Here is a 288,358-nt window from a genome sequence, read left to right as displayed (position 1 = left end):
ACTACAGCAAGGGTTATTTTTCCCTATATGCAACACCTTGCACTTGTCCACATTAAATTTCATCTGCCATTTGGATGCCCAATTTTCCAGTTTTGCAAGGTCCTTCTGTAACGTATGACAGTCTGCTTGTGATTTAACTACTCTGAATAATTTTGTATCATCCGCAAATTTGATAACCTCACTCGTCGTATTCCTTTCCAGATCATTTATAAATATATTGAAAAACACCGGTCCAAGTACAGATCCCTGAGGCACTCCACTGTTTACCCTTTTCCACTGAGAAAATTGACCATTTAATCCTACTCTCTGTTTCCTGTCTTTTAACCAGTTTGTAATCCACGAAAGGACATCGCCTCCTATCCCATGACTTTTTAGTTTCGTAGAAGCCTCTCATGAGGGACTTTGTCAAACGCCTTCTGAAAATCCAAATACACTACATCTGTTGGTTCACCTTTATCCACATGTTTACAAAACTATGACACACTGGAACAATTGCCTGCAATCGATCAATCATCTGCTCTCCAGCCTCAACCTAGTCCTTAACAACAACAAGACAGAGATCCTAATCATCTCACAAGATGACAATAACTGGCTTCTCAACCCAACTGGCACCCTCCTATCAACCATACCAAAATTAAATCAATCTCCTTATGTGAGAGATCTAGGAGTCATTCTTGACAACCAGCTAAATTTAAAAAAAATTTGTAAACACCACCACTAAGGATTGTTTCTACAAACTGCAAGTCCTTAAAAAGCTGAAACCACTACTTCACTTCAACGATTTCCGTATGGTACTACAATCCATCATCCTAACCAAAATAGACTATTGCAACTCTCTCCTGCTTGGGCTCCCGGCCAGCGCCATCAAACCTCTCCAGATGGTTCAGAACTCTGCAGCCAGAATTCTTACCAACACCAACAAAAGAGAACACATCACCCCCATCCTTAAGAACCTCCACTGGCTGCCCATTAAATACAGGATCCTCTTTAAAGTTCTCACAACCATCCATAAAGCCACGCATGACATCTCCCCGCTCCACCTAACTTCCCAACTGCGTCCTCATACATTAACCAGACCTGTCAGAGAAGCCTACAAAGGCACACTCTATGCCCCCCCAGCAAAACCTTCCCTTAGGAAACGCGCCTTATCTACAGCAGGCCCTACACAGTGGAACGCGCTCCCTCCAGACATCCGACAAGAACCTTGCCACTTGATTTTCAGAAAAACTCAAAACTTGGCTTTTCTGCCAAGCTTTTCCAGGAACATAAGCCCCTTGTTCACATCCAGCTTCTCGTTCCTCTGCTTAGTCTTACTTTCTGAACTAATTAAGTTTGTTCTAGGCACGATGTACCTACTGATATTATCTGCTGCAGGTTTCTGATAGTTACCCACACAAGCTGTATTTTGCATCCACTCCCTATAATTCATTGTACAGAATACTTTACACTGTTAACTTTGTTATTATGGTCCATTCCATAACTTAGCTAAAATAGTTTCCCCTAACCTAGTTTTCTTTACCCCTTGTTCCATGTACTGCCTCTGGGCGAATTTCTTTTCTCTGTTTCAATGTTTACCAATGTGATCTGCATGTCATACAGGAACATGGTATATAAAAAAATTAAAAAAAAAAAAAGTTTATTAACCCCTTCAAAAAAATGAAGCAAATTTGTTAGGCAAGACTTCCCTTGGGTAAATCCATGTTGACTGTGTTCCATTAAATCATGTAGTTTTATATGCTCTATGATTTTGATCTTGAGAATAGTTTCCACTATTTTTCCCGGCACTGAAGTTAGGCTCACTGGTCTATAGTTACCCGGATCGCCAGCAGAACCTTTTTTAAATATTGGGGTTACATTGGCTACCCTCTAGTCTTCAGGTACAAAGAATGATTTTAATGATCGGTTACAAATTTTAACTAATAGATCAAAAATTTCATTTTTGAGTTCCTTCAGTACCCTAGGATGCATACTATCCGGTCCAGGTGATTTGCTACTCTTTAGTTTGTCAATCTGGCCTACTACATCTTCCAGGTTCACAGTGATTTCGTTCAGTTCATTTGACTCATCACCCCTGAAAACCATCTCCGGAACTGGTGTCTCCCCAACATCCTCTTTAGTAAACACGGAAGCAAAGAATTAATTTAGTCTTTCTGCAATGGCCTTATCTTCCCTAAGAGCCCCTTTAACCCCTCGGTCATCTAATGGTCCAACTGACTCCCTCACAGGTTTCTTGCTTTGGATATATTTTAAAAAGTTTTTATTATGAGTTTTTGCCTCTATGGCCAACTTCATTTCAAATTCTCTCTTCGCCTGTCTTATCAATGTTTTACACTTAACTTGACAATGCTTATGTTTTATCCTATTTTCTTCAGATGGATCCTTCTTCCAATTTTTGAAGGATTTTTTTGGCTAAAATAGCCTCTTTCACTTCACCTTTTAACCATGACGGTAATCTTTTTGCCTTCCTTCCACCTTTCTTAATGCGTGGAATACATATGGACTGCACCTCTAGGATTGTATTTTTAAATAATGTCCAAGCCTGTTGAACACTTAACCTTTGCAGCTGCATCTTTCATTTTATTTCTAACTATTTTCCTCATTTTATCAAAGTTTCCCTTTTGAAAGTTTAGTGTTAGAGCTGCAAATTTACTTATTGTCCCCCTTCCAGTTATTAGTTTAAATTTGATAATGTTATGATCACTGTTGCCAAGTGGCCCCACCACCGTTACCTCTCTCACCAAATCTTGCGATCCACTAAGAATTAAATCTAAAATAGCTCCCTCTCGTGTTGGTTCCTGAACCAATTGCTCCATGAAGCAGTCATTTATTACATCCAGGAACTTTATGTCTCTAGCAAGTCCTGATGTTACATTTACCCAGTCAATATTGGGGTAATTGAAATCTCCCATTATTATTGCACTGCCAAACTGATTTGCTTCCCTGATTTCTCTTAGCATTTCATCATCTGTCTGACCATTTTGTCCAGGTGGACGGTAGTATACTCCTATCACTATGCTCTTACCCAACACATGGGATTTCTACCCATATAGATTCTACTGAACATTTAGTCTCTTGTATGATCTTTATCCTGTTGGACTCTACCACTGAGACTACTCCTCTGGACAAGGTGCGCACTAGGTCAGAGCTTGAATCCGTTAGGAAGGCCACGGTGGGCTCAATCACCTCTCTGGGATGTGCCCCTGAGCTATCTTCCTCTCTCGAGAGAAGCAGACACGAACGAGCCATCAGGGAACAACAGGAAGCAATCTGCAGTATCACTGCTGTGACGTCAAAGGCTTGCTTAAGAATGGACTCCAACCGCCTATCATATGCATCCTTCCAGTCCGCTCCTCTTTCTACTGGGTTAGCTGTTCTCATTGAGATGGCGCAGACCAGGACATCCACTTTCTGGAAACGCAAGCGATTTTTGGTACAAGGCCTCCAAAAATCCAGCCTCCTTTAAAACTGTCTTCTGGGGTGTCCCACTCCAGGTCAATCAACTCCTGGATGGCCTCCAGCAATGGGAAATAGCAAGAGGCTGTCAGTAGAGACAACAGGATTGGATTCTTCTTTGGTTCAGACATTGGGAGTTCCTGGCATGGACCCCAAGTCTTCAGGATCTGGGAGACCAGGGCCAGCAATTCATTTCTGTGGAAAACTGGTAGTATGGTCCGGTATGGCTCCAGGCCTGGGGGGGGATTTCCCATCCTCCAATGAGTCTGCATCAAATTTGTCATCCATGGTGTCTGGATCACAGTCAGGGATAAACTTGGTGAGGCGAGGCATGTCCAGAGGCATGCTGATAGGACTGGGAGGATGAGGCCCAGACCAGGCAGGGGCAGCAGTGACTGCACCTGAACAAAGGCTTGAAGGCTCTGAAAGAATTCCATCCAAGAAAAGGTTGCTGGGTCCATACCTAGCCCAGAAGGAACCGGGGTAGGGTCCGCTGAACTGCCCTCTTCTGGGGAGGACACGGTCCCAGGATTGCTCAGATCCGGGGTGCTGCCTGATAAGGTTGTGGCTGACCTGTCCTCCGACTGGGAGGGGTCGGCTTGGAGAAGTTCTGAGAGTCAAGCCCTCCCTGGGCTTCTTCACAGTACTGACACAGACTGTGCAGCCCTAATATGGCAGGCAGTATAAAGGGAGTGTTGCTTCTGCTTCTTTGTTGCCAGAGCCATAGTACACCGTAGCTTGTGTGTTCAGCCAGTTAGCGCCTGAGTTGAGTGCGCACAAATCCGCCCCACGCGTAAGTATAAAAGTCTGGTTGTGCGTGCACTTATGCGCGCGTTAGGGGTACAACAGGCCAGTCTGCACCATGCATACCAACAGTCAATGGGGGAAAATGGCGCCGCACCAAAACGCACGCAAGATGGCGCCACTGCAGCCTGCCATGTGGAGTGCCCACAGAGCCAGAAGTGGGACCCAGCCCATCGGGGGACCGCTCAACCCACTCGAAACCCCCCTTCCCTTGCCCTAACAGGATCGGGAACGTCGGACTTACCGAAGCCCTTCCATGTCTCTGAATCTGAGTTCTTCTTTACTTACCTGAGCTCAGTGCTTACCGGCTAAGTACAGAGACAGTCTCTGGCTGCGTGGGGAGAGGGTTTAGGTAGTCACCGCCTCGCTCGACTTCCTGCACCTGCTGCCTTTCAGCTGCTTCAGCAGCAAAGTCCGCACCGGGAACCGGCTACCGGACCAAGGCACACCTCTGAAGGATCTAGGAAACCGCCTCAGGAATTCTCAACTGGGGGAGGGACCTTTAGGTATCACCGCAGGAGAGCGGGGCACGATCTTTCTTCAATTTAAAAGTAAATTTTCTTCTTCAAACTAGTATTGCAATCCGGCTAAACACCAATGCTGGTGTGGGGATAGCACAATCCACATCTGCTAAGAGACAGAGAGATAATGAATGGCTGAGGTCACTGCAGAGGTATATCTAAGGAGACGTCAGCTTTGAAACCTGACTCCATTTCCATCTGCTAACAGGGGAGCACATAATCCATTGGTCCTGACTCAATTTGGCTACATGCTAGGAAATTGTATTTAGGCACAGCTGACTCTTCTCTTTATTGGGCAGAAGGGTAAAGTGATTTTACTGCAAGGTCTGAGTCACGAGATGAGGACAGTCCTTCCTTAAGACTTTTGACTTAGGATGAGAATCTGCACTATTCAGGAGAAGGCCAATGCCCAGCCACTCAAGTCCAGAGGACATGAAACCATTTAGCCCCCGACCAAGATGAGAAAATTAAACCAGTTAATTAAAAAAAAAAAAAAAGAAGAAAAAAAAAAAAGAAAAAGTCATCCATAAGTTCTAAGACATGAAAAGACCCAATTAGGAGGACATTGTTTACTATACAGAAAGAGGGGGAAAAAAAACCTCACATATTCTTGCAAAGGATATCTCTACCATCGTAACCATCTTTGGTTTCAGCTTCACCATTTCGTATAGTATACCCCCGTCTCCACCTCCAAGGATCAGCACTTCCTTCCCAGAGAAGTCCTCCTTCCCACTGCCCATTATGGCTTGGGTATATGCTAGGTCACTTTCTGCCAAATCTGGGAGGGGGGGGGGGGGGGGGGGGGGGGGGGGGGGGTGGGAGAAGAAAAAAAAAAAAAAGACAGAACAAAAAAAAACAACCCAATTTAAAACGCAGGTTTAATACACTATTACTACTTAATATTTCTATAGCGCTACTCAATGCACACAGCGTTGTACAAACACCACATAAGAGACAGCCCCTGCTCAAAAGAGCTTACAATCTAAATCAAGACAAACATACATATCAAGAGAGACTTAGGAAGTAAACGATTTCAAAGGGGTATGGGATAAACACTGTGGATCTTTAAAGGCTAGAGGATGGAAATGAAGAAAAAAAAAAAAAGAGTGCATGGGGGTAACTTGCTGGTGTGGCGGTTACTGCTCTTAACCAATAAGCCCTCATACTGTTGATGCAACTCCATTATTGCTCTCTGCTTTAACAGCAGGGGAAAGAGAGAAAAAGGGGAAACAGATTCAGACAGCAACCAACAAGGACACAGAATTTTAAGGTCTGAGAAAGCAAATGTTGCTTACCTGTAACAGGTGTTCTCAAGGACAGCAGGATGTTAGTCCTCACATATGGGTGACATCACAGGATGGAGCCCAATCACGGAAAACTTCTGTCAAAGTTTCCAGAACTTTGACTGGCCCCTACTGTGGACAAGTGCAAGGTGTTGCATATAGGGAAAAATAACCCTTGCTGTAGTTACACGATGTTAGGTTCCATATTAGGAGCTACCACCCAGGGAAAAGATCTAGGCATCATAGTGGATAATACTTTAAAATCGTCGGCTCAGTGTGCTGCAGCAGTCAAAAAAGCAAACAGAATGTTAGGAATTATTAAGAAGGGAATGGCTAAAAACGGAAAATGTCATAATGTCTCTATAATCGCTCCATGGTGAGAACACACCTTGAATACTGTGTACAATTCTGGTCGCCGCATCTCAAAAAAGATATAGCTGCAATGGAGAAGGTACAGAGGAGGACAACCAAAATGATAAAGGGGATGGAACAGCTCCCCTATGAGGAAAGGCTGAAGAGGTTCAGCTTGGAGAAGAGACGGCTGAGGGGGAATATGATAGAGGTCTTTAAGATCATGAGAGGTCTTGAACGAGTAGATGTGAATATGTTATTTACACTTTCGAATAATAGAAGGACTAGGGGGCATTCCATAAAGTTAGCAAGTAGCACATTTAAGACTAATCGGAGAAAATTCTTTTTCACTCAACACACAATAAAGCTCTGGAATTTGTTGCCAGACGATGTGGTTAGTGCAGTTAGTGTTGCTGGGTTCAAAAAAGGTTTGGATAAGTTCTTGGAGGAGAAGTCCATTAACGGCTATTAATCAAGTTTACTTAGGGAATAGCCACTGCTATTATTTGCATCAGAAGCATGGGACCTTCTTAGTGTTTGGATAATTGCCAGGTTCTTGTGGCCTGGTTTGGCCTCTGTTGGAAACAGGATGCTGGGCTTGATGGACCCTTGGTCTGACCCAGCATGGCAATTTCTTATGTTCTTATGCCCAGCATGGCACTAACCCTGCAGCCAGCAGGGGTCCCCCCTTCAGTCTTGTTTAAAAGCTACAGGCAGTGCCGAAAAATAAAATAAGAAAACGTAACGAACCCAACACCGTGGGGAGGCGGGCGGGTTTCGTGAGTATTAACACCCTGCTGTCTGTGTGAGAACACCTGTTACAGGTAAGCAACATTTGCTTCCTCACAGGACAAGCAGGATGGTAGTCCTCACATATGGGTGAGTACCGGTCTGAGGATGTCCGAGAAATGCACCAAATGTATCCAGGTGCGCAAGGCACTAGGACAAAATTTGGTCGAGGGCATCCTGAACCCTAATAGGCAGGCGGAAGGGTGTTGGTACGTCTCGTTGTAAACAGGTTACAAAGGACAGACTGGCCGAAGATGGAATCTTGTCTTCCGGCTTTGTCCAAGCAATAGTGGGCTGCAAAGGTGTGGACAGAACTCCAGGTGGCAGCCCTGCAAATGTCAGAAAGCGGCACCGATCGTAGGTGTGCTACTGAAGTCGCGAAGGCCCTCACAGAGTGTGCTTTAACACAGTCTTGAAATGGAATGCCCGCTTGCTGATAGCAAAAGGATATGCAGTCCGCTTACCCACAGGTTGCCCTAATTTGTTAGGATGGAAAGAGACGAACAATTGAGTGCCTTTCCTGTGGGCAGCTGTATGGTCTAGGTAGAACGCTAGAGCCCGTTCCTGGATTGGAATGGGGCCTGGGAAAAAGGTAGGTAGTATGATGGATTGATTTCGATGAAAATCTGGAACTACCTTGGGTAAGAATTTAGGATGAGTGCGGAGTACTGCCCGGTCCTGCAGACGTTTAGTGAAAGGTGGATAGATAGCTAGAGCCTGTAATTCACTAACTCTGCAAGCTGAAGTGATTGCCAAAAGGAAAATCACTTTCCATGTGAGATATCGAAGTTCACAGGAGTGAAGAGGCTCGAATGGTGGTTTCATGAGCCGACCCAAAACCAGGTTAAGGTCCCAAGAAGGGGCCGGAGGACGCAGTGGAGGCTTGAGGTGAAGCAAGCCTTTAAGAAAACATGTTACAAGAGGTTGTACTGATATAGGAACTTCCCCGATACCTTTATGGAAGGCGGCAACCGCACTGACATGCATCCTGATAGAAGATGTTTTTAGACCTGATTCTGATAAATGCCAGAGATAGTCCAAAAACTTCATGATTGGACAGGTAAAGGGGTCAAGGGACTGAGAAGAGCACCATGACGTGAACCTGTTGCATTTGTAAGAGTAAGAGTAAGCTTTTCTCATGGAAGGCTTCCATGAAGCAATCAAGATACGGGAAACTGGTTCAGAAAGGTTAAGTGGCTGAAGGATTAACCTTTCAACATCCATGCCGTCAGGGACAAGGCGTGAAGATTGGGATGGCGGAGGCACCTGTCGTTTTGAGTAATCAGAAGTGGGTCCTTTCCCAAGTGGAATGTGTCTGCGAATGGAGAGATCCTGCAGTATTGGAAACCACACTTGGCGTGGCCAGTGAGGTGCTACCAGGATCATGGTTCCCTTGTCCTGACGTAACTTCACAAGAATCTTCGAGAGAAGAGGAAGTGTAGAATAGACTAGTTGCCCACGAGAGGGAGAATGCGTCTCTGGGCTGAGAGTGTTTGCTGCGAATGAGAGAGCAGAAGTTCTCTACTTTGCGATTTTGAGGAGACGCAAAGAGGTCTATCTGAGGATATCCCCATTGTTGGAAGATGGAGTTCGCTACCGAGGGGTTGAGAGACCACTCGTGTGGTTGAAAGATGCAACTCAGCTTGTCTGCCAACACACTGTCCACTCCCGGCATGTAGGTGGCCCTGAGGTACATCGAATGGGAGAGAGCTTCTGCCCATATCTGTGCAGCTTCCTGACACAGAAGGAAGGAGCCCATGCCTCCCTGTTTGTTGATGTACCACATGGCCACCTGGTTGTCCGTCTAGATCAGGATAACTTGATTTGAGAGGCAATCCTGAAATGCCCTGAGAGCATATCTGATTGCTCGAAGCTCCAGGAAATGTATTTGGCGTTTGGCTTCCTCTGGAGACCAAGAGCCTTGTGTCTGCAGATTGGCCACATGGGCTCCCCATCCGAGGTTGGAAGCATCGGTGGTGAGAATTAATGGAGAAATTACTTACCTGATAATTTCGTTTTCCTTAGTGTAGACAGATGGACTCAGGACCAATGGGTATAGGGTACTCCTGCTAGCAGTTGGAGACGGATCAGATTTCAATCTGACATCAGCCCCTAGTACATATACCCCCTGCAGGAATTGCAGCTCTTCAGTATTCTCCTCGAAAAACTTTGTGGATATGTGTGTGACTGACTGATTGATTAACTTAATAATTTGATTAACTTGAATAACTTCATAACTTAAACGTTAAAACTTGACTAACTTGAACTGGTTGATTGACTATAGCTGGAGACTGCCAGTGCACTCAACTGGAAAGCATCGACACCCAGCAGGGTGGATGCCCTAGGTAAATGAAAACATGGCTTACCCTTGAATCATTTGAAAGACCATGCGTAACAGCAGCCAAGGGTGGGCTGCTGAGTCCATCTGTCTACACTAAGGAAAACGAAATTATCAGGTAAGTAATTTCTCCATTTCCTAGCGTGTAGCAGATTGACTCAGGACCAATGGGATGTATAAAAGCTACTCCCGAACCGGGTGGGAGGCTGCCCGTGACCCACTTAGAATTGTCCTTGCAAATGCCGTGTCCTCCTGAGCCTGAACATCCAGACGGTAGAATCTGGAGAAGGTATGGATGGAGGACCATGTTGCTGCCCTGCAGATCTCGGCAGGCGACAGCATTCTAGTTTCTGCCCAGGATACTGCCTGGGCTCTGGTAGAATGGGCCTTGACCTGTAGAGGTGGGTGGCTTGCCAGCTTCTACGTAGGCCGCCTTGATGACTTCCTTGATCCAGCAGGCAATGCTTACCCACGAGGCCGCTTCCCCTTGTCTCTTTCCGCTGTGAAGGACGAAAAGGTGGTCCGTTTTTCGTACAGGTTCCGACATTTCCAGGTGTCTGGATAGGAGTCTGCAGATACTGAGGTGGCGTAGACTATGGGCTTCTTCCGAATTCTTCAAGCCATCCATTGTTGGTAGCAAGATGGTCTGGTTAAGGTGGAAGTGTGAGACCGCTTTGGGGAGGAAGGAGGGAACCGTGCGTAGTTGGATGGCTCCCGGGGTGAACCTGAGGAATGGCTCACGGCAGGACAGTGCTTGTAGTTCCGAGATGCGGCGGGCTGAACAAACGGCCAGCAAGAACACAGTCTTTAAGGTTAACAGGCAGAGGGACAGTCCTCTGAGACGTCTGAAGGCGGTTCCCGCTAGGAAATCCAAGACAAGATTGAGATTCCACAGAGGTACCGGCCACTTTAGTGGTGGACGAATGTGTTTGACTCCCTTTAAGAAGCATGACACGTCCGGGTGAGAGGCTATGCTGTCGCCCTCGCTCTTGGAGCCGTAGCATGACAGTGCAGCCTCCTGTACCTTGATGGAGTTGAGGGACAGTCCCTTCTGTAGTCCGTTCTGCAGAAATTCCAGGATCACAGGAACTTTAAATAAGCGTGGCTTGATGTTGTGGTCTTCACACCAGCTTCAAATACTCTCCAAATCCTTATGTACGTTAACGATGTGGAGAACTTGCGTGCTCCTCGGAGGGTGTCAATTACAGCCCCCGAGTATCCGCTCTCTCTCTCAGGCGGGCCCTCTCAAGGGCCAGACCGTAAGAGAGAATTGAGCTGGGTCCTTGTGGATGATCCGACCTTGTTGTAGCAGGTCCCTGTGTGGAGGCAGGGGTAGGGGATTCCCTGTCAGCAGTCTTCTCATGTCTGCGTACCAGGGTCTTCTTGGCCAATCCGGAGCCACCAGAAGAACTAGTCCCCTGTGTAGCTGTATTTTATAAATGATTGCGCCCAAAAGGGGCCACGGCGGGAAGGCATATAGCAGGGTCCCCGGTGCACAGGTCTGTACCAGGGCATCGATCCCTTGGGACTGCGGTTCCCGCCTGCGGCTGAAGTATCCGGGCACTTGGCTTTGGATCTGTTTGCCAGAAGGTCCATGTCTGGTGTCCCCCACCGATTCACTATCATTTGGAAGGCTGCGGACGACAGCCTCCATTCTCCTGAGTCTAGACTTTCCCTATTGAGAAGTCTGCCGTGATGTTGTCTTTCCCGGTCTATTTCTAGGGACACTTGTTGGCTTCTGGTTCCCCCCTGTCAGTTAATGTAGGCCACTGTTGTGGCGTTGTCTGACATTACTCTGACCACTTTGTCTCGAAGTCTGTGAGCGAACCGCAGACAGGCTAGTCTGACTGCCCGCGCTTCTAGGCGATTGATGTTCCATCCCGCCTCTTCTGCATTCCACTGCCCTTGGGCGGTTAACTCCTTGCAGTGTGCTCCCCATCCTCATAGACTAGCATCTGTGGTGAGTAGGTTCCAGGTTGGAGAGGATAGTCTTGATCCTTGGCTCATGTGGTTGGCCTGCAGCCACCACCGTAGCTGGTTCCTGACTCTGTCCGGGAGCGATAGACATACGGCGTAGTTCTGGGACCATGGGCTCCACCGTGATAGAAATGAGTGCTGTAGGGGCCTCATGTAGGCTCGCGCCCATGGCACAACTTCCAGTGTGGATGCCATCAGCCCGAGGACTTGCAGGTAATCCCATGCTGTGGGACGAGGATCGTTCAGCAAGGTCTGTAGCCGGTTCCACAGTTTTAATCTCCTTGTGGGGGTCAGGCTGACCTTGTCTTCTTTGGTGTCGAATCGGACTCCTAGGTATTCCAGCAACTGTGAGGGTTGTAGGAAACTTTTGTTTGTGTTGACCACCCATCCTAGGCTCTCCAGTAGACTCTGCTGGTTGCTTGGTGGCTTTCCTCTGGTGACTTTGCCCTGATCAGCCAGTTGTCTAGGTAAGGGTGGATGAGGATTCCTTCCTTTCTCAGTGTTGCCGCCACCACTACTATTACCTTGGTGAACGTCCGGGGTGCTGTGGCTAACCCGAGAGGTAGTGCCCGGAACTGGTAGTGACGGTTCAGGACTTTGAAGCATAGGTAGCGCTGGTGTTCCTGATGAATTGGGATGTGTAGGTAGGCCTCCGAAAGATCCAGGGATGTGAGAAACTCTCCCGGTTGTATCGCCCTTATTATGGATCGCAGGGTTTCCATGCGGAAGCGGGGAATCCTCAGGTGGCGGTTCACCGACTTGAGGTCCAGGATGGGTCTGAATGTTCCTTCTTTCTTGGGGACGATAAAATAGATGGAATAATGTCCAGTATTTATTTCTTGTGGAGGCACTGGGGTTATGGCTTCGCGGGCCAGTAGTCTGGACAGTGTAGCTTCTACTGCCGCCCTCTTGAAGAGGTCGTGGCAGGGGGACTTCACAAACTTGTCCGGAGGGGTACGTAGAAAATCCAGGTAGTATCCCTCCCGAATGATGGCTAGAACCCACTTGTCCGAAGTTATCTCGACCCATCTGCGGTAGAATAGGGCTAGTCTGCCCCTATGGCTTCTTCCCTTGGACGGGTCGGCTGAATCTCATTGTGGGGTGTGCCTGGGGCCTCTACTCGAGCTGGTACCCCTATTGTTGTGCTTGTTCCGAAAGGACTGGTTCCTGCTCGTAGGGCGGGGCGCTTGATAGTTGTTCCTGTAAGGATTGAAGCACTGTGAACTTCTGCCCCTGGAGGGCCTGGGGAAGAGTCGCTGGTTTCTCTTTGTTTTATCCTCCCTGCCAAACAGGAGGGATCCTTTGAAGGGAATCCTTGTAAGGCGCGTTTTGGAAGATGCGTCGGCCGACCAGCTTCGGAGACAGAGTTGCCTTCTGGCCGCCACCGCAGATGACACTTCTGGCCGCTGTACGCACTAGGTCGGAGGCAGCGTCCGCGAAGAATGATACTGTTGGTTCCATGTCTTCTCCCGGGGTGTTGTTCCTGGTTTGGGATAAGCAGGCACCTGTCACCACTGTGCAGCAGGCCGCAATTTGTAGAGACATAGCGGCTACGTCAAATGACTGTTTGAGGATGGATTCCAGACGCCGGTCATGTGCATTCTTGAGCGCTGCTCCTCCCTCTACTGGGATAGTGGTGCACCTAGAAACCGCGCAGATCATGGCATCAACTCTTGGGCATGCAAGAAGATCTTTGGTCGCTGGGTCCAGGGGGTACATGGCTGCCAAAGCTCGTCCCCCTTTGAATGTGGACTCCGGGGCATTCCATTCCAGGTCAATCAGCTGTTGTGCCGCTTGTAACAGAGGGAAACGGCGAGAGGTCTGATGAAGACCCTCCAACAGGGGATTCGGTTTAGGTTCCCCCGAAGTACCTGGGCCCGGGATAGCGAGCTCCGTCAGACATTGGGAGACCAAGTCTGGGAGCTCGTCCTTTTGAATAAGCGTCTCATGGTTCGGTGAGGCTGTGTCCCAGGGGGGAGCTCCCCCTCTTCTAGGGGCTCAGCTTCCTCTTCAGAGATGTCCATGTCCCCATAGGTGGGGCTTCTGGGTAGTGGAAGCCTGTGTCTGGGCCTTGAAGGACCTGGGGCCTGAGGGTCCTCTGGCAGAGCATGTGACTGACCAGCTGGAGGTTCAGTTTGCATTTGAACAAAGGCATGAATGCCCTTGAAGAACTCCACCCATGAGATCGATGCTGGATCTAAGCTGAGAGGCGCTGGTTCCCTGGGGGTCCCCGTCTTTGGGGAGGTCCCACTGGGATCTGCTAGGTCTGGGGTACTACCTGAGGAGCTAGTACTCTGCCCTGGGTGGGACTGGCCCTGAACTGGATCTCCCAGGGCCTCCTCACACTGTGTGCACAGGGCGTCGGCCTCCTCGCTTTGTGCGGCTCTGATGTGGCATGCTGGGCAGAGGCCTTGAGCCTTTATCCCTGATTCTGGTGGTGCCATATAAACTCTTATGCACTCCGGTGCGATTAAGATGAGCGTGTGAGATGTGCAAGCAGCTGTGCGTCCAGCTGTATAAATGCGCCCAGGTCTGTGCGTGCAACTTATGCGCACAAGTTTTTATGTGCGTGTAAGTCTATGCGCACAAGTGCTTTGTGCACCTAGCTCGGTTTTGTGCGCTCGGGCCGAACGGCGAGGCGAATAGGGCCAAGATGGCGACAGCGAGCACGCGGGCAATATGGTAACCTCCTTGGAGGGTCTCCACGTGGGAAGACCCTTGGAAACAGCCGGGGCCTGGCCCTGCTAAGGCAGATCAACCCGGTGGCACTGATCCTGGCCGGTGACCTGTGCTCTTCCTCGATCCTTGGAGACCAGATTCAAGCAGACTATTTCTAGCTTACCTTGTCTTCGGCGCTTCCCGGTTTCATCCCGGGCGGTCTCCGGCTGCAAGGGGAGAGGGCAAATACCTTCACCGCCATGCTCGAGGGGGCACCCGCTGCCTCTCAGCCACGCCCGAGGATCAGGGGGCTAGGTCCTCGCCGCAATTCGGCCGCCAGACCGAGGCTTACCTCAGAGGGACCACAGAAATCACCTCGGGAATCTCAACTGGGGGAGGGACCAGAGGGTATCACCGCAGGAGAGTGGGGCTCGTCTTCAGGTAGGTTTCTTATTTAAAATTTGGTTTTCTTCTTTGAATTTGGTTCTAACGCTGTGAGAGTGTGCAGATAGTCCCTAACTGCTATGGAGACGGAAAATACTGAAGAGCTGCAGTTCCTGCAGGGATTTATGTACCAGGGGCTGACGTCAGATTGAAATCTGATCCGTCTCCAACTGCTAGCAGGAGTACACTATACCCATTGGTCCTGAGTCCATCTGCTACACGCTAGGAAACTGATGGTCTGGAGCCTGAAAGGGCAAGCCGCGGAAGAGATTGATCTGATTTTTCCACCAGGCTAGAGACTGACGGAGTGAGTCGGTTACGTGGACAATGGTTGACAGGGGCTGAATGCTTTGAGTCCATTGAGACCATAGAGTCCACTGCATGACTCTCATGGCCAGACAGGCCATTGGTGAGACCTGAACTGAGGACGCCATGTGTCCCAGGAGGATGAGAAAGTGGCGTGCAGTCGCAGAGTGCTGAGACTGCAGCTGGTGTGCAAGAGACACGAGAGTGAGGGCTCACACTTGCAAATTTACCAGGTTTCTGGATCAAAATGTATGCAAATCTCTTTCATGAATTATTTTCTGTGGATGGCCTGAAAACCCAGGAGCAGAACACAAATCTCAAGGAACGTGAGGTTACCCACCACTAGGGGGTTCAGCCACCACACAAGCAACACTTTATAATAATGCATAACACATTTTAACCAAGCAAGAAATTATTTCTCATTTACAATGTATTAATATAGATTTAGCCCACGCCATTTCATTGGTAGCTTACAATCTAAAAGCCTCATTTACTAAGCTGTGGTATTTTCCTTGGCGGTAACTTTCCTCAGAGCATTACTTACCCCACAAATTCCATATGGCGGCGGCCCCAGAACTGTGGGGCTGCAATGCCTCAAAGGTGCCGACCAGTCCCAACATCCCCAACGCTACTAAGAATATCAAAATCCACTTTGCCCAAAGCACCTGGCAGCAGTCATTTTCCAAAATGTCTCCGGCTGCCCCATCACGTGAAAGGGATAAAGGCAAGCTACCGTCCAGTCTGTGTCACTTTGGAAAATGGCTAGCGCCAGGTCTGGAACCTAAGAGGAGCTCCAGGTCAATACTAGACCATCAGGATTACTTTGGTAAGTCCGGGGGGGGGGGGGGGTTCAGAGAGAAGGAGCTGGGGCTTGTCCTTGGAGATATTTTACATTAAAAAAAAAAAAAAAAGTTTCCCCACCTCCCCACTTCGGCCGCCTCAGGGGGAGGGGGAAGATGGGGGTCCATGGAGACCCCTGGGGACTTTGACATACTTGATGGGAAGGGTGTTAATCAGGGCTGATTGGTTCCTTTAAGGCCTGAGCCCGGGAGCACTTGGATGTGCATTAGCATCCGACGCTCCTGGGGGAAGTTAGTTACAACTCTCAAGTTGTAGTTAACTTGGATTCAAATAATGCAGCTTGTGATTTTTGAGGCAATCCATGTTATTTGGAAACAGGCAACATTTTAAATACAGTATATTAATCTCTGCATTAGGCTATTTACCACGTGATAAACAGCTCAAGGCGGCTTGGTAAATGAAGCCCAAAGCTGTACTTGAGGCAACAGAGGGTGAAGTGACTTGCCCAAGGTCATAAATATTGTTTTCCAACTAGTCATATTGTTTGGTAAGTCTACATTTCTTCCATTGTAAACATAGTCTCAATAATATATCCTAACATACTCGCTGCTATTTTTCTGGGTTAGACCTTGAGAAATTTTTTTTTTTTTTAAAGTTTCATAAAACATAGTATTGTTTTCATATTAACTGTCATGCAGTTGTCATTGCATGTTTTGGTCACTTGAGGGGGCTGGTTACATGCACTGAATCCCTAGCCTGGACAGAATCAAAACAACTTTCCCTCCACCCCGTGCAGATATGAAAGAGGCACTTGCCATGGAATTTCTTTAAAAAAAGATTTCTATTAACGAACACGTTAATCTTTTACCATTGGAGGCTGTGATTTTTGGAAACCATGTCCCTATTTTACAAAAACATTCCTTTTTATGTTTTAATAAAGTGGTGCAGTTGCCATATTAGTCCACATGAATATTTATTTAGAAATAAGGGTCAAACAAGCAAGCTGTAGATGAAACTTTTTTTTTTTTGTCTATGACTTGCAGCTTGTCTTTGGTCTTTATTTATATTTATATTTTTGTGTAATTACTACAATATTGGGAACATGGCATTAACTATGGGCATGAAATGCCTGTAATGATATCAACAGCTTAATGCTACTGGCATCAATGGTAAACACCAGTTAAAAAAATTTAAAAAATACATACAGAAGAGTTTTAAAAGGAGCAATTATGAAACTAGATGCCATTTTTCAAACCACAATCTTCTATGGTGAGTGATTATAAAAGTTCAATTACAATAATGTTCCCCAGTGCAAACAAAGCAGAGTGGCCCACACTTAAAATGCAGATATACCAGAGTAAATTTTATTGAATGCTTAGGGAGAACCTCTCTGAAAACCATGGAGGTGGTCAATTTCCAAAATGATTTCTGTGGATAAAAAGCATTTTACCTGCCATCAGTCACCTGAAAATTTCCCTCCCTCAATGAGGCTAGAAGGCAGTGTATCATTCCACAATGCACCTGGGCTTTTAACCATATTGAGAGTTGTGACCATCCTGGGAGCATGGAAATACATGCATGGGTGGCGGTTTCAACTCCACATGCAAGAAAACTAACCCGCCGCAAAGAAAAAAAAAAAAGGGGGTAGTCACAAGCATCTATGCACACTTTCTGCCCTGTAGTAATTTTCAAAGTGAAAGAAGTCTGCGTGCAATTTCCCTTTGTAAAATGGAACAAAGACTGCACAGGTTACAAAAAAAAAAAAAACCCACCACCACACACTTGGACTTTGCACCAGTGAGGGCAGCTTGGAAACCTCCCCTCTATTCCAACAATGTACACTTCGAACACAAACATCTTTCAGTGAAGTACATCCTGCCAAAGTACAGCACAACATTTGTTCTAAAACCAGCAAGGCCATGCAGCCAATAAGAAAACAACGTGAAAATGGATTTTTCAAAAATGTTGAGTTAAGCGATTTCACTCCAACTGGAGATCCCCACCCCCCCACACACGTACAATATATAGAAAAAGGATAAAACAGAGTTGCTCTCCTGTAACAGGTGTTCTCCGAGGACAGCGGGATGTCAGTCCTCACACATGGGTGATATCACTGGATGGAGCCCAATCCAGAACTTTTGATCTCAAAGATTCTAGAGCTTTCAAACATGCCCTAGTGAGCATGTGCAGCTGTAGTTACCAGCCTGCCCCCTAGGCAGAGTCCCTCAGTCCATGATATAATTAATACATGGAGAAACCAACTCCCAGGGAAGGCAGGTCCTCGGAGAATACCTGTTACAGGTAAGCAACTCTGCTCTTCTCTGAGGACAAGCAGGATGGTAGACCTCACACAGGTGAATCCCCAGCTAAAGGCTGTCCGAGCAGGACAAAGCAGGAAACTGCACAGTGCTGAAAGCACCATCTTTCTCCCGTTTGCCTGTGAGGCAGATGACCCAAAAACGGGTCTAGGCGGGAAAAGAGTTGGGTTCTACAAACAAAAAACCACAGGACAGACAGAAAGAAATACCCTGAAGCATAGCAGAGGAGCCTAAAGCAGGGGCATGATGCAAAGTCCAGCAAGAAGCATACTTTGCCTCATGGGACTATTACAGTCAGAGTTTCGGATCAGCGAACCCAGACAAGCAAAGTAGGTCTAGATCCTCCTGGACACAGGAAAAAGCCTAGAAAATAAACTAAAAGAAGAATTCTTGGATGAAGAACACAGTTTCCTTTGGTGTCACAAGACAACTGAAAAACCAGCTGGGGCCAGAAAGACCTCCAGGAAGAAGCTGTTCCTCTATTAGCGGGTAGAGTTTTTGCATCGCCTGGCTGACCTTAAGCCCCACCTCCGGGGATTCCCACTCCCGGCTGATGAGCTTTTGAATCTTCTTCGGGATGGGAAAAGCACTAGGTGGACCCCGGAGAAAGTCCAGGACTGGGTTCACTCCCTCGCTGTTGTAATCTTCCAGCGAGGGTCTCACTCCCAATTCCTCAAGCACCTGAGGAATAAAGGGGGCGCAATTCCTCCCTCTTAAACAGCCGGACAACACAGGGGTCGTCCCCCTCCACCTAGGTTCTACCGGATTCTGATAGTCGTCACCTGTAGCTACGTCTGGAGGGACCTCACCCTGATCTGCAGCGGTGTCCCTCGGGGGCGGAGTGGAGTCATTCCCCTGCTGGTCAACTGCACCCGCTAGATCCTACCGAGCCAAAGTTGCCCGGGACGGATGACCGTCAGTTCGCAGATGGGGACGCTTGGGAACTCTCACGCTCCCATCCTGGGCTCTGCGAGCTTCCGCGCCAGAAATGCTTCATGCATGAGCAGCACAAATTCCGGTGAAAATCTCCCTGGTCCTGTCTCGACATTGCTAGAATCAGTGTCCCTGTCTCTTGATTCCTCTGGTCTCGGAGTCCAGGGGGAGGGTCATCCTGGGAGACCTTTTCCACAGGGTGCGCAGTGGGGGTTGGGCTCCTTCCGTTAGACCCAGACGCAAAGCCTGACCTGCGTGCAGCCTTTTTAGGTTTGGTCCTCTTGTTTGAGGCCCCTTCCCCACCCAGTGCACAGTCCGTGCACAGTGACATGGGGTCTAAATAAGCTGTACAACACAAGACAAATGCAGAATAAACTTGCAGGTCCGAAGGTTTATCAATTCAACAGCAAATTTATTAATGCTTCTTATGGCAACGCCACTGGGTTTACAATAGCAGAAAGCCTGTGAGGGAGTCAGTTGGACCGTTAGATGATCAAGGGGTTAAAGGGGCACTTAGAGAAAATAAGGCCATCGTGGAAAGATTAAATGATTTCTTTGCTTTGGTGTTTACTGAAGAGGATGTTGGGGAGGTACCCGTACCGGAGAAGGTTTTCATGGGTAATGATTCAGATGGACTGAACCAAATCACGGTGAACCTAGAACCTAGAAGATGTGGTAGGCAAACAGAATGTTGGGAATTATTAGAAAGGGAATGGTGAATAAAACGGAAAATGTCATAATGCCTCTGTATCGTTCCATGGTGAGACTGCACCTTGAATACTGTGTACAATTTTGGTCGCCACATCTCAAAAAAGATATAGTTGCGATGGAAAGGTACAGAGAAGGGCGACCAAAATGATAAGGGGAATGGAATAGCTCCCCTATGAGGAAAGACTAGAGGTTAGGACTTTTCAGCTTGGAGAAGAGACGGCTGAGGGGGGATATGATAGAGGTGTTTAAAATCATGACAGGTCTAGAATGGGTAGATGTGAATCGGTTATTTACTCTTTCAGATAATAGAAAGACTAGGGGGCACTCCATAAAGTTAGCATATGGCACATTGAAAACTAATCTGAGAAAATTCTCTCTCACTCAATGCACAATTAAACTCTGGAATTTGTTGCCAGAGGATGTGGTTAGTGCAGCTGTGTTTAAAAAAGGATTGGATACGTTCTTGGAGGAGAAATCCATTACCTGCTATTAATTAAGTTGACTTAAAAAATAGCGACTGCTATTACTAGCAACAGTAACATGGAATAGACTTAGTTTTTGGGTACTTGCCAGGTTCTTATGGCCTGGATTGGCCACTGTTGGAAATAGGATGCTGGGCTTGATGGACCCTTGGTCTGACCCAGTATGTCATGTTCTTATGTTCTTAAGACATGCAGTAAGTGGTGGAACATCATCTTCTAAAACTAGAATAGACTCATGTGCTTAAATTGGAGGCCTGTTAGAAGTAAGACAACAAAAAACATAGGATCTGGCATCTCTAAGCGCAAGCCCTCTTCCAACAACTTTGTTAGTATAAGGGCTCTAGTGACTGGAGAGAATAGAGAGGTATCATATTTCCCTCATTTCCCGATTTTGAACAGCCTACATAAAGTTGTGTTGGCAATTTAACATGATGCAATCGATGTGGGAAGGCACCATTGTCCAAGGCTTGAAGCATCAAATGCGCCATAAATTTGTGCATCGACAGTGTTGATGACTTATGCTTAGACAGTACCGCATACTTCGATGGCTTCATGGTCAAATGCTTTGACTTAATACGTCCTGACTTAATATGCGTGGAGTGTGTCGATGCATGCCAATGGCACAGACGATACATATATAGATGGCACCTATGTTCCATGCATCAACAGGGTGTGTCAATGGTACTAGTGCACCAACAGCCCCCGGTGCTTCTTTGACACTGGTTGCTCCAGTGGCTCTGCAGAGTGACCCCACTTTTTCTTTGATGAAGGCTGATCAGCACTACTCAACCCAGAGATTCCAACCTGCTCTGTCGAAGAGAGAATTTTTAAGAGTTCCAGCTCAACTTTTCCGGGTGAGGCAGACAATGCTGCACTGCAGGAGCAACTGTGACTTCTAAAATTCTTACTCAGTTCCTCCATTTTATAAGCTCTGATGCATTTTGTATGGGAGGACATTCACCCACAACTGTAGCGGTTGAGCTACGGTCCCAGCAATGGTAAGAGAGTTCATGTCCATCTGTAATGGACATTACCTTGCTACATATGCAGTTTTTCAACCCACTTACTATGGCCTTCTTTTTGTCAGACATCCTGAGGAGACAAGTATCTAATTTTCTTTTTTTTTTTGGTAGCATCCGAAAGTGCTATTGGGGGAGCTGCTGAGGCAGCGCGACAACTTTTATATTGGAAAAAAAAAAACAAAACACCAAAAAGTGAAGAGCACTGAAGAAAAATACAAAGCGAGAGTACACGCCTATGCTGTGTCAGACGAAAAAGACCAAGGAGGATCGTGAGGCAATGCCCATGCAGGAATTCCTGCACATACTCAGTAGAACTAAAAGCTCTATTAACTAGGAGAGACAGATCTGTTCACTGCTGCCAAATGACATCATCCCACATGTCATGGCTATTTCAACCCTGCTTTTCAATGGAAAATTAAATTTTCCCCATAGGCACACAATGGAGAAAACATTTTAATGCATGAGGCCCAAAATGAGAGAAAACTTTCAGTATATAAGACCAGCATAGGAAAATCGGGTGAAAGGCACACACAAAGTTTTCAGAATTATATTTGAATGAGTTTGCTGGGGGCCAAAGGTAGACAAGGTGGGGAGAAGAGCAAACCTCTGTGCTACCACTTTTGGAAGAGAGAGTCATACTTACTAACATCCCCATTGAGGATAAGAATATTTCCAAACTGTTTCGAATGCAGAATTTTAATGTTCTGGTAAGGCGATTCTTCATCATACACCACGTCATCTATGTCGTACTCTACCAAGCGCCCATCTGCTGTAGGCCAGTATCTGTCGATGGCGCCTGCACGATCAATAGCTGGTAAACTGCAAAAGATAGACGCGAAAGTATCTCAGGAGTCGTCATGTGGGACTGCTTGCAGGTTTCCCAGATACTGCTGGTAATAAACATCTAGAGTACAGTAGCAATCCAATTACAATCAAATGCACTATGCGAGTAAGGAGAAGTAGGGGCAGGGAACCCCACTCTGCAAGGATCTATTAATATCCTGCAAGCAAAAGAACAATGTTCTTAAATAAACCTTAGCACATTTAATCAGATAAATGAAAATCAAGAGGGAATATCTTTAAGAGTTCTATATTGTTCTGGGGTACTAAGGGTTTTGTGAAAGGGGAAGGGAAGGGATAGTTTGATCCAGCAGTTTTCTCCTTCTCCTCCGGGCTTCTAGTTCAGTCAGAACAGCAGCTGGAAACTGGCACCATATGAGTATTCACTCAACTATCCAGTGATTTTTTTTCTCTCAATTTTATATTTCCATTGGGGCCATGTACCGGGTTTCCTTCTGAAACCCTGAATCCAGCCACCAGGTGTCACTTTTGTGCAATGACTGACTCCCCACTCCCTCTCCCAGGGGAGCTGTAAACACTGCCTCTCTTGCAGCATCCTCCACTCCCTGAGTCAATCAGGGCTGGAGACAGACCCAAGCCAGAAATCTAACCCATGTTCTTCCACACGGCAGTAAGCAGCAGCGCCAGTGAGCCATCAGCCTGGCCCTATACCAGAACTTTATTATTTTCAAAGCTGAACAACAAACAGACACTTCAATACAAGGATGCAATGAATATGACAAGCCATTCCCATCCCCAAATTGCTTACAAGCTTAGTAGGAAGACAACCTATAAGTAGGGTGAGAGTACAGGATATGGTGAGGCAGCAGATATCGGGGCAGTGATGCAGAGGAAAGAATAAACTGAATCTAATAGGCCTGAGAGACTGGAAAATAGTAGCTCCATGCATTGCGATGAAGGGAAAGGAGGGAAACTCAGCTTTTTTTTTTTTTTTTTTAAATCCAGCGGTGCTTCACACATATCGTGACACCCACACAGATAAGGGGGAGGGACTCTGACAAAAGACCAACAAAGGAGTGCCAACTGATTTTAATTAGTAAATGTGTAGGAGGAGACTCTCAAAAACTAACCTCAAGAGCAGAATAAGCATCAGAAAAAAAGAATTAAAAAAAACAAAAAAAACAGAGGGAGATACAGATTGTGCTTTTTTTTTTTTTTTTTTAATTTAAACCTGGGTGATGCCGCTTTTAAAAAGCACAATTCATAAGTCTCACTCAACTAGTGCACAATACAAAACCACAGCCTTACCGTTTCACCTTCGTGATGCTGTTCTGAAACAATTCTTTCATTCTTTCTTCTAATTTGTTCAGCAACTGGAAGGAATAAAATTTAAAGGGTACACACTGACATCACCTCATCAAGAACTGCCAAGCGGGAAACAAAAACTGGCCATTAAAAATAAGTAAATAAATAAATAAATAAATAAATAAATATAACAAGCCCTCTCCAGGAATACAGCCCAGAACAGGGAGAAGGAAGGGGGTGGTTTGGTCACGTGTAGACCAGCAACACCCATTCCTCTGTTCTCTCTTAATTCTTATCAATCAACGATGATGTTACAATGAAAAATCTAAGACTTTAAAACAAAATATATAAAAAAAACAAGAGAAATCAAGGAATAACAGCATAAAGCAGAATTGCTTACCTGTAACAGGTATTCTCAGAGGATAGCAGGATGTTAGTCCTCACACATGGGTGACAGCATCAGATGCAGCCTCGATACGGAAAACTTATGTCAAAGTTTCTAGAACATTGGCTAGGCACACTGAGAATGCCCAGCATGCCCTCTACCACTCGTCCATGCGGGGTCCTTCCCCATTCTTCTTTTATAGAATTATGACTGAAAAATAGGAGAAACCTAACTCCACGGGGTGGCAGGTGGGTTTCGTGAGGACTAACATCCTGCTGTACTCTGAGAACATTCTGGCTCCAGCACAATACGGATTTCGAAAAACACGAAACACAGAAACTCTGTTGATTTCCCTCATGGACTCTGTCCTCCTAAACTCAGAAAAAAGACAACCTCACATCCTCATTCTCCTAGACCTTTCTGCAGCCTTCGATACGGTCAACCATTCTATCCTACTTGACCGATTAACTGCAATTGGTATTTCAGGCACCGCCCTAGACTGGTTCCGTTCATTTCTCAACAACAGATCATTCAAGGTAAAAATCAACAACAAAGAATCACAGGCAATCTTTTCAAACATGGGAGTTCCACAAGGTTCATCTCTTTCCCCAACCCTTTTCAACATATATCTTCTACCTCTCTGCTTCCTCCTTTCCAAACTGAAACTCAAACACATGGTTTACGCAGATGACATACAAATCCTCATCCCTATTAGGAAATCCCTTCAACTGTCTCTAATTTTCTGGGAACAATGCTTTCAAGAAATTAGTGCACTCCTCACCAAACTTAATTTAGTCATCAACAAGGACAAAACAGAATACCTCATCATCTCCCAAGAAGAAAACTTCATCCACAGAGAGATCCCATCCATTATAATTGATCAACCACAAAAAGACATCGCCGATCACAATCCACTTACACCCATTCTTAACAACCTCAAAAATACATCCTATGTAAGAGACTTAGGCGTTCTTCTTGACAATCAACTGAACCTAAAAAGATTTGTAAATAATACAACCAAAGAATGCTTTTTCAAATTACAAGTTCTGAAAAAGTTAAAACCCTTACTACACGCCCACAACTTACAATCAATTATTCTCACCAAAATGGACTACTGCAACGCGTTGCTACTTGGTCTACCAGCCTCTACAATCAAACCCCTCCAGATGGTTCTAAATTCAGCAGCTAGGGTCCTGACCAATTCTAATAAAAGAGACCACATCTCGCCCATCCTCTACAATCTTCACTGGCTTCCAATTAAAATTTAGAATCTTCTACAAAGTCATGACCCTTATTCACAAATCCATAAACAATATAGCTCCAATCGATCTTACACATCAACTACGCACCATCAAATCAACAAGACCTATCAGAAAAGCCTACCAAAACACCCTGGTCATCCCTCAAGCCAAAACTCCGTTAAGGAATAGAGCTTTTTCCACCGCAAGCCCTTCTCTATTGAATTCACTTCCACTAGAACTAAGACAAGACCCCTCCCACCAGTCATTCAAGAAAAATCTGAAAACTTGGCTATTTAGTCAAGCATTTCCCTGACTATTCACAAGCAGCTTTCAATTTGTTATTTTTAGATCTGCCACGCTCTAAAATGCATATCTCCAGCTCCACCCTACTCCCCTCCTTTTCATTTTCTTTCCCACAATGGTTCAGTCGATGCACTCAAGCGGAAGTTAGTTTTCCAATGACTTCTGTTTCCAGCAAGACATCTATACATTTAGGAATAGGAATAATTCCTAATACCATGTTTGAGTTAGACGTTGTCTTTTGGCTATCTATTTTTATTTCTTCTTCCTTTATAAAGGCTATTTAAAAGTTTTATTTAAAACATTAAGACATTTAGACCTTTATAACTCAGTGTATTTGTCTAATATATTTCTCTATTTAACTTTTGTTTAAAAAGTTCTATTTATCTGTTTGTTCAAAAAGTTATTCGTTATATGTAATTGCTCCCAAGCAAACCTTTCAATAGTTCTCTGTAAACCGATTTGATTTGCATATAATGTAAGAAGACCGGTATATAAAAAACATAAATAAATAAATAAACATCTGTTACAGGTAAGCAGCTCTGCTTTCTCAGAAGACAAGCAGGATGGTAGTCCTCAACACATGGGTGAATCCCTAGCTACAAGCTGCTGCCAAACACAAAAGGGGACCAACAGACACCCAACCAGGTGCCAACAGGCACAACACCACCGGTGCTGTTGGTAACAAAGGGGGAGACAGCCTGAACTCAAGGTGGGAGAGTTGGGTTCTACTCCTCAAACAGGTTCCAAAGGACAGAATGGCCGAATCTACTATTGCTTGGGCCAACCCTATCCAGACAATAACCAGATGTAAATGTGTGGAGAGACTTCACCTTGCAGATCTCCTCCGCGGGAACTGCTCACAAGTGAGCCACCAATACTGCCATGGCTCTGACAGAATGAATCACATGACCCCCCCCCAAGATGCAATCCTGCCTGGGCATAACAGAAAGAGATGCAATCTGCTAGCCAATTGAATAATGTCTGTTTGGCAATGGCAATGCCCAACTGATTCTTGTCAAAAGAAATAAAAAGTTGGGTGGCCTGTCTATGGGCTTCTGTCCACTCCAGATAGAAGGCTAAGGCTCGCTTGCAGTCCAAACTCTGCAGTGCTCATTCGCCTTGGTGCAAATGGGGCCTGGAAAAGAATATTGGCATGACAATTGATTGGTGAAGGAGGAAATCCATCACCACCTTAGGCAGGAACTTAGGGTGCATATGCAAGATTACCCTGTCAAGATAAAACAGTATAAGGTGGATAAGTCACTAAGGCCTAGAACTTGCTGACCTCATGCACTGAAGTGACTGCCACCAAAAATATGACCTTCCAAGTCAGGCACTTTAAGCCACAGGTGTGCTTTCATCAGCTGAGCTAACTCCACGTTGAAGTCCCAAGACAGCAGGAGGCCTTAGAGGCGGCATCAAATGAAGCAAGCCCCACATGAAGCATACAATTATAAGCTGTATAGAAATAGGCATACCATCTACACCTTGGTGGTATGCGTCAATTGCACTGAGATGAACTCATAATAAGCCAGACTCAGATAGGTGTAGGAGGTAGTCAAGCTGTTTTTGTGTGGGGCAGGAGAATGGATCTAGGGCTTTCTGCTCACACCACACGGAAAACATCCTCCACTTCAGTCCATAGGACTTCCTAGTGGAAGGCTTTCTAGAAGCCATCAGAACAGCACACATCCTCTGAAAAAAAATCAAGCAGTTGCGGGATTAACCTCTCAACATCCAAACTGTGAACAACAGGGCCTGGAGGTTGAGATGCCGCAGCCTGCCCTGATCTTGCATGATGAGATCCAGGGAAGTCCCCAGACTGATCGATTTTCGGATGGACAACTCCCACAGGAGTGGAAATCAGATCAGTCTCGGCCAATGAGGGGTTATGAGGATCTTAGTCCCTCCGTCCTCACGAAGATTCAAGAGAGTCTTTGCCATTAAGGGAATCTGAGGATATGCATACAGAAGAAACTTACCGCAATGATGGGCAAGGATCAGAGGCTGGTTTGCCATCAGACCTGGACAGTGAACAGAACGAGGCACCTTCCTGTTGCAGGGGCACACAAACAGATCTACATTTGGGCTCCCCCAGAGGCAGAAAATCAGATTCGCAACCCTCTGGGATCCAGGGACCACTTATGTGTCTGAAGGCTAGACTCCACCTGTACGCTATCACGTTCTACGTTCCAGCCAGGTACATGGCCCTGAGCACCAAAATGTAGGCCAGGGCCAAGGACCAGATCTGGCGTGCTTCCTGACACAGGAGGTTCGATCCCATGCCTCCCTGCTTGTTGACACACCACACGGCTACTTGCTTGTCGGTCTGGATCAGGACAATTTAGTTGGACAGCAAATCTCTGAAAGCCAACAGCACGTACCTAATCTCCCAAAGCTTCAGGAAGTTGACTTGACAAGAACATTTCTGAGCGAACCACAGTCCCTGGGTGCCGAGCCCATCAACATGAGCTCTTCATCTGAGGGTAGATGAATCCATGGTAAGTACAATTTCAGTAGGGAGACTCCGAAAGGAAATGCCCTGTTGACTGGAGAGTACCTGCCACCAGGGCAAAGTCGCAGAGAGATGGGGTGATTCAGATGTAATCCTGGAGGCTCTGAGTGGCCTAGCACCACTGTGACCTCAGGGTCTATTGATCTCTGCGCATGTGTAAGCGTGCCAAGGGAGTGACATGGACTGTCGCAGCCATGTGACCCAACAGCCTTTCTTGTGCCAAGATGATACCTGCTGGTTCTGTTGCACCCCTGTCGAAATGGTCGCCAAAGCAACAGCCTCTGGTGTGGCAGAAGGGCCCTGGCTTGAGCATTTCTAGCAGGGCTCTGATGAAGTCCAACTGAGGTGACAGACTGAGATGGAGAACGAACCCTAGTGACTCCAACAACCGGATGGTCAAGCCCATGGACTGGATGGCCCCTGACTGAGATGTGCTCTTAACCAGCCAATTGTCCAGATACGGGAAAACATGCACTCCCAGTCTGCGGAGGTGCGCTGCCATCACAGCCAGGCATTTTGTGAAGCCTTGTAGGGCGGCGTGAGCTCAAACGCAATATCCAGTACTGGAAGGCTGTTTCCCCACCACAAATCGGAAATACGTTTTGTGACCAGGGAAAATCTTGATAGGGTGTATGTGTCTTTTAGGTCGAGGGAGCATAGCCAGTCTCCTTTTTGGAAAGGGGGAATCAAGGAGCCCAGGGACGTATTCTTAAACTTTTCTTTTTTTTAGAAACTTGTTTAAGACCCTCAGGCCTAGGATGGGACGGAGTCCTTCTGTTTTCATATAAATCAGGAAGAACCTGGTGTAGAGTTCCTGCCCTCTTTGCCCTGGTGGTACGGGCTCGACCAGTATGGCTGTTAAAAGGGAGGCGAGCTCCGCTGTACCACATCCTGATGCGCTACCGGCCCTCCATTTTGGGGGCAATTTGGCAGGCACCCAATAGGTTTAATTGGTACCCCTGGTAGACAATGGACAAAACTCACTGGTCTAAGGTTACACTGGGCCACCGGTTTGCAACAAACTTCAGCCTGCTCCGGACCGGCGGGTCCATCGTCCCGGGTATGGGCAACTGGCTTACGCTCCCTATGACCCAGTCAAAACTCTGTCCCCAGAATTGACTGAGGAGCTGACTTGGGCTTGGGAGCTCTCTGCTACCTGGAACAGCCGCAGGAGCTCTGATGTGTACAGTATGAAAGAGGCGGTGGATAGACTTCCTGGGCCCCTGCTTAGACAGCCTCCTGGATGAGGACGTCAGGTCATGAGAGCTAGAGGAGAGATGTTGGAGGGATTCATGATGGTCTCGGGCCACAGCATCCTTCATGCTATCTCCAAAGATATTCTCTCCAGTGCATGGCACATCAGCGAGTCGTTCCTGTTTCTCTGGTCTGAGATTTGAGGCTTGCAACCATGCCACTCTGCAGAAACCCTCAATGCTGTTTCAAAAAAAAACAAAACACCAAGCCCTTGTGCACCAGCAGCATGAGGGTGTACTGCTGCTGTTGAGGTAGCTGCTCAGCCACCTCCTGCACCTGCTTCCAGATGATACACAAATATTGGTTGATGTAAAGCTTGTAGGCAGCTATGTGGGCAATAAGAATGGCGCCTTGGAACACCTTCCTCCCAAGAGCATCCAAACACTCTGTGGTGCTTCCCGAGGGCACAGAGGAGTGGGTCCAAGAGCACTTAGCTCTCTTGAGAGCAGATTCAATCACCACCAATTGATGGGGCAGCTGACACTTATCTAATCCGGCAGCCTTTTGGACGAGGTAAACCCCGTCCACCTTCTCATTCACAGGAGACACTTTGAGGGTGTGTTCCCAAATCCTCAGCTGCAACTCCTTAAGGATCTCATGTACCAGAACAATCTCCTTAGGAGGCTCCACAAACTGAAGAACATCAAGCATTTTGTGCCTGGCATCTTCTTAAGTCAAAAGCTGGAATGGGATGACCTCATCAATCATCCTGACAAAACCTGCAAAAGGTCAAATCCTCAGGCAGGGACTGCCTTCACTCCTGTGGAGAAGGTTCTGATAGGAAACTATCCGAATCCTCTGAGGAGGATTCTGTATGATCATCCCCCAGGGGTTGTACGAACCCTTATCCTCACTGTATACCACAGAAGATGAGGCCCTAGGTGGTCAGCCGATGTTCAGAGGGGCAGGCACCAATGGAACTGGACATGGGACTACTGGCCTCGGCAGAGCTTCCTCTGAGGAAGAACAGTTGATGAGCATCATATCGGTTAGGGAATGCCTCAGTGCCATCCCAGGCACCAGTGCTATCCCGGGAACCAACGCCAGCTGGGTTGGTAAGGCACCGATGAGCACACTGAGCTTCCCCAGAAGTAATATGAGCACAGGTGGCACCAGCTCTGGGGACCGAAGCCCTATAGTGTCCGCTCCACCGGTAGCTGGACTCAACGCTCCACCTCATCCTCGAATGTTGCCGATGCCAACACCGACTGGGAGGAAGAAGGGGTTGCCAGATCTTTCTCATACCCATGAGGGGGCTCTGTGACTGGCACCAGAACCGGTGCAGACCGCTACGGACCCCAGGCATCTTTGGAGGTTTGGCACTCTGCCATGAGGTTGCTTTGGGGGCATCATGGCAAAAGCTGGTACGTCCCCATGCCTGGCACCGTGCATAGACTGTGACTGGTGCCAATGCTTCTTGATCTTCCCATGCTACTCGGCCCGGTCTTTCCCCAGTGCCAAGGTTGAGGAACCTGATTTCCTCAGCCCGGAGGAGATTGACAACAGTGTCTCCAGCACACTTGTCCACCGGCAACAAAGACAGAACCAACGGTCCCTGCTGTTGTCGATGACGTGGTGTCCATCGGTGCATCTCCGAAGACCACCGATTCCGATGGCTCGGACTTTCTCGACCCAAAGAGGTTGTCTCATCTTGTTGAGACAAAGTTGGCCTCTCTTCAGGGTCATCTGGGTGCATAAACGGCAACCCCGGACATCATGCGATGTCCCCAGACGGAGGATACATATATCTCATGTGGATCTGTCATGGACATGGTCCTCTGGCACCAGGGGCATTAAAGAAAACCAGATGTGGCCATGACAGACAAAACAAAAGGGGGACAAACCAAAGGCGATGGGGCATCTATGGCTAGCAGGCAGTGATGCACCTCCGCCATGGGGAATCGACCACGAAAGGAAACTTACCTGAATCACCAAAAACCCTGACTAGGAGGCGTTATGGGAGGGCACAAAGAATCCATGGGACAATGAGGAAAAACTGCGAATAATACAAGCAAACACAAAAAGCTTTCCATAAAGCCAAAAATAGAAAAGTGAACTCACTCACACCACGAGTCTTACAGCTCCATGGAAAAAAGGAGGCTGGAGAGGGATCCTGCGTGGATGCATAGTATAAGGCATGCTTGGTGTGCCTAGTCGGAGTTCTAGAAACTCTGATATAAGTTTTCCGCATCGAGGCTCCATCTGATAATGTCACCCATGTGTGAGGAAAAGCATCCTGCTTGTCCTCTGAGAAAAACATACTAATAGTGCTTTACCAGCACTCAAAGCAATGCACTACATAAAAGAACTAGACATCACCATAGAGTGGCCACAAGATAAGGCTAGACTGCAAAGCACATTGTCTCCCTGGTTTTTATAAATATAGAAAACAGAAGCACCTTTTATAATCTCTGCACCCACAGCGGGGTTAATCCTGCATGCAGACCATCGACCAGAATCAAGCTTATTACTACAGTCCAGATGGGCACTGTCCGGTCTTTGTAACAAGGGTACTCGCACCTTTGTAATCTCTTCAATGGTAAGGGTATTTGCAGTTTGAACGGGTGTAATACATGTGGATGTGTGTTATGTTAGCACTGTCAGATCATGGATTTAAAATCTCTGCAAGACGCATGAACGGGGCCAAATTTCCCCAGGACAGTACTTTCACCACCAAATGCAATTGCAGTCAGCCACTAGATTCATACACTTTGCAGCTCTTACATAGTAGAGTGACCACATCAGCCCCAAACCCTCCTCTGCTCTGAACGATAACCCATCTCCCTCACAAGTCCAGAGAAGAGCCTTTTTGCTCTCCTCACATCTTTAATTTAAGCCGAAGTTGCAACAACAAAGTCAGATAGCATGCTGAGACCTGTCACCGGCCTGTCGCATTATCGCCCCCCACCTCAACCCCAAGATTCTCAGCTCACCAGGGAAAGCTATGCACTTCAAATTGAAATGAAAAACGCACAACGCAGGAAATCATCACAATTTTACACATCTGAGGTCTTGCACATCCCCGGTCACATGCAGCTTAAGTAATGCAGCAGGTTGTGGTATAAACCATTTAAAAATACTTTCAGATTTCTCTTCCAGCACCCCTCCTAGGAAGTTTCATGTAATGTTCTAGCACCACAAAATTCAACCCTGATGGATAGACTTCAGTTATGATTATGCCCCAAGCCCAACCCCTTTTCCCTTTTATGACATCGGCATACCAGAATTAAACAATTAAGAGCCAGCCTGCCCATACTGGTCGCCATTACGGGCCTTTCTGTGCACCGCAGACTCAAATGTCAAGCTGTGTCTTGCCCTCTTGCTGACGAGCGGTCTTAAAATAATATACCTACGTGCTCAGCTTTCTCTTTTCCTTCAGTGCCGAAGCTCTGCAGATCCATGAGCACCGATCCATGAGGGTATATTCGCAGGGAAGCAAAACTACAAAATAAAAAAAATAAATAAGAATCAGTCATGTGACAAGCAATACTGCTGCATGGATGCCGTATATTTAGAAAGGTGAGGGGAGTGGGAAATAGTTTTATCCAGGGAGTGGGCACAGCACCACATAGAAACCAAGTGGGAGTCGACTGCTGACGCAAGCAAGCAGCAGGCAAGCTGGCAATCACAGTGCAGCTACCACTGCCATCCATAAAACAACTACTACAATCTCTGGGTCCCGGCCCTGGCCTTAGGCTTAAGATCCTGCAGTGGTGGCCCTGTAGGACCAATAAGGAGTAGACTGAAGTGGAGACAAGTAGTAGGGAGCCAATTAAGAGCCAGATGGGGCTTCAGCATGTGGGGCCAATTGCATAAGGTGGTTCCACTTGTGGATGATGAGAGAGGGGTTAGGAACATTGGAGGGAGAGCATGGGCCCAAGAACTGTGCAGGCCGAAGCTGACCAAGCAGTCTGTACTGCATGGAGGAAGGTTGGCTGCAGCCAGTGCCGGTCTGCAGATCTCCAATTAAGAAGGATCAGCAAAGAAAGTGTGGCTGAGAAAAGAATGTGAGAGAGAAAGCGTGAGCAAACGTGTGTATACATGTGAGAGAATATGTGGGAGAAAGAACATGTGTAAGCAAATGTGCTGGAGAGTGCACATATGTAAGACAGGGGAGAAAGTTTCTGTGCAGCCACCTCAAACTTATCCATTACAATCTCAGGATGACTGGAAATCAGAAGTTCCCAGGTACTGAGAGTGAAGGATTTTTTTTTTAATCCATCTAAGTTTTAATTATTTGATGTTATTTGATATGTCTGCTGTATTGAATCATTTTATTGGTGTTTGGGAAATTTTTTAAAAATGTGCATATGATTATTTAATTATTGGATATTATTCTATTCATCATCTGTTTTGAAATATATATGGTATGGTTTTACTATTATGATTGATGTTTTATATTTCTTAATATTATTTGACAGTTTATGAGGACTGTAATGTTTCTACTTTTCCATTGTTGCACTGCATACAGATTCGGGTTTGTCATAGCTTCCAATTTTTTTGTGACTGCACATTCTATACACACTTTATGGTCTCTTATTCTGTATTCGGTGAGGAAATGGTTAAAACAGCAGGCTGTGAACCAGGCAAAGCAGGGTTCAAATCCTGCTGTTGCTCTTTGTGACCCTGAGCAAGTCTATTCAACCTCTATTGCCTCAGACAGAAACTTAGAATATTTACCCCCACCCATCCAAAATCTTCCCCCCCCCCCTTAGCACCCGTTGAGGCAGCTCAGCAGAGGAAAAAGTCTATAAAAATAGAATTGATAGTCATGCAGCAACACTCCAATCCTCTTCCTAAATTCACCCCTCCCCTCCAAAATATGTCCACAACCTCCCAAACCCTCTAACCCAAGTGAAATCCCCTCCCCCCCGCCCCCATACCTCTGTATATGTCCCTGGTAGTCTAGTAGACCCTTGAAAAAGAGAAATTGGTGGTTCAGTGGGGCCCCAGCGCACCCCCCAGGCTCCAGGCTGGTCATCACCATTGTTCAACATGGCGCAGACTGACCTCTGCCCCCAGCGTGGGGGGGAGGGGGTCAAGGGGAAGGGTTTGGAAAGGGGCAGGTCATCGCTTCATGACAATTGATTCTATTCTTTTAGACTTTTTCCCCTGCTGGGCCACCTTCACAGGCGGGGGGGGGGGGCAGCAGGGGTCTAGCCAAAACTCCAGAGAGGATGGCCCTTAGGATGATGTGGCCCCAGTCAAAAAGAGGGCCACTGTGCTGCATATTTTATGGTTTCCTCATGGTATCTCTTCATATGGAATTTTTCCGTGAGAAAAATACATCATGGGAATGTCCCTCCCCTGTGGTATTTTACCTTGGCCCATATTTCTCTCCTCTCGTGATATATCACAGCATAATCAATGACCTTTTAGACTGTAAGCCCTCTGGGACAGGGAAATACCTACAGTACCTGAATTTAATCCACTTTGAAGTGTGTGAAAGGCAGAATATAAATAAATCAAATACATGTGTGTTCCTCATGTGTGGCCGAGGTGAGGTACTCTGCTAGGATGTAGTTTCTATGCAGGGATCCAAAGCAGTCTGGCTTGTTCTGTTTTTCATAACAGGAGATGTACTCGGGGGGGGGGGGGGGGGAGGGAGGGAGATTTCTCTCTGTTCCTTTTAATAATTTGGTTTTCCATGAGGAAAAACATGCCAGTTTCAGTCATATTTTTATATAACTCTCGAACAGTTTTAACTTGAAAATTAATGTGAATTAAAATTAACATTCAAGAGTTCTTATGTAAAAACCTGATATTTTTGTCCTCATGTTACAGTATGATTTTTTTTGTGTAAATTGCTGCAAGCTATTAGATGGTAGCAATTAAGGAAGGTAAATATAAAGTAAGGACGGCACCCTGTCGTATGTGAGGAATGAGGAGGATACCAACCATGCAGAGGGGGAAACGAGGCAGGCTGCAGCATTCTGTGTTGAAATGGTCTAACCTGAGAAGACAACTCCAGCAACATGAGGTTAGAGGGATGCTTCATACTAGACAAGTGGAGGGGGAGATATCCATGAGTTATGTGAAAGAGGTGCTAATGAGGGGGATTGTATTAAAGGGTGATGGAGGTTGTGCGAGAGGAATCTGGGGAAATCAGGGTGCCAACTGGCTTGTGGCACTCGAGGACCAGAGTTGCCTACCCCCTCGATTTAATTTTGGCACACCACTTCAAAAAGGTTGCCTCCCCCCCCCCTGGTCTTGTCCAACAAACACAAATCCATTTTGATCAGGGGGAGTCAACAAACTGTGGGCCCGCAGAGCTCGTTTGGCCAACCTCCCATGCTTTTCCTTCCATATTTTTTTTTTTTTTTTTAAATCTGCCACATGGAGGATGCCGCTAGCGGGGAGAGAATTAGTAACTGGATCCGCTATGTTGAAAGAGAGCTGCTGGTGAGGAGGCCAGGCCCCGCCAGCAGGAGAAGAGGCACCTGGACCTGTGTTAGTGGATGCTGTCACTGAAGGTTAGGCCTCGCCAATGTAAGGGAGGTGGGTGAGTGAGTGAAGGGGGAGGAAGGGAAGGAATGACAGAAGGAGGGGGGGGAGTAGGGTAAGCAAGGGGGATGAGAAGTTACGGGAGGAGTGAGGTGAGGGAAAGGAGGTGAGGACTGGGAAGCACTACACATACACCCTCCTCATGAAGGAGGCACAGGTACAGGAGAAAGGAAAATTGGGGAAAAGGGTTCTAGGGGATGTGGCAGGGCTGCCAGCTTCCAAGAAATCTAGAATTGTTACCCATTGACCTTTTCCTGCCACACCCCTGGGAGCTCCATTTTTTTCTCTTTCCTGGCATTTCAAATTACCCAAGGGCCAGATATGCCCCTATCCACCCACACTTACCAAAACTCCAAGGTGGACCCCCCCCCCTTCCTCAGAAAACTCCAAGGTGGACTTCCCCCAACCTCAATAATTTGAAATTTCCAATATCACCCTTCCCTTTAAAAAGTTCGGGGATTCCTGATTTTGATGTCTACTTCTTGTGCAGTGGTTCTCAACCTGGGGGTCCATGAGACCATCGCAGGTGGTCTGCCAGAAGAGAGGCAATCAAAGTGCAGCTGCTGAGAAAAAGAGCAGGCTGACATCAGCTCTAAAGCTGCAGATGGCTGATCCCACGGCCTGATCCTATGCTGCCCATGACAAGAGAAGGGGAAGATCACGGTCTCATGAAGCCCAAAACCCGTTCAAATGGGAGATGGAGAAGAACGGGGCTTATCACCACCATGAGGATCCTGAATCGGCAGAGAGAGAGAGGCGGCAGCAGCAGGTAAGAGTGCAGCTCATCATCACTACGAGGAGTCGGAAGTCACACGAAAAGGGGTGGGGGGGGGGGGGGTGTGTGCTGCTGCGATAACCCCGAGGAAGGTTTCCGGGCACTGCTACATGTGCTCTGGCTACCTTGCTGGCTTGATACAAAAACTCCACAGAGTTGTATTTCCATGGGGGAGGGGCCATCTGGGTCAAGCTTTGATTCTTGAAACGATACCCTCATTTGCCCCTTAGTACTTGTTTATTAGGTACAATAATGTCACTGTAAGTCTCTGTCATTGACTTAAAGGTGGTGTTAGGATAGGTACGTGCATAACACTCAAAATGTATACATTTTCTTGTGTTATTTTCCAGTATTTTTAGTGCTTTTCAACATATGTAAAAAAAAAAGGGTCTGATCACTTGCTCAGCTAGCTGAGTAGAAGGCAGCTTGCTTAGCTCCCGCTCGATTCTCTGGTTTATCCTTTCATTTTATATATTTACTCTTCAGACTTCACGATGTGAGTGGTAAAGATTCCCAGTGGCATTCCATTCCTAAATTATAGGTGGAAAAAGAACTTAAAAAAAGAGAAACTTAAAAGAAACCACTGCCTTCGATCAGCATGCTGATAGCACCACTGAAGATTTCAGTGTCAGGTGACAACGATATAGTCAAATCGCAAGTATTCCCAACATCAGGAAATGCTCTTAAAACATATATTGAACTTTTTTTCTGACAAAATTAAGAGCATTGATGCTATATATTTTATTTTATTTTAATAGATTTGTTGACCGTGCCCTCCAAGGTTCAGGACGGTTTACAATAAAATGAGCGTCATGTAAATGGGGTGTGGAAATCCGAAAGAACTGTATTTGATGGGGGGTGAAGGGCTGATGTGCACAGAGCAGGAGAGGAGCATCGGGGTGATAGTGTCTAACAATCTGAAGTCGGTGAAACAATGTGACAAGGCGATAGCTAAAGCCAGAAGAAAGCTGGGCTGCATAGAGAGAGGAATATCAAGTAAGAGAAAGGAAGAGATGATTCTCTTGTACAGGGCCTTGGTGAGGCCTCACCTAGAGTACTGTGTTCAGTTCTGGAGACCCTATCTCCAAAGAGACAGAGACAGGATACAGGCGGTCCAGAGAAGGGCGACCAAAAAGGTGGATGGTCTTCATAAAATGACTTATGAGGGGAGATTGAAGAACCTAAATATGTATACCCTGGAGGAGAGGAGGAGCAGGGGTGATATGATACAGACTTTCAGATACTTGAAAGGTTTTAATGATCCATGGTCAACAAACCTTTTCCGTTGGAAACAAAATCAGTAGAACTAGGGGTTACAATTTGAAACTCCAGGGAGGAAGACTCAGAACCAATGTCAGGAAGTATTTCTTCACGGAGAGGGTGGTGGATGCCTTTCAGAGGAAGTGGTGAAGACTAAAACTGTGAAGAATTTCAAAGGGGCATGGGATAAACACTGTGGATCCATAAAGGCTAGTGGATGGGAATGAAGAGAAGAGCCATGGGGGTGGCTTGCTGGATTGGTGGCTACTATCTGGTGATTACTACCCTTAACTCAATAAGCCTTCACACGGTTAATGCAACTCCAACTTTGCTCTCTGCTTCAATGGCAAGGGAAAATGTGGAAAAGAGGATTTGCATTCAGACAACAACCAACAAGGACTGAACTGCACAGTCTGGGTAAACAAATAAGCATGGGGGTAGCTTGCTTATTGTGGGGGCTAGTACCCTAAACCAATTAAGCCTGATACTTCACTTTGAATGCATATCCAGCGTTGATCTCTGCTTCAACGGCAGGGAGAAATGTGAAAAAAAGGATTTACATTCAGACAACATCCAACAAGGCATTGATCTGTGCAGTCTGGGTAAACAAGCATCAGGGTAATTTGCTTGATGCGACTGTTACTACCTTTAACCCTTACGCTTCACTTTTGATGCAAGTCCAACATTACTCACTGCATCAACAGCAGGGGGTGGCAGGAAATTTGAATCAGTTACCAATAAAGGCCCTGAACTTGGTGGTCAGTGAAACAGATAAGTATGGGAAAATAAGTGTGGGAGTTTGCTGGGCAGACTGGATAGGCCGTTTGGTCTTTTTCTGCTGTCATTTCTATGTTTCTATATAATATCTGGAGAAGCTGAGAGAATAGTCAGGAATGTAAAAATTCAAATGGAATTAAAAATAGCAAAAATAGTAAAATAGGGAGACTATGTTTTGAGATATGTTAGTGATAGAAGGAACTGCAAAGTGGCATTATGAGATGTAGAGGTAAAGGGGAGGAATATATAGAGGCTGATGAAGAAAAAGCAAAAATTGCTTAATATTTCTGTTTGGTATTCACTGTGGAAGGGCCTGGAGCAGGACCGCATAAAATTAACACAAATAAGATTGGAAGTCAGGTATACCTCAATCAATTTTCAAAAGTGATTTTGTGAGGAGCTTACTAAATTTAAAGTAGATAAGGTGTTTGCACAGGATAGGATACATCCAAGGGTCTTAAGGGAAAGCAGAGTTGCTTACCTGTAACAGGGGTTCTCCTAGGACAGCAGGATGTTAGTCCTCAGATGGGTGACATCATCAGATGGAGCCCAGAATGGAAAACATTTGTCAAAGTTTCCAGAAACTTTAACTGGCACACTGAGCAGGCCCAGCATGCCACCATCCACACGTCCACACAGGGTCCCCTCTTCAGTCTCGTGATATAGAATTCATGAGTGAAAAAATAAAAACAGAATGCAGGAGAACCCACCCACCACCACCAAAAGGCAGAAAGGACCGGCTGTAATGCCGGAGAAGAAAGTGCCCCGACTCCAGCAACAACGGAGCCCCAACAGGGGCAAGAAGCCGGTGGGAGAGGTGAGGGGAGGAAGACGCTGGCACAAACCGGCCTACTCCCACCCACAACCCGCCCACCACAAAGGAGCACAACAAAGGAGCTTGCCCCTTTGTGGACGCCTGAAGTGCTAGCCCAGAGTGATCACCTTACTACCTCTCCTTGCTGGCCTGACTATCTAGCTAACTTCACTAACTGGCTGACTACACTATCTGGCTAGCTTGCATCTGAATTAAGTAAACCTTAATCTCATACCCTACCAAAAATTTTAAAATGGAACCTGTCCACCTCATTGAAATCATCACAGGATTAGACAGCGCCAAAGAACTCCAAAACACAAGCAAAGACTTAGCGAAACCCTGATCTATCCCAAATGAAATAACTACTCCTCTACAACTTCTCCATGCCTGTTACCCTCCTATTACTTAATGCACAATCACTATCAAAAAAAAAAAAAAAGTCCATTAATAAATGATCTACTAGAGCAGTGGGTCCCCAACCTGTCCTGGGGGCCCACCAGCCAACCCGACTGGCTGGTGGGCCCCCAGGACAGGGTTGGGGACCAATGTACTTGAGGAACTAAATCCCTCTATTCTCTGCATCACTGAAACATGGCTGAAAGATAGTGATAATGCCCTTCTAAACCAAATAGATTACCCCAACTATGATATCTTCCACTTCCCCTTCAGAGACCGTGCATCGTTATGAATTTTTGCAACACACGCCCTCGTGCTGAGCCGGCCTCCCCGATTCCCCATATCAAAACAACTCCCTCACACCAAGCGACAGGCGGCCTCCTACAAATTTCACTTCTCTGACTGCTGTGGGAGCGCAGCTTCCCCTACCCTCATTTATTTATTTTTATTTCACTTCCTGCAGATACTGAACTGTGGCAAGAAAACCCAAATCACAGTAATCTACATTCAGCATCTGGTCGACATTTAAACAAATCAATAATCCCAGTGCCTCTCACCTGCCATTTTTGTTGACATAGGTTGCCAAGTAGCCATGATCTTCCCAGCTGTAGATGGCTTCTGTCATTTCCTGCTCTTGAAAAACGGGCTGCAGACCTTTAAGAACGGCGTTGCCATCAGCTGCAAAACAAAAAATTTATATATATATAGCACGTTGCTGAAAACTTATGATATATTTGCACAGAAGAGCCTCGAGCACAGATGTGTTTTTGTTTATTAAATTTCCAGGTGTTCAGTGAATGCAGAGGACCTATGAAATGTGTCGCGCCAGCGCTTTGAGAAAGCCGAACGAGCTGTTTTAAAAATCAACAGACTTGGGAGACTGGGTGAGAATAATGGCCACTGAGAATTTTTAAACAACTCCAAAACAAAAAAATAAAACATACCATTTGCTATCCCCCCCCCCAAACATATGTTTTTATATGTTCTACTGATTATAAACCCACGTCCGGCACTGTTTCAGTAGCCACTGTACAGCAGAGCTCTGAATGAAACTGGATTCTCCGTTAGGTTGGTACTTTGTGCCGGTGCCAGCATTAAGAATAGCTACAGGCCACAAGGTAGCCAGGTTGGTGGGCTGGTGCCAAGCAAGTCAGTGCCAGCAGGTAGGTGGTGGCGGCCGGGCACCGTCCAATAACGTCACAGGGACCTGGGTGGCGGGATGTTCTGGCAGCAGCCCATCCAGTTTTGGTAGCTGTTTAGTTTATTAGAAAGCATGGTGGTGAGACATGAGGTGGGGAAGGTAGCATTTTAAAATATATGATCCTATATGCTCATCTACCCAGGAGGGCAGAGAACTAAAGAGAGGATGACAAAAAAAAAATTAACTAAACTGATCTGGATAAGGAGCGACATCTGTACCAGCAGTCACGCTTCTACGGCCGGCAGCTGGGATAGGTCCTTAGCAGCGCAGAGCAGAAGTAGTAAACATGGCTCGATGGTGCCAGCCGATCATTTTCCTACTATACTGGGATTCGCTGCTCCCTTAAACCCTCCCTCAGGAAAGGGTAGGAGAGAAGGAAGGGGCAGATCACCCATTCCTCACAGTCCTCCGCGCTGCCAGAGACAAGCAGCTCAGTTTGATTTTTTTTTTTTTTTTCTTCCCCCACCCATTGAACGGGCGATTGCAAACGTTTGAATTTCAGATAAGGTGGTTTGGGTTAAAAAGAGGAGGACGGACACCTCAACTCCCTTGCTGACTTGAAACAGGGTCTTTGCTCCAATTGCACTAGACATATTGTTTCTGCTTTCCTCTCAGGGGCACAACTATGGGAAGGCCTTAGCACATTTGGCAATCATTTAAAAGAACAAAAAACAGTTTAAAATTAGAATTTTGACTCCTTTTCCCCCTCCTCCTTCCCTTCCGGGGGTCATCCTCCACAAAACAGGAAAAAAATAAACTCCTATGGAAAAAGAAAAAACGAAGAATAAGTTTTTATTTTTTGTTATTTTTCTGGTGTTGGGGATCCTTTAACAGCTCCGTTAAATAATTTTGATTTATACCAAATACATTTGCTTTATATTAAGTGAAAAATACATACTTCTTTATATGGTTTTGGTTTGCATTAAGGATGTGGTATTATATTATTATTATTTGTATTTAATTGTATAATTTTTTTTGTCTGTCCTTAACCTGTTTACTATCTTAATTGTGGAATGCCTTGATTACCTGTAAAGAAAGGCATTTTATCACATGAAATAAACTAAACTTGAGTGAGACAAAAGCACAGTTATGGGGAGGATAAAAGCGAGGAGCAGCAGCAGAGAGGTAGTGAGGAAAGGTGAGGCGCAATGGATGAACAATGTCACGATACATTGTTGGCATAAAAAGGGGGGAAATAATTTGAATAGAGAAATTTTGGCCAGCCCCGCAGCTTGGGCAGTAGACCTGGAGGAAAGGGGCAGCAGAATTGGGTTCCAGTAGACCCTACCCGGTCACAGACCGGACGTGAGTAATAGCCTGGGAGAAGGCTTTCCTCTGGCCATTTGGGTCAGCAAGGGCATTTGAGCCACCCAAACTATAATAAGGTGGTGGTGGGGGATTTAAAGGGAAACATGGACCTTGGGAATAAAGTGGAGTTGCTTACCTGTAACAGGTGTTCTCCGAGGACAGAAGGATGTCTGTTCTCACACGAGTGACATCGGATGGAGCCTAGCATGTAAAACTTATGTCAAGGTTCTAGAAACTTTTGACTGAGCCTCATCGAGCATGCTCACACATGCAATATACCACACGTCCACACGGGGTCTCCTCAGTCATATCACAGAATTCAGAGGAACAATAAAATAATGAAAAAAATCCATGTTGGAAACCCAACACCGCGGGGTGGTGAACAGGTTTCATGAGGACTGACATCCTGCTGTCCTAGGAGAACACCTGTTGCAGGTAAGCAACTCCGCTTTCTCCAAGGAGAAGCAGGATGGCAGTCCTCACACATGAGTGGATCCCTAGCTACAGGCTGCCTCCCAACATAAAAGGCGACCAACAAAACACCAAAATAAGTGCCAAAGGGCACAAAAACAACTAGTTTGTTGGTAATTGGGGGGGGGGGGGGGGGGGAAGGGGTCTGAACAAAATCAACAGGCCCTAGGCAGGAACACCTCAAACAAGTTGCATCAGCTGCCCCTATCCAAACAACAATGAGATGTGAATATGTGGAGAGTAATCCACATTGCAGCTCTGCAGATCTCTTCCATGGGAACTGCTCGCAAGTGGGCTGACGCTGCCATGGCTCGAACAGGGTGTGCCTTAACATGACCCCCAAGATGCAATCCCAGCTGGGTATAACAGAAGGAGATGTAGTCTGCTAGCCAATTAGAAAGTGTCTGCTTGCCAATGGCAATACCCAACTTATTCCTATCAAAAGAAACAAAATTTGGGTGGACTTCTAAGGCAGAGGTTCCCACCCCTGTCCTGAGGAACCCCCAGCCAGTCGGGTTTTCAGGATATCCACAATGAATATTCATGAGAAAATTTGCATGCACTACCTCCATAACATGCAAATTTTCTCTCATGCATATTCATTGTGGATATCCTGAAAACACGACTGTCTGGGGGTCCCCAGGACAGGGTTGGGAACCACTGGTCTAAGGGCTTCTGTCCACTCCAGATAGAAGGCTAAGGCTCTTTTACTGTCCAAACTGTGCAGAGCTTGTTCGCCTTGGTGTGAATGACGCCTGGGAAGGAATTTTGCCAGGAAGATGGACTGGTTATGATGGAAGTCTGACACCACCTTAGGCAGGAACTTAGGGTGCATACATAATACTTTGTCATGAAAAAACAGTATAAGGTGGTCACTATGGCCTGGAGCTCACTGACCCTGCGTGCTGAAGTGACTGCCACCAAAAATATTGTCTTCCAGGCAGGGCTGGAGGAACCACTAGGCGAGCTAGGCCTGTGCCTAGGGCGCAGAGTCTTAGGGGGCACTGCGGCAGAATTTTGAAAGGCAAAAAGTGCCCTTTCAAAACTCTGCCAGCCCCCGACTTGCCCTGCCTCCCCCCCCCGTGCCACCTCCCGATGCCCCCCTGGTGGTCCAGCGGAGGGCCCGGGAGCAATCTGCCTCTCCCGGGGCCTCGGCTGCCACTAATCAAAATGGCGCCGGTGACCTTTAGCCCCTACCATGTGACAGGGGCCAACCAATGGCACCGGTAGCCCCTGTCACATGGTAGGGGCTGAAGGCCACCGGTGCCAGGGGCGGAATGGCCTATCGGGAGATCGGGCTTCCCCCGGTGAGCTGGTCTAGCTGATCACGTGGCCGAACTCTCCAGCTGCGCCGATCGTATGTGTGTGTGTGTGTGTGTGTGTGTGAGAGAGAAAAGAATGGAACTTCTGTGTGTGCGCGCGCACATGTGAGAAAGGAATCTGCCAGTTTAAAAAAATGAAATGTGATAATACATATACCTCAACTTTTGTGCTGGTAGCGGAACTTTTGAAAAGTTGGATGAAAAATGAAATTACTGAATTTTAAGCATCCCTCTTCTGGAAAATAAAATTTAACAAAGTGGGTAGAGACAAATACTAAAGCAAAAAAAAAAAAAAATTTAAAGTATTTAAAATGTTCATCTCAGCAAAATCACAAATTTAAGATACTGATGCCAGGTGGGGTTTGTTTGGTTTTTTTTCGAAGCATAATTTAAGCATGAAGATAGAATAGTTCCAATCTGAAACGGTTTTGCTTTTTTTTTTTTAAGCCTTTAGAAAATGTATATTTTTAAATGACTAAGACTGGAATCTTCCCATTTAAAGGGGAAGCTAACTAAGGATGTCTTAATTACATATCTCCAACATGAATAATCATATGACTGATAGTTTGAAGAAAGACACTTGCTTTATTGCCTGAAAGCGTAAAACAAAGAGAAGCTGTACGGTGTGGGTGGCTGTCCCTTGGGAGGACAGAACCTGAAGGAAGGGTGTCATTTCGCCTTCTGATAGGAATGTGGCTTTCTTATTTAATGGTTGGAAGCATCACTTTCACTTTTAGTAAAAGTGAAAAATCATGCAAGTCTGAAAGAAAGGTGCTTCTGTGAGATTGTAATGTGTATGTGAGACAGGGAGGGTGCTTCTGTATGTGTGTGGTGTATATGTGAGTTAGGGAGGATGCTTGTGTGTGAGAGAGAGAGATGGAGCATGTTTTTGGCTGGCTTGTGGCTGAGAGGGCATGTGTGTGATTGAGAGCTTGTGTGTAAGTAAGAGAGCGCAAGATTATTGTGTGATTGAGAGAGACTGGCCAGAGAGGTGGCGCGTTTGTTTGTGTGTGTGAGAGACTGATCAGGAAGATGACTGGTGTTTGTTTCAGAGACTGGATGGGGAGATGATTGGTGTGTGAGACACAGAAAATGGTCCTGAGGGTGTGAGGAAGAGGGAGAGAAAAAAAAAAAAAAAAGAGAGACTGGTTGTGGTCCCTAAGGAAGAGGACTGTGAGGACAGCTTCAGCAGCTACTGCTGCTTCTGGTGTGGCCTGCAAGGGAAAGGAGTAGGAGAACTGCTGGAGAGGGTAAGTAAAGGTGGTTTTTTAAGTTCATTTTTCTTGATTGACTACCATTTTAATTATTGGGTAGTATGTGATGTGTCTGCTGTTTGAAATATTTTATTGGTGTTTGGTAAAGCTTTCAAAATTTGCATGAGTTTAATTATTGGATATTCTATTCATCAGCTGTTTTGAAATTATTTTATTTGTATGATTTTATAATTATGATTAATGATTTATATATCTTGATTTTATTGATTTGTTTCACGAGAAATGGTGAAAATTTTGTTACACTGTATAGAGTCTGGCGTGATGCATTTTACAGTTCAGTTTTTGTCTGCACATTCTATTTATACTTTATGTGGCTTTATTCTGCATTTGGTGAGTGTTTGAGTTCTGCATGCAAAGACTGAGATGAAGCATTGTTTTAGCATGTGGTTTCTCTGTAGGGATCTGTAGTAGCTTGGCCTGTTCTGTTTTCCTGATAGCAGGTGTATTGATATTTTAGATTCTGGTGTAATATTTGTGGTATTTTTTTCATAGGTGGGGTTGTTATTCTTAGTATTGGCAATTAGTACTGTGTTGATACGGGAGGACCATGCCGAAATACATCACAATAGGTATGATGCCATATGAATTCCAAGATGCAAAGTTTTCTTGTTAGCATCACAACAGTGCATGAAATTATCACAATAACTTGTATATTAATTTTACCAATGTCATTTTTCATGTAAAATATGTTATAAATGCATTGTTCTGTCCCCAGCAGTGGGTACATGTTTGTATCTGTATATACTGTAGTTTAAATGTGTCTAGTGCAGCCCTCCCTTCTGAGGATCCTTGATACTGAAACACTTTTGTAACCCATGATAAAAGTCTGAGCCTTGCCTTTAAGAGGAGCTCCCTCCCCCCTCCACTTTCTCTCACTATCGGAAGAGCTTGAATGCCCCTCAATCTAACTTGAGTCTTCCTAGGTGCTTTATAGGCTCAATGGACTGCCCTTCACGCTTGACCTGCGTCACATGATTCTTAGGCTCGCTGCCATTGGACATTGCCCCCCCTGCCCCTAGCTTGTGGAGGCGTTTCCTTTAGCAGCTCTCGACAAGAGCTCAGTCTTGCCCATGCTTTCTTCTGAGCCAGCAGCGCTCTGTAAAACCCTGTGAAACGATCAGGTTTTTACCTTTTCTCTTACTGCCTTCTTCTGAAGACTAAATCAGCCTCATATCCCTCATGCTTCCTACCTCTACCATAAACCAACCCCTGCAACATAAGAGACTCCCTTCTCTCTCCTGCTATCCTGTCTCCAGTTACCAAAGATCTTTGCCTTGGGGCTTACGTTTGAGATGCAACAATTGTAAGTAGAATTTACCTGTACAATACATAATTTCAAACTTAAAGAATCTTTGTCTTGAGGACTGATTGGAGAAAATGTTTAGCTGCCTGGATGGCAAACTCGGATGTCTGCCTGATCCAGAACATGCATAATTTAAAATTGTGTATGGGGAGGGAGCGCCAGACTGTAAGGTTTGCCTAGGGTGCCTAATACCCTTGCACCGGCCCTGCTTCCAGGTCAGGTACTTCAGGTCACAGGCTTGCAGTGGCTCAAAAGGGAGCTTTCATCAGCTGAGCTAACACCACATTGAGGTCTTAAGACACAGCAACAGGCCTTAGGGTAGGCTTATGTTCTTCAAATGAAGCAGGCCCCGCATGAAATGTACAACTATAGACTGAATAGAGATGGGCATACGGCGATATGTGCCAGTTGCACTTAAATGAACACTAATTGAATTGGTTTTCAAACAAGCTTTTCATAGGTGCAAAAAGGTAGTCAAGCAGTTTTTGTGGGGAGCAGGAAAAAGGATCTAGGGCCTTCTGCTCACACTACATGGAAAGCCTCCTCCACATCAGTCCGTAACACCTTCTAGTGGAAGGCTTTCTGGAAGCCACTAAGACCAGAAAGACATCTTTTGAGATCGAGTGATTGCAATATCAACTTCTCAACATCCAGGCTGAGAGCAACAGGTCCTGGAAGTTGGGATGGCACAACTTGCCTTGATCACGAATGATGAGATCTGGGGAAATACCCAGCCTGATCAATTTCTGGATGGGCATCTCCCTGAGGTCTCTAAACCAAACCTGTCTCGACCAATGAGGGGCTATAAGGATCATAATCCTTTTGTCCTCACAAAGCTTCAAGAGAGAGTCTTCACTACCAGTGAAGCTGGAGGATATGCATACAGGAAACTCTCGCCCCAATGGCGGGCAAAAGAATCCGAGGCTGGTTTGCCGCATGTCCTGTATAGGCAGCAAAACTGAGGAACCTTTGTGCACCAGGACTGGAAAGTGTCCTGCTGTTGTTGAGGTAGCTGCTCAGCCACTTCCTGCACCTGCTTCAGGATGTCCTGTATATACTGGCCCATGTATAGCAGGTAGGCCATTGTGCTGGCGATAAGCATAGCACCCTGAAACACCTCTCTCAAAGAGAGCATCCATGGCCCTCTGATCCTTCCCCTAGGACGCCGAAGAATGGGTCAGAGTACACTTGGCTTTCTTGAGAGCCAATTCAACCACCACAGATTGATGTTGCAGCTGACACTTGTCAAATCCGAAGACCTTCTGGACAAGATAGATTGTGTCCTCCTTCCTATTAACGGGAGGTACTGAGTGGGTGTATTCCCACATCCTCATCAGTAACTCCAAAAACAAATGTCATGCATTAGGACTGCCACGAGCTCCTTAGGAGGCTCCACATACTGGAGAATATCCAGCCATCTTGTGCCAAGTATCCTCCTCCATCTGCAACTGAAATGGAATGGCTTCAGCTATCAACTGGAGGAAACCTGTGAAGAAGTCTTCTGGGGGAGACTTCCTTCTGTCTTCAGGAGGAGACAGTTCTGAGGAAAGGTCCCCTGATGCATCAGAGTCCAAAACATTGGAAGAGTCATCCCCCAGGGATTGTAGGAGTCCTCATTCTGTCACATAGCGAGGACGAGGCCAGAGGTGACTCAGCTTGCTATGGTGGCCTAGACCTGACACCACCTCCAAGGAAATGAGGATGACCACTGAATAGTCTGCTGGCCTCCTCGATGCCCCACCAGGCATTGACGCAGCCCTGGGCACAGTCAGAGATGATGTCTGTAGCACTCCAATGAGCGCCTACAGGCATTTGAGCAGTGGCTCAAGGATGGACGGTGCAAGCCTCGGTGCCCCAACGCAGAGGCCTCACACAGCCCTCTCAACAGCCAGCTGCATGTGCCACTCCAGCTTCTCCTCAAAGATCGCCAATGCCAAGGCTGGCTGTGATCCAGGAGGCGTAACCAAATCCTCTTTGGAACAGAGGGGAGGATCGTGGCAGGCACTGGGAGCGGTAGAGGCTGTGGCAAACCCTTGGAATCGAATGGGGTCGCTTCAGGGGCATCGGGGAAGATCCAGATTTTCTGACCCATGAACAAGGGCATTCTTGTTAGTGAAAATCTCAGGATCAAATTTTTTTCCCCATAATAGATGAACAAGAAATCAATAAGGTTGTCCATTCATGAATTACTTCCTCAGATTGTTCTAAAAAAATTAGTCAAGTTTAGAGAGCCTGAAAAAACTTGTAACACGTCAATTACTAGTCACTACTGTTTTTTCCCCCTTTAAAAGGAACATAATCATCTTAGTAACAAAGATGAAAAGAATCCATTTTCTTGCTCACAGTTTTCCAATAGAACTAAAGCCCGCCACACATCTTCAAGCCCAATGTTTGCTGGCCTCTGCAAAATGGGTTCTGAGGGGGCTCCTACAATTTGAGTAGGTGAAGAAGTTCCCAGAACAAAACCCCTTTCAGAATCCTCAACAACAGGCCCACTAGAAGACTGAGGAACCACATCGAAACCCAGAGCAGGAGGTGGTATGCGGAACTCAGGGCTTAAAAGGTGTCTCCGTGTCTAGCTGACTCTGCGTTGTCCCATTTATGCTGCCAATAACAAGAAGCTCACCCAAGTAAAAAGATGCCTAGTGTCCTGCAAACATCTGGGGGAACAGTAGATTGCTGAGATAAGACAGACGGTCCAAACCAGATCCCCTCCTTTTTACCCACAGCAAATGAAAATAGAAAGGGGGAAAAAAAAAAAACCCTTGAAGGTCAGAAGGTAGTAGACAGTCAATCAGCCTCCACAAAATTGAAACTTAGGGGTGCACAGCTTTGGCTGGGCGTGCCAGCAGCAACCTCTCTTTATACAATTGAAAGGCATCTCCCAATGATGTCAGACTACAGCCAGAAAGCAGGCAGACAGAAATGTTCCAGATACGAAGCAGGAACACTAGCAGGCAGGAGAAAGTCCTTCACCCCTCATTTACTTTTTTTTTTTAATGGATACACAAGGAGGAGATGCCCTTCATTGGCATTCAGCAGCTGTAAAGACTGAGGGTTGTTTGCATGCCCTAGAATCACACCCACACAGCATATAATCAGCCTCCCAAAACAGAGGAAACAGCTACCTCCACCAAACCACCCCCTCTATACCACAAACATAAAGGCTTTAATTTAGCCTGCCTATTAAACCAATGCCTCTGACCAAGACCTTGACACTTGTGCATCTTGTTTGCACTAACTCACAAATATAGGACTGGGTTTTTTGTTTGTTTGTTTTTTTTTAAAGAGTCTATTTCTCAATAGCTATTTACAAAGCATTGTTAGACTAATAAAATATGGTGCCACCTGCAATTTGTTTGCTTATCCTTCATCTCTACAAGTATGCTTAATATGGAAACCCTACTGTTTTTTTTCAAAATGATAAGGCCAAACTTCAACCTACAATGAAACTTTATCTGGATTACCTGAGCTAAGAGGGCTATCAAGGTATTGAGGGAAAAAAAAAAAAAAAGAAAGGGAGAGCAAATAGGAAACCAAGGCTAGCATTTGAAAGGTGCACATTGCTGGTATACAGGATTTGCACAATTAGATCAAGGAAGGGCACCACCCAGTCTGGATTTTTCCCACTGGTGTCTGCAGCTGGGAAAAAAAAAAGAAAAAAAAAAAAGCTTTGCTGAGAAGTTCCTGAATCTTTAAAAGGTTTGCAGAACACAAAATTACTTTTTTGCCAAACAGTAACAGGCAGGTAAACAAAACAAAGTTTTGAGCAGTCCTGATCGTTTAATGGCAGTTCAACAGGGTGAATAATTATTCTGCAGTTACTCTGCTGTTAGGTGCATACCTGCTACTGCCTTGTAAGTAAGAGCTACAAAAACCTCTCTGATACTTGGTGATAATTTGACCAATCCATGATGAAAACCAGAGGCCAAGTCACATGATTATGGTCACCAGTGGATTTCTGCTTCTGAAGCCCAGTGGTCACATCTTCAAATTACTGATCAAAGGGGAGGAAAAAAAAAAAAGGAGGTGAACAAAGAAGTTTTACACAGTATTCACCGAACACCTGGAGCATGGATAAAGAAAAACGTTTAGAAAAAGCAAAATGACCACCATGGATGTTTTGCGCGCAGCTATGATTTCCCAGGTCCTTGTTGCTTCGTGATCATGTCCTTCGGGGGTCAGAGAGAGCCATGCGTGTGGCACAGATAATGCCTGGTACTTTTGGGCCAGCTGGATCAGCCCGACATGATAAGGGGGCCATGCATCACACTAACTTGCATAGATTTTTCTTCACTGCAGGATTAACTTCAGGTCATCAGAAACAACTTGAGCCAGGGCTGGCTTCAGCTTCTCATCCCAATGCAAACAGGGAGCTGTGGCCTTACAGATTCCAAAAATATTAACATCTACTTACACATTTGTCCAACAAATTCAACCTTCTTCTAGTATCTTTAGACAATGATGTAACTAGCAGCTCCAAATACATCTATTGTAAGAGAACAGGTCACAACAGATGATGGAAATAATTATTTCCTATCTTAAAATTACATGGACTGCAAAAAAATAAAATTACTTCTCCTGATTATAGGTAAAATTCCTCTTCATCAGTTTGAACCACAATTCTCTCAGCTGGTGCAAACTGTGCCCAGTTTTCTAGAAGTCTGATCCAAAGAGCAAATCTGTGCGCTCAATTACATCAAAAAAATAAAACCAGTAAACTGAGGTCTGACAGCAGTAACACAGCTGGGTGCCGTAGTTTTAACATTAAACCTCTTCAGCAATAATGAGCAAGAAAAAAAAAAAAAGCAACATTGCCCCTTGACAAGAGATTAAACCATAGACAGTGGCAGGGTCCGATGAGTGTATCACATCCGCCGGAGTTAAATGTGCGCGGCAAATAAGCCGACAAATAGGAGAAGAAAGGGTAAGAGAAGCGAGATATCTGAAGTTTCTAAGGGAGAGAAATAACAGCTATACTCACCCACCCCTATCCCCAAGATTTCATAAATTAGGATTAAACCTAATGAAATTAGAAAATAAATGTTTTCCTGGAAAATTATATCAATGTTTCTTGCATGCAGTCACCAACCTTTTTCATTTTTATTTTTTTTGCAGCCAGCACAGATGAAGCAGTTGTTTGAAGTTAAACAAGCAAAATAGGAAATTGGGGCAGCCAACAAGAGCTGTTGAATCCCACTCTGAACCCACCACAAACATCTGCGTCAAATCAGATTGGACCATTTCAAAGAGGCTGTACTATAATTCTTCCTCTGCAGAATGCATGTTCCGCCCATCTGCATAACCTCTAATTCAGCCCAAACATTTTCCTGTTTGCAAGAATTTATGTAAAAATGTGACCCAATGATGCTTAAAGTATTTTTCATGTAATTACTAACCCATATTTCAGGGATTTTTTATTTTTTTTTTAAAGGAAAAATACTAAATTTAAGTTTGTGGAAGAGATCAAATTTATGGAAGTGAAATGTTCTCAGCCTCCAAACCAAATTACTCTGGAACGAACAGATAGATCACATACGTATATTTTGTTTGTTGGATGGGTGGGAACATGGACAACAAAGCTAACTACATAAATTTGAAGGGGATGCTTTGCCACTGAAAAAATGATTGGGTCAACGACAAGTGAACAGCGGATATATATATAAAAGAAAGGATATTGTTATGTCCTTAGCTCCTGATACCCCAGCTCCGTAGCTTATACAGACAGTGAAACCCTTGCTTTATTTTAGCTTCCAAAGACAGAGAATTCAGATCTTAACCAAAACATTATTGTAATGATAAACAATTCAACACTCACTGCAAATGGTATGATACTGAAGATAACTGAAAAGATATAGAAATTGATAAAAGCAGGCGCTCAAAATGCCAAACAGGGTAAGCAAACAAGAGAACAGCTTGTTTGAACAGGACACCAGAGACCTGTTCAACCACCACAATAAAGCTAAGTATTAATTCACTTTAACCCCCGAAGCAGTACCAGCCTACGAAACATCAGCTGATGTCGGGGCTGATGGTGTGGTTTCCATTTCTTGCCTGCCTATTGGTGTACTGTTGCTACTTTTTGATAACAATTGTTGTTTCACCTGTTGGAAGGATTACTTTTTTTTTTTTTTTTTTTTTAATTGCAATGAAAAAAATTCTAAAAATTAATGGGTGAATGACTCAGAAGTCCAGCAGAGACCCCAAGAGGTCTTGTGTGTTCAGTTTGCTGACACATGAATCCAACATAAGAAATTGCCATGCTGGGTCAGACCAAGGGTCCATCAAGCCCAGCATCCTGTTTCCAACAGAGGCCAAACCAGGCCACAAGAACCTGGCAATTAACCAAACAGTAAGAAGATCCCATGCTACTGATGCAATTAATAGCAGTGGCTATTCCCTAAGTAAACTTGATTAATAGCCATTAATGGACTTCTCCTCCAAGAACTTATCCAAACCTTTTTTGAACCCAGCTACACTAACTGCACTAACCACATCCTCTGGCAACAAATTCCAGAGCTTTATTGTGCTTTGAGTGAAAAAGAATTTTCTCTGATTAGTCTTAAATGTGCACTTGCTAACTTCATGGAATGCCCCCTAGTCCTATTATTCGAAAGTGTAAATAACCAAGTCACATCTACTCTTTCAAGACCTCTCATGATCTTAAAGACCTCTATCATATCCCCCTCAGCCGTCTCTTCTCCAAGCTGAACAGCCTAACCTCTTCAGCCTTTCCTCATAGGGGAGCTGTTCCATCCCCTTTATCATTTTGGTTGCTCTTCTCTGTACCTTCTCCATCGCAAATATATATATATATTATTAGTTACAGTATTTGAGATTTTGCAACAGGCTGCTCTTTGTGAAGATAACTGGACAGATAGGAAACCCAATACAGCTGTGATGAGAAACTCAGAGCTCAGTCATAGGCAGACGACTGCAACCAGAGAGGGAACTGTAGTTACCAGTAAATAGCAGAAACCAGCAATTGGTGGGAAATAGATGTGAAAGAGGGCAAGGAAGCAAGGTGAAAAGAGCAATGCTTTCAAGAGCTTTCAGAGGATACAGGACAGCTGCAATCTTGTCAAGAGATAGTTCCAAACTGAACTTTCAGCAGGAAATAGGGTCTTCCAGGGATTCCAAACACAAAGGACAAATAGGAGGAAGCAAGAGAACAGACAGGGAGCAAACAGGAATAAATCCAATCAGAAGATCAGCAACATTTAAACAATAACCAATAAGGAGGGTTATATCTACATGAAGAAAAACTAAACTAAGTAATGTCAAACTGATGCAGGCAGTGCAATAAAGAAACACATGTACATTTCAAAATGCTGCAGAGGCAGAACACATACAATGCAAATTAATTTTCTAGTCACGTGAGCTCATATACTGATGGAACAGAATAGCAGCTGAACAAATATCAGGACCAATGTTACCTTTAAGCTGTGCACGTGCAACCTTTCCCTCAGCAGCGCAGGAAGATGAGCGGAGCTGCTGTGGAGCTCATCTCACCCCAGCCCTGAAGCAGAGAAAAGGCCAGCGGGGCCATGGTGAAACAGTGAAGAGGCCAACAAGATCTCATCCACCCCAGAAGCAGCCCAAACGAAGGAAGCACCGTGCCTGTCTGGGGATCGCATCCTGCCTGGCAGCCTAAATGGAGGTGGCCCTGTGGCCACAGGGGATCACATCCCGCCCACCTGTTAGATCAGGAACTATTATGTGTGTGTAAGCATGTGCGCGTGCATGCAAGCATGTGTGCCAGAGAGAGCAGCAGTGTATGCCTAAGAGAGAGGGAGCGTGTGTATGTGTAAGCATGTGTCCTGAGAAAGGAGCATGTGTGAGTGTGAGAGAGGGAGTGTTTTGTGTATGTATATGAGAGAAGAGAAAGTTTATGCACCTCCCTTCCCCTCCCACTAATCCAGAACAATTTTACAAATGACCAGAAGTCAAAAGTTCCCAGGTATGGAGAGTGAGCAATTTTTTTTTTTATCCTTACCGATGTAATCAATCAGATGTTATTTGATGTGTCTTCAGAAAAATGTTTTTGATGTTTATGAAATTTTAAGATTATATATAGGAATGGGGGTGCCAAAGGAAGTATCCGCCCTGTGTGCCAAATACTTTAGGTACGCCACTGGTGTGAGAGCCTGTGGGCAATGCATGTATGACTGTGTGAAAGCTTGTGTGCCTGAGAAAGCCTGTGTCACACATAGGCTCTCACAGGCAATGTATGTGTGAGGGAGAGAGAGAGCGGGTGTGAGAAAGAGCATGGGCATGTATACGAGAGAGGAAGTGTGAGAGAGAATAAATACATGTGCATGTGTGAAAGAGTAGAGAAGACAAAGTTCGTGCAGCCTTACCTCCCCCAATCCATGACATCTCAGGGTGACTGCAAATCAGAAAGATGACAGCTATGGAAAGCAGGAGATTTTTTTAATCCTTATTAATTTTAAATATTTCATATAATTTCATGTTTCTGCTGTTTTTAAATTTTGGGGGGGGGGGGGGGGAATAGAACATTTTTAAACTACTGGATGTTTTGAAATATGTAATTGGTATTTTAGAAATACAAATGTATATAAGTTCTTTTAAATTATTGGATGTTCATCAGCTGTTTGCAAACACACAACAAGGTGGAATCGGTAAAATGGACTTTATTGACTCTTGCCTGCCCGACTCTGGCCGAGTTTCGCTATACAAGCTGCTTCAGGGGCTATTTCAAACAGATAAAAACATGTAAGAGAGACATACAAACATGTAAATTTGTATCAACAAATAAATTGTAATACAAAAATCATAAAAATATTAAATAAATAAAATCAAAATCAATAATAAACACATTGCATTATAGAATGAAAAAGTGGACATATATCTCAAATGTTTGTATGTATATATTAACCACTATATATCAATTCTGTAAACCACATGTACAATTAAGTGTACAAATACCATTGCAACACACTCATAAATATAATAACATAAGCAAAGGGAGTGTTTGTGTATAATCTTATAAAACTACCTTTGAGCGATCATACATTGGATATTCAATATGACCCACAAAGTGGAAAAAAAGAAAAAATAAAAATAAAAAAAAAATAAACAAAAGAGAATGAAAATAAATTCAAACAAAAAAAGGGGGAAGTAAACTAAAAAATTAGCTAAATTAAGATATGAAAAAATATAATAATAATGTGCTTCAATAAATAAAGGGTATGTGTGACTAGTGTTCAATTCTTTTCTTTACATATAACAGTGTGAAAAGGGAAATGTTTAAAATATTCAATAGTACCTTTTGAGTCACTCGGATAGGTTCAAATGAGCATGGACATCACATGCACTGTGATCTCAAAAAATCAACAGCGAACTGACTGGAATAAGAAATATCTTAACAATGAATATCGCACCGGAATGCATTCTTTTTTTGTACTCTTTCAGAATATTGTTCTTTTCAGCGGATCGTTATAGGCGAAATAGTATCACGTTTATTAAGAAAACCAAATAATTTCCTATATATTCAATTGATCAAAGGATCCATATTATCCATATCTTACAATGAACATTCAAACTTTAAAAGCTGGTGCCGCGGGGAAGCGGTGATACTAAAAATATTCTATTTAAGATACGGTACCCATAAAGCTAAACATGTGCTGTAACCGGTTAATTAAAAAGCACTTAGAAACCAAATATTGAATGAACACCGTTTTAGTAAATAATATAAACCACGTTGAGTTTACATATGGCTTCCATATATTTCATTTTTATATTTTACGGCACTTATGGGTTTATTATTCAGTTACTGTGCAGAGCTGCACCAGGCTGATTGACAGCCTATATAGATTAATCTAAAAACAGAAACCGCTAAGCGTCGTTGTTTAAAAACAAGATCTTATAGAAATTATGCCGCTAAAAGCAATATGTAATGTACAAAAATGAAATCTCTAAAACTAAACGGAATTAGCCTACAGTGAGTGATTAAAGCAATAGATTTATACCATTCATAGATACGGCACTGCCGCGTTTGCTTTATAGACGCTGTACAACGTTTCTTATAGTGCCACCTCGTTGTTTAAAGAAAACCCGATCTTATAAAAATTCTGCCGCTGAAAGCAATGTGCAATATCCAAAAATAAAATCACTAAAAATCAGCGGAATTAGCTTACAACACAGTGGATTTTTAAGTATATTTACCATTTGTAGATACGGTACTCCCGCATTCGCTTTGTAAACGCTGTACAGAACTGAAAACGCTGACAAACAACGTTTCTTATAGTGCCACCTCGTCTTCCAAATCTCGCGATAGCAGCACATCTGTATTTAATCTACTAAGTGCATACAGGGCAATGTGTGCATCCAACTCATTTGAAAGGTACAAATGTACAGATGATATATTAGCCTGATAAGTCTAACTTATGGGCTCCTCCATATGTTTTATTATACGTGCAAGTACTGCCATCTGTAATAGTAAATCCAAAAAATGATTAATTATAAAAATTAATAAGAGAAGGAACACTATATTCAATGAATTTCCACATAAATATCAAAATATAGACTCTTTTAACCTATTAATATCAATATACCTTAATGTTACAATATAAAAAGGAAGACCATAATAAATATTAATTTCTATTTTTTATGTCGTCCTGAAATATTGAGTGTCAACTAGTATTAAAAGGAACTATGTAAAAAGCATTGGAGGAGCTATATAAGTTCTTTTAAATTATTGGATGTTCATCAGCTGTTTGGACATTTATTTTATCAGTATGGTTTTAATATTATGAATGAAGTTTTATCTCTCGATTTAATCTTTTGCAAGGAATGATTATGTTTCTGTTTTTCTATTGTTGCACCTTATAAAGGTGAGTTCTTACCAGTAACAGATGTTCTCCAAGAACAGCAGGATGTTAGTCCTCACACATGGGTGACATCAGATGGAGCCCAATGCGGAAAATGTATGTCAAAATTTCTAGATGAAAGTTATATCAAACTTTCAGAGAACACCTGTTACAGGTAAGCAACTCTGCTTTCTCAGAGGACAAGCAGAATGGTAGTCCTCGCACATGAATGAATCCCTAACTACAGGCTGCTCCCCAACATAAAGGAGACCAACAGACACCTAACCAGCTGCCAACGGGCACACTACCACCAGTGCCATTGGTTAACAGAGGGGGAAGACAGCTTGAACCCAAACAATGGGCCCTAGCAGGGAGAGTTGGTTTTCTACACCTCAAACAGGTTCTGGAGGACAGACTGGCCGAACCTACTGTCGCATCAGCCACCCCTATCCGGACAATAATGGGATGTGAATGTGTGGAGAGAACTCCATGTCACAGCCTTGCAGATCTCCTCCACGGGAACTGTTTGCAAGTGGACCACTGACGCTGCCATGGCTCTGACAGAATGAGCCTTGACATGGTTCCAAGATGAAGACCCATCTGGGCATAACAGAAGGAGATGCAATCTGCTAACCAATTGGATATTGTCTATTTGGCAATGGCAATGCCCAACCTATTCCTATCAAAAGAAACAAAAAAAATGGGTGGACTGTCTATGGGTTCTGTCTGCTCCAGGTAGACAGCTAAGGCTCGCTTGCAGTCCAAACTGTGCAGTGCTCATTCACCTTGGTGTGAATGAGGCCTGGGAAAAAATACTGAAGAATACTGGCAAGACAGTTGATTGGTTACATTGGAAATCCGTCACCACCTTAGGTAGGAACTTAAGAGTGTGTACACCAAGACCACCCTGTCATGAAAGAACTTAGTCCAAGGTGGATAAGTTACTAAGGCCTGAAGCTCAGTGACCCTGCGTGCTGAAGTGACCACCACAAAAAAAATACACCCTTCCAGATAAGGTACTTCAGGTCATAGGCGCGCAGTGGCTCAAAAGGAGCTTTCACCAGCTGAGCTAACACCACGCTCAGGTCCCAAGACACAGTGAGAGGCCTTAGCGGAGGCTTCAACTCAAACAGGCCCCGCATGAAACGTAAACTATAGGCTGTACAGTGATGGGCTTACCATCTACACCGTGGTGCAACTGCACTAAGATGAACTCTAACGGAATTGGTTTTCAAGCCAGCCTCTGATAGGTGTAGAAGGTAGTCAAATAGTTTTTGTGGGGGGCAGGAGAACGGATCTAGGGCCGTTTGCTCACACAACATGGAAAACCTCCTCCATTTCAGTCCATAGGATTTTCTAGTTAAAGGTTTTCTAAAAGCCACCAGGACCAGAGACCCATTCTCTGAAAGATCAAGCGGCTGCAGGATTAACCTCTCAACATCCAGGCCCTGGAGGTTAGGATGCCGCAGCCTGCCTTGGTCTTGCTTGACGAGATCTGGGGAAGCCCCCAGACAGATCCATTTCCAGAAGGACAACTCCCGCAGGAGTGGAAACCAGACCAGTCTCAGCCAATGTAAGACTATGAGGATCATAGTCCCTCTGTAATCGCAAAGCTTCAAGCGCGTCTTCGCCACTAACAGAATCTGAGGATAAGCATACAGAAGACGCTTGTCCCAAAGACTGGCAAAGGCATCTGAGGCTGGTTTGCAGCCTGACCTGTATAGGGAGAGGATAGAGTCATCTTCCTGCTGCAGGAGAGGACGCGAACAGATCTACGTCTGAACACCCCCAAAGGCGGAATATCCGATTCATTACCCCCTGGACCAGGGAACACTCATGGAGTCTGAAGGTTCAATTCAGCCTGTCCACTACCACGTTCTCCGTTCTGACCAGGTACATGGTTCTGAGCACCATCACCTGGGATGGTGCCAGAGACCAGATCTGGACCGCTTCCTGACACAGGAGGTACGATCCCATGCCTCCCTGCTTCTTCACATACGACATGGCTACTTGGTTGTCAGTCTGGATCAAGACAACTTTGTTGGACAACCGATCTTTGAAAGCCCATAAGGTGTACCTGATCATCTGAGGCTCCAGGAAGTTGATGTGACAAGTACGCTCCTGAGTGGCCTACAGTCCCTGGGGGCCGAGCCCATCTACATCAGCTCCCCACCCCAGGGTAGATGCATCCGTGGTAACACAATTTGAGTAGGGAGATTCGAAAAGGAAATCCCCTGTTCCAGATTGGAAAGTCCCCACCATCAGAACAAGAAGTCCTTGAGAGACAGGGTGCCATTGGGAGCTCAGGGTCCATTGCGCTCTGCGCATGAGTAAGCGTGCCAAGGGAGTGACATGGAAAGTGGCAGCCATGTGGCCCAACAGTCTCAACATGTGCCATGCTGATACCTGCTGGCTCTGTTGCACCTCCGTCGCAATGGTCGCCAGAGCAACAGCCCTCTGACGTGGCAGAAAGGCCCTGGCTTGAGCCGCGTCTAGCAGGGCTCGAAGACCAATTGTGATAACGGACTGAAATGGCACTTTGAGTATTTGAGAACCCCCCCCCCTAGAAACTCCAACACCCGAATGGTCAAGCGATTGGACCAGATGGCCCCTACCTGAGGCGTGCTCTTGACCAGTCAATCGTCCAGATATGGGAAAACTTGCACTCCCAGTCCATGGAGGGGCGCTGCCACCATGGCCAGCCATTTTGTTAAGACCCATGGGGCAGACACGAGCCCCAACAGCAACAAACCAGAGATACTTCCTATGACTCGAGAAGATCTCGATATCGGTGTTTGCATCCTTTAGGTCCAAGGAGCATAGCCAGTCTCCTTTTTGTAAAAGGGGGATCAAGGTGACCAAGGAAGCCATCTTCAACCTTTTTCTTTTTAGAAGCCTCTTCAAGGCCCTCAGGTCTAGAATAGGATGGAGTCATATTCTCTTTGAAATCAGGAAGTGCCTGGAGTAGAATCTCTGCCTCTTTGCCCTGGTGGTACAGGCTCGACCACTCTGGCCATTAAGAGGGAAGACAGTTCTGCTTGTAGCACCTCCTGATGCATTACCAGCCCCCAATATGCGCATGGAGGGAGATTTGGCGGGACACCCAATAGATTTAATTGGTACCCCTGGCGGACGATGGACAAAACCCATGGGTCCGAGGTTACACTAGGCCACTGGTTCGCAAAGAACCGCAGCCTGCCCCCGACCGGAGGGTCCATCATCCCAGGTACAAGCAATTGGCTTACGCTCCCTGCTTCTATGCCTAGAGTTGACTAGGGCTTGGGAGCTCTCTGTTGCCTGGGACTACTGCGGGAGCTCCAATGGTGTTGACAGGATCAAGGAGGCAGAAGTTAGTACTTCCTTTGACGAAAGAAAGACTTCCTTCACCTCGGCCTCGACAGCATCCTGGATGAGGAGGATGGGTTCAGAGTGCTGGTGGAGAGTTGTTGGAGGGTTTCAAGATGGTCCTGGAGATGGGCCACAGCATCCTGCACCAAGAGATTCTCTCCCGTGCACAGCAAGTCAACAAGTCATTCCTGTACCTCTGGTCTGAGATCAGAGGCCTGCAGCTATGTCAGTCTGCAGGACCCAATTCCTATTGCAGAGACCCTCGAAGCCATTTCAAAAACATTGTAAGTCGCACAGACCTTATGTTTTCCACACTCCAAACCTTCGTGCACCAGCAACATGAGAGAGAGTGTCATGCTGCTGTTGAGGCAGCTGTTTAGCCACCTCCTGCACCTGCTTCCAGATCTCCTGTGAGTACTGGCTCATGTAGAGCTGGTAGGCAGTGTTACAGGCAATAAGCATGGTGCCCTGGAAAACATTCCTCCCAAGGATGCCCTGTGGTCCTTTCCCCAGGGGCGCTGAGGAGTGGGTCCAAGTGCACTTGGCCCTCTTGAGGGCAGACTCGACCACCACCGACTAGCAGGGCAGCTGATTCTTATCAAATCCAGCTTTCTTTTGGACAAGGTAAACACTTTCTTATTCACAGGAGGCACTGAAGGGGTGTTCCCAAATCCTCAGCAGCAACTCTGTAAGGATCTCGTGCATCGGGATCACCACAATCTCTTAGAAGGCTCCACGAACTGAAGAACCAAGCATTTTGTGACTGGCATCTTCAGTCAAAAGCTGGAATGGGATGGCCTCCGCCATCACCCTTACAAACTCTGTGAAGGTTAAGTCTTCAGGCAGAGACCTCCTTCGCTCCTCTGGAGGAGAAGGGTCTAATGGGAGACCATCTGAATCGTCAGAGGACGACTCAGTCCCAGGGGTCATAGGGACCTTCATCCTCACTGTATGCCACAGGGGATGGGGCCCTAGGTACTCTGCCAACTTCCAGAGGTGCAGACACCGATTTAACTGGATCGGGGTATAACAGGCCTCGGCATCTCCACCAGCTTCATCTGAGGAACCGGCGATGACCACCATATCGTTAGGGGAGGCCTCTGTGCCCCGCCAGGCACCAGTGCCGCCCAGGGAATAGACACCAGCTGGGTCAGTAAGGCATCAATGAGCACATTGAGCTTCTCCAAAAGCGGTATGAGGACGGGCGGCCCCGGCTCCAATGCCATGGGACCGAAGCCCTGCAGCACCCACTCCACAGCTCGCTGGACTCAATGCTCCAGTTCCTCCTCAAACGCTGCCAATGCCGATACCAACTGGAAAGAAGGAGGGCTGGCCAGATCTTCCTCAGACCCCCAAGGGTGAGCGGCGACTGGTACCAGGTCCGGTGAAGACCATAGCAGACCCTGGACACCCAGGAACAGCAAGACAAGTCCCAGAATGGCGGAATTGAGCAGGACAGGAATCCTTGCTAACTTGTAGCTTGGATAGTCAGCTGAGTTTAAGTATTGTAAGCGGATAACGTCATGCGGTGGGGACGCCCAGAGGGTCCCGCCATGACGCGTACAAGAAGGGGGCAGGCGCATGCGTGTGCCCTAGGTTATCCCTGATGCAAGATGGCTGCCGGGAGCGCGTGGGTCAGCAAATGGAAGCGGAGGCAGCCATCCTCCCTAGACTCGGTGCTGTAGGAAGAAAGGAGGTAAGCAACAAAGGTCGCAGCCGCCTGTGACCGACGGGCGCAACAACCATTTGGCTACAGGTGGCTTTTTTGCAGAGTTTCTGGTCGATGCCATAGTAGTGAATGTCAATAATATGCATGTTGTATGTGATATTTTTACCTTAGAAGACTGTACTTTGAATGCTCTTTTTCATGTAAAGTCTGTTACCGTATAAAATTACCCTTGCACCAGCCCTGGCTGTACTGGTTCCACAAGAGAAAGCAGGATTCCCATCTGGAGCTAAGTTAGTGGCTCTCCCTCGTCTCGGCCAGGGCTTACCTTTTTCTATGCCCAGGGAAACGTATGGATCACTTCTGGTCCCCTGGAGTAGATAGGCTGAATCAAGCCTGGGGAACCATAAAAACAGCAGACCGTGTAGCATGTAGACAATGGGAATTCACTGAAGTGGTGAGAGGGTGGCAGAAAAGTGGAAGCAAGCTACAGGCACAGGCCTCGAGGGAGTAAGCCAGGGAGAAGAACCTGTGCAGTGTTGGGAGACTTCTGTCTGAGGTGACTGGACTGAGCTGTGAGAGGAGCTGTTAGCTGTGAAACCAGCAAGTCTCACAGTGGGACTGGAAAAGGAGGAGGCTGTTGCAGAATGAGGAAGGGCTGGCAGCAAGCAAGAACTTTAACTATGATGCGGTACTGCTGGGGTGGGGGCACACATTGTATGAGCACAAAGCAGCAGCACAACAGCAGCGTGTTAGAATGTGTGTATCACGGGGGAGTCCGTGGAAGGAGAGAGAGTATGGGGCACCCAAGTCCTGCCATCACCCGGTGAGGAGAACCCCGGAATATCGAGGGCGACCCCCGGAACAGCTTAAGAGGCCTGGTCTGCTGGGCTTGATAGGAGGTGGAATCGTATGACGTCAGTGGAGAGCTTCTGCCACTATTAAACTGAGCGGCAGAGGGCGCACCACCGCCATCGGCACGCTGCCTAAGCCACGTGCTCCATAAGGGGCACACGGCTTGGTCCGGCTTAGGCCAGCGAAGGCTGCCATCATGACTCTCTTTTGCTGAGACTTAGACCCCCCCAAACAGATCTCATCCTTCTATATATAGATATTGGTGTGCTTCAGAAATAAGAGCCTTACTTGTTTTACTATACATTTTTCTTCTGATTGGCATTATTAAATGCCGCATACAAAACGGAAGGGCAAGGTCAGGCAGGAAGCCTCGACCCCTGCAAGACCCAGCCCAATACAAACAACGTTGACAGGTTTCTACTCACTTGCAGAGAACTTGACTCTGGAGAGTCCCGTTACAGCAGTAGATGGGGAGCAAGCATCACTGCTGTTGGGAGATGTCAGTCTCAGTCCCGGGGCTCCAACAACATCTGCACCACCCAAGAGCAATGCAACCACCATTGAACCTGGCTCTAATACAATACAGACTGCGTTTTTGGAGTCGAGCCCGTCCGAGGAGGTACATGGTATGGGTATAGCATTGCTAGATGAGGCTAGAGGACAGGAACCTCTGCAAGTGATGCCTATAGTCGGCGAGAGTCGAATAGGAGCAGACGGAAGATCTGAATTACCTGGAGGAAGTGTGCCTGCCTCCCCTTCAGGGAACAAAGTCAGGCAAGAACTATCTACTTTTCAATCTTTAATTTCTATGCCTATTGCAATAACAGGAAATTCAAAAAATGTGACTATGGAAATGTTGTGGCAAGCTATAATATCCTTGCAAAATAATATAACGAATTTAAATACAAATATAAAAGAAATGCAAAATGTTCTGTTAAATTTGAATCCTTTGGTAATTAATTATGGGGTGGCCTTGGCGAAAGTAGGAGGATTTAACTTCAATTAAGAATGTTCAGACTTCTATAATACAAGGGGAATCTATGCGATATTCTAATCTTAGAATTGTTAATTTCCCTAAATGTAAGTTGGTTTCTTCAAAAGAACAACAGAGAAACTATTTTCTTGAGGTATTGTTATTGGCACCAGAGAATCTTCCCTTGATTACTAATATCTGAGCAAGTAGCACAGGAAACCTCATTAAATGTTACAGACTTGATAGAGACATCTTTTAGTTCCCAGATTGAGAAGAGGGGAACTCTTTTGGTAAAATGTGCCCTTTCTTCAGATAGGGATAAAGTGGTAAAACTTTTTATGTTAAATAGAACCTCTCTATATCTGGGACAAAAGATTTGGATTTATCCAGATGTCGCTAAGGAAACACAAGTAAGATGTAAAAAATTTATAACATTAGCCAATTTAGCAAGACCTTTTGGTATTCAAATTGTAATAAGATTTCCCTGTAAATGCATTATGCGTATAGATGGGATAAGATATGTATATTATGAACCAGAACATTTGGAAAAGTTTTTGGAAGAATGGAGGAACCAGAGGGAGGAGGTTAGAGCCCAAATCCATGTATAGTTGGAATGTTAAATATTATTCTTTGCATACTTCTGTAATAATTTAGAGACTTTTTTTTGTTTATTTGCTCATAATAGCTCCCCTTTACTTGTTTGGTAACAAGGAAACAGTGTTAATTATTGTTTTTTACATGTATGATTGAAAGAGTAATAAGAACCTGTTTCCTATAGAATGTTCAATGTAAAATTTAATAATGTTAAATTGAATTGACATTTACTCATTTGTAAATTTTAAATTCATAAATAATTAAAAAAAAAAAAAAAAAAAGGTGTCACACAGAGCGACACAAAAAAGCAAGTTTGCTTACAGTAAACGATGTTTCCGTAGATAGCAGGATGAATTAGCCATGCTGTCATGGGATCTGTCAATCAGGCCCGGGAGGCGGAGCTTGTCAAAGCAGAGAACAGAGCTTTGCTCTCTGCGGCTGCGCGTGTGTTCCCGCGCAGGAAAGTAACGGTATCTCCTCAGTCTGTAATAAAGCTGTAGTGTAGTTGAAGACTTGGTGACTGCCAGGGAGGAGGGTGGGTCAGCATGGCTAATTCATCCTGCTATCTACGGAAACATCGTTTACGGTAAGCAAACTTGCTTTTTCCCGTCGATAGCAGGGCTGAATTTGCCATGCTGTCATGGGAGTCCAAAGCTCCCGATCACGTCATTTATGACATATATGGTTGGACGTGATCTTTGACAGTGTGGCAGTCACCGAGGACAGGAGGATAGAGATTGCAGTATTGCTTGCCCTATCTTCGCATCCGTGGCTGCTTGTTGGTCAAGGCAGTAATGAGATGTGAAGGTATGTAGTGATGACCATGTAGCTGCCTTGCAAATGTCTATGGGTTGCACAATCTTTAGGTGTGCTAAGGATGTTGCTACTGCTCTGACTTGGTGAGCTTTAGGAGTAGACTGTAAATGCAAATTCTGTTTGTCGTAGCAGAATTTGATGCACTGTGCTATCCAACTGGAGATGGTGCGTTTAGCCACTGGCAGTCCAGGTGCCTTCGGGTCGTAGGAAACAAAGAGTTGAGAAACACGGGAGTCCGAGTTTGTCCTTTCTTTGTAGTGTGTTAAAGCTCTCTTACAATCCAGTGTGTGCAGTAGCTTTTCTCTATCGTTTGCATGAGGTTTAGGGAAAAATATTGGTAATTCCATTGTCTGATTGAGATGGAATGGGGTAACTACTTTCGGTAGGAAGGATGGGTGAGTTCGTAGAACTACCTTCTGTTGATGAAATTGCAAGTATGGAGGATAATGGACCAAAGCTTGTAACTCACTAACTCTTCGTGCTGATGTTACCGCAACCAGGAATACCACCTTCCAAGTGAGGTATTTAATGTGTGCTGAGTCCATAGGTTCAAATGGAGAAAGCATGAGCTGTTCCAGAACTATGTTGAGGTTCCATGGAACTGGAGGTTTGGATACCGGAGGACGAATGTGTGTTAAACCCTTTATGAAACGAGTCAGTAATGGGTGATTGGATATAGGAATGTCATTGATTGGTCTATGATAGGCGCCTATGGCGCTGAGGTGAACTCTGATGGATGTTGCTGCTAGACCAGCTACATATAGTGTATGAAGATAATCAATGAGCAATTCCGGGGAACAGTCCAATGGTGGTACACCTTTGGAAGTGCACCAGGCAGAGTAGCGTTTCCATTTATAGCTATAATTTTTCCTGGTTGAGAGTTTCCTTGATTGTAACAAAATGAATTGTGCTGAAGTGGAAACTCCTTGTTCTGTTAGAAGGAGCCTTTCAATCTCCAAGCTGTCAAGTGTAGAGATGAATGTAGCGGGTGTAGTAGTGTTCCTTGATCTTGGCTGAGAAGATCTTGACGATTCGGTAATAGAATTGGATCCTTGATGGATAGTCGAAGTAGGAAACTGTACCATGGTTGCCTCGGCCATGCCGGGGCTATGAGTATCAGTTGAGCTTTGTCCGCTATGCACTTCTGGATTGTTCTTGTTATGAGAGGTATGGGAGGAAAGGCGTAGAGAAGGCCTGTCGTCCACGGAATGAGGAAGGCATCTTGAGCAATCCTGAATTGGCTTGGTCTTATCGAGCAGAATTTGGGAACTTGAGAATTGATCTCTGTTGCAAAGAGATCTATGGAAGGTGTCCCCCACTGCAGAAATATGTCCTGGACTACTTCTGTATTGAGTGACCATTCGTGGGGATGAAAGATGCGGCTTAGTCTGTCCGCTCTGGTGTTTGCAACTCCTGGTAGGTAAGTTGCTTGTAGATGTATGCAATTTTTGTGAGCATGTTCGAAGATTGTTAGGGTCTCTTTGCAGAGGGACCATGAACCGGACCCTCCTTGTTTGTTGATGTAAAACATCGCTACCTGGTTGTCTGTGTAGATCATGACCCTGCGTCCTTTCAGGTGGTCTTGGAAGACTCGCAATGCGTTGCAAATCGCTCTGAGTTCCAGTAGATTTATTTGTAGATTTTGTTCCGAGAGTGTCCATAACCCTTGGGTTTCGTAAATCTCGAGGTGAGCACCCCATCCCTTGCGAGACGCATCTGTGGTTAGGACTGCATTGTGAGGAGGGGGGCTGAACAATGCTCCCTTGGATAAGGTGTAGTCTAGGAGCCACCATGCTATATCTTTTTTCATTTCTGCGGTCAGCGATATCTTTTGCGTCAATGGTTGTGAATGCTGTTTCCATTGTCGTTTTAGACCCCATTGTAGGCGTCTCATGTGTAGCCTGGTGTTGGGAACCATGAAATTCGCCGCTGCCATGTGGCCCCGAATTACCAGGACTTGTCTTGATGACGGCCTCTGAGTATGTTTCAAGGTGTGCAGAAGTTGACGGAAATGTGATATTCTGTCGTCTGGGAGGTATGCCCTGTTGCACGTAGTGTCCAGGCATGCGCCTATGAACTGTAACTGCTGTGTTGGTTGTAGATGTGATTTCTGAAAATTTATCACCAACCCTAGTTCTTGTAAGCAATGTATCACCCGATTGAGGTGATCCTGTAGGATGTTCGGAGTTGAAGCGATTATGAGCCAGTCGTCCAGATATGGAAAGATGGTTATACCTTGTTTCCTAAGATGAGCCACCACCACTATCATGCATTTGGTGAAAACTCTGGGTGCAGCCGATAGTCCAAAGGGAAGAACTTTGTATTGGTAGTGTTGATGTCTGTAGCGAAAGCACAGGTAACGCCACGAGGATGGATGGATCGGAATGTGCGTGTAAGCATCCTTCAGATCGATGGAGCACATCCGATCATTGGTTTGAATGAGAGGAAGAATTGACTTCAATGATACCATTTTGAATTTCTCCTTGGTGAGAAATTTGTTCAACTCCCTTAGGTCTAGTATGGGGCGAAGGCCTCCAGACTTCTTGGGTATGAGGAAGTACGGGGAATAAAATGCTGCTAAATTGGGGTGTGGGTGGATTTGTCGAATTGCTTGTTGCTTGCGAAGTAAAGCAATTTCCTCCCCCAGTTGTGGATGGGAATTGTAGATCTTGAGTGTGGAAAGATGAGGCAAGATGGGTTTTGTTACAAATTGGAGTTGGTAGCCTTGACGTACTATCTCCAGAACCCATTGATCTGATGTTATTCTTTCCCAGACATTCAGGCAAGCACGAATTCTGCCTGGAGGAGCTTGATGTTGTGGTGGCGGCTGAGTAACTAAAAAGATGACGTTGGTTTTACTGCAGTAGTCGGCTGTTGTGCCTGTTGCCTCTGGTTACGTGGTTTACCTCTTCGTTGATTTGAGGTATTGTTTTGTGGAGCAGGACGTTGGTAGGTAGGGTATGGCTGCGTACGAAAAGATTGATAAGATCTATAGGGTCTTCTGGCATATGATTGTCTACAGGTAGACCCCACATAACGACGTGTAGTCGAATAAATAGGATGCGATGCTAGCGATTGTACTGCTAGAGCTACGTCCTTTAATTTACTTCCTGCTTCCTGGAATTTTTCTCCGAACAGGTTATCTCCTGTGCATGGGAGGTTTGTTAGTTTCTCGTGCAAGTCATCCCGTATGGAACTTGAACGTAACCATGCTAGTCTGCGGGCTGCAACAGCTGCTGCAGATGCTCTGGATGATGTTTCATGTGCCTCATAGATTGACCTCAAGAGGTGTCGAGAACATTCTTCCATGTCATGAAGAGGCTGAGGTATTTGTTCAGCTACTGAGAAAGGTATACCTTTCATAGCTTGCATACACTCATATAAATATTGTACCATGTAGAACTGATGTTGCATAATTCTTGCGGTTAACATCGAGTTATGGAATATTTTCCTACCAAATTCATCCAAATATTTGCTGTCTTTCCCTGGTGGGAAAGTAATGTGCAACTTTGTTTTCCTGAACCTTTGCATTGCCGACTCTACTACGATGGATGCGTGAGGCAATTGTGGTAGAGTGTACAGTGATGCTTTCTTCATACGAAATTTCATGTCTGTTTTCCTGGAAACAGCTATCGTTGTATAAGGCGTTTCTCCCAGGATTTTTGTAAGTTGGAATGCAGGATTTCTTGTGGTGGAAGAGATGTTGGTTCCACCTGAGTATCAAATATCTTTAGAAGTCCAAGGGTTTCCGCTCTAGGGTCTGTTTCTTTTTGGACCTCTAGGTGTAGAATGGTACCCATTTTTTCTATAAATTTTGGGTATGTAAGGTCTTCAAGGAGGGGAATATGGCTCCTGTAGTTGGTCCTGCGTATCTGACAGACATCCCACCGATGATGATGGGGATGTTTGTAATGAAGGAGAATCAAAAGATGTATCCTGTATATGAGTAGGCGAGGTTGGTTGGTTTATCCTGGGAGATGTCGGTGGTTCTGCCGACTGCTCTTCATTAGACTGTGCTTTATGTTTTGTAGCATTGTCCTGAGAAGTATTAGTTATTTTAAATGATTGAAGCATCTCATAAAAGCCTGCTAGAGACTGCGACAATTGAAAAAATGCTTCTCTTGTATGAGGGCATTACCATACGATTGTCTTGTTGATGTGAGATAGTTGTTGTAGGCGAAGTTGCAGGAACTTCCCTATCTCTCTGTGTCATAGTGATTGGAGTATGTTTTAAAACTTCCGAATCTGAAGAAGTAGTAGAGGAAGGAATTTGTACCAGTTCTCTTAATGAGCCGGTAGTAGATGGAACTTTATGAGATGATTTAGAAGTCGAAGGACTCATCTCCCATGTAGCACTCTTCTTTTTTAATCTTTTAGAATGGGAGTGATGTGAGTACTTATGATAGTCCTCAGATGAAGATTCAGTATCTGTGACTTCAGCCTCGGAAGAAGAGCTGTGTGAAGGGTATCGTTTTTGCTTCAACTCTCTCTAACTTTTGAGGCGAGTAATTTTGGTTTCTACGCGCAGATCTTGATCTATGCGCTGGTTTAGATTTATGCGCGTATGTATATTTACGCGCAGATGTAGAGGTATGCGCAGGTATGCGTGTATGCGCGACTGTAGACTCATGCGCGGTTGAATATCTGTGCGCGGTTGTAGTTTTATGCGCATCTCTTTGATCCCGAGCGCACAGGGTTTTTCGGCGCCGTGCGCATAAGTTTTCTTATAGTCGGCGCCATGCGCATAGGTGTTTCCGGCGCCGTGCGCATATCTGGTCGGCGCAGTGGTCTTTTCTGCGCCATGCGCGCCGGAAGCACTAAGTTGTGCGCAGACTCTGTCTTCGGCGCCGGTGCATGCGCATTTGGCGCCATAGGTGCAGAAGTCTTCTGCGCCGAGGTCTCCTTCTCCGATGAGGCATGTTGCGGCTCTTTAGGCACTGAGGATTTCTCAGAATCCATTGGCCTTCGTCTTTTTGGCTTTCCATTACCTCCTAAAATGGAGGATTTAGGATCCGACGAGAAAGTTTTCTTTTTCGTTGGAGCCGAAGAAGTTAACGGGCCCGGCGATGAGTGAGCCTCCGACGGATCCCATGAGGCAAAAGGTTCTTGAAGCCTATAGGCTCTTTGTTTTAATGCTCTAGGTGACATTTTTGAGCAATACTCACAATTTGCTGGATTGTGGTGTGGTCCGAGACATTTATAACATTGATCATGTCCGTCAGTGACCGACATTCTTTTTCCACACGGACAGGGTTTAAACCCCGGTTTTGACATTTTAATCTGGTTTTTTTTTTGTTTGTTTTTTTTTAACTGAGGAGAGATCAGCTCCGCGTGCGATCCCGCTCGCGGAAAAAACAGACTGAGGAGATACTGTTACTTTCCTGCGCGGGAACACACGCGCAGCCGCAGAGAGCAAAGCTCTGTTCTCTGCTTTGACAAGCTCCGCCTCCTGGGCCTGAATGACAGATCCCATGACAGCATGGCTAATTCAGCCCTGCTATCGACGGGAAACTATACATATACTTTGTGTCAGAGGGAGAGTGTGTATGTGGGTGTCTCTCTGACACACTCTCTCTCAGTTTGTGGGTTTACCTGTGAGAAACTGTCTGAGAAAGAGAGCTTGTATGTTTCAGTTTCTGCAATCTATAAATCTGTTTGTGTGACTGAGCTCTGACACTGGCTGGCAGTGTAGTTGTCTCATTACTTTCAGTAGTTCAAGAGGTGGCCAGACCAGGATATTCGTGTATGTGAACCAATTTGAATGAATGGAATGGGGTCTACAACTTTGTTTACTCATTGCTAGTCTAGTGCACGCTTTATTTCTTAGTTATTTAGGAAAAATTTGAAATTTATTTTCAAGATATTTAGGCTTAATTCTGCCAGATTCCAGAGCTGACTTAGCATGTTTTAGGGAGCTGACACACATATTGCAGAACGTGCTTGAGGAGGTCAGATACCCCATGGGCCAGTTTTGAAAAAAAATCCCCCGAGCTGATGTTTTCCTACAATCCACCCCTGTTGCAGATCCTGATATGTTAGGTGCTATATTTCTGTTTCCATTTCTCCAGTTTTGTACTGCATGCAGAGTGGCTTTTTTGGGTTTCCATTCCAATTTCTGTCTCCATATTTGTAACTTATGGTCTTTCTGTACTTGAAGGTCAATTTTGTGTGTGTGACCAAGGTGAGGTACTTAACTAGAATGTAGGCTAGTAAAATACCTCACCTTATTTGTTATGTTTTCTCAATAGGACACGCCTTGGTGGTGAACTGCTGTCTTTTTTATAAGTAGGGCTATTGCACCTGGTAGTAGAGAGAGTTTGTGTTGCTGTTATCGAGATAACGCCAGAATATTTATTTTTTGTACAGTGAGTTGTATGGGGAATGTTCTAGTTCTGCTTTCCCAATGCTGAGGGGTGGGGGTGAGGTTCCTGTGGATGCAAAGGGTACATTTACATTTAGCCTTGAACCATCATGTTTTCAAGTGTATCACGCATGTGAGAACTTTCAGGTGTGTCCCAACAGAAACAAGGATGAGAACCACTGGTTTAATATATTATTATACCAGATCACCAATACCAATAGAAGTCAATTTTGATTCTCTGTTTATCCGGGCTAAGGAATTAATCATCAGAAAAAGGTGTTAACCTTCACAGAGAATTTTTTCATTATTTATTAGTTATTTACAAGGTTACTTCTCAGTTTCACCTCAGTGAGAATATGAGCTTAGTGAATATGATACATTTCACTCTCACTTTCTCAGTCTCACTTCTATAAAGATTGACATCTAGTCACAAGGGTCAATCATTTACAGGTCAATACAGTAAAGTGCGGCCGCGGTTAGAAAAAAGGTAGGGGGGGAAGGGCGGGGGGGGAGTAGGGAACAGGAGAAGGCAGCGCGGCTCGGCACGCGCAAAGTACACATTTGTGCACCCCCTTGCTCGCGCCAAGCCGTGATTTTATAACATGCATGTGCCTGCGCATGCATGTTATAAAATCGGGCGTATATATGTGCACGCCTGATAGCACGCACACATGTACACCTGCACGTACCTCAGAAAAATCTACCCCTTTGTGCACAAACTTTACTCCTGACTTAAGGAGTTTTTGTGAACAAAAAAAGTGTGCGCTCAACTTGGCACTAACAAGTATGCCCACAGCACTGCTTCATGCAAATTCCATGTTAAGCAATCCATTAGCCTTAGCCACTCCCCCCCAAATGAAGCAAAGAGGTGCTCGAAATTGAACTCCTGGTTAGACAGAGTAAAGTTTCTGGGGCTAGTGTCTGTTAGTCCATGAAGAGGTTGTGCTGTGGGAGTCCTGCACTTAATATTTATTTACTTACTGAAAATATGATTTATGTGCAAAGTGTGGTTTATGAACAGAACACACAATTTGTGCACAGAAATCATGGTTTATGAGCATAAATCATTATGTGCACTAAGCATGCCTTTTTGTGCACATTTTCTGGTTAGTGTGGGGTTTTCTTTTTTTTTTTTTTTTTTTTTTTTTTTTTTTAACTCCAATACATTAGCATAGCATTAGCTTACAGCATTGGGAGTTAACTCATTTTTTATTGCATGGGTAAAGGAAATGTGAACTATAATTTAGCTCCTTTTTCTACTCATTTTATTACCTCAAGACTTTCAGACTGTAAGCAGCTCTTTTGTGTGCAGTTGAGCATGGGACACTAGCGCGTCCCTAGCGCCTCTTTAGGGACAGGAGCGGCGGCTGTCAGCAGGTTTGACAGCCAACGCTCAATTTTGCTGGCGTCGGTTCTCCAGCCCACGGACAACCACGGGTTCAGAAACCGGACGCCGGCAAAATTGAGAGTCCGGTTTTCAACCCGCGAGCCTACTTCGAATTTTTTTCTCTTTTTTTTTACCCTTCGGGACCTCCGACTTAATATCGCCATGATATTAAGTCGGAGGGTGCACAGAAAATCAGTTTTTACTGCTTTTCTGTGCACTTTCCTGGTGATGGAGAAATTAGTGTCTATCTTTGGGTAGGCACTAATTTCTTAAAGTAAAATGTACGGCGTGGCTGCACATTTTACTTACTGAATCGCGCAGGAATACCTAATCGGGCCATCAACATGCATTTGCATGTTGCAAGCGCTATTAGGTTCGGGGGGGGGGTTGGACACGCGTTTTCGACCCTTTACTGAATAAGGGGTAATGCTAGCGCGTTGAAAACGCGCGTCCAATCAAGGGTTAACAGTGTGCTCCGTTGCAGCGCACTGTACTGTATCGGCCCGATAGTTTGGTTGTTTTATCACACTGCTCTTTGTTTTATTAGTTTTAGTTCTGCTTTGAATAGTTGTATCATTTTCATTATAATCTCATTGTTTCATAATATGTTATGTTAACTTTCAATCCATTAGGGATATCCCTGAGATTTTAGGTCAGGAATGTTATGCTAATGTATATCAAAACGGACATAAGGTTTGGCAGCCAAGATCAAGTTTATTAACAATTCCACCGAGTAAGCATTCAACTTCTGCTTCCTCTAGTCTGATTTATTTAATTAATGCTAATCAATCAGGAGCAGAATTGATGTTTACTATGATCTACTGGTAGACAATCAACCAGATGTCCTTTGCATAATGGAAACCTGGATTCTGAACACTGATCAAGCTCTTTTGTCACAGTTTTGCTCTTCTAACTATTCCATTTTAATTTGTCCAGGCTCCAGCAAATTAGAGCGGTGGACTATTGGTCATTAAGAAGTGAATTTCTTGGTCTCATGTTAAGTTAGCAAATCGCTCCACCCATCGAGATCTTGTTTGTCTATATTTTATTGGCCCTTAGGCACTATAGCTGCCAATTATTCCCCAGTAATTGAGTCTTTAATGAAGATCGAATTAGAACTAAAAATATCATTGGTCTAAGAGATTTTATAATCTTCACATTGAGAAGGTTCCTTTGAGCCCTTCCTGTAATTGTTTTTTGGCAGTCATACATGCTTTGGTATGGGAATAGTTGGTCCATGGTCTTCGTCAGTGGAAAAACTGATTTCATCCTACTATTGTATGTACTGGGGTTTCTTGGAGCAGCCATTACTTAAGTTGCAACTGAATGAACTAACAGCTCCATCTAACGATGAGGATAATGTTATACAATATCAAAACTATGATCACCTTCACTCCAGCTGGTTACCTCAGACTGCCTCAATTGCATCTATGAATGCTAAAGATGCAATAAGTTGGTGGCACAAATCTTTACAACATGCAGTAGCTGTCCTGGCCGCTTTAAGAGTTGTAATAGTGAGCAGAGGGAATATTCCTTCTTGGTTCTGACAAGAGATTAAGGTTTTTAAAGCAAGTTTACGTCGTTTGAAACATAGATGGCCAACATGTATATACAGATTGTATCCGAATATAACCTTGCTCTTAGCACTTATAAAGACATCATTCCAAAATACAACATGGAAGTCAATGATCTCAAGAGATACCTTTCAATGCAGCTTTGATGTGGGCATACAGTATATTCTAGTGCTGCTCAATAAATCAGCTTCATCTGACACTTCAACTTTCCAACTAACAAAAGGGGTATCCCAAGGTTCATCCCTCTCAGCTACATTGTTTACCTGAGCCCAATTTGTAAGCTTATTTTGGATCTAGGTTTATATTATAGGCTATATGCAGAGGATATCTAGTTCTTTGTTTCCTGTATTGTCTGATAGTACTACTACTTTAGAATTGCCTATTTATCTCAAGGCAATTAAAAGCTGGCAAAACAAAGTATTAGAATTAGCAGACATTCCATTTCCAATTTTCCTTGCAGTTTTTCATTTTGTACTGAAGTTCATAACTTGAGAATTTTATTTGATATAGAGCCTTCATTTAAGACTCAAGTGAAAAACATTACTAATTCATTCTTTAAGCTCCATATGTTGAGAATGATTAAACCATATCTTGATCACAAGGACTCTCAAAGAGCATTACAAGACTTGGTCATTACATGTCTTGACTATTGTAATCTGAGATTACCTAACTCTACTTTAAGAGTCTTGCAAGAGATCCAGAACTTTTACAGGCTACAATTGTTACGATATTTCCCCCATGTTGTCTGTACTCTACTGACTTCCAGTTGAATGAAGAGTAAGATTTAAAGTTCCAACCCAAATCCATAAAGCTTAAAATAGTAAAGCATTGCAGTGGTATTAGTACAATGTTGGAGACTTATAGACCTAGGGGTGTTACTTATATTGAATGCATCGACAACTAAATCTGAAAGGTTAACAGAGTCAAGAGATAGGCTGTTTGCAGCAGCTGGTTGTATATTTTAGAACGAACTGCCTGATTCGCTCCACAAATAGCAACGTTTTACAACATTTAAGAGGGCTATCAAAACATTTATTTTTAGGAAGCCATTTGCTGTAACCTTTTAGTTTTGGATCATTAGAGCCTCTGTCATCTGTAGCTTGTTCCCATATTAATGAGTAAGTTGGTGGGCTGAGATTATGTACTTGTCTTTATTAATATTATTAAAATTTTGATTTATGAATGTTTTTTCTATAAACCAGTCAGAATACAAAAAGATGAGACATATAAATGTTATAAATAAACAAATACGGGAACTACTTGACTATACCTAAATGCAACTCACTTTTGATTTCATGTTTGGGTTTTAGATTTGAATTGCTCTCCCTTTCAAATCCAAATTCCTACGCATTGGGGCCTATGTAAAAGTTTGTTGTGCACATTAAGACTGTTTTGAATGCACTAAAAACAGCATGCTCTGCAATAAGGCCTTAACATGCCTATTAAGACAATCCCCCAAACATGTTCATGTGAACATGTTTAAACCTGCACATACCCAACCCTTAAATGAGGGTGCACATTATGTGGTGTACTAATCTCTATCCACTACTTACCATGGACCCAATAAAGCCTTGCCTCTGACAAGGTGTTAACTATTTACTGGGACTGCCGTAAACTTCCCCAGTGCTAACAAGTTAAAGCCTTCCAGACTCACCTGTAAAAGTCATGCTTACCACCCACACCAACCCACTCAAAAATGTCTCGCCCTCCCTCCAACTCATAGAACAACTGAAGGAGCCCAGCCCTCTGCACAACAACCCCCTGCCTATTGCTCCCTCTCCAGAACACTGACACTCCCCCCCCCCCCCCCCCGAGGCCACCAAAGACCTCTCAACTCATCCCTCTGGAATACCATTCCATAAGTGCCTTCACTGGCAGGGACTGCACAGACCTCCTGCTAGCAAAGCTATCCAACTCAGAATGATGCCATCTAGCAATATTTCCCTATTTCATGGGGCCCCAGGAGGAATTGTCCTCAGGAGAACAGAGCACCGAAGCAAGCATGGGTGGAGCAATGACAAACTATGGGGAGCCAGAGAAGTGAAAGGGTAGGAGGAGAACGGTGAACTGGAAAAGGAGAGTGCAGGAGTATGGGGGGGAGAGAGGAGTGCAATGGAATGGTGACTGAAGAAAGAGAGAACACTGATTGAGGTGGGTCATGGAAGAGGGGAGAGCGAGCTTCCTGGGGGTGGGGGTATGCATTCGTCTGGGAAGAAATGCACCCACTATGTACGCCCAACCAATGCATGCAGCCTTCCAGAATTGCAGTGCGATGCCCATGTGATAGTGCAAAATGACCAGCTAAATAGTTGCATATTAGTAGCAAATCACAGAGATTGGATGGTATTCACCTCAGTGTTCCAAAAGAACTTAAACAGGAACTGCAAACCTATTGGTAGTCTACAGCCAATCTTTAAATCTGCCACTGTACCCAAATTCTGGAGAGTGGTCAATATAAACCATTTTTTTAAAAAGGGTTTCAGGAGTAACCATGGACAGTAGAAATCAGTGAGCTAGATGTCTGTTACATAAAATAATAGAAATGATTATAAACAGATTTAGTGGGCATATGAATAAACACAGTGGAGGAAGCAGCATGGATGTAGAAAAGGAAATTGTGCCTTACTAAAATCTATTCGAGTTCTTTGAAGGTATAAATAAACATGTGGAAAAGGGCAAGCCAGTTGATATATCTGGATTTTCAGAAAAACACTTGCAAAAGTGTTCACGAGGCTCAGGAAATTAAAATGTTATGGGATAGGAGGCAATGTTCTTCTGTAGATAAGTAACTGGTTTAAGGATAGGAAACAAAGCAGGACTAGATAAAGGTAAATAGTAGACTGCCCCGTGACCCATCCTGGGACCAGTGCTGTTTAACTCAGTGTTTGCCAACCCTCTCCTAACTGGTTAGGAGCACCTCGCCAGTCAGGTTTTCAGGATGTCCATAATGTACATGAATAAGATTTGCATATAGTGGAGATCCAGTATATGCAAATCTCTCATATGCAGATTCATTGTGGCAGTTCTGAAAAACCGACTGGATAGCTATGCCTCCAGAAGAGGGTTTGAAAACACTGGTTTAAGTTATTCATTAATGATCTGGAAAGAGAGCGCACTTTTTTTTTTTTTTTGAAGATCCACAAGTCACTTGTTTTTCCACAGAGATAAAAGCTAGTCAACATCTATCCCCTTTTTCTCTGGACTAACAAGGTTCCCTCTACTAGTTTCACAGTTTACTAGACTGCCCCTCTAAAATAAACAAAGTAGTGTACATCAAATAAACAAACACAAAAACACAGTACAACGTAAATCAAAGAATACAAACATTAAATAGTAAAAAGTAACAGAACATAAAACTATGTACTGATAAAATAATGGTTAGGACTAAATACAGTAAGTTACCTAATTTCAAAAGTGAAATAATGCAGACAACTCTAAAATGACAAAATAAGCCCATGGAAACCACAGTAGCTGATCATTAGGGACCTTGATGTGGTTAGTGTACAGGTTTGGATAAGTTCTTGGAAGAGAAGTCCATTAACTGATATTAATCAAGTTGACTTAGGGAATAGCCACTGCTATTACTGGCATCAGTAGCATGGGATCTATTTGGTGTTTGGGTACTTGCCAGGTTCTTATGGCCTGGATTGGCCACTGTTGGAGAAAGGATGCTGGGCGTGATGGACCCTTGATCTGACCCGGTATGGCAATTTCTTATGTTCTTAACTTCCTTTCTTGGAGTCCTGCTAGACCAGTCCTTCCTCTTGGGACTACCCCATCCACAACTACCAGATGGGAGGACACACATTTGCCCTCCCTTGTGATTTTAGATCCAAATATAAGGGAGGGGTGACATCAGGCAGTTGCCTACAACCTTCTGACAGAGCAAGAAAGGGACAACTAGCCTACTCAAACATGAGGCAAAAAAACCCAAAACAAAACAACCCACAACACGTGGATGCACTGAAGAAAGAGATCCCCTCATTCTTGCTTGGTGAAATCACAGCCCCCCCCCCCCCCGCATAATCAATATCCCTCTCTGCAGCAGGTTGTTGTCCTGCATTAAGGGGCCAATGCAATACCATGTGCAGTAGCTAGTGCACGGTTTAATGCACATTAATAACCGCCGATGCAATATGGAGATTAGTGCGTCCAAATCCTGCGTAGCTAATAGCGCTCATCACATGAAAATTCCATGTAGATGAGGCTATTAGCTAATCCCCACGATGCAAACATTTTTCTCTGCAGCCAATGTGCCCAGTGCAATGCAGCAAATTTTATGCCGGCCTGTGGCTGGCATAAAGATATGCCATGCTCAAGGGTGCACTGAAAAAAAGAAAAAAAAGAAAAATCCTGTGATTCCTCTTAATAGTAACATAGTGATATACTAAGGAGGAACCAAATAAAGTAGATTTTGTTTAAAAAAAAAAAAGTTGAAAAAAAAAAAATTCTGGATGCCCAATAGACACATACAAGATACATGGCCCAGGCCATGTATCTTGTGAGTGTCTATGCTGGTAGTAGGAGAAAATGGACGCTCGTAGACTGAGCGTCTGTTATTCCAACCCGCTTGACAGCCACCTCTCCTGGGCGCCCGATGCGGAGGAGGCACTACGGATGCACAAATTTTCCCTGGCTCTTCCTTTTTTGCGCAACTTCTAATTTAAATATTTCATCACCCACCCAGGAGAGATGGCTGGGCATGCGTTAGGAAAAACTCAGTGTTGAGTGCCCGTTTTCTGTGCACAAATATTGCATCGGCTCCTAAGCATGTTGTAAACACTCCCTTGTCGTCCTCCTGTCGGCGGCACTTGTACCACATCACCAGGCACATCTGCAGTGCTAGGACCCACAGGAAAGCTCAGTGCTGGCTGCAAAGGGATGGTGCGTCCTACAAAGCCAGAGACACCTAAAACTCCTGCGACATCTCTCCATCCAGGCTCACCTGAGAAATTCCCCCTCACTGACGCTACAGTAGATGACAACGGAGTCCACACCTGCATGGAAATCTGTTTTCACAAGAGTCTATCGTGCCTCTGGCAGCTACAGACACAGGATCAGAAAGAAGAGATCCACGTATTCGCCCTACTTTTCTATCCCATGCCACCTCATGATTCCAGCCATAGCTCCTCTCTGAGGCCATGCTGGATTTTGTTTAGAATAAAAGGTGTACATCTATTCTTACTCCCACACATCCTCATTCTTAAAAATCTCCCTCCCCAAATTCATGGTAGAGTTACACATACTGCTCCGCTGCTGTAGATGGGCATCATAGGTCACAGGATTTTTTTCTGCCATGTTTCTATAAGTGTGATGCTAGGATGGGATTCTGAGGGTAGCACAGCAAAAAGGCTATTTACCTTAAATCCTAAACAGGAGGCACAGAGTTAATCTGCACAGAACAGCAGTTACAACCCTAAACACCTTACTTGCAGGCCGATACAGTAAAATTTGCGGGAGAGCACCCGCTCTCCTGTGCGCGCGATTCAGTATTTAAATGAGGGCCCACGGTAAAAAGAGGCGCTAGGGACACTAGCGCGTCCCTAGCGCCTCTTTTTTGACAGGAGCGGCGGCTGTCAGCAAGTTTGACAGCCGACGCTCAATTTTGCCGGCATCGGTTCTCAAGCCAGCTGACAGCCATGGATTCAGAAACCAGACACCGGCAAAATTGAGCGTCCGGTTTTCAACTCAAGAGCCGTGGGCTGATTTTTAATTTTTTTTTTATTTAATTATTTTTTACTTTGGGACCTCCGACTTAATATCGCCATGATATTAGGTCGGAGGGTGTACAGAAAACAGTTTTTACTGCTTTTCTGTACACTTTCCTGGTGCCGGCAGAAATTAATGCCTACCTTTGGGTAGGCGCTAATTTCTGAAAGTAAAATGTGCGGCTTGGCTGCACATTTTACTTAGTAAATCATAGAAACATAGAAACATAGAAATGACGGCAGAAGACGACCAAACGGCCCAGCCAGTCTGCCCAGCAAGCTTCACGCGTGGGAATAACATGCATTTGCATGTTGCGGGCGCTATTAGTTTCGGGGGGGGGGGATTGGACGCGCGTTTCCAACGCGCTATTACCCCTTACTGAATAAGGGGTAAAGCTAGTGCGTCGAAAACGCGGGTTAACAGTGCGCACTGTACTGTATCGACCTGTTGGCAGACTGGATGGCCCATTTTTGTCTACCATCTGCTATCATTTACTATGGTGTTATATCCATAAGAGATCAGAAGCAGTCTAAAGAAGCTCCCATATTTTATTTTTATTATACAGATTGATGTATACATAAATACACAGACACCCATGCCTCCCCTCCCCCCAAAAAAGGAAAAAAAAAAAAAAGATAAAACTATTAACTAAATCTAAATATTTTCACCCAGAACTGCTTATTTAAATCGGCAGCCAAATCTATAATCCAGGCCACTATGATAACTAGCTCTACCTCCTTAGATTTCTGAACAAGATGCCATGACTTTTGACTTGCAAGGATGGCAACAGCCATCCCCATCCAATAAGAATTTTGTGCATGCCATATACAAACTACCCAATAAATATATTGCCAGTTTCCACCCTACGAGCTACTAAGTCTCACAAAATGAGACTTATGTGGGAATTTCATGAGTCACATCCAGGATAATTATGTAATGAGCAGAAATGAAGAAACTAGGGCCAGATGTGCTAAGCATTTTTTAATGGGAAAATCCCTCTAGTACATCTGGCACTATATTGCTTCCACATTACCGTGAGTTTTTTTTGCTAGTGACACGTGACAGGAGATTGGGTGGAGCTGAAAGAAGTGCATGAACTTTGAGGCTCCCAAATTCGTGGGAAAGCAGCATTGCCTTAAGAGAGAACCGTATTGAATGTAAATATTGAGCTAACGCGAATAAAAGTCTTTATTTTTAATAAGAGTATTTCGTAATGAAGCGCAGACCAAGTCCTAAATGGCAGCAATCTGTGAAAGATACCAGAATCTTTCTTTTCAGTATTTGGCTTTATTCGCCAAGGTTTTCGATCATGTTATCACAGACGAGAGACAAGATAACAGACTGTACTCAAAGTGCCCAGTCTAAAATCACACCCGAGCACTTCCTCAGCATTTTAGTGGATGCGCATCCAGGAAAGCCGGATAACGAATACGCTTTAAAGCCCCCCCCCAAACGGAAAACTAAAACGGCAAAAGTAGTGGTGGTGTTTTCTGCAACCGCTGGGGCACGAGCGGAAGAATCCAGACCCGGCAGAGAGCATCCCTGCCGCCGGGAGCGCCTCGCCCGTCTCCGAATCTCCGAAAATTCGGGAGCTGAAGAGCCGGGGGAAGGGGAGGGTGCGCATGAGGCAGAGGATGAAAGAGAAGGTGAACGCGCATCAACCCATGCAATTAATAATGCTCTCCCTTACCCCTGAAGACCCACGTGCGGCGGCGGCGCCGGCGCTCTCTCCCTCGCTGAGCGATTATTCTCGGGGAGGGAACGCTCCTCAGGGTGTACGCAAACCGCTGGCAGCTCCCGCCTCTTCCCCTCCCCCCGCCCCTGGGCCTGCACGAGCCGCTTCCAGCAAAGCGCTGTCGCCGTCTTTTCTGCAAGGAGGGACAGAACACAGCAAGGCCCAGCTTCCCCACGTTTGCAATCCCTTGCCCGGGTGGGAGGAGGGTAATAAATAGGTAAGTGTATTTTTGTACCTGTGCCCCGGAGCGTGAAGTCGAGGATGTGGTGTCGCATTGCTGCTGCCATAGTGAAGGAGAGCCCTGTGCCATGCCTGGAGGAGGCAGCTGCTCCGCTGCCCTGCGAGCGTCCGGCAGAGGCGCGCTGGGGATGGGAACCGGCCAGGCACCGCTACAACCACAGCAGCCGCTCGCGCTCTGATGGGGGGGGGCGGGGAGGAGTGCACAACCCTGCGCACGCGCACCCCAAGGCGGGCTACCAAACTCTGCCGCGCGCCGGTAGATGCCAGCGTCCTAGGAGACTTGGCACTTTTTTTTTTTTGGAGGGGGAGTGGTTTGGCCCTTACCAGTTTTCAAACGCGCTACTGAAAGGGACTGTTTAAACCAGAACCCAGAACTTCGTTGTATGATACATGCACAAAGGATGCAAGACAAAAACAAAAGACCAAATCAAAAGATGGGGTAGAATCACATTGAGAACTGAAGAAGGTCTAGTCTGTATATTATACATGCATGCACCAGCAACGGAAGGATCTCTAACTCCAAAGGGATTTGTGAACATCTCGCTTAGAGCCGGGGATGCTGGCTTCGTTCTCCCGTTGAGATTTTCTAAGTGCATTCTTAATGCATTAAGTGAAAGTGAGCCCCTTCCTGGAGCTCATATTTATATATATATTTATATACAGGCAACGTGTGCACCTGGAAGACTTTTAAATCAGGCTGCTGGGACCCAAAATACTAGGCTGATGCTGAATTTTAACGTACAGAGTAAGATTTTTTTTTAAACTGCCGCTGCAGTAAACTAATGCTATGCTAATACTCTAGGGGGCCGATGAAATAAATAGGTTGATGCAATACCGTGCGTTCAGTGTAGCACACAGGTTAACCCATGCAAATGCGCGTCCATAACCCCTGATGCAATAAGGGAATCAGCGTGTCCAAAACACTTGTGTTGCGGTGGAGGTGGATTCTTGGGCTGAGCTGAGGTTAACGCAACCCGCAGGCAAGGACCTACAGGTCCCCACTGTCAGCAGTTGGAGTGAGCTGAAGGTAGAGGCCACTGGAGCTTCACCTATACCAGCCCACCAGGTTGAGCCTTTGGGTGCCGGGGGCCAGCAGGACTTAGGCGGGCCTCGAGATAAAACAACAAGGGTGGATAGTTCAGCTCAGAGTCAGCAGGTGGCGTAGTATTATCCTGGACTGGTCCCAGTACAGAAACCCAAGCACCAAGGAACAAGGCTTGACTGAAGGTGCTTGAGCAGAGAAAGGCCGGAGCCTTTGGAGTCCGAGTCCAGAAGATAGGGACAGAGGCATCACTGTCAAACTCGAATGAGAACTGGTGGCAAATTTATTTATTTATTTTGAACTTTTTTATACCGACATTCATGTTGAAATAACATATCAAATCGGTGAAGCAAGCAATGTAGAACTCTGGACACAAAGCATTCTATAGCGTAGTCATTCGTAGCAATGGTCAGGGCACTGAGAAGGCAAGCGTAGTCAGAAGTAGCAATGGCCAAGGCACGGAGAAGGCAGGTGTGGTCAGGCATAGCACTGGTCAAGGCACGAAGAAGGCAGGCGTGGTCAGACATAGCAGAAGTCAGGTTTGGAGTAGGCAGGCAATGGTCGGACATAGCAGAAGTCGGCACCGGGAGATCAGTCGAAGTACAGACGAGACAAAAGAAGACACGGGAACTGGAAGATACTCAGGAACGAGGAAGCACGGACGCAGGAAGTACTCAGCACCAACAGGGAACCAAGGAGATCTGTTGCAAAGGCAAAGCTTCGGTGCAGGGCTTGAGGTTATATACGCTGAAGGATCTGACATCAGGATCCCGCAGCGGGCCCTTTAAAGGTTTTACTGATGTGCGCGCTGCTGGCGGCGTCTCTCCGCGAACCTCGCAGAGAGGCCTGACGGATGGAGGCCTCCTGGCTGGAAGTCCCGGGAAGTGGAGCAGGGCCGGTGGCGTTGGCAGGAGCCAGAGGTCAGAGCCGGCGGCCCACTGCCGCAAGCGATGGGAAGCTGGAGCCTGGAGGTTGCTTGGAAAGATGAGAGGGCCGCAAAGCGGGGCTGCCACGGGCAGCGAGCGTAACAGTATCCCCGCCCCCCCTCCTGGAAGTCAGGGTTTCCCAGATGGGCACGATGGAAGTTTAAGAGGAGGGTCTTATCCAAGATATTCCGTGCAGGCTCCCAAGAATTTTCTTCGGGTCTGTAACCCTCCCAAGAGAGGAGGTACTCCCATCAGCAGCCTCTACAGCAGACATCTAGAACATCAGGGACTTTATAAGTTGTATCAATTTCTGCCACCAATGGAGGTGGCTCGGGAACCCTCCAGGAAGGCCAGGACAGCACTACTGGCTTGAGCAACGATACATGGAAAGTGTTATGTATCCCCAAAGAAGGAGGCAGCCGGAGCTGGTATGTCACGGGTCCAATGTGTCGGGTAATCAAGAATGGTCCAATAAACCTCGGAACGAATTTTTGTGAAGAAATTCGGAGTCTAATATACTTGGTACTTAACCAGACTTTCTGGCCAACAAGGAATTCAGGAGCTGCGCGGCATCAACTGTCAGCAGTCTTCTTGGCCCGGGAAGCGGTCTGACATAGGCGGAGATTAGTCTGTTCCCATACTGTTTTAGGGTATCCGCAGTAGCCTGTGCTGCGGGGGCGGCACGGAGAGAGGTATGGGTAACGGTGGTAGAGGTTGTTTTCCATAGACTATTGAGAATGGAGATATTCCAGTAGCTATGGCGATGTGAGAGTTGTGGGAGAACTCTGCCCAGGATAAGAGGTCTGGCCAGTTGTCTTGGTCATTAATATATGCACGCAAGAATGCCTTCAAGGAGCGGTTCATCCGTTCAGCTTGCCAGTTGGCTTGGGGGTGATAGGGGTCGTAAGGCTGATGTTAATACTGAATTTTCGGCAAAGAGAACACCAATACCTGGCGATGAATTGAGGACCTCGATCAGAGACAATATCTACTGGTAAACCATGCAGTCTAAAAATGTGATGAAAAAACAATCGTGCTAACTCGGGTGCAGATGTTAGTCCCGGAAGGGGCACAAAATGAGCCATTTTCGAAAAACGGTCTATGGTAACCCATATCACGGTATTACCCTTAGAAGGAGGCAGATCCACAATGAAGTCCATTGATAAATGGGTCCACGGTTCTTCAGGTGCTGGAAGCGGCTGTAAGAGTTCCCATGATCACCTGACCGGGGGTTTTTGGTGTGTGCAAACATTACAGGATTCGACATATGCCTTCACATCGGAGACCAAAGTAGGCCACCAGAAGAACCGCTGGAGCAGTGCCCCAATTCGCGCTTGTCCTGGGTGACCGGCAACTCTGGAATCATGTGCCCAACAGAGAACCCTTTCTCGGAGTTATCTGGGCACCATGGTTTTTCCTGTGGGAACTGGATGGGTAGCAGACAAGGAGATACAGGCTGGGTTAATGATGTGAGCTGGCTCTTTGAGGATATCTTTGGGTTCAAATGACCAGGATAACACATCCGCTTAGAGGTTCTTATCAGCAGGGCGGTAGCGAAGCTCGAAATCAAACCTGGAAAAGAATAAGGCCTGGCGGGCGTTTAGGCGCCGAGCTTGACTTAGATGTTCTAAATTTTTATGGTCCGTGAACACCGTGAATTTGTGCTGTTCGCCCTCAAGCCAAGGGTGCCACTCTTCTAAGGCCAACTTTATGGTGAGTAGTTCGCGGTCCCCAATGCCATTTTGTTCTGCCGATGAAAATTTTTGAGAATAAAATGAACATGGAACTACGGTACTAGAAGCAGTTCGCTGGCTTAGGATGGCCCCAGCCCCTATGGCGGAGGCGTCCATCTCAACTTGGAATGGGCGAGTCAGATCAGGGTGGCGTAAACAGGATCCCTTTTGAAAGGCCTTTTTCAACTGCTGGAAGGCGGCTAAGGCTTCGGGTGGCCAATTCCATGTGTTCTGGCCCTTCCTGGTCAGGGCCGTCAGGGGGGCAGCCAATGTGGAATAATGAGGGATGAAGTGCCGGTAATAGTTAAGAAACCCTAAGAAGCACTGGAGCGCTTTGAGTCCCACAGGCTGTGGTCAACCCCAGATTGCCTTTAATTTATCCGGGTCCATAGAGAAACCGTGTGGAGAAATTATATAGGCAAGGAATGGCAAACTGGACTTCTCAAATAATTTTCTCAAAGACATTGTAGTACCATATATACATCAATCCGGTGGGTATCAAGATCTTTTGAAAAAATGAGGATATCATCCAAATAAACCACGACTTTGGTGTGCAATAGATCTCTAAAAAATTCATTCATCATTCGCTGGAATACAGCAGGTGCATTGGAAAGGCCGAAAGGCATCACTAAGTATTCATAGTGACCGTCTCTAGTATTAAAGGCGGTCTTCCAGATGTCATCGGGATGGATTCTCACTAAATTAAACGCCCCACGTAAATCCAGCTTTGTAAAGATGGTAGCACCCTGAAGACAGTTGAAAAGTTCTGAAATCAATAGTAAGGAGTATTTATCCTTACAGGTGATAGCACTTAGACTTAGACCCATCTTTCTTGGTTACAAAAAAGAACCGCGCTCCGGGGGGTGATGTCAAGGGGCGGATAAACCCTTTTCCAGATTCTCTCGAATATATTCGGTCATGGCTTTTGTCTCAGGTAGCAACAATGTGTAGGTGCGTTCACGAGGGGGCGTGATTCCAGGAAGAAGATCAATTGGACAATCGAACTGGCGAAGAGGTGAGAGAAGGTCAGCCTTCTGTTTGGAAAATACATCCTCATAGGCAACGTATGGAGTAGGTATGCCAGAAGAGGTGGTAACCAAAGGAATTGTTGCTGACGGAGTCACTTTCTGAAGACAGGACTGGTGACAGGCCGGACCCTACTCAACCAACTGTAGTGAAGTTCATTTGAACTGGGAAGAATGTTTCTGTAGCCAAGGAAATCCAAGTACTATGAATAGATTTATCCAATACTAGTAGATCTAGTTCTTCAAGATGTAAGGCCCCTGTGCGTAACTGGACAGGTTCCGTGGTCAGGGAGATGCGGCCGGGAAGCGGCTCTCCATATATAGAGGCAATACACAAGGTGGGAGCTAATGTGCGGGTTTTTATAGCCAAAAGTTGCACACGATCTTTGAGAATAAAATTACCTCTTGTTCCGGAGTCTACCAGAGCGAGGACCGGGAGTCCCAAATTAGTGTAACTGGAACTGAGAGTTGAGGGGCTGGAGAAGTTGCACCCAAGTTCAGGAACCCTACTGAACTTGGGCCCTGGAGTTTCCCGGAAGGATGGGGCAATTATGTAGATGGTGGCCTGGTGCTCCGCAATACAGACACAAGCCGGTTTGCCTTCGCCAGAGATGCTCTTCCATTGTCAGTCGTCCACAACCCAACTGCTTGGGTTCCTCCACCCTGACCACTCTAGTGTCACTGGATGTGGAGTTCATGACGGGTGGTGAGCGGGAACGAACCCGCGAGGGTCTCTTAGGCATCCGATTCTCCCAGTGACGATCTTGAAGACAGTGATCTATTCGGCTCATCAAGTCTATAAGGTCCTCCAAGGAGGAAGGGAGCTCCCGAGCAGCCAACTCATCTTTTAATTGTGAGGAGAGACCATCAAGGTAAATGGCTCAAAGGCAATCCTCTTGCCAAGCGAGCTTAGTAGCCAAAGTCTGAAACTCTATTGTATAATCAAAAAGACTTCGTTGTCCTTGACGAAGATGGAGTAGACTGGTGCTTGCTACACCATGCCGCCCTGGATCTTCAAAGGTCCGTTTGAAGACAGCCACAAATTGAACCAGCTCCCTCAACAGGGAGTCTGAGCATTCCCACAAGGGTGAAGCCCAGGCCAGGGCTTTCCCTTCAAGGCAAGATAAGATAAACATGGCTTTTGTTAAATCATTCTGGAAGAAGGAGGGTTGCAGAGCGAATTACATATAGCACTGGTTTATAAACCCTCTGCAGAGCTTGGAGTCACCGTTGAAGCGTGGAGGCGCTGGAAGAGCAAACAAGGCTCGGGGCAATGATGAAGGTGGCTGTGGAGGAGGAGGAGCCAGATCGCTAAGGAAGGCATTGACCCGGGCATGAAGACGGTCCATGGATGAGGCCAGTGCTTTAAGGAATTGCTGCTGTTCATGCACCTTGGAAGCCAGGCCTGGGATGGCCTGGAGGGTATACGGCTCCACTGAATCCATGGCCTTTGTAATCTGTTGCGCTGGAGGTGGATTCTTGGGCTGAGGTGGGGTTAACACAACCTGCAGGCAAGGGCCTATGGGTCCCCACCGTCAGCAGGTGGAGTAAGCTGAAGCTAGAGGCCACTGGAGCTTCACCTATACCAGCCCACGTTCCCCTCGGGTTGAGCCTTTGGGTGCGGGGCCGGCAGGACTTAGGCGGGCCTCGAGATAGAATAACAAGAGTGGATAGCTCGGCTCAGAGACAGCAGCCAGCAGATGGCGTAGTATTATTCTGGACTGGTCCCAGTACAGGAACCCAAGCACCAAAGAATGAGGCTTGACTGAAGGTGCTTGAGCAGAGAAAGGCAGAGCCTTTGGAGTCCAAGTCCAGAGGATAGGGACAGAGGCGTCACGGTCAAACTTGAATGAGAGCTGGCGGCAAATGGACGATGTAGTAAGCAACATAGAACTCTGGACACAAAGCAGTCTATAGCTTAGTCATCCATAGCAATGGTCAGAGCACTGAGAAAGCAAGTGTAGTCAGGCGTAGCAGTGGTCAGGGCACGGAGAAGGCAGGCGTGGTCAGGGGTAGCAGTGGTCAAGGTATGGAGAAGGCAGGCATGGTCAAAAGTAGCAATGGTCAGGCTTGGAGAAGGTAGGCGAGGTCAGACGTAGCAGAGGTCAGGCTTGGAGAAGGCAGGCAATGGTCGGACACAGCAGAAGTTAGGCTTGGAGAAGGCAGGCAATGGTCGGACGTAGCAGATGTCAGCATCGGGAGATCAGTCGAAGTACAGACAAGATGAACAAAGACTCGGGAACTGGAAGACACTCAGGAACGAGGAAGCATGGAGGCAACGAGTACTCAGAACCAACAGGGAACCGAGGAGACCTGTTGCAAAGGCAAAGCTTCAGTGCAGGGCTTGAGGTTTTATACCCTGAAGGATCTGACGTCAGCATCCGGATCTGCCCAAGGTCGGAGCCGGCAGCCTACTGCCGCAAGCGATGGGGAGTTGGAGCCTGGAGGTTACTTGGAAAGGTGAGAGGGCCGCACCATGGGGCTGCTGCGAGCGACGAGCGTAACAACGTGTCCAAATCAGCACATAGCTAATAGCGCTCATCACATGTAAATGCCATGATGAGGCTATTAGCTATTACCCCTTATGTAAGAGATAACAGTGTCCCCTGCACACACATTTTAACCCTTAAAACTTAATGCCAGCCCCAGACCTGGTGTTAAGTCTTAAGAAGCCCCAAAAGTTTATTCACTGTTCTCTTCCTAATAATTCCTAACATTCTGGTTTGCGTTTTTTGACTATCACAGCACCCTGAGCCAACGATTTCAATGTATTATCCACTATGACACCTATATCTTTTTCTTGGGTGGTAACTCCTAGTATGGAACCTAACTATGTAACTACAACATGAGTTATTTTTCCCTATATGCATCACCTTGCACTTGTCTGCATTAAATTACATCTGCCACTTGGATGCCCAATCCTCCAGTCTTGCAAGGTCCTCCTATAATGTATCACAATCTGCTTGTGATTTAACTACACTGAATAATTTTGTGTCATCTGCAAATTTGATCACTTTACTTGTCATATCCCTTTGAAGATCATTTATAAATGTATTGAAAAACATCGGTCCAAGTACAGATCCCTGAGGCACTTCACTGTTTACCCTTTTCCGCTGAGAAAATTGATCATTTAATCCTGCTCTGTTTCCTGTCTTTTAACCAGTTTGCAATTCACGAAAGGACATCGCCCCCTAACCCATAACTTTTTAGTTTTCTTAGCCTTTCATGAGGGTTTTTGTAAAACGCCTTCTGAAAATCCAAATACACTACATCTACCGGTTCACCTTTATCCACATGTTTATTAACCCCTTTAAAAAAGTGTAGCAGATTTGTGAGGCAAGACTTCCCTTGGGTAAATCCATGCTGACTGTGTTCCATTAAACCATGTCTTTCTATATGTTCTGTGATTTTGTTCTTTAGAATAGTTCCCACTATTTTTCCCAGTACTGAAGTCAGGATCACTGGTTTATAGTTTCCTAGATCATCCCTGGAGCCCTTTTTAAATATCGGGGTTACATTGGCCACCCTCCAGTCTTCAGGTACAATGGATGATTTTAATGATAGGTGACAAATCTTTACCAATAGATCTGAAAATTCATATTTTAGTTCTTTCAGAACCCTGGAGTGTATATCATCCAGTCCAGGTGATTTGCTACTCTTTTGTTTGTCAATGGGTTGTGTTTGTGGGGGTGCATTTTAAGGGAATGCGTATGTGTGTGTTTGTATGTGTAGGAAGGGTGGGTATGTGTGTCCGTGCATGTGGCGAATATATGGCTGTGTGGGGCATGCGCATTTTGTGCAATTCTAGAATAGCACCGCGTTAAAGTGGCTGTCAGCTGCTAGAGGGATCATTAAGGAGGAATTCCCAGCCACCCCTCCCTCCCCCCACTGGTGTCACAAGCTGGAAAGACTAGGGATAGGTCCTTATTTTCACTGGAAACCAAGGGCAGTGGTTCGGCTCTCGCCCTGTGACTAAGATAAAGCAAAACTCATTGAGGGGATAAAGAAACCACGCTGCTCTTTATCTTGCTTTCCCATGCAGTGAAAATATAATATGGCTATCAGGAAATTCCAAGGTGTAGTTAAATCCAGCATTAAATACTGCGTTAGTGTGCATTATTTTTCCACAATGCACAGTATGATTCCTTCATTTGCATAATTTTACAGCATTTGCATACTCTTATCGTATTTACATACAAACGTGCAACGAGATAAAGATAGCGCGTTACACTTTTATTGCACGATAAGGCCTTAATGCAATTTGATGAATGATCCTATAAGTTTGGACCTGAAGCAAAAGAGTGTAAAGCAATGTGTCCAAGGTCATAAGGACTGTTAGTAGGTTCTGAATGCTCGTCTCCCTAGGTTGAAGCTTGCTGCTTTAACCACTCAGCTACTCCTTCCAGGGTCTAAGAGCTGTAGAAAAGCTGACGTCTTGAGAGGCAGAAAGACTGCTACCCTACAGGCCGATCCAGTAAAGCGCGGCCGCGGTTACCCTGCTTCTAACCCGCTTCTAACTCACAATTTGGCCGTGTAAGTCCAACCAGCGCTTCACTATCCCTTTTAACTCATCCTTACCGCTTCTTTAAATCAACCGGTAACCCTTTCCGCCCGCAGCATATACACGAGATGTATACGCTCTGATTAGCTATTCCCTCCCATATAGTAATGTGCGCCCCGATTATCTCCTTTTTAACCTGTGGTTTTGCCACGCATTTAACCTGCTAACTTACCGCCTACCCTTACCCCTGCGTTAGTGTGGAGCGACAGGTCAGAGAGACGAAATTTCATGGGCAAACGACCCCCTCACCCCCCCCCCGGGACCCTTACCCTGGCGTTAGTGTGGTGTGACAGCAATAGGCAGGCTCCGGTCAAAATCCCCCCCTCCCGAAGCAAGGTGCAGGGTGAAAATCGGTTCGACATGTCATGTAAATAAAGTGTAATAAAAGTAAACTTACTGCAGGGGAATTTTCTTTGAACAGTCCTCTCTCCCCTCTTCCTGAGGCGCGCACTGCGGCTCCCCTGCCTCCCGGGGGCAGCCGGCGGTGAAAGTGGCTTCCAGCGGCCCCTGCTGGCGAAGGTGGATGAATGGACACCCGTACGCCTGGATGAATGCACGCCCGCCGGCGAAGGTGAGTGAATGAATGCACGCCCTGGCGGGCGTCCATTCATCCAGGCGGGAGCCGGCGGGCGTGCATTCATCCAGGCAGGAGCCGGCGGGCGTGCATTCATTCACTCACCTTCGCCGGCGGGCGTGCATTCATCCAGGCGGAGGGAGCCAGCGGCGAAAGCGGCTTCCAGCATCCCCCGCTGGCGGTGAATGAATGCACGCCTGTGTACGCCTGTGCGTGCAATTTTGGCGCTCAAGGCATGATGTCACGACGTTTGACGTCACGGCGTGTGACGTCGGCATTCGCTAATGCACTGCCTTGAGCGCTCAAATTGCACACAGGCGTGCATTCATTCACCTTCGCCGGTGGGGGCAGGGGAGCCAAAGTGGCTTCCAGCAGCCCCCACCGGCGAAGGTGAATGAATGTAATTTGGGCGCTCAAGGCAGTGCATTAGCGAACGCCGACGTCACATGCCATGACGCCAAACGTCGTGACGTCACGCCTTGAGCGCCAAAATTGTACGCACAGGTGCACATTCATTCACCTTCGCCGGCAGGGGCTGCTGGAAGCCGCTTTCACCGCCGGCTGCCCCCGGGAGGCAGGGGAGCCACGGTGCGTGCCTCGGGAGGAGGAGGAGAGAGAGAGAGGACTGTTCAAAGAAAATTCACATGCAGTAAGTTTACTTTTATTACACTTTATTCACTTTTGTTTTAATTTTCGCCCTGTGCCTTGCTTCGGGAGGGGGGGAGAGAGGACTCGCAATCCCCCCTGGTACCTTTCATTTCAAACGTCATTTGATGCCCTTATTCTCCTTTTTGCTTTTTCTGCTCGGGAGCTATGTTTCTGTTCCATTCTGATGTCACATTCACACCCTGTTATGATTGTCTACATTCCAAAGATTGCTTCTGTCTGTGCTTTCTAGTGGTGTATGTGATGCTGCTTACAGCCTATTTTATTATAAACATGTTTTTTCCTAAACTAGTTGAAGGTTGATATATTTGGCTAAACTAGAAATCTTGCAGCTGTGCTTATACCCTGGTATGAGCTCCTGCTGAAAGTAACTGTAAGGTCTCGGTATTTTTTTACCCATCATCTGTACCATAGTTACAAATACTTCTAAGATAACATTGAGCTACATTCCAGCTACTCCCTTCTGATTGGAATACTTTGTAGTTAAGAGTTCATCGGCCCCCGACCGACACCCCCCCCCCCTCCCCCCCTCCCCAGCCTTCATCTGTGTTTGCGTTCAAGGTTACAGGCCTTTAACGCCGTTTTAGGATCCTCCTTGCGGCAATCTGAAATCCAGAGCTGCTCTTGCTCTCTGCAGCGGATTCATGGGGTTTTGGCAGTGCCCCAGGCTGCGGCATCCTCCATCTAATTCTGAATGATGATGGCAGGCGAAGGAGAAAGGGATAAAAAGGCTCGTGCACAGCCTAAAGAACCCAATTCTGATGGTGTATTCTACGATTCGAAGTGAAGAGCCATTCTAAACCCTTCCCCTCTAGTTTCTCTGAGATGCATGGGGTCTCTGATGTATTGCTTGCTTTTAAATATAGGATGCGACTATCTTTAGGAAGCCGGTGAATAACCTCCTGATGGAAATGTTTCTAACCCTGCATATGGAAGCGCCTCCAGCCAGTAACCATACCTGGGAACTTTTAAATCCTGTTCACCCTGAGATTTCTCAAGATTGGGGGGGGGGGGGGGGGGTGAGCAGCCATTTATCACCATCATTAATTATCATTCATATATTCATAAGCATTGTTTTAATCACCAATTCATCACTATTATACAACGTGAAGGGAAGCAGGGCTGAGCCTGAGCACAGGCTCCGACGTCGGCAGCGGCTCCAGCTGCTGTAGAAGGCCCCAGGGGCGGCTCCAGCCGCCACTCGAGCCTGGGGATGCGGCCTTTGTGCCGCGAAGATGGTAGAGGTCGGCAGCGACTCTATGCCGCGAAGAGATGAAGCAAAGTCCGCGGCTCCTGCCGCGGCAAGGACAAGCTGCACGGGCGGCCTCAGGGCCGCGAGGGAGTGCAAAGTCCGCGGCTCCGGCCGCGTGGGAAGGCCGACGGTGGCGTCCTGCTGCGTCAGCTGAAGAAGCAGCAGCAACGGTGAGTGAGCCTGCTCGCGGGGAGGCCCACGGGCAGGAGATTCATAACACAGGGCCATGACATCCACCCCAGTGGCATAGGCATCTAGGAACAATAAACCCTACCAGGCTAAAAAATATATATATATTGCATCTCTTTACATAATTACAGTTTTGTGGTGATCCAGAAAAAGGCTTGACTAAATAAATTCTCTAAGGTAAAAAAAAAAAATACAACAACAACAACTAACTCCAGGAGGAGTAAATCATTAGCTTCCTACCTATTAATTAGAAACTTCATATGAATACATTAACCATTAAACTCTGGGAACTCACTCGGCTTCATTCTAAAAGAGTTTACTGAAGTGACCAAAGCTTACGCTGTCAGATTCTCTGAACACCTCTCTCCAGTATTGAATCAATTGTATTGGTTGCCGCTTCACTGACGAATTGAATTCAAGATTGTTGTGCTAGCACATTAATTATTGTATTCTGATGATCAGAACTCTTTGAGGAACCAGACTGAGATTCCTGGACCCTTTTCTCAGCAGTTGAGGTTTTCTCAGATTAAAATGTTGCACATTCCTGCTGCTCGTGATTACAAATTGCAGCCAACTCATTTGCGAGCCTTCTCATTTTGTTGTAGCCACAGTGTAAAATGCTCTACCAGCCAGAATGATTTAAATTGTTTTAGGAAGAATATAAAAACAATGTTTTTAGAAAACAGATATTGTTTTTATGTAGATATTTAAATTTTTTTCTTTTATGTTTGTTTGATAAGTTATGCCACTTTATGTATGTTGCATATGATTTTTATTTCTTTTTTATGGATATAACATTCTAATCCACTTTGGACAACATTGTTGAATACATGCAGAAGAGAAGAGTTTTTAAATAAATAAATTCCACAGTCCAGCCAATAGTAGATGACAGAATGCCTTCTCCTAAACTTAATGTTATGAATCTAGATGGGATTGTGGACCCTTAGCCCGAGGCGGAGTTGGCGCCACCTGGAAGGACGAACCCCCGCAGGTCTCCACCGTTGGGAGACGAGGCCGGAGATACCCAGGGGCCAACTGGAGCTTCACCACTACCAACCCACGTTCCCCGCGGGTTGAGCCCTCAGATACTGGGGCTGGCTGGACTTAGGTGGGCCCCTGGGATGACGGAAGGCAAGGTGGTGTGCATCAGGAGATGAAGTGGAATCCGAACTGGAGCTGAGGGAGAAGAGCAGCGCAGACCTCCATCCAGGCCGGACAGAGGCAGCAGAGAGAGCCGAAGAATCTGATCCAAGGTCAGGAAGCCAGAAGGAGACGATAGCCGGTCCGAGGTTAGGAAGCCAGAAGATCCATCCGAAGGAAGTAGACCGGGAAGAGGAACAGGCAGGCAGGATCCGGAGCAGGAAGGCTGGAGCGGGAATGGGATGCAGGAACAGGAACAAGGTACGCTGGAACAGAAGACCTAAAGCAGGAACGCTGAGGGAAGAAGACCTGTAGCCAAGTCGCCTGCTGAAGATTATGGGCAGGTTTAAATACCTGCTGGGCTCTGACATCCTCTGGAGGAGCTGATGGTAATTTCCACTGCAGGCCCTTTAAGGCTCCCTAGGTGGCGCACGTGCCTAGGAGAAAGCCAGAGAGAGGCGGAGTCGACGGCGTCCTACGCAGGGAGTCCCAAGACAGCCCCGGCGGTGTGCAAGGCCTAACGACCGCGTCAGAGGGGCCCGGGAAGTGCGGTTCGTTCCTGGAGAGAGCAGGCATATTGGGCAGCCGGCAGGGTCAGCCAGGATGGGCCGCGGCCGTGGGCGGTAAGCCTTCTAAGCCCCCCTCCCGGGGTTTGGGCTTGTTGGGGTGCGAGGCATGAAATTGCTGTAAGAGACTCTTATCCAAGATGGTGGTGGCCAGTTCCCAAGAATTTTCTTCCAGCCCAAAGCCCTCCCAGGCGAGGAGATACTCCCATCTTCAGCCCCTCTTTCTTATGTTTAGCACATCCCGTACTTGGTACGTTGCATCGTCTGCCAACGCTGTTGGCTGTTGTTCAGGAGGTTTCTTAGTTGGCCAAGATAGCACCAATGGCTTAAGAAGCAAGATGTAGAAGGAGTTGTGAATTTTCAAGGATGATGGTAATCAGAGATGTTGGTCACCGGACCTAACTGACAGAGCACTGGAAAATGACCGATGTAGGGGGTGCCAGGCGCATGGAAGGGAGCTTCAGGCGAATGAACCGCGTACTGAGCCAGACTGTCGCCAGGCTGGAGTTGAGGAGCGTGTCTCCGATGGGCGTCCACGTTCCGCTTGGCTAGACGAACAGCCTCTTGTAACAGGTGCTGTGTGTGTTCCCACAGATGATGCAACTCCTGCACTGTTAACTGTGTGGTAGAAGAAGGAACTATCAGAGGAAGTGGTTGTTTTCCATAGACTATTTGGAAGGGTGAAGATTTAGTGCTGGCCGAGAAGTGGGAGTTGAGAGCAAACTCAGCCCAGGGTAATAGTGCGGCCTAATCACTCTGTTGAAGATTGACATAAGCACGGAGGAATTGTTTCAGGGTACGGTTAGTTCTTTCCGATTGGCCATTTGCTTGCAGATGGTAGGCAGTGGTAAAGTCTAGTGAGATGTCAAACTTCTTGCAAAGGGCTCTCCAAAACTTGGCAGTGAATTGAGTACCACAGTCTGAGAGTAGGTGTTTGGGGAGCCCATGGAGGTGAAAAATGTTTTGGTCAAACAGTTACACGAGTTGCGGAGCGGTCGGCAGGCCTGGTAGTGGAACAAAGTGTGCCATTTTGGAGAAATGGTCGACTACTATCCAAATGGTAGTTTTGCCCTCGGAGCAGGGTAGGTCCACAATAAAATCTGTAGAAATATGCATCCAGGGTTCTTTGGGGTCCAGCAGAGGCTGCAGTAAGCCCCACAGACGGCGTCTTCTGCTGGGCGCATACGTGACAGGCATCCACGTAAACCTTAACATCCCTTTTCAAGGTGGGCCATCAGTAGAACTGCTGGATGGAGGTTAAGGTGCAGGCTAGCCCAGAATGCCCCACGGTACAAGCATCATGGGCCCATTGGAGAACTCTCACGCGAAGTCTGCAGGGTACAGCGATCTTCCCAATCGGTACCGTGATGGTGACAAGGAGCTGGACCCGAGCGGGGTCAATAATATGGCTCAGCGGCTCGGGAGTGTCATCCGGAATAAAGGAGCGGGAGAGGACATCCGCCTTGATGTTTTTGGTTGCAGGTTGGTACCGTAAAATAAAACTGAAGCGGGTGAAGAAAAGAGCCCATCGGGTCTGCCAGGGATTTAGGAAATGGGATTGGTGCAGATACTCCTGATTTTTATGGTCGGAGTATACTGTAATGTAGTGTTGAGCTCTCTCCAGCCAGGGGCGCCACTCCTCGAAGGCAAGTTTTATGACTAATAACTCCTTGTTCCCAATACCTAAATTCCTCTTCTCGGGAAGGAATTGTCTTGAAAAGAAGGAACAGGGATGCAGGGTCCCGGTAGAAGAGTGCTGGCTTAAGACAGCCCCTACCCCCTCAGAAGAGGCGTCCACCTCCACGATGAAGGGTCTTTGGGAATCTGGGTGCCGAGACAGGGCTCACTGAGGAATGCAGCTTTCAGGCGGCTGAAGGCTGTCAGGGCTGCGGACGACTATTGTCTGCGATTTGCTCCTTTACATGTCAGGGCCATCAGAGGTGCTGTCAGGGTGGAGTAGTTGTGTATGAAGCTCCAATAGTAATTGGCGAAGCCAAGGAATCTTTGTAGGGACTTGAGACTGACCGGCTGGGGCCACTTCAGGATATTGGAGAGTTTCTCTAGGTCCATTTGGAATCCGTGTCAAGAAATGATGTAGCCCAAGAAGGACAGGCTCTCCCTTTCGAAGGAGCACTTCTCCAACTTGGTGAATAATTGGTGGTCCCAGAGGTGTTGAAGGACCCAAAGAACATCCCGACGATGAGAATGAAGATCACTTGAGAATATCAAGATGTCGTTGAGATAGATGACCACGCAATCGTAGAGCATGTCTCGGAACACCTTGTTCATCATGTTCTGAAAGGCAGCGGGTGCAATACAGAGCCCGAAAGGCATTACTAAGAACTCGTAATGGCTGTCCCTTGTGTTAAAGGCCATCTTCCATTTATCGCCCTTCTTGATACAGATCAAATTATACGCCCCCTCGGAGATCCAGCTTGGAGAAGATACGGGCTTCTTGAAGGCGGTCAATGAGCTCCTTCAAGAAGCGGGGCAGAGGGTAGCGATCCTTTTGGGTGATGGTATTTAGGCCACGATAATCAATACATGGCCATAGCATCCTGTCCTTTTTATCCACAAAGAAGAACCCTGCTCCTGCGGGGGACGTAGATGGCTGGATAAAGCCTTTGGACAAGTTCTCCACATGGCTTTGGTCTCAGTCAAGGATATGGAGTAGACCCAACCCCTGGGTGGTTCCGTACTGGGCAGTAGATTTATGGCACAGTTGTATTGGCGGTGTGGCGGTAAGATATCCACGTCCTCTTTGCAGAAGACATCTGCATAAGACACGTAGTGAGGTGGAAGCCCCATAGGAAGGAGTGTGGTGGCTAGGCAGGATTGCTGGGGCGCAGACCTCAGACAGGAATCACAGCAGGAAGGCCCCTAGTGGGAGAGTTGCAAAGACGACCAGTCAAATTGGGGAGAGTGCCGTTGGAGCCAAGGGAGGCCCAAGACTATAGGATGGATGGCCTTCTCTATAATGTGGAAGGTCAGAACTTCCTCATGAAAATGCTCATACGAAGTCTGACGGGCCCGGTGGTATGGGTGATTCAGCCCGGTAGAGGCTCCCCTCGGATGGAGGATATTATCAGGGGAACCAGAGAAGTACAGATGGGTATCCGGAGATCCTCCTCCAGGGGTTTCATGATAAAGTTGCCCCCGGTGCCAGAGTCTACCAGGGCCAAAGTGTGGAAGTCTTGGTCAGGCATCCGGATCGTCACAGGCAGCATGAGTGGGGGAAGAGTCAGGCCTAGGGGCAATTTCCCAGTGCAACCTAGGCCCGGGAGTTTACTGGATGCATGGGACATTGAGCCAGGGCATGTCCGCCCTCTCCACAATAGAGGCAGATGCCCGAGCGGCAGCGCCAAAGGCATTACAAAGGCATTCCTCAGAGGACAACTTGCCTCACCCCAACTGCATAGGTTCCTCTGGAGATGGCCTAGATGAGGACGGACTTGGCCCAGAAGACGGTGAGAGAAAGGGGCACTGGGGTGTAGAGGAAGGCCTTTTCGCTAGGTGTAGCTCTCGGGAGCATTCCTGAAGTCGGCGGTCGATGCAACCGGTCAGGCCAATGAGGGCTTCAAGGGTGGTGCGTAGCTCTCTGGCCGCCAGCTCGTCTTTCAAGCGGGCTGCTAGACCGTCAAGATAGATGGAGCGTAGACAATCCTCACTCCAATGGAGCTCCATGGCCAAGGTCTGAAATTCGATGACGTAGTCGGCCAATGGGCAGGAGCCCTGACGAAGATGCAGAAGAGAAGAGCCTGAGGTAGCTTGTTGTCTTGGGTCATCAAAAGACAGTGCAGAAGAGGGCCAGAAAGCTGGACAAATCCCTTAATATCGGATCCGCACGCTCCCACAGGGGGGAGGCCCAGGCCAAGGCCTTACCATCCAAGAGGGAAAGGATGTAGGTGGTCTTGGTGAGGTCATCAGGGAAGAGTACGAACTGCAAACAAAAGTGCATATTGCACTGGTTTAAGAAGCCGCGACAAAGTGCTAGATCCCCAGAGAAGCACGGCAGAGCCAGAAGTGGAAGAACCAGACGGGAAACCAGTAGGGGAGAGGAGGATCCTGATGCTGAGGCAGGGGGAGAGGCCATGGAAACCGAAGAGTTCAGACGCGCACTAAGCTGTTCCACAGCTAAGGCCAGACTCTCCAACGCCTTCTGCTGCACAAGTATCTTTTGATCCAGGCCTGGAATAGCCTGTAGAGTGGAGACCCCTGCTGGGTCCATGGACTTGGCTATCTGTTATGATTTCGGACAGGATTGTGGACCTTTAGCCCGAGGCAGAGTTGGCACAATCTGAAAGGACGAACCCCCGCAAGTCTCCACCGTCGAGAGGCGAGGCTGGAGAGATGCAGGGACCAACTGGAACTTCGCCATTACCAACCCACGTTTCCCGCGGGTTGAGCCCTTGGGTACCGGGCCGGCTGGACTTAGGTGGGCCCTTGGGATGATGGAAGGTGAGGAGGTGAGCGTCAGGAGATGAAGTGGAAACCAAACTGGAGCTGAGGAAGAAGAGCAGCGAAGACCTCCGTCCAGGCCGGACAGAGGCAGCAGAAAGAGCCGATGAATCCGATCCGAGGTCAGGAAGCTAGAAGGAGACAACGATAGCCGGTCCGAGGTCAGGAAGCCAGAAGATCCGTCCGAAGGAAGTAGACCAGGAAGAGGAACAGGCAGGCAGGATCCGGAGCAGGAAGGCTGGAGCAGGAACGGGGAACAGGAACAAGGTATGCTGGAACAGAAGACCTGAAGCAGGAACGCTGAGGGAAGAAGGCCTGCTGAAGATTATGGGCAGGTTTAAATACCTGCTGGGCTCTGATGTCATCTGGAGGAGCCGATGGTAATTTCTGCTGCGGGCCCTTTAAGGCCCCCTAGGTAGCACGCACATCTAGGAGGAAGCCAGGGAGGGACGGAGTCGACAGTGTCCTGCAGAGACACCCCAGTGGTTTGCAGGGTCTAATGATCACATCAGAAGGGCCCGGGAGGTGCGGTTCGCTCTGGGAGAGAGCCGACATGTTGGGCAGCCGGCCGGGACAGGCCGCAGCTGGTAAGCCTAACACTTAAGTTGTTTATTTTCTTTATGATAAATATCTTTTATATTGGCAGTACCGTTAAAAAAAAACAAAAAACATACAGCCATGATAATGACCAATAATACAGTTCTGGGTGCCATGCCTCGGTTCTTCACAGGACAGACTATATAGGTAAACAATTATAGTATGTGTTAACAAATAGCTGGGAAACAAGATTTTTTTTTTTTTTTTTAATAATTTCTGTAAACTCTGTGCCTGGGTGAACCCCACCCTTGTTCCAAACTACTGAACAGAACTTACTTACAGTCGCCCTATAGCATATGAGAGGGGAGGAGTAGCCCAGTGGTTAGAGCAGTGGGCTACGACCCAGGGCAACCAGGGTTCAAATCCTGCTGTCGTTCCTTGTGACCTTGGGCAAGTCACTGTTGCGTTCGTGCCTATTCTCGCCCTCGCTCCACCCTCTCTAACCTTTGTGGCGACTCCCTTCGGGTCTGACGGACAGATGCTGCCGCAGCTTCTCCTCGCCATTCTTCCTAGAATCCCCGGGTTGGCCTGACACTGCGGATCCGCCACGTTCCTGATGACGTAAGGGCGCACGCGCTCCAGAGTTTATACCAGCAAGGGTGCGAACCTCGGGGGCGTCCCCCGTAGTGACATTATCCGCTTCCAACTTAAAAGGTCTTTGCTTGCAACTACAAATCGAGTTAGCAAGGGGAATTCTTTCTCCGCTGCGCTGCCTCTACAAACTTACCTAGGGGTACCCGCTCCTCGGGGGCTCCGCTCTCTCTCTTCTTGATTTCAGATTGCTAAGACGGGAACCAGTACTTGCTCCTCGAAGGCCTACGTCCCAGTGTACTCAGAAGACTCCTTACTGCCTGGAAGCGATCACAGACGTGAACACTGTGAGTTCTATTACAGATAGGAACCGGTACTCGCTCCACGAGGGCCCATGTTTCTAATCTCTGAAGACTCCCTTCTGTCTAAGACGTTATCGCAGGTACGGAGATCGTGAGTTATTATTGCAGATTGGAACTGGTACTCACTCCACGAGGGCCCATGTTCCTAAAACACTTCACAGACTCTCTTCTATCTCAGAAGCTATCGCATACCTATATCTTGTGAATTACTATTACAGATAGGAACCGGTACTCGCTCCACGAAGGCCTCTGTTCCGAAATCCCTCCAAGACTCTTCTATTCCAGAAGCCATCTCATACACAGCTATTGTGAGATCTTATTTCAGACTGCCTATAGAAACCAGTACTCGCCTATGGCTCCTGTTCCTGAATATACTAAAGACTCTCTGTTGCATAGAGGCCATTACAGATATCTACAATTGTGAGTGTATCATCTACTACTGGTTATGTATCCAGCATACCCTGTCTACTCCTACCTATAGTCTCTCTCTACCGCTCAGCAACCCAGAGATCACACTTCAGTATCTGAGGGACTTCAGCCCTGCCGGGCATATCAGCTCACTACTGCCACCTCTGGTGGTTCTACTTCCAGTCTAATAAAGAACTATCTGCGTTTGTCTCAATACTCCAGCCTAGCCGGTGGTCCCTCTCAGGATATCCTCCAGGGGGCGCTGTCATCTGCTATCGGCCCAAGGATTCACCACTTTCCACTAAATGTTTATTCCTTACACTACTAGAGTGGTATCATACAGACTGCCACTCTGTGGGAGCCAACCCACATCAGATCATTAACTCCGCCTACGGAGTATTACATATCGCTAGCTCATCTCCTTGGGGATACAGCATTCTACAGAAGACTAACTCTGCCTCCCTGGCGGTCACATCACTAACAGATTGCTAACCCCTCTCTTCTCGAGGAGTGATTTACAACAGATTACTAACTCCTCCCCTCTGGGGGAGCTGAGCGATAATAGATTGCTAACTCTGCCCTCCTGGCAGAGCCATAACAGATTGTTAACTCCTTCCCTCTGGGGGAGCTGAGTGATAACAGTCACTTTACCCTCCATTGCCTCAAGTACAAAATTAATTATAAGCCCTGTGGGGATAGGGAAATAACTATAGTATCTAAATGTAATGAAGTGATGAAAAGCAGAATATAAATAAATATGTTCACTATCTTCCTCTATACACCACTAAAACCAGTGAGGGTAGGCTGGTAGTGCTGAGCACTGGCATGCAGAGGTACCTTGGTTAGAGTCCTCACTCATTTTTATCACTTCCTAGGGCTGAGAGGTTGCATTCAAACCCCTCCCCACTGTCCTGGAGAGGGGGAGTCAGTAACCAAATGGCTGAACTCGGGGCCCATGAATGTAGGATTCCAGTAGAAGCCTTGGTCCAAGGCACCCCCCAGCCAAGGACGGTTACTACAACAGCTGGACTAAATCCAGAGGGGGATATAAAATAGAGGCGAAATTCCCCAACTGATTGCAAATGCTGGAGGCACCAGATCCCAGAGCTTGGGTCATAGTGAGCAGGAGGAGGTGCCAGGTCAAAAAACAAACAAACCAAGAGTTGTCTTATTTTCTAATGCTTAATTTTGATTGAAAAAGGAAGTAAAGCTAACTAGATTCTAAATCTAGCCGTAGGACAGCATTGCAGGCCGCATCATCGCTAAGCAAAGTAAATGTACTGAGAGGTTAATTCTGCAGACACTAGAAGAACCAGTTTACCACGGCAAGGCTGGTAGTGAACTACAAGCACAGCGTCAGCAGTACAGGCGATACATTGAACAAGGTCACCCAGCTGATGGCCTGGAGGAGGCAGACAGAACCTACCAACAAAGATATGGTGACATAAAGACTGTCTCTTAATCTCGCTCTCTAGTAAATTACAGGATAAAGCCAGTTGAAACTTTAATTACTTGGCTTTTCATTACATGTTGGGGTGGAGAAAGACAAAAGTTTCATTAATTCTTTATGATAAGTAGAAAAGATGTATTATCAATTCAGGGATTCAAAACTGTTATTAGCGAGTGAATAAAGCGAATTAAAAAAAAAAAGAAAAGAAATCCCAGACAGGAACTCAGGTAAACGCGATCAGAAATCTTTTAGGCTTGACCTTCCCCTGTGGAATGTTTCTTCACCACCTACCACATTTCAGTGGCGTAACCGTCAGCTATCTACACATAGAACTTTTTCTACTAAATGTTTTCAGTTAGGATATTTTTTAGTCTGTACTACTGTGTCTTTCATAGATCTAGTAGGATTCCAAGGTTATGCAGTGCATGCAAAACCAATGCACGCTAAAAGATGTTAAATAAGTTCTCAGCAATAAGGCGCAGAGTATTGATGCTTTTCACAGTAAGACCGTAACTGTCAACTTTTTTTCTTTTCCTTATTGTGTAGTCAAGAGAATTCACAATTACAGAAGTAAGCGTAATATTGGGACACAAATCAGTATTTCATATCTAGTTAATTAATCGAGGACCAAACCTAATGTCATCAGTGCAGTTAACAAAGCATGATGTGACTTGTAGGTCGAATGCTATTTAAAATAATTAGAAGTGTAGTTTTCTAACATGAAATTTCAATGCTATGCAGGTGGCAACTACCTTGTTATTTATTTAATGTATTTATAGGCTACGTCAACCAATATTCTGCGCAGCTTACAAAATAAAAACATACACAATCTACTCCTGGGGGAATTCTGCACAACCGCACAGTGCAGAATTTGCACAAAATTACCCTCCTGCACAAAATTCTCATATTTTGCACAGAGTTTGGAGTAAGGCTCAGTGGCATACATGTGAAGGCGAAAATCAGAGAGGCGCAGTGGGCTGTGACTAGAACCCATACCACTCACAGTCGAAGATCGGAGAGGCTCGGCAGGCCACACATGGAGCCCATTCCTTTCGCGTCCAAAGATTAGGCCTGGCAAAGCCCATCCTGTTTGTTGCTGAAGACAGGAGAGAAATGTTATGCGCCAGATCTTATAGAAAGGCCCAGGCTTACAATCTAAGGCCTGGATTTATCAAAATGCACTAAATATTGCATGCGATAGGGAAAACGGCGTATTTTATGGTAATAGGCTGTTTATCGCAAAGTGCGCTATCTTAGCGCAAACTGCGATAACTTTTTCACACTTTGCGATAAGTGCCAGAATTGTCTTTCCTACCGAGAGAGAGAGAGAGAGACTAGCTCTAAGGCCCTCATACTAGAGAGGTAGTTATACCTCTATATGAGGCCCACCTAGCTACTCGAGGTGAGGTTTAGGTATTAGTGAAGGGGTTAGGGGCCACTTTGACATTCAGAGTGCGACGTACGAACAGAACAGTACACTTTTGTGAAGATCTAATGGCCTTCAGAGTGAGGAAACTCATCCAAAGATGAGCTTGGAGAAGAGACGGCTGAGGGGGGATATGATAGAGGTCTTTAAGATCATGAGAGGTCTTGAACGAGTAGATGTGACTCAGTTATTTTCACTTTCGAATAATAGAAGGACTAGGGGGCATTCCATGAAGTTAGCAAGTAGCACATTTAAGACTAATCGGAGAAAATTATTTTTCACTCAACGCACAATAAAGCTCTGGAATTTGTTGCCAGAGGATGTGGTTAGTGCAGTTAGTGTAGCTGGGTTCAAAAAAGGTTTGGATAAGTTCTTGGAGGAGAAGTCCATTAATCAATTTTACTTAGGGAATAGCCACTGCTATTAATTGCATCAGTAGCATGGGATCTTCTTAGTGTTTGGGTAATTGCCAGGTTCTTGTGGCCTGGTTTTGGCCTCTGTTGGAAACAGGATGCTGGGCTTGAGGGACCCTTGGTCTGACCCAGCATGGCAATTTCTTATGTTCTTAGATTTGTGCAATGTTCTCTCAACCTAACTTGATGGACTCTCTACCTGGGTAACATCAAGCTAGGTTGAGAGAACACTGCACAAATCTCATCTTTGGGTGAGTTTCCTCACTCCGAAGGTCATCAAACCTTCACAAGAGAGCACTGTTCTGTTCGTACGTCTGACTTTGAATGTCAAAGTGGCCCCTAACCCCAACACTAATATCTAAACCTCACCTCGAGTTACTAGGTGGGCCTCCCATAGATATATAAATACCTATCTAGTGTGAGGGCATTATGGTTAGTCAGTCTCAGTCTCTCACTCAGCTACAATGGGGCTTGAACCCTGGACTCCTGGTTCATAAAGTTCGAAGATCAGGTGTTCCACAACACATCTTTATATTCAGGCTGGGAAGAACCAGGCTTAGTAAAATCAAAGGAAGATAACTTTCCCTAAGCCTCCAAACAGCGCTGGCACAAGTTAGAGGGCATGCCAGACTGAGATACCCAAATATGACAGGCAGCGCATAGGGAAAGATACTTAGATTTCTTACCTATAGACACCATTCTTTTTTTTAATTTTTTGTCCAAAATGTAGGCATCCAAACCTTAGGCATCCAATCAATGAACCCCAAGCTAAGCGCTCGGTTAAGTGCTCGTCTAACCCGGATGCCCAAAGTGACACCTGTCTAAGCGTCCAAAAATTGGACGCACAACTAGACATACTGCCTGAACCAATGCTCCTGAACAGGGCAGCTAAGAACACAGGCAAAGCGCGTGTAACACTGCCATGGCCTACCATGTAGCACACAGGAGAAAAGCCTCAGAGCGGGGCCTAACCAATAGAGGCTGCTCAATTCACCAGGCTGCCCACATCCCTTAAACCTCCCTCAGATCAGGATGAACACCGGAACAGCGAGCTGAGCACGGAGACTGGGTAAGGAGAAAGCCCTACACAAAAAACCCTCCTTATGCTTTTCTGTATATAGATAAGATACCAAAAGATCAGGTAATATGTAATTATGAAAGGTGCTCAACAAACAGACCCAAATACACTTCCCAAAGGAGTGGGATTTTTTTTTTTTTTTTAATCTCACCTGAGTTTCCTGGCTGAGAACAGAGACTGTCTCCAGCTGTGGAGGAAGAGGGTGTATGTCATCATCACCACACTGTTTCCTGCACCCACTGCCTTTCAGCTGTCCAAGCAGCAAAGTCCACACCGGCTGAAAAACCAGCTACTGGTCCAGGGCCCTCATCTGAGGGCCCATGGAAATTACCTCAGGAATTCTCATCTGGGGGAAGGACCATTTGGCATCACTGCAGGAGAGTGGGGCAAATTAATTTTCCTATTATTTCTCCTTCCAAAATATAAAGCAGTCCCCAGTAGGGAAATGCATGACCACCATCTGCTGGAGACAGAGAATACTGGCAGGTTGATGTCACTGCAGGAGTATATATACTATGATGTCAGTTTGCTCCATCTCCATCTGCTGGTAGAGCTGCATAACCTGAATCCATGTGTCTAGGTGCTAGGAAACAGAGGCTAAGTACATGCATATATACACAACCCTTGCACAATTCTTTGAAAATTACTCCCATAAACTACTGAAATGAACTGAATGTGCTGGGAAAAAAAAGAGGCAAAAAAATGAACAAACCCAAAATGTTTTGTGTGACACTGCCAGTGAGAACTTTTCACATTCATCAGAAGATAAATCAGAACAAAATATTGCAATTTATTACATAGAGAATGTTATTTTGCAAGTTCAATTACAAAGTTGACTTTTATTCTGATGAGGTACCCTCTGAGCAATGCCCTCAGTGCAAGACTCTGCAAGCAGCAGTTTGGTCTGTGGTACACAATCCTTAAGGTTCACAAACATCTAGGCCAGCTTTTCAGCAGGTGTGTACGAAACTAGACCCGGTCTATGTTTAAATCAAGCTCACCTGTGCCACCTGAGGAACCAGAAAATGTATTCGGTTTGAATCAACTGAGGATCAAAGCCAGCACCACTGATGCAGCCATTTTATTCCTGAATTACAGTATACCATCACTTCATTATTAAGATATGAAACAGGCAGGACATGAAAATCAGAAGGGAACAAATACAACATTCTTCAGAGCTACTCAGAAAAAAATCCATATATACATTGGTTCACCTACAGTACTTTTGCCATCCTAAAGTTTTCTCATTTGAACCAGGAATGTATTTATTTAATTGGGGGAGAGTCATTTCCTTTAAACTTTCCTTTTTATCCCAAGTTTTTTTGTGAATGTGCAATTTGTAGAAAGGAAAGGAAAGCCTGGCCAGCTAAAAGGCATGTGAGGAATAAGCACAATTCCCTCTCTCTCTTTCTAATATTCCCATTTTGTGCAGCAGAGTGTACAGTAAGTGATTGCATCACCTGGAAATCTACATTTGCATGAGTCACAAATAATTTCATTGAGATGGGGATTACAATCCTATCCTCTCTAACATAGTATCCACAGCTAATATTTGACATAGCAATGGTGTTGACATTTCAGGAAATGACCTGCCTCGACAGCTGAAAGCAATTGTTTCAGTCTTAGAAGTAGTCATTATCGGGTGAACTTTCAAAGCCATTTGCATGCATAAAACACAGATTTATGTGCATAACTGGCTTGTTCTAAAATTGCCTGGGGTTTGTACGCACATAAGTACACATGCAACCCAATTTTCCATAGACTTTTGTATACATAAAAGAGGGGCAGTTGTGGAGAAGTTTGGATTTACTTGCATAGAGCCTAGCTTTCAAACCTATTGTGGTAACAATATTTACGTGCAAGTGGACGCACTGAGATTAATGCTCGTATTTTAAAAATGCTGCATATTTCTGTTCCTTAAATATATGCAAATAATTTCCAATGCAAAATAAACGCATTCTCTCAGAGACTATTTTATAAACACATCTACGTACATTTTAGGTACGTAAAAAAAAAAATACTTGTATACATAATTACTCCTATTTATATACCGAGGCAGGTCTTTTATAAATTATGAGTATATATCATTTCGAAAATACTTATTTGCACATGTACGTGAAATCATCAGTTTGCCAATACCTGTGCCAGTTCACCCAGCCCTTCTCCAGGTCACCCAGACCTTCTAGCACTTCACCCTGAACTACCCCCCAACAGTTCACCCAGATCCCCCACCCAAAAACTGAAGCCAATAGACAAGTCTAACTTCACTTGCATGAATCAATGAGCAGGCATAAAAGTGTACAAATAAGTCTGGCAATGTAAAGAACACGTATCTTTTAGAAAATAGCAACTACTGAGTGTATTTCTGAATCCTGCCCCAGAATGCCCCGAGCTTGATCCTTTTTTTCTTGGTAAAATGTACTCACGAAATGGAAAATATGTTCACATACTCCTGACATTTATGAAATAGCAAATACGCAAGACATAGTAATGAAGGCAGAAAAAAACCAAATGGCCCATCCAGTCTGCCCAGCAAGTTTCCTATAGTAGCAACTGCCGCTCCATGCAAGATGCCCCTATGTTTCTGTTAAGGATAGTAACTGCTGCTCCCTGCAGGCTACTCCCAAGCCTTATATATTAACAAAGTAGCATTTTTACTGGGTGAGGAGCCATCTTGAAAATTCAGATAATGATGCTTGATGTGCTTTCTTTTTTTGACTTGGCCATAGAAACATTCTGTGCTTTTTCCCTTATGTCTGCGTATTGCCCCAGACCGTAAAAGTCGGAGCCCGTGTTGTCCTCTGAATGCTTTTCCCCCTATATGTGCACATATGCTAATTTTACGTGTTAAACCCCCTTTGAAAATTTACTCCATACATTTGATTTTAAAAAATATAGGGCAAATTTTAAAAGCCCTACGTGTGGCAAATCCGGGAGAAATGTGCGTGACTGGGATGCGCGCACGGATTTTAAGAGGCCCACAGCCATGCCAATATCTTCTGGTACGCGTGCACTGGAAAGGATTTCACACAAAGTGCATGCAGGGGTGGGGTATGGGCAGGCTGGGTCAACGCCATTAAGTCCGAGTTGCACACAAGTGCGAGCAGGGATCCAACAACCGCGTTAAGTAGAAAAAATAAAAAAGTTTAAGGCAATCAGTGGGTTTTAGGGGTCGGGGCTAGTAGGGTAAATGGGAGGCAGGTTAGGTAGGGGTATAGGAACTTTACAGGGGCGAACTAGGAGGGAACAGGAAAATAGGCCCTAATGTGTCACCACACACATCTACTAAAATCTCCCCACTTATGCGTGCGAGACGGCATTCGCACACGTCAATATAAAATCGTGCACGCGGGTAGAGGATTTTATAACATGCACGCATATACGTGAGCATGTTATAAAAATCAGTGCATGCATGTGCGTGTGCCAGCAAACATGCGGCGCTCGCAATGCTTAAAATCTACCTATATGTGTGGAAATTCACAGGCATGAGCTAGGCTCTGCAAACAACAGGTATAACTTTGTGCAATTCGCATAAGTTTATACTGATAATTGGTGTAACTAGGGTGAATTTTCAAACTGCTCTGTGCGTAAAAATTAGCATATACACGTGACGTGCCAGAAGCCTCTACTCACGTATTCCTTGTTTTATAAAAGTTGAAAATACGTACGTATTTTTACTTTCGTGCACACATATACGAATGAAAAAGGGTCAGGCCAGGGCTGTTCCAGGGCAGGACCAACACTTACACGCGTACATTTGCCAACTTACTCATATATTTTTATACCTCTCTGGTGTGATATTAAACAATGTTTAATGTGTAGTACTGGTGGGTGGGATATCTGGGTGAACTGGGGTTAATTCAGGCTGAAGAACCAGGAGGGTCTCAATGATCAAGAGAACTGGTGGATCAATTAATGAATAGTTAATTTAATTTACAAATGCATGTTTCAAAATTGACTGACATTTGTGCATAAAGGGACAGATTTTCAAAGCCTACGCTTTTATATACCGATGAACGTTGGGAACATCTCATCGGTTCACACTGAACAAAGAATGCAGCTAAACGAGCTTTACAGAGAACAATAAACAATGCACATAAAATTGAACAAAATTGGGTAGGTAGATAAAGGGGGCAAGCAACTAGGGCAAACTGCAAAATTAAATTGAACCTAATACAAATTACATATTACAAATTACAACAACGTGGAATCAATATATAGTTGAGTAAATTTTATTATATACCAACGGAAAGTCATAAGTTAGAATAACAGAATTCAGAAGAAAAATGTATGTAGTTAAGAGTAAGCTTGTCTAAGAAGGGAAGTTTTCAGATTCTGCTTAAATTTTTTTGGGCAAGGTTCCTGACGCAGGAAGGATGGGAGCTTGTTCCATAGAAAGGGTCCTGCCAAAGATAATGCCCGAGTTCTAGTGGAAGCGAGTTAGCATTAAACAGGGACACATTTGCATTGACCAACATGTCAGGCTGCTTATAAAGTAATGTTGTTTCTCTGTACCTAATGGCCTGTGGGCTGGGGGTGAGGCCCAAAACTGGGCTCTGGAGAGCACATGGGGGAAGTGAAAAAGCAAACAGTTCTATGCATTTCAGTAACACATCACACTGCTAGTCTTTGGCTGGGGGGAGGCCCAAAACTGGGCTCTGGAGAGCACATGAGGAACTTAAACATAGAACATTGTGTATGAACCTTGAACAGGACAGCAAAGGACTTAGCGGGGGGTACAGGCCAACTTACCATCTTCGAGGTGGGATGTATCAAGACGTGGATCCAACCCCTCAAACATGTCTGGTCCCAGCCGCTGCATTAGACGCCTCTCCATGTCCGTGACGCGGATTGGGCAAGGGGCCGTTCCTCCCATCTCACGCAGGTCCTCGTTCCTCTCTGCTATCTTGATGTCCCTACAACGGTGGGCCACTTGCTCCCCGGTGCGAGGTATCCCACTCTGACACCTGATGTCCGCTGCAATGCTGGCCCATAGCTGTGCCTTGGAGGTCTTCACTGACAGGTTGCCAAACAGATGGGCATAATGGCGGAGGACACCTTCAATAAGCCGATCGTTGTCCTCCTGGCTGAAGCAGATAGTACGCTGCCTCACCCTTACCTGGCTGCCTGATTGGGGTGCCACTTCCGGAGGGGTCTCCTCCCTACCCTCACTTTCCGACCCACCTGATTCCCCACTCCCTTCCTCCCCCCCACCTGACCCTGCACTTCCAGCTCCCTTCCCCTCTGGCCTGGATGCCTAGCCCTACCTCCTTCCACCATTCTTTCCTGCCTCACCCTTTCCCCCACCCCCACCCTCCTATCCCTCCTACCTATCTCTCCCACTACCCCTGTCCCTGCTCCTACACCTCAGACCCCTATTACTGTCCCTCTTCCTCCTTCCCCCTCTCCCTCCTCCTCCCTCTACTCTCAACTCCCCTCTTCTGTCCTCTCCTCCCACTCCTGTCACGCTCCATCCTCCTCCACACTCCTCCTCACCACCACCACCACACTCCTCCTCCTCACCACCACCATACTCCTCCTCCTCCACACAGATAAGGACAAACAAGTAACAGACAAGCTTTCATTCCAACAGATATGACAAAAGACACAGGTTAAGGGAAACAGAGGAAAACACAGAGGAAAACAAGACACCGCACTCAGTAATCAATATAATATCTCCATCGCCAACTACAACTCCACCACCTACCTCCACTACCAAACTCCTTCCAAACCCTCAAAGGAGGAGGGGCACATTATCGCGGTACGCGGTATTTGATAAAAATTTTTACGCTGACCGTGAAAAGATCACGCAGAGCGCTGTTTTCATTCCCCAAAGTGCGATTTCAGCGCGAATCGCGAAACCATATTCGCGATTCACGAAAAATTCGCAGCTATGCGAAAAGTGTCACATTTGCATGGGAACACCCCTTTTACTAACGCATGCGTTACCCGTGCTTTAACCATGCGAAATTGGTAAATAAGGCCCTAAGTTTTCAGTTTTAGATATTATTTCCATGTATCAGATGCCATTTGCTGCTTATGATATTTTTAATTTTTTTAGCTTTAGTTTTTCTAATACAGTGTGTTTTATTATTATAAGATGTTTCCTTTTTAAAATTTTCTGTTCACTTTATTTAAATGTATTTTAATTATGTATTTCATTGCATATTTATTTAATTGTATTTTCTTATATTACTATGTTGTAAACAGATGTGATGTTCCCACGAACATCAGTATATAAAACAAATAAATAAAAATAAAATAATAAAAATTGGAATATAAAAAAATTAATTAATTAAATTAAAATTAAAACTGTGTTTTACATATGTAAGTGCACTTTACCTATGCAAGTGGGCTTTTGAAAACTGCTACAATAGTAAGTATAGTGACAATAGTAGTATGTGACATTTATATACGTAACCTCTTTGAAAATTGTCTCCAAAATATACACGCCTATAGTTTTGCAATAGGTGGGTAAAGTATGCATACTCAATGTACTGATCTGTGTGGTTTCTATGCATGCAAGCCGACATAGACGTGTATGTTGTGGGCTACAGATATATATAAATATCTGTTACCTTAATCAAATGTTATTACCATATTCTACAATTTATATATTTTTCTCAATTTGTTACCATTTAATTATTAAGAGGGAGGATGGTAGTTTCATATTTTACTATTAAGGCACTCTCCACATTGCATATTAGCAATTCAAAGATTAAAGAATTAAATTGCAAATAGGCAATGTGGAGAGTGCCTTAATAGTAAAATATGAAATCACCAGCCTCCCTCTTTGAATTGCTATGTTCTTATGGGCACCCATGAATGTGCATATAGGCACGCGAGCGGACATACACTGGAATTGTAAATCATGTGCGCAAGTACACATGTATGTGAGCTCCTAATTTTAAGAGGTTACTCGAGCAAACGCATTTTGCGTATCTTTCTTAGGACTGCTGGCACAGATAAGTAGATTTTAAAACATGCTTGCATGAAGATCATTGTCAGTTTTACCAACTACCTCACCAGTTTGCCCATTCCAATTCAAGATCATCCAGACCCCTCTGGTTCTTCAGCCCAAAATCCCCCCCAGTTGATCCAGACCCCTCACCCAGTCTTCAAGAGCAGAAGTAAACACACATGGCTAACAAGCCACTGGATTTAAAATACAGATTTATGTGTGTATCTCTTGGCCCCGCCCCAGAATGCCTCTGACACGGCCTCAACTCCACCCCTTTTTTTGCAGCCTCAAATTATGCACATACCCGCATAATTTGAGGCTTTTAAAATACACATTGCTCACGCGCGACCCATATATTCATGTATACGGGCCTTTTAACGAGAGCAACACTTTTAAAATTCACCCCACAGTGTGTATGTGCAGAATGTTATGCGCTTATCGGCCACACAATTTTCTGAAGGTCTTTTTCTCCAGGTAAACATGGCAACACATTCTACACTCTGAGAATCAAGAGGTTCCACTGAATACACATTCACATACGGTAATAGATTTTACATGTTCCATAGAATGGAAATACTGCTAGACGTTTACTTGCTTTCACAAATCATGTCTCACTGATTTTACAAAGTAGCACTGCTCCGACAAACACTAGTCACTGTTTAGTCATAACAGAAATTCAAGTTATTAAGTAATTCGTACACAATGTGATTCCAGCCACAAAATACAGAGTACGGTTGGGTAGATACTGGCTAGTAGGATAAATCAACTCATCAACATAATCAATGACATTTTTTATATCTCAATTTAAAACACCACTGGGTTATCTACTGGCTGATTATTACAGCTGAACATTCTAGTGGACACAGAAACACATGACTTTCATTATTGCACTATTAAAAATGTCATCAATGATCTTTTTCATCTTACTGTAAGAACTCAGTGACTGGCTGATTCCAAATCCAGCAAGGGCACAGGTCAGTTCTACGGGTATGTCCTTGTGCTATCATGATTTCTTTACATTTTCTCTCTTTTAAGTGATGTGGCAGGCGCGATCAGCCTCAAATTTTCCATTTGTGAATGGAAAACAATTTGCTTGAATGCTTTTGATAGCCTGAGCAGTGATTGGTGTAAGTGCAGAGAAATTCTGGGAATAAAAGTGCACCATCAGAAGGAAATGTACATTGCATCCCTGGATTCAAAACCGTTTTTCATTTCAGGATTCGAAAGGCACTGCCAGCCTTCCCACACTTTTTATTCGGACATGCCTGATAGTTCTCCAGTGTAATTTTACTTTATTTTAAAAAGACGACAGTCCTTTCCAGGCAGCTCCATGTTAGAAATCATCATCTGATAAATGCGCGTTTACTCATTTATTCTGGTTCTCTTAATCCTCCATAAAATAATCCTCAATATAGGATTATTTGGATACATTGTGTTTGTTACACTCTCCCAATCTTCCAACATCTATCCACAATGCTTGTCTTTCTGCTGCCATTTCCAGGACCAGGCCCTTCTCTCCTCCAGTGTAAGCTAAGAAGAGACTTTTAGAGGACATTGGGGTGAATGTACGGATGCCTTCAAGGTCAATGACAAGACCAATCTGCTATCGTGCCGTTATCATCCAAAGTCCAAGTGCCACATTTGCAGCTAAAAGTACACTGCCAGCAAGCAAGATTAAAAATCCTACCAGTTCCCTATTTTGTTTCTCTACAATTAGAGAACTGAGGGTAGCTTCCAAGAAAGCATTTAATATCCACTGCCCATCTAAGGCAAAGCAGGGAACTGCATTGACAACAGCCAGTGCGCCAGATAGTGAAATCAGATATCTGATTAGGACCTGTTAAGGCTGTTTAGCAAAATCAGCTATGATCATGTTGTAAGTACATTCATATACATGAGCTTGAGAAAGGGTTAGCTTCTGACCACACACGCGCGCGCGCACACACACACACTCTCACACACACTCTCTCTCTCTCTCTCTTTTTTACTTTGCATTCTGTCCAGCAGTTTACAAGTGGTCCTAGAGGGAAAACTGGCTGAAATTAAAAGACAGTGCAGTCAAAAATGTTTTGTTCAGTGCATGATGTTGTTACGATAGGGTATGTTTTGAAAAGCTTAGACACCCTTTATGCAGATAAAAACAGAGTTCACCGGCCTAAGTCAACCACATTCAGGTAAGGGGATTTTTTTTTTTTTACCTGTCTGAAAGTGCACCCGTTCTTTCTTAAGGTACATACTTTGTGAGGCATAATAAAAAGGTGTTCTGGGGCTGGGCTAGCAGGGAGGGAAACATTTCGTTGGCAAGTTTGGAAACTACGTGCGTACACTGACTTTTCAAAAAAGTGGTAATTATGCCATTGATGTGCAGACCGTATGCCCATGTAAGGGTAGACGTACATTTTGCTGCCTTAACAACATGATATTCAAACACAATGCATGTAGGTACCCTGCCCTTGAAAACTGACTTGTTTTATGTGGATTTAACAGTACATGCAGATCTTTGCCATTCAATGCATTCCTGAAAACTTACCCAAAACATTGTATACAATGTTTCTTCTTCATACCGCATTGGTTTTATCTGCAATGATCGGTTCCTATATGACAATGTTCAAGCCTGCAAGACAACAACTTTCTCGCGATGCCCCTGTTCAGAGTTCCTGCTGTTGCTCACTTGCTAAGATATCATCAAACATACTAAGGTTAAACATACTGGGGCAGATTTTCAAAGCCTACACGCGTAAATCCAGGCGGATTTACGAGTGTAGCGAGGGGGTTACGCGTGCCGGGCCTACTTTCAAAAGGTCTGGCGGTGCGTATGTCCCGGGGCTCGAAAAAAGGGGCAGGGGCATGGCCGGAGCCTCCAGGCACAGCGGCCATTTCCCGCTGTGCCCAGGATCACAGGCCGGTCATTGGCCGGCGCATGCAACCTACGCCTACCCGGAGGCAGGCGCAATTTATAAAATAAAGGTAGGGGGGAGGGGCTGGAGGGAACGGGGAAAGCCATCGGGGCTCCCCTAGGGCTCGGCGAGCTCAAGGTGCACTAGTGTGCAGCCCCTTGCGCACGCCGACCCCGGATTTTATAACATGCACGTGACTGCGCATGCATATTATAAAATTGGGCAAATATTTGTGAGCGCCGGGTTGCGCGCACAAATTACGCCCGCGCGTAGCTATTAAATTCCAGCCCACTAAGTCTAGGTGTCAAACTCTTCTTGGGCCTCCCAGCCAGAAAAGCAATCATCAGCTTATCAAATCCTTAATGAAAGACAAACATCAAACAAAACAGTGTATTTTGTTAACTACTCTGGCATCCAGCCATGACACTGTGATTAGTATAGGAATATCCACAGGTCTCTGCTGTGTTTACTCAGAAAGCCATCTACTGTTTGTAAGGACTGATGTCTCCACAGTTACTCAAAATGTCAAGAATGTAATGTATAGCGAAGCACTGGACATAAAATATATACAGTATATATAAAACAGAACTTATTACTTACTAATATTATGGTTCCAGAGAACCTATTTCTACTGCATATCACTGTTTCAGTGTGGCAATTAACTTCCAAACTATTGTGAAAAGTTTGATGAACTCTTTAATGAGTTCAGATTCAAGTTGAATGTCTCGTCGAAGAGAACCTACCCCTGTGGGCATTGTGCCCTCTTATATCACACTGGTGCACTGGCTTCAATGAAGAGTGCAAAATACTGAACCACCATTCCTACTTTTTGCAGCACTCAAAATTTCTTGGTGGTCTCCCAACTAAGCATCCATAAAGCACAACCTTGTTTAACTTCAGAGACCTTATGGGAAGACAGACCAAAACGGTGGATGACCTCACATCATATAATGTCAATAAAGTAAGCTCCATTTACACTTGACCTGTTAGAAGTAGGATATTCAGAACCAGTGAACCTTTTTCCTGCCTCCCACACTGTTCCCCTATAATCCTTCATCCCCAGGTGGCATGCTCCAGTGACTTCTTGGAGACTATTCCCTCAATGCTGTTCCTGAAAAAACAGGGTTTTCCCCACCCCGCATTGCAAATTTGAGCCCCACTGACTCTGCCAGAGAGGAGACTCAAGTCTCTTATGTACGGGCACTGTCTGAGCCAGGGGGTCTAAGCTGATGGGAGAAACTGTAATGGACAATATTTTTATAACTTAAAATGCAATCCAGTTCTTCCAATGTTCTCCGAAAACAAGCTTTTCAAAGGATACTTGCAGAATGTCTCGATCATCACCGGTAGCTCTATACTAAGGAAGTTATAGCGTGGAATAAAACTACTGATGCTCACTACAAAAAAAAAAAAAAAAGATATATAATGGATTTATATTACATATTTTCATGCTGAAAGGTATGCATTACTATAAAATATTTTTTTGAAGAAGTATGAGGGAGATTGGAGCTTTCAATAAAGTATGGGGTCCATATTCAGCCTCATTTAGCTGAATAACATTTGAGTTATCTAGCTAAATGCCAATTTTTTAATATCTCTGCCACTTATCCAGCTGAAGGTTAGCCACATAACTCATTATTCGGCTAACATTTAGTCAAATAACTTATTGGCATTCTGGAATGGAGTTCCATTAGCCAGATAATTTTATCCAGCTAACTTTAGGACTACTCTGGCTAAGTTTAAGATAGTTGGGTATATTCAATGGTGCAACTGTGCTGCTGAATTTCCCACAATTATCTAGCTGACTTTGCAAGCTGGCCCAGTGGCTGAATTTTACCCTCTATGCATTTTGCTTAAAAGCTTGTGAGAAAAAGGTCAGTGTTGGAAACTGCTTCATACTGACAGTACTGCAGATGGAGGTTTCCTGTCTATGTGCCAAGCCTTGGAATTCACATATAATACCACAGAACTAGAATATGATCGTCTTATCAGAGGTACAGAGCCTTTTTCTGAGTAAAATCCAATTAAATAACCTAAAAACAAATTAACTGCTCCACAGTTGTCTTAGCTCACAGCAGCTTTGATTCTACCACTCAGCTCCTGTAGAAAATAGACATAGTGATTTCACTGAAGTTCCTAAACTCATCCGGGGGTGGTGAGAAGGTCCACAGCTGGGCTCACCAAGCTGGTCCACCCTCAAAACAAAAGTGGCATGTAAAATGACGCATATTTTTTCTGCAAATTAATCTTTGGATTTGCATCCTAATTCCTTTTTAATGTTTGCCTTATTGCCATAGGTGCCACTGCAGTGTCACTGATGGCAACAGAGCACTGAAATGTAACAGGCAAATGCTCGATACCAGGGTAGATTTCCCAGGAAAGCCTGCAGACAGCCGTATACCTCCCCTATAAACTAAGCAAGCCCACAAACCTGCGTACTGAAGGTGTATTGGGTAACCCAACAAACAGCATATCAACCTGAGGTGGGTGCTTCACCCGGATGAGCCGGGTGGTTTGGTTTTCAATGGAGGGAGTAACACACAGACTTGGAAGAAAAGTCCTTCTGGCAATCCGCGTTGGTTCGGCAAAGCTGGCTGGCTTCAATTGCTTTCCTTGCTGGCAGGCATGCATACTGCAGATGAAAAACTCCAAGTCAGGCACTGGATGCAGAATCATTCAGAGCACAGTTTGAAGTAACAGTAATGATACTGGGAGGACCCGGGTCCCTCCTGTTTTGCAACAGAAAGTCAGATCCAACAAAGTACCTGAGAAGAGGCAATGCTCTTACTGCCTGCAATGGGCTTGGGAGAGGAGAGTCAGAAAACATCAGAGGGGACAAGGGCAAAGAGGAAGAGAAAGGCAAAAAGGTCAAGGGAAGAGAGGAGGAGTAAGCAAAGGGGTCAAGGAAGAGAAGAAGAAAGCCCAGGGACTGGGTGAAGACAGAAGGAGAGGCCAAAGGGGCCAAGGGTAGAAAGTCAATGAAAGTCACACAGCTAGGGAAAGGAAGACAGAGAAAGCCTTACCAAGTGACTGTCCAAGTTATTGCCATATAAGAAACAGATATCTGTAAGGCTGTTGTTACTGCAACATTCAACAGAGCCATCAAGCCTTCGGTACACTAAAGAAGAACACAACCAGTCACCCAGTGACAGATTTACAATAAAGCAAAGCACAGGCACCAGGCAGTGGATTACAGTCTGTGTCAATTGTAATACCTTTTATGGGACCAACATAAGAATTATCCAAAGGCGTTAATGTACATGCATTTTTGAGACTATAGTAGATGTCATCTTCAGAACTCTGAAGGGATCTAAGCAGCTTTGTTAGCTCATGAACAACATTGTTGCATAATTCTTGTGTTCCTCCAATAAAAGGTATCCCAGCCTGCAAAGAATCTGGCTTTCTTCAGGAGCCATATGGCTACCAAAGCTCTGCCATACAGAGGATTAGATGGCTCAACTGTATCACATCCTAAATTTCTGTATTGAGAATTTGCTATCAGTTCATCAGGTGGCTTGATTTCAAAATTTCATACTGTGTGAAATGGAGAAATTACTTACCTGATAATTTCATTTTCCTTAGTGTAGACAGATGGATTCAGGACCAGTGGGTTATGCTCCCCTGTCAGCAGATGGAGACAGAGCAAGCTGATGTCACAGTATATATAGTCCTGCAGTGACCCCAGCCTGCCAGAATTCTGTTTAAAAGTAACTGTAGACAGACTAGCAAAAAACTTGATTAAAAAGGCAACCATAACTGTACTCAACCAACAAGAAACTGTGAACTCACGAAAGAATCTAGGTACCCCAATCTAGGGACTGGATGAACACTTACCAGTAATCCCTTGGGATCCAGAACCCCACAGGAGGACTATTGACACACTAATGCGGCAGCAGAGGGCAGGAAGCTGAGTCCATCTGTCTACACTAAGGAAAATGAAATTATCAGGTAAGTAATTTCTCCATTTCCTAGCATGTAGAAAGATGGACTCAGGACCAGTGGGATGTACTAAAGCTACTCCCCAACGGGCAGGGAGGCTGCCCGCAATCCAGTCAACACCGCACATGCAAAGGCTGCATCCTCCCGGGCCTACACATCCAGACAATAAAACCTGGAAAAAGTGTGTAAGGAGCACTACGTCGCAGTTCGGCAGATATCAACAAGACAACAATCGAACCTCCGCCTATGACACTGCCTGAGTTCTAGTGGAATGAGCTCGAACCTGAGTAGGCAATGGCTTCTCAGCATCCACATACGCAGCCATGACCACCTCCTTAATCCAGCAAGCTATTGTAGCCCGCGAAGCTGGAGTGCCCTGCTTACTTCTGCCATGGAGGCAAACAGGTCATCCATCTTCTGGAAAGGTTCAGAAACCTCCAGATATCGCACAAGTCTCTTGACATCCAAGGGGTGCAGGAGGCGCTACTCCTTCGCATCCCTGACCTTATCCAGGGTTGGCAAGGAAATGGACTGATTCAAATGAAAGTCTAACACCACTTTGAGCAAAAAGGATTTATTTATTTAACGCTTTTCTATACCGACCTTCATAGTTAAAAACCATATCGGATCGGTTACATCGAACAGGGTAATAACTGGAGTGACAACTAGAATAAATAAGCAAATGAAGTAGAAGAGACCAAAAGTTACATTCAAACAAGGGATAAGAACTTGGAAGCTTAATCAGCTAGAAAGAGAGGTTAAAGCAACGGTAAGAATATAATATAATACAGTAGAGAGAAAAAACAGATTAAATCATCATGTGCTTTGAAGTATCAGAGTCTGTCGTTCAGTCAGCGGGTAGGTCCATCGTTCAGGTAGAGAATAAGGACAGACTAATGTATCTAGGGGATCTGAGAAGGCTTGGCGGAAAAGCCACGTCTTGAGTTTTTTTCTAAATGTTAAGAGACATGGTTCCAGTCTGAGGTCTGATGGGATGTTATTCCATATAGATGGGCCTGCTGTAGAAAAAGCTCGGTCTTTGGTCGAAATGAGGCGTGTGGCTTTAGTTGGGGGAAATTGCAGCATCCCTTTGTGAATTTCTCTAGTTGGTCTGTTGGAGGCATGGAGTTTGAAGGGGATTTCGAGGTCAAGTTGAAGTTGGTTGTGGATGGATTTTTATATTAAGGTGATTGATTTATGCAGGATTCTGAAATTAACTGGTAACCAATGTAGGTTTCTGAGGATGGGGTGATATGTGTTCTCCACGGTTAGTGTTGGTCAGCAATCTCGCTGCTGCATTCTGAATCATCTGCAGGGCTTGTGGTAGCTTTGGGGAGGGCCTAGGAGGAGGGCGCTGCAGTAGTCAATTTGGAATGGAACAATACGCAGCTATAACGACCCTTGAGTCACCCAAAGGAACGGCTCCCAGCAAGACAAGGCCTGCATCTCGAAGATTCGACACGCAGAACAAACAGCCACCAGGAATACTGTCTTCAAGGTCAACAACCGCAAAGAAAGACTACGCAGCGGTCAGAATGTAGGGCCCACCAAAAAAATCCAGCACCAAGATAAGACTCCACATCCGCTGACCAGTTTCGGAGCCACAAAAGACGGCCTTGCTGACACTGCCGACGACATGGTGCGAGAGGAAGTGCAGAGCAGATCATACGGGTGCATCCACTCCATATGCCACCGCAGCCTCCAATCGTTCCGCCTGCTCTGACTCTCCTGGAGGAAGATCTCTAGACGTCAGCAATTGCTGGACCCAGCACAGGCTCGCCCACAGCATAAACTGCTACATACCACCGCCCAGGTACCCAGGGCCGACACTTCAAAGATGCGCTTAAGCAGGACTTCCAGCTTGCAGTCCTGAAGATCCTTGAGAGCCGCCGAATCTGTGACTGGAATAGTGGTCCACTTGACAACAGCTCCAAAGAGTGATCTAATAACGGATAAATCTTATCCATGGCTCGACCAACCCGCAAAACCAGCATCCGGAGCATCCCACTCCCTGGTATCAGCTGCCGAAGCATGGGATGGAAAGGAAAAGCCCGGGGTCAGTGTTCGCAATCTCGCCAGGACTGGGTCCATCGAGTCCTGCGGCAAGAGCATGCAGGGGGGAGCTCCACTCCAGCTCAGAAGGAAACTGCAGGAATGAGGACTTAGTTTTTGGGTACTTGCCAGGTTCTTATGGCCTGGATTGGCCACTGTTGGAAACAGGATGCTGGGCTTGATGGACCCTTGGTCTGACCCAGTATGGCATTTTCTTATGTTCTTATGAGGAGTTCTAATTCTTCTCTCTGGAACAGATGGACTACCTTAGGGTCATCTCCATCCAAGGGGGTCTGTTTCCTCTGCTCTTCTTCCAATCCCCCACTGGCGGGGGGGGAAGGAGAGGCCCCTGCATCTGTAGCCGCACTGCCTGGAACCTCCGGAGCGGCTGTACCTCCCTGAAGCCAAGCGCCATTTAACTTCGCAACCCATAGAGACGTGGGCAAATCCGTGCGCTTGGCTACCTTGGGGGACAGTCCCTGCACAGGTCTCACCAGCAAAGCACCACCTTGCAGAGACCTGGAAGCCAAAAATGCCTTTATGCATAAGGAGGACAAAATCTAAAGAAAAAGAATTAGAATAATATCATCTCCCCCTGAGATATCAGGGTCCTCTGGAAAAAATCCTGGTCCTGATTAAAAGTATCATCAGGACTGGCAGGGACCGGTGACAGCGCTGGGGGAAGCTCCCCCGCCCCCATAGCCCTTGCCTGATTCAAAACTTTGTAGCTAGTTCTCTCTTAGTTATTTCAAGGGATAGCCTAAACCCCAGAAACAGGGCAAGACTGCAGGGTTTGCATCACCTCCATCTGCTGGAGACAGAGACATACTGAAGGGATGCAGGAGGCACACCATTTATTTATTTATTTATTAAAGGCTTTTATATACCGACTTTCTTGATACAAATCAAATCAACTCGGTTTACATCGAACAAGCAGTAACTATAACCAACCAATCAACAAGAGACAATTCGAAGGAGCACAAAGTTACATTATAACAAGGATGCCTTAACTGGGAGTAGGAAATAAGAAAGGGAGAACGAAGATAGAGTACTATATACAAGAGAGTATGGGAGGGAGGCAAGGAGCCATCCTCATGATAACTTGTAAGCGTGATTTAGCGTTTGTTTATTTATTTACATAATTGCTAGAACAATTCTGGTCAGGCTGTTGGGCTAATAGCTGTTGGGCTAATACCATGTTAAGTGAGGGTGCCTTTCAAGTTTTTCTCTGTCTCCACCTGCTGGAAGGGAGGCATAACCCATGGTCTGGACTGATCCGGGTATATACAGGGAACTGTCTCTGCCATCACTGCCGCACTCGGCCTCCTGCACCAGCTGCCTTTCAGCTGAATGAGCAGCTAAGTCCACGCCGGGAAACCCAGCTACCGGACCAAGGCATACCTCTGAGGGACCACGGAAATCACCTCAGGAATTCTCAACTGGGAGAGGAGCCTTTTGTTATCATTGCAGGAGAGTGGGGTTTTCTTTTCCTTAAGTCAAATTTCAAATTTCTCCTTCCAAAAAACTCAAAGCAATCCCCACAGGGAGATGCACATCCACCATCTGCTGGAGACAGAGAATGCTGGCAGGCTGGGGTCACTGCAGGAATATATATACTGTGACGTCAGCTTGCTCCATCTCCAACTACTGGCAGGGGAACATAAAACCAGTGGTCCTGAGTCCATCTGTCTACACGCTAGGAAAATGAAGATTAAAATATCCAATAAAAGGAGTATAGCTCCTGAACGCTAGTCAAGAAAGGTAGTCACTGTTATAATATACCATTTGTTCCATGTTAGCTTTGTGGCAGTTTTTATGTAATTTGGTTTTATGTTATTTTTTATACTGTATTTTAATTGGTTGCATACCGCTTTGATAGGTCTTTTGGACATGAAGGTGGTACAGAAAAATTGTTTCTATAAATAGATATCACCTTATACTTTAGTTATTGACTTTTATTTCCAAGCTAACATGGCAACCATACTTCTTTATCCAAAACTCCATACAGAAACCACCAACATTAAACATCTGAAGCATTAAGAACTCATCCCTTTGGAGTTCAGGGCTAGCATAAGAAATAATTAACAAGGAGCTCAGATTTCAGGATTCTGTACATTCCTACAGTACCTCTACTTGCGAAGCTTAACTTCTGTAAGGTCGCTACATTTATACAATAACCAGTCTGTGCCTTCTGCGAGAGCTCTCCCAGGCATGTGTGCCAGTCTTCAACATTATGAACTGGGCAGTCCTGTAGGTAAGTAACAAGGTCTCCTACAAAGAGACCCCGTGGTCCACTAGCAGGTGAGTCCTAAAGAAGAACAGAAGAAAACCAAAGAAAACAGTTTTAAAGAAAAAAAAAAAAAAAGCAGGACATATTTGTAATTTAGCATACTAAAGTATGCCAGAGACATTCAAAATTAGTTTACAGCTAATCACAGTGACCCAAGTAAACAAAGTCCTCCAGTGATTTTTAAAGCTTTGCAGTAAAATGTGCCACATTAGGGAATGTTACGATAGGCAGGGAATGGGTAGCGGTAACAGTAGTAATAATATTAATAGTAGTGAGAGTATAAGTAAATGAAGTAATAGTAATAGAAACAGTATTGGGGAGAAGTAAACTATTGGGGTATATTATTTAGTGTGTTGTGTTTTAAATAGGTAGTCAGAAAGTCAGGCAACAAACAGAAATTTGTGTGTTTGTATTTACCCCCCTCCCATCCACCCCTAGCTCATCCTTTAATTTATAGGCAGGTGTCACTTTCACACTTAAAAAAAAATTTTTTTTAAAGAAAAAAAAATCAGCCTTTTAATTTAAACTCAGAAATTCCCCAAACCTTATCAAGAGTTTGATCATTCCCTTGTAGGTCACTACCAGATTTATAGTGAATACATTAATACATTTAAAGGACCCTAATTGTACGCAATCCTACCCCCATAGCAACCTAAAACTTAACTAGGAACTGAACTAATTTAAGATGAAGGCAGCAGGTCCAACAGCAAGAGGGGGGCCTCCCAGTCTTTTGCATCGAGTGTCACATGTATGATTTTTTACCCTGTGAGAAGTTGTACATGTGCATGCGATGCAAAGAGCTCCTGTTTCTCAGAGAACGAGTCAGATCTCTGGAGGCTAGAGTGGCTGACCTGCAGGAGCTGAGGCAGACAGAGAGGTATATAGATGAGACCTTCAGGGACATAGGAGCCAAGTCCCAATTCCAGCCTTGGAAGAGGAAGGTCTCATGATCGGAGAGCATCAACCTGGTGCAGTAGGAAATGATCCTGTAGCAAGGACCTGCTCTCCAGGTGATGCAATGTCCTCTCGCACCGAGGATGTATCTCCCAGGGCTACTGCCCAGGAGGGAAGTGTTAGGTCGGCTGTCATAGTTGGTGATTTGATTATTAGGGACATAGACAGCTGGGTGGATGGGCGTGAGGATCGCCTGGTAACATGCCTACCTGGTGCGAAGGTGGCGGACCTCACACATCACCTAGGTAGGATTTTAGACAGTGCTGGGGAGGAGCCGTCTGTTGTGGTACATGTGAGCACTAACGACATAGCAAAATGTGGGAGGAAGGTTCTGGAAGCCAAATTAGGCTCTTAAGTAGAAAGCTGAACTCCAGAACCTCTAGGATAGCATTCTCTGAAATGCTCCCTGTTACATGCGCAGGTCACCAGAGCAGGCAGAGCTCCAGAGTCTCAATGCGTGGATGAGATGATGGTGCAAGGAAGAGGGATTCAGTTTTTAAGGAACTGGGGAACCTTTCGGGGAAGAGGGAGTCTTTCCGAAGGGATGGGCTCCACCTTTACCAGGGTGGAACCAGGCTGCTGGCGCTAACCTTTAAAAAGGAGATAGAGCAGCTTTAAACTGGAATAAAGGGGAAAGCCGACAGTCACTCAGCAGCGCATGGTTCAGAGGGAAGTATTTTCAAAAGATACTAATGAAGCTTTGGAGTTAGGGCATCCCGACAGTGAGGTTCCAATAATAAGAAAGTGCCTGTAATTAAAAACTCACCTGAGCTAAAAGATTCCAATTTATCCCTGTCAACTGAAAAGCAGAATGTAAATACAAACAAAACACACTTTGAAATATTTGTATGCTAATACCAGAAGTCTAAGAAGTAAGATGGGAGAATTAGAATGTATAGCAGTGAATGATGACATAGACTTAACTGGTGTCTCAGAAACATGGTGGAAAGAGGATAACCAATGGGACAGTGCTATACTGGGGTACAAATTATATCGCAATGACAGAGAGGAGCATCTTGGTGACGGGGTGGCACTTTATGTCCGGGATGGCATAGAGTCCAACAAGATAAACATCCTGCATGAGACTAAAGGCTGGATTTTTAATGGCCCGCGCGCGTAAAACATAGGGGTTACGTGTGTGGTTGGGCCTTGTGTGCACCGCGCGCATAACCCCTGTTACGTGCACAAGAGCTGGGCCTCTGCAGAGGGGCGGGGTGGGGCTAGAGGTGCCCGGCACAGCAGCCATTTGCTGCTGTGCCGGCGCACGCAACTTGCTCCTGCTCCTTTGCAGGAGCAAAAAGTAAGTTTAAAAAATTGGGGGGGGGGGGGGGGGCTAGGATAGGATAGGGGAAGAAAGGTTGAGCAGAATGGGAGGGAACTGGGGAAGCCCGACAATGCGACCCCGTGCAAATTCGTGAAATTATACCCCTGGCATGTGCTGACCAGGATTTTATAACATGTGTGCGCACATGGACGCGCGCATGTTCTTTTTTAAAATCTACACCTAAATGCACAATTGAATCTTTATGGGTAGAAGAATAATGGGGAAGAGAATAGTGATAGGAAGTATACTACCGTCTACCTGGCCAAAATGGTGAGACGGACAGTAAAGTGCTAAGAGAAATTAGGGAAGCTAACCAATTTGGTAGTGCAGTAATAATGGGAGATTTCAATTACCCAAAAAACCAGAAGCAGGGTTCTGCACTACAGAGAAATCCAAATCCAAAAAGTGCAGAGTATAGACTTTTGTATGTCCTGATCAAAGGAGAATTCCAAACAATTGATGTGAATGCAATTTATAATTTTATTGCGGCAACTCCACTGCATAATACTATCACGGCAAAATAATTTTCAAGGTGCCCCAACACGGTCCCGTGTTTCGCTGGTGGCTGCATCGGGGGGACCAACAAGGAATTCATACAAGCTTGGCACTCCCTGCCATTTTTTGAATCTTCTGTACCAAGCTTGTATGAATTCCTTGTTGGTCCCCCCGATGCAGCCACCAGCGAAACACGGGACCGTGTTGGGGCACCTTGAAAATTATTTTGCCGTGATAGTATTATGCAGTGGAGTTGCCGCAATAAAATTATAAATTGCATTCACATCAATTGTTTGGAATTCTCCTTTGATCAGGACATACAAAAAGTCTATACTCTGCACTTTTTGGATTTAGATTTCAATTACCCCCAATATTGACTGGGGTAAATGTAACATCGGGGCATGCTAGAGAGATAAAGATCCTGGATGGATAAATGACAGCTTTATGGAGCAACTGGTACAAGAACCAATGAGAAAGGGAGCAAATTTAGATCTAATTCTTACTAGAACACAAGATTGGTGAGTCAGGGGTAACGTGGTGGGCCGCTTGAATTAATGACTGGAAGGGAGACAGTAAGTAAATCCACGGCTATAGTGCTAAACTTTCAAAAGGGAAACTTTGAATAAATGAGAATAATAGAAAAAAACTGAAAGGTGCAGCTACAAAGGTAAAAAGTGTGAAACAGGCATGGACATTGTTAAAAAATACCATCCTAGAAACACAAACCAGATGAATTCCACACATTAAGAAGGTGGAAGGAAGACAAAACAATTACCGGCATGGGTAAAAAGTGAAGTGAAAGAAGCTATTTTAGCCAAAAGATCTTCATTCAAAAATTGGAAAGAAGGATCCACAGAAGAAACAGGATAAAGCATAAGTATTGGCAAGTTAAATGTAGTCGCAAATCACCTGGACCGGATGGTAATGCATCCCCTAGGGTTACTGAAGGAATCAAAATGAAATTTCTGAACTATTAGTTAAAATTTGAAATCTATCATTAAAATCATCCAGTGTACCTGAAGACTGGAGGGTGGCCAATGTAACCTCAATATTTAAAAAGGGCTCCAGGGGCGATCAGGTAATATAGACCAGTGAGCCTAACTTCAGTGCCAGAAAAAAAAATGGAAACTATTCTCAAGATCAAAATCGTAGAGCATATAGAAAGACGGGTTTAATGGTACACAGTCAACATGGATTTACCCAAGGGAAGTCTTGCCTAATAATCTGCTTTCATTTTTTTGAAGGGTTAATAAACATGTGGATAAAGGTGAACCACAGATGTAGTGTATTGGGCTTTTCAGAAGGCGTTTGACAAAGTCCCCTCATGAGAGGCTTCTGAAAAACTAAAAGTCATGGGATAGGAGGGGCGATGTCCTTTCGAGGATTACAAACTGGTTAAAAGACAGGAAACAGAGAGTAGGATTAAATGGTCAATTTTCTCAGTGGAAAAGGGTAAACAGTGGAGTGCCTCAGGGATCTGTACTTGGACCAGTGCTTTTCAATATATTTATAAATGATCTGGAAAGGAATACGACGAGTGAGGTTATCAAATTTGCGGATGATACAAAATTATTCAGAGAGTTAAATAACAAGTGGATTCTGATACATTACAGGAGGACCTTGCAAGACTGGAAGATTGGGCATCCAAATGGCAGATGAAATTTAATGTGGGACAAGTGCAAGGTGTTGCATATAGGGAAAAATAACCCTTGCTGTAGTTACACGATGTGTAGGTTCCATATTAGGAGCTACCACCAGGAAAAGGATCTAGGCATCATAGTGGATAATACTTTAAAATAGTCAGCTCAGGTGTGCTGCTGCAGCAGTCAAAAAAAGGCAAACGAATGTAGGAATTATTAGGAAGGGAATGGTTAATAAAACAGAGAAACGTCATAATGCCTCTATATTGCTCCATGGTGAGACCGCACCTTGAATACTGTGTAAAATTCTGGTCACCGCATCTCATAAAAGATATAGTTTCGATGGAGAAGGTACAGAGGAGGGATGGAACAGCTCCCCTGTGAGGAAAGGCTAAAGAGGTTAAGGCTGTTCAGCTTGGAGAAGAGACAGCTGAGGGGGGGATATGATAGAGGTCTTTAAGATCATGCAAAGTCTTGAATGTGTAGATGTGAATCGGTTAATTACACTTTCGAATAACAGAAGGACTAGGGGGCATTCCATGAAGTTAGCAAGTAGCACATTTAAGACTAATCAGAGAAAATTCTTTTTCACTCAATGCACAATAAAGCTCTGGAAATTTGTTGCCAGAGGATGTGGCTAGTGCAGTTAGTGTAGTTGGGTTCAAAAAGGTTTGGATAGGTTCTTGGAGGGGAAGTCCATTAACAGCTATTAATCAAGTTTACTTAGGGAATAGCCACTGCTATTAATTGCATCCGGAGCATGGGATCTTCTTAGTGTTTAGGTAATTGCCAGGTTCTTGGGGCCTGGTTTGGCCTCTGTTGGAAACAGGAAGCTGGGCTTGATGGACCCTTGGTCTGACCCAGCATGGCAATTTCTTATGTTCTTATGTTCTTATTGATAAGACGGGCAGGAGAGAATTTGAAAAGAAGTCGGCCGTAAAGGCAAAAACTCACAATAAAAACTTTTAAAATATATCTGCCACAAAAAGCTACAAGGGAGTCGGCTGGACCGTTGGATGATCAAGGGGTTAAAGGGGCACTTAGAGACGATAAGGCCATCATGGAAAGATTAAATGATTTCTTTGCTTTGCTGTTTACTGAAGAGGATGTTGGAGAGATACCCATTCCGGAGAAGGTTTTCATGGGTGAAGATTCAGATCAACTGATCCAAATCACGGTGAACTGGAAGATATGGTAGGCCTGATTGACAAAATGAGGAGTAGTAAATCACCTGGACCAGATGGTATAAGGGTTCTGAAAGAACTAAAAAATGAAATTTCAGACCTATTTCAATTAATTTGTAATCTATCATTACAATCATCCGATGTACCTGAAGATTGGAAGATTGCCAATGTAACCCCTATATTTAAAAAGGGATTCAGGGGTGTTCTGGGAAACTATGGACTGGTGAGCCTGACTTCAGTACCAGGAATGATCATGGAACTGTTATAAAGAATAAAATCACAAATATTTAGATAGATATGGTTTGATGGGACACAGCGAACATGGATTTACCCAAGGGAAGTTTTGCCTCACAAATCTCCTATTTTTTTTGAAGGGGTGAATAAACATGCGGACAAAGGTGAACCGGTAGATGCAGTGTGTTTGGATTTTCAGAAAGCATTCGACAAAGTCCCGCATGGGAGGCTTCTAAGAAAACTAAAATGTCATGGGATAGGAGGCAATGTCCTTTTGTGGATTGCAAGTTGGTTAAAAGTCAGGAAACAGAGAGTAGGATTAAATGGTCAGTTTCTACACTGGAAAAAGGTAAACCAGTGGAGTGCCTCAGGGATCTGGACCAGTGCTTTTTAATATATTTATAAATGATTTAGAAAGAGTATGTAGACAGGTGATCAAATTATGCAGAATAGTTAAATCTCAAACAGATTGTGATGAATTGCAGGAGGACCTTGCAAGACTGGAAGATTGGGCTTCCAAATGGCAGATGAAACTTAACATGGACAAGTGCAAATGTATGCATATAGGGAAAAGTAACCCTTGCTGTAGTTAGACATTGTTAGGTTCTATCGTAGGATTTACCACCCAGGAAAAAGATCTAGGCATCAGATTGAAATTGTCGGCTCAGAGTGCTGTGGCGATCAAAAAAGCAAACAGAATGTTGGGAATTATTAGGAAGGGAATGGCAAATAAAACGGAGGATGTCACAATGCCTCTGTAACGCTCCATGGTGAGCCACAACTTGAATACTGTGTGCGATTCTGGTCACCACATCTCAAAAAAGATATAGCTGCACTGGAGAAAGTGCAGAGAAGGGCGACCAAAGGGTTAAGGGGCATGGAATGGCTGTCTTATGAGTTTGGAGAAGAGACGACAGAGGGGATATGATACAGTCTATAAAAATCATGAAAGGACTTGAACAAGCTAATGTAAATCAGTTATTTACTCTCTCAGATAATAGAGGACCAGGGGGCACTCCATGAAGTTAGCAAGTAGCTCATTTAAAAACAAATTCAAAGAAAATTCTTTTTCACTCAGTTAAGCTCTGGAATTCATTGCCAGAGAATGTGGTTACAGCAGTTAGTAGTGTAGCTGGGTTAAAAAAAGGTTTGAATAAGTTCCTAGAGAAAAAAATCCATAAACTGCTATACGATAATTAATAAGGCAACAGTAGCTTGTGATTTACCTAATGTTAGGTACTTGCTAGGTAGTTGCAACTTGGATTGGCCACTGTTGGAAACAGGATACTGGGCTTGATGGCCCTTTGGTCTGACCCAGTATGTATATCTATGTTCTATATTCTAAATGAAACCTTCATATGGACCAAGCCCAGTGGCAGTGCACAGCACTTCCATGCGCAGTGTCCTGGGTTTGATCCTTGGTTCAGGTCTTCTGCTCCCTTGGAGAGCCATGAAGCAGAAGTTCATTGCCCTTGGGGGGAGGGAATCATAGTCGCCGTGCAATAGCAAGTACTCAGGGACAGATTGCAGAGTTCAAGAACTTGGCCTCTATGTGTGTTTCAACTGTACAATGATTCTGACTCTCTCTTCCCCCTGGGGCTATGAACACTGCCTCTGCAGCAGCACCATCCCAGGGATATAAAGGAATTTAAATACAAAATTGCAGCTATGTTACTGGTAACAAATCTTCCACTGTACCTGAAGACTGGATAACAGCCAATACAGTGAGAATTTATTACTTACCTGATAATTTCCTTTTTCTTAAGGTGGATAGATGGATTCAGGACCAGTGGGTTATGCACCTCTACCAGCAGATGGAGCAAACTGACATCACAATATATATACCCCTGCAGGGACATCAGCCTGCCAGTATGCTCTTCAAAAGCAACTTTGGACAGACTAGTAAAACATTTGATTAAAAACAGGCAACCATTTCTGTACTTAACCAACAAGAAACACTGAACTCAGGCATGAACATATACATACTAGTCTACAGAATGAATGAACTCTTACCAGTAATCCCCTGGAACACATAGCCACATAGGAAAACCATCACACAATCATTTCGCAACCCAGGGAGAAAAGCTGAACCATCTATCCACCTTAAGGAAAAGGAAATTATCAGGTAAGTAGTAATTTCTCATTTCCTAGTATGTGGACAGATGGATTTACGACCAGTGGGATGTCCCCAAGCTACTCCCAAATAGGGTGGGAGCCTGCCCGTGGTCCAGTCAACACCGCACGTGCATAGGCTGAGTCCTCCTGGGCCTGCACATTCAGATGATTATACCTGGAAAAGGTGTGAAAGAGGACCACATCGCAGCTTGGCAAATGTCGTCGGGAGACAACAATCTCATCTCCGGCCATGACACTGCCTGAGCCCTAGTGGAATGAGCCCTAACCTGAATAGGCAATGGCTTTTCAGCATCCACATATGAATCCGTGACCACTTCCTTAATCCAGCGAGCAATTGTAGCCCATGAAGCCGGTTCATCCTCTTTTTCTCCCCCATGAAAGACAAACAGGCAATGCCTGTTTGTCCAGATACCTCACATGTCTCTTGACATCCAAGGGACACAACAGGCAATATTCTTCCCATCTCTTTCCTCATCCAAAGACGGCACGGAAATGGACTGATACAAATGAAAATATGAGACCACTTTAGGCAAGAACGAAGGAACAGTACACAGCTGTATTGTTGCTGGAGTCACCCAAAGGTATGGCTCCCAGCAAGACAAGGCCTACAGCTTGGAAATTCGACACACGGAAGAAATTGCCACCAGAAACACTGTTTTCAAAATCAATAACTGCAAGGAAAGGCTAGGCAGTGGTCGGAACATAGGGCCCACCAAGAAATCCAACACTAGGTTAAGACTCCACAAAAGACCGCAACATGCTTCACAATACGGTTCCAGTTCCGAAGGAATTTCCCCATTGTCCAGGGAATCAGGATCTGCCTCATCATCAGTGCTGTACAGGTTCCTGTTGGGAACACCCACAGGGAACAGAGGCTAGCCCTGGCGCTTTAGCATAGGACTGGAAGAGGGAGAAGCCACCAGCAGAGGGTCCAACCTGACAGGATCGGGTGGAGTGGAGGACTGCACCTGAAGAAAAGCTTGTAAGCCTTGAAAAAATTCCACCCAAGCAAAAGCAGCAGGATCCAGACCAAGAACTGCCCTCTTCTGCGGAGGAGCCAGTCAAGGGAGAACCAAGGTCTGGCATCCCTCCAGCTAAAGCCGTAACTAATCCATCATCAGAATGAGAGGAGCCAGGCTTAGCAAAAGCCAAGGAAGACAACTCTCCCTGAGCGTCTGAGCAGCGCTGACACAGGTTAGAATACAGGTCAGGTTGAGAAGCCCATATATGACAGGCAACACAAAGAGAAATGTGCCTAGGCTTCTTGTTTACCAGCGCCAACATGGCGATAAATGTGCATCTGAATGGCTCGCGCTCAAAAATTTATGTGCACAAAAATTAAGCGCTGGAGAAGTAAGCATGGCAAGGCACATGCACAACTTGTACACCAAGCTAAAGCATTAGAAACAGTTCAAAGTTGTGCGCACAAAGGGCCAGATTTTTAAACCTACACACGGGCGTAGATTTGTGCGTGCAACCCGACGCGCACAAATCTACACCCGATTTTGTAACATGTGTGCGTAGCTGCGCACATGTTATAAAATCAGGGGTTGGCGCGCGCAAGGGGGTGCACACTTGTGCACCTTGCGCGTGCCGAGCCCTAGGAAAGCCCCGATGGCTTTCCCTGTTCCCTCCGCCCCCCACCTTCCCCTACCTAACCCGCCCCAAGCCCTATCTAAACCCCCCCTGACCTTTGTTGGTGAAGTTGCGCCTGTCTCTGGGCAGGCGTAGGTTGCACACACTGGCCAAGTGCCGGCGTGCGAAGCCCTGCCCCGACTGCTGTGCTGAAGGCCTCCCGCCCCGCCCCTAGCACGCACACTCCCCGCCCATTTTTTCAAGCCTCGGGACATGCGCGTGTCGCCGGACCTATGCAAAATAGGCTCGGCGCGTGCAGGAGCAGGTTTTCGGGGGTTACGCGCATAACCCTTTGAAAATCCGCCCCAAAAGGTGAACCCAAAACTGAAAGCACAATGTGTGCGCAGAGCCGAAGCACTCTGCACCCCGACGTTCTGTAGAGGGCAGCAGTGCACGCACAGGAGCATATAAATCCGCTTCCGTGGCCTACCACACCATGTGCAAGCAAAATGCCTAACTGCAGGGCCTAGCCCACCAAGTCTGCTCAACCCGCCAGGCTGCCCGGTTCCCCAACCCCAACAGGAGCAGGAATGAACGTCGGGATGGCGCGCCAAGCACAGAGACCAGAGGAAGTCCTAAAAACCCCTCTAACCATCTCTGTTTCCCAAGGTAAAATTTTATTCTTTTTTAACCTTACCTGAGCTCAGTGCTTTCCAGCTGAGTACAGAGACGGTCTCCAGCTGAGGGGGAGAGGTCATCTGCTGTCATCTCCGTGCTCGGCCTGCACCCGCTGCCTTTCAGCTAAACTAGCAGCTAAGTCCACGCTGGGAAACCCAGCTACCAGACCAAGGCACACCTCTGAGGGACCACAGAAATCACCTCAGGAATTCTCAACTGGGGGAGGGACCATTTGGTATCACTGCAGGAGAGCGGGGCTTTCTTTTCCTTAAGTCAAATTTAAAATTTCTCCTTCCAAAAAACCTGAAAAAATGCCCATAGGGAGATGCATGTCCACCATCTCAACAGGTGTATATATACTGTGACGTCAGCCTAATCCATCTCTATCTGCTGGCAGGGGAGTATAATCCACTGGTCCTGAGTTCATCTGTCTACATGCTAGGAAATTTGTTTTTTAATTAAAAGGGTTGGTCCACATGAAAAGGCATACAAAAGGCTCAAAATATAAGCTTTAAATTGTAAGAAAAAAAGAAATACCTAGGATTAATAAGGGCAAATTAGAAACAAGGAAACAGACAGGTTGTTACTTTAGGGAATGGCACTGCTGCTTTTACCATGACAGATGGCATATAATGCAAAATCAGGTTTGTTTTACCTGTATGACTTCAGTAACAAGTGCACCGACTCCAGTGAAGTAAAAGGGGAAAAGAAGTGTCGGGAGCAGGAGCAGAACCAAGAGACTTGCAAGTCCAAGAATGAAATTGTGCCACACACCTACAAATTAGGGAAAAATAATCTTACTTTTTTGTTTTTTTAATGTATTCTTTATTAATATCACAAGTAACAAAATTAAATATCCCTAAGCCACAATGCCATCGAAGGCAATCAACAGCAAAAAAGATCATTCAAGAAAGGATATTAAGCTGTGAACATTTTTATAATGTATATCCCCTCCTTCCCCCTCCCTGTTTGGTTCAGTAGAGAATAAAATACACCAAAGAAGGTAAGCTAGGTAAAGCTAATTATCAAATGAGCAATCTATTTAGCATCGAGAAGAAACATGAGGGCAACCTAACAAAAGTTAAATATAAAAGTCTAGGTTTACTTTAACTACTGATACCAACGGAGAAAAGGTTTCCATATCTGCACATGTAAAGCCAACATTGATCAGAATAGCTGGAATAAATCTTGTGAAGCTCAAGGGGAGTAATATACTATCAAAACAAAATTTTATAATTAGTTTCTACTATATTAGCAGAAATTGAGCTCTTTGCTATTGCTGAATACCATGCCTCCCATTGTTTATCAGACCAAGATCTCCCCCAGTCAGATAACTAGCCCAACACATGTTTAAATGGAAAAACTTGCTTAGGAAACAACAAGGCATATATTCTAGAAATCAGAGGTCTGCTGAAAACACAAATCTTCAAAATCAGAGAAGGCACGAGCAACCTGGCATTTAATGGAATCACTAGAGAGACAATGCAATAATTGTAGAAATCTATAATGTTCAGACTCAGGAAAACCAAACTGCAATTTGATATCTTCAAAATCCAACAGTGTCAAATTAGTAAACAACTGTCCATAACACTAAACTCCCTTCTGATTCCACCGGCAAAAATCACCCATAGAACCAGATATACAGTGTACCTCCTTGTAAAGGCCCAAAGGCAAAATCAGAGAGAACAACTCATGGCCCGTCAACAATTTCCTCCATTTTCGCCAGATCTTCAGTTTCAAAATTGAAAAAGGCTTTACCCTATTATGGTGCCTCCCCACCTCCGGCAGAGCCCAGATCCTGGAGTATAGTGATCCCTGGATAAAATTAGCCTGTTCAATATATACCCACTGCTTAAGGACCAAATATAAACAGCTCTCAAATGAGCAGTTAAATAATATTTCTCAATATCAGGTATGGCCAACCAACCTTTGTTCTTATTCAAGAAAAGCACTCTTTTTGCCACCCTGGGAGGCCTCTTCTTCCAAATGTAATGAAAAACTTTTGTGTGAAATGTTTTCAAGAATGCGAGCAGAACATCAATAGGGAATGTCTGAAAAAGATAAAGCCATCTAGGTAAGATCGTCATCTTAACAGTGACGATTTGGCCTAACCATGAGAAATTGTAAGGGAACCATATATCCAAATCTCTAACTGTTTTCTCTAGTAAAAGGACATAATTCATAACAAACAACTGTCTCCAATCCGCCCCTACCTGCATTCCCAAATAATGAATAAGAACATAAGAAATCGCCATGCTGGGTCAGACCAAGGGTCCATCAAGTCTAGCATCCTGTTTCCAACAGAGGCCAAACTAGGCCACAAGAACCTGGCAATTACCCAAACACCAAGAAGATACCATGCTACTGATGCCAATAATAGCAGAAGCCATTCCTTAAATCAACTTGATTAATAGCAGATAATGGACGTCTTCTCTAAGAACTTATCCAAACCTTTTTTAAATCCAGCTACACTAACTGCACTAACCAAATCCTCTAGCAACAAATTCCAGAGCTTAATTGTGCATGGAATGAAAAAGAATTTTCTCCGATTAGACTTAAATGTGCTACTTGCTAACTTCATGGAGTGCTCCCTAGTCCTATTTTTTCACCCATTTGAAAGGGAAGTTCTCCTTTATTAAGCTTAGTTGAGTTTCATCTAGGAAATATTTAACAATTCCAACTTGCTCTTGTTAACTTTAAACCCAGAAACTTTACTAAATTTATCCAGTTCTTTAACTAATACAGGCAAGGACAAGAGAGGATAAGCTATAGTAAATAAAATAATGTCCACAAATAGGGATATTTTAAATTGGGCATGATCAATAGGAATTCCTCTAAGCCAGATTGGTCCATATGTACCAAATCTGGTAACACTGTATTCAATCTAGCTGCTAAAAGTTTTGCCAATATTTTCAAATCTAAATTCAATAATGAAATTGGTCTATAGGAACCACATAAAGAATTGTCCTTGCCCAGTTTAGAAAGAACTGTGATTCCCGCCAAACCCAAAGAAGTAGGCAAAACTGGATTTTACAAGATTGTGATGAAAAGATGCTGGAGCGGAAGGATAAGCCCCTAAATTTCTTATAGAAAAGCCCCTGTACCCATCTAATCCAGGGGCTTCATTAATCTTAAGGGATGATATAGCAACAAAAATTGCCCCCTGAGAAATCTCCTCATCCAATTTTTGGGAAACATCTTCCAATAACATGGGCAGGTGAACCCCCTCTAAATAATCATCAGTATCCTCATCCAAAATAGAATTCTCCCCTGTATATAACTCTTTCTAGAACTGGGCAAATTTATCCTGTATTTGGTCATTATCATAGACAATTTCCCTCTCCCCTTCTCTTATTTTCAGGATTTGACTCTGTGATATTTGCCTTTTTAACTGCCATGCTAGCAATTTACCAGGTCTGTTATTTTCCTCAAGTATTCACAACGGGACACATCTACTCTAAACAGAATTTCCTCACACAAGAGGGCATTCAACTTGCTCCTTTTCTCTTCCAATTCCTTAAGAATCTTATTACCCCCAAACAATTTATGTCTCTGCTCCAGTCATTTAATTGACTGTTATAAATCAGATTTCTCTCTTTGTGTTTGTTTTTTTACAGCAACTGACTCAGAGATCAATTTACCTCGTAGGACAGCCTTAAAGCAATCCTAGAGAGTCTGAATCGACACATCACCAAAGTCATTAAGCCAAATATACTCTTTAATCTCTTTCCTTATTTCCTCACATAGCGTTTATCATTCATAAAGAGTTGTTTAACCTCCAGTATTTTTGCCCTTTTTCTTTCTGCAAAAACCTAAACACTCCAAAGATTGGTGCATGGTTCGATTATGTGATCGGGCCTATACCTGGTGAACTACACCCTTGAACCCAGAATTTACTGCCTACCATCAAATCTATCCTAGAATAAGAGCTGTGTACCCTAGAGTAAAAGGTATAATCTTTCACTGAGGGATTCATCAACCTCCAGGTATCTTGCAAACCCCACGGTTCTTTAAGAAATTTTAATCTAGTTCTATGCGATTTTAACTCATCCCTATGTTGTGGGTAGTTATCTAAACTAGGATTTATTATTTTTTTTGTCAAAATCATTTTTATTAAGAACGCGTGAATACAACCCCAGCAGCCTCAAAAAGAGGTGAACAATACAAACCTAAAGCTGGTACAAAATATAGACATGGCACAAAACTGTTGTGCTAATAACAATGCAAGTGCTGCAACTGCATGCACGCCCCCATTTTATTTATTTATTTATTTGTGGGTTTTTATATACCGGACTTCGTAGGATAACATCAGTTCGGTTTACATTATAACTTCAAAATCAGCAAAACAGAGGCTTTACATAGAACTTATAGGAAAACAGTGAATAAAATAAAATTAAATAAACTATATAATGAACGAGGCTTAAATAGAAACACTTAAATAGAGGTTGTTGGATAACTGAGATGGTATTGAGAGAAATGGTTGGGCGATGAAGTGGGGGGAAAGAAAGAAAGGGGTAGAAGGGGGATGAAGATGGACGGAATGTATAGAGGGGATAGGGGTTGTATATTGCATATAGGGAAATTGTATACATCCCCCCCACTCAACCCACATAACAAACATCCTCAGTCACACACAAGCATCCAACATACAACCCCCCTATGGTCCCCCCCCCCCCCACCAGGGGATGGTGCACTGAAAGCAGACAACGAATGAACCAAGAATTCAAAAGAACGACTATTCGAAAGAGAAATATGTTCCAGTTCAGGTGAGCGCTATGGTGCTAAGTCAGTTGAAATGACACAATCAGTTCCATGTGGGACTATATCCAGTGTTTAAGAGTTGAGTTTGGATATCCAAAGGGAATAGTGCAAAACAGGCAGCCCAGGATTTAAGGAGAGATTAAAATCCCCTCCCACTAAAACTTGTCCCTGAACCATATCACTCAAATTTTGCCCAGTCCGCACGAAAAATTCCCCCTGATCTATATTGGGAGCATAGATGTTTATTAAAGTTACTATCACCATATCTAACTTGACTTTTAAAGCAATATATCTCCCCTCCTTATTTTTCTGACAATCCAGTACCTCTGCTCGTAAATACTTGGAAAACATAATACCGACATCTCCCCTTTTCCGGTGCACAGTATTGGAGGCAAGAAATATTTTCGGAAAATATTTACTCTTAAGCAAATGCTCCTCTTTCCGTATAAGTTGTGCCTCAAATTAAAAAAAAAAATTGAAGCATGCCTAGCTTGTGCCTCCTCAAATAAAAGTTGTCTCTTCTGGGGAATATTGAGACCTTTCACATTTAAAGACACAACTGTAACATCAACCATTATTTATTAGAAAGAACCAGAGCAGCAAATTGGTCCAGCCTACCTCTGTATAAGAAGCATTCCCTAACCTCTCAGAACCCAACCATCCCCCCTCCCCCATCTCACATTCCAACGACAACCCCATCCCATGAAATTGTGAAATCCCAAACCCATTACACTTCTCAAGAGGAATGACGCCCCTGAAATGGCCTGATTTATCTAAAATATGAACTAAAATAGTGACTTTGCAGATGACCTTTATGGCATAGAAACAGGAAAAGAAAAGAAATTGCATGAAATCACTGAACAAGATCCCAGGAAATAAAAATAAGCCAAATCTGGAAACAAACAGGCATTAAGACCTCCGGTGGTTATGCCCACCATCCAGTGGCTGATATATGACAACCACAAAACCTTTTGGTGCATAATTCCAGAGTCAAGTTCCCAAATCCTTTGCTGGTAAATCTCTATCTGAATTTCTTCACAGCCTTTTTCCTCCTTTACCAATTCTCTGCCTTCTGGTTGCTTCCTGTCTCAGACCGGTCCTCTCGTCAGCCTTAATAACTTTGATTTCAATACCTTTCTTCTGCAAGATATTCTCTGCTTCGTCCGGTGAGCAAGCCTTCAAGGATCGATCACTTATGGTAAAAGAAATTCCAAAAGGGTAAAGCTATTTATATCTGATATTGGCAGCTCTCAAAGAATTGGTAATTTGCTTCATATTTCTGCGTCATTGTAAGATGATTGCAGAGACATAATTAAAGATTTGAAGCTTCATCGCTTTCCAAGAAATAGTGCCTATAACTCTTGCTTTTTGCATAATCTTATCCTTAACTGGAAAGTCTTGCAGGGATGCTATTAGATCGCTGGGTTTATTAGTAGTCACCCTGCCCAGTGATCTATGGGCCCTATCAATCTTTACTTCCACATCAGTAGAGCTGTTGGAATCATACCTCAGTATAGCCCCATAAATCTCCTGGATGATCTGTCCATAATCTGTAGAGCCTTCTTCTTTGAGAACTCCTCTGATTCGTATGTTATTTCTGCAGGATCTATTTTCAAGATCTTCCATTTTATCAGTAAGCTCATCATTCATTTATTTGCTTTAGCTGTTGCAGATCTTTTGCTTGCTGCTCACATCTTCAATGTGTTCCTCTGCCCTATGCTCAAGATTAAGCACTCTCTGTCCCAAATCATCCACTTCTTGTCGTAGATCACCCACAGCAATATGTATTTCCTTTTTCACACCTGTGATATCTCATTTTAAATCCTTGAATCACGCTAAGAACTCCACTTTTGTCAGTCCCTCCGGGCCACACTCAGCCTCATCTCTCAAATCGGTTACGGCCTTGTCCAGTGTGCTCTCACCAAGCCCCATTGTTGTTGGCATCTTTTAAATGCACCATGGCGCCAGTGAAAGAAAACTTTAAATTGATTGTTTTCCTTCGACTCACCATGGTCCGGGACACTATCGCTAATTTTCAGAAAGTGCTCAAACAGCTGAAAAAGCCACTTTTATTTCCAAGTCATGCAGAGCAAATGTCTCAAGCGGCCATCTCTGATGGCTGGAGTCACTTCCTCAATCTTACTTTCTAAATGCAAAATCAACACCAGAACCAAAAATCTGAATGACTACCAAGTTAAAAAATTTCAGATATTCAGAGGAATAGCTGTGTTAGCGTGGTGTAGCAGAAATGACGAGATAGGTGGGGGCAGGAGTCAAGATGGCGGCATAATGACTCACCTCAGCGTTTGTGCGCCTCTTTTCCTCTAAAAAATATTATGCCTTCTGGGGGTACTATCCTACCGTCTGCCAAGAAGGACGCATAAGTGTTGAGCTCCTTACCTCTACATAATGCATCCATCGCTAAAATTGTTTGCCCACCTGATATCTGAACACTTTTCTTACCCAATCGCTCCCTTAAGCTTTCTGATGGCAGCAAAAATAAAAATGGCAGACTTGAAATAATTTTTTATAGCAAACTATCTTCAGATGTCTTCATCAAGGACGAAAAACAAGCCGAGAAAGCCACGGAGGGCACGGGCAGCAGAGACGGAGAGAATTCCTCGCACACCTCTGGCATAGGCCTCAGCACAGAGGTTTTGCCAACAAGGGATTTACTCCGGAGCTGGTTTCTTGAATTGCACTCAGATATGAAGCAATACAAGGCTGAACTACTTGCTTCCATTTCTGAGATCCGGGAAGACATGCATGCACTCGGGGCTAGAGTGGACAAGATAGATACAAGGTTGACTGATATGGCGCCGTGATTAATGTGCTCACAACGCAACAGCAACAAGCTTGCCTCGATTACTCCCTTTTAACAGACAAAATCGAGGATTTAGAAAACCATTCAAGACATTGTAACTTACAGATCTGTGGAGTCCCCGAAACACCTGAATCCACTGATGCCGGGACTACCGCCTTGACGATCTGCACATTTATTCTTACCCACGGAAGCTTGGACTCTTCGGAACTGCACTCTTCTTCACAGAACATTAAGATAGAGCACGCCCACAGAGCTTTGGACCCTCGACAGGATAAGCACTCTCATGACATAATATTGTGTTTGCACATTTTTATGCAAAAATCATTAATTTATGAATTTGCGAGAAAGAAGGCTGAATGGCAATGGGAAGGACATTCCCTATCTTTAATGATCTGGCACATTCTACACTATGCAAGCAGTACGAGCTCCGAGAAGTGACCGCATCATGAAGGGGTACGCTACCGTTAGACCTTCCCATTTGGTCTCCATTTCACCAACAAAGGGATCATGCATCACATAAAGACAGTAGTTGAAGCTATTGAGGTGTTCCAGCAGGTGAATCTCCACATCAATTTTCAGCTACCCAAAGTGGCGCCGGTCACCCTGAAGTTAGATAACTATCCGCGATGGCACAGAGCCGGCAAGGGCAGTAGATGGCTGCGGTGCCAATCTGAGGACTCAAGATCCGTGATGTCTGACCAGGGCTGAAGGAGCCTGAGGGCTTATTGTTTATTGTTTCTGTACCGCTTAACTTTTAGGGCTGCTCCAAATAATTGCGGCCTCAGCTTTGACTGGTTTAGCTGTCTGTTCAGTTGATTATGCAATCATTTGCCTTCTTAAAGGATTCCATTATGAACATTTAGAGTACTTATGCTAGGCTCTTTATTTTGGAGATAGTTCTATACTGGGGTTAGAAACTGGAAATATCTCTTTTAAGATTGCAGCTTTTGCTGGTGATATCTTAGTTTTCCTTACAGATCTTGTACGAGCTCGTAGTTCTTCACAATACCTTTGGAGCATTTGCAGGTTTCAAGACAAATCGAGATAAATCAGAGGCTTTATCAGGCAGTATCAGGTGCTTTGCAAAAGCAGTGGAGGGATATTTTTCCTTTAAAATGGGTAAAATCAACCATGAAATATTTAGGAATTTGCATCCCAATTGATATTAAGGATCTATATAAAATTAATGTTTCCCCCCTATTATATTCTTTAAAAGATAAAATGAGGCAATGGATGGTACTCCCTTTATCTTTTTCAAGCAGAATACATTTATTAAAGATGACTGAAATTCCCAAACGGTTCTACTTATTACAGTTGTTGCCTATCTGGTTAACTTGTACTGACTTATTAGAAATTAATAAATGTTTTACAATTTTTCTTTGGAGCGGAAAGAAGGCAAGGCTTTCTTTTCAAGTCCTAATGCAACCCATTAAGGCTGGAGGTTTAAACTGTCCAGATTTAAAGCATTATAATTTAGCCTGCTTGCTCAGGCCTGTTAGGGACTGGCTTCTGGGCACTTCAACTTCCTCACCAACTGAATATTTACAAAAATGGTTTGGAGATATCTCATTATCCTCTATTTTACAATTAGGAGCTTATCATATTCCTCCACACATAAAGCTTTTTCAGATAGTTTCCTCATGTAGGCAAGCGTAGAGTTTTTATGTAATTTATTAAGACTCCCAGACAAAATAACGGCTTACTTAACTATTAGGGGTAACCCCTAGTTTTCCCCAGGCATGGAAAATGCGATAATCAAGGACTGGCAGGCTAAAGGTTTTAATAGTGTCAAGCAAATGTTTCTTGCTAAATCAAACATGTTATGTAGTTTTCAAGATTTTCAAGATAAATTTCATCTTTCCAGCAAAGATTTTTATGCTTATTTGCAATTAAGACATTATATTGTGAGTTTGAAAGATAAGAATCCCCTATTGGGAACTGAAGGTTTGTTGGAGGAGGTACTATGGGGACACAAATCTTTAAAGCCCTCTTGTGCTAATTTTGTGAAAGCAATTCGTAAATTACAAAGCCAAGATACACATTCACAACTTCTAACTAGAAGGTCTAAATGGCCAGAAATTAGATTGTCACAGGAAGATCTTCTTTATTACATTAAGCATACTCCTGTAATTTCAGAAAATGTTTTACTGAGAGAAACCCAATACAAATATATTTGGCAGTTTTACTTGGCGTCTAATAGAGCTTTTAAAGTGACTTTGAGTCCGACATCCCTTTGTCCAAAGTATGGTGAGGAAAATAGCGATTATCTACATAATTTTTGGACGTGCTTAAAGATCACATCTTTCTGGAGGGATTTATGTACTTGCTATTCTATTATATTAGATTCTCCCCTCTCTGGAGATTTGACTTTTTGGTTGTTTGGTCTTTATGATCATCCTTCAGGAACTCTAGCTATTCCTCAAAAATTGTTTTTAGATAAAGCAGGGATAATAGCTAAGAAACCATTTTAGCCAACTGAATAGGACAAGATAGCCCTCGTGTGACACACTGGGAAAGTAGAATGGTGCAACTCTTGGTGTTTGAATTTCTTTCAAAGAAGGCAGGAATTAGTGCTTAAGATATGGCAACCTTTTATAGATCAAACAAAACGTTGCAATCAAGTCCTTTAAAAATTGAAATACTCAAAAATAATAATCGAGAAAATACCTCAATAAATATTTGGACCATTGTACCACCCCGTGGATGCTGAATCTTTTTCATTCAGTATTTTCACTGCTGTAGGTCATATATATAATCATCGGTCCTTAGAAGTTAATCCCTTTTTTTTTTTTTTGAGAAGTTGCCTCAAGAATGAAAAAATAGAAGCCCTTCTTATTTCGCATTTTTTGGAACTACAGCATGTCTCTGAGGACAAAGTGGATAATTTTGGAAACTGTATTGGCACATTGGAGGGGAGGTGATCGAGTGAATAAACTTTTACAGCAAGAGCTGGATTTTCTATCTTGGGACTGTCTCCCCGTCTGGTTTGAATAAGGAAATTGAGTGGTCAGATTTCATGCAGCTATATTAACATATTGTGCATCATTTAACACATCGCTTGACGTATATGAGTTTCGAACTGCATGTGTGTGCATATAAACCAAGCTTAGTGCTGGTTCTTTTCTTTAAGCTGGCTGATGTGTCTGCATTGTTTCAGCATCTAGTGAGTATCCTTTGAGCTAAATAGGGTATTGTCCATCTTGTTAAAAGTTTTTTAACTTTATATTTTTGTATTTCAGAGAATCCTCATGTAAACATTAGAAAAGTGGACTATTAAAGTGGACTATCACCAATGCTATTCTTCCCATCAGAAAGTTTGAGAGCCCCTGAAACAGTCTTTGTGAAATGTGATATCGTGTCAAAAATGTTAAAAATTCAATCTCTCAAAAAAAAAAAAAAAAAAGGGATTAACTTCTAAGGACTGACGATTATATATGACCTACAGCAGTGAAAATACTGAATGAAAAAAGATTCAGCACCCGTGGGGCGGTGTGATGGTCCAAATATCTATTGAGGTATTTTCTCGATTATTTTTGAGTATTTAAATTTTTAAAGGACTTGATTGCAACGTTTTGTTTGCTCTAAAATCATTTTGTTTGCATTTATATCTGGACTTTATTTTGTGTGTGTAACCTTTTATAGATCACATATCTTCTGAACTCTGAAATACCATATTGGCATTGTAGAATTGTATGCTCATATACAATAAGTAACTTTAAAGGTGCTTTATTTTTTGTTCAACTACTTGGAAGATCCATTCCCCTAAGATATTTGTTTACTGGTTGAGGGGAGGGGATATGGGGGGGAGGGGTATGAGAATACTATTGTGCTGGCCTTTATAGTTTCTATTCTTTCTTTTTGTAGCAAAAGAAAATTAGGTCTTACCTTCGATAATTTTCGTTCCTGTAGTACCAAGGATCAGTCCAGACTCCTGGGTTTTGCCTCCGTACCAGCAGGTGGAGACAGAGCAAGATTTGACAGGCTCTGCCATATATACCAGGGTGCCACCCACAGCCTGCCAGTATTACGTCATGTCAAAGCAGAATGATCCCCAACTGTCACTAACTATATACATGAAAATGAACTGGGGAACCCCTCAGGTCACTCTCCTCCAACTAGGATCCGGCCCAACTAAACATAAGGAACAGATAAGATCAGCTCTACTGAGCCACTTAACACATGGCAAAAATTTTGGAACTGTGGACTCTCCGAACCTCACGCAGCAGTGGGAGGGACTCTGGACTGATCCTTGGTACTACAGGAACGAAAATTATCGAAGGTAAGACCTAATTTTCTTTTCCCTGTACGTACCGGATCAGTCCAGACTCCTGGGATGTACCAGAGCTCAACTACATGGGATGGGAAACGGAGAGGCCTGCTCTCAACACGCCTGCTCCGAAATTGCCCTCCCTGGAGTCCGGTACATCCAGACGATAGTGACATGCAAACGTGTGCAACAACTTCCAAGTCGCTGCCTTACAGATCTCTAGAGGAGAAATCTGTTGACACTCCGCCCAGGAAGCCGCCTGAGAACAAGTGGAATGCGCCTTCACTCCCAAGGGCAAGGGCCGACCAGTCAAGAGATAAGCCGAATTTATGGCCTCCTTCAATCAACGCGAGATGGTAGTCTTGGAAGTCATGTTACCCTTCTTGGGACCCTTCCACAATACAAAAAGATGATCTGAAACCCGAAAACTATTAGTGATCTCCAAATAGCGGAGCAGGGCCCACCTTACGTCCAACTTCTTCAACTCTTTGGACAGGGAATCCGAGCTATCAAGATGCGAAAAGGACGGCAGCTCCACCGATTGGTTCAGGTGGAATGAAGAAACCACTTTAGGTAAGAATGAGGGAACCGTCCGAAGACTAACTCCGGAATCAGAGATACGGAAGAAGGGCTCCCTACATGACAAAACCTGAAGCTCGGAAACCCTCCTGGCCGAAGTGATTGCCACCAAAAACATGACCTTCAGCGTAAGATCCTTCAGAGTAGCCCTTTTCAAGAGCTCAAACGGAGATGAGCCCAAAACCTTGAGTACTACATTGAGGTTCCAGGAGGGACAAGGAGCCCGAGGGGTGGACGCAAATGTTTCACCCCCTTCAAAAAACGGACAATATCAGGGTGAGAGGACAGCATTCTCCCTTCCACCTTGCCCCGTAAACAACCAAGGGCTGCCACCTGAACACGCAACGAACTACAAGGCAGTCCCTTGGCCAGACCATTCTGGAGGAAAGTCAGAATATCAGAAACGGCCGCCCGGACAGGTGGGACCATCCGAGAAACACACCAGGATTCGAAGACTTTCCAGACCCTAATGTAGGAAATGGAGGTCGAGGTCTTACGCAACCGAAGGAGAGTAGACACCACCGCCTCCGAATAACCTTTGTTCCTCAAACGGCCCCTTTCAAAAGCCATGCCGCTAGACAGAAGCAAGCTACCTGATCGAAACAGACTGGTCCCTGATGAAGCAGATTCGCTATTGCTGGGAGACGGAGAGGAGGTTCCGTGGCCAGATTGACGAGGTCTGCGAACCATGGTCGTCGTGGCCATTCTGGGGCCACCAAGATAACTTCCGCTAGGTGAGTCTCTATGCGACGGAGGACTTTGCCTATGAGAGGCCAAGGGGGAAAGACATACAGAAGGATTGAGGTCGGCCAGGGCAATGCCAAGGTGTCTACCCCTTCCGCTCCCGGCTCCCTGCGCCGGGAGAAGAAGCGTGGCGCCTTGGCATTCTGATAGGTTGCCATCAGGTCCATGGCCGGCTGCTCCCACTTGTCGCAGATGAGCTGGAAAACACTGTCCATCAGCTCCCATTCGCCGGGGTCGAGCTAATGTCTGCTCAGGAAATCCACGTGAATGTTGTCTACCCCTGCGATATGGGACGCAGCTATGCTTAGGAGATGCCTTTCCGCCCATTGAAAGAGAAGACGAGCCTCTAGGGCCACAGACAACTCCGGGTCTCCCCCCGATGATTGATGTAAGCCACTGTAGTCGTGTTGTCAGACAGGACCTTGACTTCTCTTCCGAGCCCCCTCTGAGATCGGCGCGACTGACTGGGCCGCCAGCAAAATGGCGGCTTTTCCCGCGCTTCGGGGTGCCGGCCCGGGAGGGAACTGAGGGCGCTCCCCGATCGCGATCTCAAGTGCACGCTGATTAACTAAGGCCCCCCGAACCACCCCCGACGATCCCTCGCCTCCGGGGATGCAGGCTGAACAAAGCCCATCCCGCAAGAGGCGCGGCTGGTGGAGCCGCAGGCCTTGCAGGCCGTGCCTCGTGGCATGCCGGCTCCCTAAGAAAAAAGCATGAAACTAAAAGAAACCGCCGCGGGGGAAGGGGAGGGAGGCAGGGAAGAAAAATAAACGGCGCCGCTAAAAGACCGGAGAGACAAAAAACCAAAGTAGAACTTTTTTTTTTTTTTACTTGTACCTCCGGAGCTGTCCCTCGCCGGGGTGCTGAATCGGTCCTGCTGGGGTGAGTGAGCCGGGCTCCCCGGTATCACCCCTGCTGGGCTGAGTGAAGCGGAATCCTCAACCCCTTAGCCCAGAAAACTGCTCTACCAGGGGGGATGGTCCCCTCAGGACCTAAACAACCCCCTGGGAGCCAAGGACCTGGCTGCCTCAAGCCTGTTTCCTCTTCTTCTGTTGTTAATTTTTTTTTTTTTTTTTTAAACCAAACTTAAAGAAAAGGAGGAAAGCAAACAGTGACAACAATCCCCTGGCTGCCTATCCTCCCTGATCTCTAAAAATTTAAAGTGTCCAGGCTGTGGAATCGGCACCCGGACCAACTGCTGGAGACAGAGAAATACTGCAGGCTGTGGGTGGCACCCTGGTATATATGGCAGAGCCTGTCAAATCTTGCTCTGTCTCCACCTGCTGGCGCGGAGGCAAAACCCAGGAGTCTGGACTGATCTGGTACGTACAGGGAATGTTCATTACGATTGTTGTCTCTGCTATGTTATTGTTATCATTCTGAAATGTATTCTAGTAAAAACTGAATAAAGATTTTAATAAATGTGTATTGTATATTATCTTTGAATACTTAAATAGGTCAATATTACATCGCAGAGCAATAATTAAGTCTAATTGTGGGTCTTCAGGCTAGAGAAATAACGGAGTAATTCTGAAGTTGCTTTTAATTACTTTCAGTTTTCCATTTGACCACATACCGTAAACAGCTATCAATAAGGCACTGAGCTTGCTAGATGGGAAGCATTATAAGTTGTTTAAAAATGTTTTCCTGCTCCAGATTATCAGTTTAACACAGGCAACATCCTTCCATGGATAAAACAACATTTTATTAAAAAGTGCAATTTCCTAATTCTGTGCAATTAACAATATGGGTCTACGTTTAACAAGAAACCATATATTTATCCTCTCGATTATAGAGCCATATCTGCAACTGCAAAATATTGAGCAAAACTGGGCAAGAGCACTAGTGCATCATATTCTGCTTCACGGGGGAGAAGCTGTCCCTTCCCGGAGCTAATCCTATAATGCTACAACAGCAGAACTGACACCCTGCTGCATTCAGGGAATTTGCCATTTCAAGCCAGCCACGCCACTTCCCACCGCCCCCAACTATTAGCAGATTACCTTTTATCGGATCGATTGCCAGCCTTTGAAACACAGAATCTGGCCTAAGATATTTCATACATAGTCTGTTCCTGCAAAAGATACTGCAGGCACAAATTAGTAAAGCAGTCATCAGACGGGAAGGGGAGAAAATTGCTCTGGATTTCTTCCCATTTGTTGCTAGTTAAAAATGACATTTGAAAGGAATCATAAAATAACTGCAACAAGGAATTGATTGACCATGCAATGAAATCCTTTAAGGCACAATCAGTGCCTCATGAGGCACTAACCAGCTTTAATAACACGTCATTTCAGCGCATGGAGGTGTCAACTGCATTTATAAAACAAACAGTGGAAAAAGTTTCAATGCTGCTCTCTGTTTCATTCTGAAAGCAAAATCCATCAGGTTTCACTACTAGGACACTTTATAAGTTTAGGTGCAAGTTCCTGGGTGTGTACTTTGCAAATTCTGATCTATTTGCTCATGGAGCCAAGCCTTGAACCTCCAGGGCATGCATCAAAATCCTTTACTGCAGACTCTGTCTATGTGTTACTGATCGCTTATATACCTGCAGGTCCACGTTTTTAGGCAACATTTTTAGTACTCAGAATAAATTACTACCATGGGTATTTATTTTTATAAATCCCATCTGGAAGGCTCAGACTGTATATTTTCCAGATTATCATCACTAAAAGATGCGCACTCGCAGGACACTTCCATAAATGGTTAGGCAGGACTTAAGCTAAGTACGGAACAGAACATGGGTGGTATCTTTTACCAGAAATCAGATGGACTTTAGAACTTTCATTACTTCAGCCTCCTTCCAAACTGAGACTAAACTGCAGTCCATGTTCTAGACATGTCAATTTTCCCAACATCTTACTACTTCAGATCCTCTGCTCTTTCAGCGGGTATCTTATCAGCTACATGCTAACTGGACTTCCATTAGACACTTGGAGAAGGTCGAAGAACAATTTCCTTCTTTTAAATGAAGTATAACCATCGTCTTGCCTCAAGAAGTTCTGTCCCTCACCCGAGACTAATCTCTCTATACTAGCCCCAGACATCTGCTCTCCCCTCTATAGGTAATACACACAGCCACAAGTTTGTGGCACTTAGGGACCAGTGTTCTTATAGAAATATTGGTATTTTGTTCAAAAGTTATTTTCTGCTAAGAAAGCACAACTACACACCCTCATAGAATTTTTCAAATTAGTTTTTGAGTCAGCTAAGTTTAACAGAACCAGTCACACATTGCAAGGGTGCCTTCTTATCTGCAAACCAACAATTCTGTACAGCATACCTATATATCCTTCCTCAGCTCCAGCTCTGAACAAGGGAGAGAAATTACTTTTTCAGTTATGCCGCTGTATGGGTATTTTTTCACATATCATCATGATGTAATGAGGTTGAACATCTTTTCTAGACCATAGAAAAAAGTCAGAGGACCAGCCCCATGACCCAGTGGTTAAATTGTGCCCTGCAGGGCAAGAGGCCCACCAAGCTAGACTTCTCAACCTGGTTACTGCTCCTTGAGCCAGCATGGGTTGGAGACCTGGCAAAGATGATGATCCACCTCAGGCACAGCTCAACAACAGCTACACCGGCTGGATTAAAAGTGTAAGGACTATGGCCTGTGCTTCTCAGTCACAGGGCTGTCACTGCAATGGCTGGACTAGACAGGCAAGGGAGAGGGTCTAAAAACAAGGAAAGCCCCACATAACTGTGAATTGGAGGCTCAGTTGGGGCAGGTTCAGATTTTTGCTGGAAGCCCAGAGGAGGATGAGGAGGTTGGTAAGGAAAGAAGAAAGAGGAAACCAGAATATAGCAGTATGATGTAATCTTTAGTAGCAAGTCTCGGTTACCATATGTAATCCTTCATCAATTATGTTCACAAAGCTCCGAAAGGGTTTTTAGATCACCTATTTCGGGAGGGGATTTTGACAAATACAACTGTGTAACTACCTGCACAGAATATCCGTAGCTGCTGGACAGGAGAGATGAGCTGCAAGTGGGTGGTGAAAAGATCGACAAATGCTCCAGGATAGACAATAAAGATAAAAATCCCAAAGCCATTAAGCCGCACTTGTTCTCTGGGAAAATCAAACGAATAAATATTATACATACAAAAATGGACTTAGATGCTTGGGAAATCTTCACATACATAAAAAAACAAAGGAAAATTGGTTCTTACCTGCTAATTTTCGTTCCTGTAGTACCACAGATCAGTCCAGACCGTAGGTTGAGCCTCCTGTCCAGCAGATGGAGACAGACCAAAACTGAAAGTGTATCCTATTATCAGGACAGAGCCTACCCTGCAGCCCTTCAGTATAACCACTGTCAAAGCAGTTAAGTATAAAGATAACCAGTAAAAAGATCAAGCAAGTAACAAGAGAACTCAGAAAACTGAATTGAAAACATTGAATGAACTCTATATATGATCGCTCTTGCATAGATATCCAGTGTCATCAGAGAGATGCTTCTGGTGCTTCGAACAATAATCAGAGATGAAGAGGACATCCTGCAAAAAAAGGAAAAATCCTCGAATGGACGGCAGGAAAGTACAGGGAAGGGTATCTGAACTGATCCGTGGTACTACAGGAACGAAAATTAGCAGTTAGAACCAATTTTCCTTTCCCTGTACGTACCCGGATCAGTCCAGACCGTGGGATGTACCAAAGCTTCCCTACACAGGGTGGGACCGAGACAGTCCCGTTCGAAGCACCTGCCGACCAAAGGAACCAAACACTGGCACCTGTACATCAAAGCGGTAATGCCGAGCAAATGTAAGCATGGATTTCCACGTAGCTGCCCTGCATATTTCCTGTGGAGAGACCGAATGACTCTCCGCCCAAGAAGTAGCCTGAGAACGCAAAGAATGAGCCTTTAGGCCCTCCAGAACCGCTCGACCTTGACAGATATAGGCTGAAGAAATTGCCTCCTTCAACCACTGAGCGATCGTAGCCTTAGAAGCCTTGTTGTCCCCTATTTGGGCCACTCCACAGGACAAAAAGATGATCCGAGACCCTGAAGTCATTTTTAACTTGAAGGTAACGCATTAAGACGCTTTTCACATCAAGGTGGCGAAGATCACCCCCAACCGTACTCACTATATCTTCAGGAGAGAACGCGGGAAGTTCCACCAACTGATTGACATGAAAAGAAGAGACAACCTTAGGCAAGAAAGAAGGCACAGTCTTGAGGGAAACCCCTGAATCAGAAAAACGTAGGAAAGGCTCCTTACAGGACAACGCTTGAATCTCCGACACCCTTCTAGCGGAGCAGATAAAAACCAGGAAAACCGTCTTGAGCGTCAGATCCTTAAGAGTAGACTGGCAGAGAGGTTTGAAAGGTGCCTCGCAGAGAGCCCAAAAGGACTAAGTTAAGGATCCACGAAGGACAAGTGATATGGATGGGCGGATTCAAATGCTTGGCGCCCTTGAGGAAACGGACAACATCCGGATGAGATGCAACCGCATAACCATCAATATTGCCTAAGAGGGAGCCGAGAGCAGACACCTGCACCCGCAACGAACTGAATGACAGGCCCTTGGAGAGGCCTCTCTGAAGGAAGGAAAGAACCAGGGATACCGGAGCTGAATGCGCCGCAACACCCAATTCCGCACAGACATTTTCAAAAACTTTCCAAACAAGGACATAGGCGAGTGAGGTAGATGGCTTACGGGCTCGCAAGAAAGTGGATATAACTTCTTCTTTGTATCCGCCATTCAAAAGCCAGGCTGCTAGATAGAAGCGATCCGCCTGGTCGAAAAATACGGGACCCTGCCGGAGCAGGCGTGGAAGATGGCAGACGCGAAGAGGACCGTCCGTCGCCAGGTTTACCAGATCTGCGAACCATGGTCTGCGGGGCCACTCAGGTGCCATGAGAATGACCGGACCCCTGTGAAGTTCTATTCTTCTGAGAACCTTTCCCACTAGGGGCCAAGGAGGAAACACGTACAGGAGAACGTTGTGAGGCCAGGGAAGTACCAATGCTCCACTCCTTCCGAGCAATGCTCCCTCCAGCGGCTGAAGAATCTGGAAGCTTTGGCATTGCTCAAGGTAGCCATCAGGTCCAGGTGAGGCGGACCCCATCTGCGGACAATCAGATTCATTGCTCCATCTGACAACTCCCACTCGCCGGGATCGAGACACTGACGGCTCAAGAAATCAGCTTGTACATTCTCCTTGCCCGCTATGTGAGAAGCTGCTAAGCGATCTAGGTGCCACTCCGCCCAGGTGAAGAACTTGCTGGCTTCTAGGGCCACCAGACGACCACTGGTGCCCCCTGTCGATTGATATAGGCCACCGTGGTGGAGTTGTTCGAGAGCACTTGCACCGCTTTGCAGTGGATCAGAGGAAGAAAAACCTTGAGAGCCAGGCGAACCGCTCAGGCCTCCAGCCAATTGATGTGCCAGTGGGATTGGACTGGGGACCAGTAACCCTGCGTAGCCTAGGACTGACAGAGCGCTCCCCACCTGGAGAGGCTGGCATCCGTCGTGACTACAATCCATTGCGGGGTCTGTAAGGACATTCCCTTCAGGAGGTGCGCTAGCGATAGCCACCATTGTATGTTGGCGATGGTAGAGTCAGAGAGCGGGAGAGGCATATGAAACTGTTCCGACACTGGCTTCCAGTGGAATAGCAAAGCTTTCTGTAATGGTCGCATATGCACAAAAGCCCAGGGGACCAGGTCTATAGTTGAAGCCATGGTCCCCAGGACCTGAAGGTAGTCCAATGCCATGGGAAGCGGGAGCGAGAGAAGGTTGTGCACTTGGTCCATAAGTTTGAGCGCCCGAGCGTCCGGCAGGAACACCTTGCCGACCCGGGTATCAAAGCGCGCCCCCAGAAATTCCAGGACCTGGGAGGGCTGAAGATTGCTCTTGGAAAAATTGACTACCCACCCGAGAGAGGTGAGGAGAGCAAGGACCTGGTCGACCGCTATCCTGCAGAAAGTCTCCGACTTGGCTCACACGAGCCAATCGTCCAGGTAAGGATGGACTAGGACTCCCTCTCAACGGAGAGCGGCCACCACCACCACCATGACCTTTGTAAAGGTGTGTGGTGCGGTGGCGAGGCTGAAAGGTAGAGCTCGGAACTGGAAGTGTTGGCCCAGAATGTTGAAGCGAAGATACTTCTGATGCTTGCGTCGGATAGGGATGTGTAAGTAAGCCTCCGTCAAGTCGAGGGAGACCAGATATTTGCCCAAACGAACTGTTGCTATCACTGCCCTCAGGGTTTCCATCCGAAAATGGGGTATCCGGAGGGCTCGGTTGACTCTCTTGAGGTCCAAGATTGGACGGAAGGAACTGTCCTTTTTCGGCATGACAAAGTAGATGGAATACTAGCCGGTGCCTTGTTCCTCCACCAGGACTGGGACTATGGCTCCTAGTCCCTGGAGCCTGGCAAGAGTCTGGCAGACAGCCACCTGCTTCCGATGTCCGCAAGGGGAGACTATGTACAGATCCGGCAAATCCCGAGCAAACCCTAATGTGTAACCTTTCTCTATCACCTCGAGGACCCACTGGTCCGACGTGATTTTGACCCATTCCTCTAGAAACAGGGAGAGACGACCACCTAAGTTTGGAACAGAGGAACGGGCCGGCCAGATCTCATTGGGAGGAGGGCTTTGTGGTTGAATGTTGTGTGTTGCCATCTCGGAAGGCACGGCAGCCCCAAAAGAAATGAACCCAGGACTAGGACCTGGAAGTTTTCCCCCTAGGAAAGGAACCCTGCACCCTGTTGCTATACCTCCGCTGACCTCTGAAACGGGAACGTGTAGGGAAGAAGGACCTAGTCTGTTTAGGGCGGTCCTCCAGCAGCTTATGGATCTTGTTCTCACCCAAAGATTTCATAAGCTGTTCCAGGTCCTCGCCAAAAAGCAACTTACCCTTGAAGGGAAGTGTGCCCAACTGAGACTTGCAAGAAGAATCCGCCAACCAATTGCGCAGCCAGAGGAGACGTCGGGCCTACACTGCTGAAACTATCACTTTGGCCTGTATGCGGAGTAAGTCGTAGAGAGCATCCGGCTCCATACGCCATAACGCCTTCCAGTTGTTCAGCCTGCTCCGCCTCTGCAGACGGGAGGTCCTGGGTGCTGAGCAATTGTTGGACCCACCTAAAACTTGCCCGCTGCATGAGACTGCTGCAGATCGTTGCCCGGACTCCTAAGGCCAAGACTTCAAAGGTACACTTGAGATAAAATTCAAGTTTGCGATCCTGGACATCCTTCAAAGCTGTGGCTCCCACCACCGGAATAGTGGTGTGCTTAGTGACAGCAGATACGGAAGAATCCACTTTGGGAATTTTAAGTATTTCCAGGCAATCCTCGGGAAGAAGATAGAGCTTGTCCATAGCTCTACCCACTTGTAGCGCCGTCTTGGGAGCTTCCCATTCCTGAAGGAGCAGCAGCTTGTGCATAGGATGGAACAGAAAAGTGTGTGGAGGCACCCTGAGTCCTGCCAGGACCAGGTCCTCGTGAGCTGGCATCGCGGCCGTAACCGTATCCTCCGGGGGGACTTCAATCCCCAGCTTCTGTAGGATGAAGGGAATGAGTGGCTCCAGCTCCTCCCTTTGAAACAGGCGGAGCACTCGGGGGTCATCCCCCTCTGGGGGGGGGGTGCGGTAATGACAAATCCACAACTGGATCTGGTCTGGAGCATCGGGTGGGTGATGCGGATCGGGGGGGGGGGGGGGGGGAACGACCCCCGGCACTACCCTAACCCTAATGGAGCCTTGCACATCCGGCGTCACAGGAGCAAGCAGAGTAGGCATCCGTGGAATTTTAGCGGGAGGAGGATCTGGGGGGGGGGGGTGGGTTCCTCCTCCTCTTGCAGGCTAGCCAAATAAGATTTGTGCAGTAACAGAACAAAATCAGAAGAAAAACGTGACCTGGATTTACCGGAGGGGAAGGAGGGTCGGGGACCTCAACCGGAGGGGGCACAGGGCTTAAATCGGGGGCACAGGGCTTAAATCCCTCCTGCAGCCCCGAATCGGGAGCTGCACCGATACCTAAAATGTCCACCGTTCCCGCGGTTTGCCGAGTCGGGAACAGCCTGGCCATGCGGCGAGAGGACCTCCCCCGGGTCGCTGGCTGACTCGGTGCCGCAGAGGGACCCTCGCCACCCGGCAGGCACCCTGAGCAAAGCCCATCGCGGGAGAGCCGCGAGGCAGGCTCCTCGCAGGCTAAGCACAGATGAGAACGCGGCATGACTGACAAGAAAAATCGCTGCGAGGCAGGGGAACAGCTGAGCAGTGCTGCCCTGAGGAGCGAATGCAAGTGAACAAACCCTGCACGCTCCCTTCTCTGACTGCAGCAGAGGTAAAAAAACAGGCTGCCAATTTAAATTATATTTCCTTTGGCCTTAGTTATATATATATATATATATATTTTTTTTTTTTTTTAAGCAGGGGAATGAATGACCCTGTTGGTGCTGCCAGGGAATGAAACGTCCCGGGGGCCAAGGCAGCTATGTAGGGGGAGTGACTGGACCACCAGTATCGCCCCAAATACATAGAAGCCTAGGCTGAGTAACTCAAGGGGCAAGCCCCCCTAGGCTCCCCAAGAGCAAGGAGACAGCGCTGTCTCCTAAAATGATAGAGCTTCCTCAAACTTTGTCTTCTTTTTTTTTTTTTTTTTTAATTTACAAAGAAGAAAAATACTTGCTTGATCCTGTTAAACAGAGAGAGAAAACCCTCTCAGGGTAAAGGTAAAGTAATAAGGTAAGGGAACCGCAGGGTGAGCTGCCTGCATCTGCTGGAGACAGACAAATAGTGAAGGGCTGCAGGGTAAGCTCTGTCCTCTGTCTCCATCTGCTGGACAGGGGGCTCAACCCATGGTCTGGACTGATCCGGGTACATACAGGGAATAGTTAATTTTGTTTTCATTTTGTTGTGTTAAGGCATGCCATGGGCAGGAGATCACTGCTAATAGCACCTCACTGGTGACAGAAGAGGTGCATGAATTGGCACTTCCAGGCCTGCCACTTTAGCTATTCTAAAGGCTTCCATTGAACAAGAATTATGGATCACAAGGAAGGAGGAACCAGCCAAGCAGATAACTCAATTACCTTTTACAGGTAATTGAATTATCTGTATGCATATTTCTCTCTTGCATATTCATTGTGGATATCCTGAAAACCTGACTGGCTGTGGGGTCCCCAAGACAGATTTGGGAAGCCTTGACGTAGAGAGACATCTCTTATAACCATAAGAGATCTCTTTAGCATACAATGAATTTTCAAAGTAATTTATATGGGTAAGAAGTGTTTTATTCACATTAATCTGAAATTGCTCTCCCTCATTGTGGTGGAATATAAGTCAAAATAAATAAATATGTAAAATAAATAAAAGTGCATGTGTTAAGGACTTTTGGCCATCCTGAGAGCAGGCATTCCCAGGGACATATTTAGATCGGGGGTAGGAAATAACAAGCAGATTTTCATTTTCAACTCTTGGGCCTGATTTTAAAAAGCATTTACACGCTTAAAATTGGGTTTTACAAGTGTAAATGCATGTTACTCGAGTAAGTGGGCTTTTGAAAATTGCTACGATATGCCATTAAATTGTCCATAGGATTTATTTGCATAAATGCAATATGTGATCTGCAGGTTGTTTTGCAGATTAAGGAGGTAATTTTCAAAGGAGTTACGCAAGTAGAAGTAGAATATATCGTAAGAAGTTTCAAAAGGCCATTTATGTGCGTAAATACTTTTGACATTTCAGCTCTATTGAATGAATTTTCAAAGTGTGAACAAGTTGCAATTTTCAAAAGTCATTTTACACACGTAAATCCTTTTGAAAATTACCTCCTATGGTTTTAGGATCAAACCACTCCAGCATCAGTAGCAAAAGGACTAAGCACTGGATCAAGATAAAAACCTGAAATCAAAGTCACAATCACTGATCATGATCCCTTAAACCAGAGCGTTCCAAACTTTTGATGTTGGTTGCACACTTTTTAGACAAACATAATTTTGTGACACAGTAATTCAATCTACTAGCAAACCAGAGGTTAAAGGTTAAACGAACGAAATGTATTTCGACAATTTATGTATGTTTCCTTAAATATATACATAAATATAAAATGTTTCACAACACAAGCTATCTTGTGAAAACATTTCATTTATATTAAAAATATATAATTGTTTCTAAGATTAATGTTATTGTTATAATTTATGAGTAACAATAATAAAAGTTATTGTGTTATTCAATTTACCTCTTTAATGAGATGTATGAGCTTGATGGGATGAACACAGCTTTTGAATATTTGGTGTTAATAAAAAAGTCCAAAGGGTCTTCTGCATAATTTAAAAATAATTTGATAGCCTCATTCACTGTGAGATCCGCATAGAGAAAGTGCTACTCTTGCACATTACCAAAGATTACATGTGCCAAACAGTAAAAAGTAATTTTTTTTTTTTTACCTTTGCTGTCTGATCTTAGTTTTCTAATCAGTTGGTCACAGGCTTTTTTGTTCCACCTTCCCTTTCTTATTTTTTTGCCATTTCCTTTTATATTGTCTTTTTTTCTATTTCTTTTCTCTCCATCTATCTTCTTCCCTCAAACACACAGTCAGGTTCTCATTCTCACATGCTTTCTCTCTCTCACACACACAGGCTCTCTCTCATACAATCATTCATACACACAGTCTCTCACTGGCACATGCTATCTGACTCACACACACAGGCTCTCTATCACTCCCACATGCTGTCTTGCTCAAGCACAGGCTCTCACTGTCACATACTGTCTCTCTCTCACACATAGAGGCTCTCATATGCTGTCTCTGCAAACATTCAGGTCCGCACTCCTACACACAGTCTCTCAACTCATCTCATACACACACACAATCTCTCAACTCGTCTCATTCACACACACACACACTCAATCTCTCAACTCGTCTCATACACACATACACACACTCAATCTCTCAACTCGTCTCATACACACACACACACACAATCTCTCAACTCGTCTCATACACACACACACACACACACAATCTCTCAACTCGTCTCATACACACACACACACACAATCTCTCAACTCGTCTCATACACACACACACAATCTCTCAACTCATTTCATACACACAATCTCTCAACTCGTCTCATACACACAATCTCTCAACTCGTCTCATACACACACACACAATCTCTCAACTCATTTCATACACACACACACAATCTCTCAACTCATTTCATACACACACACACAATCTCTCAACTCGTCTCATACACACACTCACACACACACAATCTCTCAACTCATCTCATACACACACACTCTACAGGCCCTCAGCCTCTCTCTTGCCTCTGGGCCTCCTCTTCACGGGTCGCCACAGGATGGGCTCTGCAGCGGCCCTGATCTTCTCAGGCCACCCGCAATGTGGGATCTGCGGCGGCGGCCCTGCTACCGGGCCTCCTCCTCTTCTCAGCCTGCAGCGATGAGATTCGTAGTGGCCCGTAAGCGCTGCTCCTCTTCTGCACACGGCTGATGCTCCTCCTCCTTCCTGCCCGCTCGGATCCAGCAACGTTTTCTTCCGGGGCCGCGCAGGCAGGGAGGAGGAGGAGCACCTGCAGGTTTGGACGCGACCTTTTTCTTTGGGCCGTGGTGACATGAGCTCCACCACTGCCCTGCCGATCTTCCTGCTGTGTGTGTCCAGCACACAGCACAGCACAGCGGTAGTTCACTGCTCAGCCGCCAGTGGGATGAGGTCCACCAGCGGCCACATTGGCTCCCCTTGGTATATCTCTTGCTCTGCCCCCTCAAATGCTTGCGCGACACACCGGCACACTGCAGGCGACACACTAAAGTGTCGCGACACACACTTTGGAAAGCTCTGCCTTAAATATTTAGAGAAAGCTGATTTGTGAATCTCTCTGCCCACCTTCCATTTCATAAAATTCAAATCTGAAATATGCCAAATTGCAGTCCCCATCTACCCTGGCCTACAAGTGGTCAGACTCTATGACTTGCAACTAGGATGTATCCTTGGCGGTGCAGATAGGAATAACTGGGAAGGCTGGATGAGCAGATTGGTATTCTTCTTCTGTTACTTTAAGACATCACGCCTGCAAACACCCCATCTTCCTACACCCTTACATGTCTCCATTTTCTCCCATTTAGGCAATAACAGTTTGGAGTTGTTTTGGGGGGGAAGAGAGGACAGGGCACTTTCACCACAGGCTAGGAAAATCAGTTCTTACTGCTACTTTTTGTTCCTGTAATACCACAGATCATTCCAGACAAGAGGGTTTTGAATCCCTACCAGCAGATGGAGACAGAGAACAAAATCTTTGAGGCACTGCTACATAACCGAGAGTGCCATCTGCAGTCCCTCAGTATTGACCTGTACCCAAGCCAAAGAGTAGAAACCCTTTCCAATCGGTAATGTTTGGTGAAAGTATGAAGCAAGGACCACACTGCGGCCCTACATATCTCTTTGGGGGACATCAACTGAAACTCCGCCCAAGAGGCTGCTTGTGCTCTAGTAGAATGCGCCCTCAGGCCTGTCGGAATTTCGCGATCTTTACAAATATAAGCCGAGCAAATGGTCTCCTTCAACCATCGAGATATTGTAGCCTTAGAAACTTTCTCTCCTTTCTTCACTCCACCGTACAACACAAGGAGATGATCCAATTGCCATAAGCTGTTAGTGACCTTCAGATAACGCAACAGAATGCAACGCACATCCAGAAGATGAAGATCTCTATCCTGCGGAGACTCCCTAGACCACTCCGAAAACGCCGGAAGTTCAACCGTCTGATTTACATGGAAGGAAGAAACAACCTTTGGCAAGAAAGAGGGAACCATACGCAATGTCACCCTGTCATCAGCAATACGCAAAAAGGGATCCAGACAAGACAGAGCCTGAAGCTCCGAAATCCACCTGGCTGAACATATGGCCACCAGAAAACCTGTCTTCAACGTCAGGTCCTTCAAAGGAGCTTGACTTAAAGGCTCAAAAAGGCACAACACAAGAGTACCCGCAAAACTAAGCTGAGGTTCCAATCTGGACACACTTTCCGAACCAGTGGCCGCAAATGCTTAACCCTCTTCAGGAAGCGAACTATGTCAGGATGAGAAGCCAAAGACCTTCTCCACAACTTGTCCCTAAGACAACCCAAGGCTAAAACCTGAACGTGGAGTGAACTATAAGTAGGCCCTTAGACAAGCCCTGCTACAGAAAGAACAAAATGTGAGGGCCTCCCACAGCCAAGGGATCCAGGCATTGTTGAAGGCACCAGGACTCAAACACCTTCCAGATCCTGACATATGCCATAGAAGTAGAAGGACTCATAGCCTGGTATATTTATTTATTTAAAGCTTTTATATACCGATGTTCGTATGTACATCACATCGGTTTACAATTAACAAAAGCAAAAAATGAAGAGGGAAAGGAGTAGGCATTAAATTTAACAATATAAATAGTTGCATAAAATAATATAAAGAGAATGGTTATAAATATAGTGTCATAGATAGATAAGAATTTAGATGGGTAGTATGGAAATTATTGGTTCCAAATATCCCTTCAGGCACAACTGTCGCCTCTCAAAAGCCAAGCCGCGAAACAAAAGCGATCCTCCCGATCCAAAAATATGGGTCCTTGTCACAGCAATCTTGGCAGGTGAGCCAATCTGAGAGGCCCATCTATCACAGGATACACTAAATCCGCAAACCATGGTCTGCACGGCTTCTCTGGCACCACCAGCACTACTTTCCCTGGATGCGTCTCTTTGCGCCGCAAGACTCGACCGATGAGTGACCAAGGAGGAAACGTATACAGAAAACCCCCATCAGCCTCGGGAACACTAGAGCATCCAATCCTTCCAAGCCGGACTTCCTTCTGCAACTGAAAAATCTTGTCGCCTTTGTGTTGGCCCACGTTGCCATGAGGTCCAAATGAGCAACGCCCCAACTGTCACAAATGCGATCTCAGGCTTCCGGGCACAATTCCCACTCCCCGGGATCTAGCTGTTGCTTGCTGAGGAAATCCACCTGCACATTGTCCACTCTCACAAAGCGTGATGCCACATTCCCTCAAGATAGCATTTTGCCCACACAAATAGCTGCTGAGTCACCCAAGCCACAGCATGACTCTTCGTCCCTCCTTGGCAGTTGATGTATGCCATTGTCATCACATTGTCTGAAAAAAACTCGAACCATCCACCCCTCAATCCTGGGCAGAAACACCTCCAGGGCCTTGCATGCTGCCCTCGTCTCCAGACAACAGATCAACCAGGACGCCTCCAGACCTGCTAACCAAAGACCCTGGGCAGAACTACCCAAACACTCAACCCCCCAGCCCTTGAGGCTGGCATCTGTGGTCACTATAACCAAGTCTGGGGCCTCCAGGTCGACTCCCGTTTCCAGGTTGTGCCACGAGAGCCACCACAAAAGCCTGGACCTATATTTTCCAAGAAGAGGTAATGGCAGATGATACTTCTCTGACAATGGATTCCACCTGGATAAAAGGGCCTTTTGCAATGGACACATGTGAGCAAACACCCATGGAACGAAATCCAACATCGAGGCCATGGAACCCAGCACCTGTAAGTAGTCCCAGACCTTTGGTACTGACGGGCTCAATAGACGCGACATCTGCGCCTGCAACTCTGACAACCTGTCCGCTGTCAGAAACACCCTGCCTTTCTGGGTATCGAAGCAAGCTCCTAGATACTCCAATGACTGAGTCGAAACCCAGTGACTCTTTGCTACATTGATCACCCAACCCAGGGAACTCAAGGTGTCCATTACCTGCTGTACGGACTGACCACACTCCTCTTCCGTCTTTGCCCGAAAAAGCCAATCGTCCTAATATGATTGGACTAGAACCCTCTCTCGCCTCAAGGCTGCTGCCACTACCACCATTACCTTCCTGAAGGTTCAGGGCGCCAGGAACTCTACTCTGCTGCTTTCACTGTACACAACGTTCCATACGAAAATATGGAACTCGCAAAGCTACATTTACCTTCTGCAAATCCAGAATGAGACAGAAAGTGCCCTCCCTTTCTTTGGAACCATGAAATAAATGGAGTACCTCCCCCGTCCTTGCTCACCCAGTTAACTGGAACTATCGCGTCCAAGCTTAGTAATCTCTGTAGAGTCTCCATTACAGCTTCCTGTTTGCTTTGCGATGAGCAGTGGGACTCTAGAAAGACCTCTCCGACCGGGTGCAAAAATTCTAAGGCTTAGCCGTCTCGTACTACCTCCAGAACCCACCGGTCGAAGGTAATCTTGACCCACTCCTCGTAAAAGTGGGACAATCTGCCCCCTACCGCTTCCATTGAGAAGTGGGCGGGCCTGGCTTCATTAAGTGGATTTGCCTCCTTCGGTCCTCTGACTGGTGTTGTCCATGGAACCCCAAAGGACTGCGGGAACCCCAAAAGGACTGCTCTCGTCTCAACACCTGTTTTGGCTCCAAAACTCCAGGCCCCTTGCCTGAACAAAACCTCCGCAAATCCCAAAAATGGGACCTGGAAGGAAAGACCTTATTTCGCTTCTTATCCTTAAGCAACCTGTTCCCTTTGGACTTCCCCTAAGACTTCATCAACTGATCCAAATCCTCCCAGTCAAAAGCTTCTCTTTAAAAGGAACATTACACAACTGGGACTTGGACCACATGTCCGCCAACCAAGTGTGCAATCACAAAGTCTGCATGCAGCCACTGCCAAGACCATGCTCCTAGCGGACGTACGCACCAAATCATACAGAGCATCTCCCACATAAGCCACTCCAGCCTCCAAACACGCCGAATGTACGGAGCTGAGTGCCCGGTAGAAGCCTGAGGGACAAAAACTGCGGGCTCCTCTTCCTCTCCCTCCTGCAGACCCTGGCAGTTCCCGCTTGCTGGCCACCCGGGTTACCGAGCCGCAGACTGAATCTCCTGCCTAGGCTTTCTTCCTCTACTTTTCTTTTTTTTTTTTTTAAACTTAATTTACACACAATAACAAGCAGAATACTTTCTGCCTCTAAGGCCTCCTCCTGCCAGATGCTGTTCTCTGATCAGGAGAGGGAGCCTGTCCCCTGGCTATCAAGGCCTCCGGAAGCAGAAGGCTACAGCATTCAGGAGTTTCCAACCCGCTGGTCGCCCGGCTCAACCCGAGGAATGGTCCAGAAAAGGTACCTAGCACCTTGGGGAGCTACTCCAATTTCTTGAAACCAAAAACCTTTCACTATCTCCAAAAAATTTAATTTTCTGTCAGAACTGCAGGTTTGCACCTCTATCATCTGCTGGAGACAGAGAAATACTGAGGGGCTGCAGGTGGCACTCTTGGTTATGTAGCAGTTCCTCAATCTTTTTGCTCTCCACTTCCATCTGCTGGTAGGGATGCAAAACTCACTTGTCTGGACTGATCTGGGATTGAACAGGAACAACATGGCTTGTGTTAAATCATTATTTAGTATTAGTACTATTAGTATAGTACTATTAGTATTTAGTATTAGTACTATAATTCATGAATGTACACTTTAAGTTCCACTAAGATCCTCTTCATGCCGCTGTAAATTGTTAACTGTTAAAGGTTACTGTTTAATTGTTAATTTGTAAATTGTTAAATGTTTCAATGTAAAACGCCATCGAGGCGACAGTTTCTTTCTTGTACACCGGTGTGATATGTATATTTTACAGGAACATCGGTATATAAAAATTAAAAATAAATAAATAAATAAATTATTGAATCTGCTTTGAAATAACTATCTACTTTGAACACTGTTACATATAATACAAACTACACAAAAATCTGATTCATGTGCCTTCTGGTATTAAAAAGCCAGGTTTGTGTTAACTGCAAATTAGTGATAGCTGCACTTTGGAATGGTGGCAAAGTTCCTAGAAAAGTATAAATGATGGAAAAGTGATGTAACCCAGCAGCTCTAAAAACATGAATGTCATGCTATGCTTTCTTTTCTTTGTATTCCTTGGCTGCCGGAATAAACTCCACTTGCACTCTCAGATGGATTTTCACTTTCAATAGTGACTGTGTTTCATGCACTAAATTCTCAATGAATAATGATCCCATTGTTACACTGATTCCTCTCAAACCCTGACGGGGTAAGAGCTGCAGATCTCTTCAACACACAGTTTATCTTTGGTCGCTGCAGGTTTTTTAACACATGACGAATTGTACTGTTATGGGCTTGAAGTCTCCCAGAAATTTTCCATTTTCTGAATTATAATCGTGACTATACTTGTATTCTCTGTTGTAATCCATATTGTTCATGGTCTTCTTATGACGTGTATGCTCCACAATTTATTTTGTTTGCATATGAATAAAAAGTTAAAAAATAAAAACCAGTAGAAAAAAAATGGTATGTTTACCTAATAGCTGCCACCCCATGGCCGATTTCATGGATGACTCCACTGATGAGGATCGCAGAGAAGAAATAAGCCAGCTGGCCGACAGGGAGATTTATGCCAGGCACCTGTTTGTGTAGGCATGATAACAAAACACAACATTAGGATCACAGAGCACACAGAGAGGGATCTTTTCACACACAATCTGCTGTGGCCCCTGGGTGAAGCAAGCAGATTTGTGCTCTTTTAAACAGATCACAGTAAGACATAGAGAGCACTGGCCGTCTTTTAAACTCTAGCTCTCAAGTGATTTTTACACACAAAAGCAATCTGCAGTTATGGTTAACAAGAACAGAGCAGTGATCTTTGGTTACAATAGAGTGAAATAATACCACTGAAATTATGAATGTACATGAATCAACACATGCAGGCCTGGGAAATAAACAACAATAACCACAGACTCCGGATCATATCCACATGGCATGACATGGGCAAGCTGATGTTTTGTTCTAATAAAGTAACTCATGCAGCCTAAAAATACTGCTGCCAATTAATACAAAGGAAACCACATGCCCCAGTGCCCCATTCTGATGAGGAAAGAGACAAGCAGAGTATGAATACATCACACTCTAAACTGTGCTCACATCTCTCTATTTATTTAACATTTTTATATACCGGGATTCATGTAAAAATATTACATATCATCTCGGTTTACATTATAATGGTAACAAGCATGTAAGAATGCGATTACATAGAACAGGGCGTAGAACTTGGATCAAATAATGGGGAATAACGAAAAAATGATATTAAAGAAAATGAATAAGACTTTTTTTGAGCCAAGTCTGGTTTGGATGAAGATCTAGGTACATACTGGAATTAATTTAAGGTCCGTGTACAATGAGTAAACTTGTATTGATCGGCTGCAGAGTTGGGATGCTAAACTATATGGATAGTCTGAATATTTTAAACATATAAATGAGAGGAGGCAGAAGTGTTTGTCATACAGATCGACTCAGAGCTCCTAGATTCTTCAGTATACACTGTCAAACAACTTGTCATACTACCACCACCGGAGAGTAGGAAAACTGGTTCTTACCTGCTAATTTTTGTTCCTGTAGTACCACAGATCAGTCCAGACTCCTGGGTTTTGCCTCCCTACCAGCAGATGGAGACAGAAAAAGTTTCACTGACAATGTACATAACCCAGTATGCCATCTGCAGTCCCTCAGTACTGACTTGAACCCAAGCCAAGATGACAGCAACAATCAAAATTCTAAGCAAACTCACGCCACTTCAACGAGCCAGAGGAAGACAATGGAAAACTCATTTCCCAAATTTAACATAAGCGATCAGCCTGAAAATCTCCAACAACTCCACACTATATACAAAGCAACAGTACGAGCACCAGACTCTCCCCCCTCAGTAAATGGGCGGGTCTCTGGAGTGATCTGTGATATTACAGGAACAAAAGTTAATAAGAACCAATTTTCCTTTCGCTGTACATATCCAGATCAGTCTAAACTCCTGGCTGTACCTAAGCTCTCCTTAACTCGGGTGGGATCTGGAGAGTTCAGCTCATACAACACCTCACCAAAGCACATGGAAACTGGAGCCCCAACATCCAAGCGATAAAGCCTAGAAAAAGTGTGCAACGAGACTTCCCAGTAGCCACCCTGCAAAATTCATGTGGAAACACCTATTGTGACTCAGCCCAGGAAGTCGCCTGAGAACACATCAAGTGCGCCCCTAAACCTCCTAGCACTGGACGCCTTTTAGAAATGTAAGTTTGACTCAATCACTTCCTTCAGCTACAGTGCAATTGTAGCCTTAGATGACTTACGTCCCTTCTTTGGACTACTCCACAGTACAAAGAGGTGATTCGATCAACAGAAATCATTAGTGACAATTAGATACCTCAATAATGCACGCCTCCCATATAAGAGCCTAAGGTCCCCTGCATGAGGCGTAGAGGAATCCAAATCCAGAAAAGCTGGAAATTCCACTGTCTAAGATGGAATGCTGAGACTACCTTAGACAGAACAAAAGGCACCTTGCTTAAAGATACACCAAATCCGACATCTGTAGGAAGGGATCTCGATACAACAGTGCCTGGAGCTCTGAAATTCTCCTGGCTGTACAAATAGCCTCCAAGAAAACCATTTTAAGAGTCAAATCTTTAAATATAGCCCTCTTTAGTGGTTCCAACTAAGCCTCACACAATCCTCTAAGGACTAGATTCAGATTCCAAGACGGAAAAATGTTCCGCAGCTGAGGACACAAGTTCTTAGCTCCCCGAAGGAACTGTATACATTCAGAGTGCGGAACGAGGATAACATTGCACCTTACCCCGGAGATAATGCAATGTCGTTACCTGGACTCTCAGAGAGTTAAAGGCCAGTCCCTTGACCAGAACCTTCCTGTAAAAAAGCCAAAATATGTGACACCATAGCCTGAACAGGCTGAGGCTGCACTTCGTCACCAGCAGACCAGGACTCGAAGACATTCCAAATTTGCACTTACAACCAAGGATGTAAAAGGTCACCTAGCCTGCAATAAAGTGGAAATAACTGCTTCGGAATATCCCCTCCGTTTCAGTCGTCTCCTTTCAGAAGCGAAGCTGCGCGATAGAAGTGAGCTGCCTGACCCAAATATATTGGGCCCTTATGGAGAAGAGTCGACCGATGTCTGAACCTCAGTGGCCTGGCTATGGCCATGTTGATCAGATTTGGGAACCATGGTCGATGTGACCAGTCTGGAGCTACCAGAATCACATTGCCCGGATGTTTCTCTATCTGCTGTAATCCCTTGTCCACCAGAGGCCACGGAGGGAAGACATAAAGAAGATTCCCTCGAGTTCATGGCAGAACCAGAGCATCAATTCCTTCCATACTGAGTTCTCTTCAGTGGCTGTAAAGCCACGATACCTTGGTGTTCTCTTTGGTTGCCATTAAGCCGATATGGGGATACTCCCATCTTCCATGAATGAGACACATTACTGCCTCTGACAGTTCCCAATCCCCAGGGTCTAACGTTATCTGACTGAGAAAATCCACCTGAACACTGTCCACCCTGGTAATGTGAGATGCCACCAGCCACTCCAAGTGCTGCTCTGCCCAGAAAATCAACTCCCAGGCCTCTCAATCTACTGCCTAATTCTTGGTTCTGCCTTGACAGCTGTAGGCCACCGTCATCGCATTGTCCAATAGGATCCATACTAGATGGCTGGGTAACCGTAGCAGAAAGGCAAGCAATGTGAAATGCACCGCTCTCATCTCTAACCAACTGATAGACCATGAAGCCTCCTGTTTCGATCACTGGCCCTTCGCTAACTGATCTTGACATACCACACTCCATCTGGAGAGGCTTGCATTGGTGGTGACTATTACCCAATTCAGAACCTTCTATTCCACACCATGCTCGAGTTTGGTGTGAATAAGCCACCACGAAAGACTGTCCCTGGCTTCCCCCTATAATGAAAAAGGAAGATGAAACTCTTCCAATAATGGATTCCAGTGGGAGAAAGAAAGCTCTGGCTGTCCAGCTGGCCTGACATTTAGGGAAAACCTGCTGCATGTGGGAGTATTATGGCCATGTTGGGGGTCAGAGATCAGCACTCAGAAAGGGGCAGAGGAGGAGTCACAGGGAGGAGAGGAGAGGGCAAGAGGGAGAGCATAGGCATGAAAGCACTTGGATAGGGTCTTAAGAGGGAGGAGGGCAGGAGGGAGTGGTATAAACTGGAAGGACAAACTCCAGAGAAAACTCCTTCAGATCCTCGGTCTTGTGCATGAGGAGACTGTCATCCGAGGCTGCTTCCCCCTCCTGATCCTCTCCTCAGCCCCTTCTGTTGCACAGAGCCTTTCTGGCTAAGAAGAGTGCTGAAGAGATCCAGAGAGAAGCGGTCAAGTGTCCCTTCCAAGAGACCAAGGATGGCATCAGTGGGAAGTTCTGGAGATCTGTTTAAGCGCCTGGGGTTGCCGCATGCAGGTGCTGAGGGTGACCCCAGAGATCTGGATGACTCGGATGAGATGCAGGACGATCCTGCCTCACCACATGGGGCAGACCCAGACGTGGACCTGGATGGGGGTCAGAATCCTGATCCTGTTGCGAGCAAGGATGATCCTGATCCAGATGAGGGTCCCGTGACAGAGGGGGATGACCCGCGAGCAGACCATCTGCTTAAAAAGGAAGAACTGCATCCTCTCATCCCTCAGTGTTGGAAGAATTGGGGGTTAAGATGACTCAGGAAGAGTCTGACAATGAGGGAGTGAATCCGGTCCTAGATGGGCTGTGTGGTCCTCCCAGTGCCTTTCCGTTGCCTAAGAAGATGCAGAAGCTGATCAGCCGGGAGTGGGTTCCTGGCAGGATGGAGTCCCTTGGATGCGATTCCCCGCAGGCGTGACAAACAGCAGGCCCCCCCCCCCCCCAGGCTGCAGCCACGACTCCCGAAGATCGAGAGGCCCTCCTCTCGTTTGAGCGACCCGCAGAGGTTCCCTCCTCACTAATGCACAGCTGATGCAGAAAGAGTGGATATTAAGGCGGGCCAACCAGAGCCCGCAGGCCCTGCAAGCTGCCATGTGCAGCTTAGGCGCCATTAGTCATGCGGACACCAAACTCAATGCGGCCAGAGTGCACTGACCTAAAGTAGGCCGCACCACTTGGCTGCCGCGCTGATCTGCACTGAGCCGCGCGATCGTGGTGGCCCAAGCGGCGCACAGCAGCCCGAGCAACACTCAAGCAGACCTTGCCTGACAGACAAGATTTCCCCGCCGGGGAAAATAAACAAGCTGCAGACTGCTCTACCTCTCCCTCCTGCGGGCCCCAGCAGCTCCCGCTGGCCGACCGCCCCAAGTTCCAAGCTGCAGACTGAATCTCCCAGCCTAGGAATTCCTGCTCTATGTTTCCCCTTTACTTTATCTTCTCTCTCTCCCTCTTTTTTTTTAAACTTAATTTACAAGAAGAAAAGGGTTATTCCCTGAGCAGCGGCTGGCAGAAGGAGATGTCGGAGGCAAAGAGGGAGCCAGTCCCCTAGTTATCAAGGCCTCCAGAAGCAGAAGGCTATGGCAGCCAGGAGTTTCCAACCCCCCAGTCACCCGGCTCAACTCAAGGGATGTCCCACAAAGAAACCTAGCACCTTGGGGAGCTAATACAACTTCTCAAAGTAAAAAAAAAACAAAACCTTTTCACTATCTCCAAAATTTAACTTTTAGCCAGAACTGCAGGTTTGCACCTCTACCATCTCCTGGAGACAGAGAAATACTGAGGGAGTGCAGGTGGCACTCTCGGATATGTAGCAGTGTCTCAAAATTTGTGTTCTCTGCCTCCATCTACTGGTAGGGATGCAAAATCCACTTGTCTGGACTGATCTGGATATGAACAGGAATGTCTTCACCTTACTAATTGAAGGCCCAATGAGTCAATCAACTTTTTAGGCCTTATTAACAACTTTTCTAAACAAGTAGTAATTACTCAACTGGAAGAGTATCCAAACTTTTGCACATGCCATAGTTCTGTTTTATTATTTACAATGTGTTAAAATCAGCAAATAGTCATTTTGCATTAAATTGCAGAAAGACTTATTTAACTTTGTATCATGTGGAGATTGTGTCAGTTTCTGTTCACTGAAACATTCAATTTGACCAAGGGTGCCTAAACATTTGCATATAGCTTTAAGTCAAAATCCTGAAAGATATCGCAGGCCAGGGTTTGTGACATCACTGTTTAAAACCAAGGTACTAGTGCTTTCTTGACGAGAAATAATGGTATCACTGGCTTCTGCCCGCTGAGATCCTTCAGAATAATTAAGAGCAGAAACTAGATATTTACAGTAACTTTCAAACCGGCATGCAGATTCTCTTTGGCGCATATGCGTCGGCATGCACCCAAATATGCAGCCATTTTATAACTTGCGTACGTATATGCGCACATATAAAATAGCCTGACTGTGCACATATATATGTGCCCAATTTTAAGTGGATGCACACCTAGGCGCATAAATACCGCTTCTAACATGTAAGTCAGGAAATTTTAATAGGGGCATGCGTCCACGCCATTACCAGTTTCACCAGTTCATCCATCAGTTCACCCAGTTAACAGTTAGGTCCTCCGAACTCCCCAGGTGTGATAGTCTGCACTCCCCCCAGTTACTGCAGACCATTTAAACCCCTGAGAAATAAGAAATTACTGTTTTCCTGATAATTTCCTTTTCTTTACTATAGACAGGTGGATCCACCTTCCCGCCCTTGGCTGATGGCAGGTTGTGCTATTGTCCTCCTGCGTGGCTGCATGTTTCCAGGGGTTACTGGTATGTGTTAATCCAGTCCCTAGACCAGTTTTAATATGTTCTTTGAGCTCAGTGTTTCCTGTTGGCTGAGTTCTGGAATGGTTATCTGTAATTAATCGAGTTTTGTTAGTCTATCCACAATTGGCTTTTGCAGAGAATTCTGGCAGGCTGATGTCACTGCAAAGGTATATATACTGTGATGTCAGTTTTGCTCCATCTCCATCTGCTAGTTCATCACTCACTTGTTCTATATTCACCTATCTATACTAAAAAACGGAAATTATCAGGTAAGTAGTAATTTCTTAGCGTTTAGACAGGTGGATCCAGAACAAGTAGGATGTACCAAAGCCACTCCCGAACAGGGAGGGAGATTGCCCACCGTCCAGTCAAAATCACACGTGCAGAGGCTGCGTCCTCCCAGGCCTGCACATTCAGACGATAAAACCTGGAAAAAGTGTGTAAGATGGACCACATCCCAGCTCAGCAAATGTCGACAGGAGAAAACAACCTAACTGCTGCCCATGATACTTCCTGAACCCTAGTGGAATGAGCCCTAACCTGACTAGGCAACAGCTCCTCAGCATCAACATACATGGCCGTGACTACCTCCTTAATCCAGCGAGCTCTTGCAGCCCACGAAGCCGGCACGCCCTGTTTACTTCCACCATAGAGGACAAACAGGCGATCCGTCTTTCAGAAAGGTTTAGACATCTCCAGATACCTCACAATATGTCTCTTGACATTCAAGGGTTACATTCCCCCGCATTTCCCTCCCTATCCAGGGACGGCAGGGAAATGGACTGATTTAAGTGAAAATCCGAGACCACTTTTGGCAAAAAAGAAGGAACAGTGTGTAGCTGTATCACCCCGGGAGTCACTCGAAGGAACGGCTTCCGGCAAGACAAGGCCTGCAGCTCGGATACTCTTCGTGTCAAACAAACTGCTACAAGAAACATCGTTTTCAAGGTCAATAACCACAAGGAAAGGTGACGCATCGGTCGAAAGATAGGGCCCACTAAGAAATCCAAAACCAGATTAAGACTCTGGAAGGGCACCGGTAACTGCAAGGGAGGACAAAGATGTTTCACTCCTTTCAAGAAACAAGCCACATCTGGACATGCTGACAGGAGTCCACCATTCACCTGACCCCTGAAACAGACAAGAGCCGCTACCTGTACCTTCAAGGAATTAAGTGCCAACCCTCTATTAGATTCATCCTGCAAAATTTCCAAAATGAGTGGGATCTTAACAAAACGAGGAAGAACCTCCTGATCTTCACACCAAGCCTCAAATACTTGCTAAACCCGCACACAGGCGAAGAAAGTGGAGAACTTTCTCACCCGCAGCAAGGTGGCAATCACCGCAGTAGAATATCCATGCTTCAGCAAACGAGCCCTCTCAAGGGCCATACTGTAAGACAAAATCAAGTCAGACCTTGGTGAATAACAGGCCCATGCCACAGCAGATCACTATGTTCCAGAAGCCGGAGAAGGGAGTCTACCAGAAGCCTTCACAGATCTGCATACCATGGTCTTCTGGGCCAATCTGGTGCCACCAGAAGCACCATCCCCATGTCCCTTGATCTTCCAGACCACTCTGCCCAACATGGGCCATGGGGGGGGGAGGCATACAGCCACTCCTGCACAAGGGCATCGATTCCCAAGGACTTGAGATCTCTCCTGTGACTGAAGAAATGTGGAACCTTCGTAGTGTGAGAAGTCGCTAGTTGGTCGAGAAACAGAATCCCCAGGAATCCACTATCAGCTGAAATGCCTTGTTTTGATAATTCCCAGTTTCCTGGATCCAAACTCTGTTTGATGAGAAAGTCTGCTCCTACAGTATCTTTTCCTGCAATGTGCAAGGCTGAGATCTCCTGAAGATGCACTTCCACCCATTCCATAAGCTGAACTATTTCCTGCAATACTTTCTGGCTCTTGGTTCCTCCCTGCTGATTGATGTAAGTCACTATTGTTGCATTGTCCAACAATATTCGGACTGCTCAACCCTGTAATCAGCATGCCAATCGGACTGCACTGGCTTCCAGCCAAGCGATACTCCAGAGAGACTCCTCTGAACTTCAGTGCCCTTGCACCGTCAAGCTCCTGACAGTGAGCCCCCAAACCTGGAGGCTTGCATCTGTCTTGAGTACTAGCCAGTCCGGTGAGCTTAGGGAACCCCCCTTTTTTTTTCAGATGATCCATCTCTATCCACCACTGTAAGTGAATGCAGACCTCCATCGGCAGGTGAAGCCAAATCAAATGGTCCTGAGACTGTGGGCTCAAATGAGCCAGCAGGGAGCGCTGAAGAGGACACATATGTGCCCTCATCCACAGCACCATTTACAGGGTCGCCGTCATCAATCCGAGTACCTGTAGATAGGATCACACTGTCGGGCATATTGTGTTCATCAACAGATGTACCTGCACAATCAACTTCTGAATACGACCCTCCAGCAGGAAAACCCTGCCCTGCTTCATGTCAAACCGAACACAGAGATACTCCAGCGATTGAGATGACTGAAGACTGCACTTGGCCAGTTCACCACCCAACTGAGCTCCTGCAACAAGGAGATCACCTTGCACGACACCTGGAGGCTCTCTTCCAGAGTCTTAGCTCGAATCAGTCAGTCATCAAAGTACGGATCTAGCAGAATCTCATCCTCTCTCAATTCTGTCGCCACCACCACCATAACCTTGGAAAAAGTTCTGGGTGCGGTGGCCAGAACAAAAGGCAGCTCTTTAAACTGATGATGACACCACAAAACCGCGAATCGCAGAAAACATTGGTGCTCTAACCGGATGGGTATATGCAGGTTTGCCTTGGACGGATCCAAGGATGTCAGAAACTCCCCTGACTGCACGGCAATTATCACTGAGCACAAGGTTTCCATGAGAAAATGAGTCACCTGGAAATGACGGTTGGCCCCTTTGAGATTCATGATGGAACGAAAAAGCCCTCCTTCTTGGGCACAACGAAATAAATGGAATATTGGCCCGTATTTTCTTGAGACATGGGCACTGGAACCACAGCTCTCAGACTGAGAAGCCTTGAAAATGTACACTCCACTGCCTGCCTCTTCTGCGGGGAATGGCAGGGAGACACCATGTACACATCCCGAGGAACACTGCGAAACCCCAACGCATATCCATCTCGTATCATACTCACTGGTCTGACATGATTTCGACCCACCTCTGATAAACAGAGAGAGGCAACCCCCTAATTTCTGTTCCCGGGGGTGGATCGGCACACCATCATTGGGAGGCTCGGGGGGTTCCACTACCCAATCCTGTGCTCCATCTGGGCTGTCTGGGACAAAAGGACAGAGACCTACTGAAAAGTCCAGTCCTCTGAAAGGCCATTCTTCTGAAGGGTCGAAAACACTAGGTTCCCCCTAGCAAGATCTCTCATACTAAAGGAGCGTGGCATCTGCTTCTTATCCTCCGGTAACCAAGGAACTGGAGACTTGCCCAACTTATTGGCCATTTTCTCCAACTTGCACCCAAAACAAGAGTGAGCCTTTAAAGGGCAACTTTGTAAGGTTAGATTTGGAGGTCGCATTAGCCGACTAATTTCTCAGCCATAACTGATGCCTGGCCGCTATTACCAAAGCCACTCCTCTGGCTAAGATGTGGACCAAATCGCAACTCTCAACTGCCAAAAAAGGCGGCTGCTGGCTCCATCTCTGTCCTGGAATTCACACCAGATTAATCGACCTTCTGAGAGAGAAGTAAATAGGAGCAAGCCATCAGGGAACAAGAAGAAGCTAACTGCAAAGTCATTGCCTCTGCTTCAAATGCTTACTTAAGAATGGCCTCAATCCTCCTATTGTGCGCATCCTTCAAGGCCATAGGGGGATAGTCATCTGCTTGGTAACAGCACACACAAGTGCATCCACTTTTGGAAAATATAACTGATTTCTCGCAGCTGGATCCAGGGGGTACAGTCCTTCCAAGACTTGCCCCCCTTTGAAATTAGCTAACAGGGTGCCCTACTCAAGATCAATCAATTCTTGAATGGCTTCCATAACAGAGAACAAAGAAGAGGCTTTATGCAAAGAAATCAAAATGGAATCCTTCTTTGGCTCAGACATAGATTCAGCCCCAGGGAATCCCAACATCTTCAGTGTCTGGGAAATCAGAGCTGGTAACTCATCTATATGAAAGAATCACAACATAGTCCTATACGGTTCCAATCCCGGAGGAATTTCCCCATTATCCAGGGAGTAAGGATTGGCTTCATCATCCGTGCCATCCAGGTCCCTATCGGGAAGACCGGCCACCGATCTAGGTATACTTCGAAGCTTAACCGCAGCCCCAGGCATGTGAGAGGTCATCACCTGTGCCTCTGATCTGGCAAGATTAGTCGGAGCCGAGGACTGCGTCTGAAAAAAGGACTGCAATCCTTGAAAAAATTTCACCCAAGTAGAGGCAGAAGGATCCATGCCAAAACCAGGAGGAATCTGTACTGTGCCCACTGAACTACCTTTCCCCACTGACAAACCAGTTAAGGGCGTTCCAAAGTCAGGTGCCCCTTCTGACACGTCTTTACCCAGGCACGGATCAAGCTGGGAAGAACCAGGCTTAGTAAAATCAGACAAAGGCTATTCTTGAGCCTCCAAGCAGCGCTGGCACAAGTTAGAGGGAACGCCAGGCTGAGAAGCCCAAATATGACAAGCCTGATAAGCAAAGAACCAAAGAGTGAAAGAATAGGATATATAACATGCAATAATCTCACTCTGATATGAAATATCTTGGAAAACATCACCTAATTAACAATTTAAAAGTTATGAGTGATCTTCATACTGCATTTCTCAGGCACGAATATTTTCGAAATCCTGACATAAAGATGTGCTAAAGTATAATCATTGGTCACTGTGAATTGTCCCACTGTTGAAAATGTGAACCATCAATAGTGACAGAATTTTTAATATATTTTCTTTTGTAAGTAAAAATATTTTTAACTTATCTTGAACATGCTGTGTTTGAAGGTGACAGCAATAGACTTGAGGCGCTTGTGCACGCAGATATACTCAGTCTTCCTCCGTGCTATCATTGAATTTAGTTACTATACCGAGCATGTAGGATCGATTATCCAGGGATCCTCTCTTTTTTCGGGTTCCTCAGCCACATATACAGCACACTCAGATTCCTTTGGGGATCTAATATGTCTCCACAAATGTGCGATGAGAGCTGAATTGCATAGAGTCACATTAATGGAGTATGTTAAACAGCAGATGGTACCATGAGGTCTTTGCATAAATAAGGAACCATTAATTTTCACAGAAAATTCTGAGTTTTTATCTAAATGGGCAGCGATTTTGAACAAATGCTTGTTAGATCTAATGCTTCTCATCACTGAGTTTAGTAAATCCACTACAGAGGAGATTAGAGCACAAATTGTAGTGACTGAAGAAGAATACAAACAGAAGACCTCTTTAGAATTCTTTACATCGTCATTAAGTGAACTACAACAGACCATTGACAAGTTTAAAGAAGATCTCAAGAAAAACAAAATTGTCAAATTTCTTAGAGATATGAATTGTCGCAAGTATATCTATGGCTTCATTGCAAAGATAGCTTGGGCACAAAATCTATGAAAGTTGCGTTTACATCATCTGATAACTCTTAGAGTGGATCAGATGACAATTCAGACACCTGATCAGACCAACAATCAGTTAGCACTGATTTTTTAAAACAAAGAATCGGTGCCCTCCAAGGTCTAACTGTCCGTATGGGAGAACATACACCCCATGACAACTGGACGATGCAACATGGCACAAACCATTCACTCACTCGCAAACACACCAGAATCAGAGGGGATTAATCTTTCATCATACAAGCTTTCCCCGGCGGAAGAACAAGTGTTGAACAGAGGTTTATCCTTCATTTCTACTGTTTTCCATGACCCCTTTGAGAGCAGGATTTTATTACATTGCTTCTTTAGAAATCTACAAATTAGATGGTTCTTCTCAAATTTCCATGAAAACATTGTTGACACGTCAGTAGTTAAACTGAAATCAAATTGGATCCCTCCTGGACCGACTGACCCAAATATCATCACATTTCAAGATTTGGTCATAAAGGATTTAGTAGATTTGGAACAGTCAGCATGTCGAACGTTCTTCAATCTACCATCATCTGAACAGAAAGCATTACATAGAAACATAGAAACATAGAAATGACGGCAGAAGAAGACCAAATGGCCCATCCAGTCTGCCCAGCAAGCTTCACACACTTTTTTCTCTCATACTTATCTGTTTCTCTTAGCTCTTGGTTCTATTTCCTTTCCACCCCCACCATTAATGTAGAAAGCAGTGATGGAGCTGCATCCAAGTGAATATCTATTTATTTATTTATTTATTTTTAATTTTTATAGACCGAAGTTCTTGTAGGAACTACAAATCAATCCGGTTTACATACAACTTTTAAATGCCCAAAAAGAGTAGTGGGCTTTACATAGAACAGTTGAACAATAAAACAGGTAACAATAGAACTAACAATAAATTATGGAACAAATAGAATAGATAACCAATTAAACATAGTAATGTAGTAATAAATATTATATAGAAAAAAAAAAAAATATAAAAGAGATAGAGTAAATGGAGTGTGAGTAAAGTATAAATACAAAGATGAAAGAGCTCAAAAATTAAGGTACAGTTGAAAAAAATTGTAATAGGAAAAAACAGTGAGATAACCCATGATTTGGGTTAAAAGACTTGATTAGGTAGCATTAGATATCTGGGAAGGCTTGACGGAAAAGCCATGTTTTTAGCTTTTTTTTGAACTCCTGATGACTTGGTTCTAGTCTTAGATCTGGGGGAGCGCATTCCATTGGTGGGGGCCTCCTGAAGATAGTGCTCTTTTGCTCAGTGATGATTTTACCTGAGGGGCTTGCAATGTGCCTTTGTATGCGCTTCTAATTGGTCTGGATGAAGTATGAGGTTGGAGTTGGGTGCTTAATATGATCGGAGCAAGATTGTATGTTGCTTTGTGAATAATTGTGAGCACTTTATAGAGGATCCTGTGGTTAATAGGAAGCCAATGTAGGTTACGAAGGATTGGAGTGATGTGATCTCTTTTATTAGAGTTTGTAAGTATTCTGGCAGCGGCGTTTTGAACCATTTGTAAGGGTTTGATGGTATTTGAGGGTAGACCGAGAAGGAGGGAGTTGCAATAATCGAGCTTAGATAGTATGATGGATTGAAGTACTAGCCGGAAGTCAGAGAAGTGAAGGAGGGGTTTTAGCTTTCTGAGGACTTGCAGTTTGTAAAAGCAGTCCTTTGCGGTATTGTTTACAAACTTTTTTAGGTTTAGATTGTTGTCTAGCCAGGCTCCAAGATCCCTGACGTCTGGTGAGAACTTGCTAATTGAGTTTGGGTGAGAGGAGCTTGAAGAGATGGTGAGGGGATCTTGGGAGATAATGAGCATTTCAGTTTTGTTGGCATTCAATACTAAATTGAGGCTTGAGAGTAAGTCTTTAATTGGCTGTAGACAGTCATTCCAGTAGCTGATCGTTTTTTGAAGGGATTCTGAAATAGGGATAAGGATTTGGATGTCATCTGCGTAGAGGTAATGGATAAGCTTGAGGTTTGAGAGCAGGTGGCAAAGAGGGAGGAGATAGATATTGAAGAGGGTGGGTGAGAGTGAAGATCCTTGAGGGACTCCTTGATCTGAAAGAACTGGAAGCGATTCCTTGTTGTTTATCCTGACTTTATAGAATCTGTTGCTTAGGAAGGACTGAAACCAGCTGAGAGCTGAGCCTTTGATACCTATGTTGGCTAGTTGGTCTATAAGTATGGTGTGTTTTACCGTATCAAAGGCAGCGGATAGATCTAGAAGAATAAGGAGATAGGATTGTTTTTTCTCTAGGTTGACTAGGATTGTGTCCGTAAGTGATAGTAAGAGAGATTCGGTGTTTAAGAGTTTTCGGAATCCGTATTGTGCCGGAGACAGAATGTTATGATTTTCCAGATATTCTGACAGTTGTTTGTTAACAGTTTTCTCCATTAATTTGGCTATGAGAGGTAGGTTTGCGATTGGTCGAAAGTTCGCTGGGTCTGATGGAGAGGCGTTTGGTTTTTTTAGTAGTGGTTTGAGAATGGCCAATTTTAACTGGTTGGGGACTTGGCCTTGAGAGAGTGATGTGTTAATTATATCAGAAATTGGTTTTGAGATTGTGTTTGGTATGGAGATGAGCAGGTTTGTTGGTAATGGATCCGATGGGTGGGATGATGGTTTGATTTTCTTGAGGGTAATTTCTATCTCCAGTGAAGAGGTAGGTTCAAAAGAAACAAGACTAACGTTTTGTTGAGGTGGGGATATGAGATGGTAGGTTGGGGGAATATTGTTGGTTGTGAGAGAGTAGGTGAGGTTGGTGATTTTTGTCTTGAAATAATTGGCGAGTTCGTTGGCTTTACTGAGTGCTTGGTGGTCTGGGATGGAGGGAGGAGATGGTTTAGTTAATGAGGAGACGTATGAGAAAAGTGCCTTTGAGTCAAAAATGAAGTTGTGAATTTTTTTTGCATAAAAGTCTTTCTTTGTCCTGAGTATAGCGTTCCTGTAAGTGTTGAGGAGGGATTTGTATATTGCGTGTGTCGTAGTGGTGGGGTTTTTTCTCCAGCATTGTTCTTTGTTCCTTAGTGTTTGCTTGAGAGATTTAAGTTCCGGGGTAAACCAGGGTTTTCTGTTGTCTGATGTGGGATGTATGGTTTTGGTTGACGTTGGGCAGATTTGATCTGCAATTTTATTATTGAGATTGATCCATGAGGTAGTTGCTGTGGTTGCGTCTGTGAAATCTAGTTGATTTAGTGATTCTGATATCTTTTCATTAAGGAGATCTAGCGAACATGGTTTCCTGAAATGGATGGTGGATTTGGTAGAGTCTTTAGGTGGTGGGTTGTTGATCTTAAGTGTTGTGTAGATGACCCTATGGTCTGACCAGGGAACTGGTGAGCACGTGGGGTTAGAGTGGATGGTAAAGCTGTTGTTAATGAAGATGAGGTCCAGTGTATGGCCTGCCTTGTGGGTGGGACTATTGACGATTTGAGTAAAACCCAAGTGACTGAGTGATGAGAGGACTGTTATGCAGTTGATGGATTGTGGGGAAGCGTCCACATGCAAATTAAAGTCTCCCAGTATTATAGCGGGTTTGTCAGCGTTAATGTGTTTGGCTACAAGCTCGATAAGGAGAGAGGGATTCGATTCCAAGTTCCCTGGTGGGGCGTAGACGAGAGCTACTTGGATTTGTTCAGATTTGAAGAGGGAGAATTCCAGTTTAGAGGATGTGTTTGTATATTGTAAAGATATGTTTAGACCTTTTTTTACTGCCAGAAGGAGCCCTCCACCCCTTTTTCTGGGTCTGGGGACTGAGAAGAGGTCATAAGATTGTATGGGAAGCTGATTTGTTAGTACGGTATCTGTCTGTTTTAGCCATGTCTCTGTGATGGCACAGATATCTGGGTTGACTTCTATAAGATAATCATTGAGGATGTGCGTTTTCTTGGAGAGAGACTGAGCGTTGAATAGGGTTAGAGTAAATAGTGAGAATCCTAGGATTTGTGTAATTGGTGATATCATTATTGGGATAAGCCTTTGTTGTCGTACAATGTGCTGATATGTAGGTTTTGTGTGTGATCTGAGTTTGTTCCAGATTGTGGGTATAGAGTAGCTAAGCATCTTTGTGGTGTAATTGACTGGGGTTGCAGCGAGAGAAGTTGCTCTAGTGCTGTAATAGCTGGAGAGACTGATTGCTGGATTGGCTGAATGCTGGAGTGTCTGGATGAAAGTAGAAGAGGCTAGAGGCTGGAGAGTCTGGGTAGTTGTTGGAGAGGCTGGAGGAATGCTGGTGCGGCTGGATGCTGGGTGGTGAGTCTGTGTGCTGGAGAGTCTGGTTGAGGATGAGTGCTGGAGGAATGCTGGTGCGGCTGGAATCTGGCTGGATGCTGGAATGCTGGTGCGGCTGGATGCTGGCTGGATGCTGGAATGCTGGTGCGGCTGGATGCTGGCTGGTGCGGCTGGATGCTGGCTGGATGCTGGAATGCTGGTGCGGCTGGATGCTGGGTGGTGAGTCTATGTGCTGAAGAGGCTGGATGAAGGAGGCTAGATGAGTGTTGGATGCTGTAGAGACTGAAAGAATGCTGGAGAGACTCGATGAGTGTTGGAGAGGCAGGGATTACCCCAATGTGCTTGGTGTCTGCTGCGATGTTCACCTTCTGCTCCCTAAGCGGGTAATCCTTTAAGTGTGAGGCCGCGTGACAGGTTGGTAGTTTAGTCGGAGGTGAGAAGGTATTACGTTGTTCCACATCTAAATCTTAAAATCTAGATTGGTAGGGCCCTGGCCCTGGGGCTCTCCAAGGGGCGCGCTAAGGGGCAGGCCCCTTAGGTCGCGCTCCTTCGGGCACACGACGCCTGGCGTGCGACGCCGCCGGTGATTTCCTGGGATTTAAAGGCCTGTTGCCGCCCTCTAATTGGCCCCTTGATTGGCCGTGACGAGCCGCGTGGCCGGAGCTGGAGCCCCGGGTGAGTGCTGTGAATTTAGGTCGGCCTTGCCCCGACGGGCTTCAGCGCCGGCTGCGCAGGCCTGCAGCTGGGGTCCGGGTCGAGTGGCGCGGTGGCAGCGATCGCGGCGAGAGAGGTGGACGGAGGAGCGGCAGGGATTTAAATCCCCCGCTTACCTCGTCTGGTGACGTCCTTTCCGGCCTATCCCCGATAGGCTGCTTAGTTGGGGGAGGTGCGCCGGGACGAGGTGCCTCGTGGCTGGGACGAGGTGCGCCTGGACGAGCCGCGTGGCCGGGACGAGCCGCGTGGCCGGAGCTGGAGCCCCGGGTGAGTGCTGTGAATTTAGGTCGGCCTTGCCCCGACGGGCTTCAGCGCCGGCTGCGCAGGCCTGCAGCTGGGGTCCAGGTCGAGTGGCGCGGTGGCAGCGATCGCGGCGAGAGAGGTGGACGGAGGAGCGGCAGGGATTTAAATCCCCCGCTTACCTCGTCTGGTGACGTCCTTTCCGGCCTATCCCCGATAGGCTGCTTAGTTGGGGGAGGTGCGCCGGGACGAGGTGCCTCGTGGCTGGGACGAGGTGCGCCTGGACGAGCCGCGTGGCTGGGACGAGCCGCGTGGCCGGAGCTGGAGCCCCGGGTGAGTGCTGTGAATTTAGGTCGGCCTTGCCCCGACGGGCTTCAGCGCCGGCTGCGCAGGCCTGCAGCTGGGGTCCGGGTCGAGTGGCGCGGTGGCAGCGATCGCGGCGAGAGAGGTGGACGGAGGAGCTGATAAGTTATCTAGCTGATAAGTTAGGGGTAGTAGGGGTAGTAACCGCCGCAATAAGCAAGCTACACCCATGCTTATTTGTTTTACTCAGACTATGTTATACAGCCCTTATTGGTTGTTTATCTTCTCCCCTGCCGTTGAAGCAGGGAGCTATGCTGGATATGCTTGAGGTATCAGTTTATTCTTCTCCCATGCTGTTGAAGCAGAGAGCCATGCTGGATATGCATCGAAAGTGAAGTATCAGGCACATTTGGTTTGGGGTAGTAACCGCCGTAACAAGCCAGCTACTCCCCGCTTTGTGAGTGTGAACCCTTTTTTCTTCTCCCCTGCCGTTGAAGCAGGGAGCTATGCTGGATATGCGTGAAGTATCAGTTTTTTCTTCTCCCCTGCCGTTGAAGCAGAGAACTATGCTGTATATGCATAGAAATAGAAGTAACAGGCTTATTTGGTTTGGGGTAGTAACCGCCGTAACAAGCCAGCTACTCCCCCCTTTGTGAGTGCAGATCCTTTATTCCACATTTCCTCTTGCTGTTGAAGCTAGAACGATGTTGGAGTCACAGTAAGCATGTGTACGTTTATTGAATAAGGGTATTGTCTCCAGGCAGTAGCCATCATTCTGGCGAGTCACCCACTCTTCATTGGCGGCCTCTTGACTTTATGGATCCACAGTGTTTATCCCACGCCCCTTTGAAGTCCTTCACAGTTCTGGTCTTCACCACATCCTCCGAAAGGGCATTCCAGGCATCCACCACCCTCTCCGTGAAGAAATACTTCCTAACATTGGTTCTGAATCTTCCTCCCTGGAGCTTCAAATCGTGACCCCTGGTTCTGCTGATTTTTTTCCTACGGAAAAGGTTTGTCGTTGTCTTTGGATCATTAAAACCTTTCAAGTATCTGAAAGTCTGTATCATATCGCCTCTGCTCCTCCTTTCCTCCAGGGTGTACATATTTAGATTCTTCAATCTCTCCTCGTACGTCATCCGATGAAGATCCTCCACCTTCCTGGTCGCCCTTCTCTGTACCGCTTCCATCTTGTCTTTGTCTTTTTGTAGATACGGTCTCCAGAACTGAACACAGTACTCCAGGTGAGGCCTCACCAAGGACCTGTACAAGGGAATAATCACTTCCCTTTTCTTACTCGATATTCCTCTCTCTATGCAGCCCAGCATTCTTCTGGCTTTTGCTATAGCCTTGTCGCATTGTTTCGCAGACTTCATATCATTAGACACTATCACCCCAAGGTCCCTCTCCTGCTCCGTGCACATCAGCCTTTCCCCCCCCCATCGAATACAGTTCATTCGGGTTTCCACTCCCCATATGCATGACTTTGCACTTCTTGGCATTGAATCTCAGCTGCCATATCTTCGACCACTCTTCCAGTTTCCTTAGATCCCGTCTCATTCTCTCCACTCCTTCCGGCGTGTCCACTCTGTTGCAGATCTTAGTGTCATCCGCGAAAAGACCAACCTTGCCTTCTATCCCGTCCGCAATGTCGCTCACAAAGATATTGAACAGGACCGGTCCCAACACCGATCCTTGCGGTACACCACTTAAAACCGCTCTCTCTTCAGAGAAGGTTCCATTTACCATCACACATTGTCTTCTGTCCGTCAACCAATTTGCAATCCAGGTCACCACCTCGGCACTCACTCCCAAGCTTCTCGTTTTATTCACCAGTCTCCTGTGCGGAACCGTGTCAAAAGCTTTGCTGAAATCCAAGTATATGATATCGAGCGCTCTTCCTCGATCCAATTCCTTGGTTACCCAGTCAAAAAAGTCAATCAGATTTGTCTGACAGGATCTTCCCCTGGTGAATCCATGTTGCCTCTGGTCCATCAATTCTCCGGACTGTAGATAGTTCACTATTCTCTCTTTCAGCAGTGACTCCATTACTTTTCCCACCACCGAAGTGAGGCTGACCGGTCTGTAGTTGCCAGCCTCCTCCCTGTTCCCACTCTTGTGAAGCGGGACCACCACCGCTCTTCTCCAATCACTCGGCACCACTCCCGTTTCTAGGGATCTATTGAACAGGTCACACAGCGGAGCCGCCAGAACATCTCTGAGCTCCCTCAATATCCTTGGATGAATCCCATCAGGCCCCATGGCTTTGTCCACTTTCAGGTTCTTTAGCTCTTCCCACACATTTTCTACTGTAAAAGGATTTTCATCTATTCCACTTCCCACCAGTTTTTTGTTGTGTAGAGATGGTCCTTCTCCAGGGTCTTCTTTAGTGAACACAGAGCTGAAGTATTCGTTTAATATTTCTGCCATTTCTTCGTCTCCCTCCACACATTGATCATTACCACCTTTCAAATTCACTATACCACTTTGGATCTTTCTCTTTTCGCTGATGTATCTGAAAAATGTTTTGTCTCCATTTTTTATCTCCTTGGCAATCCTCTCTTCCGCTTGACTTTTTGCCAACTTGATTAATTTCTTTGTCTCCCTCAGTTGAATCAGATATTCTTCTTTGTGTTCCTCCCTTTGGGATCTTTTATATATCTTGAATGCTGTTCTTTTAGCTTTAATTTTGTCAGCCACCTCCTTTGAGAACCAGATAGGTTTCAATTTTCTTTTGCTTTTCTTTACATTTCTAACGTATAGAGCAGTTGCCTTGGTGATTGCTCCTTTTAGATTGGTCCACTGCTGATCCACATCTCTCTTGTTCTCCCATCCTTTAAGTTCTTCCTCCAGGTACTTCCCCATTTCCTCAAAGTCTGGGTTTTTGAACTGTAAAACTCGGGTCTTTGTGGTTCTTTTCCCTATTCTTTTAGTGATATTAAACCATACCGTTTGATGATCACTGCTGCTGAGGTGGGCACCCACCTGGACATCTGAGACATTATCTGCATTAGTGAGCACTAAGTCGAGTATAGCTCCTTCTCTGGTGGGTTCCAACACCATTTGTTTGAACAAAGATACTTGCATGGCATCCACTATCGCTCTACTATTTTTAGTTTCTGCAGATGGGATTTTCCAGTCTACATCTGGCATATTAAAGTCACCCACGATCACCACTTCTCCCTTCTTACCTATCTTATGGATGTCTTCAACCAGGTCTCTGTCCAGCTCTTCCTTTTGGTTTGGAGGCCTGTAAACCACTCCAATATAAATGGATGCTCCGTCATCTTTTTTTAGGTTGAGCCATAGAGCTTCTTCCTTACCCCAACTTCCTTGTAGCTCAGATGCTTGGATGTTGTTTCTGACATAAAGAGCCACACCTCCCCCTTTTCTATCCTCTCTGTCCTTCCTTAACAAGTTATAGCCTGGTATTGTTGTATCCCAATCATGAGATTCTGTGAACCATGTCTCTGTGATAGCAACAATGTCCAATTGTGCCTCAGCCATTAGGGCCTGCAGATCTGGGATTTTATTTCCCAAACTATGAGCATTTGTGGTCATAGCCTTCCAGGTACTCTCTTTAAGGTTACTGCTTTTCCTGGACTCCTTATAAGATATTAGTTGAGATTTGCTATTCACTTCACTCTCTCTTTTTTTAGTTGTGCCACTGTTGACAGAGTTATTCATCTGAATTAGATTTTTCTTTTGGTTATGGATCATGAAATACTGCATGCATTGTGTTTCTCTCATTTCTGGTAACACTTCAATGTTTTTCTGAAGAACTTCTTCAGTTTTTAATATAGAGATGGCTTGTTGTTCTTTTTGCATTTGGTACATTGTGTGTCTCCTCATCACAGGTCTAATTCTACCTGAGCCCACTGTATTCCTGGATTTTAAAGAACTTAATGACCTGTTTGAGTGGGGGGGTGTACCTGTTGGCTGCCCATCTGTCAAAAATGGGTGACTGTGGGGCCTACCTGAGCCTAATGAATCTCCTTTTCTTGACTCCTGGTTTTTTTGTGATATTGGGGAATTATGTTCTGAGTAATGCAATGTGGGTGTATTACTTTTAATTGAAGCTAATTGATCTTTAATCTCAGACAGCTCCTTTTTCAAGGAAGAGAGTTGTGCACAAATTGGGCAAGCTCTAAGTGTCCAGATGCTTTCCCTCAGAATAAAGGCTCCACAGCAGTTACATTGGATAGTCCTCATCATGGGAATTTGTGAATTGTATTTTCTTGACTTTTACCAATGCACTAATTTATCTCGCCGCCAATGGTACTTTAGGAGTCTTTATTAGAAAACAAGCCCCAGGGGTGGGTGGGTAGAGGGGCAGGGTGGGAGGGAGTCAAACAGTTAAGCCTGGTACAAGCTGGGTTAAGCAGGGCACTTCTGGACGGCTCCTTGCTTTTGGTCAATTGTTTTAAAAAACAGTCTTTATGCCCCAATTTTTGTTTGACCAACTTATTTATGCCAGCTAATTTCAAAACAGAGAGACTTAAACAGTTTACAAGCTGGAGAGCGATTTGGTATGGGGGGTGGGGTTTTTTTTTTTGTTTTTTTTTTTCTTTTTTCAACTTATGCAGCAGACAACAAAATTAACTTACTAGAGTAATATCTTACTATCAAGAACTGAAACACACACTATAATTAAAATTAAAACACACAGGAATTAAGAACAGAAGCTTTCTACACAAATTCTACGATCTCTTGCTGCCAATACTCAAATAGTCATTAAACCAGCCAATAAAGGCAGTCCATAGTTATCATGAATCTGACAGATTACACACAGAAGATACTTTCTAAGTTGGAAAATGTGCGATTTTACTCCAAGTTAGACTGTGATCAGACCAAAGAGATTCAACAGAGGATTCAAAATAAATTGAATGAGACACACCAAAGTGGTTTTTTGACATAAAAAGAGCATTCATTTTTCCAGGTTAAGTCACCTCAGGTCCCATTGGCATATGGTGTTCCCAAAATACACAAAATTCTAAATAAACCCCCCATAGACCCATTGTGTCTACCAATGGCTCATTGCTAGAACCCTTGGCACACTTTGCAGATTTGCTTTTACAACCATTTGTAAAATGTGCTAAGTCGTATGTTCAGGACACATATCACATGTTACATAAATTGAAAGAACTGGGACAATTACCACATGAATGTTTTTTGGTCACCCTTGACGTGCAATCATTGTACATAAACATCCCGCAACAAGCAGCTCTTCACACTGTACGGAAGTATTATCCCTACGTGAATGTCCACAACGAATTCCAACTAATTTTCTTGTTGACCTGACAGAAATTGTTCTGTTTAATAATTTTTTTCAACTTAATTCAGAATTTTTCCATCAGATTCACAGGGTTGCCATGGGTTCTCCTATGGCCCCTGATGTTGGTAACTTATATGTCATGACTTTCGAGGAATCAAAGATTTATCCATCCTCTTTTTTTCAACACATACTACTTTTGTCCAGATATATTGATGATATTTATTTTCATCTAGACTAGTTCTGAGATCAAATTGAAAAACTTTTTCACATGGCTGAATCAAGTTGATCGCAACTTACAATTTTCCATAGCTTACAATAATTTATAGTTAGAATTCTTGGACATTCTAATTAAGATATCTGATGAAAAGATTCACACTACATAGCTTCAAAAACCTATGGACAAAAATCTGCTGCGTTTTGAGAGTTATCATCCGTGGCTGTTTAAATGTGGTCTACCAGTGGGGCAATTTTTCCATTTATGTAGAATATGTTCAGATATGGAAGATTTCCAACACTAGTCTGAGGTATTGGCCCAAAGGTTCTGTGGCCATGGATATCCTAAAAAATCCATTAAGGTGGCCCATATACGTGCACGCTTCTCAGATCGAGATTCATTGCAACAATATAGAGCTCGTCAAGACAATCTAGATCTAACTTGCAAGCTCAAATATTCAAATTTGGCTCATAGGATTAAAATGATCATTCTTCAACATTGGAATATATTGAGTATCCATCAAATATTTTCACATCCACCAAAATTTGCATATTCACAAGAGCGCAATATTAAACAGCATTTGGTTAGAGCAGTATTAGGGAAACTGGCCATGTAAGTGATCACCTGCCAAGACATAATCCCTGTAATCAGTGTGATTTCTGTGATTCTACCATTGTAGGAACACACTGGGCAGTCCCTAATTCAGACACTGTTATCAAGCATCGACATAATACCAATTGTTTGACTAGCTGTGTCATTTACGCTTTAATCTGCCCCTGTAATAAATTGTTTGTTGGATGCATAAAATGTCCGGTTAAGAGATGTTTTATTGAACATCGGAGCTGAGTCAACACAAAGGATGAACATGCTCCAATCGTCTCCCACTGTATTCAAATGGCATATAGGTTTCAGGATTTATATTAGACTGTGATGGAATATGTACCTTTACTACTGCAGGAAGGCGATCATTCATTTTTACTGAACAGATGAGAAAATCATTGGATTTTCACATTAAATGCAGTTCACCCTAATGGACTAAATGATAGAATACAGTGGCACTCTTTATAAAAAAACTTTTTTGTATGCATTTTCGCATAACAATTGTAGTATTCTCTAACGGCGGTTGATTGACAGCTGATTTCGTGCCACGAGACTTTTAAAGATGGCATTTCCTGTCAGTGAGACAGCGGCATCCCTGACTCATCTGTAGAGCTGGTGAAAATTTTGATATGCTATCATGTATGCTCATACTTTAGTTATATGCTCAGTAGTAGTGAAATAAGTACCTTGGTTGGTTTTTTTTTTTTTTTTATAAGATTTGGTTATTTCATGCTGTTTTAGAAACTAATTGGTATAATATGGAGACACAAAAGGAATTTTTCATCTCCTGAAGAAGGATGTTTATCCGAAACACTGTAATGTCGGGGTAAAATTCCAAGGATAGCACAGAGATAGACAGAGTATGTCTGTGTGCACAAGCGCCTCAAGTCTATTGCTGCCACCTTTGAATATAGCATGTTCAAGATGAGTTAAAAAATATTTTTACTTGCAAAAGAAAATATATTAAAAATTCTGTCACTATTGATGGTTCACGTTCTCAACAGTGGGACAATTCACAGGGACCAGCGATTATACTTTAGCACATCTTTCTGTCAGGAATTCGAAAATATTCGTGCCTGAAAAGTGCAGTATGAAGGTCACTCATAACTTTTAAAGTTTTAATTATGTGACGTTTTCCAAGATATTTCATATCAGAGTGAGATCATTATTGCATGTTGAATATGACACGCAGCACAGAGGGTAAGATGCTTAGGTTTCTTAGCTATATGTACCATCAGTCTGTCAGTGCGCTTTACAGGCGACTGAAAGGTTTATGCCCAGCTGCACTCGTGCTGCAAAAAAATAGGCATCCAAAATTTAGGCGTACAAAATATAAGCGTACAGCCCCATGCCTCTATGAGCGCCCAAAAACTGAGCATCCTCACTGCCACTCAGACTGTGCGATTAGGTAAGTGTGCGTCTCAGTTAGATGCAGCTATCAATTGGACACCCAAGCAGGCATCCAACTGAGCATCCAAAAACTGGACGCAAAACTGGATGCATAGCCGGACACACTCACACAAACCAACGATCCTGAAGAGGGCAGCCTAATGTGGAGGAAAAAATGCGCAAAAAAGCCACTGTAACCTACCACACGGCGCACAATGATAAGCCTAAAAGCGAGGCCTAGCCCAAAAAGGCTGCTCAACCCACCAGGCTGCCCATGTCCCTTATCTCCCTCAAAGGCAGGAATGAACATCGGATTGGCACACCGAGCACTAAGACTGGAGGAAGGAGGAATCTCTACAAACAACCATCCTTTTCTGTTTTTTGGGGGTTTTTTTGCTTTACCTGAACTCAGTCTGTCACGGCTGAATAGAGAGTTGGTCTCCAGCTGCGGGGGGAGAGGACATATACCGTCATCACCGCACTTGGCTTCCTGCACCCGCTTGCCTTTCAGTTGTCTTTTCCAGCTAAGTCCACACCGGCTGAAAACCAGCTACCAGACCAAGGAACTCATCTGAGGGAAAATCCAGTATATATATCACCTCAGGAATTCTCAACTGAGGGAGGAACCATATGGTATCAGCATAGGAGAGTGGGGCGAATTCATTTTCTTTCTTCTCTCATCTTTCTGAAAACTTTAAACAATCCCCAGTAGGGAGATGCGCACCCACCATCTGCTGGAGACGGAGAATAGTGGCGGGCTGATATCACTGCAGGGGTATATATACTGTGAGGTCAGCTTTGCTCCATCTCCAACTGCTGGTTGAGGTGCATAACCCACTTGTTCTGGATCCACCTGTCTAAATGCTAAGAAAGGCTCTTTTTTTAATTTTTTTAATTTACACCTCCTCCATAGTAGAAACTTATATGGCAGGAATCTGGGCACACGCCCAGGCACATAAGTATTTACATGCAGATCTCTCGGCCGCGCCCTGAAACGCCCATGTCCCGCCCACACCATGCCCATGCCCTGCCCATTTTTTAAAACGTTTGAGATACGCGCATAGCGAGAGATACGCATGTATCTAGGCGGCTTTTAAAATTCTGGGGGGGCACGAACCCAACTTGTGCACATATCTCCCGATTTTGGGGTGTGCCAGGCTTTTAAATTTCACCTCATAGTTTGCAACAAACAAGGATTATACCAACCACAACTTGCAACATTCGATCACTCTGTGCTGCTGGAGACTCGGTCATCATCTGTGCGAGAGTTTGTAGCAATGTCTTCCCCAGCAGAATCACAGAACCAAACATGGCAATTATTCCAAACACCATTCCCAAGCTGAACCTGCAATACACCAAATATTCAGATCTTACAAGATATGACAACAGTTGGACGTAGTGCATCACCATGGCAAGAGCACCTACAAAGCATTTTCTACCCGGCTACATTTGGAGAAATGCAGAATCTTTGGCTGAAGTCATGGAATTCGAAACAAGGTCATTCTAGTGTGCTTCCATGAAGGCTTAAAACAAGGGCTCTGCCTTGCACAGGTAGCCTAGAGATGTAATGCAAGGTCAAAATAGTTAGGGACAGGAAACCCTATCTCCCCTCCACATATAAATATAACATAAATAATAATAAATATGTTAGTTTTTAGCTGCAAAATTTCAAGCTTCTAATTAACTAAGAGAGCATTCAACACTTCAGAATTAACTATAATGCTGTAACAAAAAATAGGGGTAGAATTTCCATTTAAAATGATGTAATCTAAAGAAAAAAAATTTGGTGTGAACAAAAACCATACAGATGTAAGATGTCTGTAGGGAGAGTAAGAGCAGTCCCTGAGCAGGATGATGAATGAACTCTAAAGGTTTATAAGTTTCCAATATATACTAAAGTTAAAAGCTAATAAAGAGGGACCCAACTCTTTATTACTGGTCCTAATTATTAGCTTGTTTGATTCAGGGACATGAACACAATTATTTATTTAAATTTTTCTATATCGCTATCTAGAGTGGCATTTGAAGCGGTTTACAAAATGCACACATACTAGTTAAAAGCAAACATCAAATAAGAACATTACATCTTCAATACATTTATAAAGGACACTACCTGTAGGTGGTACATCTCCAAGATGCCACACTTAATAAATGCAGCTTGAATTGCTGAAATAACCATAAGCGTTAATTCTAATTAGCTCATGTCACTATAAATGTTACCGTAATATTGCTCGTACTATATTATAAAGTTCCAAAGGCCTGCTTAAACAAATAAGTCATGAGTTCCTTTTTTAATGTTTTCACACTGGTGATCATTTGCAAAGTATCAGCAAGTGCATTCCATAATTCTGGGCCAGTTACAGAAAAAGCACGATTCCTCGTTAAATCCAACCTGGCCATCTTTGGTGTAGGGATATCAAGCAGATTTTTATTTACAGAGCTTAGGTGTCGCGGAGATTTGTGTATACGCACTGAAGTGCTCAGCCAAGCATTTGAATCGTTGTTTAGCAAATTAAATATTGCCATTAACACTGGGAATAAACAGATTTGTAAACATACAGAGGAAAGATTCCAAAGCATCTATGATGAGGAGAATAAATATTTTACACTGCATAGCAAATGTGCTAGTAATAACATTCACATTTCAATGCAATCACAAAAAGACATTCAAGGAGAATAAGCAGTCATGGCAAGTGACTAGTAATCCTCCTCCTCCCACTTCAGCAATAGATCATGAATGCCATGGTAAGCAGCGTCAACATGTCTTTGTCTAATAGGCCATTTTCCGGACTCTTCTCTATTCTGACCACAAATGGAGAAATTACTTAACTGATAATTTTGTTTTCCTTAGTGTAAACAGATGGACTCAGGACCCCTGCCAGCAGATGGAAATGGAGTAAACCGATGTCACAGTATATATATAACCCTGCAGTGACCCCAGCCTGCCCATAGTCTCTTCAAAAGCAACTGTGGACAGAATTATCAGGCAAGTAATTTCTCCATTTCCTAGTGTGTAGCAGATGGACTCAGGACCAGTGGGATGTACCAAAGCTACTCCCCAACAAGCAGGGAGGCTGCCAGCGGTCCAGTCAACACTGCACATGCAAAGGCTGCATCCTCGCAGGCCTGCACATCCAGACGATAAAACCTGGAAAAAGTGTGTAAGGACCATGTCGCAGCTCGGCAGATATTGACGGGAGACAACAAACTAACCTCTGCCCATGACACTGCCTGAGCCCTAATGGAATGAGCCCTAGCCTGAGTAGGCAACGGCTTTCCAGCATCCACATACGTGGCCGTGACCATCTCCTTAATCCAACAAGCCTGCCAAGCTGGAGCGCCCTGCTTACTCCCGCCATGGAGAACAAACAGGTGATCCATCTTTCGGAAAGACTAAGAGACCTCCAGATACCACACAACATGCTTAACATCCAAGGGGGCGGATTTTAAAAGGCGCGCGAATAGCCTACTTTTGTTTGCGCTCCAGGCGCAAACAAAAGTACGCTGGATTTTAGTAGATACGCGCGGAGCCGCGCGTATCTGCTAAAAACCTGGATCGGCGCGCGCAAGGCTATGGATTTTGTATAGCCGGCGCGCGCCGAGCCGCGCAGCCTACCCCCGTTCCCTCCAAGGCCGCTCCGAAATCGGAGCGGCCTCGGAGGGAACTTTCCTTTGCCCTCCCCTCACCTCACCTTCCCCTCCCTTCCCCTACCTAACCCACCCGCCCGGCCCTGTCTAAACCCCCTCCCTTACCTTTGTCGGGGGATTTACGCCTCCCAGAGGGAGGCGTAAATCCCCGCGCGCCAGCGGGCCTCCTGCGCGCCGGGCCGCGACCTGGGGGCGGGTACGGTGGGCGCGGCCACGCCCCCGGACCGCCCCGGGCCGTAGCCACGCCCCCGTACCTGCCCCCAAAACGCTGCCGACGCCCCCGAAACGCCGGGCCCGCCCCCCCAACACGCCCCCCTCGGAGAACCCCGGGACTTACGCGAGTCCCGGGGCTCTGCGCGCGCCGGGAGGCCTATGTAAAATAGGCTTCCCGGCGCGCAGGGCCCTGCTCGCGTAAATCCGCCCGGTTTTGGGCGGATTTACGCGAGCAGGGCTCTGAAAATCCGCCCCAAGGAGCGGAAAAGGCAAAACTCCTCTGCATCCCTGACCTTTTCCAGGGATGGCAAGCAGATGGACTGATTCAAATGAAAGTCCGAGACTACCTTGGGCAAGAAGGATGGAACAGTACACAGCTATAACACCCCCGGAGTCACCCAAAGGAACAGCTTCCAGAAAGACTAGGCCTGTAGCTCAGAAATCCAACGCACAGAACATATAGCCACCAGGAACACAGTCTTCAAAGTCAACAACCTTAAGGAAAGGCTACACAGTGGTTGGAACATAGGGCCTACCAAAACGTCCAATACCAAATTAAGACTCCACAATGGAACCAGTAACCTCAAGGGAGGCCTAAGGTACTTTATTCCCTTCAAAAAACGGGCCACATCAGGATGAGATGACAAGGAAACACCATTCACCAGGCCTCTGAAACAGGTAAGAGCCACAACCTGCACCTTCAAGGAATTAAAGGCCAAGCCTTTATGCAATCCATCCTGCAAAAAAACACCAGGCCTCAAAAACTCTCCAAACCCACACATAAGCCAAGGTAGTGGAGAACTTGCGAGTGAAGATTAAAGTAGCAATCACCGCAGAGGAATAACCACGATTTAACAGGCGAGCCCTCTCACGGGACAAACTGTAAGACAGAATAGAGTCGGATCCTCTTGAAGAACCGGTCCCTGCTAAAGCAGATCCATGTGTGGTGGAAGATGAAGGGGATCCTCCACCAGGAGTCGTCACAAATCCGCATACCTCGGATGCCTGGGTCAGTCAGGCACCATCAGGAGTACTAGCCCCCTATGGCCTTTGATCTTGCGAATTATCCTGCCCAGCAAGACACATGGAGGAAAGGCATAAATCAATCTGTCTTCCAGCCAGACCTGTACGAGAGGGTCTATTCCCAGGGACCACGGATCTCTCCTGCGACTGTAGAAGCGAGGAACCTTAGCATTTCAAGAAGTCGCCAGCAGGCCTAGGAACAGAAAGCCCCAGCGATCCACAATCAGCTGAAATGCCTCGGCTGACAACACCCACTCTCCTGGGTCCAGGCTCTCCCTGCTGAGAAAGTCCATTCTTACGTTGTCTTTTCCTGCAATGTGAGAGGCTGAGATCATCTGAAGATGACCTTTCGCCCATTCCATCAACTGGTCTATTTCCTGCAACACTTGCTGGCTCTTGGTTCTTCCATGGCGATTAATATAGGACACCGTTCTTGCGTTGTCTGACATCATGCAAACCACTTGATTCCGCAGCATGTGGCTGAACTGCAAGCCATACTGCCCAGGCCTCCAGGCGACTGATGTTCCGGTGGGATTCTTCAGCATTCCAACACCCCTGGGCCATTAATGCCAGACAGTGAGCCCCCCAACCATGGAGATTTGCATCTGTCATGAGTACCAACCACTTCGGAGAGGACAAGGGAACTCCCTTTCACAGATGACCTCCTGCAACCACCCTGGAGAGGGGAACAGATTTCCATCGGCAAGTGGAGCCAAACCGCATAATTCTGAGACTGTGGGTTCCAATGAGATAGCAGAGAGCGCTGAAGAGGATGCATATGCGTACTTGCCCATGGCACCACTTCCAGGGTAGCTGCCATCAAGCTGAGTACCTTTAGGTAGGACCACACCATCGGGCGTATGGTGTTCATCAACTGATGCACTTGAGATATCAATCTCTGGATCTGAACTTCTTACAGGAAACCTCAGTCCTGTCCCATGTCGAACCAGACCCTCAGATATTCCAACGACTGGGATGGCTGAAGATTGTTCTTGGTCAGGTTCACCACCCAACCGAGCTCCTGAAATAAGGAGATCACCTTGTGTGTCACCAATCTTGATATCCAAGACTGGACGAAAGGAGCCCTCCTTCTTGTGGACAACAAAATAAATGGAATATCACCCCATACTTTCTTGAGACATGGGCACTGGAACCACAGCCCTCAGTCTGAGGAGCCTTTAAAGTGTGAACTCCACTGCCTGCTTCTTCTGTGGGGAGTGGCAAGGGGACACCATGAACACATCCAGAAGAATACTGCAAAATTCCAGTGCATAACCTTCGCGTATCACCTCCAGAACCTACTAGTCCGACATGATCTCGACCCACTTCCAATAAAAGAGAGAGACGTCCCTCTATTTCCTGTTCTGGAAGGTGAGCTGGCAAACCTTCATTGGGAAGCTCAGGAAGGTCCACCACCTGAGCCCGCTCCTCTCTTGAGCTGCCAGGGACGAAAGGACTGAGACCTACCGAAAGACCGAGTCCGCTGAAAGGTCATCCCTCTGTAGGGTCGAAAACACCTGGAACTCCGGAAACAACCCCTCATACCAAAGGGGCACTGTAACTCTTTCTTATCCTCCAACAATCGAGGCACCGGAGACATGCCCCACTTACTGGCCAGTTTCTCCAACTTGCTCCCAAACAACAGCGAGCCTTTAAAGGGTATCTTGGTAAGATTGGCTTTGGAAACTGTGTCAGCTGACCAATTTCACATCCAGAACTGACGCCTGGCTGCTATCATCAAAGCCACTCCTCTGGCCGAGGTCCAGACCAAATCACAGTCTGCGTCTGCTAAAAAGGCAGCAGCAAGCTCCATAACCGCTCTGGAATTCCCTCCAGACTCAACAACCTCCTGAGAGAGGAGCAGTCAAGATCTCGCCACTGGAGCACAACAGGAGGCAATCTGTAGGTTCATCGCCACTGCCTCAAAGGCTTGCTTAGGAATAGCCTCAATCCTTCTATCATGTACATCCTTCAAGGCCGCTCCTCCCTCTACAGGGATAGTCATCCGCTTAGACATGCCACATAGCAGAGCATCCACTCTGGGAAAACGCAAACGCTTTCTCACAGCTGGATCCAGGGGGTACAGGCCTTCCAATGTTTGACCCCCTTTAAAATCTGCCTCTGGGGCATCCCAGTCCCGATCAATTTTTGGATGACATCCATCACTGGGAAAAAACAAGAGGCTTTACGTGAGGAAACCAAAATGGGATTCTTCTTCGGCTCTGACATAGCATCCGAACCAGGAACACCCAGCTGTTTCAAGATCTGGGAAATCAGGGCCAGCAGTTCATCTCTATGAAAGAACCGCAACATGGTTCAATATGGTTCCAGCCCTGGAGGAATTTCCCCATCTTCCAGGGAATCAGGATCAACCTCATCATCAGTGCCATCCGGATTTCTATCAGGAACACCTGGAGGGAGCCAAGACTTAAGCATAGGACTGGAAGAGGGAGAACCCACTGGCTGAGGATTTGACCGGACAGAAATGGGGGAAGCGGAGGACTACGCCTGAAGAAAGGCTTGCAAGCCTTGATAAAATTCCACCCAAAAAAAACAGCTGGATCCTGACCAAGCCCAGAAGGAAGTCCAACAGAACTGCCCACACCATCAGAGGAGCCAGTCAAAGGAGAACCAAGATCTGGCGTCCCCCCTGGCAAGGCTGTGACCAACCCATCATCAGAATGGGAAGAGCCAGGCTTAGCAAAGTCCGAGGAAGACAAATCTCCCTGAGCGTCTGATCAGTGCTGACACAGGTTAGACGCCAGGTCAGGCTGAGAAGCCCTAATATGACAGGCAACATGCGGTAAACATGCATCAGAGTGGCTCACGCTCAAAAATGAAATGTGCCTAAAAGAAAGCGTGGCAAGGGGCACACACAACCTGTGTGCCAAGTTAAGTGCATAAAAAAGTTTGTGCATGTACAAAGTGTGCCCAAAAGCATAGCGCACTTGTGTGCACAGCCAACACACTGTGCTCACCGATAGCCTATAGAGGGCAGCAGAACCCACACAAGAGTGCACAAAAACAACCGCCGTGACCTACCATGCAGCGTGCAAGAAAAAACCCTACGTGTGGGGCCTAGCCCACCAGGGGCCGCTCAACCTGCCAGGCTGCTCAGTTCCCCAACCCCAACGGAAGCAGGAACGAACGTTGGCATGGCACACCAAGAATGGAGACCGGAGGAAGTCCTGAAACTCCTTTAACTGTCTCTGATTCAGGTAAAACTTTCTCCTTTTTTTTTTAAACCTTACCTGAGCTCAGTGCTTACCAGCTGAGTACACAGACGGTCTCTGGCTGTGGGGGGAGAGGGCATCTGCCATCACTGTCTCGCTCAGCCTCCTGCACCCGCTGCCTTTCAGCTGAATTAGCAGCTAAGTCCACACTGGGAAACCCAGATACCAGACCAAGGCACACCTCTGAGGGACCACGGAAATTACCTCAGGAATTCTCAGCTGGGGAAGGGACCTTTAGGAGAGCAGGGCTTTCTTTTCCTGAATTTAGAATTTCAAATTTCTCCTTTCAAATAGCTCAAAGCAATCCCCATAGGGAGATGCACATTCACTATCTTTTGATGATGGAGAATACTGGCAGGATGGGGTCACTGCAGGTTATATATACTGTGACGTCAGCTTGCTCTGTCTCCATCTGCTGGCAGGGGAGCATAAACCCACTGCTCCTGAGTCCACAATGGAAGAATTATTTTTACTAGTAATCTTGAAGTGGATAGCAAATGGTGAAAATCTTTCTGGGGAAATGCTGTACATTTTGGATCAGTGAATAAGAAGAGAGCACCCAATTCTCCCTCATTCTCTTTTCCTTAGTGTTTCATTCTCTCTTTCCCTCAGGGTCTCACTGCTCTTCCTCAACCTCTCCCTCATTCTCTTTTCTACTTATTGAGAAGTGTAAAATGATAGGGAAAAATAATACTAACTACAGGGCACAATGCTGGAGTCTGTAGAATGAGTCGCCACCCAGGAAAAAGTTCCGAGTCCTTGTGAACAATACTTTGAAATCCTTAACTCGGTGTACGGTGGCAGGAATGTTAGGAATGATCCGAAAAAAGAATGGAGAAAATGGAAAACATCAAATGGCCTCAGTATTAATCCATAGTGCAACCATACCTTGAGTATGGTGTGCAGTTCTAGTTACTGATATAATAAATTAGAAAAGGTACAGAGAAGGGCAACAAAAATAACAAAGAATAGAATATCTTCCTTATGAAGAAAGGCTAAACAGGTTAAGACTCTTCAGCTTGGAGAAAAAAAATGGCTGAGGGGGGATATGATAGAGGTTTATAAAATCATGAGTGGGGTGGAACAGATATATAGGGAATGGTTAGTTATTTTTTCAGATAGTACAAGGACTACATGGCACTCCATGAATCTAATGGATATCAGATAAAAACAAATTGGAGAAAGTACCCTTTCACTTAACACACAATTAAGCTATGAAACTGGTTGCCAGCGGATATGGTCACAGCACTGGAGAAATTACTTACCTGATAATTTCATTTTCCTTAGTTTAGACAGATGGACTCAGGACCAATGGGTATAATGTGCTCCTGATAGCAGTTGGAGACAGAGTTAGATTTCAAATGACGTCAGCACTACATATACCCGTGCACGAGGCTCTTATCCTCAGTTTTCTCCTCGAAAAGCAATTATGGATATATGTGTGTTTGGATAATTTTGATTAATTTGGTTAACTTGATTAACTTGAAACTTGATTACTCGGATTGGATGACGAGGTTTCTAGCTGGAGACCGCTAGGGCATTCAACCGAGAAGCGCCGACACCTGGTAATAATGGTGTCTGAAGTAGAAATAAGGGTTGGCTTACCTGTGCTTGTATTGCCCTTGGGGGGAGGTTCCCCCGGGGCTTCTTGATTGAGAGGCAGCCATGGGTGGGGTGCTGAGTCCATCTGTCTACACTAAGGAAAATGAAATTATCAGGTAAGAAATTTCTCCATTTCCTAGCGTGTAGCAGATGGACTCAGGACCAATGAGATGTACCAAAGCTACTCCTGAACCGGGCGGGAGGCTGCCCGTGGCCCATTTAGTTCTGCCTTTGTGAATGCTATGTCCTCCTTGGCCTGAACATCCAGGCGATAGAATCTTGAGAAGGTGTGGATGGAGGACTACATTGCCACCCGACAGATCTCTGCGGGTGACAGCATCTTGGTTTCTGCCCAGGACACTGCCTGGGCCCTTGTGGAATGGGCCTTGACTTGTAGAAGCGAGGGCTTGCCTGCCTCTACATAGGCCGCCTTGATTACTTCTTTGATCCAGCGGGCGATGGTTGCCTGCGAGGCCGCTTCCCCTTGCCTCTTCCCGCTGTGCAGAATGAACAGATGGTCCGTCTTTCGTACCGGCTTCGATCTTTCCAGGTATCGGACTAGGAGTCTGCCAACGTTCAGGTGGCAAAGAAGGCATGAGTCTTCTGAGTCCTTATGCTCATCTGGGGATGGCAGCGAGATGGTTTGGTTTAAATGGAAGTGAGAAACCACCTTTGGCAGGAAGGAGGGTACAGTGTGCAGCTGTATGGATCCTGGTGTGAATCTGAGGAACAGCTCTCAGCATGATAGTGCTTGAAGTTCGGAGATTCGACGGGCTGAGCAAATTGCCACGAGGAATGCAGTCTTCAAGGACAGGAGCCGTAGGGACAGTCCACGAGTTGGTCTGAATGAGGCTCCTGCTAGGAAGTCTAACACTAGATTGAGATTCCAAAGTGGTATCGGCCACTTTAGAGGTGGTCGAATGTGCTTGACCCCATTTAGGAAGAAAGAGACGTCTGGGTGGGCCGCTAGGCTCTTGCCATCTACCGTGGGTCTGAAGCTGGCCAGGGCAGCCAGTTGTACCTTGATGGAGTTGAGAGACAAACCTTTGTTCACGCCGTCCTGCAGAAATTCCAGGATCATGGGGATTTTGACTGTCCGTGGAAGGATTTTGTGGTCCTCGCACCAGGCTTCGAATATTGTCCATACTCGTATGTATGTTAAGGAGGTGGAGAACTTGCGCACTTGGAGCAGTGTGTCAATCACTGGTCCTGAGTATCTACTCTTTTTCAGGCGAGACCTCTCAATGGCCAAACCGTAAGCGAGAATCTCATTGGGTCTTCGTGGAGGATTGGTCCTTGCTGGAGTAGATCCTTGTGTGGATGTAGGCGTAGAGGGCTTCCCGCCAGAAGTCTTCGCATATCCGTGTACCACGGCCTTCTTGGCCAGTCCGGGGCCACTAGAAGTACCAGCCTTCTGTGGTGTTCTATCTTGCGGATGATTCCGCCCAGTAGTGGCCATGGAGGGAAGGCGAACAGTAGATCCTCCTGAGGCCAGGTCTGGACGAAGGCATCGATTTCCTGGGACATCGGTTCCCATCTTCAACTGAAGAACTTGGGAACCCGGGCATTGGACCCGGTTGCCAGAAGATCCATGGCTGGTGTTCCCCAGTGGTTTACTATCTGCTGGAAAGCTGTTGCCGACAGTGTCCATTCCCCCAGATCCAGACTCTCTCTGCTGAAGTAGTCTGCCATGACGTTCTTTTCCCGCGATGTGGGCAGCTGATATCCCTTGCAGGTTTAATTCTGCCCATGTCATTACGGGCTCTATTTCCAGGGACACCTGCTGGCTCCTGGTTCCCCCCTGGCGGTTGATGTAGGCCACTGTTGTGGCGTTGTCTGACATGACTCTGACTGATTTGCCCCGGTGTCTGTGGCTGAACCGTAGGCAGGCTAGTCTGACTGCCCGGGCTTCCAATCGGTTTATGTTGCTTGCAGACTCTTCTTCGTTCCATTGCCCTTGAGCCATTAGCTCCTGGCAGTGGGCTCCCCATCCCCGCAGGCTTGCGTCCGTGGTGAGCAAGGTCCATTCCGGTGAGGATAGGCTTGTTCCCTCGCTCAGGTGGTTTTCTTGTAGCCACCATTGTAGTTGGTTCCAATTGGGTCCAGTGGCACTCCCCGAGTGCCTCCACTGAGGGGGGGGGGCCGAGTCGGGAATAGAGAGGTCCGGGGTAGTCTCGCTGGTAGATACAGAGTCCTCTACAGGCTGAGGGGGACCTTGTCTCTGTTCCCCCCAGGCTTCTTCGCACAACAGACACAGGGCGGAGGTCACCTCGGGCTGTGCCGCTCTCAGGCGGCATGCCGGGCAGAGGACTGGGCCTTTAGCTGTCTTGGACGGCGGTGCCATGATTTGCGTGTGTATCGTGTACAGATGTGCATGCCGAGAGGCCTGGTTATGCATTACGGGTGCGCCTGCGATGTGCACCTAGGAATGGAAGATGCGCGCGTGGCTGTGCGCACGGGCCTAGTTGTGCACTCAGTCCCCTTTGTGTGCATCGCTGTGCACCCAGCGTATATATGCGCGGCGCTGTGTGAACAAGTATTTTATGTGCCCAGCTCGCTGCCGTGCGCACGGTTCAGTTGTGCGGACAAGCAGCAACTAAGGGGGGAGAAATGGTGCCGGCGACCACGCGGGCAAGATGGCGCCCCCTCCCCCCCGGAGGGTCTCCACGTGGGAGGACCCTCGAGCCGGATTGGGATCTAGTCTTTTCGGGGCTGCTCAACCCGATTAGGCAGACGCCGGAGGGATGATCTGAGCGGTTATCTGAGCCTCGGAGACCAGAGACTTAGAGAAATGTTTTCTACCTTACCTTGTCTCAGCGCTTCCTGGTCTCTTGCCGGGCGGTCTCTGGCTGCGAGGGGCGAGGGGAATACCTTCACCGCCGCGCTCGGTCTTGCACACGCTGCCTCTCAGCCGCTCCCTTTTCAGGGGGCTAAGTCCACACCAGGTCGGCGATCGGACCGAGGCTGCCTCTCAGCCGCTCCCTTCACCGGGGGCTAAGCCCACGCCGGGACCGAGGCTTACTTCTAAGGGATCTCGGAAATCACCTCAGGAATTCTCGACTGGGGGAGGGACCCTTAGGTATCACCGCGGAGAGCGGGGCTTGTCTGTAGGTAAGATTCTTTCTTTTTTTCTTCTTTGAATTTGGAGTTTGGTTTTCTAACGCTGTGCAAGCGTGTGTGAAGTCCCAAACTGCTATGGAGATGGAAAAAACTGAGGATCAAAGCTTCGTGCACGGGTATATGTAGTGCTGATGTCAGATTGAAATCTGACTCTGTCTCCAACTACTATCAGGAGCACAGTATACCCATTGGTCCTGAGTCCATCTGCTACACGCTAGGAAACTATCATTGCTGGGTTTAAAAACAGTTTGGACAAGTTGCTGGAAGAAAAGTTCATAAATAATTATTAGTTAGGTGGACCTGGGACAGCCATTGCTCACCCCTAGGATTGGGCAACAAGAAATGTATCTGGGATCTGCCAGGTACTTCCTAGAGATCCAACCTGATCTCAGTTGGAGACAGTATGCTGGACTCAGTGGATCCATGGTCTGACTCAAGGAGTGGAAAATAGCTTAATGAATAAAGCCCCAGGCTGAGAACCAGGGAAGCCAAGGTTCAGATCCCACCGATGATCCTTGTGACCTTGGACAAGTTACTTTACCTTCCATTGCCTCAGCTACAAACTTAGGGGGCCTATTTACTAAAGGTTTTCTCCCATTTCTCCCAAAATGCTCAGTAAATAAGCCCCTTAGATTGTAAGCCTTCTAGGTACAGGGAAATATCTACTCTACCTGAATGTAACTCACCTTGAGCTACAACGAAAAGGCATGAGCTAAATCCATATAAATAACATGGCACCTCTTAAAAATCTTCAGGCCGAGCATACTGTTTAACCCGTGGTTGGACGCAGATTTTGGATGTGCGTCCACAACCCCTTATTCTATAAGGGGATTAGCCCTTCTAAAACGCGCGTCCAACCTGATGAGGCTAGTAGCTATTCTTCCCCGATTAAAAAAAAAAAAGTACGCCTAAGGCACATATTTTTACCCTCAGAAATTAACACCTGCCCAGAGCAGGCATTAATTTCTGAGCAGCCCAAAAAGTCTACAGAAAAGCAGAAAATACCACTTTTCTGTACTTCTTCCAACTTAATATCATGGCGATATTAAGTCAGAGGAACAAAAAGGACAAGAATATAAAATTTAAATTTAAAAAAAAAGTGTGCCGGCGGTCAGGTTAGGAAAAGGGAAGCTCAATTAACAAGTGTCCATTTTCCTAACCTGTGGCTGTGCACAGGTTAGGAAAACGGACGCTTGTAAAATTGACAGCTACAACTCCTGGGCGCCCGCTGCCAAGGAGGCGCTAAGGGTGCACATTTGTCCCTAGCGCCTCTTTGGCAGCATGACCCTCATGTAAATATTCGATCGTGTGCCCAGGAGAGGTGGCTGGTTGCATGTTAGGAAAGCGGGCACTCAACAACAAGCAACCGTTTTCCATGCTGATTTATTGCATTGGCCTGCTTATTGTCTTATTCAATCTCTTACAGGTTGGTTTCATATTTCCATGATATATATCCACCAAGAAGATTGTGTGCAACAGAATTTATATTTACCAAAATGCAAGTCAGAGGAAGGGAGAGATCTGCAATGGACAGAAAGATGATTAGTTGAAGAAAAAAATAACAGATGTGCAAAATAAATAAATAGGAGATAGGCAAGTTTTGGTCTTTTTAAATTGGGGCCCACAGCATGATTAGTGAGCAAGATTCATGATGAAGATAGATGTTAAATTCTTTCATAGCATGGTATCTGAAAATATGTATAACATTAGTTTGATTATACAGGAAATGTGAATTTAATTTTACAGATAAATTCACAAATATGCAGCTCAAAGATCTAATATTTTAATATTAATAAGTGCTGCTTTGATTTATTTGTGGTTGTATAGTGTTTGCTTTATTATAGAGATGCTGTTACCACATATTAGAATTCAGGATCCATACCATAGATACAGGAATCTGGGTTTCCATCGTCCCCACTTGTACAATAGGCGGTTGAAGACACAAGTTTGCCATCGGACATGAAAAGGAGATATGCTAAGCCCGTGGGATATCAGCCAGTCTCCATAAGAGGTCTTCAGAGAAGTAGAAGACTACGAAGGCCAAAAACAATTTATTGTTATGCATAGCTTTTATTAGCTTTGTACAAAATAATGTCCACAGAACCACAAAATAAAATCCGAAATAGTACAAAGGAGCACAATGTTCAACAGTCTTATTAACCAAAAAACATTTGAACTAATTTAATGGATCTGAAGACATCAATAAACAAGGCTACAGGATTCCTACAGAAATATTCAATGCCTGCACAATTCTAGCCTTTCCAGCTGTCACTTGTTTCCACAATATAAGTACTTATGCACTACAAACAGCTAAATTAGATAATCTGTTCAACTAGATTACTCACTTTAAGTATACAAAAGCCCTTGTCCTACAAGATACAAGCCAGTAAGCAAAGTTTAAATTGGAGTTTATTTATTTTATAACAGCAACAGTGGCAAGTTCCCAACATGTTTTAGGAGGATAGTACTTCAGAAGCATGCAACCACCACACCTGAGTGAGATGAGCTGGGAGCACATTTATACCACCTTAGCTGCATAACAACTTCCAATTACATACATAGACATAAAAGAGGGATGAATTAGCAAACATTTGAAAATTGTATGTAGTAGAGTCCATTATCAAGGCTTCAACAATATCTAAGACTGAGGCCTTGACAACTGCTCCTAAGTTTCAGATTTGTCTAATTCAGCTTTTGTGTGTGTGTGCTACTATATGTCCAATATATACACATGCATTTTTCTATTTGATTAAATACTCAGAAATTGAGACAACAAAAACCTCCAGACCCATCAAACTTGCCTACTTTTCATGCTTGCTCTCTCACTTTTACCCTATATTGCTCTCAGCTTTTCTTGAATTCTGATCTTATTTTTGCCTCCACTCACAGACTGCTCTATGAATGACTCGTCTTGTGAAGAAGTACTTTCTTAATGTACTCCTAAGTCAACTCTCCTACAGCCTCATCTTATGACACCCCCCCCCTTGATTCTGGTTTTCCAATTATGTTTGCCTCGTAATTTTTTATACTCCTGAAGTACTTTAATTGCTCTATCATATCACCCCTACTTTTGTCCAGACTATCCATTCTCTCCGCCTTGTGATGTCTCTTACTCTTTCATTCTCTCTTTCATTTTTTACTCCCCGTTCTGTCTCATTCTCAGATTCCCCTCTTTGTCTCTCTCTCGTGACCATTGTCTCTCTTCTCTTCCTTAATGTATCATTCTGTCTTTCTCTCTCCTTCATTCTATTTCTCTTCAGTCTCTCTCGTCTCTTCCTTTATTTCCCTATCTGCCTCACCTTCAACAGCGTATCCGCCAAGTAAATTACACACCAACCCCCCAGCACTACCACCATCACAGAGATCGGGATCATGGCGGTAGGGAGGGCAAGGGACGCTGGTCGGCACCGGCTACCCAAGAGCCTTTCCCCTAACAGGGCGGATAAAAAAAATCCAGTACAGACGGAACAAAATAAATCGGCCCTGTTCCGCCGCAAACCGCGCTCTCCTGCCGGACACTTCCGGGTAGGGACCGTATGACGTCATCCCGTAACCTGACATCCACCCCTCCCATGGAGATAGCGTAACGTAGCCGGCAGCCATCTTGTGATTGTTTTTGTGGTATCCTAGAGTTTACAGAGCAGGAGCGGAGCTCTGCCAGCTGTTTTCGTTTCAGGAAGAGGAGAATTATAGAAATGCTATCAGAGGAAAATTTAATTGTATTTCTTAAATATTATGCCAGAGTATGATTTCACCTATTAATCTTTTCTGTATACGGGGGGCAGGTTTCAGTTATTGTTATTTTTAGAAATCTGAAAATGCCATGCATCCAAGCTGGAGCCCAATCTCATTTTCAGACTTAATTTTGTTTAAAAAAAAATGTTATTGCGTTTAAAGGGTATATATTGTACTAAGAAGGTCTGAAGGCAGATTTATAGAGTTAAATTTTTATTTCAGTAATGAAAGGTTTACAATCTACATAATCTTGATAGGGAAGTACAAGGAGGGCATATCAAGATCTAAATTGGAGGTGTAGGGAGGATGAAAAAGATAATTTATGATAGTAGAGGAATGGGATGGATTCGGAGTTAGGGATAAGTGAAAGATATATATAGGGACTTTTTGTTTTCAGTTTTTATTTTATATTTTTCCTGGGACTTTCGTGTTATAGCAGAAAAATGACTTTGTTATAACACATAGGAGAAAAATAGGGGAAAGGTCATTTTTCCACCGATTTCTTCTTGTTTAATTTTAACCTTGTTTGGATTCTTTTATGATGTATGAGTTTATTTATTTGGCACTTTTATATACCGATATTCTTGTAACAAGTTACAAATCACCTCGGTTGTTTTTATTTATATGACTAATTGTACATCAGCTAGATTGTTGGTATATAAATAAATAAATTGTTCCCTGTACGTACCCGGATCAGTCCGGACCATGGGTTGAGCCTCCTTTCCAGCAGGTGGAGACAGACCAAAACTGAAAGGGTGTCCTATATGAGGACAGAGCCTACCCTGTAGCCCTTCAGTATTTGTCTGTCTCCAGCAGGTGGAACAGCTCACCATGTGGTTCCGTATCCACTTCTACTTGTTCCTTCTGTGTGTCTATCGTGTTTGGATCAAGCAAGTATTTCTGAGTTGTTTAAAAAAAAAAGTATGAACTCTGGATCCTTCACAGGAGACAGTCCCTGTCTCCTCCCTCTTGCGGGGGCCTAGGGGGGCTTGGCCCCTTGTTTTATATAGCCTAGGCTCTCTTTTCCCAGTGATCCTCGGCTGCAGGGGTGAAAATTGGTGGTGCCAGTCACTCCCCCTGTTCAGCTCCCCCTCTCCTCCTCTTCTGTATTGCTCTCCTTTCAGTGGGCTCCATGGTTTTGTAGCTGCTGACAGGGACCTTTGTAAAAAAAAAAAAAAAACAAACAAAAAAAAACCAAATACTAAAATTAAGGTGATTTTACCCAGAGGAGTCCCTAATAAGTTTAACAGAAGGCTCCTGCCTTCCCTACTTTCTTTTGCAGCTTGAGAGAGTGAATTGAGAGCATGCACAGTTCATTCTGTGCCTCCGCTCCTTCAGCACCAGCAGCTCAGCTTATCTTAGTGCTGCCCCTCCCCCACCCAGCAGCCATGCCATGATCTCTGATGTGTTTAGCCTGCAGGGAATCCTCGGTCAGGCTTTCACGGGAGGGGCTCTGTTCACACTGCCTACCAAGAGGGGAAGGTTCCTCTGAGGTCCCGATGCCCTCCAGGACCCGGACCAAGCCGCCAAAATGTTTTCCCCTGCTGTTCATGGGCTGTTAAACCGCGGGAACGGTGGGCTTTTTGGGTTTTTCTATGATTTTTTTATCGGAGCTCCCTGAAGCCCCTGACCCGATTTTTTTTTTTTTTTTTTTCGGTGCCCCCACCCCTGATTTGAGCCCCGCACACTCTGTACCGGCCCCTGACCCCCCATCCCCCCAGAGGCGTTGGGACCCGTTTTTCCACTGATTTTATGCTTTTGCTGCACAAATCCTATTTAGGGAGTTTGCAGGCAGAAGCAGCCCCCCCGCTGGCCCCCCCCCCCCCCCCCCCTCTGGCTAAGGTTCCTCGGCTCTCTGTCCCCCTCTCCCCTGTGGCTCCTGACGGGCAGGGGGTGATCCGGGTCCGGGTGGTTCAGGGGGCCCCTCCCCCTCCGTCTTCCCCACCGGCTCCTGCACCCCCCCCCCCTGCCTGCCCAGGATCCGGACCAGGACCCAGATTCGGCTGTCGCTCCCCCCCCCCCCCCTTGGAGGGGGATGACCCCCGGGTTCTCCGTCTCTTTCACAGGGAGGAAATGGAGCTGCTTCTCCCCTTCATCTCACAGGAATTGGGGATTGACTATTTTGCATTGTTATGCTTTATATTACTCCATTAGCATACATTTCCTGATAAAACTATCATAAGCTAATTTACGCAGGTTAGTAACACTGTTAATGCACGCAAAACTAGCTTGTGTGCCTTAATAGCACTTTTACTGTGCACTAATACTTGCAATAGTGTTTGCATACTTTAGTATATCAACTCCTAAATCTCTGAAAATTTACCTCCTTACATCTGAGTACGGTGTCAGTCAGAAGTGTTCAGAGTCTCTGGGTATTTTCTGTAGCTTTTTCTCTCCGTTTTTCTTTATCTATCCCCTATAATCAGAGGTTCTTCAGTAAGGAAAATACTGTAGGGTGATAGTATGTTTACTTCTGAAAGGCAACCCAGAGTTACCAGAAGCAAACAAGCCCAAGCAAAACAAAAACCTGCCAGCAACTGGTCCCTGAGTCTGGAGCCTGCACAATGAGCTGCCCTCGCTGACTTCTCTCTAACATCCAGGCCCTGGTTTTCTTTCAGCCTCGTAAGTCTGCTGATGAGACAGGCCCAAGTTCCAGAGTGTATCAAACTCTATATTTAGGAAGAACAGCTCCAAGCTATGATAGGAATCCCTTTTACACTTCAGCTCTCAAACGTACTTCATCTCCCCAGCCTCAGAGCAGTTCTCCGCAGCACCGCACCAGCAGCCCAGCTATTTTGGCCACACACGCACGGAGAGAAACCAAGACCAGGTCTCCACTGAGGGGAGGAGGAGGCAGCCTCGTCTGCCATCAAAATACCCTCTGGCATACCTGAGGACATTGAAGTTTCCAAAGGAAAGGAAAGAAGAAACCAGGTAAGCAGCAGGGAAAGTCCGAGAGCTTCACAGACTCCCCCGTAACAATACCAGTGGATTGAAATGGAGTGCAGTATAGTGACCTTCCTTTATGGTGACAAAGCAGATTGGGAGTTCACTAACTGATGATAAACAAGACTCGTCATAGCGGGATCTGATTGCTAGGGAATAAGGAATTACCATGCAAGAATGGACTTACGGAGATATGACTTCAGTTTATAGAACCCAGGTGTCCCTTTTCTTGGCTAAACCATTTAATTTACCTTTTATGGTTTTACAGTGCATTAATATATTTAATGTAGCTCTGACCTTGCTGTAGACTGTGTGGGCCTGTGAAGGATTTAAAACATACAACGGTGAAAAGCAAGCTTTTCAAATATGCTGAGACCTTGTTATCAGTAACACACTCTGCTTGCATGTCTGCATGCCACCTCGTTATGTTCAAGTTTGTTTTCACCTTTAATCCTGAATAGAATGCGATATTGAAATCATTTGTGTAAGATGTCAAATGGCAAGCTTCCATTTTATGCTGACTTTCCCCGAGTATCCCCAGTAACTTAAAAAGTGGTTAAGATTCTCTTTCCTGGAGGAGGCTTGACCTCACAGCTCTCATATGCTATAATAAAACTTTTGACATGGAAGATATAAGAACATTAGACCTATGTTAAAAATATCCTCCTCCTTTGATACAGTCCTATAGCAGTGTTAGTAGGACAGCATTCAGTGTGTGGTTTTATTCCTCTGGCACTAGGTTTGCAGGATTGAAAACATTGCTCCCCATTTTCTCTTGGGTATTAAAAGCCCTCTGAAAAGCCATCCCTATGTGGACAGCTGCACATCACTCTGCACCCTCTTAGGGATTATTTTTAGCTAAGAAGGAGGATAACCTCCTGAACAACTCTCTACCCCTGCCAAATATGGGACTACCTGTTGGTGCCCCCATCTTTCAAGCGACTCTCCTGGTGCAGGATTTTATTAAATAGCAAGGAGAAGAAAAGGGAATTGAATTTGGCAAAAACATTCTAATAAAATACCTCCAACCAAAAGAGTTTCTTCACTTACAAACTCTTTAGCTTGTGGACAGGCAATAAATAGGATAAAATGAAGCCAGGTAGGCTGTTAGAGACAGGGCTATCGTTGTCAGATGCAAACCATATATATACTTAAATATTAAATGTAATAAGCTAGATGTTTATAATAGGGATGTGAGTCCCTCAATTTTTTGTTGCAGTTCATTTTTTCATTTCAGGGGTTTCCATTTTTCCATTCATTTAATGTTTTTGTTTTCAGTTTGATTCATTTCCAAACAAAAAAAAAACCAAAACAAAAGAATAAACTGAACCTATAAAAAAAAAACCAGGCCTCTCGTGGCCTTGGAAGCCCCCTCCTGCCCAGCAAATCATAAATCTGAGGCCTGGACCTGCCTGGCTGGGCTTCCCCAGGCCCAGTCATGGTCTCCCCAGGCCCCTCCAACCCTGATTCCCAGCCTAAAAAATACATCTGGACTATCAAGGCCTGAAGTACTTTTCTTCCCTCACTCTAAGTGCCCATCCCGGTCCCCATTTACCCCTTCCTAGGACCTGAGTCAGAAAGAGCAGGAACAATCCTCACTTGCTCTCAACCAGGTCTCAGTCCTTTAAAAATGGCACCATCACTTGCTGGACAGCACCGAAGTAACCTGGACTTCGGCACCTTCGGTATGGCCAGTGCCATTATGGTATAGTCATACCCCAGAACGGTGCTGGTAGTACTGGAGGAAGACGCCGAAGTGACGTCACTTTGGCACTGTCCACCAGACGGACAGTACCATTCTTAAAGGACAGGGACTCGGGTGAGTACAAGTAGGGATCATTCTGCCTTTTCTGATTCAGGACCTGGGAAAGGAGTAAGTGGGCTGGAGTGAGTGCTCCCCAACACCTTTAGACAGAGGGGGTAGGCTCCAGAAGCTCTGGCAGGCCTCAGCAGACTGAATTAGTTTTTGTGCCAGGAGTGCAAGTCAGGCCAAGAGAAGCCCAGCTAGGCAGGTCTGGGCCCCAAGTTTGTTTTGCTGGGTGAGAGGAGGTTTTTATGACCGTAGGAGCTCCATTTTAAGTTTGTTTATTTTAATGCCACAATATGAAAATAGTCAAATATTTTTGTAAGAGGCCATTTTTGATTGGCTGGGTACATACAAAGTTACACCTGCTCCAACCAGGGCATAACTTGTGTATGGTAATTTACAGGCATACATTTGAAAATACAAATGTATGCATGTAATCCATATCTCTGCCCCAACTCCACCTTCAGGAACACCTGCTCCCAGCATGCATGAAAGTATATGTGAAACCAGGTTATGCAGGCACGTTTATGCGCACTGGCCCGCCGATTGATTTTCAAAGTGCCATTTACACTCATTTCACAGGGTTGTATGTGCACAAATTGTATTGAAAATCAGGTTCACAGTGGTCAATTTTAAAAGAAATTTACCTGAAAATTGCCTTCCTCTGCCCAACTAAAAGTGTGTGCGCATTTTTAGCGGGTTATAAAGTGGTGCCCCTGGGGAGGAGTAAACAGAGCACGCACATTCCATTTTCAGATGCATGCATGCAATTTTACTCCCACTCGGCCGCCCAGACAAATAGCACGTTCAAAGTACCCGGGCACTTTTAGCACATGCACTTTGCGCAACTACTAATTTTCAAAGGGAACCAATTTGGGTGCTTTCCCTTTGAATATTGGCTGCAATGTAAATAGGCTAAAAGTGCCCCTCTATATCACAGACTAGGCAGGCTATTCATAATTACTCCCCTCCCCCATTGTGCTGTAGAATGGGAGTAAATTCCCCATAATCTGCTTCTAAAGAGACACCAAGAAAGCTGGGTTAATCCACAGCCACATCTGTGAAGCTCTGAAATACAGCAGCATCAAGATAAGGCTTATTTGTTCCTGCACACTTGTGTAGCAATTACTCCCTGTAGCAATGAGAAGCATAGAGGGAAAGGAAGGCCATCAGATACATCTATTTTTACTCATCAGCGTGCCCTCATGCTGATTTCTTTTGCCAGTCAGGAGGACAGCATTAACTTGCAACAAGATACCCTCCTGCAAAAAGCAGCCTAGGTTTTTCTCGCACAAGATCATGTGGCAGGAGGAAGCAGTGTCTGACTTTTGTCAGGCTTTTTGGGATGCGTTCTTAGACAGAGGTTACTGCCTAGTGAAGGTCTTACAGAGCGGGCAGTGAGTTAGCACACTTTGCACAGTTTATCTGTGCTCTTATCGATAACTATTTAAAAAAAAAACAAAACTTAGCATAACAAAACTTGCTGAACTACTTACAATCAGAATCAAAATAAAGGTGAGATGAAACATCATAAAAGAGTAACAGATGAATCCTGAAAAATGAAAACCAAAACAAAACCTTAAAAATAGATTAAAGGGAAAAAAGTATTAAATAATCAAAATTAAGTTTAATAAAGGAAACCTGGGAGTAACATCAATAAAAAGTCAGTCACCAAGACAAATAAGTCAGATCCTATCCCAAAGCAACTAAAACATAATCAAATGGACCCCAGATAAAAAGCAATTTTATAAAAATAGGTCCTTGCCTGCTTCTTAAACATTACTAATTCAGCAGTAAAACGTGTTTCCTTTGTAGATGTCACATATAATAGGGGAAATTTATGAAAGGATTTTACACGTATAAATCCCATTTTATGCATGTAAGTCAGCTTTTAAAAATCACCTCAGGGTGTGGGGACTTGTGCAGGAAAAACTATGTTTGTACTTTTCCCCCCACTCACGGTTGGTGTTCTAGGGAGGTGGAAGTAAAGTTAGAGCAGGGAAGCATTTATACAAATAATTTTGAATGATAAAAGATTGTATGTAAATGTTCATGCAGGAAGTATGCGCATGAGCAAACATGCAGAAAGTTACTCCTGCTTGGCAGCAGCTGTAACTTCCTGAACATATGTTCACACGCATTCCATCACAACCCGGGAATTTTCTTTTTTTTAATTTTATTTTTATTGCAATTTAACATAATTAAGAAGAAGAATCTTGCATCAGAAAAATTAGGTTTACAAAATATCAAATAGAAATACAAACATCTGCAGATCTTTTGAGAAACACCCCTTCAACCCCATATAATACAAGGAAAAGTGGGGGAGACATAGAAAAATAGAGCGGAAATCCAAGAAAAAAAAAAGGAAACACTGAGAAACCCCAGTTACTTTATATTCGCTGGGGAACTTAAGATGAAACGCCCAAGAGCACTTTAAGTTGGTCTGGTTCAAAAAACACATAATTAGCATTGCTGTACTTACCCAAACATTTACAGGAATATCTTAACATAAAGTACCCCCCTTTAGATAAGACCTCATGTCGAAAGGCAAGACATTTTCTCCGGCTCATCTGTGTACTCTTAGTGAGATTTGGATACTCCCAGATTTTTTGCCCATAATGAACGTGATCGAAAGAAAAATCTTAACACATTGTCCCTATCAGATGAAAAGGCAAATGTGACTAGAAGTGTCCCTCTTTGTGTAATTTCCATCTCTTGGGAATTTGAAGCAGTTCAGACAGATTCACCGATAATTCCAAAGGAGGATTTTCTTCTTTACTTTCTCCAGACTGAATTTGGCCCTTAACTTGTGGTAGATAATATGCCTTTACAAATAACCTGAGACACATAGTTCTTAAAAAGTTTGACTGGAGCCAGTTGTTTGATTATTGGAAAATTAAGAGTTCTCAAATTCAACACACGGATGAAATTTTCAATGTTCTCAATTCTCCTTGAAACTTCCCCCTCTATCTGTATTAAATGTTGCTGAATTTTCTCCACTGCCTTTACTCGAGAGTCCAAACTCAATATTTTCCCCTCTTGGGCCTGGATTTATCAAAATGCGATAGCAAAAGGGGTGTGGTTTATGCCAATAGACAGTTTATTGCAATTTGTGCTAATTACCTATGCAAAGAGCTAAGTTAGTGCAAATTGCCAGACCTATGGTAGTTCCTGCATACAACCACTGGGGGATGAGAGAGAGAGAGAGACTCTAGCCATAATGTCCTCTCGCTAGATAGGTATTTGTATCCCTATGGGTGGCCCACCTAGTACCTCAAGGTGAGGTTTAGGTATTAATGTAGGGGGTTAGGGGCCATTTTGACATTCAACGTGAGACATACGAACAGAGCAGTGGTCTTTTGGGAAAATTTGATGACATTCGGAGTGAGGAAACTCACTCCAAGATGATATTTGTGCAAGGTTCTCTCAACCTAGCTTGATGGACACTCTACCTGGGTAACATCAAGCTAGGTGGAGAGAACATTGCACAAATCTCACCTTTGGATGTGTTTCCTCTCTCCGTAGGTCATCAAATCTTCACAAGAGACCACTGTTCCGTTCGTATGTCTCACATTGAATGTCAAAGTGGCCCCTAACCCCCTACACTAATACCTAAACCTCACCTCCAGTTACTAGGTGGACCACCCATAGGGATACAAATACCTATCTAGGGAGAGGACATGATGGCTAGTCTCTCTCTCTCTGTCTCCCCCCCCCCCCCCCCCCCCCCCCCCAAAAGCTAGGCTGGTGCTCCAGGAGCTTCAAACCTACTAAAACTGCCTTTCAGGAGACATCGCAAAATGCACTAACACCTTACTACCCCATAATGCAAGCTATCGCACGGCTTAACGCTACTGAAAAAGGTATAGTTAAAATTGGCGTTAAGTTTGTGCGATAGCAGACCAGCAAATCCAGCCCACTCCCGCCCCTAACTCCTCCTCTTTTTCGGATTTGCATCGCACCATACGATATGGTGCTATCGCATGCGTTAAAGGCGTTTTCGCATGCGTTAACGGGGCTTTTCACATGCGATAAGCCCTTAACGCATGTGAAAACACCTTAGCGCATTTTGATAAATGACCCCCTTGATTTGTTAATGCATGAGTATTCATTTTAAGAGCATTATTAGTTTCAACCACAACTTCAGTTAGTGAAGATATTGAGGTTTCCAGTCTCACTATAGCGTTCCACAGCACCAAAATGGCCGCCCACTGAGAAGCATGCGAAAGCCCTGCTCATTCCGCCAGAACATTTTTCTTCCTTTTTACTTGATCTACTGCTGCGACGATACCATGCCCCACACTAAACAAAAGGCAAAGTTGAAGGGAGCAAACCCTCATATTTCTATATCGGAATTGACGCAGCGCAGCATAGCAGAGTGCTTTGGCTTGCCCCCAGCGTTAACTCCCGTTGAGATGACCGCAGAGGAGAGGGACCTTGATCGGGGCCTCTCTCTTCAGGTCGACGAGATCTCCCTGAGTCCAGGAGCGCTGGAGATGCCATCTCCTCCGGGTCCTGGCATGTTAAAGCCAGGAATAAGACCGGAAGACCCCCGAGAGAACGCTCCAGAGCGGAAAGAACAGTGAAAGACAGAGGGGGAATATGAAATATTACTAGTGATGACGCCTGGAATACAGGCAATGGATGGGGATGCCCATTCACGGGTCCTTTGGAATGATTCCCTCAACCCCTGTAGATGCGAGTACACCGCTTCCTTCTGGCTCTGGGATGGTCATCATGCGAGACTCGGGAGAAAGCTCCAAGGCCCAGGTTGATAAAATTAAAGTTTTTAAACCAACCCGGGAATTTTTTAAGCGGATTTATAAATTTGGGCTAAAGTTTCACCATCAATACAACAGAATCATTATTTTAGTTAGGTGTTCATGATTGTTCTGCCCAGGCATTAGGTTATTCATGGAGGACACTGCAAAAAAACAAAAAAAAGTCAGGTAGCTCATTTTTGGGAGTACAGTCTATTATTACCTAATAATCTATGAATCTGTTTTTGTTTAAGCAGGCTCCTTTAGGTCTCCCAGAAATGTATCTTATCTTTTGTGTGCCACGGAAAACCCTTCTACTGTGGAATCCATTTACATGGTTCTAACAGTCTAATGCTGTCCCTTGCTATCAACTTTCTTGGGCGGGAGTTCAACTTCCTCACCTGCTGCATTTACTCAGCAGTCGACATCGACATTTTTAAGGAGAAATTCAGGGAGACTGTATTTTCAGTGGATTAGGCCAGAAATGTGAGGCTTTTCGACTTGATAACTCTGGTTGAAATTCAGTTCAGATAAACATGACAAAAACATTATCAACATTCTGCATTCAGTGGTTGATATTGAGTTGATGGTGCCAGGTCATTTCCTAGGGGAGAGGTCTTCACATCATTAAAATCAACCTCCAGCAGCAGGGTCACAGATGAAAGCAGCCTGGGAACTGAATAACACTCTCCCCCCACCAACATAAAGCAGTTTTCTGTACCTGCCTGTTTCTGTACCTGTTATCTAGGAGACAAGGAAAACTTTAGTTTCCTATGTGGTCAGTCTGATACCTTTCACCAGCAGTGAAATTCAGAAAGAAAACAAAGGAGAACCTCATGGCCATCTGAAGGAGAGTAATTTTACAACATTCCTGTGAAGGAATATACACAAGAAAATCCCAGAATAGCTTAAAGGATTGGATTCATAGATCTGGTCCAGTCCACCTTAAGCCTCAGACAACAGGGATTCATGGTCTGGGTGGAGCCTACTGGGAAGGTGTATAGGTGGTCCCAGGAAGGAATTTATTTATTTAAAAGGGATTTTCATCCCGCACCTACCAAAGTTCGGGGCAGGTTACAAGTAAACATACATAATAATAACCAAGAGGCATGAACCAAGTAAAATAAAGTAGAAACATAAAATAAATATAATCATAGATTAAAATTAAATAGACTAACATAAGGATAGAATAAACAAAGGCTAGAGGCAAAGAAAGTTCATAACAGAATTTAAAGGTTTTATCTATTAGGGTCACAAAGGTCTGCAAATACCTGACTAAATAAGTATTGTTTTAAGGCTTTTTTAAGTCTTTTGGGTTGTTTAGAGTTCTTGGAGTAAGCGGTATTGAATTTCAGAGGATCAGACCTGTGATGGAGAATGCCCGTTTACGAGTTGTGACTAATCTTGTCAGTTTAGGTGAGGGAATTTGTAGTAAGAACTGGTTCTTTGATCTTAAGTTTCTAGCAGGAGTGTATAAGTGAAGGCTGGCTGATAACTAATCATTATTATTATTATTGTAAATGAGATTGTGTATGATGGTTAATATTTTGTATTTTATCCGTCATTTGATTGGTAACCAGTGCAATTTGAATAGAATAGGGGAAATGTGTTCATATATTTTGCTGTTTGATAGTAAACATGCTGCTGCATTTTGTATTAATTGTAGGGGCTGTATGGTGGATAGAGGAAGACCGTCATAGAGCGAGTTACAATAATCAATGCCAGTTAATATTAGTGATTGAAGAATTGTACAGAAGTCAGAGGTGTTGAATAATGGCTTAATGTTTTTTAGCAAGCGAAGTTTATAAAAAGTTTATTTTGCTATAGTTTTGATGTGGGATTGCATATTTAAATTGGGATCCAGTATAATTCCAAGATTTTGAATGTTTTCTTTTATAGCAATAGTGATATTTGAAAAAGAGAAATTTTTAGAGATGTCATCAAATTGAGGATGACCAAGAATGGGGGAATGAAGGAACATATAGAAGGTTCAAACTGAGAGACTGTAAGTGTTCTAATTTGTTTATAAGCTGTGAAGGTGTGCAGGGCTGTTTCTTTTTCATTGTATATTAATAAAAGTGCATGGAAAACTAGCCAGAGCCTAGCCTGCATCTGTTCTCTGGCCATTCTGACCGCACACAGTGCCACATATAGTGTCAGTTCGGGGATCGCTGAGCTAAGCTTGCATAGCCAAAAACCCATATCAAATAGAGGAAGAAAATATTTTTCTTTTCTTTCCTAGGACTTAGCGACAGTGGCTGCTGGGAGAGGGACTTAAAACAGGCTAAGGAGAATAGCTGCGCCTGGAGAGAGGGACTTAATAGTAAGTTAGTGTCAAACAGGCAGGATTTTTTTCTTTTTTTCATTAAGAAGAAGGAAACGTGCTGTCTGAGTGTTCCAGAACTGCACAGAGACCTGCAAGAAACATTTGTGATACCAGAGCCAGTAGGCTAGCATGAAGTGAGCCTTACAGGCCCTCACTGAGGGTCAGCAGATAACCTGAGGGTCAGCAGATAACCTGGGGTCAATGTACACCCTGACTGAACAAATTAGACAGCAGCTTGCGTTGGTGAGCAACCAGAAAATGATACTGAATCAGTTGGCACAAACCCTGCAAACTATAATGTCAAAGGCATAACCTCCACCTCCAGTTCTCTTTAAGTTGAAGGCAGGGGAGGAGATCTTCCTGAATAATTTGAAAGGACCGCCTGCCTGTCAGGTTGGCCAGAAACCAACTGGAACATGTACCTGGCAAATTTGCTCACCAGCAAAAATCAAATGGCCTTTCAAGTTGGTAATCCAGATGGAAGGGCCATCTTTGCAGAAGTTAAGACTGCTATCCTGAAAAGAGCAAGATATACTTCAGAAACCTATAGGCAACAGTTCTGAAGAGGCATCCTACAGACCGGGGGAAGTCCCTGAAATCTGTTCCATCAACTGAAAGATGCCAGATGGAAGTGGCTACAGCCAGAGGAAAAGACCAGCCTTGAGGTAGCCAACTAAGTGCTTCTGGAACAGTTCTTAGATGGGTTTAACCGGCCCATTTGGAATTGGGTCTGTAGGCACCCAGGACTCACTTTGAAAAAGCACTAGAAGTGGCAGATGTCTTCCTCAAGTCCCAATTAATGCCTGATGTCCAAAAATTAGAACGGCACCCCACACAGCCCTCTAGTGCAGTAATGAGAGTGGAGGACCCCAGCAACGAATCTCAGAAGTGGACAGCTCAGGGCCTGGGTTCAGCCCACAGGCTACAGCCTCTCCTATTTGCTTCAACTCTGAAAGTTGCCCCTTGGACAGGGACTGTCGATATGATTGAAGTGAAACGATTGATATCAACATGGTGACACAGCCAATATTAAAGAATAAAGTCCACATGGACAAAGGAAAGTCTTCAAAGCAAGGAAGATCCTCAAGTCGGGAAAAAAAAGGAGGTCTCAGAGGGACTCATTCAACCCAGTAATAAGGGTACAAATACTGTCTCCTTTTGTGCCCTTTGTACGATGAATGGACATGAGGAAGATTGCTGCCAATATGGAAAAGCAGAAAGTGAAAGGTCCTTGGAAGGAGCAGGGAAAATAATATAGGAACCCCCCTCAGAGGCATGCTCCTACTGAAAGGCAGAGAACCACATGGTCGAAGAGTGCCCATGGCTGGAAGACCTAGTGTGGGAGAATAGCTAGCAGAACAGTGCAAGATGGAACAGGCCCCCAGAACGTGAGTGAAAAGTGGGAACAGGAATGAGTGAATTCTTTCACAGAACTTCAAAGCTGTATCTTGGTGGTTATCCCACACTGGGAATTTAAGGAATTTGTGAACCAGGAGGAACTGGATGAAATTCCCACCCAAGCCCTGGTGGATTCAGACTGTAGTAAGACACTTGTTCATAAGGACTTTATCGAGAGAGTGGAGATCAATGAGAAGAAGGCGATGCTGATCTGTGTACATGGCGACAGATAGCAGTACTCCACCAGTCAAATCCTGCTGACAATGCCAGCAGGACAAACTGTTATGAAAGCAGGGGTATTCCCTGAACTCCCTTATCCAGTGGTTTTAGGACATGATTGCCCCAGTTTAAAACCCCATGGGGTCAACTTTTGGGCAATCGAACCAGGTTAAAGGGCATGTCTCCCTGCGAGTCTGGGACCAGTTTTCCAAATGAGTTGGGGAGGGGAAACTATAAATGGGTCAAACAGCCCCAGCATAGGGCAGGGAATGAAGAGAGGAACAGGGGTTTTGTTAAAAGTATACTCTTAGTAAGGGCAAGCACTCAACCCATGTGAAGGAGTATACACAAGAAAACACCAGAACACCTTAAAGGACCATGTACAGAGATCTGGTCTGGTCCAGTTTAAGCCTCAGATAACAGGGAATCATGGTCTGGGTGGAGCCTGCTGGGAAGGTAGCTGGGCCCAGGAAAGAATAGGAATCCTCGGGAAATGAAGGAACATAGAGAAAGCCCAGATCGCGAGACTGTAAATGTTCCAAATACTTCTTGGTTTATAAGCTGCGAAGGTGTGCAGAGTTGTCTCTTTTTCATTGTATATTAATAAATCGTGCATGGAAAACCACTGCTGTGTGGGCCACAAGCCCACACAGCAGTCAAGACTGAGTATATGACGGCTATTAATCAAGTTTACTTAGGGAATAGCCACTGCTATTAATTACATCAGTAGCATGGGATCTTCTTAGTGTTTGGGTACTTGCCACGTTCTTGTGGCCTGGTTTGGCCTCTATTGGAAACAGGATGCTGGGCTTGATGTACCCTTGGTCTGACCCAGCATGGCAATTTCTTAAGTTCTTATGTTCTTATGCAGACGTTACCTAATATTATCCAAATGAGCTTAAGTCGCAACTCCTCCCCTGATTCCACCCCTTCCGGAACATCTCTCCTCAATGCATGTGAAAGTATGCACAAAACGGGTGATTTGCTTACTTTTATGCGCACCGTCCCCGGATTGATTTTCAAAATGCCACTTAACATGCATAAAACTCTATTTTATGTGTGTTAAGTCACATTGAAAAATCACACATTAGGAATGACATAAGAACATAAGAAATTGCCATGCTGGGACAGACCAAGGGTCCATCAAGCCCAGCATCCTGTTTCCAACAGAGGCCAAAAATCAGGCCACAAGAACCTGGCAATTACCCAAACACTAAGAAGAACCCATGCTACTGATGCAATTAATAGCAGTGGCTATTCCCTAAGTATAATTGATTAATAGCCATTAATGGACTTCTCCTCCAAGAACTTATCCAAACCTTTTTTGAACCCAGCTACACTAACTGCACTAACTACCTTCTCTGGCAACAAATTCCAGAGCTTTATTGTGCGTTGAGTGAAAAAGAATTTTCTCCGATTAGTCTTAAATGTGTTACTTGCTAACTTCAAGGAATGCCCCCTAGTCCTTCTATTATTCGAAAGTGTAAATAACAGAGTCACATCTACTCGTTCAAGACCTCTCATGATCTTAAAGACCTCTATCATATCCCCCCTCAGCCGTCTCTTCTCCAAGCTGAACAGCCCTAACCTCTTCAGCCTTTCCTCATAGGGGAGCTGTTCCATCCCCTTTATCATTTTGGTTGCCCTTCTCTGTACCTTCTCCATCGCAACTATATCTTTTTTAAGATGCGGCGACCAGAATTGTACACAGTATTCAAGGTGCGGTCTCACCATGCAGCGATATAGTGGCATTATGACATTTTCCATTCTATTAACCATTCCCTTCCTAATAATTCCCAACATTCTATTTGCTTTTTTGACTGCTGCAGCACACTGAGCCGACGATTTTAAAGTATTATCCACTATGATGCCTAGATCTTTTTCCTGGGTGGTAGCTCTTAATATGGAACCTAACATCGTGAAACTACAGCAAGGGTTATTTTTCCCTATGTGCAACACCTTGCACTTGTCCACATTAAATTTCAACTGCCATTTGGATGCCCAATCTTCCAGTCTTGCAAGGTCCTCCTGTAATGTATCACAGTCTGCCTGTGATTTAACTACTCTGAATACTTTTGTATCATCCGCAAATTTGATAACCTCACTCGTCGTATTCCTTTCCAGATCATTTATATATATATTGAAAAGCACCGGTCCCCATACAGATCCCTGAGGTACTCCACTGTTTACCCTTTTCCACTGAGAATATTGACCATTTAATCCTACTCTCTGTTTCCTGTCTTTTAACCAGTTTGTAATCCACGAAAGGACATCGCCTCCTATCCCATGACTTTTTAGTTTTCGTAGAAGCCTCTCATGAGGGACTTTGTCAAACGCCTTCTGAAAATCCAAATACACTACATCTACCGGTTCACCTTTATCCACATGTTTATTAACCCCTTCAAAAAAATGAAGAGACTGAAGCTTTCCTTTGTAGTTTACTTGCTAATGTTTCTTACCATCTAAGCTTTCATTTTGTAGCACTTTTCCTTCTAAAAACAATCACTTACTATGGACCTGATATTCAGCATAAGAACATAAGAAAATGCCATACTGGGTCAGACCAAGGGTCCATCAAGCCCAGCATCCTGTTTCCAACAGTGGCCAATCCAGGCCACAAGAACCTGGCAAGTACCCAAAAACTAAGTCTATTCCATGTAACCATTGCTAATGGCAGTGGCTATTCTCTAAGTGAACTTAATAGCAGGTAATGGACTTCTCCTCCAAGAACTTATCCAATCCTTTTTTAAACACAGCTATACTAACTGCACGAACCACATTCTCTGGCAACAAATTCCAGAGTTTAATTGTGCGTTGAGTAAAAAAGAACTTTCTCCGATTAGTTTTAAATGTGCCCCATGCTAACTTCATGGAGTGCCCCCTAGTCTTTCTACTATCCGAAAGAGTAAATAACCGATTCACATCTACCCGTTCTAGACCTCTCATGATTTTAAACACCTCTATCATATCCTCCCTCAGTCGTCTCTTCTCCAAGCTGAAAAGTCCTAACCTCTTTAGTCTTTCCTCATAGGGGAGTTGTTCCATTCCCTTTATCATTTTGGTAGCCCTTCTCTGTACCTTCTCCATCGCAATTATATCTTTTTTGAGATGCGGCGACCAGAATTGTACACAGTATTCAAGGTGCGGTCTCACCATGGAGCGATACAGAGGCATTATGACATTTTCCGTTTTATTCATCATTCCTTTTCTAATAATTCCCAACATTCTGTTTGCTTTTTTGACTGCCACAGCACAGTGCACTGACGATTTCAAAGTGTTATCCACTATGACACCTAGATCTCTTTCTTGGGTTGTAGCACCTAATATGGAACCCAACATTGTGTAATTATAGCATGGGTTATTTTTCCCTATATGCATCACCTTGCACTTATCCACATTAAATTTCATCTGCCATTTGGATGCCCAATTTTCCAGTCTCACAAGGTCTTCCTGCAATTTATCACAATCTGCTTGTGATTTAACTACTCTGAACAATTTTGTGTCATCTGCAAATTTGATTATCTCACTCGTCGTATTTCTTTCCAGATCATTTATAAATATATTGAACAGTAAGGGTCCCAATACAGATCCCTGAGGCACTCCACTGTCCACTCCCTTCCATTGAGAAAATTGCCCATTTAATCCTACTCTCTGTTTCCTGTCTTTTAGCCAGTTTGCAATCCACGAAAGGACATCGCCACCTATCCCATGACTTTTTACTTTTCCTAGAAGCCTCTCATGAGGAACTTTGTCAAACGCCTTCTGAAAATCCAAGTATACTATATCTACCGGTTCACCTTTATCCACATGTTTATTAACTCCTTCAAAAAAGTGAAGCAGATTTGTGAAGCATCATTTAGCTGCATAAGTTAGGACTTATTCGGCTAAGCGACGGCGACTGATATCTAGCCATGCTGAGCGGTTGCCACTTAGCCAGATAAGATTCATTAAGCCGCAAAGTTTTATCGCGGGAGGTGTCCCACTATCACGAGGGGTGTCGCTGCGATAGTGGGGCCACTCCCCTGAAAAAACTTTGGGCTAGTAAAGGTGAAGCTCCAGACCGGTCTCTGCTTTGCCTGGGTCTGCCTTCTGGCTGTCAAAACCTGCAGGGCTCCTCCCTGCAGGTAGTGCCAATCTTACCCCAGCCCACCACCGTGAGACTAAAGAATGGTCCTTTAACGCAATGGTGGCCCCCAACCTCAAGGGACTGCAATCGCCTTAAAGGGCCACTGGCCCCCCCAAAAAAAATTGCTGGAAAATGGGGAGATTGAACGGGGCTCAGGGCTGACCCCAGGTTCAATCTGGGGCTGCTACTTGAGGTGGCCCCAACTCTCCCAAACATAAAAAAAAAAGATAAAATGTAGCTGTGTGGCAATGGTTCCTTCCCCCCAAATAGTAGTTAATATAAGCAGACTCCCAGACCCCCTTCCCCCCGCATAGTAATAAATCAAGGTGGCACCAGCCCCAACCCCCAAAAGCAAAAAAGAAAAAATTAGGTTCCCGATTCCTGGCACCTCCTTCCCATACCCCCCCCCCCCCCCGACCTCCCGGAACTTTAAATGCAAGTTGTGGCTCCCGCATCAGGGCTGGGGTGTACCAATGCGAGTCAGATGTGGGGCGCACCCCATGGGTCCGATCCCTGTAATTGCCCCAGTCACAGGGCTGGGGAAAGGTCAAGTTGGTGCTATTTTGGAAAATGGCACTGACTGGACCAGGTGGGAGGGTGCGCTCTTGGCCCGACTCAGGAGCCACAACTTGCATTTAAGATTCTGTGGGGTGCAGGTGGGGGATGGGTATGGGAAGGGGCAGCCAGGACTTGGGACTCTCTTTTTTTTTTTGTTCTCTGTGGGCCCGCCTCGATTTACTACTATGTGGGAGGAAGGGGGGCTACCTCAATTTACTATTATCAGGTCGATACAGTAAAGTGTGCTCCGTCGGAGCGCACTGTCGGCCTGCTCTGGACGCGTGTTTTCCCTTACCCCTTATTCAGTAAGGGGAGGAAAACACGCGGCCCACCCGCGGCACCTAATAGCGCCCTCAACATGCAAATGCATGTTGATGGCCCTATTAGGTATGCACATGGGATCCAGTAAGTAAAATGTGCAGCCAAGCCGCACATTTTACTCTAAGAAATTAGCGCCGACCCAAAGACCTCCGACTTAATATCATAGCGATATTAAGTCGGAGGTCCCCAAAAGTAAAAAAAAAAGTAAAAAAAAAAAAAAATTTGAATTCGGCCCGCGGCTGTCGGGCCGAAAACCGGACGCTCAATTTTGCCGGCGTCCGGTTTCCGAGCCCGTGGCTGTCAGCGGGCTCGAGAACCGACGCCGGCAAAATTGAGCGTCGGCTGTCAAACCCGCTGACAGCCGCCGCTTCTGTCAATAAGGAGGCGCTAGGGACGCGCTAGTGTCCCTAGCGCCTCCTTTTTCCCGTTTTTCCCACGTCACCTCATTTAAATACTGAATCGCCCGCACCGGCGAAGGGCTGGTGCGCGCGCCGGGAGAGCGGGCGTTCGTCCGCTGTCCCGCGGTCTTACAGTATCGACCTGTATGTGGGGGGAAGGGAGGGACAGGACCATCGCCACACAACTACGTTTTAATTTTTTTTTAAACTTTGGGGAGTCGGGGCTGCCTCGATTGTCAGCCCTGAGTTGAGACGGATGTCAGCCCTGACCTCCACTCAACCTCCTCGTTTTCCCGTGACTTTTTTTTTCCATTTAAATTTTATTAGAGAACCATCCATCCAAACAATAGAAATTGCAACAGTACATCAACACTTATCAACCAAGGGGTTTCTTTTGTCATGGTTTGATCTATTAAAACCAAGCTATGGACTTTGGTCAAAATACACTTACACATTCATAGGCGTGGTAGGCTGGTCCTTAGGCTACAAGTGTTGACCTTGTGCTATCTGTATGGCTTCATTTACAGTAGTGCATGCTGTCCCTGTTCCTGACTTGAAATAATCATAGAGAAAGATGACAAGACCTGAAATAGCCTATCAGTGTAGGTTGTGGAGGCCAGCACTTTCACAGATTCTGAGCAAGCTTGGAGTTCACATGAAGGGCTGTGGTAAGAAAGGAATTGAAAGTCTGGGTAAAAGACATTGGGGTGGGGAAAGGTAGAGTTGGGTTGCATATTGGAATTTAGAGGCTCATCTACCCAAAGTGGAGCATCTCAACTAGGCAAACTGGATGGGCCAGTTTGGTCATCTTCTGCCGTAATTTACTATGTTACTGTATTACAGAAAATTCACGTAAAATTAAAAATGAAGTCCACCCTAGCACATTTCAATCTTGCAGTCTCCCTCTCATCAACATTAGAGGTGTTTGGTTTCACAATTTCTCACTATAAATTATTAAACAAAGAAGCTCAGGTGTTCTTGTTTTCTCACACACTTGCAAGGGTGTAACTAAGCAACTTTGAAACTGAGCCTGAAAGAGTATCTAGAATGGTGAAATGGATGGGCCTGGAGCAGAAGCATGGATCAAACTGTATTGTTGAATCTGTACTGTTGAATCTGGATGTCAGAACTGCATCTTACTTTGCAGGAATAGAAGCTCCTTTTAAAATGTCTAAGCAGCCAGCTTCAAACGTCAGAGCCATTCAGGTAAGCTATTTTAATTAATATTGATAATTTTATTTTGTCTGTGTATACATATATACACGCTAGCTGCTACTTGCTGAAAATTTCCCTAACAGTGTTGGGCCTGCCACCAACCCACATAGCCTATTGTCCTTCCACCCATACGAGTCTTCCTTGTAACTCGCGTGCCTATTGGACTTACTTGGGTGCACATGCCAGTTCACACTACAGGCCCAAACAGACACCACTCTTCGGAGCTAAAGAACTATCTATATATATATATATATATATATATATATATAGGGGTCCATTTTCAGCCACTGTGCCGCTCCGCTATTTAGCCATATAAACATATCTGGCTAACTAACAGGGTGTAGTCAGTGGCGCAGTCGCACCACTGAATATACCCGGCTATCTTAAAGTTAGCTGGTCATGTCTAACCAGCTAATTTCAGGACAGCCCTGTGGCCAACCCAGAGTTGGCCGCATAGGTTAAACGGCTAACTCCAAATATTGGAGTTAGCCACATGACTTATGTGGATAACTCTGCTCTGCCCAGAAATGCCTCCCGCCCGCCCCCAGAATGCCCTCAACGTATGCAGCTAAATTCTAGCATATGGCAATGAATATTTCTGGGTAGCCATTTAGATGGAGAACTTTTCAGTTATTTGTCTAAATGGCTTTTGAATATCGACTTCACAATTTTTAAGTCAATGACCATTTTGGTAAATGTTTTCATCTTTAAAAGAGTAATTTAGAAAAAAATATAGTTTTGTCTGGGCATTATAAATAGGATTACAAAAGTTTTCAGGAAGAAAAAAACAAATCATTTTTGTTCACAATGATGGTAACTTTCAAATTGGTGCGCAGGCACACTTTGGCGCATGTGCATCAGCATCTGCCCAGATACACGCCATTTTATAATTTGCACGCATATATGCGCACATGTTATAAAATAGCCCAGTTTTAAGTGGGCATGTGTCTATATGAATAAATCCCGCTTCTACCATGTAAGTCGGGGAATTTTAAAAGGGACGCACTTCCACTCCATAGCCAGTTTCACCAGTTCATCCACCAGTTTTCCCAATTAACAGCTAGGTCCTTCAAACCCCCCCTGGTTTGATAGTCTACATTTCCCCAGTTACTCCAGACCCTTTAAACCCATCAGAAATGGCTCTCTTTATTTTTAAACTTACACCTCCTCCATAGCAGAAGTAAACTTATGTGGCAGGGGATCTGGGTGCATGCCCAGGCGCATAAATATTTACGTGCACATCTATTGACCCTGCCCCTTTGTGAAAACTTTTTGAGATGTACACGCAGCGGGAGATACGTGCGCATCTGGGCAACTTTTAAAATTTTGGTGGGCACGCATGAGCCTGACTTGTGCGTGTATCTCCTGCTTTGGTGCATACCAGAGTTTTAAAATTCACCTCAATATGAATCAAACTAAGTAATTCTTCCATATAATCCCACTTCCGTGAATTTGTATAATTTCTCTTGAGTTTGCATTCTTTTTGGCCAGACCCTGTCCATATGAGGTATATTGTCATTCCATTACTTTTTTATTGTCTGCCTACAGTAAGCACATCTCTCCAGTGCTGTTTGAGTTTTCCCTTTTTTTTTAATCCCCCATTTTCCCTTCATTTATGCAGACACCCGCCTGGGCCAGATGGCATGTTCTAGTGACACAAATCCTCTTGCTGGTTAGGAGAGGTGAAGGGAAGATTATGCTGCTGTAACAGTAGCCATCTTCTCTCCATGCCCAGGAGTGAGGGCATTGCTTCCAGGGCCCACAATACCGTGGCCTGACTATTGAGGGTGGGCTTTCCCATTGGCTTCTTTATAACACATAAGCTCTGTTATAATCCATCCTGAATATGTTTACAAGCATTACTTTATTATACACAGTACAGTCCATATACATTCTCCCCAAATCTTGACTTGCTACTCATTTGAATTGTACTGCGGTTCTGTCCACTGTTTGTAATACAAGGAATAGTAATTGAGTTTGTGGTGATGTATTTGTCAGCTCTGCTCTGACATTGTGGTATTGATACCTTTTTGACTGGCTGACCTCCAAGGCAAAATGCATTTTGATAAGAATAGCCTCAGGAATGCTCAGCCCCCTCAGGGTCACCAAGTATCTGACTATGAATTTTAAATATGAGGACAAGGAAGAACTTGCACAAGCCTTCAGACAGAATTCAGTGTCTTAGATAGGTGTCAGAAAAAATGGGTAGCCCCTATAATCAGTGTTCTTTATTTCTTTCATGCTTTTCCAACTAAAGAGTTCAAAGTGTGTTACAGCGAGCTAAAGTTTACATTCACAGTGTTATAAAGTAGTTGGGTAGTAGCTAATGTTTACATTCATAGTTTCATAACTGTAACAAGGTGACAGCTACTGCTTACATTGACTTTTTTTTTTAATAAATATAGGATGATTTATTTTATTTATTTAAAACATCTTTATCCCACTTATAATGAATTCATGATAGGCAGATTACAGATAAACAAGTAAAGACAATAGATCAATTTATAGCATAATAAAATAGCATAAAACATAATAAAATCAGCCCTCAGTATACTAAAACCTGTCATATACATGAAATTTCTTGCCTTCATAATAACACTGCTGTAACTGAGTTTCTAATAAATCAAAATAAAAACAGTTGTATCAATTATTCCTCACTTACACCGAATGCTTCAACATACTGCAGAGCTTTTGGGGGTTTTTTTTCCAAAAGGTCCTCACGTCAGATAATTGCTTTAAATCTTCCGCTAATGAATTCCACTACTTGAAGCCGATGATTGAAAAAACCGGATTAGATCACAGGGTATTTAGTACCCATCTTACAGTCTAACTAAAGAGAAGCAGCGGGGCTATCACTCCACAGCAAATAAGTAGTGAGAGGCATAGGACAATAGTGTGCTGCTGTGGTGCTAGCGAGCCCATGGACGAGTGGTGAAGGTACACTGTTACAACTAGATAAAACTCAGTTTCAGGTTTCTCAATAGTAGGGTACAGGCAGGGGCTGGAATCCCAGATGGCTGCCTTGTAAAGTGCAGTAGTCCTTGGCAGGGAGGTTAATTTTGCCACACAGAGTTTCCCAAACTAAGGATTTATACTCATCACTCAGTCACAGAAGACTTCTAGGTTAGTGATAAGATCAAGGAATACCGTGATCACTCAGCAAGAAGATTATACTTTATTTTTTCAAACTCTTGATTATAAGATCAGGCAATAAAAACAAAATAATATTAACCATCAATGTCAACATCTCAAATACAATATTTGAAGAGTTAAAAAAAAATACCCAACGCCAAATACAAGTTGCATTAGAGAAAGAGATTAACAAAAAAAATGTATAAAACAATATGAAAGTTGTTTGCTTGCTCTCTACATCTAGCTCAACATAGTTCCCAAATTATATCATCCTCAGCTGATATCCCTTGTAATGTGAAAGTCAATGAGCCAGTTTAAGCTACATGACTCTTACAGTAATCAGTCTGAAGCTCTGATTTACCAAAATAGGCGATTGTGTCCCATGCAGCACATCTTCACTGAGTGCAACTCAGTACAAAAAACCATAGTCCCTTCACAGTAGCCCAAAAGACAAGCTGAACGGTTCAAACTAATATAGATTCGTGTGAGTACTGCCAATTCCATTTTGGTTAGGCATCGAAGCATTTGTGTGTATCTGCAGATCTACCCTACATGTAAGTGGGACCCAAAGTTTCCACAAACTCTCCAGCATGCTAATTTTGGAGAAACCTAGAGATCCATCAGAGGCATTGAGCCAGATAACTCAGAAGTTATCCAGCTAAATGAATATTTGGGTACTTATCAGCTAAACGTTAGCTGGATATCTTAGGGGTGTTCCTGAGGCATTTCATGGAGCAGTTACATTAGTCAGATAAGTTGTCTGATATTTAGAGATAGCCAGATAACTTATCTAGCTAAGTCTGGTCATGGTGGAGAGCTAACTTTATCTTGCTAACTTTAAGATAGACAGTTATATTCAATAGTACAGTTGCACTATTGGATATACCTCCAAAGTTAGCTGGATAAGTTTATCCGGTTAACTTTGCTATCCAGACAGTGACTGAATATGGACCTCAGAATGGATATCTGTATGTGCATAGCAATATTCTAGATATACGGTAAGTTCTCTTTTTTTCTATCAGAAATTGTACTTATTTTTAACACACACAGCTTTAGAGCTATAAGTTGTAACAAATGCCACATTGCGTTCTGATTTACTGTTTTAGCCTGAGAGTTTCCTCCTCCTCCTTCTCCTTCGAGTTTATAGCTCAATCAGAAACAGCCTCTGCTGGGCTTTGGCGCCAGGAGCCTTCATTCACAACTACGCCGGGGGTTTCCCCACTATTTTAACCTCCCTCCCCCTATCCATCTCAATGAGTCTGTTAGCTGAGATGTCCAAACCACAGTTTCCTCCACACAAGTGTGCTCTTAGTCAGCCCGTAGACATCCTTGTGCAATGGAGGAGTCTGCCCGCCTACGCAGCCTCTCCAACCTTAGTGACTCTGAAGAGCAGAAACCGCAGAAATCAAGCTTGGGCTTCCCACATGGCAATGCACATCACTGCCACTGAGCTGGTGATTTGATTCAGATTTCACTGTGCTCTCATTCAGGCCAATACAATAATCTATGCAAGAAAATGGGGCTCATGATTGAGCATCTGCTTTCCTAATGAACACCCATCCAACTTTCTAGGGCATGCGATACAGTAGGCTAATAAGCTGCTGTGTTAAAAAGGAGGCTCTAAGGGAAATTATTCATCCCTAACATCTCCTCTGTATCGGGCGTCCACGAGAAGTGACTGTGCACGGGTTAAGAAAACAGCCACGGGTTAAGGTAATGGACGCTTTTAAATTGAGCATCCGTTTTCCTAACTTGACTACTGGCAAGACTTTTTTTTTTTCCCCCCAAGTTTTTGCTTTTCTGTAAACTTTTGGGACTCCTCAAGACTCAACGCCAACTGCAGGACTGGCATTAATTTTTGAGGGTAAAAATGTGCACGTTGGGCGCAAATTTATTTTTTATATAAGGGATTACTAGTTAATAGCCTCATCAACATGGCATTTACATGTGATGAGCGTTATTAGCTACACAATGGTTTGGACACACATTTTGGACGCGCAAATCTCCTTATTGCATAAGGGGTTATAGACGCATGTCCAAAATGCACGTCCAGTCGATCTGTTGGATGGAGGGGGATGAGGGGGCAGCCTCTCCAGCTGCGGATCTGAAGGGAGACCCAGATGGTGACCAGCATCCTGAGGATGGCAGCAAGGATGAACTGGACCTTGTCGAAGTGGCCAGAGCTGAGGGTGATGATCCTCGGGTAGTGCACTTGTTTAAAAAAGAGGAACTCTGGCCACTTATTCCTCAGGTGTTACAGGAATTAGGTGTCAAATTGACTCAGGAGGAGTCTGATAATGAAGGTGTTAACCCAGTACTTGATGGTTTGTGAGGTCCTCCCAGTGCCTTTCCTATTTCAAAGAAGATCCATAAACTCATTAGTTGAGAGTGGGACCTCCCTGGAAGTGAGCTTGAAGGTGGGAAGGTCCAGGGCAAAGCTCTATCTCCTGTTGGAGGAGCACTTGGTTTGTCTTAAAATGCCTAAGGTCATTGCGGTGGTATCAGCTGTGACCAAGAAGGCTATGATCCTGGTAGCAGAGGCGGCGGCCCTCAAGGATATACAGGATCATATACTGAAAGTTCAGTTGAAGCACACGTTTGAGGTTTCAGTGCTGAGTCTCTGGGCAGCGGTGTGCGCTAGCTTGATGCAGCGTGCTTGCTTATGTTGGATCCAGAAATCGTAGGAGCAGGTGTCTCCGGGTGTGCTGTCCCCAACTCAGATGGCCTGTCTGTAGGCAGGGGTGGCCTATGTGGCAGATGCTGTGTATGATTTGGTGTGCACTATGGCTCAGAGTATGGTCTCGGTGGTGGCAGCACGGCGTCTCTTGTGGCTGCGCAATTGGTTGGCGGACATGTGGTCTAAGTCTCATTTGTGTAACCTTCCCTTCAAAGGCAAGCTGCTCTTTGAGGAGGACCTGGACCAGCTCATGAAGTCTCTGGGAGAAAAAAAGGCCATTAAGTTACTGAAGGATAAGAAAAGCACTAAGAGGAGCTTTCCCGCCTGCTCTCATTTTCGGGAGTCAAGGAGATTTCGACCTGGTAAAGGTTTTTCCTCAGCGGGCCAAAAACCATCATTGAATCGTCAGTGGGCCTTTTGGGAGGTTGGCCGTTCCTCCAGAGGCAGCTCCAGTCAGAGGACTGGAGGCAGCAAGCCATCCCAATGAAGCCAGGGGCGCTCACTCTGCGTTGGTGGCAGTCAGGGGCAAATTATCCCGGTTTTACGAGGAGTGGGTCAGGACTACCTCCAACTGGTGGGTTCTGGAGGTGATAAGGGACTGTTATGCCCTAGAATTTTCTTGCCTGCTCAACATCACCTTCCTGGAGTTGCATTTTTCTTCTCGAAGCAGGCGCAACACGATGGAAGAAACTCTGTGCAGGTTGATAAGCTTGGAAACCATCCTCCTGTTTCCCCTGGATAAGCAGGGGCAAGGAAGGTATTCCATCTACTTTGTAGTGCCAATGAAGGAGGGCACTTTCCGTCCTATCTTGGACTTGCAGAAGGTGAACTTGAGCTTGTGGGTACCATGCTTCCGGATGGAGCCTATGTGTATAGTGAACACGGCCATCCGCAAGGGTGAGTTTCTGGCGACATTGGACATCACCGAGGTTTATCTGCAAATTCCTGTCCGGAAGGAGCACCAGAAATTTCTGCGATTCAAGGTGCTGGGATGGCACTTCCAGTTTCAGGCCCTTTCCTTTGGTCTGGCCATGGCTCCTCGCACTTTCATTGAAAGTTATGGTGGTGGTTGCGGCGACCTTGCCGCAGGAAGGAGTGTTGTTTCACCCATATCTGGATGATTGGCTCGTCTGGGTGAAGACTGAGGAGGAGTACTCTCGTTCGGTGCAGTGAGTGAAGCAACTCCTGAGCTCCCTGGGTTGGGTAATTAATGTGGCGAAGAGCCATCTGGTACCTTCTCAGTCTCTAGAATACTTGGGGGTGCGCTTCGATACCTGGCAGGGCAAGGTATATTTGGCAGAGGACAGAGTGATGACATTGCAGGAGCAAGTTTCCCAGTTGCTGCATCTCCCAATCCCGAAGGTCTGGGATTACCTGCAGGTGCTGGGGGTCCATGGCATTGATGTTGGACCTGGTTCTGTGGGCCTTTGCCCACATGTGACCGCTACAGAGAGCAGTGCAGTCTTGGTGGAACTCGTCATCGGAGGAGTATTATGTCCACTTGCTTCTGATGCAGGAGACCAAGACCATCCTGGACTGGTGACTGACTTGGGCCAATTTGGACAAAGGAATGCCCCTCAAAGTTCTGGATTGGGTGATACTGACCATGGATGCCAGCCTCAAGGGCTGGGGGGCTGTGCACATGGGGTGATCGACCCAGTGTCTCTTGCAGAGAAGACTTGGTCTATCAATCGCTTGGAGACAAGAGCGGGACCGCAAGGCTTTGGAGGTGTTCCTGCCCCTGGTCCAGGGTCGAATGGTTCAAGTGTTGTTGGACAATGCAATGATGGTGGTGTACATAATTCACAAAGGGGAACAAGAAGCCATGCTGTGGCTCGAGAAGCTCAGCTGCTGTTTGCATGGATGGAGCATCTCTTCGAAGGGATTGCGGCCTCTCATGTCGTGGGAGCGGACAATGTGTGGGCAGATTTCTTAAGCAGGCAGCAACTGGACCCCGGGGAGTGGGAGCTGTCCCTGGAAACCTGGAACCACATTTGTGCCAGATGGGGCATTCTGCAGCTGGATCCAATGGCAACAAGGGCCAATTCAAAGACGTTAAGGTTCTTCAGTCGCAGAAGATAAGTCAGTTCGGTGGGCCTAGATGCTGTTGTGTGTCCTTGGCCAATGGGGATTCTTCAGTATGTGTTTCTTCCATATGCTGCATCACTTAGAAATGCATCCAGGGCCAGTAGTTCTGCTCGCGCCAGAGTGGCCATGTTGCCATGGTTTGCAGACTTAGTGCATCGGGCGGTAGACTATACTCTTCAGTTGGCTCATCTTCAGGGGTTACTGCGGCAGGGCCCTGATTTTTGGATTGGGAGGATCACTTCTGTCTCACGGCTTGGCTTTTGAGAGGCGGCGACTGCGCATGCAGGGTTACTCGGAGCTGGTTATTTCTACCCTTCTTCAGGCCAGACAGCTTTCTACTTCCATGGCTTATGTCAGAATGTGGAAGGTTTTGAGACCTGATGTGATCAACATTGGGTGGATCCTCTGCTGGCTTCTATCCCACAGATTTTGTCCTTTTTGCAGCATGGTCTGTCCAAGGGCCTAGCTTATAACTCGCTCCGAGTCCAGGTTTCGGCTCTGGGTTGTCTCAGGGGCAAGGTTAGGGACAGGTCTTTGGCATCTCATCCGGATGTCATTCGTTTCCTCAAGGGAGTGAAGCATTTGAAGCCTCTGGTTAGCAAGGTCTGTCCAGATTGGAATCTTTACCTGGTTCTGTGGGTTCTCTGTGAACCTCCCTTTGAGCCTATAGGTCGTGCCTCCTTGAAGGATCTTACGCTAAAGACAGTGTTTCTGGTTGCAATCTGCTTGGCCAGACATATTTCGGAGCTTCAGGCTCTTTCTTGTCACGACCCTTTCTTACGTATTTCCACCGATAAGATGTCTCTGAGTATGGTGCCTTCCTTTTTGCCAAAGGCAGTTTCTGCCTTCCACGTGAATCAAACAGTGGAGTTATCGGGTTTTCCAAAATGGTCTAGAGACTTGGCAGTCGGTAGAGATCTTTACCTCTTGATGTTCCACAGTGCTCTTGCGGTACTTGAAAGTCACTAATTCTTTCCAAAGGTCAGACCATCTTTTTGATCTGTTCGGTGGAGCGAAGAAAGGAGAGAAGGTGTCGAAAGCCACTTTGGCCCGATGATTGATAGAGGCTAATTCGGCAGCCTATATTGCTAAGGGTTGTGTGGTTCTGAGTGGCTTTAAAACGCATTATGCGATGTGTGACATCGCATAATACCCAATAAGTAAAATGGCAGTCAATCAAGAAAAATAAATTTAAAAAGCCAACTTTACTTACCCTCTCCAGCAACTCTCCTACTCCTTTCCCTTCCAGGCCAATAGCACTCACCAGAAGCAGCAAGGGCTGCTGAAGCTCTGTTCTCACAGTCCTCTTCCTTAGTGCCCACAATCAGACACACACACACACACACACACACACACACACACACACACCCAGTTAGACCCCACAACCAGTCTTGGTCTCTCTCACACCAGTCATCTTCCTGACCAGTCTCTCTCTCAATCACACTCATGCTCTTATATACAAGCTCTCAATCACACACAAATGCTCTCGCACCCATTCACACCAGCTCTCACCCAGGCACCAATTCACACCCACAAGCTCTCACCCAGGATTCCATTCACACCCACACACACAAGCTCCCACCCAAGCACCCATTTACACCAGCTCTCATCCAGGCTTCCATTCACACCGACACACACAAGCTCTCACCCAGGCACCCACACACACAAGCTTTCACCCATTCACACCCACAGACACAAGCTCTCACCCATGCATCCATTCACACCCACAGACACCAGCTCTCACCCAGGCACCCATTCACACACAGACACAAAAGCTCTCATCCAGGCACTCATTCACACCTACACACACACAAACTCTCACCAAAAACTTCTTCTTCCTTCACTGCAGGGATGGGCTCCAGTTCTACTGTGGCTTTACTCCGGTGGGCCTTCTTTTTTCGCCACCACAGGGATGGGCTCCCATGGTGGCCTCAGTCGGGGTCGGGTTTCCTCTTCACCGCCATGAGAATGGGCTCCCATGGGTGGCCTTGCTTGATCGAGGTCGGGTTTTCCTCTTCTTCGCCACAGGAATGGGCTCCTTTGGCAGTCTTGCTTCATCTGGGTTCAACACTGCCATTGCTCCCACTCCACCCCCGGGCTATGCGATGCCTGCCTCACCGGCCAATCAAAGGCTTCCTCCCTTCTTCCTACTCTCACTGGCAGGTAGAAGGGAGGAGGCGTCCGATTGGCCTGCACGGGGTAGGCAGAATGAAGGAGGCTTCCCATTGGGCAGTGGGGGTAGGAAGAAAGGAGGCTTCCAATTGGCCCATGGGGGCTGGAAAAAGGGAGAAGGAAAGTACAATGGGGCAGTGGGACACCGGGAGACGCAACACACCGGTTGAGAAGCGCTGTACTAGAGCACAGGTGGCTTCTTGGGCCAAATGTCAATTGGTGACTCCAAAGGAAATATGTAGGGCCACAGTGTGGTCCTCCATGCATACTTTCACTAGACATTACCGTTTGGATGTTCGGGCGCCAGAGGATGCAGCCTTTGGTGAAAGTGTATTGAGAGCGGGTCTTTCGGGTGCCCTCCTGGTTTAGGGTTGCTTTGGTACATCCCACTTGTCTGGACTGATCTGGGTATGTTCAGGAAAGGAAAATTGGTTCTTACCTGCTAATTTTCATTCCTATAATACCACAGATCAGTCCAGGGACCTGCACCGGTATTGATGCCGAAAGACTGACCTTCCTGGAACTCAGATGTGCGGTGTTGCTTTGTCATTACTGCTGCAACAGTAAAGTTGTTTTAGTTATATAGTTAACAAACAAACAAACAGGATAAGAGATAATAATAATTGGAAAAGCGCAAAATATTTAAACTATGTTTAATATATTTCTCTCTAATAAGGGTGTCAGCAAGCCAGGAAGCCAGTGTAAGACCACCTTTTCAAATTATTATTGTCTCTTATCCTGTTTGTTTCTTTGTTATTGGTTTGAGCACAAGATTACTGGGTATTTTTGTTTCTTAGTTATAAAGTTGCCAGGGCTTCTGGGCCTTGCGGTTTGTGTAGGTTTTCCAGTTCAGGGGATTCCAACCCTGGGGTTTTTGCAGTTCAGGGGATTCCAACCCTGGGTTTTTTGCAGTTCGTCGGGGAGGCTGGGAGGGGAGAATTCCATATAATTTTGGCTTGGGTATAGGTCAATACTGAGGGATTGCAGGTGGCATGCTCGGTTATGTAGCAATGCCTCAAAGTTTTTTGTTCTCTGCCTCCATCTGCTGGTAGGGATGCATAAACCCACTTGTCTGGACTGATCTGTGGTATTACAGGAACGAAAATTAGCAGGTAAGAACCAATTTTCCTTTAGCTGTAGTTGGAAGGTGAACCCTGGGAACTTGTTTCACAGATAAGGCTGATAAGGGTTCTCCTGAGGTTGCTTCTTCTGATGTCTTGAGATGTAGCTGCACGCCATATTCTTCTGGTGCTCATGAGAACAGATCTTTGTCACTCAGAGACCATGGATGGAGTTGCACATGCCAGAGGAAATATATCCTGTTAAAACTTATATTTTGTGTATGGTTTCAGAGGCATGCATATATGTCTTGCTAACTGCATGCCATCAGATTCTATTCCCTCCGAAATGTTTCAAATAAAGTATATTGTTTTATAGTTCCAGTTCATACAGTAATATTGTGAGTCCATTTTAAGTTCTAACTGCACTTTTACAGGCAAATATCAATATCCCAATGGGAGCATTTCGACCAGGGGCTGGACAGCCTCCCAAAAGAAAAGAGTTTACACCAGAAGTGGATGAGGTAAGAGAAAAAGACCAGCTTTCCACGACAGCTGTTTCTGTTCAGTCAAAGCCTGTGGGAATGGGCATTTTAAGAATCATCAGTCTGCATGTATTGCACAGCAGTGAATATAAACAGTCTTTTTGGTTCCTGCAATATTTATATGAAAGGCCCTTTATTTTCTGCAACTCTGCAGGTTTGGGGATTGCTGCAGAAGCTGCTCACTCCCACACAATCTGATTGCTACTGAAGCAGCTCTGCTTTGTCAAGCTGTGGATTCAATACCTCATGTGTGTGTGGTATCACAGCCCTTCCTTTACCTAATGAGATTCAGATTCAAAATTCAGAAATACAGGATTCCCTGACATGGTTTACTGATGGGTCCTGTAAGAATGGTATAACTGCTTTTGCAGCCGTCCTATTTTCAGATGAGGAAGATGTGCTAGAGGAATAGCTTTTATTTGCCCAGCTGGAACACTTTTTAACATTTTCAGATTTAAAAATAATTCCATTTCTATATTAATATTTGAGGTCTGTAAAGACAATAGCCAGACATAGTTTAGAATTGCATGGTTTCTTCTGCAGAAATCAACACATGGCTTTTAAGGACTGCCTTGGAAAGACTTAACATTACCATCAGCAGGCTGGGCAGGCAAGGCAGCCATGATTGCTGTAACAAGGTGCAAAACTCCTTTTCCCTTCTATGAAATAACAATTGAAAGGACATACATTCACTCACATACTACTACTACTACTACTGCTATCATACCTAAACTTTCCCATAGCACTATTAAATCTATGCAGCATACAAATATACATAAGAGAGAATACATGTTCCATAGACCTTACAATCTAGTCAAGATAAAAGCAAAAGGAAAAAAGAGAGACTGGCAATTTCCTTTATAAAGAAAATGATTAAAACCTTGTGGTCACATAATGCTGGTCTTAGAATCCCTACATTGGTTACCTATCACCGATCATGATTCATAATCTCTTATATAACATTAACTCACCTTGGATTACAGCCATTTTAAAAATACATACCTCAACAAAAGCCCTGAGATCAGCGAACCAGAGCCTGCTCGACGTTCCCTCCCCCAAAATAGCACACCTTGAAGAGACCAGGGACCGAGCCTTTTCAATTGCTGGCCCCCTATTTTGGAACGCCCTCCCTATTGAAGTCAGAACAATTAAAGAGCCCATATTTTTCACAAAGGCGTTAAAAAACGCACTTAGGTCGAAATGCCTATGCATCATGATGATATTTCAACATTGTCGCATGTCTTAAATTTGATTTTAATTTATGCCTCTGTCGAAGATAAACTGTCTTGTTTTAATCTGTCATACCTGTTTTATGTATTTTAAATAATGTGTGTGTTTTTTGTACCCTGCCCTAAACGTAGGAAGGGTGGGTAGCAAATGTTTTAAAATAAATGAAAACAGTGATCAAGAAGCACCTGAAACAAAAATGATGATTTAGAAGTAAAGTTTGGTTAATATTTGAATGCTGAAATTTTAAAGGGATGTGCATTCATTTTAACTGAATTTGAAAAATGTAACAAAGGCCAATTTGTTTCTTTCGGTGGGGGGGGGGGGGGGGGGCACTAAAACAAATTCAGAGCCCCAAATTAAAAGAATCCTATTTGTTTAATTTGATTAAAACCTCTGGTCTGGCCTGGGCCTGATGCCAAGCCATTGGCTGAGACCTGAGTAAAGGCCCAAGCCCCCCCGAAAAATATTGCCGGGGTCAGGAAATTTCCCAACCCCCACTTAACTGATCTGTCGGGGATCCGACACTGTGGCCAGACCAGTGGGAAACTGTTATAAAGAATAAAATCACAAAACATTTAGATAGACATGGTTTGATGGGACACAGCCAGCATGGATTTACCCAAGGGAAGTCTTGCCTCACAAATCTCCTACATTTTTTTGAAGGGGTGAATAAACATGTGGATAAAGGTGAACCAGTAGATGTGGTGTATTTGGATTTTCAGAAAGCATTCGACAAAATCCCTAATGAGAGGCTTCTAAGAAAACTAAAAAGTCATGGGATAGAAGGCAATTATTGGTGTTTGAGGTAGTTGTGGGTGAATCCTTGGGCCTGTGGCAGATGACCACACCCCCGGGGGGAAGATCCCGAGAGGGACCACTGGTTATTAAACAATATACTGTTTAATAAAAGAACACTAGTTCTTTTATTAAACAGTATATTGAACTACCAGAGGTGGCAGTAGTGAGCTGGAAGTGCCCGGCAGGGCTGTAGTCCCATAGATACTGGAACAGAGATCCTGGATAACTGAGCTGTAGAGAAACTGAATATAGTGAGTAGGCAGGGTATGCAGAGTTCAGGAACAGAGCCTTGATGGTAACACTCACACAATAGTCTCTAGAAGTAGTCCAGGTGTTGGAATAGGTTAGGCCCTCGAGGAGTGAGTACCTGGTTCCAGGGAAAGCTCTGAGAAAGAGAAGATAACTCACTGGTGTAGTAGGCAGTGATGACTTCCAGGCAGAAAGAGTATTCAGCAACCAGTCCGGGAACATGGGCCCTCGAGGAGCAAGTGCTGGTTCCTGACTGTGACCTGAAAAACAGAGAGAGAGCGAGGCCCCCGAGGAGCGGGTACCCCTGGTAAGTCCGAGGAGGCAGAGTAGCTTGGAGAGAGCGAAACTGGTCCATAACCAACTCCTATTCAATTCCTTCCCTTGCTAACTCCTTTCCTTGCTAACTCCATTAGTTAGCGATTTCTAAGACCTTATATATCCAGTACTGATCACGTCATCTCAGGGGGACGCCCCTGAGGTTCGCGCCACTGCTGGTACATCAGTCGGGGCTGCGCCACGCGTGCGCCCTTAGGCCCTTGTGAATCATGGTGGATCGCAGCGCCGAGCCGCTCCGGGGACGCCGGAGGAAGACGGCAGTGAGACGCCGCGACGGCCAACCTTCCACTTGAGCAAGAGGGAATCGCCAAAGAGGTGAGGAGGGCAGAGTGGAGACGTCAAGCAGCGACGGTCGCAACAGCAATGTCCTTTTGTGGACTGCAAACTGGTTAAAAGACAGGAAACAGAGAGCAAGATTAAATGGTCTGTTTTCACAGTGGAAAAACATAAAGAGTGGAGTGCCTCAGGGGTCTGTACTTGGACCAGTGCTTTTTAATATATTTATAAATGATCTGGAAAGGAGTACAACAAGTGATCAAATTTGCAGATGACACAAAATTATTCAGAGTAGTTAAATCTCAAGCGGATTGTGATAAATTGCAGGAGGTCCTTATAAGACTGGAAGATTGGGCTTCCAAATGGTAGATAAAATTTAATGTGGACAAGTGCAAGGTGATGCATATAGGGGAAAAATAACCTGTTGTGTCCATTAGTCTTAGATGGCTTCGCCCGACATGCCTCACCTCTATTTCATCCTTCTCCACAAGCCTCAGGAGAATGGCGTCCGTAGTGTCTCCTTGCCGCACCCTCTGGCTTCCTCGGAGCGGCTCTGGCACGGCGTTCCGCCATGTTGACCTGAGGCCTCCTAGAGCGCGCACGCATGCATCTCGTCTTGTAGCAGTGTTGGCACAAACCTCAGGGGTGTCCCCCCTCGAGTGATGTCACTGCTTCCTCCTTCAAAAGGTTGCCCATTTGCTGACTCTCGCCGAGTTAGCAACAGATTGGATTTGCTCCGGTCTGAAGCTGCTCTGCCGCTTTTACTCTGCTGGAAGCCACCTTCACCCTTCGGGGTCTACTAACCTGGGTACCCGCTCCTCGGGGCCCTTTGCTTATTTCCAGGTGCCTATCCTGATACAGGTACTCGCTCCTCGAGGGCCTGTGTGTCTATCCTGGTGCCTGTTCCATATTCTTCGATCTGCTGGAACCCTACTTACAGCTACAGAGAGTGAGTACTACTTCTCCAGTCTGTCCATCTTCAGCTCCTCGCTGTTCATCTGCATCGGACCCTACACCACCATTGTGGAACGGGTCTCCTCTGCCAAGGACCTCAGACTGTTGATACCTATCCTCTCTCTACTGCTCACTGGGAACTCTATCTACTCAGCTACAAGGAGTGTGTATAACATCTGCCAATCTGTCTCTCCTATAATGTCGTACTGGACATCTGCATCGGGGCCTTACACCACCATTGTGGGATGGGTCTCCTACGCCAAGGATCACAGACTGTTGCTATCTATCTACTCTCTTCTGCCACCTCTGGTGGACCACAATAACTGTATAATAAAAGATACATTCTCTATGTTTGTGCATCTGAGTCTAGCCTGATGCTTCAGTTCCCTATGGGGCTCCTCCCCGTGGGAGATAACATCACTGTTGCCCCTGAGAATCCACCAAACACCTCAATATCATAACATAACCCTTGCTGTAATTACACAATGTTAGGTTCTGTCTTAGGAGTTACCACCCAGGAAAGAGATCGAGACGTCATAGTGGATAATTCATTGAAATCGTTGACTCAGTGTGCAGTGGTGGGCAAACAGAAGGTTAGAAATTATTAGGAAGGGAATGGAAAATAAAATGGTGGATGTCATAATGCATCTGTATAGCTCCATGGTGAGACCACACCTTGAATACTGGTCACCTCATCTCCAAACCAATATAGTTGTACTGGAGAGAGTGCAGAGAAGGGCGACCAAAATGATAAGGGGCATGGAATGGCTCCCCTATGAGGAAAAACTAAAGAGGTTAGGGCTGTTCAGTTTGGAGAAGAGACGACTGTGGGAGTATATGATAAAGGTCTACAAAATCATGAAAGAACTTGAACAGGTTAGTGTAAATCAGTTATTTACTCTCTCGGATAATAGGATTAGGGACACTCCATGAAGTTAGCAAGTAGCTCATTTAAAACAAATCAAAGAAAATTCTTTTTCACTCAGCGCATAGTTAAGCTCTGGAATTCATTGCCAGAGGATGTGATTAAGGTAGTTAGTGTAACTGGGTTTAAAAAAGGTTTGGATAGGAGGGGCAGATCCAAGATGGCGGATCAGTAGTCAAAGCGTGGCGTCTTGGCTCCCTCGGGCATTTATTTTTAAAAAAAGATTGCCTCTACCGATTCCTGAATGGGGGAAAAAGCAGAAGCTTAAGGTGGGGACTATCCCTGCAGCCCCCCGACGATTCCTTTTTCGGGCCCGATGGATGCCCACGCTATGCGTAGCAGTTCAGTGTCGGGGACTCAGCTGCTGGAGGGTGGGGGAGGGGAATTTGAGCTCCTCTCTCTCTCCCAGGCTCTTTATCACCTTTGAGCCCCGTCGAGGGAGCACCTCCCGGGAATCCTGCCACCGCCAGAAACGCTGGCGAGCCAGAGGTGTCTGCGACTGACACGGGAAGTGTTGAGCCGTTCCCTGCAGGGGACGGTGGAGCAGCGGCGGTAGCAGTGTGTCCAATGTTCGTTCTGGGACAGCCGGGTAGGAGCAATGCACGAGAGGATGGTCTTGAGAGTGCCAGGCCAGAGGAACCCTCATCAAAACTACCACCATTGGTACCTGGGATGCAAAGGCCTTTGGTGTTTTCCCTGGAGACTATCTGGGAAGCAATTGTTGATTTTCGGAGCTCAGTATTTCAGCAGTTTTCTCCTATGCTATCAAAGTATAAAGATCTGGAGGAAAAAGTCTCAACATTGTCCAATACTATGAATGAACTGGGTCAACAAATTTCAGACATGAGGAATCAAGTGAGTACCATTCAACAAACATAGTCTGTAATGATCAAAGAAAAGGTTACTATGGCTCTAAGGATTGAAAATCTTGAGAATGCAGTCAGAAAGAGGAACTTAAGATTTATTAATTTCCCTCGGTTCCCCTTAATACCGCCTACGGAAATGTTCAGGAGATATTTGATGGAGACTTTATAGGACCCAGAACATTTAATTCCTCCTGTGTCTGAGATATTCTATCTACCGCAACTTAAAAGAGCTGAAGAAGACAGACAAACAGAGGGAATAACACCGTTAATTCCGGCTGCGGAACCAAATGTGGATCTATCAACGATATTGGAGTCATCAGATACAGAACTGACTGTTCCATCTACTCTTAATGTGACTCTAGCACTTAAGCCTGACAAATGAGACTCTATTTTCGCCATAGATCAGAGTTGTTTCTTCAGTGTAAAGTTAGAGTTTTCTCAGATGTCTGAAAGGAAACTCAAAAAAGGAGATTATTTCTTTTGATGAGACCGCACGTTCAGTTACTTGGGGGAATTTTCCTTTTGAAATTTCCATGCCAAGTGCATGATTAAATATCAGAATAATTCATATATATTTTATGATCCCCCACAGTTAACTCAATATTTGATTGGGAAGACCCCTAGGGTGGGCAGTAACCCCCAGGTGTAACCACCTCTGTAGTTCCCTATAGGTAGTAGACTGCTATAGGATTACTGTTTTTTTCTTCTGTGCAAATATTACTTTGGGTTGGGAATTGGATCCCCCTCATAAAGAGGACTGTTGTTATGGGTATGAGAATGTTAAAGTATTTTTCATCTTTTATCTTAATGATGTTATTTGTTCTTGTTTTCCTACTCTATCCCATATTTCTGATCAAGATTGATGTCTTGTATAATTTGAAAATGCAGAAATAAAAAAAAAAAAGTTTGGATAAATTCCTAGAGGATAAGTTCATAAACTGCTATTAATCAATAAGGAATAGTAGCTTGAGATCTATTTAATGTTTGGGTACTTGCGACATGGATTGGCCATGTTGGAAACGGGATACTGGGCTTAGTGGACCCTTGGACTGATCCAGTATGGCATATCTTATGTTCATATGAAAAGTTCAAGACAGTCTGCCAATATTGGGTGCTACCAGCAAAGCAAGGGTGGCATTTGGAGTGCCAATTAGGTTAAATTTTATATCTGAGGGCCCTAACTTTTACAGTCTGGGAAACTGATAAGCATAGGGGTAATCTGCATAGTGCAGCAGATACTGGTATAAGCTTGTTGGGCAGACTGGGTGGATCATTTGGTCCTTTTCTGCCATCATTTCTATGTTTCTATGAGTGTATCTGCCCAGTATCATAAATCCTGTCTTTTTGATCAAAAATGAAGAAAATTGTGTCAGATTTACAGAGGTGAAGCTAATTTTACCTGCTTTTATCTCATGTTATGATGATAATTATGAGATTTCCTAAAATGGTTGACAGCACAGAAAGCGATGCACCCATTCCAGTAACATGGTCTGCCCTGCAATCAAACATCCATTGTAACTGGAGACTTAACAGCACTGGATGGATGCAGGATTTCATAAAAAAAAGAAAAAAAAATCAGCGACAGCAGGGAACTTACCACGGAGTTTACTGTGCACGTAACATAAATAGGGTAATTTTGTAACAGGCCATGTAGGAAAATCGGCAAATGCATGCAATTTTCAAAACGGATTTAGTAATGTATGTTCACTTTTAAAATTATCCCACCAAACTTTCCCCCATATGATTATACCTGCTAATTTGTGTGTAGAATTCTTTTAGGAAAATTAATATGCATACTTTTTGATTTTCAAAAGAATGGAAATAAGTTACAAAGAAGTTATGCATGTCAATGTAACAATTTTTAAAAGCCATTTACCTGCATTAAGGGCACTCAATGACATATATTGTAGTAGTTTTCAAAAGCTCATTTACATGTGTAAAACAGTTTTAAGTATGCAAATGCTTTTGAAAATCTGGCCCTATGCGCGTAAGTTCAAACGCCTCTGCAGCTCAACTCAAAACGACAGGCCTATCTGTTCTTTCCAAAAGAAGACCATTATCCAAAGAGTGTGTGTAAATATACCATTGTTTGGGACATTAAAAGAATGGTTATAGGATGGTACCCTTTTCATTGCTAACAATAATTCAGAAACTTTCTCCTTCACAAGGTTGTCTAGGGGCTTTAAAATAACATCGGCATCATAATCCACCACTGTGTGTCAGTATTGGTTTGTCTCCCTTCTTCAGATGCATAAAAAGAAATGTTATCGTTAGCATTAAGTTAACCTAAAAGTGTCTGTCCAGATATACAGATATAGTTTAATGCTAGTATAATAATATATAGCAGCAGATTGAAGAATTAAATGGGCATTGAGGCCAAACCCTGTGAAACAGAGTTAACGCACGTTGACATTCAGTATGGGGAATCCTGTATATGTTGCAGTTGTACTTTAGATCAGGGGTGAGTAAACTGGGGCAGGGGTGGCACACTGACCGCCCAGTCAGGAAAGAAACAAAATCATTTTACTGTTGAGTATCTGTACCATGGAGGCACTGTAAGCTCAGGAGGGAGGGAACTGCCAGAACACAGTGACATCATTTGTAAGCCTACAAATAATCCTTCTAGTTTGTGATATAATATACTGATGCAACAATAAATTATTTTATATAGACAAGGCCATCATATTAATAGGCAATGTGCATTACTGCAACCATTGTCGCTGCCTGAAATTGTATAATCATAGGTCTGCCCACCCCACCATTACCATCCACTAATTTTTAATGAAAAATGTTTCTGTTAATTGCCATCCAAAAACTTTAGAATTTGTGCATATACCTTTTGTATGTGTGGATATATATATAGCAAAACAAAGCACACTGGCACCTATTGAATTTCCAGGTATATGCACAAAAAATTACACAGTAATGCTAAAGATATATTGCACAACCCCAATACATTTTTTTTACTACTTTCAAACAAATTTTTCAAATGAAAATGTTTTTATTAAATTCCTTATAAATATATTGCACATATTATTAGTCCATCACCCTTATTAAAAACCATTCATACTTCAGTCATACCAATCGTACTGTATCCCACTTAAAAAATCAGCACCCCAGCATCATATTGTAACAACAATGCTCTTCTATGCATAATAATTCTCAATAATCCACTTTCATGTTATTAAGGATAACCAACACCATTGAGCAACAACTTAAAGTTCTGTTTATGAGTTTCTCTTATAGATGCTTTTTCTTTTTCCCAAGAATCAGATTTCTTGAATTAAAGTTGAAATTCAACATTGGTTTTTATTAAGAAGTAACTAACTGACAGGCCAATACAGTAAAGGCGAGCGCCCGCTCTCCCGGTGCGTGCACAGGTCAGTGTCCTGTGCGCGCGATTCAGTAAACCAAAATATTTAAATTAGGGCCCGCGGTTAAAAGAGGCGCTAGGGACACTAGCGTGTTCCTAGCGCCTCTTTTTGGACAGGAGCGGCGGCTGTCAGCGGGTTTGACAGCCGACACTCAATTTTGCCGGCGTTGGTTCTCGAGCCCACTGATAGCCACGGGTTCGGAAACCAGCAAAATTGAGCATCTGGTTTTCAACCCGCGAGTCGCGGGCTGATTTAAAATTTTTTTTTTAATTTTAACTTTTTTTTAACTTTTGTGTCCTCTGCCTGGGGGCATCGCATAACATCCAGGGTTGTCACTTGTGCTCCCAAATTACCCTGAAGAAACTGTCGGATTCGACTCAATAAGATGAATCCGTTTTTTGGGTTAAAGAAGTCTGAGCAATCGGCATTGATGGACCTTGGACCTGCACAGATGGACACCACACCGTCGACATCGGCGGGACCATCAGTTCCATTGGCGGATAAGGGCACCAGAGGCCTATCGTTGTCAATCTCCTCTGGGCTGAGGACGCTGGATTTATCGTCTTCAGCCTCGGCCCCACAGAAAAAATGGGCCGAGCATCAAGGGAAGCCAAAGAAGCATCGGCACCGGTCCCCAACAATGCATGGTGTTGGTCTTGGGGATGCACCGGCTTTTGATTTGATGCCCTTTAAGCGACCCCATGGCGAGGAGACCCCATCCTTTATCGGTGCCAGGGGTCCATGACAGTCTCCACCAGTCCTGGTGCCAGTCACTTATCCACCTTGTGGGTCAGAAGAAGATCTGGCCACTGCTCCTTCCTCCCAGACAGTGTTGGTATCGGCAATGTTTGAGGAGGAGCTAGAGCGTTGAGTCTAGATGGTGGTGGATCGGGAACTGCAGGGCATCGGGCCTGTGGCACCGGAACTGGTGCTGCCCATCATCCTACCACTGTTGGAGAAGCTCAACGTACTTATTGGTGCATTACTGACCCAGCTGGTGCCAGTTTTTGGGTCAGCACTTGTGTCCGGCGGGGCACCAAGGCCTCCCCCTACTGATATGGTGGTCGTTGCTGGTTCCTCTGAGGATGAAGCTCCACCGAGGTCAGAAGAGGCACTAAGGCCTGTAGTCCCCTGTCCAGTTCTACTGGTGCCTGCACCTCTGGACAAAGGCCGAACATCTAGGGCCCCATCCCCTGTAGCATTCAGTGAGGATGAGGGTCCCTATGATCCCTGGGGGAATGATTTGATGGAGTCCTCCTCTGAGGGCTCTGATGGTCTCCCATCAGACCTTTCTCCTCCAGATTTGTGGAGGAAATCCTTGCCTGAGAACTTGACCTTTGCAGTGTTTGTGAGGGTGATGGTGGAAGCCATCTTGTTTCATCTTTTAAGAGAGGAGGATGCCAGGCACAAAATGTTTGAGATCCTCCAGTTCGTGGAGCCTCCTAAGGAGATTGTAGCTGTCCCAGTACATGAGTCACTTAAGGAGTTGCTGCTGAAAATTTGGGAACACCCCCTCACAATGCCTCCTGTTAATAAAAAGGCGGACAGGGTCTACATCATCCAGAAAGCTGCCGGATTTGATAAGTGTCAGCTGCCTCACCAGTCGGTGGTGTTCGAATCTGATCCCAAAAGGGCCAAGCTCTCTCAGACCCATTCCTTGGTGCCCCCATGGAAGGACCATAGAGCAATAGATACTAATGGGAGGCAGGTGTTCCAAGGTACCATGCTTATTGCCCACAATGCTGCCTACCAGCTCTACATGAGCTAATACTCACAGGACATCTGGAAGCAGGTGCAGGAGGTGGCTGAGTAGCTGTCTCAACAGCAGCAAGACTCCTTCATGACGCTGGTGAACAAGGTTCTAGAGTAAGAAATGTTTTCAAAATGGCATCGAGAGACTTTGCAGCAGGAATCAGTGCCTGCAGAATGGCATGGCTATTGGCCTTAGATCTCTGACCGGAGGTACAGGAACGATTCGCTGACGTTCCGTGTATTAGAGAGAATCTCTTCGAAGATAGGGTGAGGGATGCTCTGGCCCAACTTCGGGACCACCATGAGACCCTCCAACAACTCTCTGCAGATACTCCGGACCCATCCTCCTCTTCCAAGAGGCCGTCGAGACACAGGCTAAGGATGTCTTTCTTTCACTAGAGGAAGTACTATCCTCCACCTCCTCATTCCCGTCAACACCATCAGGGCTCCAGCAGCAGTCCAGGCAGTAGAGAGCCTCTAAACCCCAGCCAGTTCTTTAGTCAACTATGGGGACGGGGTTTGGACTAGACAGTAGGGAGCGTAAACCAGTTGCCTATACCCGAGATGATGGACCCTCTGGTCTGGAGATGCTGTGGTTCTTTGTGAGCCAGTGGCCCAGTATAACCTCAGACCAGTGGTTTCTGTCCATTGTCCACCAAGGGTACCAGTTGAATCTATTGGGTGTCCTGCCAAATCGCCCTCCGTGCTCATATTAGGGGCTGGTAGCGCATCAGGAGGTACTACTAGCGGAGCTCTCCTCCCTTTTAATGACCAGAGCGGTCAAGCCCATACCAGCAGGCCAAAGAGAGTGGGGATTCTACTCCAGGTACTTCCTAATTCCAAAGAGAATAGGAGGACTCCATTCCATTCTAGACCTAAGGGCCTTGAACAAGTTCCTAAAAAGAGAAAAGTTCAAATGGTTTTCCTGGGCACCTTGCTCCCCCTTTTGCAAAAAGGGGACTAGCTATGCTTTCTCAACCTAAAGGACGCATAAGCTCATATCAAGGTCTTCCCCAGTCACAGGAAGTATCTTCATTTGTGATAGGAACACAGCACTTCCTATACCAGGTGTTGCTGTTCAGGCTCATGTCTGCCCCACGGGTTTTCTCAAAATGACTGGGAATGCATGTCTTCTCATATCTGGATGATTGACTGGCCTCAGGCAAGGTCCATCAGGTCCATGTATTTGACCATTTGGGTGTTGGAGTCACTAGGGTTCATTCCCAACTACCCAAAGTCCCATCTTAGCCCATGACCTCAATAGGACTTCATAGGAGCCCTGCTAGACACTGCTCAGCCCTAGGCCTTTCTGCCTTGCCAGAAGGCCGTAGCCTTGGTGACCATTGCAGCAGAGATTAAACATGCATTCCCAGTCATTTTGTGATTTTACTCCGTATTTTATTTTCTTTTTATGCTCTTTTAGTAATTCTTAATTAATGCAATGCAATTTTAAGTTTTTATTTTTGATGTTATTTTATTATTAATTTGAATTTTTTTAGTATTACTTACTATTAATTTAAATTATAGTGTTGTTATTTTATACTTTTCTTGTCCGATTTGTGAACCGTTGTGATGGTACTTCCAAACGATGGTATAGAAAAACTGTCAAATAAATAAATAAAAAAACAGAGCCAGCAGGTGACAGCCTGGCACATGTTGAGTCTGTTGAGCCATATGGCCGTAACCATCCATGTTACTCCCTTGGCACGTTTACAAATGCGCAGAGCCCAATGGTCCCTGAAGCTACAGTGGTGCCAGAGCCTCCAGGCTTGCATCCGAGTCACCCCATCTCTCTGGGACTCATTGTCCTGGTGGTGGGTACTTTCCAATCTGGAACAGGGGATCTTGTTTCAGAATCTCCCCACTCCAATTGTCCTAACCATGGATGCTTCTATCCTGGGGTGGAAAGCTCATATAGATGGACTTAGTACCCAGGGTCTTTGCTCTGCTCAGGAACGTTCTTGTCAAATCAACTGCCTGGAGCTTCGGGTGATCAGTACACACTATGGGCTTTCAGAGGTCGGCTGTCCAACAAAGTTGTCCTGATCCAGACAGACAACCAGGTAGCCATGTGGTATGTCAACAAGCAGGGAGGCACGGGATCGTATCTCCTGTGTCAGGAAGCGATCAAGATATGGTTGTGGGCCCTGTCCCAAGGGATGGTGCTCAGGGCCATGTACCTGGTTGGGATGGAGAACGTGGTAGCAGACAGGCTGAGTCGAGCCTTCAGACCCCACAAGTGGTCCTTGGACCAGGGAGTAGCGAATCAGATATTCCGCCTCTGGGGGAGCCCCAGACATAGATCTGTTTGCGTCCCCCTACAACAGAAAAGGTGCCTTGGTTCAGCTCCCTGCACAGGTCAGATGGAAAACAAGCCTTGGACGCCATCACCCATCATTGGAGCAAGAGTCTTCTGTATGCATATCATCAGATTCCCTTAATGGCGAAGACTGTCTTGAAGCTTCACCAGGACAAAGGGACTATGATTCTCATAGCCCCTCATTGGCTGACACAGGTCTGGTTTCCACTCCTTCGAGAATTGTCCATCCAGAGACTGATCAGTCTGGGGACTTCCTCAGATCTCATCACGTAATAACCAAGACATGCTGCGGAATCTCAACCTCCAGGCCTTGTCGCTCACAGCTTGGATGTTGAGAGATTAATCCTGCAGCCGCTTGATCTTTTAGAGGATGTGTCTCAGCTCCTGGTGGCTTCTAGAAAGCCTTCCACTAGAAAGTCCTATGGACTGAAATGGAGGAGGTTTTCCATGTGGTGTGAGTAGATGGCCCTAGATCCGTTCTCCTGCCCCACACAAAAACTGCTTGATTAGCTTCTACACCTATCAGAGGCTGGCTTAAAAAACAACTCTGTTAGAGTTCATCTTAATGCATTTGACGCATACCACCAAGATGTAAATGGTACATCCATCTCTGTACAGCCTGTAGTTGTACGTTTTCATGCGGGGCCTGCTTCAATTGAAGCTTTCCCTAAGGCCTCCTGCTGTGTCTTAGGTCCTCAACGTGGTGTTAGCTCAATTGATGAAAGCTCCTTTTGAGTCGCTGCACACCTGTGACCTGGAAAGTCATATTTTTGATGGTGGTCACTTCAGTGCGCAGGGTCAGCAAGCTCCGGGTCTTAGTCACTTATCCACCTTATACTAAGTTTTATCACAACAGGTTGGTCTTGAATACACACCCTAAATTCCTGCCTAAGGTGGTGACAGATTTCCATCTTAGTCAGTCATCTTGCCAATATTCTTTCCCAGACCCCATTTGCACCAAGGAGAACAAACACTGCACAGTTTGCTCTGCAAGTGAGCCTTAACCTTCCATCTGGAGCGGACAGAATCCCATAGACAGTCCACCCAACTTTTTGTTTCTTTTGATAAGAATAGGTTGGGCATTGCCAAACAGACACTATCCCAACTGGCTAGCAGATTGCATCTCCCACTGTTATGCCCAGATGGGACTGCATCTTGGGGGTTATATCAAGGCTCATTCTGTCAGAACCATGGCAGCATCAGTGGCCCACTTGCAAGCAGTTCCATGGAGAAGACCTGCAAGGGTGCAACATGGAGTTCTCTCCACTGCAAGGGTGCAACATGGAGTTCTCTCCACTGATTCACATCTCATTACTGTCTGGATAGGGATGGCTGATGCAACAATAAGTTTGGCCAATCTGTCCTTCAGAACCTGTTTCTGGTGTAGAGCCCAACTCTCCCACCTAGAGCCCATTGTTTGGGTTCAGGCTGTCCTCCCCTCTGTTACCAACAGCACCGATGTTGTTGTGCCTTGTGGCAACTGGTTAGGTGTCTGTTGGTACCCTTTTTTGTTGGGGAGCAGCCTGTAGATAGGGATTCACCCATGTCTGAGGACTACCATCCTGCTTGTTCTCAGAGAAAGCAGAGTTGCTTACCTATAACAGGTATTCTCCAAAGACAGCAGAATGTTAGTCCTCATGAAACCCACCCAGCACCCTGCGGAGTTGGGTTTCTCCTATTTTTTATTTTAATCGTAATTCTGTTACAAGACTGAAGAGGGACCCCGCGTGGACGCATGGTATATGGCATGCTGGGTATGCTCAGTGTGCCTAGTCAAAGTTTTAGAAACTTTGATATAAGTTTTCCGTATCTGAGCTCCATCTGATGATGTCACCCATGTGTGAGGACTAACATGTTGCTGTCCTCAGAGAACACCTGTTACAGGTAAGCAACTCTGCTTTACCTGTGTAACTGGGTTTTTAAAAGTTGCTACAACATGTGCCATTGAATTGTCAATAGGTTTTACCCATGTTAAGTGCATTTAATGTGGATAAACTGCTTTTGAAAATTGCTATGATAGTATGTTATATTTACATGTATAACTCTTGAAAATTCTCATTGAATATAAAGAAGCTAGTAAAGTGCATAAAAGTGAATTTTAAAAGCCTGGCACGCGCATCAGTCAGGGGATTTGCAAATAAGTTAGGCTCGCATACGCCAACCATATTTTAAAAAGTGCCCATATGTGCGCATAAATGCTGCAGCGTCCACATCTCAAAAATTTCCAAAGTGGGCAATGGGCACGGTCTGGGCATATCAAGGCCTGCCCAAGAGATGCATTTGTAAACCCTTACGCAGACCAGTGCGTGCTGAGGTCCCCTGCCATGTAACTTTACTTCTGCTATGAATGAGGTCTAAGTCATAAAATAAAAGGATAGAGTCATTTCTGAGGGGTTTAAAGGGTCTGGGGGCAGAGTAGGCTATTAAATCTGGGGGAGTTGGAGGACCTAGCTTTTAACTGGGAGAACTGGTGGATGAACTGATAAAAATCCCATGACTTAAGCAGTAGAAGTGGAATTTGCGCGCCCATGATCACTTAAAATTGGCACACATGCGCACGGCCAGGCTATTTTATAACATGCGTGCTTATAAGCATAAACCATTGGAGAAAGAGCTCTTTACATTTCTAGTCTTCATTGCTGGTGACTTTATGAGCATGGTGATGCATGTAGAGGATTGCAGGATGCCTGGATACTGAGTTAATGTAATAAGTGAATGTGCAAAAAGTGAATTTTAATCCATGCAGTTAACAGGTATGAATTGTAGTACAGGGTACTAGTAACAATGTTGGTACTGGAGAAAGGACTTTATAGGGGTTTTTTTGATCAATAAAAAAATGCTGTGCATACGCTTTGGAAGCCTCCTTAAGCTTTTTATATTCATTCAGTGTTGAAAGTTCAGTATAGTAACATGTTTAAGTTAAATTTAATCTACCTTTTGGTTTCTTCTTCAGATGTCTGACATTTGTCCTCAGAAGGTCATATAAACGGACTCTGGATACTTTTCATGTTGGGCCAATAAACATATCACATCTACAAAAAATTTGTGCATGAGTTAGAACCCATAGGTCAGCCAATGACAGATAGTTGGGAAAAGTTTCAATTTTAATATAACTTTTCATGGATAGACTTTTAAAACCTTAGGGCCTGATTGGGTTTTACATGTGTTAAGTGCACTTTACACGAGTAAATGGCTTTTGAAAATTGCTATGATAGTATGTTACATTTACGCGTGTAACTCATTTGAAAATTCCTTCCTTGTGTTTTTGCAGAGTAGTTCTGTTCCTGCTTCCGAGACAGAAGAGAAGAAGCCATTTCCAGGAGCAGTGAAGCTCCCAGGGCCAGCAGTTAATGTGTCAGAGATTAGGAATATAAGAAGTGAACTCAAATTTGTCCCCAGAGCTGAAGAGCCGTAGGGACCAGGAAAAGGTGAGTGAGCGTGTAAGACGCCTTCCAAAGGAATTCTGTAAGTTTTCAAAGAAGCTTAGGAGTGTTTTCAGACTTAATGGATATGCAATTTATTGAATTATAATATACAGCACATCCGATATGTGGAGGACCAAACCAAACACGGGAAATCCCAGTATCAAGCAGGATGGTCAATAATTTATAAAGTACACTTGTTTTTGTTATGAAGCAGGAAGATGTATTTAAGACTTCAGCATACATGTAAAATGGATTATCGATGTGTTAGTGCCATCCTGAAGTATTACATAAATCTTCCTGCTTCATAACTAAAATCATCCTTCCTGATACTTGAATTAAAATATGCCAAAAGTACATTTTCGGTTTTATGTACTGTATATATTTTGCAAGATATCACATTGTTCACTCCTCCCGCACCTCCCCCCCCCACCCCCCCCCAGACAACTTGCACCTTGGCACCGAATGCAAAATCTTTCCATACCCTGAGTTCCTAACGATCTGCTTTGCTCCTAAGAGTTTAGAGCAAACTATGAAATGTGAAAAATGATATTTTTCCTTCCTGGTTCACAAAGAAAAAAATCCTCAGTTTTTGCTTGATTTGCTTTTGGCACAGCAGTTTCCTCGCTAGGATTCTGACTGTATGGGAGAAAAAAAATTGTCACTTATTTTTCTTTCATTTTCTATTTATTTTGTTTCATTTTTGGCCCTATTTTTTTCTCATGTGCAGGCTTTTGCAGATAGCAGACACTGACATATTTTAACACAAGCTAAAACGACAGAAACAATGATAGAGATAATACAGATTTTTGTTTTGTAATAGATTACAAGGACCTTTGGAGCTGAATGTATTGGCTGTAGCACAATAGTAGTGAAGGCAGCTTAATCTGTACACATGGTGAACTGTTTGCTCCTGGAGCAGTACCAGCATTCCATTCTTTAGCTCACCCAAGATATTAATTCTCAGTGAAGCCTGAGGAGCGAGTCGTGATCACTTCAGCTCCAGCACGTCTGACAAACCCTTCTGCTTTATCAAGGAATTCAAGCTGCAGTGTCTCAGCATTCTTCAGCAGGGATCTCAAACTTGTTTTTTTAGATACTCCCCCATCATTCTTCCCTCTTCAGCAAATCTTCTGTGCGGGAAAAGATGTGGAAAACAAAACCTGTGACTAATAATTGAAGAGGTTGATATTCAAAAGCCATTTAGATGGATCTCTGAAAAGTTATCCGTCTAAATGGCAAAACAGCAAAATTCATCGCCCTACATAGCCACATAAATCGGGGACCGGCCAGAGGCAGGCAGGAGGCATTTCCAGGAGGAGCAGAGTTATCTGGTTAGATATACCCAGCTAACTTTAAGATAGCCGGATATATTCAGTGGCATAACTGTGCCGCTGAATATACCCTGCTGGTTAGCTAGATATGTTTATCTTAGATGCTCCCCCATCATTCATCCCTCTTCAGCAAACCTTGTTTATCTGGCTAACTGGCTGAACTGCATAGCAGTTGAAAATGGACCTCAACATGTCTATCAGGGATGGCTCAAGGCAATCTGCTGCTTGAGGCAAAGGATGAAATAGCACCCCCCACACACCCCACACACACCCCACACACCCCCACCATGGCCCGGTGCAGGTGAAATCACAGAGGGCCAGGGCAGGGGGAAGGCAATGACTTGCCCAAGGTCACAAGGAATGGCAATAGGATTTGAGCCCTGGCTTCCCTTGTTTGCAGCCCAATGCTCTAACCATGCAGTTTTAGTTTTTGGGCCTGTTATTTATTTGGTCACAGTCTTCGGCATCTACAGTAGGGGGAGCCGGAGAAATGTATAATGGGGTGGGGTGAGCTTTGGCTGCCCCACCCCCTGGGTCTAGAACTAGGACTCCTCCATTCCCTATTTCCTGTCTCCCACCCTTCTCCAGGATCTGTCCCCTGGGGGTGTGAGAGGTTGGTGAATGGTGGGAGTCTGAGTGTGTGATACACTCTCTCTTAGGGCTGATACAAAATTTACAGCCTTTCATTACCCCTTCCCTCCCCTCCCTACATAATTAAAACTTATACATTCTTTTCCATTTTAAAATGTATTAACTTCCCCAACCTAAAAAGGCAGATTGTGTGTGTTCCGCGGTCGCGGCCGTCTGCGACCGCGTCCCCCTACCTGACTGGCCCGGCAGGCCACCGCGGCAGCGTCGGGGGTATCGCCAGTGCTGGACTGAGCCTCCGCGCGCTGGTGTAGGCATCCGCGGGGGTTCCCGGGCTTGGGAGCCGTCTCTGCTCCCTCCTCTCGGTGTCGGGCAGCTTCCCCCGTGGGTCGGGAATTCAAGATGGCCGCCGCCATCTTAGGTGCGAGGCCGCGCCTCCTCATTAGAATTAAAGGGACCTAAGCCCTTTAATTACCCACAGCTGCTTCCAATGATCCAGAGCAGAGGAAGTATAAAAGGAGGCTTCCTCTGCTCATTCCTTGACTTGGCAACTTTTGGGTTAGTCAGGTCTGCTTGCTTCGGTGAGTTCTTCTACTTTGGATCCTTGTTCCTGTCTTGTCTTGGTGTTCCTGGTTCCTGACTTCGGATTGGCTAGCAGTGATTCCTGGTGTGTGATCTTGGACTGGTAAGCGACGACCCTCTGGCACTTGACCTTGGACTTCCTCTTGACCATCGTCTCCAAGGGCCCACCTAAGTCCCAGCGGCCCGGGTCCCTACGGGCTCCTCCCGGGGGGACCGCGGGCTTCCAGGGGTGAAGCTCCAGTCAGCCCTTGCACCGAACGCTCGACTCCTTGACCTCTCAAAGGTCCACCTAAGTCCCAGCAGTCCGGGTCCCTACAGGCTCCTCCTGGGGGGGACCGCGGGCTTCTACGGGCAAAGACACAGTTGCTTTCCTCGATGTCACGACTCTTTGCCTGCCTCCACAGTCTCCTCAGTCTCCAGTGCAGAGGGTCAGCTGGTCACGTCTTCTGTTCCTGCCTCTCCACCCAACGGGAGAACCTATGGATCTTCCTCCTAAAGGTATTCCATCCTCCCGTCGGCCCAAGGGTTCACAAGCCTGAGCATAACAGATTGCATATGGAAAATAGACATTCAAAGTACAATCTTCTGAAGTAAAAATATCACTTAAAACAACATATATATATATATGATTTGGTGAGAGAGGTAATGGTGGTGGGGCCACTTGGCAATAGTGATCATAACATGATCAAATTTAAACTAATAACTGGAAGGGGGACAATAAGTAAATCTACAACTCTAACACTAAATTTTCAAAAGGGAAACTTTGATAAAATGAGGAAAATAGAAAAAAATTGAAAGGTGCAGCTGCAAAGGATAAAAAAGTGTTCAACAGGCATGGACATTGTTTAAAAATACATTCCTAGAGGCACAGTCCAGATGTATTCCATGCATTAAGAAAGGTGAAAGGAAGGCAAAACGATTACTGGCATGGTTAAAAGGTGAGATGAAAGAGGCTATTTTAGCCAAAATAAATCTGTCAAAAATTGGAAAAAGGATCCATCTAAAGAAAATAAGAAAAAGCATAAGCATTGTCAAGTTAAATGTAAAACACTGATAAGACAGGCAAAGAGAGAATTTGAAATGAAGTTGGCCATAAAGGCAAAAACTCATAATAAAAACTTTAAAAAATATATCCAAAGCAAGAAACCTGTGAGGGAGTCGGTTGGACCGTTAGATGACCGAGGGGTTAAAGGGTCTCTTAGGGCAGAAAGACTAAATGAATTCTCTGCTTCTGTGTTTACTAATGAGGATGTTGTGGAGACACCAGTTCTGGAGATGGTTTTCAAAGGTGATGATTCAGATGAACTGAACCAAATCACTGTGCACCTGGAAGATGTAGTAGGCCAGATTGACAAACTAAAGAGTAACAAATCACCTGGACCGGATATGGTATACATCCTAGGGTTCTGAAGGAACTAAAAAATGTAATTTCAGATCTTTTAGTTAAAATTTGTAACCTATCATTAAAATCATCCATTGTACCTGAAGACTAGAGGGTGGCCAATATAATCCCAATATTTAAAAAGGGCTCCAGGGGTGATCCAGGAAACTATAGACCAGTGAGCCTGACTTCAGTGCTGGGAAAAATAGTGGAAACTATTCTAAAGATCAAAATGAAAGAGCAAATAGAAAGACATGGTTTAATGAAACACAGTTAACATGGATTTACCCAAGGGAAATCTTGCCTCACAAATCTGTTTCATTTTTTTGAAGGGGTTAATAAACATGCGGATAAAGGTGAACTGGTAGATGTAGTGTATTTGGATTTTCAGAAGGCATTTGACGAAGTCCCTCATGAGAGGCTTCTAAGAAAACTAAAAAGTCATAGGATAGGAGGCGATGTCCGTTTGTGGATTACAAACTGGTTAAAAGACAGGAAACAGAGAGTAGGATTAAATGGTCAATTTTCTCAGTGGAAAATGGTAAACAGTGGAGTGCCTCAGGGATCTGTACTTGGACTGGTGCTTTTCAATATATTTATAAATGATCTGGAAAGGAATACAACGAGTGAGGTTATCAAATTTGCAGATGATACAAAATTATTCAGAGTAGTTAAATCACAAGAGGATTGTGATACATTGCAGGAGAACCTTGTGAGACTGGAAGATTGGGCATCCAAATGGCAGATGAAATTTAATATGGACAAGTGCAAGTTGTTGCATATAGGGAAAAATAACCCTTGCTGTAATTACACGATGTTAGGTTCCATATTAGGAGCTACCACCCAGGAAAAAGATCTAGGCATCATAATGGATAATACTTTGAAATTGTTGGCTCAGTGTGCTGCAGCAGTCAAAAAAGCAAACAGAATGTTAGAAATTATTAGGAAGGGAATGGTGAATAAAATGGAAAATGTCATAATGCCTCTGTATTGCTCCATGGTGAGACCGCACCTTGAATACTGTGTACAATTCTGGTCACTGCATCTCAAAAAAGATATAGTTACGATGGAGAAGGTACAGAGAAGGGCGATCAAAATGACAAAAGGGATGGAACAGCTCCCCTATGAGGAAAGCTGAAGAGGTTAGGGCTGTTCAGCTTGGAGAAGAGATGGCTGAGGGACAATATGATAGAGGTCTTTAAAATCATGAGAGGTCTTGAACGAGTAGATGTGAATCGGTTATTTGACGGCACCTGTTAGAATGTACTATAGTACACTTTTACCTACATTAAATATGTGCCTACATGTAAACCGCTGCGATGGTATATAACTTAGCGACGGTATAGAAAAGATTTTAAATAAATAAATAAAAATAAATATTTACACTTTTGGATAATAGAAGGACTAGGGGGCACTCCATGAAGTTAACAAGTAGCACATTTAAGAGGAATTGGAGAAAATTCTTTTTCACTCAACGCACAATTACGCTCTGGAATTTATTGCCAGAGGATGTGGTTAGTGCAGTGAGTGTAGCTGGCTTTAAAAAAGGTTTGGATAAGTTCTTAGAGGAGAAGTTCATTAACTGCTATTAATCAAGTTGACTTAGGGAATGGCCTCTGCTATTACTGGCAACAGTAGCATGGGATCTTCTTAGTGTTTGGGTACTTGCCAGGTTCTTGAGGCCTGGTTTAGCCCCTGTTGGAAACAGGATGCTGGGCTTGATGGACCCTTGGTCTGACCCAACATGACAATTTCTTTTGTTCTTATGTTTTATAGGTATAAACTGCAAAAAAACACACTTTCAATAATAATAGTTTCATAGACTTAATAAATTACCTTTCTCATAGTAATCAAGGCGGTTTACTGGATCCGATATGGTGTTAGGCCTATGGTAAAGTGCACTGGGTGTAGACTTGGCCAACAGAAAGCCAGGAATAAACTGAACTACAATTTCAAAATAGTAAACCTTCCATATCATAATTGCCAGCACTCAACCTATGAAAAAAACATACTGCAAATATTACATTAGGTCCTAAATACCAATACACTTTCTATTAGGAAAACAGATTAAAGCCAGGTTGTTGTAAATCCCTATACATACTACATGCTAGCAAAATACCTAAAGCCTCAGTCTCACAAGCAGAACACAGACAGACTCTCACCAAATACAGAATAAAGAGATCATAAAATATATATTGAAGCGTGCAGACAAAAACTGAACTGGATATCACAAGAAGTCAAATTCTGTAAGCAATGCAAACACAATCAAGAAATATAAAACATTAAACATACCAATAAAAAGAATGTCAAATTGCTGATAAATTCAGCCAATTAAAAACATGATTAAAAATGATTACAATATTACCCAACACTAATGAAATATTTAAAAACAGTAGATACATCGCATCCAATAATTAAAACTAACAAGGATATTTAAAATATGCTGTGCTCTCCATACCCGGGAATGTTTGATTTCCAGTCATCTTAAAGTCTCCCTAAATTGTCATCGATTAGCAGGAGAAAGGTAGGTGCACAAGTGTTCTCCTTCCTCCCTCCTCCTCTCACATACACATACACACAGACAGAAGCACCCTCCTCCTCTCACACACACATACACACAGACAGAAGCACCCTCCTCCTCACATACACATGGACAGAAGCACCCTCCTCCTCACATACACATGGACAGAAGCACCCTCCTCCTCTGTCACACAACACATACAGAAGCAGATCTCACACACATAATTGTGCCCCTCCTTTTACTTTGGCCCTGCCAGCCTAAGCTCCAGCAGCAGCCTGTGGCTTCCTTCTTCTGCCCCACTGGCAGTCCATGGCTTCCTTCTTCTGCACCATCGGCCTGAGCTCTGGCGGCGGCCCTTGACGCTCTTCTTCGGCGGCAGCAGCCCACAGCTCCCTTCTTCGGCCCTGCCAGCCTGAATGGTGGCAGCAGGAGTTGAGTTTATCCCGACATTATCCCCTGCTACTGGCAGCCAGTCTCGCAGCAGCAGTAGATGACATTGGGATGAACGCGACTCCTGCTGCCTGGGGTTAGGAACGTATGTGGCTACTGAGTGGATAGGGCAGGGGTTTGGTTTGTTCCTGCCCGAGCCAATGTTTAACTCTGGAGGCAGGGTGAGGCAGATGTGTTTTGAAGGGCACTTTTTTGCCGCTTCTAAATTCTGCCACCTGAAGCGGCTGCCTCATGATAGTGTAATGAACAGCAGGGGCGGCTCTATTACAGAATTAGTGACTCTTGCTTCTGATCCCACTACACCAGTGGTTCTCAATCTTTTTTCAGCTGGGACACACCTGATAGATGGTTCTCACATGCATGACACCCTGAAGATGTGATTGTCACAGGGCTAAATGTAAACATTTACTCTGTATCCACAGAACCCCCTCAACCCCCAACAATGGGTGCAGAGCAGAACTAGGACAATACCTGTATAATTCACCATACAAAAAAGATGTTCTAGTGACATCTCAGAATAAAGCAAAACAATCTCCCTCTACTACAGGAGCAATAGTCCTTCTTATGATAAGACAGCAGTTTACCACTAATGCATGTCCTATTGAGAAAACATAACAAATAAGACTGATACAAATGCCTACATGCTAGTAAAATACCTCACCTCGGGCACACACACAAAACTGATCTTCAAGTACAGAAAGATCACAAATTATAAATATGGCAACAAACTGCAATGGAAACCCAAAAAAGCCAGTCTGCATGCAGTGCAAACCTGGAGAAATGGAAAGAGAAATATGTCACTTAACATAGTCCCAGAATCTGCAATAATGCACACAAACTAATCTGCACAAAGTTACACCTGTATTATGGAACAGACTCAAACAGTAACAACACTAACTATGAAAAGGTAACCCTACAAATATTAAACCAGGCCCTAAACACTATTACACCTCCTTTTAGAAAAATAGAATAAGCCAAGATGCTATAGATTCCCACACAGAAATAATTGTAAAGCTATACTGATAAATGTTACAAAACAGATGATAAACAGAATAACATCCAACAATTAAAAACTCATAAAATTTATTAAAAATTGTCCAAATACCAATAAAATATTTCAAAACAGCAGACATCACATTAAACCCAATAATTAAAATGGTAGTAAATCAAGAAAAATAAACTTAAAAAACTACCTTTACTTACCCTCTCCAGCAACTCTCCTACTCCATTCCCTTGCAGGCCAAAAGTACACACCAGAAGCAGCAGTGGCTGCTGAAGCTCTATCCTCACGGTCCTCTTCATTAGGGTCCACAACCAGTCACACACAACACAGTCTGTCTCACACACACCAGTAACCTCCCTGACCAGTCTGTCTTCCTCATATACACCAGTCTCCTTCCTGACCAGTCTGTCTCTCTCACACACACACTGTGGGCCATGGGATTTTTTTTGGGGGGTGGGGAGTTATATTGCATTTATTTAGGCTGGAAAATGCATCCTCTTCTCTTTAGAACTTCTGGAACTGTTTCTTGCTGCTAGCAGCTTTGGTCACCTTCAGGACATTGAAACAAATTGTTTTGCTCAGGAGATGGCATTCGCCAACTGTGACGATACTGCCAATTTGGACATTATGGTTCTACTTGACATCTTGGCAGCCTTTAATACCTTAAATCATGATATACTACTGCAAAACCTCAAACAAATAGGTATTACAATGGTTCACTTCCTTTATCACAGAACACCCACAAAGAATAACACTAGGATCTACAAAATCTGATTGGTATATTACAAACTCTGGTGTCCCGCAAGATCTTCACTTTCTGTGATTCTTTTTAATATTTATCTCTTGTCATTATGCCACCTTCTACCTGGACTTGACTTGTCATTTAAAATCTATGCCAATAACATACAGTTCATAATCCCATTCACTGACTCCTGGAAAAAGACTTTTTCACTCTTGCAATTATACTTATCTACCATAAAAATCTGGTTATCTCACAATAGATTAAAATTAAACACGTCAAAAACAGAACTAATTTACCTTTCTACAGTCCCTGATTCGATCTACCAGCCACTGAAGGATTTCATTTTTGAAGGACAAATACTAGCAATAAAACCTCATGCCAAAAATTTAGGCACAATCATTGACTCTAGACTATCCATTTCCAATAACATATCAACAATAGTTAAAAAATAATTTTACAAACTTCAAATGTTGAAAAAACTTAAACCTTTACTGTTCCTAACAGACTTTCGATCTGTAACACAAGCACTCATCCTACCGAGTTTAGATTACTGTAATTCCCTATACCTAGGATTACCAACATCCACTACTCATCCACTCCAATTTATTCAAAATACCACAGCTCGTCTTTTGTACAATATTTCTCACAGGGACCATATTACCCCAACTCTACAACATCTTCATTGGTTACCAATTTCTTATCGAGTGTCTTATAAAATTCTCACCATAATCCACAACTTAATCTATAATCCTACATCTATATGGCTCTGCACTCTACTAAGAATCTATAAACCAACTCGGCAGCTCCGTTCAATGGATAAATGTATTCTTGAAGTGTCCTCAATAAAACTTGCATACCTGGACCTTATATGTAAACAAGCTTTCTCAGTTGCAGGCCCAACTCTGTGGAATTCCATCCCTGAAGGGATTCGTCTAACTTCAGATACAAAAGAATTAAAAAAATTATTAAAAACCCATCTCTTCACATCAGCTTACAAGATAGCAAATTAATATACTCAGATTACATAAGTTTCACTTTTATTTGTTGTTGTATACTAAAGTATTTTAATTTGATTGTAATGTCTTTATCATTTATGTTTTTATTATGTATGTGACCTCTGTAAACTGCTTAGACGGACAGATTACTGCCCCATTTTTGTAGTATATAAAAACTTTTAAATAAATAAAACTCTGAAACAGGGGGAAAGGTTCACAGACATGTTCCTGTGGCACTTCTCAAAGCGGTTGTGCTTGCAGATATAATGTAGATCTGCGGATGACAATAGTTCTCTGCATCCTCATCTTGGTCACCACACCCGAAAGGATGTGACCTCGGATGGACACATTACCGGTGAACAGGCATTTCTTATCAATGTAGGTGCTGTCAATGGCCTCACGAGGTGGGGGGTCCTTGCTTTTTTGCATTCATTTGGGTATACAAGACACCGTATCAGTGTAAGTCTAAATGCAATGAGAAGGAACACCAATAATCCAAGAAATGAATCTGACTGATTTGTGAGAGATACATGAAGACAATTTGAGAGAGAACATAATTTTCATAATAAGAATAAGCCGATGAAGGCACACCCACAGTCCTTTTGAGAGGCCAATTGTTCTTAAGGGGAGGGAATCAGTAACTCAAGGTTGGCTGACATTCAGGGCAGCACATTTTTCCACCCTAGTCTCTTAAGTACCACTGACGCCTTTCATATCAGTTTCTGTTTGCAGAAATTTTACGAACCACAGTGTAGACAACTTTTGCTTCCTCTTCCAATTCATCTAAGAACTTTTCCTGGGATATGGAATAAAAGATGTAACCATAGATGCCCAGTACCATTGCTCTGATTGTCAGGCCTGACAGCACGTTCCAGCCCCACAGCCTCCACACCACACTACGCTGTACTGTCTCCGCCTGCTACATGAATTGGCACTGCTCCGGGCTCAGTCACTCGCTCTCCGGGTCCATGTGCCACACAAAACTGGCCAAGCTCTAATGGCCACCCTGCGCTGGCTTCTCCACCATCTTCCATGACAAACTTTTCTGAAGCCCAAGCCAATGTTCTTGTAGTAATGTGGCAGCTTCTCCTTGTCACCCTTGCCCAGCAGCATGCACTTTTTGTTCTGGAAGATGGTGGGTTATTTCTGGTAGGCCCTCTACATCTGCGCACAGAGAGGGAGAGAAAGAGAAGCACACTTTAATGACCCTCCCGAGGAGCACTTCAAACCCAGGTGGAAGGACCGGGAGGCCTGGCCCATAGAGCACATATGCAAGCGCCTTATCTGTATGCCCCTTTCTTCCTGCCCCACTGACCAATCAGAGGCTTCCTTCCTTCTTCCTACTTCCATTAGCAGGAAGAAGGGAGGAGGTTTCCCATTGGCCTGCAGGGGCAGGAAGAAGGGAGCAGAGAAGCACAACTGGGGCAGTGGGACACCGGGAGCCTCGACACACCTGTCGGTGCTTGGCGACACACTGGTGTGTTGCAACACACCGGTTGAGAATCACTGCTCCACACTCTCCTCCTCCTTCCCCATACTGTTTAAAGGCAACACATTCTGTCTTCCATCAGAAAGCAGCAGTACAACTGAGTTTGCTTAAAGTAGCTGTGTCGCTGCTTCTTAACTTAGATCGTTTGGTCTTATTTTGGGCTCTCTTTTCCCCAACCAGATCAGTCTGGCAGGTTGCTGGCAACCAGGGTTTGTCCAGTAAGGTAATAAGAAGAAACAAAATGCAGAAAAAGGAAGTACATCTTAAGATGGCAAGACATGGTGTAGCTAAATTGGAGCTAATGGGCTACAGCTCATCAAAAATCAACTAGGTCAATGCTGATAGGTTGGTGGTTCGCTGACACTGTTCAGGGAGGTCACAGGACCTAAGCAACCAGATGTTTGGGTTAACAGTCTTACTATTTTTGCTGTTTAGATCATTATTTAGCTTGGTGGTAAGACATGGGGGGGGGGGGGGAGGAGAAACTGCTGGGTGTTGGATTAAATATAGCAAAATCAGTGCTCATCTGTCCAAGACGGTAGAGAACCAAAGAGGAAGACAATAAAAGTGATTTGGAGAAAGAATGACATCTTAAAGGCACTCATACTTTACCTCTGGTGGCTGGATGTTTAACAAATGGGAGTAAGAGAGATCAGGTGACTTGGTAATGGAGCTCCCCCCAAAATGAGAGATCTTTCCAATAATTGAAGAGAAAAAAAGTTCTCCCTAAGATTCAAATTAAGAACATAGAGGTCCATATTCAAAAGCCATTTAGATGGATAATTTTAGCTAGATATGCTTATCTGGCTAACTAGCCGAGCTGAAAATAGACCCCCATACGAGTTCTACTGGATTCAAGATTGTCCTTTTGAGAGGCAAATAGCAGAAGTTGTTAAGTGAAGCTTTTATATAGCTCTGCTTGATTTGTCAACTCCATCCTTACTTGGATCTGGCATAGTTAAGGATTGTGATTCAGGCTTTACTCTTATCTAATTTAGATTACTGCAGTGGGTCTACAAAAAAAAAAAAGAAATCCTTTAAATTATAACTCATACAAAACATCACAGCAAGACTAGTGTTAGATAAAACAGGTAGCAAGAAACTTTACTTAGTACTCTTGGCTGGTTGCCAGTGTGTAGCAGTAATGAAGAGGCATCTCAGACAGCTTTCATGGCAGGCAGGTAAAAAGGACTTGAGCACACCTCAGCGCCCTCTTTTATTGTACATTCATACAAAGGCAGATGATGTGTCATTACATGATTGGCTACTTTCCCCATAGCAACAGACGAGTCTCTACACTATTGGCTTGGCTCAGGGGGTGTGCACGGATCATTTCATTGGCTGCTGAATTCTATACCTCCTGACTTTGTCCTGCCTCTGACTAGGGAACACCCAGCCCCTCCCCCAGGAATTCAGGGCCAAGCACAAGCCAGAGAAATACATGAATAGTCAGGTATCCTTTCCCAGGCAGAGACTTAAGCACAAGTGATGCTTTTATTCAGGCAAATGTCAGGGAGAAGGGAAGATAGTGTTTAAACCCTGATGAAATGGCTTGCTGGCAAGCGCATATTTCTCACATCTCACCCTTTCTGTTTTTGTTTAGGCAGCTCAATAAAGCTTTAGACCCTTACGGAATTCTGTTATGTCTTGGTATGGGCTGGAAATAGGAAAAGGGGGATTATGGAGGGAAGAAAGCTGGTTCGGCGTGGTGTGCCAGCTGCCGATGAGCTCCTGAATCTCCATATCACCCAGAGCTGGTGCAGCGTGGTGAGCCAACGCTGCAGGGCTCAGGATTCCCTATTAGGCATCTTACAAGACATCTTTGTATCCGGGCTGAGAGCAAGGTTTCAATATGGATATGAGGGTTGGGTATGCACTGAATACAGCATCACAGGCAGATAATTAAGACAATTATGGTCATTATAATAGAAATCACCCTTTTGAGACCAGAAATATCAGGGAGTCAGGACCATAGCCAATCCCATGGAGAAGTTGGTATTCTGCCTGAAAGTGGTGCATCAGCAACCATGGTTTCTATCTGCTCTATGGTATGTGTGAGGTTTGCTTTATAGTCTGATATGTACACACAGCAATGAGATCCAATTAATGCACAAACACCACCCTTTAAGGCTAAAATAGTGTCCAAGTATGCGACTTCTCTAATCTGAGAGACTTCTGTTGTGAGTAGTTTTTAATGCATGGACTGTCTGATTAAATAGGGCAGTAGTCCAGTTAGCTAGGATGTGTAAGTCTCTGTAATTCATATCTGTCCCCATTGGGGGAAACAGGCTTCTAGCTATCTGAGTTTCTGTATACTTTTCTATGGGATTATTTATCGCCTCCCCTTTGTTACGGAGCCTTGCTTTGGGTAAATTTTTGACTGCATAGTATGAGGGGAGGATGTAGCCTAGAGTGCATCTGCCTCTCCATCTGGGGGGAATGTGCATATATGCTCTACGCCCACATAACATCCATATGTTTCCTAACAGATTAGTGGACATGTCATTGGTTATCATTTGGGCTATATAACTACAAAGGGTAAATCCCTCGTCCCCTCTATACTTTCTGCACCTGCTTGGGTCTCCCACTGCACATCCTGAAATCTGCCAATTGCACATATATGTGGTATAATTATGTAAGTGTTCAGTGATTAATACAAAGGTTCGGTTACAATATGGACATTTCCCACCTGAATCCCCTTCCCATCCCCTGTATCATAGTCCCAACAAAGAGCGGCAGTCTCTTGAATACGGCTACCAATGTGTAGTATGGTATTATTAACTGGAGAGTTAATGAAAACACCTCTCTGTAAAGGATAATCAGTCCACACTGTAAGGTTAAATGGTACAGCATGCATCAGTAGTTCTCCGCAGGCATGGGTTGGCATGTGTGTGCAGATCCAACAGTCTGTTCGATTCAACAGGTGTGAAAGGTTCTGTGCATCGAGGATGTACATGTTGTCCTGTCGGAGTCCTTGTTCTGAATTCGCCATAGCTGGAGAAATAAGGCAAAGGAGGAGGGTGCAGAACACAATTGTTAATGAGTTGGCATTCAGGCAAGAAAAAGCGGCTAATAAGTTCTCTGGAGTTTTCTCAAGGCCTTGCTGTTCTAAGAGTTGTGCAGATTGGTTGGATAGGGCCTTGATCTGTCCCCAGGTCATGTGGTGCTGCTTTTTGCAAGGAGTCCGGTCTCTGTCCTTCTGAGGGCTGTGGAGGCTCAGGGAGAAGTTGGGGATCGGGTCCTGTAGACCTGGACACCTTTCCATCTTTCCACGGCTTGATACCTGTGGAAGCAAGCAGAGAAACATATCCTCGTTCCCCATTTTAAGGGAACGGGACCGTACCAGACATTAAATATTCTATACAAAACTGATGGCTGTGGGTGACTAACCCTAGTCCCATAATGATTACTCATGGCTGTGTTCTTATGTGAACCTGATATGTTTAGATGATTTAAAGTAAACAATACTTTGTTCAGGGGGAAAATCCTACTTTGTTCAGGGGGAAAATCCAGGGGCATTCCCTCCTTTTTGTTTTTGTTTTCAAGAGCTCTTAAGGGTATGATTGGCTCTCTCCACAATGGCTTGCCCTGTGGTGTTGTAGGGGATGCCAAATAAGTATTTAATGTTCAATTATTGACAAAATTCATGCAAAGGAATGGCTGCAGTAAATAGAGCCATTATTAGTTTTCAGAACAGAGGGTAACCCCATTATCAAGAAAGTTTTTATGCAGTGATCAATTTTCATTCAGTAAATTGCATAAATGTAAATTAATTGTTTAAAGGAAAAGTCAATTGTAGTAGGCTGAAGCACAAATGACTAGTATATCAGACATTATATTAAACATATGTTACACAAGACTGACATATATTCATATTCATTCATCCTGCAAATATTCATTTACACAAAACTGACACATATTCATCCATCCTGCAAATATTCATTCATAGTCTTCTTGACATCAAGACAGGCAACAGATAACACATAATTTAAGCTAAAAATCTTATCAAAAAGTTATCAAAAACAAAATTAGATCAAGAATCAAAAGTCAAAAGGTGTTAGAAAAATGTTAAAATAAACTGCAAAGTGTTCATCTTCACAACTCTCATGGCAGGAAGGCTGTAAATCTGGAAAATATTAAAAACTGGCATACAGCAAAAATTTATTAAGGTAAGGATTAAAGTGAAATTCTTACTGTCTTAACCTTGGAGAATCAATTCTATCATTCAATTTAATAAAATCAATTTGGATTTGCAAGAAAAGGCTTGGGAGGGATTGCTTTATATGTAGCAACCTCTGTCAGTAAAAATTTTAAGGTTCAGAATTCTATAAAAATTTGTGAAAAAGAAAATAAAACTGAAGTGTCCTTAAGACATGAGGACCACAGATCTGAAAAATAAAAACTAGTATACAACAGAATTATTAAAACAATAATATAATGTAACTGGTAGAATAGCATAGCGCCTCCTAGTGGAGACCCCATCATTACTTTATAGATTGCAACTATTGTTCCAGGTTGCAATCAATAATACTCTGAGCTTACTTTCAATGTGGATATCAGAATAGAATTTCTTCTTATAATTATTAGAATAGGAAATTAAACACGCTGTTCGCGCTAAAGTGACTGTAACTACTATTAAATGTCCTTGTCAGTAACCTCAGTTCAGTATTAAAGAAGTTTGAAAGTATGTTTGAAAGTATTAAAAAGATTAACAGAAAGAGAGTGAGACGAGGAAGGGCTAGTGCAGGAATGCTGAGTTATAACACATAGAAACTAGAGAGAGAAACTGCAGTACTAAGTCCAGTTTTGTTTTTTTTCCCAAAAGTTCTCCCTCCCTCCCCCATGAGTGGCAAGCAAGAGTTAACAGAAAGACAGTAAAGGGGGGGAGGAGCAGTGTTTCTCAAAAGAAAAGAACTGCACCCAAGGAGTTAATCCTTCAGTCAATAGGAACTGAAAGATAGCATTGTTTAACAATCTAGATTGCATCATCCAGAGACAATGGCTGGCGAGGATTTGCTGATTTCTTGCAGACAGATTCTATCTTTCTCCTGTAGGAAAAATTATAATAAAAATCTGTGCGCTGGCAATTCAAGCTATAAACTTAAATCTCAGAGAAATGGAGTCATTTTAAATGTGAGCCAAATTAATTTTGTAAAAGGGAAATTTTCACATTTAATTTATACAGTATATTCAAATTTCAGTACAGTTTTAACATAAGGTTCTGCATTCACTTTGTGGGGGAAAATACTCTCAAAGTATGCAGATTTTTTGTAACTGAATTCAAAGACTAATAGAAACCACTCCTTAGTCTGCCCTGTCTGCTCCAGCACTAGGTGTAGTCTGGTTTGTAACAGGTCATTGTACTGTCTCATTATATCATTTTTTTCATAGTGATTTTTTCTTTGCTTGTAACGCAGGAGTCTAAATCCTTTTTTTCATATTGATATTTTCTTTGCTTGTAACGCAGGAGTGCAGCTGCCTGGCCCAAGGTCTTATACGCTGATTTCTTTGAAGACCTGGGGGCATAGCCACTGCTCATGGCACTCCGGGCGGCACTCAACTCTATTGCTGCCACACCCAGCTCTTTAATCCCTTTTGTAATGGGAGAGGCTTGAATCCTTTTCAATAATTCCTCCCTTGTGAGATTTCCATGTTCTAGGTGAAATCCCATGCTGACCGCGGCACATAAATTGTTACCGGGAGCAGTGGTTTGAGATGGTAATTTACCTGGACAAATTGATGATGCAGAATTAATGACTGTCTCAGGCAATGGCAAATAAGGGTACAGGGAGTGGTTGGTGGGGGAAGGGGGTTGCAGGCAAGATGGAGGGAGGCTAGTTTTTCTGACCTCAGTGTTTTCAGTTTCCTGGGGCCTTTTCTCTGAGGTGGACGCAGAGGAAGCCACAGCTTGAAGTCCTAATAATTCTTTTTCTGTAAGGTTTTCTTTCTGCTGTTTCTGCTGAAATTCAATGCTAATCGCCCCACCCAGGCCAGGTTGTGGCTCAATTGTTCTCAAGGACTGCTTTTCTAAAGAAGTGGGGAAGGTGTGAATGGGCTTGGGTGTGGGTATGGAGAGACACAAAGAATTTGCTGTCTCTGAGGAAGACTGAGCATAAGATGGGGGAAGGGTATTCTGATTGAGTTTGCCTGCTTCTAAAAGCACATGGTTTGAAAATGCTGCCTTGAAACTTTTTTTTCCTATGTGTTCTATGGCCTCTGTACATTTTTGCCAGATTAATAACTGCTTTATGGGAGCTCTGGGAGCCATATGAAGACCATTGCCTATTAAAATCCAGTCCTGGATATTCAGAGTTCCCGCCTCCGAATACCAAGGGCAACAGCAAGCTATTTCACTTATTAATTTTTCTAAGTCCCCCAGGCTGACTTGTGCTTTTTCTTTTCTTCTGGTGATGAAATAATGATTCTTTATGATTTGCTGCAGCTCTCTAGCATGTAGCCTTTGCTGTACAGTCAAATCACTTCCCATGCTCACGAATGTGGGGAACAAACTTGCTAAAAAATACTTAAATATACTAAAAAGTACTTTAAATATACTTACGATTTGCAAATCTGTTGAACAGTGCGCACTTAAGCTATGTCCAGCCGAATGAGCAGAGAGTTTATCATCACGTGCGGGATCACCAGATGTAGCAGTAATGAAGAGGCATCTCAGACAGCTTTAATGGCAGGCAGGTAAAAAGGACTTGAGCACACCTCAGCGCCCTCTTTTATTGTACATTCATACAAAGGCAGATGATGTGTCATTACATGATTGGCTACTTTCCCCATAGCAACAGACGAGTCTCTACACTATTGGCTTGGCTCAGGGGGTGTGCACGGATCATTTCATTGGCTGCTGAATTCTATACCTCCTGACTTTGTCCTGCCTCTGACTAGGGAACACCCAGCCCCTCCCCCAGGAATTCAGGGCCAAGCACAAGCCAGAGAAATACATGAATAGTCAGGTATCCTTTCCCAGGCAGAGACTTAAGCACAAGTGATGCTTTTATTCAGGCAAATGTCAGGGAGAAGGGAAGATAGTGTTTAAACCCTGATGAAATGGCTTGCTGGCAAGCGCATATTTCCCACACCAGTGCAGACACATACCCAGTTTAAATTGCTATCAATGATATTTCAAGTCATGCATAACATGGGCCCGCTATTATCTTAAATTCTGTCTCTGCAGGTATACTCCAAGAAAGCCACTGTGACTGGCTCACGAAAAGCTGTTTTCCACCTCTTATCTAGAGGAAAGATGTTTGAGATAAGATCCAGGGCTTTTCAGTGGTTTCCCCTGGTCTTGGAATTCTTACCAAAGGACATAAGATGTGAAACTAGTTTCCTTTGCTTCAGAAAAAAAGCTTAAAGTATTTGGGGGATTCGATTTAATTGGGGCCAGAAACAACCTTAGGAGATAGGGTCCTACTTCATATTGGTGACCCGATTAATTTTAATATTGTAGAAACTGGATGTTATTTTTTGAGATTCAAGTTTTATTCAACTCCTGGGTGGGATTGGCTTTTGTAGCTCAAATGGACTTGGTAATGTAATGTATAAGCAGGGTAGGAATGAGCAATTGTTGAAAGCAAAATGGGAAATTTTAATGAAATTTCCCATTCTGTTTCATTTTGTTTTTAAAATGAAATGAAAAAAAAAATTGTTTGCAAATAAGGCTGTCACCTCCGCCAGCCCCTCTCCCTTAGATTCTCTTACTTCTTGTTGGAAATTTCCTCACAGAGAAGGAGCAATTATTCCTGCCCCTCAGCTGTCACTTTTGGAAATGATACCAACTGGCTTTAGATTTTCAGCACAAATTGATCCAGTCCTGTTTTACCCCATTGCATGCAGGGACTTGTAGTTCTGATTTCCCTATTGCATTACCTAAGAAAAGCAAGATTAGAAGTCCTTGCATGCAGTGGGGTTAAAACCAAGACTGGATCAATCTGTCCTGAAAATCTGGAGCCAGATGGAAACCCTAGTGCCAAAAGACAAGGCTGGTGCCATTGTAAAATTTTGGCATACAAGATAGCACTGGCCAGGTACAGGTTGAAGCTATCGCCATTTTGTACAGAAGAAAGTAACAATTGCCCTGCTCTTAGTCTGCTGGCACCATCTGAAATAGCAGCAGTAGGGAAGGAGCAACTGGGAGGATGTAAACGGATTTTAAAGACTTCATGGGATAAGAAGGTTCAGGGAAGGCTGGGAAGGGTCTGGATGCTTGATTTTTTTTTTCTTTGTGGGGGACCAGGCATTTATTTTTTTGTTTCTTTAATTTTTTTTTCATTTTAAATAAGCAAAACAAAAAGCATGGGAAAAACAAATAAAATGAGAAAAAATGTCTCTGCGCATCCCTCATAATTGGATAGCTTGGCTGGGTCAATAGGTCTTTATATGCTGTCATCTACTACTATTTTTGGCCAATTAATTTTATTATTTATTTATTAAATGCTTTTGGAATAAGAGGTGCGGACCTTTTATCATGACCGTGCCCCTCTTTATAAAATTCTTTCCCCTAATCCCTCTCCAGCTGGCCGAGCTATATTCATATTTTACATGCTTCAGTGTGCTGCCTGCTACGACTTCTGAAATGGAGCAGTGCCAAAGTGCCCCAGTTTTCTTTATAGGTTGATCATTTTCTGGCTTAATGCTTTGGTTTAAAAACTTTGCTGCAAACTATTTTTGCTACTATTTAACCTAATTGTGTCTTGCAAAAACCTTTGTGTGTTGTCACAGCGCAGTGCATGCAATGAATCATCGTTATCACGCTCCTGAATGCAGCTAGCATACCCTAAATATGTCTCTGCCTTAAGGAGATTGCCTGCTCCAGGAAATAATCTGATGTTTGATTGCAGCAGGAATCCATAACCACTGATCTGGGGAATCTCTCTCTGGAATCCTGTAGATGTCAAAGAAAGGATAGGGTGATGGTGGTGGTTGGGGAAAGATGGGCATGGGGCTGTTGGATTTTCAGTGGTAGCTTCGTCTCTTTTCTTGGCTGCACAGAGAGAATGGCAGAGGAATCACATGAATGTGACTTGCTTTGTCAGGCTGAAGCAATATCATGCGCTGGGGATAGGTATATCGGCGCGCGTTAGAAGAGCAGACAATCATGAACGTCCATTTTTCATCGGCATGTGTGTCTGCTCACTAAAGCTACCAAGTTCCCCACTCATTTTTGGAGCTAGACTTCTGACCTTAAGATGTTTATAGTCCTGTGCCTTCCTTCTTTAATTAGCATTTCAGCTATCAAAAGAAAACAGGAGGGGGGTAACATTCTCTCTCCTGAAACAGGATCTGGCACCTTTGCAGAAATAACTTGGATTATGCTACTTTCAGGAAACCCACACAGGAAAAAAAAAAGACAAAATGCCTTACAGTACCTGAATGTAATATGCTTTGAAGTGCCTGAAAGGCAGAATATGAATTGAATAAATAATTAAAAGAAAGAAAAACCGCAGGTGCCTTGTAAGGCTCAAATCAAATGCAATAGTTATTTGTTACTTATTTCGCTGGCTTCCAAAACAGTTGTTTTAAGCACTTGTTACAGTATTATGCTACAGACACCATACAAGTCGCATCTCAAAATAGAGCTCAAGTTTAAAATACTTGGTTTCTTCACCCGCTGCTAAATTTAGGTTTCCGCGTTACGGGGTGCTGCAGAATAACCAGCTGTCACCTGCCCTGTTCAAAGGAAGACTTGCTTAAGCTTTACCTCAGACACATCTCAGGTCACATAGGAGTCACATCTCCTCTGGTACTAAACATCTCTGTCCATCTGAAAGCTCCGAGCTGTCAACACTTCTCCTGTAACCTACCCAGAATCCATTTAGCAATCTCACTTCAGTCAACTTGTTATGCTTGCTCTGGCTTGTTTATGTAGGATCCAGGATTCAAACTGATGGATACGGAATGAAAAAAGTATTCAGACCTTCCTACCTACTGCCCTAATAGCCAATTGGTTTATTCCCTCATTTGTCGATTGCACCTTGTTGAGGCTAAGACAGCAGAGCTGGGGGAGGTTCCCTCCACCAGTGGAGCAAGCTGGGCCTTTAGAGCAACATGCTCTTTCGGGGTGTCTGGAACTGTTTGGTGGATCCTTCCTTTTCATATCCCACTCAGCAGGTGCCCTGGATTTCAGAATCTTGCAGCCAGCTGCTTAACCTTGGAAATCAATGTTGTTTGGTTTTTTTTCAAACAGCTCCGGCCTGCTCTTCAGCTGGTTGGAGGATTTCTGCTCTTCTTCCAAAATCTCCTAAAACAAAAGCAAAAACCCCTTGTGGCTGAGAGACTAAGAATTATTTAAATCAAACTCAGCTGTGGTTCGTAATCAATCACATGAAGGACACTAAATTTTAAACCTCTTGCTGAATTGCAGTGTTCTTGTGCCCTAAGCTATGAGTCCCAAAATTAGACAGGACAAATAAATAAATATTAGGAGTGTAATAAGAAGTGGAGGACAAAATCAGCCATTCTGACTGGGTACAATGACTGCCTGTGAGAGCCAAGAGAGTGCCTGCCTCGCTACCTCCTTTGCAAGCTCAGAGAAAAAGGCCAGAGAGTTACTCTTGTATAGATATTACAACGCTGCTTTTGACTCTATAAACCATATGTTTGCAAGAAGTGGGTCTGGGTGGATCTTTTAAAATGGTTTTATTCTTTTTTGACAGTTCGTACTTTTAGAATTGCCTGGGATTAAGATATTTCAGCAGTTTATTTGTTGCGATATGAAGTCCTGAGGGCTCAGTTCTAACACCAATTCTGTTTAATTTGTACCTCTCCCCTCTGGCACTTTTAATGCAGGATTTTGGATCCAGTGGGCACTTCTATATGGATGATATACAGTTGGGGGTGGGAAGATATTTGTTTTGATGTAACTTTGTAATTAAAAAAATAATAATGTATATGATTTTGTATTACAGACAAGAAAAAAGTGGGTACGATGTAAAATGTTTGAGAAAGAATGACATAGGTCACTGTTTCTCAACCTTTTTGAAGCCAGGGACCGGCTAGCTGAGAGAGACTCCTGAAGAGTGGGGGCTGACCAGCATAGAGGTCCTCTACATGGCTAATGTACAACCCCAAAAGGAGCTGTGCCTCCTATACCCAGAGCAGGAAAGAAAAACAAACCAGGTCTCCTTATTCCAGACGATAATGTACCCAAAAGCTAAAAATATTTATATTGGTGACCGTAGATTTATTTATTTTTTTTAAATTTACAGGATCAGAGTGGGAGTAGTCTGGGGCTCAGAAAAGTTTGATGTTAGTATTTAGTCTGCTGGCCTGATCAGCTGTTCAGTTTTAGTGGTAGTGATGAGCCAGAGAGTGCCAGCAATCTGTCTCAGCACCTGGCAGCAGCAGCAGTGTGTAGTGCTATGGGGCCCAGAGTGAAGTCACTATCAGGACACTCTGACCTGGTGGTTTAAGGCAGTAGAGAATGTGCAGGCAACTGCAGTGCAGGGTCTGCTTCCTCCCACAATGACTGCCACTTTGTGGACCAGCAAAAATGCTGTCAGGGACCATGGTAATGTGTGGCCAGAGCTGATGTGACTAGGTGTGCATACTATACATTGGCATAGGGCTATATTGTATGGCTGGACTGGTGGACTAGGGGATGCAGCTGGAGTCATCTAAGCAGCAGCATGTGCTGCTCCATACCAGGTCCGCTGCTGCACTGACAATAGACAGGTTGAGCAATTGAATCAGAGCTGCAGGGGTGGGCCATGGGTGGCCACAGTATGCCACCCATGGCCCAAGTTGCAACTTGCAGTCCAGGCTGGAGGTGGAGCCAGCCAAAAAGATGAGACATGCCAGAGATATAGGATAGTCTTCTGCTGCAATGGCTGTTCCCTCTTACTAGGGATCCCCCCACATTCTGGTGCTGCAATGGATCCTGTGGAACCCCCTAGATCTCACACTATTCTTGTGAAATCTGCTGCTGGCACCAGGAGGGTCATACAACTTCAGTGGACTCCTGTCTGCTGCTCTAGAGATGAGAAATCTAGCAGAAAGATCTGAAAAGCTGAATTAGAAACTGGGGAGAGAAAGAGATGATAGTGACAAGGGAGAGGAGAATGATAGAGGAGCATGGGGATGGAGGCAAAAGGTGCATGGGAGCGCCAAGAGAGAGGAAGAAGGACAGAAGGCATGAGGAAAGAAGGAGAAAGGGTCAAGGTAGGGTTGCAATTGCCTCCAGATTTGCCTAACAGGGTTGTTCCAGTCCTGGAATGCAATAGGAAAATGAGAATTGTAAGTCCCTACATGCAATGGGATAAATCCAGGAATGGATCAACCTTGTCAGGCGAATCTGGAGCTAGCTGGCAACCTAGTAAGAAGAGCCACGGGGGGAGGGAGGGCAGAGGATTTAAAGTGGAGCCACAGGGGACAGATGGAAATGAACAGAGGGGATTTAGGGATGGAATGAAGAAAAAAATGACTTAAGAAGTATGGGGGTGGGGAGGCATATAAGGGAAAGGAGGTGAAGGGAATGAAAATAGGACACACAGGGAGCGAAGGGAGAGGGAGAGAGAGAGACAAAAAAGATAGATGGAAAGCTGGGAAGGGTTAAGCAAAAGGTGGGGACAAATGGTTAGGGTAGATAAGAAAGAAATGGCTGGATGGGAATAAGAAACAGGAGCAGGAAGAGTGGGTTGGGGTGATGGGGGAATAAAATGAGGAGAGAGGGACGAGAGTTAAAAATAGATGAGATGCAAAAGAATAAGAGGTGGTGAAGTGGCCATGGATGGAAGATGGAAGAAGAGAGATGAAGAGAAGTGACAGAAGGGGGAGGCTCAGGGTGAACTGGAGAAAGGAAAAGAGTCATAGAAAGAAAAGTAACATGGAAAGGAAATAGGAGAAGGAGTCAGAAGAAGATGAAAGAAGAGGAGAGAGGACAATAGGATGTGGGAAAAAGTAAAAGTTTTCTCCGAGGACAAGCAGGTTGGCAGTTCTCACACATGGGTGACATCATCTGATGAAGTCTGTCATGGAAAACATGTCAAAGTTTCTAGAACTTTGATTAAGCCTCTCTGAGCATGCTTGAATATTCATTATACCAAGCATCCATGCAGGGTCTCCTCAATCTCTTCTGCGGAGCCTCGTGTGTCACAGCAAACTGAATCTCTCTGACCTTCTCTAAGAAGTTTGTTTTTTCTCACTGTTTTCAAGTGTTTTTTCGAGCCAGATCATGAGGTTTACATGGGGTTCCTTCCAACATTTTTTCGCAGGCCCCATTCACTCCCAGGCAAACAAGCTCTGCACAGTTTGTACTGAAAAAGAGCCTTAGCCTTCTATCTGAAGTGGATAGAAGCCCATAGATAGTCCACCCAACTTTTTGTTTCTTTTGATCAAAACAAGTTAGGGATCACCATTGCCAAGCAGATGCTTTCCAATTGCCAGCAGACTGCATCTCCTTTTGTTATACCCAGGTGGGATTGCATCTTGGTAGCCATGTCAAGGATTACTCTGTTCGACCCATGGCAGTGTTAGGGGCCCACTTGCAAGCAGTCCCCATGGAGGAGATCTGCAGAGCTGCGATGTGAAGTTTCATCCACTCATTCAAGTCTCATTACTGTCTGGATAGGGAAGGCCAACGAGACAGTAGGTTTGGCCAATCTGTCCTTTGGAGCCTGTTTGAGGTGTAGAACCCAACTCTGTTCCTGCCTAGGGCCCTTTTATTTCTGTTCAGGCTGCCCCCCTCCTGTTACCAACAAAGCGTTCTTGTGCCCATTGCCACTTGTTTTGTTGGTCCCCCTTTTTTGTTTGGGGGGCCACCTGTAGCTAGGGATTCACCTATGTGTAAGGACTGCCATCCTGCTTGTCCTTGGAGAAAGCAGTTGCTTACCTGTAACAAGTGTTCTCTGAGGACAACAGGATGTCAGTCCTCACGAGACTCGCCCACCTCCCCACAGAGTTGGGTTTCCACTTCATGAGTTTTGTTCTTATTTTAATCCTTAATTATATGTTTTAGGACTGAGGGGACCCCACATGGACACACGTGATATAATGCATGCTCAGAGAGGCTCAGTCAAAGTTCTACACAAAGTTGACAAATTTTCCATGCTGGGCTCCATCGGATGATGTTACTCATGTGTGATGACCGATATCCTGCTGTCCTCGGAGAACACCTGATACAGGTAAGCAACTCTACTTTATTTTATTTCCAGTTTCAATTTAAATATCTGATTATGTGGCTTCAGAAAGTTTTTAATTATTTTTAATGTATTTGTAACTAATTTTATTCTGCATTTACACAAGGGAACAAGGCAGACCTTCAGGTACTGCTGACGCCAGTCAAGCTCACTGCAATCCTGGATGTTCTTCTAGATAGGGGGAAGCAACTGTTTCTAGGCCCAAAAGGATCAGTATTAAAAGTCAATCAAATAAAGGTCTTCACATTTTAAAATGATGTTCCAATCAATACAATTGTTACTGAAGCTAATAGGAAAATGGTATGCAATAACAAACTTTCTTCCAAAATTGCAATCAACTCAAGGATACAGTCTGGGAAAAGTACACAAAAATCAATCAGTAGTGAATGTTGCAGGTGTCTCTTTGGCCTTCCTTGCCTCCACGACTTCCCCACAACCAATGGTGGGTGCAGAATTCTCCCTTGATACCTGTAATCTCTGCTGCTTCTCAGGATAGCTCTCCTCTCCTCTCATGGGACTGAATACCTTCCACCAGTGGCAGCCTCCTCACAAAATGCAGCGAGAGAAATGCCACCATCTAGCTGTGGATTTCTAGAATCACCAAAAAGATTTCTCCCACAAGCTTTTTTCCCGTTGGATACAAACTTGGTGGGTTGTGAGCTTTCTTCTCTTTGGGGAAAAAGGGGGAAACTCTCCTGCTCTCAGACTTAATGGAAAAACAAAAACCAAGAATGGGATTTCTATACTTGTGCAAAAAGACAAGTGACCCCCCCCCCCCCCCCATCCCTCCTCCCAGTGGAAACATTAGGATGTAGGAAAACCCCTGTGAAGAGTGGGTCAGAAAACCCATGACCTTTCTCTGGAATTTCTCTGCTGCTCTCGCTAGAGCTCCAGTCCTAAAGACTAAAGAAAATCCTTTTCATGAGAACTTTATACAAATAAAATAATTATGGAGAAGACTAATTCTAGGTGTAATATCCGACATTGGCAGTGTTCCACTCTTGTTAACTCTAAGCTCTGTAATTTTGGGTGGGGTGTTGTGCACACTGGAAGTTGTTTCTCTCCCATCACATCTCCCTCTTTCGTCTCCCTGAAGACCATAATCCCAAGCATGGACTATCTGAACGTGTAATATACAGTTTCTTCTCTGGGCTGACACAAGCCAAGTCGCAAGCTGAAAAATTACCTTTTGCTTTTGCTCCCTCAGTTCCTCAGCCCTAACCTTTTTCTGTGGCAAATCCAACCATCTCACTGACACCTTCCTCTATCCCTCAATGTCACCCTGGACAGCTATGGATCAGGGTGCAGACTGCTGCATATTCCATCTCTGTGACATTGTGGCCCCCACATCCTGCCTTTCCCCCTTATGGGCACGCATCACCACAGGAGCTGTGACCATGCAGTGACTCAAGAGTACCTGGGTTTGGGCAACTGCATGAGTACCCACTGTATATTTAGGGAGCTGAGAAGGTGTATTGGCAGTTGTGGATGTTGTGCTTGCTGCCCGTGGTCTGGCCTGCAAGCAGCTCACTTACCTCCGATCCCAGCTCTGCCTTCAGTGTGGTCTGAACACTGCCAACGCTGCTACTGGTCTTCGTGGCTGGAGTGTTGCTACCACTGCTGAACCTGTCTTCATGGCACTGAGCCACCGCCACTCCTGTCACTGCTGCTGCCTTCTTCTTTGCAGTGGTGCTGCTTTGAAGCCTGATGGCCGCTGACTTCCATCTTTCTTCTGCCAACATTCTTCCTTGCCGTGTGCACCACAGTCCACAATTTAAAGGGCCCATGGCAGGAAAAGCTCCGCAGCCCTTTCTGATGACGTCTGTGCTACGTCCTCCAGGCAGCCTTATAAATGGCCTCTTCTACCACTTCTTGATTGCCTTTGCATTGGTCTTCACTGTTTTCATGTTCCTCAATGGACATCCATCCTGTTTCATGTTCCGGGTCCTTCGTCAGTTCCTGCGTCCAAGGCTTCTAAGTCTTTGCCTTGTCCAAGTCTGAGTCTTTGCTTCATCTAAGTCTTCTGAGTCTTCGCCTCATCCAAGTTTCCTGTTTCTTCTAAGTCCTGTACCCAAATCCTGTGCGTACGTGGACTGTACCAGCCCACAGAGGGCTGTACAGGTCACGTTGCTGCCCAAGTCCTGGGGCAAAGTCTCCCATGTCTTTGTCTAGTCAAGTCCCTTAGTTTCCTCGTGTGCCAGCACGTGGTCCGTGACCAGTCATGGCAGCTGTGTAGGGTGTATCGCAGCACAAATCCTGAATCCAAGTTCCTGCAGGTGTGCCAACATCGTGGCCCGTGACCAGCCCACAGTGGACTGTGTAGACTGCCTTATAGCACAAAGCCTGCTTCCAAATCCATCTTCACTGGGACAAGTCCTTGGAGCCCATCTTCGTTTTCAAAGTTTCAAGTCAAGTTCCAAGTTCCTAGCTTTGTTCCTAGTTCCAGTTGCTTGGAGCTTGTCTAGCCAGCAGATCTCTTTGTTCCTCGTTCCAAGCCATGTTTCAAATGATGTCCCTCATTCCAAGTGATGTTCCTCATTCCAAGTTAAGTTCAAGTCTTCAGTGTCTAAGCGTCTAAGTTCCAAGTCATGGTCCATGCCTTCTGAGTCACTTCTTCTGTCATGACACACAAGCCATTCCCAAGCAGCAGGACCGAAAGGGTTATTGAGGGGCCGGAGGGCTACCCTAGAGACCAGCATTGCATTGCTGGGTCTCCTGTGCATACAGGTTCAGCAAAGTCTCCAAGTGTTCCTGGTTGCCAAGTCTCCAAGTGTTTCCGAGCTTTTGTCCAGCCTATGCCCAGATACGCTCACCTCCCGCAGCATGTACCTTGGAGCCTCACTGTGGGGTTGTGTCATTGTCCAAGGGCTCATGCTCTCCCTGGCGATTGAGCCTCATGCCCACTCGCAACAGGTGAGATCTGGCAGGAGACATGAACAATGTGGGAGAGGCATAGGCAGCTGGGGGAGGGGACACATTGGATGCCATCAGTTCAGTTTTGGGGGAAGAAGGCATCAGCACTGCTGTTGGTCAGGTGTTTTGGGGGTGTGGGGGTGGTGGAAGAGTGCCAAATTTTCAAGCCACCCAGAGCAACCAGAAACCTTGTGCCAACTCCTTGTGTACTGTACAAGATTTAGCCCTGTGCTCATAGTAGAATATGCAGCAAAGGCCATTAAAATGATTCAGTGGTTGCCCTGTCCAGAATTAGTAATTCCAAGGCTCCCAGAAGAAAAGACACAGAATAAATGACTTCTTACTCTTAAGCTAGATTTCTCCAGTGTTATATGTGTTGACACAGCCTTTGATAAATTAGTCTACATCTCTATAACAACACTAATCAAGTGACATTGCGGTTATGACTATGTTTTCTCTTGGCACTTACAGGACATTAATACTTTATTACACTTCAGATCACATTTAGACATAGGGAAAGCCCACCCTCCCCCATCTTCCCGCAGACATATACATGCAAGAGAAGAAAGATTCTCCTGTCAGGCCATAAATATTAAAATGCAGCAGTCCTGATTATTTTAGATGTGAATTTACTAGACTTTAGAATGCCTCTCATTTGCATTATTTTTCAAGAATTGGGGAAGAGGTGTATGCAGTTTATAATTTCAAGTACAGGTTTTGGAAATCTTTTGTTCCCCTTTAATTTTTTTCTTTTCTTCATCATGATTGCTTCTTACAGGTGACTTTATGTCCAAAGCAGGAATGTTATTCATAAATTGGAATTTGTCAGAAAATTTTGTCAGTAATATTAAGGAATACAGATGAATTAAGGCAAGTTGGCTGCTGAAGAACCTGCTGGTTTCATCAGTCCAGAGAGTGGGCGAAGGGACAAAAGTGCTTTGAAGGAAAGGCTGTGAATGACCGTGACAACTCCTCCCCCATAGACCAGCAGTTCCTAAAGATGCCCTGTTGACCCTGCCGTCTGTCCTGTTTTTCAGGATATTCACAATGCACCATAGGCATGCGTGAGGGGTGAATAGAACAGGTTTGGGAACCATTGCCATAGACAAGGGCTAGATAACTCCAATCCTTGAGTGCCACAAGCCAGTCAGAATTTCAAGAGATCCATGCTGAATATGCATGCGATTCATTTGCATACACTGCCTCCATTGTATGCAAATACATATTCATTGTGGATGTCCTGAAACTCTGACCAACTTGTGACACTCAAGGACTGGAGTTGCCTTCCCCTGCCAAAGACTGTTTTTTAAAGTGGACCAAGTGACCACCTAAATTAGGAACATGCTATAAAAACCAAATGAAGAATGAAGAACTTTCTATTTTGTTCCTCTATTACTTGTTGTTTCTGGAAACTTTAAAAGTAACACAACATGTTGCAAGGTTTGTGGGTTGTGCAGTAACCAAGCTTCCTGCGTGTTTGAAAGCACTCAGCTCATTATATAGATTAAATACTACAAGCCTTAGCTTTTGTTGCAGTTTCTGATCTAGTGTGTGCTCTGGATTTCACTTGATAGGTCTGACGGGAAGATGGCTGGAGAACCAAATGCATTCTGAAGCGAGCAAGCAACTGAAATGTTTTCTATATTTGTACAAAGACAATGAACTTCCAACGTGAAGGGACAGACTCCAGGGACAAACGTCTTACTTGTATATTTACACCAAGTCTGTCTTACTACCCTGGAGCATTTCTTTATTTAGAAAGTGCTGATGACCAGATGACAACAGAGAGGGATCCTGTAAGTTATCATGGTGTAGTGGATATTCTAAAAACAATTCTTGTGTGTAGATTGGTAATTAAATAAATCATTTTACAAAAAAAGAAAAAACATTTTCTGAATATTGAAAATGAGTTCCCTTGTTCTTGAAATGCACAAGTAAATCAGTGTTGTTGACTAAGTACTAAAAGTGGATTAAGAGTTTGTGGTTACATGAATGAATGTTTTTTATCTGCATACTTCTTATCTGTTTATTTTACACTCGCAACATGACAAGTCTGCACAGGTACAAGTAAGCGGAACATTATAGCCTGACCATGCTATCGTCATGGTGGTTCAAGCTGTTGTACTGTTGATGGTAGCATGGTTTGTTTTCCTGCACTGGATTTCAATCACTGAAAATAATTATGACATCTGCTGATTGGCCCTGAAGTTTTATTAAGTTTATTTTTCAGAATTTTAAAATGTTGTGAATAAATATCTAGGATTATGTTTATAGAAACCAGTAGAAAGTGTGACATTCTAGATATCCTTGCTTCATTCCTCCCCCTGCTCCCCCATGCATTTCTGTGGGACGATAACCACATTTCCCCCGCCCAAATCACTCACAAACTTTGAAAAGTGATAGTCTTATGTGTCCAGGGCCTACCTCCACACCAAACTGTCTGATTCACTAAGGGGTAGATTGGACATGCAATTTTATAACATGCGTGTGCTAGCACGTGCATGTTATAAAATTCCAGCTCGGCACGCACAAGGGAAGGTATAATTTTGCAAATACACGCGGTGACGCATCAGGGCCTTCCCAAGTTCCCTCCCAGTCTGCTCCAATTAAGGAGCAAACTGGGAGGGAACTTCCCAACCCCCTACCCTAACCTCCCTTCCCCACCCTCCCCCTATCCTACCTACCCCTAATTTTTTTAACTAACCTTTTGCTCTGGTGCGTGATCCCCCAGCACAGCAGCAAATGGCCGCTGTACCAGGCGCCTCTAGCTCCACCCCACCCCCTGGACTGCCCCACCCAGAAAACACCCCCAGGTGTGTGGCTTTTTGAAAATCCGCCCTTAAGGCTTTTCTCCCATTCTGCATCTATAGGAAAATACCTTGATGAATCAGGCCCAAAATGTGGTTCAGCTACGTCCAACCATTTAGAAACTGAAAGGGGTGAACAAGGACATGCACACGCAGATATCCTGTACCATCTGACTCTATTCCTTACAGAGCAGAAGCTAAAAAAGCAGGAGAATTCTCCAGAAGGTGACGATTGTCAATAACCTGGAATGTACGCAGGATATCTTGGCCCATGTGCATTGCATCAGTTCTCAAAGCCCACATTGTTTCCCTTTGAATATGAGCAGATGCAAAGTGTTAAAAGCATCCACATCCTGTGCACCTGCTATTTATGCAGGTGGCCAGATGGGGGGCAAAATAGTGCACCCATATTTGAAAATTCTGTATGGGCTGTTGAAAATTGCCCTCTTAAAGATTAGAATCCAGCCCCTGCTATATTAATATCAGTGTGGATTTCTATAGTATCTTTCATCCCAAGCAAAGTACCAATGTACTTCTCAGTTGTGATATTACATGCAGTCAACTCTGGTAAGCAGCTTTGAAGCTTGATTTGAATGGCAGTTGAAGAAGGATCCCTGTTAACATTTTTACTATTGAGACACCTTGAGACAAAAGTAACCAAAGGCATCACAGTTTATGGGAGAGCAGGATTTGAACCTGTAGCTCAGCAGGAGGTCCATGCTTTAAACATTAGCGCATTTCCCTGTTTGTGGTCTGCACTTGGCTTATGAAATTCCCCTCTTCTTTGCCCTCTTTCTTAATTAAACACAAAAATTAAGATGCATTCGTCAGAATGAACAGAAGGCATTCAACAGCATTTTTTAAGGCATTTGACATTTTCTCAAAAGCAAGATTAGTAATTCTGTTCTTCAAAAACAAGCAACCGGTTACAGCTCAGTGGCTCAAAAAAAAATAATAAAATGGGTGTGCTAATTAATTTTCTTTCAATGCACTCTCTTCCTGATGATCTTCGCAAAACAGAGAGGT

At 44.9% G+C, this 288,358-nt stretch overlaps 3 protein-coding genes across 3 annotated transcripts in view; 1 reads left to right on the top strand and 2 right to left on the bottom strand.

The window, feature by feature from the left end:
* The window catches only part of SMS (spermine synthase), a 147,992-nt gene extending 65,275 nt beyond the window's left edge, over positions 1 to 82,717 (bottom strand). The window contains exons 1-6 of the mRNA XM_029603399.1: positions 82,486 to 82,717; positions 40,079 to 40,199; positions 32,349 to 32,436; positions 23,301 to 23,365; positions 21,835 to 22,010; positions 5,402 to 5,556 (exon numbers count right to left, since the gene is read on the bottom strand). Coding sequence (XP_029459259.1) covers positions 5,402 to 5,556; positions 21,835 to 22,010; positions 23,301 to 23,365; positions 32,349 to 32,436; positions 40,079 to 40,199; positions 82,486 to 82,537 — 657 coding nt within the window. The 5' untranslated portion in view covers positions 82,538 to 82,717. The remainder of the gene's footprint in view (positions 1 to 5,401; positions 5,557 to 21,834; positions 22,011 to 23,300; positions 23,366 to 32,348; positions 32,437 to 40,078; positions 40,200 to 82,485) is intronic.
* A 31,907-nt stretch (positions 82,718 to 114,624) lies between these two features.
* MBTPS2 (membrane bound transcription factor peptidase, site 2) lies at positions 114,625 to 208,810 on the bottom strand. The gene is given in 13 exon segments (XM_029603397.1): positions 114,625 to 115,674; positions 118,067 to 118,142; positions 119,177 to 119,204; positions 119,206 to 119,292; positions 119,294 to 119,377; positions 119,769 to 119,863; positions 124,864 to 125,044; positions 135,902 to 136,020; positions 152,370 to 152,497; positions 166,726 to 166,829; positions 192,765 to 192,903; positions 206,280 to 206,428; positions 207,697 to 208,810. Coding segments are annotated over 13 exon segments (1,488 nt in total). The 5' UTR covers positions 207,772 to 208,810; the 3' UTR covers positions 114,625 to 115,451.
* Positions 208,811 to 210,782: 1,972 nt separating this feature from the next.
* On the top strand, positions 210,783 to 286,537 carry SMPX (small muscle protein X-linked). The gene is made up of 5 exons (XM_029603398.1): positions 210,783 to 211,066; positions 228,139 to 228,197; positions 239,771 to 239,857; positions 256,230 to 256,386; positions 286,100 to 286,537. Exons 2-4 carry the CDS (start codon positions 228,159 to 228,161, stop codon positions 256,371 to 256,373), a joined length of 270 nt encoding a protein of 89 aa, XP_029459258.1. The 5' UTR covers positions 210,783 to 211,066; positions 228,139 to 228,158; the 3' UTR covers positions 256,374 to 256,386; positions 286,100 to 286,537.
* Positions 286,538 to 288,358: the final 1,821 nt, after the last annotated feature.

The sequence above is a fragment of the Rhinatrema bivittatum genome, chromosome 5 (assembly GCF_901001135.1).
Source record: "Rhinatrema bivittatum chromosome 5, aRhiBiv1.1, whole genome shotgun sequence".
Lineage (NCBI taxonomy): Eukaryota > Metazoa > Chordata > Amphibia > Gymnophiona > Rhinatrematidae > Rhinatrema > Rhinatrema bivittatum.
This window is presented reverse-complemented; position numbering and strand designations above follow the sequence as displayed.

Excerpts from the sequence above, each read along its gene's own strand:
- SMPX (XM_029603398.1), top strand. The coding sequence starts at position 228,159 with ATGTCTAAGCAGCCAGCTTCAAACGTCAGAGCCATTCAG. Across the intron at positions 228,198-239,770 it reads CAAACGTCAGAGCCATTCAG|GCAAATATCAATATCCCAAT; the intron begins GTAAGCTATTTT and ends GCACTTTTACAG. Across the intron at positions 239,858-256,229 it reads TTACACCAGAAGTGGATGAG|AGTAGTTCTGTTCCTGCTTC; the intron begins GTAAGAGAAAAA and ends GTGTTTTTGCAG.